General features: G+C 43.7%; 12 protein-coding genes, 1 long non-coding RNA gene and 1 other non-coding gene across 20 annotated transcripts in view; 10 read left to right on the plus strand and 4 right to left on the minus strand.

The window, feature by feature from the left end:
* The window catches only part of LOC121574734 (acid-sensing ion channel 1-like), a 367,348-nt gene extending 357,148 nt beyond the window's left edge, over window positions 1-10,200 (plus strand). For 2 of the 3 annotated variants that reach the window (XM_041887285.2, XM_041887284.2), the window contains 3 exons: window positions 2,652-2,731; window positions 5,492-5,608; window positions 9,954-10,200. In XM_041887285.2, coding sequence (XP_041743219.1) covers window positions 2,652-2,731; window positions 5,492-5,608; window positions 9,954-10,049 — 293 coding nt within the window. In that variant the 3' untranslated portion in view covers window positions 10,050-10,200. The other variant, XM_045222811.1, reaches the window with a different exon arrangement.
* A 23,524-nt stretch (window positions 10,201-33,724) lies between these two features.
* On the plus strand, window positions 33,725-61,249 carry LOC121574733 (SWI/SNF-related matrix-associated actin-dependent regulator of chromatin subfamily D member 1). Its single transcript, XM_045222812.1, has 12 exons — window positions 33,725-33,944; window positions 47,781-47,956; window positions 48,187-48,352; window positions 51,016-51,138; window positions 51,241-51,357; window positions 51,548-51,649; window positions 53,027-53,188; window positions 53,596-53,693; window positions 54,324-54,459; window positions 56,509-56,631; window positions 59,085-59,186; window positions 59,502-61,249. The coding sequence occupies exons 1-12, from the start codon at window positions 33,759-33,761 to the stop codon at window positions 59,553-59,555; spliced, it is 1,545 nt and encodes a 514-aa protein (XP_045078747.1). The 5' UTR covers window positions 33,725-33,758; the 3' UTR covers window positions 59,556-61,249.
* Window positions 53,206-53,280, plus strand: trnat-ugu. Its single transcript has one exon. It is a non-coding gene; the product is annotated as a tRNA-Thr (tRNA).
* A 390-nt stretch (window positions 61,250-61,639) lies between the features above and the next one.
* LOC121574732 (glycerol-3-phosphate dehydrogenase [NAD(+)], cytoplasmic) lies at window positions 61,640-68,364 on the plus strand. Its single transcript, XM_041887282.2, has 8 exons — window positions 61,640-61,879; window positions 63,341-63,518; window positions 63,836-63,976; window positions 64,466-64,604; window positions 64,784-64,896; window positions 65,170-65,406; window positions 65,596-65,702; window positions 67,688-68,364. The coding sequence occupies exons 1-8, from the start codon at window positions 61,839-61,841 to the stop codon at window positions 67,782-67,784; spliced, it is 1,053 nt and encodes a 350-aa protein (XP_041743216.2). The 5' UTR covers window positions 61,640-61,838; the 3' UTR covers window positions 67,785-68,364.
* Window positions 68,365-73,562: 5,198 nt separating this feature from the next.
* LOC121574729 (ceramide synthase 5) lies at window positions 73,563-110,968 on the plus strand. Its single transcript, XM_041887277.2, has 10 exons — window positions 73,563-73,934; window positions 86,500-86,608; window positions 88,926-89,056; window positions 90,915-90,972; window positions 91,081-91,131; window positions 91,428-91,520; window positions 94,541-94,669; window positions 96,798-96,904; window positions 106,842-106,998; window positions 109,759-110,968. Exons 1-10 carry the CDS (start codon window positions 73,762-73,764, stop codon window positions 109,948-109,950), a joined length of 1,200 nt encoding a protein of 399 aa, XP_041743211.2. The 5' UTR covers window positions 73,563-73,761; the 3' UTR covers window positions 109,951-110,968.
* A 542-nt stretch (window positions 110,969-111,510) lies between these two features.
* Window positions 111,511-113,315, plus strand: LOC121574731. The gene is made up of 2 exons (XR_006002253.1): window positions 111,511-112,106; window positions 112,328-113,315. It is a non-coding gene; the product is annotated as an uncharacterized LOC121574731 (long non-coding RNA).
* Window positions 113,316-113,514: 199 nt separating this feature from the next.
* On the minus strand, window positions 113,515-134,682 carry LOC121574728 (keratin, type II cytoskeletal 8-like). 2 transcript variants are annotated; one of them, XM_041887276.2, is made up of 9 exons: window positions 134,184-134,682; window positions 119,937-120,145; window positions 119,632-119,692; window positions 118,913-119,008; window positions 118,142-118,306; window positions 117,648-117,764; window positions 115,483-115,703; window positions 114,633-114,679; window positions 113,515-114,477 (listed from the first exon to the last, which is right to left on the minus strand). In XM_041887276.2, the coding sequence occupies exons 1-9, from the start codon at window positions 134,451-134,453 to the stop codon at window positions 114,362-114,364; spliced, it is 1,302 nt and encodes a 433-aa protein (XP_041743210.2). In that variant the 5' UTR covers window positions 134,454-134,682; the 3' UTR covers window positions 113,515-114,361. The 2 variants fall into 2 exon arrangements, with proteins under 2 accessions (XP_041743210.2, XP_041743209.2); XM_041887275.2 differs by having other exon boundaries at window positions 117,648-117,773.
* Window positions 134,683-135,659: 977 nt separating this feature from the next.
* On the minus strand, window positions 135,660-145,711 carry LOC121574730 (deoxyribonuclease gamma). Of its 3 annotated transcripts, XM_041887280.2 has the most exons (10): window positions 145,541-145,711; window positions 145,062-145,186; window positions 144,814-144,899; window positions 144,303-144,397; window positions 143,824-143,913; window positions 143,476-143,588; window positions 139,005-139,117; window positions 138,085-138,242; window positions 136,167-136,263; window positions 135,660-136,023 (listed from the first exon to the last, which is right to left on the minus strand). In XM_041887280.2, exons 3-10 carry the CDS (start codon window positions 144,892-144,894, stop codon window positions 135,841-135,843), a joined length of 930 nt encoding a protein of 309 aa, XP_041743214.2. In that variant the 5' UTR covers window positions 144,895-144,899; window positions 145,062-145,186; window positions 145,541-145,711; the 3' UTR covers window positions 135,660-135,840. The 3 variants fall into 3 exon arrangements, with proteins under 3 accessions (XP_041743214.2, XP_041743215.2, XP_041743213.2); XM_041887281.2 differs by lacking the exon at window positions 145,541-145,711 and having other exon boundaries at window positions 143,824-143,910; window positions 145,062-145,253; XM_041887279.2 differs by lacking the exon at window positions 145,541-145,711 and having other exon boundaries at window positions 145,062-145,253.
* Window positions 145,712-149,863: 4,152 nt separating this feature from the next.
* LOC121574726 (translation machinery-associated protein 7) lies at window positions 149,864-151,649 on the minus strand. Its single transcript, XM_041887274.2, has 4 exons — window positions 151,547-151,649; window positions 150,781-150,836; window positions 150,525-150,612; window positions 149,864-150,094 (listed from the first exon to the last, which is right to left on the minus strand). Exons 1-4 carry the CDS (start codon window positions 151,560-151,562, stop codon window positions 150,060-150,062), a joined length of 195 nt encoding a protein of 64 aa, XP_041743208.1. The 5' UTR covers window positions 151,563-151,649; the 3' UTR covers window positions 149,864-150,059.
* A 40-nt stretch (window positions 151,650-151,689) lies between these two features.
* On the plus strand, window positions 151,690-154,222 carry LOC121574725 (mitochondrial potassium channel). The gene is made up of 4 exons (XM_041887273.2): window positions 151,690-151,764; window positions 152,311-152,742; window positions 152,944-153,108; window positions 153,209-154,222. Exons 2-4 carry the CDS (start codon window positions 152,371-152,373, stop codon window positions 154,025-154,027), a joined length of 1,356 nt encoding a protein of 451 aa, XP_041743207.1. The 5' UTR covers window positions 151,690-151,764; window positions 152,311-152,370; the 3' UTR covers window positions 154,028-154,222.
* A 536-nt stretch (window positions 154,223-154,758) lies between these two features.
* Window positions 154,759-165,009, plus strand: LOC121574724 (DNA replication licensing factor mcm2-like). Its single transcript, XM_041887272.2, has 16 exons — window positions 154,759-154,833; window positions 155,456-155,646; window positions 155,976-156,139; window positions 157,355-157,482; window positions 157,965-158,103; window positions 158,301-158,520; window positions 159,101-159,308; window positions 159,581-159,715; window positions 160,001-160,192; window positions 161,549-161,642; window positions 161,868-162,118; window positions 162,376-162,615; window positions 162,800-163,042; window positions 163,522-163,704; window positions 163,963-164,118; window positions 164,341-165,009. The coding sequence occupies exons 1-16, from the start codon at window positions 154,828-154,830 to the stop codon at window positions 164,449-164,451; spliced, it is 2,661 nt and encodes an 886-aa protein (XP_041743206.2). The 5' UTR covers window positions 154,759-154,827; the 3' UTR covers window positions 164,452-165,009.
* A 7,824-nt stretch (window positions 165,010-172,833) lies between these two features.
* On the plus strand, window positions 172,834-200,212 carry LOC121574723 (podocalyxin-like protein 2). Of its 2 annotated transcripts, none has more exons than XM_041887271.2 (9): window positions 172,834-173,069; window positions 180,793-180,951; window positions 181,173-181,325; window positions 182,674-183,467; window positions 197,751-197,825; window positions 198,646-198,802; window positions 199,031-199,092; window positions 199,260-199,439; window positions 199,735-200,212. In XM_041887271.2, exons 1-9 carry the CDS (start codon window positions 173,039-173,041, stop codon window positions 199,939-199,941), a joined length of 1,818 nt encoding a protein of 605 aa, XP_041743205.2. In that variant the 5' UTR covers window positions 172,834-173,038; the 3' UTR covers window positions 199,942-200,212. The 2 variants fall into 2 exon arrangements, with proteins under 2 accessions (XP_041743205.2, XP_045079164.1); XM_045223229.1 differs by having other exon boundaries at window positions 182,674-183,389.
* Window positions 200,213-204,694: 4,482 nt separating this feature from the next.
* On the minus strand, window positions 204,695-222,147 carry LOC121574722 (gamma-glutamyl hydrolase-like). The gene is made up of 8 exons (XM_041887270.2): window positions 221,918-222,147; window positions 221,016-221,181; window positions 220,763-220,847; window positions 219,324-219,462; window positions 218,594-218,700; window positions 217,216-217,306; window positions 216,422-216,559; window positions 204,695-205,222 (listed from the first exon to the last, which is right to left on the minus strand). Exons 1-8 carry the CDS (start codon window positions 222,018-222,020, stop codon window positions 205,101-205,103), a joined length of 951 nt encoding a protein of 316 aa, XP_041743204.2. The 5' UTR covers window positions 222,021-222,147; the 3' UTR covers window positions 204,695-205,100.
* Window positions 222,148-228,945: 6,798 nt separating this feature from the next.
* LOC121575772 (U6 snRNA-associated Sm-like protein LSm3) lies at window positions 228,946-246,608 on the plus strand. Its single transcript, XM_041889067.2, is given in 5 exon segments — window positions 228,946-228,966; window positions 235,480-235,566; window positions 235,568-235,591; window positions 235,934-236,029; window positions 246,448-246,608. Coding segments are annotated over 5 exon segments (309 nt in total). The 3' UTR covers window positions 246,529-246,608.
* Window positions 246,609-262,500: the final 15,892 nt, after the last annotated feature.

Raw genomic sequence — 262,500 nt, forward strand, 5'->3', positions numbered from 1 at the left:
CATCAGAACAGCGATTACTCACCTCGCACTGGACAAACATTCTTTCTTTAACGAGTCCGAAGCGAAGGATGGGCTGCTTTCTCGGGAACGGACCCAAATCTCCGTCATTTGTGTGAAGAAAAGACGGAGAAAAAGGGGGGCGGAGGTCGGAGGTCGGGCTGCCTTCTGAGAATTCATAGGCCAGTGAGTAAACTTCCACTACCATCCGTTGTATTGGCCAACGTGCAATCATTGGAAAACAAAATGGATGATCTACGATCAAGAATCCTACCAATCAATCCTACCAACGGGACATTCAAAACTGTAATATCTTATGTTTCACTGAGTCGTGGCTGCACGACGACACGGATAATATACTGTAGAGCTGGCGGGATTTTCCATGCATCAGCAGGACAGAGAAGCTACGTCGGGTAAGACGAGGGGCGGTCTGTGTCTATTTGTCAATAACAGCTGGTGCGCGATGTCTAATATTAAAGAAGTCTTGAGGTATTGTTCGCCTGAGGTAGAGTACCTCATGATAAGCTGTAGACCACACTATTTACCAAGATAGTTCTCATCTATATTATTCGTAGCCGTCTATTTACCACCACAAACCGATGCTGGCACTAAGACCGCACTCAACGAGCTGTATAAGGCCATAAGCAAACAAGAAAATGCTCATCCAGAAGCGGCACACCTAGTGGCCGGGGACTTTAATGCAGGCAAACTTAAATCTGTTTTACCTCATTTCTACCAGCATATCACATGTGCAACCAGAGGGGAAAAAAACTCTATACCACCTTTACTCCACACACAGAGACGCATACAATGGTCTCCCTCACCCTCCATTTGGCAAATCTGACCATAATTCTATCCTCCTGATTCCGGTTTACAAGCAAAAACTAAAGCAGGAAGTACCAGTGACTCGCTCAATACGGAAGTGGTCCGATGACGCGGATGCTATGCTACAGGACTGTTTTGCTAGCACAGACTGGAATATGTTCCGGGATTCATTCCAATGGCATTGAGGAGTTCCAATGGCACCTGGCAGTGTGGTGCCAGGACAACAACCTCTCCCTCAATGTGAGCAAGAAAAAGGAGCTGATCGTGGACTACAGGAAAAGGCAGCCCGAACAGGCCCCCATTAACATCGACGGGGCTGTAGAGGAGCGGGTCGAGAGTTTCAAGTTCCTTGGTGTCCACATCACCAACAAACTATCATGGTCCAAACACACCAAGACAGTCGTGAAGAGGACACGACAACACCTTTTCCCCCTCAGGAGACTGAAAAGATTTGGCATGGGTCCCCAGATCCTCAAAAAGTTATACAGCTGCACCATCGAGAGCATCCTGACCGGTTGCATCACCGTCTGGTATGGCAACTGCTCGGCATCTGACCATAAGGCACTACAGAGGTTAGTGCGTACGGCCCAGTACATCACTGGGGCCAAACTTCCTGCCATCCAGGACCTATATACTAGGCGGTGTCAAAGACAACATTCACCCAAGTCATAGACTGTTCTCTCTGCTACCGCACGGCAAGCAGTACCGGAGCGCCAAGTCTAGGACCAAAAAGCTCCTGAACAGCTTCTACCCCCAAGCCATAAGACTGCTGAACAATTAATACAATGGCCACCCGGACTATTTACATCTATGCATAGTCACTTTACCCCTACCTACATGTACAAATTACCTGGACTAACCTGTACCCCCACACATTGACTCGGTACCGGTACCCCCTGTATATAGCCTCGTTATTGTTATTTTATTGTGTTACTTTTATAATTTTTTACTTTAGTTTATTTGGTAAATATTTTCTTAACTCTATTTCTTGAACTGCATTGTTGGTTAAGGGCTTGTAAGTCAGCATTTCACTTGTTGTGACAAAGAAAGTTTGATTTGATTGGAACTGAGCTACTGAGGTGTGTCGTTATACCCGAATACAAACTTTTTCAATTATGTTTTTATCCTGAATAAAAAAAGTTACTCAATATTACTTAATTTATTGTGGATTCAATGTTTCAGGTTCCAGGAACCCAATGCTTTCTTCAGGGTAGCCCTTGCCTGAAAAATGTCAAACATGTTTCATCATCTGTACCATGTTTCATCATCTGTACCATGTTTCATCATCTGTACCATGTTTCATCATCTGTACCATGTTTCATCGTGTGTGTTTTCAGGTGATATTGGTGGTCAGATGGGTCTCTTCATGTGTTTTCAGGTGATATTGGTGGTCAGATGGGTCTCTTCATGTGTTTTCAGGTGATATTGGTGTTCAGATGGGTCTCTTCATGTGTTTTCAGGTGATATTGGTGGTCAGATGGGTCTCTTCATGTGTTTTCAGGTGATATTGGTGTTCAGATGGGTCTCTTCATGTGTTTTCAGGTGATATTGGTGGTCAGATGGGTCTCTTCATGTGTTTTCAGGTGATATTGGTGGTCAGATGGGTCTCTTCATGTGTTTTCAGGTGATATTGGTGTTCAGATGGGTCTCTTCATGTGTTTTCAGGTGATATTGGTGGTCAGATGGGTCTCTTCATGTGTTTTCAGGTGATATTGGTGGTCAGATGGGTCTCTTCATGTGTTTTCAGGTGATATTGGTGGTCAGATGGGTCTCTTCATGTGTTTTCAGGTGATATTGGTGTTCAGATGGGTCTCTTCATGTGTTTTCAGGTGATATTGGTGGTCAGATGGGTCTCTTCATAGGTGCCAGTATCCTCACCATCCTAGAACTCTTTGACTACCTTTATGAGGTAAGCCTTCAGTCTTTAAATGTTGAATGTTTTCTATGTTTCCTGTCAGATCTTTCTTCATTCTCGAATCCGGTGTCTCCTGAAACAGATCCCTGAAGACATACTCACGTCTTTGCTTAAGTCTTGGGTTTTTGCTTGCATCTAGGCTTCCTAGAGAAAGTTCGCCCCCAGATTATTGTAGTATCACTGTATGTAAATGTCCTTCACATGATTCCCTCAGGGCAATACAGTACCAGTCGAAAGTTTGGACACACCTACTCATTCAAGGGTTTTTCTTTATTTTTACTATTTTCTACATTGTAGAATAATAGTGAAGACATTAAAACTATGAAATAGCACATATGGAATCATGTAGTAACCAAAAATGTGTTAAAAAAATCAAAATATATTTTATATTTGAGATTCTTCAAAGTAGCCACCCTTTGCCTTGATGACAGCTTGGCATTCTCTCAACCAGCTTCATGAATAATGCTTTTCCAACAGTCTTGAAGGAGTTCCCACATATGCTGAGCACTTGCTGGCTGCTTTTCCTTCACTCTGTGGTCCAACTCATCCCAAACAATCTCAATTGGGTTGAGGTCGGGTGATTGTGGAGGCCAGGTCATCTGATGCAGCACTCCATCACTCTCCTTCTTGGTCAAATAGCCCTTACACAGCCTGGAGGTGTGTTTTGGGTCATTGTCCTGTTGAAAAACAAATGATAGTCCCACTAAGCGCAAACCAGATGGGATGGTGTATCGCTGCAGAATGCTGTGGTAGCCATGCTGGTTAAGTGTGCCTTGAATTCTAAATAAATCACTGACAGTGTCAACAGTAAAGCACCCACACACCATCACACACATGCGGAGATCATCCGTTCACCTACTCTGCGTCTCACAAAGACACAGCGATTGGAACCAAAAATCTAATCAGACCAAAAGACAGATTTCCACCGGTCTAATGTGCATTGCTCGTGTTTCTTGGCCCAAGCAAGTGTTTTCTTCTTATTGGTGTCCTTAAGTAATGGTTTCTTTGCAGCAATTTGACCATGAAGGCCTGATTCACGCAGTCCCCTCTGAACAGTTGATGTTGAGATGTGTCTGTTACTTGAACTCTGTGAAGCATTTATTTAGGCTGCAATCTGGGGTGCAGTTAACTCTAATGAACTTATTCTCTGCAGCAGAGGTAACTCTGGGTCTTCCTTTCCTGTGGCGGTCCTCATGAGAGCCAGTTTCATCACAGCGCTTGATTGTTTTTGCGACTGCGCTTGAAGAAACTTTCAAAGTTCTTGAAATGTTCCGTATTGACTGACCTTCATGTCTTTAAGTAATGATGGACTGTCGTTTCTCTTTGCTTATTTGAGCTGTTCTTGCCATAATATGGACTTGGTCTTTTACCAAATAGGGCTATCTTCTGTATACCACCCCTACCTTTTCACAACACAGCTGATTGGCTCAAATGCATTAAGAAGGAAAGAAATTCCACAAATTAACTTTTAACAAGGCACACCTGTTAATTGAAATGCATTGCAGGTGACTACCTCATGAAGCTGGTTGAGAGAATGCCAAGAGTGTGCAAAGCTGTCATCAAGGCAAAGGGTGGCTACTTTGAAGAATCTCAAATATAAAATATATTTTGATATGTTTAAAACCTTTTTGGTTACTACATGATTCCTTATGTGTTATTTCATAGTTTTGATGTCCTCAATTTTATTCTACAATGCAGAAAATAGTTTTAAAAATAAAGAAAACCCCTTGAATGAGTAGGTGTGTCCAAACTTTTGACTGGTACTGTATGTCTAGTGAGTGATGGACAGCCACAGACCTTAGAACTAGCCAGCCACAAGGAAACAATCCATTTCCACTAGCATTGCTGCATTCTCCAAAAAAATGCTAACCAAGTTATTCTGGATGTTGCTTAATAACCATCTAACTGGTTTAAAAACAGTCCGGAGAGTGGAAAATAAGTTACACTTAAAAGTGAACTTCCTGTATCCTTTAAAACCATCCATGTGTGAAAGCAGCTCATCTTTAGGGCATCGTTGCACCAATGTTGAATACATTAACATTTTATCCATATTAGATTCAGTTAGGATGCTTCTCTTCCTGTCGATTTTCTATCAGAGTAACAACCTCCATGGGTAGAATAGCTGCCTGTTCTGCAAGGATTTGTTTTCAGGATGCGCTCTTTCTGTTTACAGTTTGTTCATGTACTCATGATTCATTATATAAAACGTTTCATTTTAAAAACATATTTTTTTTAATTCTTGATGGGAATAACCTGGGATCTGTAGCTCATCTCATTATTTTACACAATCCTGGTAATCATTTATAAATGTGTACCATCAATCTTCTTTGAATTATAAAACTTTCTCATTAAAATAGTCATTACGAGAATTTGGGACTAAAAGTTTCTATCTGCATTTTTGTCAAAATTGAGTTATTGACAAAGACTTGTTCTGTTCAATGTTCTCTACCTATATAGTACTCTAAATACCCACAATTCACGTTGTTAAGGTCAAAATAATACTAAATAAAAATTGCTGACAACATTCAAACCAATGAGGGTTCGGAACTTTAAAGACAATTATCTCAGAATCGTCTTTTGCAAATAGAACCTTATAGTCCCAAGCTCACGATTAGTCTAAATTTGGAATCTAGTATAGAATTTTTAAAATAAAAACCATTTGCCAACAGTGAATAGTCAGTTGGCTGCATTCCAAAAGTCTGGTCCTCTGAGGCACTGCTTCAAAGACCAGCTACTGTGTTTGCTTGTTTGCAGGTGATCAAGTACAAGCTGTGTCGATGCTCAAATAATAAACACAAACGCAACAACAACAATAACCGGGGAGCAGTTCTCAGTCTGGACGAAGTCAAACGGCATGTCAGTATGCCTATGGTAGGTACACCTATAGCTCTTCTCTTGGCAGTAGTACTGTAGACTACTTTATCATTGACCTCAACCCAGAGTCTCTCAGAGCGTTCACAGTCAGCCCACTGACACCCCTATCAGACCACAGCAAAATCATAGTCTACTTGAACAGAGCAATACTCAATCATGAGGCATCAAAGCCAAAGGACCTGAATAATATTAAGATATGCTATAGATGGAAGGAAAGTAGTGTGGAAACCTACCAAAAAACAATTAGGCAACAACAAATTCAATCCCTTTTAGACAACTTCCTGGACAAAACATTTCACTTTAATAGTGAAGGTGTAAACTTGGCAGTAGAAAACCTAAACAGTATATTTGACCTCAGCTTCCCTATCAAATCTAAAAATGTCAAACAGAAAACCAAAGAAAATTAACAACAATGACAAAATGGTTTGATGAAGAATGCAAAAACCTAAGAAAGAAATTGAGAAACCTATCCAACCAAAAACATAGAGACACAGAAAACCTGAGCCTACGCCTTCACTATGGTGAATCACTAAAACAATACAGAAATACACTCCGTAAAAAGAAGGAACAGCGCGTCAGAAGTCAGCTCAATGTAATTGAAGAATCCATAGACTCTAACCGGGGCGGGGCGGCAGGTAGCTTAGTGGTTAAGAGCGTTGTGCCAGTAACCGAAAGGTCTCTGGTTCTAATCCCCGAGCCGACTAGGTGAAAAATCTGTCGATGTGCCTTTGAGCAAGGCACTTAACCCTAATTGCTCCTGTAAGTCGCTCTGGATAAGAGCGTCTGCTAAATGACTAAAAATGTAACCACTCCTGGGAAAATTGGAAAACACTAAACAAACAACAACAGAGTTATCTATCCAAAATGAAGATGTATGGGAAAACCACTAAATTCCAATAGGCTATGCATAAACTTTTTAACATCTTCCTTAGCTCTGATATCTTCCCCAATATTTGGAACAAAGGACTGATCACCCCAATCCACAAAAGTGGAGACAAATCTGACCCAAATAACTCCGTGGGATATGCGTCAACAGCAACCTTGGGAAAATCCTCTGCATTATCATTAACAGCAGACTCTGACATTTCCTCAGTGAAAACAATGTACTGAGCAAATGTCAAATTGGCCACGTATTCACCCTGCACACCCTAATTGACAAACAAACAAACCAAAACAAAGGCAAAGTCTTCTCATGCTTTGTTGATTTCAAAAAAGCTTTTGACTCAATTCGGCATGAGGGTCTGCTATACAAATTTATGGAAAGTGGTGTTGGGGGAAAAACATTATAAAATCCATGTACACAAACAACAAGTGTGCGGTACAAATTGGCAAAAAACACACATTTCTTTCCAAAGGGCCATGGGGTGAGACAGGGATGCAGATTAAGCCCCACCCTCTTCAACATATATATCAACAAATTGGCGATGGCACTAGAACAGTCTGCAGCACCCGGCCTTACCCTACTAGAATCTGAAGTAAAATGTCTACTGTTTGCTGATGATCTGGTGCTTCTGTCCCCAACCATAGAGGGCCTACAGCAGTACCTATATCTTATGCACAGATTCTGTCAGACCTGGGCCCTGACAGTAAATCTCAGTAAGAGAAAAATAATGGTGTTCCAAAAAAGATCCAGTTGCCAGGACCACAAATACAAATTCCATCAAGACACCGTTACCCTAGAGCATTCAAAAAACGATACATACCTCGGCCTAAACATCAGCGCCACTGGTAACTTCCACAAAGCTGTGAATGATCTGAGAGACAAGGCAAGAAGGGCCTTCTATGCCATCAAAAGGAACATAAAATTTGACATACCAATTAGGATCTGGCTATGAATCAGTTATAGAACCCATTGCCCTTTATAGTTGTGAGGTCTGGGGTCCACTCACCAACCAATCATTCACAAAATGGGACAAACACCAAATTGAGACTCTGCATGCAGAATTCTGCAAAAATATCCTCCGTTTTCCAACGAAAAACACAAATTAATGCATGCAGAGCAGAATTAGGCTGATACCCGCTAATTGTCAAAATCTAGAAAAGAGCTGTTAAATTCTACAACCAGCTAAAAGGAAGCGATTCCCAAACCTTCCATAACAAAGCCACCACCTACAGAGAGATGAACCTGGAGAAGAGTCCCCTAAGCAAGCTGGTCCTTGGGCTCTGTTCACAAACACAAACAGATCCCACAGAGCCCCAGGACAGCAACACAATTAGACCCAACCAATTCATGAGAAAACAAAAAGATAATTACTTGACACATTGGAAAGAATTAACAAAAAAACTGAGCAAACGGAATGCTATTTGGCCGTAAACAGAGAGTACACAGTGGCAGAATACCTGACCACTGTGACTGACCCAAAATTAAGGAAAGCTTTGACTATGTACAGACTCAGTGAGCATAGCCTTGCTATTGAGAAAGGCCGCCGTAGGCAGACCTGGCTCTCAAGAGAAGACAGGCTATGTGCACACTGCCCACAAAATGAGGTGGAAACTGAGCTGCACTTCCTAACCTCCTGCCAAATGTATGACCATATTAGAGAGACATATTTCCCTCAGATTACACAGACCCACAAAGAATTTGAAAACAAATCTAATTTGGATAAACTCCCATATCTATTGGGTGAAATACCACAGTGTGCCACCACAGCAGCAAGATTTGTGTCCTGTTGCCACAAGAAAAGGGCAACCAGTGAAGAACAAACAGCTTTGTAAATACAACCTATATTTATGTTTATTTATTTATTTTCCTTTTTCTACTTGAACTATTTGCACATTATATGACATTTGAAATGTCTTTATTATTTTTGAACTTTTGTGAGTGTAATGTTTACTGTTCATTTTTTTTATGTTTATTTTACTATCTATTTCTATTTCACTTGCTTTGGCAATGTTTCCCATGCCAATAAAGCCCTTACATTGAAGAGAGAGAGAGAGAGAGAGAGAGAGAGAGAGAGAGAGAGAGAGAGAGAGAGAGAGAGAGAGAGAGAGAGAGAGAGAGAGAGAGAGAGAGAGAGAGAGAGAGAGAGAGAGAGAGAGAGAGAGAGAGAGAGAGAGAGAGAGAGAGAGAGAGAGAGAGAGAGAGAGAGTTAATCTTCTCTTTCATCCTCCGTTACCCTGCAGTCCAGCCATCTTTTCATCTTTCTTTCCCTCCACCAACCATGTCTTCACTGCACGATTACTTTCCTCTCCCTCCTCTCTCTCCACCCAACCATGTCTTCACTGCACGATTACTTTCCTCTCCTCTTTCTTCCATTCTTCCTGCCCCCAAAACATTGACCAAGTAGTGCACTATAAAATGAATAGGGGGATTTTGTAGATTATTTTATCTTTGGTTTCATTCCCACTACATTATGGTCCCTCCTCTCTCTCTCTCTCCTATCTCTTCTCCTCTCTACCTCCTCTCTCTCCTACCCTCCCCTTCTTCCTCTCTCTCCCTCCTCTCTCTCCTCTCTCTCCCTCCTTCCTCTCTCCCTCTCTCTGTCCCTCCTCTCCCTCCTATTTCTCCCTCCCTCTCTCTCCCTCCCTCTCTCTCTGTCCTCCTCTCTCTCCCTCCCCTCTCCCTCCTCTCTCTCCATCCTCTCTCTGCCTCCTCTCTCTCCTCCTCTCTCTCCCTCCTCTCTCCCTCCTATCTCTCCTCCTCTCTCTCCTACTCTCTCTCCCTCTTCTCTCTCCCCTCTCTCTCCCTCCTCTCTCTCCTCCTCTCTCTCCTCCTCTCTACCCCCCCTCTCTCCCTCTCTTTCCCTCCTCTCTCTCCCTCCTCTCTCCCTCCTATCTCTCCCCCTCTCTCTCCCTTTCTCTCCCCCATCTCTCCCCTCTCTCCCTCCTCTCTCCCCTCTCTCCCTCCTCTCTCCTCCTGTCTCTCCCTCTCTCTATCCCTCCTCTCTCCTCCTGTCTCTCCCCTCTCTCTCCCTCCTCCTCTCTCTCCCTCCTCTCTCTCCCCTCTCTCTCTCCTCTCTCTCGCTCTCCTCCTCTCTCTCTCCTCCTCCTCTCTCTCCCTCCTCTCTCCCCTCTCTCTCTCTCTCTCTCCCTCCTCTCTCTCCCTTTCTCTCTCCTCCTCTCTCTCCTCCTCTCTCCCTCCTCTCTCTCCCTCTCTCTCCTCCTCTCTCTCTCCTCCTCTCTCCTCCTCTCTCTCTCCTCCTCTCTCCCCCGCGCTCTCTCTCTCTCTCCTCCTCTCTCCCTCTCTCTCTCCTCCTCTCTCTCCCCTCTCTCTCTCCTCCTCTCTCCCTCCCTCTCTCCTCCTCTCTCTCCCTCCTCATCTCTCCTCCTCTCTCTCTCCTCTCTCCCTCCTCTCTCTCCCTTATTCCTGTCTCTCATCCTTTCTTCACTTCTCTTCCCTCAGGCGCCCTGTGAGAACCTGCATACACCGGGTACGTATCCTGCCAACATGCTACCTCACCATCCAGCGCAGGGCAACGTTGAAGACTTCACGTGCTGAGCCAATCAGGAGAATGCAGGAAGTACCTGAGCCAATCAGGACAGGAGTAAGGAGGAAGAACCTGGCAGTACGCAGCCAAAGTCAACCATCCAACAAGAATATCTGACATGAACACTATATATAAGGATTTAAATAAAAAACGGATTCTCAATATGGAAACTTTTCTTACTATCTGAGAGGGAAAATATCAAGAATCACAACAAGTAGAGAAGATGAAGATTATTCCAAACATAAATATCTGTAAAAGTTCCAGATATTTTTTGGGAATTTGGAATCCTAGAAGTAAATCCTGAATGTTCTATCTCTGTTTGGAATAGTGCCAGGAAACAAAGACTCTACTCTTCAAGAACACATTGCAAATATGGTCCTCTCACTCTAAAACAGACAGATATGGGAAATGTAACTAACTACTGTACAGACACAACACTGTACAGACAACATCAAGAGAGCCCCATGCCTTTACTGTATACAGTATCAGCAACACTCAGCTGTCACTGATCGCTGGCCTATTAGGATAGTAGTATGGTTGGGATCAATTCCATTTCAATTTAGCCAATTCACTTCCTGAATTGACCGAATTGAAATGCCATTGACCCCAACCCTGGTCAGTAGAGAAAATGTATAGTGCTGAACTTCACTATAGATGTAGAACCGTAACTGCTGCTCCTCAGTTCCAGTGGGAGTCTCTCTGTCGCTGTATTTCATTTGAGAATGTAGCTATCTCCACAATGGGTTAAATCAACAACAATCAAGATGAGTAGTGAAAACATTTAGGGAGATGATGGTAGAGAGTTCTACCGTTTAGTAAAAAAAAAAAAAAACGTATGGTGAACTTTTCAGGTCTCATCTTGTAAATGCATGCTTGTATATTGCCCTCTGCATGTATTACGTTTTATATTTTGTTATTATTGCCAAGTTTATGATACGTGTAAAGGAAGATGATGCTCCCCTCCTATTCATTTTGTGTGCGCGCGTGTGTGCGCGTGTGCGTGTGTGTGCGTGCGTGTGTGTGCGTGTGTGTGCGTGTGCGTGTGTGTGTGTAATGAAATGTGTTGGTTTGTGTGACCACCCTGGTTGGATCCCCCCACAGCTAGCTGTAGCTCATCCCATCAATAAGCTTTTTTTTTTTCATTCATCCATGTTGAACGCTATCCCATAATTCCAAATCATCCCCATGGCAACTATTGCCGTACGTACTTGTACGGAGACAATTCCACCTGTCACCTGATCACCTGGCTTAATAGACGGTAACAAAGAGCTTCCACATTGGCACACCTATCCAATGGTCTGTTCAACACAATGCCTAGGGAGTAGCATGGGCCAGGGGTAGATATGTAATAATCATAATCATAACAACAACAATAACAACAACAACAACAACAACAACAACAATAATAATAAATATTATTATATTAATATTAATAATACATAAAATAATAATAAAATAAAATCTCATTTTTAAAAATAATGAGTTGTGAGATGTGTTATCATACACACGTGCTATTCCAGCCTATTCGTTTACCCATATTCTTGACTGACATAGGGGTGTGTGGGGAGTTTGGGAAATCTGTTGATCTTCAGTCCTGTAATTCTGTGAGGGTTTTGAAATGTTCTGTAACTGTGTTCTGGTTGTCATATCAAAGCACAATTACACCGATATGTAGAGGTGGTAATGTAAAATAAAAAAAAGTAGATGAAATTCTTATGGATATTCTCATATTATCAATCTCATTATTATTACTGTATAGCCTTTTTAGGTTTTGTTTGCTTTACTACAGGTTGCAACATTGCAGTAACTTTCCCAAAATGTCCGGGTGTTTCAGAAATCCCCGTTGGAAGATTCCTGGAATCAGGAGCGATCTTCCTGCTGGGAACCCTCCGACTGGGATTTTTGGAAGACCTGGGACTTTCAAGCCCTACTATAGAAACAGTTTACAGGCTGTTCTATTTATCTAGTAAAGCATATTATAATAAAATGTAAATAACATTTTTAACATTTGTTATTTTATGTACGTCTCATTTCTCATGTTTTCCGGCATGTTATGGAAATTATGCTTTCAATATAAGCAGAGGAAGGTCATAGTGTGTGTGTGTGCGTGAATCCGTGCATGTGTGAACATACAAAACCTTGCCAAAGCACATTTGATTGAATCCGACCCATACTTGAATTGATTTCCACTTTTAAGTTGCCCCGTAACTGATTAAATATGCAACAATTCGTGTAGCTAAAGCATTTGACTTCATTAACTATGGAACAATTCGTGTAGCTAAAGCATTTGACTTCATTAACTATGTTCATCACATTCTCCACCCTATCTGCAATTACCCAGCCCTCCAATTCCAGTCAATCTGCATTACATTTTACATTTTAGTCATTTAGCAGACGCTCTTATCCAGAGCGACTTACAGGAGCAATTAGGGTTAAGTGTCTTGCTCAAGGGCACATCAACAGATTTTTCACCTAGTCGGCTCAGGGATTAGAACCAGCGACCTTTCGGTTACTGGCACAACGCTCTTAACCACTAAGCTACCTGAGTCATCTATACTGAACAAAAATATAAACACAACAGGCAACAATTTCAAAGATTTTACTGAGTTACAGTTCATATAAAGAAATCAGTCAAATTCATTAGGCCCTAATCTATGGATTTCACATGACTGGGCAGGGGTGCTGTCATGGGTGGGCCTAGGAGGGCATAGGCCCACCCACTGGGGAGCAAGGCCCAACCAATCAGAATTTGTTTTCCCCCACAAAAAGGCTTTATTACAGACAGAAATACTCCTCCGTTTCATCAGCTGTCCGGGTGGCTGGTCTCAGACGATCCCGCAGGTGAAGAAGCTGGATGTGGAGGTCCTGGGCTGGCGTGGTTACACGTGGTCTACGGTTGTGAGGCCGGTTGGACGTACTGCCAAATTCTCTAAAAGGACATTGAAGGCGGCTTATGGTAGAGAAATTAACATTCCATTTTCTGGCAACAGCTCTGGTGGACATTCCTGCTGTCAGCATGCCAATTGCACACTCCCTAAAAACTTGAGACATCTGTGGCATTGTGTTGTGTGACATAACTGCACATTTTAGAGTGGCCTTTTATGGTCCCCAGCACAAGGTGCACCTTTGTAATGATCATGCTGTTTAATCAGCTTCTTGATAAGCCACACCTGTCAGGTGGGTGGATTATCTTGGGAAAGGAGAAATACTCACTAACAGGGATGTAAACAAATTTGTGCACAAAATGTGAGAGAAATACGCTTTTTGTGCGTATGGACAATTTCCTGGGATCTTTTACTTCAGCTCATGAAATATGGGACCAACACTTTACATGTTGAGATTATATTTTTGTTCAGTATATTACCCAGCCCTTCAATTCCATTCAATCTGCATTTGACAGAAAGGGAGTCATCTATTACCCAGCCCTCCAGTTCCATTTGACAGAAAGGGAGTAATCTATTACCCAGCCCTCCAGTTCCATTCAATCTGCATTTGACAGAGAGGGAGTCATTACCCAGCCCTCCAGTTCCATTGGACAGAGAGGGAGTGGGTCATCTATTACCCAGCCCTCCAGTTCCGTTAGACAGAGAGGGAGTGGGTCATCTATTACCCAGCCCTCCAGTTCCGTTAGACAGACAGGGAGTGGGTCATCTTTTAATAAGACTGAGTTGACTATCTTTTTAAACCCTGCTTCATTTGAGAGGAAGGGTGGATATTTCAGTAGTTACCCACCACTTCAGTAGTTGCCCACAATTGCAATGGTGGCACAAAACAACATTGGTATTTTGAGGGGCGTAACGTTCCCCAGCAAGAAAGGCAAAAATACACTCAAACAGAAAGGGTAACTAGCAAAGAGTCACTGACAACAACCAAAATGAAACAGGTGGGGTTTTAGTAGGGGTTCTGAAAGACACTCATAGGGGGGGGTCCACTGAAAGTTGACTAGCAACAACAACTGGAACCTAAAAGACACCCACAATGAGCGCCCACTAAATTTGCCCAAGCAGAGGCAAACAATAGAAAAACCCACACCAAACCTAAAGCTAGGAAGCAAACCCAAAGTTTTAACAAAATGAAAACCGGAAGATCAGACAAAGGAACGTCTTTCTAGAAATCAAATAGGGCGCACCAACTAAAGGTGTTGACCCTCCACATCTCTCAAGACAATTGGAGTACTGGGCCAGTCACTCTTAAATAGCACGTGGGCCAGCACAGGTAAAACACCTTCCCACTAACGAGATGGCAACCAGCACAGGTGTAACACATACTGACTAACGAGGTGACACCAATCGGTGCGCCCTACGAGCTAACGAGATATATGTGCTAAAGTCCAACCTCAAAACAGAAATGGGAAAACAGAAACCTGTAATGGGTATTTCAGTGTAGTTGATACACCACAACATTGGTATTTGAGGGGGGTATTTCAGTGTTGTTACACACCACAACATTGGTATTTGAGGTGGGTATTTCAGTTTAGTTGCACACCACAACATTGGTATTTGAGGGGGGTATTTCAGTGTAGTTGCACACCACAACATTGGTATTTGAGGGGGGTATTTCAGTTTAGTTGCACACCACAACATTGGTATTTGAGGGGGGTATTTCAGTGTAGTTGCACACCACAACATTGGTATTTGAGGGGGGTATTTCAGTTTAGTTGCACACCACAACATTGGTATTTGAGGGGTGTATTTCAGTGTAGTTGCACACCACAACATTAGTATTTGAGGGGGGTATTTCAGTTTAGTTGCACACCAACCACAACATTAGTATTTGAGGGGGGTATTTCAGTTTAGTTGCACACCACAACATTAGTATTTGAGGGGGGTATTTCAATTTAGTTGCACACCACAACATTAGTATTTGAGGGGGGTATTTCAGTTTAGTTGCACACCACAACATTAGTATTTGAGGGGGGTATTTCAGTTTAGTTGCACACCACAACATTAGTATTTGAGGGGGGTATTTCAGTTTAGTTGCACACCACAACATTAGTATTTGAGGGGGGTATTTCAGTATAGTTGACACACCACAACATTAGTATTTGAGGGGGGTATTTCAGTTTAGTTGCACACCACAACATTAGTATTTGAGGGGGGTATTTCAGTATAGTTGACACACCACGACATTAGTATTTGAGGGGGGTATTTCAGTATAGTTGACACACCACAACATTAGTATTTGAGGGGGGTATTTCAGTATAGTTGACACACCACAACATTAGTATTTGAGGGGGGTATTTCAGTATAGTTGACACACCACAACATTAGTATTTGAGGGGGGTATTTCAGTATAGTTGACACACCACAACATTGGTATTTTGGGGCTGGAGAACTGAACTGTTGTTTCATACTTTTCATCAGATAGGAGTTGTTGGAGATTTAACTAACTTTTCAGAAGGTATATTTGTTATTAGTCTGTTGTGACAGACTGTAAGCTGGCCAGTGGGCAAGATTTGGCTCTGGGTCCCAAAGTTACTTTGTTATCATACCAATGTTATTATTAGATTTTAGTCATTTAACAGACACTCTTATCCAGAGCGACTTACAGTTAGTGAGTGCATACATTTTTATTTAAAAAAAAAAAAATCATACTGGCCCCCCGTGGGAATCGAACCCACAACCCTGGCGTTGCAAACGCCATGCTCTACCAACTGAGCTACATCCCTGCCGGCCATTCCCTCCTCTACCCTGGACGACGCTGGGCCAATTGTGCGCCACCCCACGGGTCTCCCGGTCGCGGCCGGCTACGACAGAGCCTGGATTCGAACCAGGATCTCTGGTTAGACCACTGCGCCACTCGGGCGTATCAAGGCCTTACACGTGCTTGGGTGGTCCTGCTGATACACACAAGAGTCAGCCTGGGTCTCAAGGTACAGAGGCTTACAGGACACCAACACAAGGTCTTTCTCAGATATAATGAAACTTTCAAGGCTCAATAGATGCAATAAACTTGGTTTGAAATTAAAACCATTAAGGGCGACCCTCAGCTATATTCTGCTATAGTCTGCTATAGTCTGCTGTAGTCTGCTATATTCTGCTATAGTCTGCTGTAGTCTGCTATATTCTGCTGTAGTCTGCTGTAGTCTGCTATAGTCTGCTGTAGTCTTCTATAGTCTGCTGTAGTCTGCTGTAGTCTGATGTATTCTGCTACAGTCTGCCCACCACTTTAACTAACAGAGGTAGTTCAGGTGTGACTGATTATTATCTTAGCAATCACTCTGGATGTATGGGCCCTCTCCTGATTGCAGGAACCACCAAGGTATGACAATACTGAATATGATATATATATATATATATATATACAACAGCCCATCATTCATTTAGTGTTACAGGTTCCTGTAACACACACACACATACATGCACGCACGCACGCACACGCACACACACACACACAAACACACAAACATACACATATACAGGGCTTCCTTCAACCAAGCTAGGGATCCAATATAATTACATAGGGAAATGTCCAGATATTTTTAACCTCACAACCTTCATTAGTTTGCCCTCTATTATATTAGCCAAGAAAATAAATAAGAGTAATGGAGGATAAATTATGATGTTATGAGTTTCCTGCTGGCAGGTGTGTCTTTGTCTAAACGCTTGTCTGCTTCTCAGAAGATTTTGCCCAGGGTCCATAGGGGATCTGGTCTAAAGTAGTGCACTACGAAGTGGTCAAAGTAGTGCACTACGAAGGGAATAGGGTGCCATTTGGGACTCAGGCGAGGAGAAGCTGCCAACAACCAGAACTCAGTGGGTGCCCTGTGTTGCATTCTGATGAGGCGCTGCCTGTTCTTCATCCCTTCGGCTGCGTTTCATTCCAATAAGATGTTCCCCCTTCCTTCTGCCCTCTTTCACTTCCTTTACTGGATCTGAGACAACTGGGTAGGTGTAACTAAGAAATAGCGCAACCTAGTTTCCTACCATGATAGCTCCACCTAGTTTCCTACCATGATAGCTCCACCTAGTTTCCTACCATGATAGCTCCACCTAGTTTTCTACCATAATAGCTCCACCTAGTTTCCTACCATGATAGCTCCACCTAGTTTCCTACCATGATAGCTCCACCTAGTTTTCTACCATAATAGCTCCACCTAGTTTCCTACCATGATAGCTCCACCTAGTTTCCTACCATGATAGCTCCACCTAGTTTCCTACCATAATAGCTCCACCTAGTTTTCTACCATAATAGTTCCACCTAGTTTCCTACCATGATAGCTCCACCTAGTTTTCTACCATGATAGCTCCACCTAGTTTCCTACCATGATAGTTCCACCTAGATTTCTACCATAATAGCTCCACCTAGTTTCCTACCATAATAGCTCCACCTAGTTTTCTACCATAATAGCTCCACCTAGTTTCCTACCATGATAGCTCCACCTAGTTTCCTACCATGATAGCTCCACCTAGTTTCCTACCATAATAGCTCCACCTAGTTTTCTACCATAATAGCTCCACCTAGTTTCCTACCATAATAGCTCCACCTAGTTTCCTACCATGATAGCTCCACCTAGTTTTCTACCATGATAGCTCCACCTAGTTTCCTACCATGATAGCTCCACCTAGTTTTCTACCATAATAGCTCCACCTAGTTTTCTACCATAATAGCTCCACCTAGTTTCCTACCATGATAGCTCCACCTAGTTTCCTACCATGATAGCTCCTCCTAGTTTCCTACCACAATAGCGCCACCTAGTTTCCTACCATAATAGCTCCACCTAGTTTCCTACCATATTGATCTCACTTGCCCAGTCCTATCAGATCTATAAAGGACGGGAAGTAAATGAAGGCACAGGAGAGGGAACATCTTCTTGGAATGAAACACACCCATGTTGCTACCCTAGCGTTACCTTGAATAAAGACTGTCCTACAACTGAGTCATCATCATAATAAGTCATGGTATTGTGGATGCATTACTATAATACATATATCCATTGAACTGTAACGCCACACTTTTCAATGATTGTTGTTTTTTGTTAGTGTATCGACACGCTTTCCAGAACATATTGTTCTATTTATCAAGTTATTCAGGGTAGTTTTCTATGTAGGCTACATGTTTTATGCAGTTGCCTACTCAATTTAGTGTTAATATACAGTGCATTCGGAAAGTAATTGACCCTTTACTTTTTCCACATTTCTTTACGTTACAGCCTTATTCTTAAATCGATTCAATTGTTTTTTTCCCTCATCAATCGACACACAATACACCATAATGACAAAGCAAAAACAGGTTTTTAGAAATAATACATTTACATAAGTATTCAGACCCTTTACTCAGTACTTTGTTGAAGCAGATTTGGCAGTGATTACAGTCTTGAGTCTTCTTGGGTATGACGCTACAAGCTTGGCACAACTGTATTTGAGGAGTTTCTCCCATTCTTGTCTGCAGATCCTCTCAAGCTCTGTCAGGTTGGATGGGGAGCATCGCTGGTCAGCTATTTTCAGGTCTCTCCAGAGATGATCGATCGGGTTCAAGTCCGGGCTCTGGCTGGGACACTGAAGGACATTCAGAGACTTGTCCCGAAGCCACTCCTGCCTTGTCTTGGCTGTGTGCTGGTGGGTAGATGTCCTGTTGAAAGGTGAACCTTCACCCCAGTCTGAGGTCCTGAGCACTCTGGAGCAGATTTTCATCAAGGATCTCTCTGTACTTTGCTCCATTCCTCTTTCCCTCGATCCTGACTAGTCTCCCAGTCCCTGCTGCTGAAAAACATCCCCACAGCATGATGCTGCTACCACCATGCTTCACCGTAGGGATGGTGCCAGGTTTCCTCCAGATGTGTCGCTTGGCATTCAGGCCAAAGAGTTCAATCTTGGTTTCATCAGACCAGGGAATCTTGTTTCTCATGGTCTGAGAGTCCTCTGGGTGCCTTTTGGCAAACTCCAAGCGGGCTGTCAAGTACCTTTTACTGAGGAGTGGCTTCCGTCTGGCCACTCTACCATAAAGGCCTGATTAGTGGAGTGCTGCAGAGATGGTTGTCCTTCTGGAAGGTTCTTCCATCTCCACAGAGGAACTCTGGAGCTCTATCAGAGTGACCATCGGGTTCTTGGTCACCTCCCTGACCAAGTCCCTTCTCCCCCGATTGCTCAGTTTGGCTGGGCGGCCAGCTCTAGGAAGAGTCTTGGTGGTTCCAAACCTCTTCCATTTAAGAATGATGGAGACCTCTGTGTTCTTGGGGACCTTCAATGCTGCAGAAACCTTTTGGTACCCTTCCCCAGATCTGTGCCTCAACACAGTCCTGTCTCAGAGCTCTACGGACAATACCTTCGACCTCATGGCTTGGTTTTTGCTCTGACATGCACTGTCAACTGTGGGACCTTATATAGACAGGTGTGTGCCTTTCCAAATCATGTCCAATCAATTGAATTTACCACAGGTGTACTCCAATCAAGTTGTAAAAAACATCTATAATGTATATAACAATATGCCATTTAGCAGACGCTTTTATCCAAAGCGACTTACAGTCATGCGTGCATACATTTTTGTGTATGGATGGTCCCGGGAATCGAACCCACTACCCTGACGTTACAAGCGCCGTGCTCTACCAGCTGAGCTACAGAGGACCACATCTCATGGATGATCAATGGAAACAGGATGCACCTGAGTTCAATTTCGAGTCTCATAGCAAAGGGTATTTCTGTTTTTAATTTGTAATAAATTAGCAAACATTTCTAAACCTGTTTTCGCTTTGTCATTATTGGGTATTGTGTGTAGATTGATGAGGATTATAAAAATAAATTAAAAAATGTAGAATAAGGCTGTAATGTAACAAAATTTGGAAAAAGTCAAGCGGTCTGAATACTTTCCGAATGCACTGTACATGTACTGTGTAGTATTATAGAATAGAATAGAATAGATAACTACAGAGGTAATGTCTGATCTTTTCTCCCAAACCTATCTAGGAATGGGAAAATACTATTCACTGCTGAGGTACATTCACATAACAGACTATTCAACATCCCTTTTCTGCTTCACAAGTGGAATGGATGTGTTGTAGGACAAAAACAGCATCCCAGGTTCCCCTCATAACATTTGCTTCCTGCTAGCATGTCAGATGACTGAGTCAAGAGTTTTCTTCCTGCTAGCATGTCAGATGACTGAGTCAGAGTTTTCTTCCTGCTAGCATGTCAGATGACTGAGTCAGTTTTCTTCCTGCTAGCATGTCAGATGACTGAGTCAGAGTTTTCTTCCTGCTAGCATGTCAGATAACTGAGTCAAGAGTTTTCTTCCTGCTAGCATGTCAGATGACTGAGTCAGTTTTCTTCATGCTAGCATGTCAGATGACTGAGTCAGAGTTTTCTTCCTGCTAGCATGTCAGATGACTGAGTCAGAGTTTTCTTCCTGCTAGCATGTCAGATGACTGAGTCAGAGTTTTCTTCCTGCTAGCATGTCAGATGACTGAGTCAGAGTTTTCTTCCTGCTAGCATGTCAGATGACTGAGTCAGAGTGTTCTTCCTGCTAGCATGTCAGATGACTGAGTCAAGAGTTTTCTTCCTGCTAGCATGTCAGATGACTGAGTCAGAGTTTTCTTCCTGCTAGCATGTCAGATGACTGAGTCAAGAGTTTTTTTCCTGCTAGCATGTCAGATGACTGAGTCAAGAGTTTTCTTCCTGCTAGCATGTCAGATGACTGAGTCAAGAGTGTTCTTCCTGCTAGCATGTCAGATGACTGAGTCAGTTTTCTTCCTGCTAGCATGTCAGATGACTGAGTCAAGAGTGTTCTTCCTGCTAGCATGTCAGATGACTGAGTCAGAGTTTTCTTCCTGCTAGCATGTCAGATGACTGAGTCAAGAGTGTTCTTCCTGCTAGCATGTCAGATGACTGAGTCAGTTTTCTTCCTGCTAGCATGTCAGATGACTGAGTCAGAGTTTTCTTCCTGCTAGCATGTCAGATGACTGAGTCAGTTTTCTTCCTGCTAGCATGTCAGATGACTGAGTCAAGAGTTTTCTTCCTGCTAGCATGTCAGATGACTGAGTCAAGAGTGTTCTTCCTGCTAGCATGTCAGATGACTGAGTCAGTTTTCTTCCTGCTAGCATGTCAGATGACTGAGTCAGAGTTGTCTTCCTGCTAGCATGTCAGATGACTGAGTCAGAGTGTTCTTCCTGCTAGCATGTCAGATGACTGAGTCAAGAGTTTTCTTCCTGCTAGCATGTCAGATGACTGAGTCAGAGTTTTCTTCCTGCTAGCATGTCAGATGACTGAGTCAAGAGTGTTCTTCCTGCTAGCATGTCAGATGACTGAGTCAGTTTTCTTCCTGCTAGCATGTCAGATGACTGAGTCAGTTTTCTTCCTGCTAGCATGTCAGATGACTGAGTCAGAGTTTTCTTCCTGCTAGCATGTCAGATGACTGAGTCAGAGTTTTCTTCCTGCTAGCATGTCAGATGACTGAGTCAGAGTTTTCTTCCTGCTAGCATGTCAGATGACTGAGTCAGAGTTTTCTTCCTGCTAGCATGCCAGATGACTGAGTCAAGAGTTTTCTTCCTGCTAGCATGTCAGATGACTGAGTCAGAGTTTTCTTCCTGCTAGCATGTCAGATGACTGAGTCAAGAGTGTTCTTCCTGCTAGCATGTCAGATGACTGAGTCAGTTTTCTTCCTGCTAGCATGTCAGATGACTGAGTCAGTTTTCTTCCTGCTAGCATGTCAGATGACTGAGTCAGAGTTTTCTTCCTGCTAGCATGTCAGATGACTGAGTTAGTTTTCTTCCTGCTAGCATGTCAGATGACTGAGTCAGAGTTTTCTTCCTGCTAGCATGTCAGATGACTGAGTCAAGAGTTTTCTTCCTGCTAGCATGTCAGATGACTGAGTCAAGAGTTTTCTTCCTGCTAGCATGTCAGATGACTGAGTCAGAGTTTTCTTCCTGCTAGCATGTCAGATGACTGAGTCAGAGTTTTCTTCCTGCTAGCATGTCAGATGACTGAGTCAAGAGTTTTCTTCCTGCTAGCATGTCAGATGACTGAGTCAAGAGTTTTCTTCCTGCTAGCATGTCAGATGACTGAGTCAAGACTTTTCTTCCTGCTAGCATGTCAGATGACTGAGTCAGAGTTTTCTTCCTGCTAGCATGTCAGATGACTGAGTCAAGAGTTTTCTTCCTGCTAGCATGTCAGATGACTGAGTCAGAGTTTTCTTCCTGCTAGCATGTCAGATGACTGAGTCAGAGTTTTCTTCCTGCTAGCATGTCAGATGACTGAGTCAAGAGTTTTCTTCCTGCTAGCATGTCAGATGACTGAGTCAAGACTTTTCTTCCTGCTAGCATGTCAGATGACTGAGTCAGAGTTTTCTTCCTGCTAGCATGTCAGATGACTGAGTCAAGAGTTTTCTTCCTGCTAGCATGTCAGATGACTGAGTCAGAGTTTTCTTCCTGCTAGCATGTCAGATGACTGAGTCAGAGTTTTCTTCCTGCTAGCATGTCAGATGACTGAGTCAAGAGTTTTCTTCCTGCTAGCATGTCAGATGACTGAGTCAATAGTTTTCTTCCTGCTAGCATGTCAGATGACTGAGTCAGAGTTTTCTTCCTGCTAGCATGTCAGATGACTGAGTCAGAGTTTTCTTCCTGCTAGCATGTCAGATGACTGAGTCAAGAGTTTTCTTCCTGCTAGCATGTCAGATGACTGAGTCAAGAGTTTTCTTCCTGCTAGCATGTCAGATGACTGAGTCAAGACTTTTCTTCCTGCTAGCATGTCAGATGACTGAGTCAAGAGTTTTCTTCCTGCTAGCATGTCAGATGACTGAGTCAGAGTTTTCTTCCTGCTAGCATGTCAGATGACTGAGTCAGAGTTTTCTTCCTGCTAGCATGTCAGATGACTGAGTCAGAGTTTTCTTCCTGCTAGCATGTCAGATGACTGAGTCAGAGTTTTCTTCCTGCTAGCATGTCAGATGACTGAGTCAAGAGTGTTCTTCCTGCTAGCATGTCAGATGACTGAGTCAAGAGTGTTCTTCCTGCTAGCATGTCAGATGACTGAGTCAGAGTTTTCTTCCTGCTAGCATGTCAGATGACTGAGTCAAGAGTTTTCCAGGCAGCAGCGTTCTAGCCCAAGTATTAATTTATCCTGTCAGATCTCGCAGTGCAATTAGCAGGCCCAGCCGTTTGTCTTAGATAAGGCGTCAGTAGTGCTCTAGAGCTCCTCAAGGCTTTTTGCATCCTGCTCATTAAGAGCTGTAGATAAGAGGATTAGTAATTACAATTGGGACATGGTGTGCGTCCCGAATGCCACCATATTCAGTATATAGTGCGCACTTTTGACCAGGGCTCTGCACTATATAGGGAAGAGAGTGTAATTCGGGACACAACCATGTCTTCCCTTCTCGGAGCGCACAGGGAGAGACTGTGCTTTTTTATTATTTCAGATTCGGGGGTTCTTCTTTTCGCTTCGTTCGTAAAAAATAAAAAAAAAGTAGTATCACCTGTTACTTTTAATGCAGGTAGTTGAAGCTGTCAAGAAAGCTTTAGTACACACACGCACTAACCCACACAAGTGCACACGCACACGCACACACAATAAGGAGGCGTCATCAATAGTGGTTTTACACAGTGAAGTTTGTCCCTTACATGTCAAGTACAGTTAAGTACAGAAGTAATGCAGTAGTACATATGACGAGCCAGCAAATTAGGCTGTTGAGGCCTAAGTTATAAGATTCTACTGACTGTGCAGTATCCTATAAGATGTTCCTTAAAAAACTCAGTAACTACAATATCTCCCACCAAGTGATTTGCTCCTTAAAAAACTCAGTAACTACAGTATCTCCCACTAAATGATTTGTTCCTGTATGATGTGTTTGAAAAGCTGAGAAATGTTTTATGTTTTATGTTTTCATGTTACCACATAAAAAGGGACTGTGACTTCAATTAAACCACTCTGTCAAACACAACCAATACAGACACACAGCATTAGACACACTCTGTCTCTCTGTCTCTCTGTCTCTCTCTCTTTCTCTCTCTCTCTCACACATACACACCAATCACAACCCCAACTTTGCGACACGCATTTGTCGCAGTGTAAATCGGCCCAGGAGAAGAGAAAATGGTATTGATTTTTTAAGACTGCAAGCCCGCTAATGGGCCAGGAGTTTAATGACATCATTAATGACATCATCAAAGTGAGTCTGTGTGTGTTGTGTTGATTAATGCCCGGCCATTACACTATAGTGAGTTATAGACTTAGGTCCACTCTGGACACTGGCCTGCCATTAATAGACACACTTACGCACGCACTTACCCTACCCTGCTCTGCTCCGCCTCCAGGAAGAAAGCTAGCAGACAGCTTAATCAGCCAAGCAGAACAAAGAGTTTCACTGGGCAGGAGGATGACAACATTGTTCTGTCTGCCTACCTGCCTGCTGAAGTCTAACTGGCTCTGTCTCTCTCTCTGCGTACGTACAGTGAATCTTTGATACTTCCCGCATGGTTAGCCAACCAATAAATCCTGTTGTTTTAGTGAAAGGTCAAATAGAGAAAAAATTAACAGTGTTTAACCATGAGTTTATTTCAGCCACTGCAAGCTGTTTCAGCATTGAGTCATGTTCCAGACGGGCCACTGCAAGAGAGAGATCTTGTGATGAGGTGTGAATGACGGAGTCAGGCGCAGGAGCTAAAACACCGAAATCCAGAGTTTATTCAGTGTACATGAATAAAGTGCAGCAAGCGTCAAAACGAAACTAGCACAAGGGAAAAATCCACCTTGGCTACATACAAGGAAAGAGTAGCTCAACCGAGCTACTCACTCTCACAATGAACAATCACTCACAAAGGACAAGGGGGCACTTATACACAGACTAATGAGGGAATGAGTACCAGGTGTGTGTGACTGACAAGACAAGACAAATGGAGTGATGATAAATGGAGTGGTAGTGGCTAGTAAGCCGGTGACGACGAACGCCGAAACCTGCCCGAGCAAGGAGGAGGGGCACGAGGCTGAATTCGTGACAGATCTGACCTAACTGTTTGTTAATAAACAACACTCATCCTCTCTATCTTTCTCTCTCTTGCTGTGCCATTTTATTGGATCAATACAAGTACAGTACACAATGTTTTCCCAACCAAGATTATGTTTCAGCCCGTCTGCCAGATGTTCAGTGTTGAGTCATGTCCAGGCCGGTGACCAAACGAGCTGACCAAGCATGCTGAACTGACTGTTTGTTAACAAACAATTATCTCCTCCCCAATCCTCTCTTAACCTCACTTTCTCCCTCCCCCTCTTTCTATCTCTCTTTCTTTCTCTCCATTCTCTCTCTCTCTCTCTCTCTCTCTCCCTCTATCTCTCTCTCCCTTTCTCTCTCTCCCTCTATCTCTCTCTGTCACGTCTCCTCCCGTTGCTCCCCTCCGGCGCTCTGATTCGCCGGTCTACTGAGCCAACCGTCTGAGCGCACCACCTCAGCAACACCGGAATGGAAACCCAACACACCCTAATCACCTCCAGCGCACCTGCACCTCATCATCTCATCACCACCCCTATATAGCCCTGGACTGTTCAGTGTTGTGTGTGATTTTTTGTGTCTTGTTGTGTACTCGGTTTTTGTTGTTCTCTTGCTCAGTGTTAAGTAAACCTTTACATTGTTGATTCCTGCTTCTGCGTCCTGCCTCTTCGAATCCTCAGTACTCGTCACACTCTCTCTCAAATTCAAAAATTAATTCAAATGTAATATGCTTTAATGTCATGAATGACAAGGTTAATGTTGCCAAAACAAAATGATACACACAATTATGAAAACAACAGTGACAATAATAAATATAGTAGCTATAAAACTAAAAAATATATACACTGAGTGTAAAAAACATTAAGGACACCTGCTCTTTCCATTAAATAGACCGACCAGGTGAATCCAGGTGAAAGCTATGATCCCTTATTGATGTCACTTGTTAAATCCGCTTCAATCAGTGTAGATGAAGGGGAGGAGACAGGTTAAAGAAGGACTTTTAAGCCTTGAGACAATTGAGATATGGATTGTGTATGTGTGCCATTCAGAGGGTGAATGGGCAAGACAAAATATTTAAGTGCCTTTGAACGGGGTATGGTAGTAGGTGCCATGCGCACCGGTTTGTGTCAAGAACTGCAACGCTGCTGGGTTTTCCACGCTCAACAGTTTCCCGTGTGTATCAAGAATGGTCCACCACCCAAAGGACATCCAGCCAACTTGACACAACGATTAGTTACCGGAGTGTAACTCCAGTTCTATGAGTGGAGCGGAGCCCCATAGGGGAGCTCTGCTCCTAATGGTTTACCCTCTGCCCTAAGGCAGCAGCAGCCTGAGACAAAATTATGCACACACCTACAGCCAATAGGAGTACAGGTGTCCCTATAAGAGGGGGTGCCTCCCCTCAATCAGCCTCCCGAGATATTTTTCTTCAGCGAGACTAGAGAGGGTCGGCAGGGCCTTAAGTCCTATGGGGCTCCGCTCCACTCATAGAACTGGAGTTACACTCCGGTAACTAATCGTTCTATATCGTGGAGCTCCGCCCCATAGGGGAGCTCTGCTCCTAATGGTTTAAGGCGGAGCGTAGCGCTCCAAAATGTACTCCCTGCCGAGCCTAACACTTCCCATCGAAACGAAAAAGTCAAGCCTAGCAATGGCTGCAACCGAGTCCCGCAGTACTGCAACTAAAAACCCCTACGGGCGTCACAATATACCGCGTCATCGGTTAAAAGACCCGCCCCACCTAGTCCAATGGCAATGCCAATAACTAGTGGGCAGATCACCAGAATAGAAGCCATACTAATCTGTACTAGCAGATAGATGTGCCTCAATATCCTGTGAAAACACTACCGACCACTAATGGAATGACATCAAGTGTCACTCTACATTATGAACGCGGTAGACCGCCTCACTCACTCAATGGAATCCCAGAGATTAGTGGGCAGGAACAAAAACATGAGTCATACTAACTGAACAAGCAGATAGATGACCTCATACTCTGTTAATCAACGCATGCCTCTACTGTACTGACCCTGTCAGTCAGGATTCATGCCACAAAATATGTTTTCTTATCCAAAGCGGACCTGATGGAAACCCAGTCCATAGTCCTGCTTTTCCCTCTCTTCCTAGCTCCAGATCTCCCTTCAGCTATGCTGAGTACAGACCGAGCCAAAGAGTTAGAAAACACATCTGTCAAAAACACGTCTTCCTAACCAAAGCGGACCTGATGGAAACCTGTGTCCACAGTCCTGCTTCTCCTCTCTTTCTTGCTCAAGATCTCCCTTCAGCCACGCTGAGTACAGATCGAGCCAGAGAATTAGAAGACATATCTAAGAGATAGAAACAGATAAATGGAGACGGCGTCGACCAGGATGCTGCTCTACAGATATCCTCTACTCCTGTTCCTCTAAAAAGGGCAGTAGAAGCCGCTACTCCACGAGTGGAGTGAACTCTGATACCCTGAGGCAATTGCCGCCCTGCTACCTCATAAGCTGTCTCAATGCCTTCACAAAGCCAGTGAGACAGCCTCTGTTTTGAAAGTGGTCTACCTAGTGCAGCCGCACCGTGACACACAAACAACTGAGGCGATGACCTAATCGCTGCTGTGCGCTCGACGTAACACGCCAAAGCGCGTACCGGGCACAGGCGATGGAGCTTCTCCTCACTCCTCTCTCTATGAGGAGGAGGAGAAAAAGCCCACAGCTCCACGGTCTGTGACCTATATGAACTCTTAATAACCTTCGGCACAAATGCCGGGTTAGGACGTAACACTGCTCTGCTCATGTCACCATTGATGGCCAGGCAGTCAGGTCTCGTCGAAAGAGCACACAAATCACTGACCCGCTTAGCTGTAGTCAAAGCGAGCAACAGTGCTGTCTTGATAGACAGCATCTTGAGGGGTATTTGATTCAATGGCTCGAACGGCGACTTACATAGCGCTTCGAGTACCAAAGCCAAATCCCACTGAGGAAGCGTGACTCTAGGTGTTGGCCTAAGTCGCCGCGTTCCTAATAGGAAGCGTTTCACTAGAGGGTGACTAAAGACATTGTCTCTGCCAAAACCCTCATGACAAGCTGAAATCGCTGCTGCAAACACTCTAATAGTGGCAGGCGATTTTTGCTCATCAAACATGAGCTGCAGAAAAGAGAGAATACTCTCCACCTGACAGCTCATGGGGTCCACACCTTGTGTGACACACCATCGTGAAAACACGTTCCATCTACTGGCATACATCTTAGAAGTGGAACTGGCACGTGAACCCTGTATGGTCCTGATCACTGCATCAGATAACCCACGGCGCTCTAGCCTGTCCCTCTCAGCAGCCAGGCCTTCAGTGGTTGGCCGATTATGGGCAATTTCCCTATCGTGCCAGCCGCCTGAGACAACGCGTCCCGTCGATGTGGAATTGGCCAAGGTGGCGCAATCAACATCTGACTCATCTCCGCAAACCACAGAGCCCCCGGGCGATCGGGCGCTATCAGTATCACTGACAGCCCCCCTGACCTCACCCTGGCTAGCAGTGGGAGAATGCAGGACAGCGGAGGGAATGCATTCAGGAGAACTCTCGGCCACGGTTGGTGCGCAAAGGCGTCCCTTCCCAGTGGCGGTTCGTCCTGTTCCCTCAGAGAGAACCACAGAGGACATTGCGCGTTCACGCGTGACGCGAATAGGTCCACCTCGGCTCTCCCGAATTGTTCCCAAATCTGGAGAACAATGTCTGAATGCAGACACCACTCGTCGTCTCGAGGACCCCCTCTTGACATGATGTCTGCTCCTACGTTCAAGTAGCCCGGAATGTGTGCTGCTCTCAATGAGCGAAGGTGCTCGTGAGCCCACAGCCACAATTCCTCTGCCGCCCGATGGAGAGCAGGAGACCTGACTCCACCCTGGCGATTTATGTGGGCTACTGTGGTCCGGTTGTCTGACCAGACCAGCACATCGCGACCCCGAAGGGTAGACGCGAAGTGGGTCAGAACCAGTCGAACCGTTTCCAACTCCAGGAGGTTGATGTGATGACCTGATTAAGGCCACACACCTCCTATCGCTTGTGTCTGACATGTCCCTCCCCATCCCGTCAGGGACGCATCCGTGAATACTGGGATGTGAGAGGACACCTTTCCTATCGGGACTCCGTGCGTGAGAACGCGCGAGTTTCTCCAATAGTTTAGGTCTGCACTGAACGAGAGGGGAACCACCACCAACCGATGACGTTGACGCAATGGGTCTAGTCTTAGTTGGGCGAACCATCGCTGCGTCCTGCGCATGTGCATGAGTCCCAGCGGAACCACAGAGTGGGCTGACGACATGAGACCCAAAAGTGACATGATCGACAGCGCCGTCACCGTGTGATTCGGACGACACTTCCTTAGGGCTAGCAACAAGGCTACCCTTCGGGGGTCCGAAATGCGAGCCCTCATCCTCACAGTGTCTAGCTGTATCCCCAGGTAGACAATCTGATGAGTGGGCCAGGGCGCGCTCTTTTTCCAATTCACAGCGAACCCCAGACTTGTGAGATGCATCACTGTCTGTGTTGTGTGAGTGATTGCCAGCTCTGCTGACGGGGCGAGAACCAGTAGGTCGTCCAGGTAGGCTAGTAGCCGTTTTCCCTGATGACGCAACGGTTCCAATGCCGCCTCCACACACTTGGAAAATGTGCGAGGTGCCAGGGCGTACCCAAATGGCATCCTCGTGTATTCAGTACGCCACCCCCTTGAAAGGCGAACCGCAGAAACTTCCTGTGACGCGGCTGAACCGGCACATGAAAGTCACGCGTCCTTTAGGTCTATGCTCGTACAAAAGTCCCCTCTCTGGACACATTCCAGCAGACGTTTTGTCGTTAGCATTCGAAAGGGCCGTTTGGTTATGTTCTCGTTGAGAATGCGTAAATCCAAAATCGGCCTCACTCCCCCCGTCTTTTTGGGCACTAGGAAATAAGGCGAATATAGCCCTTTGTTCCTTTGCTCCCGGGGAACTACTGTCACCGCCTCCTTCGCCAAAAGTTCCGTAATCTCTGTCATCAGAGCGGCCACTTTGTCTGGCGTTTTCATCACCGTCTCCACCACTCCCCTGAACGGGGGTGGGGTCCGGTGGAATTGGAGAGCATAACCCTTCTGCAACGTCTGTTCTAGCCAGCGTGAGAGGGTGCAGCTTCTTCGCCACTGCCAGCAATGCAGAGAAAGTGGCTGGGCGCGAAGCTGTGGTGCATCCAGTAGGAAGGACCTGTATTCCTCTATGGCCCTTACCGCCACTGTTCCCCAACATTAAAGTGGTGGAACAGCCCAAGGTGGGCCTCCCGTGAAAGGGAGAGGAAATGCGTTCTGAGAAAGAAAGAGGAGTAGGGACATCGGTTAAACCCGTAACCGTCGTATTCCTGCCCTCCTTGAACGCATCGCGGGTCTGAATTGCGCTGACCGAGGCCACAGCCTGCGGCAGGGCACCATCTCAGCAAGCGATTGCGTCATCTTAGGTGACTGCAATTCGCTATCAGAGCCCTTCACTACAGTACTCCTAGAAGTCTGTAGTATGAGGTCTCTATGAGGTAAAACAAGGCGGCGCCTTGATACCTTCTTAACTTTCACCTTCTGTGTGTGTTCAACTCTGCACCCCTGGTGGGTTGAGTCACGCTCAGTGTGGTGAGTATTAGCGCGTTCAAAGGGAAGTGGGGGCGCCGATACACTGGGCACCTTCGTGACCGTGGTAATCGGGCCCTCCGTGAACGCAGCATGGGTCTGAATCGCACTAACCGATACCTTAGTCTGCGATAGTGCGCCATCCCCAACTAGCGGCTGCGTCATCATGTCTCCTGACTGAGACTGCAGCCTGCTATGAGAGGCACTCACTACAGTACTCCTTGGGGTCTGTAATGTGAGGTCTCTTTGAGATAAGCCAAGACGGTGTCTTGGTATCTTTCCTCCCTTCACCTCCTGTGTGCATTCAGCTCTGCACCTCTGGTGGGCTGAACTACACTCAGTGTGGTGAGCCTGGGCGCGTTCAGAAATAGGTGGGGGCGCCGATACACTGGGCACCTTCGTGACCGTGGTAATCGGGCCCTTCTTGAACGCAGCATGGGTCTGGGTCGTACTAACAGAGACCTTAGTCTGTGATAGTGCGCCATCCCCAATGTGGTTATTATCAGCGCGTTCTGAGAGAAAACGGGGGCGCCGATACGTTGGTTACGCCCGTAACCGTAGTAATCAGGCCCTCCGTGAACGCAGCACGGGTCTGAACTGCACTGACTGAGGCGTTAGCCTGAGACAGAGCGCCGTCCCGAATAGCGGTCGCGTCATCATGCCATTACCTGGCTGAGACTGCAGCCTGCTATGTGAGACACTCACTACAGCACTCCTAGGAGTCTGTAAAGTGAGGTCTTTATAAGGTACACTTAATACCTTTTATATACCTGCCTTATGTGTGCATTCAGCAACGCACCATGGTGGGCTGAGCTGCACTCATAGTGGTAAGAGAGAGAGCGAGAGTGAGGAAGGTCGAACGCTCTCGGATGTATTATGGAAAAGGGGCTCTTTTTGACAGTGTCAAGTAGAGCCAACTCTTTATTACACACATCAACAAGAAACATTCTCCTCCATACACTCAACGGTAGAGTGGGGGGGGACAGTGGGCTCGGTCACAGCAGGCGCTGTGCCGTCTTCCGTTCTCTCCCCTCGCCTGTCATAACGGCGTCTCTTCTGGCCGCCCTTCGGGTGATGCCAGGATGACGCTTTAATGACCTCTCTCGCCGGCACCTCTGGTGCTGCGGGGGGGACGAGGCCCGCTCCCTTGCTGCTGGAGGCCGCCGTCTGACGCCAAGCTGTAGCGAGAGTAACGGCCACCCTTCCTCATATCCACTTCCGGGTTGGAGGGAATGGGGGGCAGCTTAATCTCCCGCTGTTTAGCAGCCCACTCAATGAGACCTGAGAATTCAGGCACAGAGAGGCTGTGGCGTCATCATCCAGGGATGTAATGACCTCACAATTTCCCGAAGGAAAAGGGGTGTTAAACATCTGGGTCAGTGTAATGAATTGTTCCAATAGAATATTCATTTCTTCCCCAATAGCCCTGTCATCTCCTGAGTCAGCGCCTTCAGATGATGCCTCAGAAGCTGAGACTAACACTGATAGCACATCCTCAAGAGGAATATCCTCCCTAAAAATGCCCAACGCTGCTTCCACTCCTTCAAAAAAGCTGGCGCATAGTGGGGGATTAATGAAGCTGTCCCTGGCGTGCTGTGTCCCTCAACCCACGAAACATATGTCGGGGGGGTCGACAGCCGCCAAGGGAAACAGCGACATTGAGCTCTGAAAAGAGCTTTTGTTAAATACTTACCCTATGGATAAGCTTGGTGTGCTCATTGTAGGACGACGTCGATGATCTGGAAAATCGACGGCGTTTTCTTCGTCCTGAGTCTTCTCTTCGTCTCTTCTTGGCTTCTTCAGTCTAGTCCAGTCGCTGAAGAAAAAGGGAGGCTGATTGAGGGGAGGCACCCCCTCTTATAGGGACACCTGTACTCCTATTGGCTGTAGGTGTGTGCATAATTTTGTCTCAGGCTGCTGCTGCCTTAGGGCAGAGGGTAAACCATTAGGAGCAGAGCTCCCCTATGGGGCAGAGCTCCACGATATAGAACTATGTGAAGCATTGGAGTCAACATGGGCCAGCATCCCTGTGGAATGCTTTCGACACCTTGTAGAGTCCATGCCCTGACGAATTGAGGTTGTTCTGAGGGCAAAAGTGGGGGGTGCAACTCATTATTAGGATGGTGTTCCTAATGTTTGGTATACTCAGTGTATATATATATATATATTTAAATATCTAAAACAAAATGTTTATAATGGTCAACATTTAATATTTATTAAAACAATTAAAATGATTGGTGGTATTTATATTGTCTATATACTATAATTATAGTACACAGAGAAAATAGTACATTTTATGTTTCTTCCCTTAACTTGTGGCAAGCTGTGACATACTGTGCAGCCAACTCTACCACAAAAGTATACGTTTCTCTTTGTTTGATTGTTCAAAAATGTGTAGACGTTATCATTGTGACTTTGGGGAAAGACTCTCTAAGTAATATATATTTGGGGCAGAAGATTAGAACATATAAATCTCTCTCTCTTTTTTACCCCCCCTCTCTTTCTCTCTCTCTCCCTTCTCTCTCTCTCTCTCTCTCTCTCTCCGACTTCATCACAATTCATTTGAGTGAATCAACATGACAACATTGTCTTAGGCCGGGGCTTTGCTAAGGAAGATCCTTTTGATTTAATGTCTTCCTTCATTGATTTTCTAATAAAACCGATGGCAGGCAGCAATGCAGGCTGAGCAGCTTGTTGTTCTATTCAAAAAACAAGTCAGTAATTCAGAATTACCTTATGAGATGTCTGTCAAATGTGTGTATGTTTACAGTTTAAACACAGGCTTTGTTCACGCTGTTAATACAGTAGATATACTAGTAATACAATAATAGTAACCTTTTAACCTGTTTAACCTGTTTGAAGGTGAATAAATATCCCAGTCAGTCCAGGTCAACACCTGGCATGCCTGGTGCCCACTATAACCTGTGCCAATTGTAAAGGTCCATTGGCAGAGAAATCGTAGTATGCCCCCATACAGAAAGGTTTTACATGCATTTGGTTGTTTTCATTTTGAGAGACTGCGTTTATAGCATGATGTAGAATGTAAAAAGCATACCACTATAAGTGCTGGTTGTATTCAAATTAAACAGCAGAGGTCGTTGTTGTAAAAAGAATTGCTGCGCTACTCCTATCATCTCGCGATAGTTCCATTCCACTATCCGGCGGCGGAGATAGCCAGAAGAGATGGCGGCCAGAGGTAGTTTTCAATCAGCTCCAACCGGAGGTGGTGGCGGGGGAATGGGACCCGGACCCCCGGTGCAGGGTGGAGGACCAGGCATGGGACCTGGAACTCCTGGAGGAAGGATGGGACCCTCATCGGGCGCACAGAACCACCTCTATCGCTCTCCGATGCCTGGGCCTGGATACCCGGTGAGCCACAACTCAACGGCTAACGTTAGCTAGCTGCAAGCTAGAACAAAGCCTTTGTCAAAGCGGTAACTAGCCTATGCTAACAGTACTGTGTGGGCCCGTACTCGTAAAGGCCCTGATTTACTGATTGTCGTAGTTTATTGATTGTTTTGTAGCTATTCCCAGTGTTATGGTTATGCATAACTAGCTAGCTAACTACACTGTAGATGACCACCTAGCTAACTAGGATGAGGAGCTGTTCTGTCCGCAAGTGGCACAGTAGTTAGCTATCCCATTTGCTAGTTGTTTGGCGCTTGTTTGCTAGCTACGTTACGTTAGTTTGAAAGAAAAGTGGATGGTATGTGGGTCTTTCTCTACCTGCTGTTTCGACCTCTGCTCTGTGCTCGGCTATGAAAAGCCAACTGACATTTACTCCTGAGGTGACCTGTGGTCCTCTGTAGCTCAGCTGGTAGTGTACGGCGCTTGTAACGCCAGGGTAGTGGGTTCGATCCCCGGGACCACCCATACAAAACAACAACAACAAAAATTATGCACGCATGACTGTAAGTCGCTTTGGATAAAAGCGTCTGCTAAATGGTATATTATTATTATTATTACCTGTTGCACACGCTAATAACCACTGTGATTTAATATTTGACCTGCCAGGTAGCCTAGCGGTTAAGAGACCAGTAACCGAAAGATCGCTGATTCGAATCTCCGACCTGACTACATTTTACATTTTAGTCATTTAGCAGACGCTCTTATCCAGAGCGACTTACAGTTAGTGAGTGCATACATTTTCATACTGGCCCCCCGTGGGAAACGAACCCACAACCCTGGCGTTGCAAGCGCCATGCTCTACCAACTGAGCTACAGGGGGAAAATCTGTCGATATGCCCTTGAGCAAGGCACTCAAGGCACTTAATCCTAATTGCTCCTGTAAATCACTCTGGATAAGAGCTTAAGCTAAATGTAATGAACGTTTGAACATCTTGAAGAACGATCTGGTCTTAACGGTGCGTGGGTAAAATCACTGGGCAAGCCAAGCCAGTAAAAAAGCCATATTACAGCCTATGTTGTGATAATTGCGTTGTTTTCTCTATAACCCATTCGTTCACCGTGATATACAATAAGACCGTGACAAGGAAAATACAACAGTCACACAGTGGCGGAATAAATTCAACTACACATACGTTTGTTTAATCACAGAACCGGAGAGCAACATCTGTCTGAGGAAGTCTACAAAGCAAATATTGCATGTAACAGTTATATGACCTGCTGCATTGTCAAACAAGTTAATGTTTTAACACAGTTTACTAAACTTCTACTGATTTAGAACCACTGAGTTGCCGCAAGTCAGCCCAAAGACAACGAGAGCACTGCCTCCGCTATTCCAGCACCATTTCAACTTAAACATAATCAAATCAACAAGGCTATATATGCTTACTTTAATACACTGAAAACAAACTTAAAGATATATTTACATTTTAGTCATTTAGCAGACGCTCTTATCCAGAGCGAGTTACAGTTACCCTTGCTTAGTTAGAGAGTGCATACATTATTTTTTATCTTTTTTTCATACCCCCTGTGGGAAGCGAACCCACAACCCTGGCGTTGCAAACGCCATGCTCCACCAACTGAGCTACATCCCTGCTGGCCATTCCCTCCCCTACCCTGGACGACGCTGGGCCAGCTACGACAGAGCCTGGATTCGAACCAGGGTCTCTAGTGGCACAGCTACCACTGTAATGCAGTGCCTTAGACCACTGCGCCACACCAAAGACAATTTAGTCCAATCAATGTTACTAAATACATAAGGCAGTCCATGGTACTGATTTCGGTCTGTGTGCACGTGCGCACCCAAGCAAAACATTTTGAATGCCAATCAAATAAAATTGTATTTGTCACATGCGCCGAATACAACATTTCACCTTACAGTGAAATGCTTAATTACAAGCCCTTAACCAACAATGCAGTTTTAAGGAATTTAAGTGTTAAGTAAACAATAGATGAGTTAAAAATAATTTAAGAGCAGCAGTAAAATAACTGTAGCGAGGCTATATAAAGGGGGTACTGGTACAGAGTCAATATACAGGCTATATACAGGGGGTACCGGTACAGAGTCAATGTGCGGGGGGACAGGTTGGTCGAGGTAATTGAGGTAATATGTACACTACCGATCAAAAGTTTTAGAACACCTACTCATTCAAGGGTTTTTCTTTATTTTTTACTATTTTCTACATTGTAGAATAACAGTGAAGACATCACAACTATGAAATAACACATGGAATCGTGTAGTAACCAAAAAATAGTCAGGATAGCCATTAGATTAGCTGTTCAGGAGTCTTATGGCTTGGGGTAGAAGCTGTTATGAAGCCTTTTGGACCTAGTCTTGGCGCTCCGGTACCGCTTGCCGTGCAGTAGCAGAGAGAGCAGTCTATGACTAGGGTGGCTGGAGTATTTGGCAATTTTTAGGGCTTACTCTGACACCACCTGGTATAGAGGTCCTGGATGGCAGGGAGCTTGGCCCCAGTGATGTACTACCCTCAGTTTTTTATTTATTTTTATTTCACCTTTATTTAACCAGGTAAACCAGTTGAGAACAAGTTCTCATTTACAACTGCGACCTGGCCAAGATAAAGCAAAGCAGTGCGATAAAAACAACAATACAGAGTTACATATGGGGCAAAACAAACAAAGTCAAAAAATACAACAGAAATACATTTAATATACAGTGTGTGCAAATTTTGCAAGTTATGGAGGCAAGGCAATAAAATAGGCTATAGTGCAAAAAAAATTACAATTAGTATTAACACTGGACTGATAGATGTGCAAGAGATGATGTGCAAATAGAGATACTGGGGTACAAATGAGCAAAATAAATAACAATATAGGAATGAGGTAGTTGGGCGGGCTAATTTCAGATGGGCTGTGTACAGGTGCAGTGATCGGTAAGGTGCTCTGACAACTGATGCTTAAAGTTAGTGAGGGAGATAAGTGTCTCCAGCTTCAGAGATTTTTGCAATTTGTTCCAGTCATTTGCAGCAGAGAACTGGAAGGAATTGCGGCCAAAGGAGGTGTTGGCTTTGGGGATGACCAGTGAGATATACCCGCTGGAGCGCAGACTACGGGTGGGTGTTGCTATGGTGACCAATGAGCTAAGATAAGGCGGGGATTTGCCTAGCAGTGATTTATAGATGGCCTGGAGCCAGTGGGTTTGGCGACGAATATGTAGTGAGGACCAGCCAACAAGAGCGTACAGGTCACAGTGGTGGGTAGTATATGGGGCTTTGGAGACAAAACGGATGGCACTGTGATAGACTACATCCAATTTGCTGAGTAGAGTGTTGGAGGCAATTTTGTAAATGACATCGCCGAAGTCAAGGATCGGTAGGATAGTCAGTTTTACGAGGGCATGTTTGGCAGCATGAGTGAAGGAGGCTTTGTTGCGAAATAGGAAACCGATTCTAGATTTAACTTTGGATTGGAGATTCTTAATGTGAGTCTGGAAGGAGAGTTTACAGTCTAACCAGACACCTAGATATTTGTAGTTGTCCACATACTCTAGGTCAGACCCTTCGAGAGTAGTGATTCTAGTCGGGTGGGCGGGTGCAAGCAGCGTTCGGTTGAAGAGCATGCATTTAGTTTTACTAGTGTTTAAGAGCAGTTGGAGGCTACTGAAGGAGTGTTGTATGGAATTGAAGCTCGTTTGGAGGTTTGTTAACACAGTGTCCAATGAAGGGCCAGATGTATACAAAATGGTGTCGTCTGCGTAGAGGTGGATCTGAGAGTCACCAGCAGCAAGAGCGACGTCATTGATATACACAGAGAAAAGAGTCTGCCCAAGAATTGAACCCTGTGGCACCCCCATAGAGACTGTCATAGGTCCAGACAACAAGCCCTCCGATTTGACACATTGAACTCTATCTGAGAAGTAGTTGGTGAACCAGGCGAGGCAGTCATTTGAGAAACCAAGGCTATTTAGTCTGCCAATAAGAATGCGGTGGTTGACAGAGTCGAAAGCCTTGGCCAGGTCAATGAAAACGGCTGCACAGTACTGTCTATTATCGATCGCGGTTATAATATCGTTTAGGACCTTGAGCGTGGCTGAAGTGCACCCATGACCAGCTTGGAAACCGGATTGCATAGCGGAGAAGGTACGGTGGGATTCGAAATGGTCGGTGATCTGTTTGTTGACTTGGCTTTCAAAAACTTTTGAAAGGCAGGGCAGGATGGATATGGGTCTGTAACAGTTTGGATCTAGAGTGTCACCCCCCTTTGAAAAGGGGGGATGACCGCGGCAGCTTTCCAATCTCTGGGGATATCAGACGTTACGAAAGAGAGGTTGAACAGGCTAGTAATAGGGGTTGCGACAATTTCAGCGGCTAGTTTTAGAAAGAAAGGGTCCAGATTGTCTAGCCCAGATGATTTGTAGGGGTCCAGATTTTGCAGTTCTTTTAGAACATCAGCTGTCTGGATTTGTGTGAAGGAGAAGCGGGGGGGGCATGGGCAAGTTGCAGCGGAGGGTGCAGAGCTGGTGGCCGGGGTAGAGGTAGCCAGGTGCTGTAAGCCGAGCAGTTGCCATACCAGGCAGTGATGCAACCAGTCAGGATGCTCTCGACGGTGCAGCTGTACAACTTTTTGAGGATCTGAGGACCCAAGCCAAATCTTTTCAGTCTCCTGAGTGGGAATAGGCTTTGTCGTGCCCTCTTCACAACTGTCTTGGTGTGTTTGGACCATGATAGTTTGTTGATGTGGACACCAAGGAACTTGAAGCTCTCAACCTGCTCCACTACAGCCCTGTGGATGAGAATGGGGGCGTGCTCGGTCCTGGTTCCACTCTAGGTTTCTTCATAGGTTCCTTCCTTTCTAGGGAGTTTTTCCTAGCCACCGTACTTCTACATCTGCATTGCTTGCTGTTTGGGGTTTTAGGCTGGGTTTCTGTATAAGCACTTTGTGACATCTGCTGATGTGAAAAGGGCTTTATAAATCAATCAATCAATCAAATGTTATTTATAAAGCACTTTTTACATTTCTCCCTAGAAAGGCAGAAACCTAACAAGAAACCTAGAGAGGAACCAGTCTCGGAGGGGTGGGCAGTCCCCTTCTGGCTGTACCGGATGGAGATTATAACAGTACATGGCCATTAAGGCCAGATTTTCTCCAAGATGTTCAAACGTTCATAGATGACCAGCAGGGTCAAATAATAATCACAGTGGTTGTAGAGGTTGCAACAGGTCAGTACATCAGGAGTAAATGTCACTTGGCTTTTCATAGCCGGGCATTTAGAGGTTGAAATAGCAGGTCCGGTAGAGAGAGAGAGTTGAAAACAGGTCTGGGACAAGGTAGCAGGTCAGGGTTCCATAGCCGCAGGCAGAAGAGTGGAAACTGGAGCAGCAGCACGACCAGGTGGACTGGGGACAGCAAGGAGGAGTCAGGCCAGGTAGTCCTGAGGTATGGTCCTAGGGCTCAGGTCCTCCGGGATATAAATACATTTGATTGGTTAGCTAATTTAGTTGTCTAAATCTAACTTGGATAGCTAGGTAGCCTAGTTTTAAATAATTCATTGACACATTTAAGAAAACTGTTTGAATCAGCCAAATCTAGCTAATATGATTCACCAAAGTTTTTACTGCTGTGAAGCACTGGTTGTATCCTGCTCGTATCCCCTGTGGACCGGTTCGTACATAAAAACATTCTCCATTCAGGCTGCAAAAGGATTGATTTACATTTTAGTCATTTAGCAGACGCTCTTATCCAGAGCGACTTACAGTTAGTGAGTGCATACATTTTTCATACTGGCCCCCCGTGGGAATTGAACCCACAACCCTGGCGTTACAAGCGCCATTCTCTACCAACTGAGCTACAGAAGGCCTAAGGATTTCCTCCTTAACTCGGTTTAATGGTGAGAAGATTGAAATTATACGGAATTTCTTTATGAAACGCTATTCTCCACCATGCTAGTGGCTTAATGCTAGTCCCAGATGTTGCGTATCGCATTCAGCCAATCAGGTTGCAGCAGTCTTACCCTTGGTCTGAACACTGTACGCAATGTCAGGAAGTAGCATTAGCCACAATAGCATGGTGGAAAATGGTGCTTCATAAAGAAAGTATGCATATTTTCCTAACTTTTTCCCACCTACTTGCCATTCAATCGGGTTAAGGAGGAAAGCGGCACAGGTCCTAATCCAGGCACTTGTCATCTCCCGTCTGGATTACTGCAACTCGCTGTTGGCTGGGCTCCCTGCCTGTGCCATTAAACCCCTACAACTCATCCAGAATGCCGCAGCCCGTCTGGTGTTCAACCTTCCCAAGTTCTCTCACGTCACCCCGCTCCTCCGCACACTCCACTGGCTTCCAGTTGAAGCTCGCATCTGCTACAAGACCATGGTGCTTGCCTACGGAGCTGTGAGGGGAACGGCACCTCCGTACCTTCAGGCTCTGATCAGTCCCTACACCCAAACGAGGGCATTGCGTTCATCCACCTCTGGCCTGCTGGCCCCCCTACCTCTGCGGAAGCACAGTTCCCGCTCAGCCCAGTCAAAACTGTTCGCTGCTCTGGCACCCCAATGGTGGAACAAGCTCCCTCACGACGCCAGGACAGCGGAGTCACTCACCACCTTCCGGAGACACTTGAAACCCTACCTCTTTAAGGAATACCTGGGATAGGATAAAGTAATCCTTCTACCCCCACTTACCCCACCCCCCAAAATTTTTTTTAAAACATTGTAAAGTGGTTATCCCACTGGCTATAAGGTGAATGCACCAATGTGTAAGTGGCTCTGGATAAGAGCGTCTGCTAAATGACTTAAATGTAAAATGAAGTCGACCCATTTGCAGCGTGAGCGGAGGATGTTTTATCTACGAACAGGTCCATGGGGGGAAACGAATGTATAGCGGGCTGCATAGATTCCCTTTGGACGGTAAGATGAAACAACTAAATATCACCATCTGCTGGCCTTTGGGCTATCCAGATAAGTGATAACCATGTTTCCATTACTGGGCGTTACAGGTTTGTTTATACAAAACGCTGCCAGGTTTCAACTAACCTGCTCTTGGTGACACTGTCTTCATTCTCGATTCGGGAGAAAGGGTATCTTATAAATGTCTGTCCAGTTGCAGGTGGTGCTACAAAAACCAGAGGACACAGAAAGATATTAAATCCATGTTTTGTATCAAGTGAGAAATGCTACTTGCATGTATGTAGATCAGGGTGTCTTCAACCTTTTCTTTTCCAGGGACCCCACCCCCCGAGGCAAACTGCCGACCCAGGGACCCCATCATATGTTAACCGAAAATGTTTTTCTCACGTCTTATCATTAGCTGAATGAAAAGAAGCAATTAACATTTTTGAATACATTTGCTTGACGATGTTTAATTATCTTGACCTCCCCACATTTATAATTGGAAGAGGAAACTCGAACAGCCTATTAGCTAGAAAAACTCAACACATTTTTGCTCAAAGCAACAGTTTAGCTGGTTAAACAAAGGTGAGCCATGTGTTGGCAAAAATGTACAGTGGGGAAAAAAAGTATTTAGTCAGCCACCAATTGTGCAAGTTCTCCCACTTAAAAAGATGAGAGGCCTGTAATTTTCATCATAGGTACACGTCAACTATGACAGACAAATTGAGAATATTTTTCCAGAAAATCACATTGTAGGATTTTTTATGAATTTATTTGCAAATTATGGTGGAAAATAAGTATTTGGTCACCTACAAACCAGCAAGATTTCTGGCTCTCACAGACCTGTAACTTCTTCTTTAAGAGGCTCCTCTGTCCTCCACTCGTTACCTGTATTAATGGCACCTGTTTGAACTTGTTATCAGTATAAAAGACACCTGTCCACAACCTCAAACAGTCACACTCCAAACTCCACTATGGCCAAGACCAAAGAGCTGTCAAAGGACACCAGAAACAAAATTGTAGACCTGCACCAGGCTGGGAAGACTGAATCTGCAATAGGGAAGCAGCTTGGTTTGAAGAAATCAACTGTGGGAGCAATTATTAGGAAATGGAAGACATACAAGACCACTGAAATCTCCCTCGATCTGGGGCTCCACGCAAGATCTCACCCCGTGGGGTCAAAATGATCACAAGAACGGTGAGCAAAAATCCCAGAACCACACGGGGGGACCTAGTGAATGACCTGCAGAGAGCTGGGACCAAAGTAACAAAGCCTACCATCAGTAACACATTACGCCGCCAGGGACTCAAATCCTGCAGTGCCAGACGTGTCCCCCTGCTTAAGCCAGTACATGTCCAGGCCCGTCTGAAGTTTGCTAGAGTGCATTTGGATGATCCAGAAGAGGATTGGGAGAATGTCATATGGTCAGATGAAACCAAAATATAACTTTTTGGTAAAAACTCAACTCGTCTTGTTTGGAGGACAAAGAATGCTGAGTTGCATCCAAAGAACACCATACCTACTGTGAAGCATGGGGGTGGAAACATCATGCTTTGGGCCTGTTTTTCTGCAAAGGGACCAGGACGACTGATCCGTGTAAAGGAAAGAATGAATGGGGCCATGTATCGTGAGATTTTGAGTGAAAACCTCCTTCCATCAGCAAGGGCATTGAAGATGAAACGTGGCTGGGTCTTTCAGCATGACAATGATCCCAAACACACCGCCCGGGCAACGAAGGAGTGGCTTCGTAAGAAGCATTTCAAGGTCCTGGAGTGGCCTAGCCAGTCTCCAGATCTCAACCCCATAGATAATCTTTGGAGGGAGTTGAAAGTCCGTGTTGCCCAGCGACAGCCTCAAAACATCACTGCTCTAGAGGAGATCTGCATAGAGGAATGGGCCAAAATACCAGCAACAGTGTGTGAAAACCTTGTGAAGACTTACAGAAAACGTTTGACCTGTGTCATTGCCAACAAAGGGTATATAACAAAGTATTGAGAAACTTTTGTTATTGACCAAATACTTATTTTCCACCATAATTTGCAAATAAATTCATTAAAAATCCTACAATGTGATTTTCTGGATTTCTTTTTGTCATTTTGTCTGTCATAATTGATGTGTACCTATGATGAAAATTACAGGCCTCATCTTTTTAAGTGGGAGAACTTGCACAATTGGTGGCTGACTAAATACTTTTTTCCCCCACTGTATGTCCAAGTCAATTGCCGTGGCCCCTACCTGCGGGTCCTTTTTCAAAGCCTATCAGATACTCCAGTTAGTGTAATGAGCGCCAATGAGTGCAATTTGCTCAATATTAGGAGTTGGGGAAATAGTTACATCATTAAAAAGATACTCCTCTTTTTACTGTTTATTTAAAATTGGTTTATTCTGTTATTGCTAGCGATATTCATAGAACATTTAAAATAAACATTTTACAAAAATCGTGGACCCCGGGTTGAATACCCCTGGTGTAGATCTTTGTTTTGGTCGCGCTGTGATCATCTACCTCCTATATGTGGCCATGTCGCATAGAAACAATGAGTTACTGCAAAGATGCTTGGAAATGATCTGCGGCAGCTAAGATGGCGAGGAACCTCCTCGACCTGTACAAAAAAAAACGTTTTTAATATATTTCTGAGTTTTTCTCTGGTTTTTTTTTGTAGAACCACCTGCAACTGGACACGGACCTTTTTTATAAGAAACCCTTTTTCCCCGAATCGAGAATGAAGACCATATCGCCAAGAGCAGGTTAGGTTCAGAACTTTTTGTGAAACTTCACAGCACAGTTGAAAAATATATGGCAAATAGAAATCAAAACTGGATGGTGTTCAGAGATAGATGGGAGGGGTTGAGTGGAGCTGAAGGATGGCACTAAAAACAAACAGAAGATAACTTGTAAACTATACTGTGTATAAACTGGGAGTAGAAGCCTACGTGTTGTTGTCCATTAGTCTGCTCCAGTTAGGGGAGGGGTGGTAGGGTTAGGGGGAAATTTATATTTCAAAAAATAAATATATACAAACATTTTTATGGGGGGATTTGAAATGATGCAGACAATTAGAACTTCTGCAATATTAAAGCTGATTTACCCCCTAAAACCAAGAAGAAGAAGAAGAGCAGGTTAGTTGAAACAAGGCAGCGTTTTCTATAAGCTAACCCAGTAATGGAAACATAGTTATCACACATCCTGGCGTACAATCTGTCGCTATAGTACTCGTACCCATTTGGTACCTGGCCTTTCCACACTGGGTACTTTGGGAGACTGATAAGAACGTAGGGCTAACGATCAGTAGCTGATGGCATCAAACGGTTCTCATCATTAGCTGTGATAACCATTGATATCAGGCAGCTGAATGGCCGTAGCAGGATGATTTTTCGCACCAACCTTTTTTTTTCTTAATTCTTGACTTGGTAGTTTAGAAGACTCCGGCGACTTCCAAGGCTAGTTGCAGAGGGAACGTTTGATTTAGAAAATGCTCTTTTATTACATTCAATACATGTTCGCTCCATGAGGTAATCCAACAATGTACACGCCGCCATCTTTATCCAGTTTTCTCATTGGATTGAGACGTGTTGGTGTGCTACGCTCAGTGAGACTGGAAATCATTGATCGCTTTGAAAGACGCCTGTCTCAATCAATGGGAGAAGATGGGAAACAGACAACATGGCGAACACATACATCACTGGATTACTTCATGGAGCAAAACGGTGACTTCCAAGTCGAGAATTAAGAAAGTATCGCCAAAAAAAGGTTGGTCGACAAATCTCCTGCTACGGCTATAAAGCTGCCTGATATCAATGGTTATCACAGCTAATGATGAGAACAGTTTGATGCCATCAGTTACTGTTGCAGATGAGGTGGGGGGGGGCTTCAGTAACATTAACTAGCTAACATTTATTTTTATTTTTTTTGAGAACAGAAACCACTGATTGGGGGCGGTCAGTGTCAATTTGACACAGTGTTACACATACATACATACACACACACACACGTTGTTATTATTACAATTCCACTGAAAAACATTTCTCGGTGAAAGGATGTTCTGGATCTAGTCTTCTGTCATGTCCTTGACTGCCTGGAATACAAAAAGCCTGCCTCACCGACAGCAGCATCTTTCATAGTCACTCAGCCACACATTCTGTTAGCCTTAGAACCACTCCCCAGTTGTTCTGTAGAAGACCAAGGTTGCACCGAGATGTGGTGAATAGACTGCAAAACGATTCATAGATAATTTTAATGGATTTTTGTTGAATTCTTCCGTCGCCTCACACACAGTAATGGCCACGTTTACAAATGTTGTGTGGGCAATTTTATTAGTGAAAAGATACATCCACCTTGTTTAGTCTTGTTATGTTTTAACTTCAATGTCCTTCTACCTTGAACACCGGGCAAGAGGTTTTCAAACAAAATGGCATTGGCAATAAAGAAAAGTCATTTTCAGTGGTTAGCTCTCGTCCAGCTATCCTTTTTATTAATTCACAAACCTCTGCTTTAAGAACTTGTTCTATCTACATGACTCACTGAAATCACTATGGTGACAAATGTGAGAATACGTTGTTCTCCGCTGTGGATGAAAGCTAAGGAAGAAATCGAGGGAGCCAGATGGTGGCTTTTCAGCAGAGGCTGAAGGCAGGGTGCAGGGTCAGAAGATTCCAGACAGACTGAAACGGGGAGCGACTACCTGGACTTGTCAAATAAGAAATGCAGAGTGCATCAGCGTTGATGACAGCAGAACACAGCACAGCCCTCCCCCCAGGCTGCAGAGAGGGAGAGGAGAGAAGAGGAGAGGGAAAGAGAAGGAGGAGAGGGAGAGAGGAGGAGAGGGAGAGAGGGGTGTGCCTCTGACTTTAGCTGGTCTGTTCTATCGGAGGGGGCTCGTGATCTGTTTATTCTCTACCTTCTGCTACTGTAGCTACATCCTCTGTAAGCGCTCATGCATTCAGAAACACGAAGTCGTCTGTTTGAGTTCCTAGCACATGGATTGGTGAGTGACGTGGAGGTTGTTTTATTGCAAGTAGTGCCTGTTTCCGTAACCGTTGTTTGGGATGATTTTTAAGGGTGAGTTTGGTAGATTTACAGGTTATAAATTAATCTATACCCCAATATATGAAATGTGCATTGTATAGGGTACTAGATGCATTTGATTTCTTTCTTTTTTTTTAAACTTTGATGCGAACTGCACATATTTTAAGATGATGGTGAGTGATATTTTTTTGTGAATGCAAAATAAGGTGGCCTTTATTCAATACAAGGTTGTTTTAATTTGATGTTTATATTGTCCTTGAACGATCGTTCAATTGACTTTCGATCTACATCAAATATCAGAGCATCCCTGCCTGTATTTCAACACATGGATTTGTATCCGTTTGTTGCTGCTCACCAATGTTTCCTGTATGCGTTTTCTATTTATAAGAGTCTTATAGTTATTCATAAATAATGGTGATGAATGTAATCTAGTTTTCACGCCTTTGAAACATCCTCTATCCAGAGAATCGGTAAGAGTCCTGACCTTGGTGATAGATCAGGGATGGGGTGGGGGACCACAAAACATCTGAACTCACGAGGGGCCACAGTTGCTCATGGCCCCTCGCGAGCAAAACATTTCGTGCAATTTGACACATTTTGCCATGGGGTTTAGAGGAAATGTTGCTGTTTAATGCAAGTTTGCTGCAATTCTATACATTTTGCCATTGGTAGAGAGAAATGTTTACAGTTTTTAATATGATATCTGAGTGAGAGTGACTAACAAAATCAATGGGGGCCCCCCGGCCGGTAATTCGACCATGATTACTAAGTTTAGATAGCTGGCCGCCAGACTAACTTATCAATCTAAAAACGTTTAGCTGACACGGCTAATTGAGTGACTATCAGTGACTGCCATAACGATAGAAAAACTGCTAATGCACAACCAAATGTCAAAGTTGTTTTAACTCGCAACAGTAAGTTGAGACACCGACTGAGTTCCTAAAAAAAATTATGGATCCGAGGGCCTTCAAAAGGAGGGGGCGCCAGTTGTCCATCCCTGCGATAGATGATGCTTGGCTGGAACATAAATGGTTTGTCAGGGGCTTGGGGCATTGTTGGTACGATTCCTTCCACTACCGTCCTCACCTAGCCACATCCTTGACTGTGGTACAGAACAGAACACATCCGTTCTAGAACACATTCGCTACGCTACATCAGACTAAACAGAGCAAGGTTGTATTCTCCTAAGGCAGCTACAACATCTCCTCTTCTCTCCCACAATAAAAAAACCTTATCTTCTCCCTTTCTCTTTGCTTCTTGTTCCACATTTCATCTCTTTTATCCTCCCCGTTCCCCTCTTTTCTCCTACCATCAAACACCATCCATCTTTTCCTCTCTTCCAGACTCTAACCCCTCCCCGTCTCTCCTCTCTTCCAGACTCTAACCCCTCCCCGTCTCTCCTCTCCTCCAGACTCTAACCCCTCCCCCGTCTCTCCTCTCTTCCAGACTCTAACCCCCTCCCCCGTCTCTCCTCTCTTCCAGCCTCTAACCCCTCCCCGTCTCTCCTCTCCTCCAGACTCTAACCCCTCCCCGTCTCTCCTCTCTTCCAGACTCTAACCCCTCCCCGTCTCTCCTCTCTTCCAGACTCTAACCCCTCCCCCCTCTCTCCTCTCTTCCAGACTCTAACCCCTCCCCGTCTCTCCTCTCTTCCAGACTCTAACCCCTCCCCGTCTCTCCTCTCTTCCAGACTCTAACCCCTCCCCGTCTCTCCTCTCTTCCAGACTCTAACCCCTCCCCGTCTCTCCTCTCTTCCAGACTCTAACCCCTCCCCGTCTGTTCTCTCTTCCAGACTCTAACCCCTCCCCGTCTCTCCTCTCCTCCAGACTCTAACCCCTCCCCGTCTCTCCTCTCTTCCAGACTCTAACCCCTCCCCGTCTCTCCTCTCTTCCAGACTCTAACCCCTCCCCGTCTGTTCTCTCCCCCTCCAGAGACCAGGTGGGATGCCCCCATCCAGCCGTATGACCCCCCAGGGCCCGCCCATGGGGCCTCCAGGCTACGGCTCCAGCCCTGTGTCCCGACCAGGGATGCCCAGTGTCATGGACCCCTCCCGTAAAAGGCCTGCCCCCCAGCAGATCCAGCAGGTCCAACAGCAGCGCAACCAACAGTAAAATCTTGTTATTTTAGGCTTGGCTAGATTTACTTCAACAGCAGGCTTTCATATTGTTACCAGGGTATAAGGAGGGACGTTATAAATGATTATTAGTTTACTGTGATTATTTGTCTTCATTCAGAGTTGACCATGTCTTTGTAGGGAAAAATACATGTGTGTGTACATAGTGCATACAGGACTTTTCGTTCCTTATCAACTCACACTATTGTTTTGTTGTATTGCAGTACCAAGAAGAAGAAGATGGCGGATAAGATTCTACCTCAGAGGATCCGGGAGCTGGTGCCAGAGTCTCAGGCCTACATGGACCTGCTGGCGTTTGAGAGGAAGCTGGACCAGACCATCATGAGGAAACGCCTTGACATCCAGGAGGCACTCAAGAGACCCATCAAGGTAAAAAGATGGGGTTAGGTCCTCACTAGGGCCAAGGCCTGTATTCATAAAGCATTTCACAGTAACAGTGCTCATCTAGGATCACTGTTGCCTTTTAGATCCTAATGAATAACATAATATGAACAGGAAGGATTTTATAGGCTACATCTCAAGCCCAGGACTTTTTCCTGATTAACAAGGTGGCCTGACTAGTAGCCCAGGAAAGGCCTGACTAGTAGCCCAGGAAAGGCCTGACTAGTAGCCCAGGAAAGGCCTGACTAGTAGCCCAGGAAAGGCCTGACTAGTAGCCCAGGAAAGGCCTGACTAGTAGCCCAGGAAAGGCCTGAGTTTAAATCAAATCTTACATGCTTCATAAACAACAGGTGTAGACTAACAGTGAAATGCTGACTTATGGCCCTTCCAACAATGCAGACGGAAATAAAATGGAGAAACAATAGAAAAGTAAAAGATGTAATACATGATAAATACACAATGTGTAGCGATAACTTGGCGATAAACATAGTACATAGTATACACAGGGTACCGAGTCAATGTGCAGGGGTACGAGGTAATTGAGGTAGATATGTACAGCACCAGTCAAAAGTTTGGACACACCTACTCATTCAAGGGTTTTTCTTTATTTTTACTATTTTCTACATTGTAGAATAATAGTGAAGACATCAAAACTATGAAATAACACATATGGAAACATGTAGTAACCAGAAAAGTGTTAAACAAATCAAAATATATTTTAAATTTGAGATTCTTCAAATTGCCACGCTTTGCCTTGATGACAAACTTTGCACACTCTTGGCATTCTCTCAACCAGCTTCATGAGGAATGCTTTTCCAACAGTCTTGAAGGAGTTCCCACATATGCTGAGCACTTGTTGGCTGCTTTTCCTTCACTCTGCGGTCCGACTCATCCCAAACCATCTCAATTTGGTTGAGGTCGGGGGATTGTGGAGGCCAGGTCATCTGATGCAGCACTCCATCACTCTTCTTCTTGGTCGAATAGCCCTTACACAGCCTGGAGGTGTGTTGGGTCATTGTCCTGTTGAAAAACAAGTGATAGTCCCACTAAGCGCAAACCAGATGGGATGGCGTATCGCTGCAGAATGCTGTGGTAGCCATGCTGGTTAAGTGTGCCTTGAGTTCTAAATAAATCACAGACAGTGTCACCAGCAAAGCACCATCACACCACCTCCTCCATGCTTCACGGTGGGAACTACATATGCGGAGATCATCCGTTCACCTACTCTGCGTCTCACAAAGACATGGCGGTTGGAACCAAAAATATCAAATTTGGACTCCAGACCAAAGGACAGATTTCCACCGGTCTAATGTCCAATGTTTGTGTTTTCTTGGCCCAAGCAAGTCTCTTCTTATTGGTGTCCTTTAGCAGTGGTTTCTTTGCAGCAATTCGACCATGAAGGCCTGATTCACACAGTCTCATTTGAACAGTTGATGTTGAGATGTCTATTACTTGACCCCTGTGAAGCATTTTATTTGGGCTGGAATGTCTGATGCTGGTAACTCTAATGAACTTATCCTCTGCAGCAGAGGTAACTCTGGGTCTTCCTTTCCTGTGGCCGTCCTCATGAGAGCCAGTTTCATCATAGCACTTGATGGTTTTTGCGACTGCACTTGAAGAATTTTTCCGGATTGACTGACCTTCATGTCTTAAAGTACTGATGGACTGTCGTTTCTCTTTGCTTATTTGAGCTGTTCTTGCCATAATATGGACTTGGTCTTTTACCAAATAGGGCTATCCTCTGTATACCACCCCTACCTTGTCACAACACAACTGATTGACTCAAACGCATTAAGAAGGAAAGAAATTCCACAAATTTACGTTTAACAAGGCACACCTGTTAATTGAAATGGTGACCACCTCATGAAGCTGGTTGAGAGAATGCCAAGAATGTGCAAATCTGTCAAGGCAAAGGGTGGATACTTTGAAAAGCCTCTAGTTGCACACATGACATGCTGGTAGAATTTAGGTAAGACTGATTTCAGTTTTCCTGCATTAAAATCACTGGCCACTAGGAGCGCCGCCTCTGGGTGAGCATTTAATTTTTTGCTTATGGCCCTGTACAGCCCGTTGAGTGCGGTCTTAGTGCCAGCATCGGTTTGTGGTGGTAAATAGACGGCTACGAAAAATATAGTTGAAAACTCGCTTGGCAAATGGTGTATAGCTTATCATGAGGTATTCGAACTCGGTCAACCTCGAGAATCCCTAATATTAGAGGTTGTGCATCTCAAAAGACAGCTCCTCCCTTGAGCTTACCCACCGCTGCCGGTCTGTCCTAACGACGCATCGGAAAACCAGGTAGATCTACATTATCCTTGGTCAGCCACGACTCTGTGAAACGTAGGATATTATAGTTCTTCAGGTCCCATTTGATAGGATAGTCTCGAAAGGAGCTCATCCAGTTTGTTTCTCCAGTGATTGTACATTCACCAAACGAACGGAGGGTAGAGGCGATTTTATGTACTCGCCGACGTCGTTTTTGTCAGGGTGCACGCACGTCGGTCTCTCTTAAGTCTTCTTTTTCGTGTCTCTGGGGATTAGGGCCTGGTCCGGGTTGAGTTTTCCCTGATGATCACTTTGCATGTTTGCCTCTGAAGATAACACACATTTTGATAGTGAAATTCAACATTAATAAACTTTTTGTGTTTCAGCAAAAGCGAAAGCTTCGTATCTTCATATCCAACACTTTCAACCCCGCCAAGCCCGACGCAGAAGATGGGGAGGGTACTGTTGCATCATGGGAGCTGCGTGTCGAAGGGCGCCTGCTTGAAGATGTAAGACTAATTATTAGTTGTATGGTTGTGTGTTGAAGGTTAGTGTCTGTGTATTTTTAATAATTTGGTGAAATGTATCTGATAATTGTTTTCTTTTCTCAGACTGCTGTGTCCAAGTATGAAGCCACCAAGCAGAAGAGAAAGTTCTCTTCCTTCTTCAAGTCTCTGGTCATCGAGTTGGACAAGGACCTATATGGGCCTGACAATCACCTGGTCGAGGTAAAAAGATGCGGTTTTAATGTTCAGTTATAAAAATGTATGATTTTAGATTTATTTTCATTAAATAGCGCTCAATATTAGCTAATTGCCTCCGCCACTCTTCTTAACCACTTTCTCTGTTGTCGTCTTTGTAATGATATTCTGTTCTAAAGAAACAAAAAGGACAAATAAAGTTATTTATATTGTGTAGTGGCACAGGACTGCGACCACTCAGGAGACGGATGGGTTCCAGGTGAAGAGACCAGGTGATGTGGGGGTACGCTGCACTGTCCTGCTGATGCTGGACTACCAGGTAAAAACATACACTATCACACCGAGGACGTTTACATGCAGAGTAATAGCTCAATATTAAACTGATTATAGCAGTAGGCAGATGATGCAATAGTCATGTACACGACTTACTCTGCTTATCTTAATCGGCGTAAGGTCAAAATCGAAGTTAAACACCTGGTTTTCTGAGCAATCTTTCAAATTATTAGGACATGTAAACACCTTAATCGGAGTTTCAGCGGTGTGTTTGATCTGTGCATATGCTAGCACCAGCCGAGAGCCTCACCCCTTTAGCCTGGGTGAATTGAGTTCGGAACAAATTAAAGTATGCATCTTAGAAGTCGTATTCACATACAAACTTTGTCTGAACTCCGAATCAAATATGCTACCCAAAAATAACATGGTCGCTGTGGTAGAACGTCTATTTTGATTGACTATTTTCTGAATTTATCAGAGTGCTGTCAGGTAGCCTGATTTCAGATGTGTCCATGGAAACAGGATTATTAGGGAAATCGTTCTTCTTGCAAAGCATGTAAACGTTTTAATCTAAATATTATATTAGTCTGACTATTCACACTAATCACATTATTGTGTCCATGTCACCGTACTCACTGTCCTGCTCATGCTGGACTACCAGGTAAAAACACATCCTATTGTTACTGTCCTGCTCATGCTGGACTACCAGGTAAAAACACATCCTATTGTCACTGTCCTGCTCATGCTGGACTACCAGGTAAAAACACATCCTATTGTCACTGTCCTGCTCATGCTGGACTACCAGGTAAAAACACATCCTATTGTTACTGTCCTGCTCATGCTGGACTACCAGGTAAAAACACATCCTATTGTCACTGTCCTGCTCATGCTGGACTACCAGGTAAAAACACAGTTTATTGTCACTGTCCTGCTCATGCTGGACTACCAGGTAAAAACACATCCTATTGTCACTGTCCTGCTCATGCTGGACTACCGGGTAAAAACACATCCTATTGTCACTGTCCTGCTCATGCTGGACTACCAGGTAAAAACATAGAAAGTCACAACCTGTCTGGGCCCTAAAAAGGGACCTCTCACATACTTCCTCTAGGTGTCACCAAAGTTTTAAAGACCATATCGAAGTGCTTGCTTCTCAGAATGTGAACAAAGGCGAACAGATTTTAATACGATTTAATGTTGCTAAAAACGCTGTCAGTTCCACTTTGAATAGTGTCATGTTGATGTTTTTGTTCATTTTTTTATTTATTGAATTCAATATGAACCAGGTGGTTTTGGCAGCAGGGCATTTTTCTACACCTCTCCCAAATACATTCTTGTCATTTGAGTCTCTTTTCAGAGACTTTGGAATTTGATAGTGTAATGTCACTGCTAATTTCACTTCTCCACACCCTCCCCTTACCAGCCCCCTCAGTTCAAGCTAGACCCTCGTCTGGCCCGTATGTTGGGGATTCACACTCAGACCAGGCCAGTCATCATCCAGGCCCTCTGGCAGTACGTTAAGACCCACAAGCTACAGGACCCACACGAGAGAGAGTTCATCAACTGTGACAAGTACCTGCAGCAGGTCAGTGAGCAGCAAGTGTTCCTGTGTAGCTCAGTTGGTAGAGCATGGCGCTTGTAACGCCAGGGTTGTGGGTTCGATTCCCACGGGGGACCAGTAAGAAACAAGATACAAGGCTTTCTTAGGGAGAGTAGAACCAGTATCTTTTCCCCACGTTTGTATCTAATGTTGAGGCGTTGATATATGACCTGATGGACGTATTGTAAAGTGATTTGCCATTTCATAATCTTTATGGTTAAGGCTAAGTGGGCCAGTAATAGTGTCCTTAACCTAAACACACTGTGGACCTCCAACAAATAGCAATCCTTATTAACTGTCCATAGCTCAAACATACAAAGCACAGTACTGAGTCCTTGCATGTCCAGTTCTTGAGTAAATGAATAAAGTTCTGTTTATCTATTTTGTTCTAGATCTTTGAGACCCAGCGTATGAAGTTCTCTGAGATCCCCCAGCGTCTTCATGCTCTCTTGATGCCTCCAGAACCCATCATCATCAACCATGTCATCAGGTAGGACTAACCATAACCTCCAGCAACAACACCTCGCTTACGTCCTCGTCACTAGGGTCAACGCCTCGCTATGTCCTCGTCACTAGGGTCAACGCCTCGCTTACGTCCTCGTCACTAGGGTCAACGCCTCGCTTACGTCCTCGTCACTAGGGTCAACACCTCGCTTACGTCCTCGTCACTAGGGTCAACGCCTCGCTATGTCCTCGTCACTAGGGTCAACGCGCTTACGTCCTCGTCACTAGGGTCACGTCGCTGTCCTCGTCAATAGGGTCAACGCCTCGCTTACGTCCTCGTCACTAGCGCGCGGATCGCTTACGTCCTCGTCACTAGGGTCAACACCTCGCTTATGTCCTCGTCAATAGGGTCAACGCCTCGCTTACGTCCTCGTCACTAGGGTCCAGAGTGTTTGTGTGGTCAGGAAAAACTCCTGGCCCTTTTTATAACTCAATGCTCAGATAAAATCTCAATGTCTCAGGAACCACGTTAATGTGATATAGAACTCTTCTGGGATGTGCAGCGTGACTGCAAGAAAATACAATCTGGAACGAACCCATAAAATGGACTCTGCATGACCTAACTTCTGTCTCTACAGATAGATCATGCAGCCTTCTATCTTCTCTGTGTCTACAGCGTGGATCCCAACGACCAGAAGAAGACGGCCTGCTATGACATCGACGTGGAGGTGGACGACACTCTAAAGACCCAGATGAACTCCTTCCTCCTGTCCACCGCCAGCCAGCAGGAGATAGCTGGCCTGGACAACAAGGTATGCATGGAGCTCATAGTTGAAGTGTACAGTGGTTAATTTGATCTTCAAGGGTCTGAATCTAGCCTACAACTTATGGTGAGCTATTCTGAGGCTGTGTGCCTGAGGCAATAAACAGCTTGTTCTTCCACACTCTCTTTCTCTCCTATTGTACAGACGGTGGAAGAGCGAAAAATAGAGGCTCCATTTAAATGTTTTTTTTTTTTTTATGCTTTGATTGATTCTGCAGCAGGAACTAGGAGCAGACAGGAACAGGCTGTATAGAGAAACTCACTGAACATGAAATCAAACAGACAGCTCTCCCCCAGCAGCCTACTTCAAGTTCAGACTGTTAATACAGACAAAAAAAAAACACAGGATGGACTCTGACACACACACACACACACACACACACACACACACACACACACACACCCTGTCAGTAGCATTGGCTGCAGGTCTCATTGCTGTGATTGCGGAGAGAGCAGAGCTGAGGTGACTAGTGCAGGGTCAGAGAGACCCTGGCTAGCTACTGTGACAAAGGCCAAAGAAACACAACAAATGACCTTACGACTGTCACGGTAGGGTTAGGCTACTGAGGAAGGAGCTATAGCTAACATTATATTCTACTACAGAAGTATCAATTTGCATTGTTTAGGGCCCTATTGATTATTATTTTTTGCCTGATTCTGTTTCGTTTTTCCCAAATTCCGTTTAGTTTTTCCCGGTTTCAGTTTTTCCCCAGGTTTTTTCAGGGTTTCGCTCTCAAATGAACACATTTTTATTTGGCCTTAATGCTATTATGCCATGCAATTTTTTTTTTTGTATTTTATTAGGAATCCCCATTAGCTGTTGCAAAAGCAGCAGCTGCTCTTCCTGGGGTCCACACAGAACATGAAACATGACATTACATTTACATTTTAGTCATTTAGCAGACGCTCTTATCCAGAGCGACTTACAGTTAATAATACAGAACATTACTAGGCCAGAACAGCTCAAGGACAGAACTACCATCAATTTGAACAAACGCAATGAATAACCGATTCACTGCATGGCACAACATAGTCCGCCAAAAAAATCAAAAGGAAGTTTGTTCTGAAGTGTCTGTCCTATAGCTGAGAGGTATGAGAGAGACCAGGATACTGTTGTTTTAAAAAAAAAAACATGTATTTAACCCCTTATTCTTGGCACTAAACAGTCTCCAAATATACTTCCATTCATTTTTTTCAACTTGTACTGGGGGACCTTCAGACGAGTCTTGTGAGGCCTGTGGGCGTCCTAGAGAAAAACAACCGACATGTACGTGTTTGTGAGTATGTAGCCCAAACTGTTCGGACGCTACAGACAGAAGTTGGCAGTACCGACTTCAGACGAGTCCCAAGACGCTTGTGGGGGTCATAGAGCAAAACGGAGAACACCATGGTGTTCGTGGGAGTCTCATCTTTCCATAGATGGGTCCTAATAGTTTGTAGACCGTTCGGACACTGTAGACGGTTTTGTGAGAAGACCAATTTTCGGGATGCTTCTGTTCGGCTGGCGCCTAGCCGAACTCGGCTAACCGAACGAGCGTGCTCGCATACTCCCTTAAAATACCTTGCTTCAGAAAAAGCGGTAATAGTACTGTTTGTCCATTTTGAGACACGTAGCCAGTAATAGTCCTCAAAATAGTCAGAATTAATCTAAGATAACTCATGAAATCTGTCATTAATTTTGACGTTTTTTCCCCGAAGAGATCTTGGTGCCGGATTTTTCAAGGACACTTTTGCATGAAAACAAGTCCTCTCGTTGAATGACAACCGACTTTATTGAAGAATCCCTACTGTTGACCAATCACCAACGAAGGGGCGTAGACGTCGGCTCCGAACTTTGGCTTGCATCCAGAAAAAAATGTGTGTGCCCGAACAGCCGAAAAAACCCTCAGCGAAGTCCAAAACTAACAAAAACGTCACAAAATGTCCGAATATATGCTCAAACTATTTCGGCCGGGAAGCATGCGGATGCCTTAAGACAATACAGTGTATTTAGATGTTGAGCTAGGCTTGACAATCCATCTCTCTTCTTCCCCTGTAGATCCATGAGACCATAGAGACGATCAACCAGCTGAAGACCCAGAGAGAGTTCATGTTGAGCTTCGCCAGAGACCCCCAGGGCTTCATCAACGACTGGCTGCAGTCACAGTGCCGGGACCTCAAGGTAAACACACAGGGAAACCACTGCTCTATGGGGCATAGTTCAGTATGGAGAGAATGTTCTGGCTGCAGCCACAGTGCAGGGACCTCAAGGTAAACTATGAACCAAACTCTGTTGAACTGGTGCTTCAGGTAAAGAAATGAGAGGCCCCCATGTGTGGGAAGCCACAATATTATGTGTGCAGGCCTCTTTTTTTTCTTTACTGCAAGGTAAACAAAACAGCTCCCTAGTGCTGCCCAGTTACTGATTACCCTTTACAGAATACCTCCCAAAGCATCTGGGTCATGTTCATTAAGAAGAAAATGAACTGAAATGGGGAGGTACTACTTCAACTTCAACACAGAATGTTGTTTTCTTTTGCGAAGCATTTTGCTGTGTGTCTTACTGAACATGGCCCTCTCCTTGTGTAGTCATGGACTTAGTTAGCCATTAACCTTAGTTAGCTGCCATGGACGTATGTTAGCCATTAGCACTAGTTAGCTGCCATGGACGTATGTTAGCCATTAGCACTAGTTAGCTGCCATGGACGTATGTTAGCCATTAGCACTAGTTAGCTGCCATGGACGTATGTTAGCCATTAGCACTAGTTAGCTGCCATGGACGTATGTTAGCCATTAGCACTAGTTAGCTGCCATGGACGTATGTTAGCCATTAGCACTAGTTAGCTGCCATGGACGTATGTTAGCCATTAGCACTAGCACTGCCTCGGTGTAACGCTCATTCCTTCGACGATAAACGCGAATCCGACCATCACCCCTGGTGAGTCAAAACTGCGACTCGTCAGTGAAGAGCACTTTTTGCCAGTCCTGTCTGGTCCAGCGACGGTGGGTTTGTGCCCATAGGCGACATTGTTGCCGGTGATGTCTGGTGAGGACCTGCCTTACAACAGGCCTACAAGCCCTCAGTCCAGCCTCTCTCAGCCTATTGTGGACAGTCTGAGCACTGATGGAGGGATTGTGCGTTCCTGGTGTAACTCGGGCAGTTGTTGTTGCCATCCTGTACCTGTCCCGCAGGTGTGATGTTCGGATGTACCAATCCTGTGCAGGTGTTGTTACACGTGGTCTGCCACTGCGAGGATGATCAGCTGTCCGTCCTGTCTCCCTGTAGTGCTGTCTTAGGCGTCTCACAGTACAGACATTGCAATTTATTGCCCTGGCCACATCTGCAGTCCTCATGCCTCCTTGCAGCATGCCTAAGGCACGTTCACGCAGATGAGCAGGGACCCTGGGCATCTTTCTTTTTGTGTTTTTCAGAGTCAGTAGAAAGGCCTCTTTAGTGTCCTAAGTTTTCATAACTGTGACCTTAATTGCCGACTGTCTGTAAGCTGTTAGTGTCTTAACGACCGTTCCACAGGTGCATGTTCATTAATTGTTTATGGTTCATTGAACAAGCATGGGAAACAGTGTTTAAACCCTTTACAATGAAGATCTGTGAAGTTATTTGGATTTTTACGAATTATCTTTGAAAGACAGGGTCCTGAAAAAGGGACATTTCTTTTTTTGCTGAGTTTGTTATCCATTAGCACTAGCTAGCTATTCCACGTGTAGTGTTTGTTCAGCTGATTCTTGGAGGAGGACCAAACGCCACACTGACTGGACTGTCAATGACAACTAAACCAAGGGGTGAATCTAGCTGAATCCAGTCCAAAGTTCATGGCTGTTTCTTGCAGCCTTCCGCATGGTTGCCTGGCGCCCAGTAACCTTGGAGTTGTCCTTATGCAAGAACATGCCAGAGTGAATGAATATGTGTTTTATGAAGCCTGTCGCATGCTTCCCAGTCAAAACAGTTTGGTCATATATTATGACGAAATTGTGATGTTTTTGTTCGTTTTGGTGTTCGGCTGTTTGTTTGTTTCGCGGCTGTTCCATCACACAAAGTTATTTCTTGAGGCAAGTCGAAGTTCGGTAGCTGAAATCTACGCCCATTCGTCTGTGATTGATCAACAGTAATACTCCTAGTAGGAGTGGGAACTATGGACGGGATTCTTCAATGAATTGTTTGTTGGCATTCAACGAGAGACAGATTTATCTTAGATTAATTAAGACTATTTTGCTACAGCGTCTCAAGAGGGACAAACCGTAATATTGGCTCTTTTTTTTTTAAGCAAAGTTATTTTAAGGGAGTATGCGAGGCACAGACCTTCGCTTCACCTAGCAGAGTTTTGTTAGGAGCAAACCAAACCAAGTATGCTGACGCCTTTAAACAGAGATGGTCCCAGAGCGGTCTCTTTGACCACAATATTGGGATAGGGTTGATAAGCCTGTTTTTATGTTGCCTTCTTGCCACAGGTCCACCCTGGTAAAGAGATTTCTGATCTCAATGGAATTTTACTTGTATGAAAAAAGATTAAATGCATGATGCTTATAACGTGTAACAACAACAGCATTAAAAGCCTACAGGTATAATGTGAAGTGTTTTTTAAGTTTCTAATGTGTATGCATGATTATCTTTTACAGACTATGACTGATGTGGTTGCGAACCCAGAAGAGGAGAGGAGAGCAGAGTTCTATTTTCAACCCTGGGCCCAGGAGGCAGTGTGTCGGTACTTCTACTCCAAGGTAACCTCCTCTCTCCTGCCATTCATTCCCCGTGAAGGGTCATCGTTGCTGAGTCATACCACCAAGTGTTTTTCTGCCCTGCAAAAAAAAAATACTTATATCATTTATGTGACGTGATTTTCAGTTATGCTTTATTTTACGGTGCTGCTCCCACTGGGTATTACCTGGTATTCCATTCACATATAACACATGCTCTAATCTGTTCTAAAGTGCTCTATGAAATTGGATGACCATTTCTGAAATAAATATTGTTCTTTATCTGCATTTTAATCTTTAGTCTCTTCTTAATTTTTGTGTTTTTTAAATGTATTTCAGGTCCAACAGAGGCGACAGGAGCTGGAACAAGCCCTGGGAATCAGAAATACCTAGACAAGATTACGTCGAAGAAAAGCAGGCCAACAAAGGAAAATAAGAAGTGGCTGTTCTGTCTGGGAGGAGGAAGAGAAGTGTGGGACATTCATATTTATAAATACGCCCCCGATTTTTTTTGCGAAACGCTTAGATAAACATCTTAGAAATAGACTGCTTTACTGCTGATGGTAACTGTAGGATATATTTTTTTAACGTCAACTAGCAGCTGTTATGGTTATGTATCAATGTTTGATTGCTACTTCCTCTCTTTATATTTTCACTTATTTTCTCTCAACGGTCTATCTCTATGCTTTAACTCAAAGCATTCCTTTTCTCTCTCACAAATCACAGATCTTTAATCTATATTCAGGCTTAAGTGAGGTTGAAATGACCCCCAACTAAGTATTGATGCTACTCCACAATAACTAATATTGGGTATTTTAAGGGCTTTGAGGGCTTCAATTAAAGTCGTAACATTTGGCCATGGTGAAAGAGCATTGGGTTCATTTATAAATGCTTGGACTGTCTACCCCGCTGAGTCCAAACTAACTCATAACTGATCAGGCGATAGCCTACACACACACTACCATTCTGGCTTTGGTCTGGAATTGATATTCTGTGTTTGTTTTGTTATTGATAGGGTTGTGTGAGTATTCAGTGGCCTCCTATTGCCCTGCTGGCTGTCCGTTTCTTACCAAGATTATTTTAAATGGGTCTAGAATATTGTGTACCTCCCAAAATTCTACTTTAAGAATCTTGTGTGCTTCAAAATTATCCTCTGAACACTTCAAAGCATGGTGATGGCAGGCAAGGCTGTACAATGTTGTGTAGGTTCAGTATATTGGTTTAGTTAATCATTTTAAGTGGCCGTTTAATTTGAAACTATTTTTGTGGAGCTTTTGTTTTTTGTATTAAAAAATGTTTTTCTCGAAAGTATGAATTATATAAAGTCTTGTTAGTTATAAGTAAAGAATATTAAGGAAGTAGTGTTAGTAGTAATTACCTCAAGTCTATCTAGTTTAGTAAATAATGAGCGGAACAATCTGATTGTGAAGGAAAAATGTCTCTGTTTTAAAAGGACATACCATCATTTTGACTCATTGTCTAATATTCGGTTTGCCCAAGACGTTCCCCTTCAAGTGAACACAATGGTTTAATCCAGAACATTCTCTATAACCTAGCAGCAAGCTGCAGTTGCTTGTTGGTCCTGTGTGGAAGAAGGAGAACAATGTTCAGGGTTCTACTGTCAGGTTAAGATGAATTCCTCTCTGGGTTTTCCTCTTTTTATTTGTTAGTGTGCAGAAGCTATCAACACCTGAGGAAGAGAAGCGTAGAGCTGGGTTCACTTCTAGATGTGACATATTCCTGAATTTCACCTTTTTTTGCAAGTATGATAGAAAGCTTTACGCCTGTAGGTGTTGCTGTTTAGATATGACATGTAAAGGATGTAAGAAGTTTTATGGTTGGGCTCAATTCAGTATCAGTTCAGTAGTAAAGTGAATTGAAATAAAGTGGGGATTTTTTCAATATTGAGTGTAATTTCAATCAATGTTCTGATTATCCTGAGTTGACCCCAAACCTGTAAAGGATGATACTGAAGACTGATTTAAATATTCAGACATTAATTGTATTTTTATTTCATTGGACCAAACCTATTTTTTTTCCTGTATGTTTTAACCCTATGCTATAATAAAGGACATCTTCAATGATAACTTTTCGGTTGTGAATGGATTATTTTAAAGTTTATAACCATTCGATGGCCAAACTGGCAGTCTTTCCGTGAAAGATGTTACCTGTCTAGTGCTCACCTCAGCATCACAGTTTAATTCTGGGGTTCTTATAAGAAACACGCACACTTGTGTCATTGGTGTGAGAAGTGAGGTGATGCAGGAGAGGGTCTAGTTTTAACAACCAGGGGAACGATCTGGTCATTGACCTGAAGCTGAGCATATCGTGTTCATAGGGCCAGGAGTTTAGACATATCTATTGCTTCACTTAACCTTTGCTCTTGACATTATCCTAATCATACTAGGTCATAGCCTCACCTCTCCAAACGGCGAGGTCTGCTAAAGCATAAGATTTGAGACTCCTTCCTAATGCAAAATGTTGTTTGTAAAGTGATTTAGAGAAGGTCCTCTTCGAGCTGGTCTGACCCGGACTGCGCTAACCAATAACTACGAGGGGGCGAGACCCGGACTGCTAGCCCACGTGCCAGGTATAAATACGGTTTGTCTCGGTTCAGGCGCGTCTCGCACCAAGCACTTCAGGAGGAGCAGAAGACCTCGTGACGCACTGTACATCATGGCACCCAAGAAAGTATGCATCATTGGCTCTGGCAACTGGTAGGCACTTTTTTAAATGTTCATTTATTCTAAAGATATTTAGCTCTTTCTGAGCTGATGATGCAGAATGATCTTACTGTGCTGTACACGAGAGGGCAGTTTTTGCATGTCAGTGGTTTTCAAATGCCTCGCTTAAGGGACTGTAATTTAAATCGGCAATAACACTATCTTTGAGTCGGTTGTGTGTCAGTTTGTAGGCTATAGAAGTGAAGCTGTGCGAATGTATTGAGTTTATTTAGCTCGATGTGAAAAAGATGACAGTTTGAAGATAGGCCTGCAGCAAACTGCTGTAGCGCTCTTCGTGTTGGATTTTCCCTGCTTTCCTTGTTGCCTTATCAGACTAATAATAATAAGACTTGTATTGTCTCAATTGGGCCTATGGTGATAATAATGCAACATAACTGGGGCAAATATCAGAATTTAATTTATGATCTCAATATAGTTTATTTAATCTAATATAATTGCTGGATTATTGAAGTTCCAGCCACAGTGACTGCACTGGATGTTTGGCTCATGTTTATTTTATTTTTTTACATTTTTTAGTCATTTAGCAGACTTACAGGAGCAATTAGGGTTAAGTGCCTTGCTTAAGGGCACATCGACAGATTTTTCACCTAGTCGGCTCGGGGATTAGAACCAGCGACCTTTCGGTTACTGGCACAACGCTCTTACCCACTAAGCTACCTGCCGCCCCACATGTAGAACGCAGTTCTACTCCTTATAGTTTCACACCCACACGTGCTGATATTAACCATATTATGTGGTAAATGTAATGAAGCTGAAGCCTGGTGGTGGTATGTCCAGCAGCCATGCTGCAATGACAACAAACGCTTTGAACTGCTGCACGGCAGGGCCTTGGATTTACTTCCTCGGGAATGCTCTTATGTTCTCTGAGGTTGTGCTGTGTTGCATTGTGTTGTTATGTTGGCTACTAGTACAATGGGGGAAAGTTGCTGAATCAATATTGAGTTGTCTGATCTTTAAAATATCACTCTTGCCTCATTGATTGGTGTAAAATAATGTTTGATTAAGCACTACTGTGCCATTACACTCATTAGGTGTGGTGTATATTCATTATAAACAGTGTATGTTAATTATTGACTCAATAATAATTTATGAGTCCACTTTTTAAGTATGCATTATGGCATTCTTTTTTCTGATCTCTCTCCAGCATCTGTTACTTGATATTTGGTGCTAGAAAGCTTAACTGATTGGCAGCAGTGAGAGACAAGCTTCACTAAACCAAATACAATTGCAAGACATTCAACATTCTAACATCTCACTGCTAGCCTGTTTATCTCTCAGAGTGGGAATACCTCACTGGGTTTTGCACCCTGCTTTAATACTAGTGTGAAGTCTATCGTCCTCCTTCAATTTAAGTAATCTCCTAAGATCCTAAAATGTGGAGAACAGGAATGAAACAATAGGATTGTTTGAAATTGACACGTTTAACTTCTACAGGGGCTCTGCCATTGCCAAGATTGTGGGAGCCAACACAGGAAAGCTTGACGTGTTCAACACGACAGTGAACATGTGGGTATTTGAGGAGACAGTGAATGGACGTAAACTCACAGAGATCATCAATACAGACCATGAGAACGTCAAGTACCTACCCGGACACAAGCTGCCCCCCAACATCGTAAAACTCATTCATTTCAAGCGTTCAAAATGCTCTGAAGAAATTGTGTATTCATAATTTTAGAAGTAACCCAGAACCAAATCTCTTGTGCAGCTAACATTTATTTTTTTTACAGTTTGTCACGATAGAAATCACAACAATGCATGTATCACCTTTTCGGTTCAATAAAAAACGGATAGATTATTACCTGATTATTAACAACCTTTAGATTTAAGTCTGCCACACATCATAAGTCGCTCTGGATAAGAGCGTCTGCTAAATGACTAAAATGTAAAATGTAAATGTAATCATCCGATGAATCTGTCTTCCCCATGTAGGTGGCTGTTCCAGAGGTGAAGGATGCTGTGAAGGGAGCAGACATCCTGATCTTCGTTATTCCACACCAGTTCATCAACAGAATCTGTGACACCATCAGAGAACACATCAAGAAGGATGCTGTGGGCATGTCTCTTATCAAGGTGAGTGGCTTTGCTTTCAGGGCCTGTTGAATAATAAGGCCAGATGTTCAAATTACCACCTCAATAGAGCAGCAGCAGCAGCAAACTATTGACTTTTTGAAAGGGCAAACTTCTGATTGAATTTACAGCATCGAATACTGCTGCTTCTAATTGTTGCTTGTTGCTGTAGATAGGTTGATGAGGCTGACCTATGTTCCAGGTGATCTGTTGTAGGATGTTGATGAGGGAGATAATGTTAATAGATGTATTACATTGACATTTTAGTCATTTAGCAGACGCTGTTATCCAGAGCGACTTACAGGAGCAATTAGGGTTAAGTGCCTTGCTCAAGGGCACATCGACAGATTTTTCACCTAGTCGGCTCGGGGATTAGAACCAGCGACCTTTCGGTTACTGGCACAACGCTCTTAACCACTCAGCTACCTGCCGCCCAGGCAGGCGTGGCTCGCACCAAGCACCAAGATGTATCCGTGGGGATCTATGTTTCAGGGTGTGGATGAGGGTCCCGAGGGGTTGAAGCTGATCTCTGATGTCATCAGAGAGAAGCTGGGTATCACCATGGCAGTGCTGATGGGAGCTAACATAGCCAACGAAGTCGCAGAGGAGAAATTCTGCGAAACAACAATCGGTATGGGGTGTTTTGTGTGTTTTGGTTGTTTTGGAAAATAGAACACAGTATATCTCTTCCATTAAAATAGCTAATGTCAATGCTTTTGTGCTACATAAGTAAAGATCAATGCATTTCATGATATGGTATTGAAGATATTTCATGTGTAATAATTATCCATGTTTGTATTCGTCACACAGGGTGCAAGAACAAGGAGTGGGGCCCCATCCTGAAACAACTGATGCAGACCATTAACTTCAGAGTTACTGTGGTGGAAGAGGCTGATGTGGTAGAAATCTGTGGCGCTCTCAAGGTGGGCCTTTAGTTACGCAGGAAGGAGAGGAAAAAGTACACAATGTTCTAACTAGGAATCATAAAAGTGAAGGAGGAAACATACACTGAGGATGTAAGGCAAAATGCTGCCGATCGTGTGTGTAATAATATGTTCTCAATGTAATATAACAGACGTGTTTTGGTCATGCGACCATCCATTAGTGTCAGAGAATCTTTCAAAGACAAAATGCTTTTAGATTGATATTTTCAGATGAGATCATATGGTTTAACAGCTCTTCCTCTCCCACCCCAGAACATAGTGGCGGTGGGAGCAGGGTTCTGTGACGGCCTGGGTTTCGGGGATAACACCAAGGCAGCGGTGATCAGACTGGGACTGATGGAGATGATCGCCTTCGCCCGGATATTCTGCACCGCTGGACCCGTCTCCCCCGTCACATTCCTGGAGAGCTGTGGCGTCGCCGACCTCATCACAACTTGCTACGGGGGACGCAACCGCAAGATCGCAGAGGCCTTCGCCAAAACCGGAAAGGTGCGGTGAGGAGTGTGGGGAAAAGTGTGTCATACAAGGGTTATTGTTGTCGTTGATATTCTAAATGTCAAGATTTGTCTGTCTCTCTTTCTCTCTCTCACTTCGCTCTCATGTGTCCCCTCTCTATATATCTCTTTCTTTCTTATCTCTCTCTCACTCAATCTCTCTGTGTTGTGTCTCCCTGTGTAGACAATTGAGGAGTTGGAGAAGGAGATGTTGAATGGTCAGAAACTCCAGGGTCCAGCTACTGCAGCTGAAGTCAACCACATTCTGAAGAAGAAGGGCCTGGTGGACAAGTGAGTTACAGTTTATGAGTTTGACGTCAGAATCTTCTGAGAGCGAGTTATGTTCTTAATTGAACATCCAAATGACATGTATAAGCCACTCTTATAGCCTTTTCACACTACTGAGCCAAACCAAGCCGAACCAAGCCATTGTTGCTGGAACTGAGCCGGAATGGACAATGTGAAAAGAGTATATACACTACCAGTCAAAAGTTTGGACACACCTACTCATTCAAGGGTTTTTCTTAATTTTTTACTATTTTCTACATTGTAGAATAATAGTGAAGACATCAAAACGATGAAATAACACATGTGGAATCATGTAGTAACCAAAAAAAGTGTTTAAAAAATCTAAATATATTTTATATTTGAGATTCTTCAAAGTAGCCACCCTTTGCCTTGATGACAGCTTTACACACTCTTAACATTCTCTCAACCAGCTTCATAAGGTAGTCACCTGGAATGCATTTGAATTAACTGGTGTGCCTTGTTAAAAGTTAATTTGTGGAATTGTTTTCCTTCTTAACCTCTACTGGATGGGTGTCCCGAAATCGGGACAGTTGTTGCTCAATACGGATAATGTGACTACAATGACGTTTTAAACAAAAGCACATTTTCACGGACATATACATGTCTTATATGGGGAGAAAGCTTAAATTATTGTTAATCAAACTGCAGTGTCTAATTTACAGTAGGTATTACAGCGAAAAAATACCATGCTATTGTTTGAAGAACAGCTCAAATAAGCAAAGAGAAACGACAGTCCATCATTACTTTAAGACATGAAGGTCAGTCAATACGGAGAATTTCAAGAACATTTGAACGTTTCTTCAAGTGCAGTCGCAAAAACCATCAAGCGCTATGATGAAACTGGCTCTCATGAGGACCGCCATAGGAAAGGAAGACCCAGAGTTACCTCTGCTGCAGAGGATAAGTTCATTAGAGTTAAATGCACCTCAGATTGCAGCCCAAATAAATGCTTCACAGAGTTCAAGTAACAGACACATCTCAACATCAACTTTTCAGAGGAGACTGCGTGAATCAGGCGTTCATTGTCGAATTGCTGCAAAGAAACCACTACTAAAGGACACCAATAAGAAGAAGAGACTTGCTTGGGCAAGAAACACGAGCAATGGACATTAGACCAGTGGAAGTCTGTCCTTTGGTCTGATAAGTCCAAATTTGAGATTTTTGGTTCCAACCGCCATGTCTTTGTGAGACGCAGAGTAGGTGAATGGATGATCTCCACATGTGTGGTTCCCACCGTGAAGCATGGAGGAGGTGTGATGGTGTGGGGGTGCTTTGCTTGTGACACTGTCTGTGATTTATTTAGAATTCAAGGCACACTTAACCAGCATGGCTACCACAGCATTCTGCAGCAATACACCATCCCATCTGGTTTGCGCCAATTTGTTTTTCAACAGGACAATGACCCAAAACACACCTCCAGGCTGTGTAAGGGCTATTTGACCAAGGGGAGTGATGGAATGCTGCATCAGATGACCTGGCCTCCACAATCACCTGACCTCAACCCAATTGAGATGGTTTGGGATGAGTTGGACCGCAGAGTGAAAGAAAAGCAGCCAACAAGTGCTCAGCATATGTGGGAACTCCTTCAAGACTGTTGGAAAAGCATTCCTTGTGAAGCTGGTTGAGAGAATGCCACGAGTGTGCAGAGCTGTCATCAAGGCAAAGGGTAGCTACTTTGAAGAATCTAAAATATATAAAATATATTTTGATTTGTTTAACATTTTTTTGGTTACTACATGATTCCACATGTGTTATTTCATCGTTTTGATGATGTCTTCACTATTATTCTACAATGTAGAAAATATTTAAAATAAAGACAAACCCTTGAATGAGTAGGTGTGTCCAAACTTTTGACTGGTACTGTATACTGTAAGCCAGCACAGTACGGTTTGGGGTTGGCCCTTTGGTGTGATTCAGGCATTTTTGTTTTAACACTAAAACTGTTATCCCCTCTTTCCTCCCTCCAGGTTCCCCTTATTCAATGCTGTCAACCAGATCTGTTTCCACGGACACCCCGTCAAAGAGTTCATCAGCTGTTTGCAGAACCACCCTGAACACATGTAACTGACTGAGGGATGCTCGGATGCTTTTAAATGTTGGAACCAGCCGAAGGAAGCAAGGCTGACGAGGAGCAGGTTGGACGATGATTCCACCTCATCTAGGTGTCTAAATACTAAGAAACGGAGCGGACAACAAAACACCATCTCAGTCTAACCTACCTCTGGTCCTGGGCTACTGTAATATGCCACTACAATATCATCAAAATACCTCCTGTTCCAACTGATTCTTAAGTTATTATTGATGATGTTGCCCACTAGGTAATGTTTCAGTAAAGTTCTGTGTTGAAATGTTCCTGAAATACATTTTGTTCAGAAGAATGTCCCTTGGCCTTAAACAGTTAAATTGTCTTCTGGGAGGGGAAGGGTATGTCTTTAGTTGTCTTAAAAATCTCCCGTTTTCCACATGAGAATGGCAGCAGATATTTTGTGTAAGTTGCATTTTCCATAGTCGGCAATCCCACACAAAAACACGTGAAAGGAGTGCCTTAACATGCCTTTTGACCCAGTCACTGGTAAATATTTGTCTTGCAAACAGATTTTGTTACCTTGTTATGTTGAATAAAAAAAACGTGATTAAACAACCATTATTCGCCGCTTATCCCTGGTTAAAGCCTTATGTCCTCTTTACTGAAGTAGCCTATTGCTTATATGAATGGATGACATTCATTTAGGAATAAATTGTTCAAATAATTCACCCTTAATGTCGGCTGAATATACAGCACAGTACTACAGTGTTTGAAATTGGCCGTGCTAGGGCTACAGTCAGTAGTTTGGCCGTGCTAGGGCCTACAGTCAGTAGTTTGGCCGTGCTAGGGGCCTACAGCCAGTAGTTTGGCCGTGCTAGGGCCTACAGTCAGTAGTTTGGCCGTGCTAGGGCCTACAGCCAGTAGTTTGGCCGTGCTAGGGCCTACAGCCAGTAGTTTGGCCGTGCTAGGGCCTACAGCCAGTAGTTTGGCCGTGCTAGGGCTACAGTCAGTAGTTTGGCCGTGCTAGGGCCTACAGTCAGTAGTTTGGCCGTGCTAGGGCCTACAGCCAGTAGTTTGGCCGTGCTAGGGCCTACAGTCAGTAGTTTGGCCGTGCTAGGGCCTACAGCCAGTAGTTTGGCCGTGCTAGGGCCTACAGCCAGTAGTTTGGCCGTGCTAGGGCCTACAGCCAGTAGTTTGGCCGTGCTAGGGCTACAGTCAGTAGTTTGGCCGTGCTAGGGCCTACAGCCAGTAGTTTGGCCGTGCTAGGGCCTACAGTCAGTAGTTTGGCCGTGCTAGGGCCTACAGTCAGTAGTTTGGCCGTGCTAGGCCTACAGTCAGTAGTTTGCAGATGACCTTTCCACAAATGCATGCTGTGCTCTCAACATCCCTCAATGAAACCTGACCTGAATCTGACTAGCCTGCTAGCCTGCTACCCTAAACTCTTCACCTTTACCATTTTCTAGATTGACAACTGCAACCTTTCTCTCTGCTGAGAAGTGGATCTCACATGGTGCTCTGAATTGATGGGAGAGAAGACTTGGGCCTGTGCAATATTCCAATAGATTAAATTATGATAATATCTTGTTTTGGAGCATCGGAATCAGTACACACATGATTTGAAACTTACCAGAAATTACTTCAATATTTGATGAAGCAGTTTACTCAGGAAAACCTCCGGGACATTATATAAATCCTAGTGTATTCCGATTTTAATGTATTCAGAATAGTCTGTTATGGTTAGAAATTAAACTATGCGAAGATGCTATATATTCTCAAATTTGTGAAGATGCCATTATGCCAAAATCCTGATGTGAATTTGAAAGTAGGACATGCGAGGACAAGGACAAGGTTTGTGAGCAAATGACTAGCTTGTTTAGTAGTATAATAGATAGACTAACAGAAGTAGCTTTTTTCTGACAACAGTTAGAAAACAGTTCAACAACAGTTGAAAACAACAGTTCAGCAGTTGCCCAGTTCAGAAGGGTTAAGAGGTAAGATATCAATTTGCCAATGTTACGTAGTAAGTAGGCTATCATTTGATTCCCTAGTTGACATGGTTTGCATATTTACTGAGTCAGTGTCCTAATAATAGCTATTCTCCATCAGGCAAAGGTGGAAGTTGAACTATATTTAGTATAGGGCTCAGTGTAGATTGCCGTGGACCAGGGAGCGACTGCTCTGATGTCCATCACAACATTAACTGCCCTATCAGATATGTAGGACTGGGATTCCCCTATGGGAACATACACTACATGACCAAAAGTATGTGGACACGTGCTCGTCGAACATCTCATTCCAAAATCATGGGCATTAACATGGAGTTGGTCCCCCCTTTGCTGCTATAACAGCCTCCACTCTTCTGGGAAGGCTTTCCACTAGATGTTGGAACATTGCTGGGGGAACTTGCTTCCATTCGGCCACAAGAGCATTAGTGAGGTCTGGCACTGATATTGGGCGATCAGGCTCGCAGTCGGCGTTCCAATTAATAATATGCCATTTAGCAGACTCTTTTATCCAAAGCGACTTACAGTCATACGTGCATACATTTTTAGGTATGGGTGGTCCCGGGGATTGAACCCACTACACTGGCGTTACAAGCGCCATGCTCTACCAATTGAGCTACAGAGGACCACAATTCATCCCAAAGGTGTTCGATGGGGTTGAGGTTAGGCCTCTGTGCAGGTCAGTCAAGTTCTTCCACACCGATCTCGACAAACCATTTCTGTATGGACCTCGCTTTGCGCACGGGGGCATTGTCATGCTGAAACAGGAAAGGGCCTTCCCCAAACTGTTGCCACAAAGTTGATAGCACAGAATCGTCTAGAATGTAATTGTATGCTGTAGTGTTAAGATTTCCCTTCACTGGAACTAAGGGAACTTGCCCGAACCATGAAAAACAGGCCCCAGATCATTATTCCTCCTCCACCAAACTTTACAGTTGGCACTATGCATTGGGGCAGGTAGCATTCTCCTGGCGTCAGCCAAACCTAGATTAGTCCGTCGGACTGCCAGATGGTGAAGCGTGATTCATCACTCCAGAGAACGTGTTTCCACTGCTCCAGAGTCCAATGGCGGCGAGCTTTACACCACTCCAGCTGATGCTTGGCATTGTGCATGGTGATTTTAGGCTTGTGTGCGGCTCCTCGGCCAAGAAACACATTTCATGACGCTCCCGACTAACAGTTCTTGTGCTGACATTGCTTCCAGAGGCAGTTTGGAACTCGGTAGTGAGTGTTGCAACCGAAGACAGATGATTTTTAGGCGCTACGCGCTTCAGCACTCGGCGGTCCCGTTCTGTGAGCTTGTGTGGCCTACCACTTTGCGGCTGAGCCGTTGTTGCTCCTAGACGTTTCCACTTCACAATAACAGCACTTACGGTTGACCGGGGCAGCTCTAGCAGGGCAGAAATTTGACGAACTGACTTGTTGGAAAGGTGGCCATCCTATGACGGACGGTGCCACGTTGAAAGTCACTGAGCTCTTCAGTAAGGCCATTCTACTGCCAACGTTTGTCTATGGAGATTGCATGGCTGTGTGCTCAATTTTATACACCTGTCAGCAACGGGTGTGGCTGAAATAGCCGAATCCACTAATTTGAAGGGGTGTCCACATACTGTTGTATATATAGTGTATATACAGCCAAATGCATATCCTCATAGAGCATTTTGTTTATGTTCATTTCCCCCCTCCAGTCTATTTGGAGGAGTATCTAATCTATCTTTACTAGTTTCAAGTTTTATTGTCACATGCACAAGTACAGTGACATTCTTAACTTGCAAGCCCTTCCCAACTGTGCAGTGTTCACTATCAAAATAGTATAACTTAAAAAACTAAGAAAGAAAGGGTATAAAAAGCATGAGAATGTAAGCTATATGGGTCAGTGCCTGTAACACATTTACAATGTGCAGGGATACTGGAGTAATTTGAGGTAGATATGTAGAAAGTGACTGGTAGCAAGATAAATCATAATAATAGTCAACAGTATGGCAGGAGCATAAGTGGTGAGTGTGTGTGTGTGTGTGTGTGTGTGTTTTTGGAAGAGTGTCAGTGTAGCTGTGTCTGTTTGTTTGGGTAGAGACCTGTGAGTGTGCCTATAGTCAGTGCATATAGTCAGTGGTGGGGGTGGACAGCTATTGTCCATCTGTTTAAAAGCTTGAGGGCAGAAGCTGTCTCGGAGCCTGTTGGTCCGAGACCTCATAGTCTGGTACCACCTGCCGGACGGAAGCAGAGAGAACAGTGTATGGCAGGGGTGGCTGAAGTCGTTGACATTTTTCGGGCCTTCCTCAGACACCACTTGGTGTGTATGTTCTGAATGGCTGGGAGCTCTGTAGGGCCTTGTGGACGAGGGCGGTGCAGTTGCCCTACCAGGCGGTGATGCAGCCAGTCAAGATACTCTGAATGGTGCATCTGTGGAAGTTATTGAGGATCTGAGGGACCATGCCAAATCTCTTCAGCCTATCCATATATTATATTTACTGGTTGTTTTCAACATGCAGTAGCATAACCCAATGGGAGTGGGTGTTATTAGACATAAGACATTTTATTACACAGTTATTGTGCTATTATTATCATACTGTATTTAGATGACATTTCAGAATGTCTCCTTTGCAATGACCGCTTGGTGGTGCCATCTTGTAAAGTGAACTCTGGCGGTGGGTTCAAGATGACGATATAAAACTTGCTCTAGTGTAATTTTCATTATACAATTGTTCTACATACATACATTATATATTCACTGATATTCATCACAAAATGTCTCATCACTGATCATTATTGCTAGTATCTTATTGCGATAAGAAAGACACTAGTCTATCTGGTTGGAAAAGTAACGGTAAAGATTCCATCAATAATTCCACAGTTTATAAACCCAGAGGCGCAACATTGCTAGACTTCCGGGAACGCTTGCGAAACAGACCAAGCAGACCAGGCCAGGGTTTGGAATTTGCGAAGTTAATTTTCTCGAAATCTAAAGGCACAGCCTAGATTCTAGCCAATGTCTTAAGTACATTTTACATTTTTAGTCATTTAGCAGACGCTCTTATCCAGAGCGACTTACAGTTAGTGAGTGCATACATTTTCATACTGTAGTTGAACTGTAGTTGAACATGTTATTACTCCAACCTCGTGAAAGTGACAAACTGACACGTTTTAATTTTCGTCAAAAACAACTTTAATATTGAAGGAGTGCCTTTGATTTTACGAGACGATGACGTTTCTGCGCATGCGCTTAGCTAGCCAACGTCGCCATGACATCGCGTTATCAGGGAGAAGCAGTTTCTACCTATTTACATACCACACGTAGAACAATGACACAGATACTTCACCAGATGTATACATGTGAAGCATCCACTTGGCGTTTCCACTCACTACCAAATTTGGTAGTGAGAGGAAGCCCAGTGGCCGGCAATGGGGGAAGACGGAACGAGATGGATTTTGGCCGACATTCTGCACATTTTCTCGTCGATTAAACATTTGATCTCAATACAGGTTTTTCTTCCCAAAACCATTATATGTTACGAACAGAGTGGACTATGTTTTGTAGACTTTACCCTTTGTCAAAGTTGAAAAAGTCGCGTTGTTTAGAAGGAGTGCAAAGGCGAATTGAGTTGTTGCACACGCGCACTTCACAGAGTAGGCGTTCCCTAACGGAAATATGCAAATATTGCTCAAACGCGCCAATAGGATCTCGCTAGCTCGTGCTATGGCTCTGCCCACCTTCTCGTTTGTTCTGCCCACTATGACGCGTTTGTTCCCATTGAAAACGACAAGCTGTGTTCTTTATAGTTTAATAATAATCTTTGTTCATACTGTACTGTCTTTGATGATACCTCCGTGAATAGCGGGAGGTGAGGCCCGTTTCACTTCCTCAATCCAACAACAGTTCCATCACTGGCACAAAACGTTTCTGGACTCATCCAACACTCGATCCTCAAAGGAGGGGGTGGTGGAAACGTTTCCCTCGTTTTTTTTCTCCTTAGGATACATTTCTTAAATCGAAGCCACACTTTTGGTGATCATGGCTGCTCTTTCAGTATGGTTTTGGAACGAAAGGTTCTGGCTCCCGCATAATGTGACTTGGGCGGATCTTGCAGACCCAGCGCCTGGGGTGGAGTATCCAAAAGCCAGGCACTTGCTCTCTGCCTTACCGCTGGCTTTGGGGATCTTTGCTGTCAGAATACTATTTGAGAGGTACGCACTATCTGCTTTTCGAAGTCATGTTATCATTACTTTCATCATCTCTTTCTTGAAGATAACACTCGCCCAGCCGTACCAGAGTATTTGCACGCACGAGTCTTCGATTGAAAAAGAAAATGACCTGCAGTCATAATTTATTGGGGTTTGGCCCATAGAATTAGGAAATACTTTAATAGTATCTCTGGTTTGCCCACCCATGTCAGCCTAATGCTAGTTAAGCGAACCTCTGGCTGCTTGCCACTTCTTGGGCAGGGGTCGGTGAATAAAAAGAGATGTGATAGTATCTCAATGTAATCAAGTTAGGAAATGATTGTTATTTTCAAATACAACCAATTTTTTTGGGATACTTGTGGTCAATTTGAGTGTACAAATTATTATAATTATGTTCCGGCCCCTATACCATCTGCTCGGACAAAAATTGGCCGCGTCAAAATCTAGTTGCCTACCCCTGTCCTAGTGAGAGCACTGGGGCAATCCAACTCATACAAAGCATCTAACAATAGATAACGAAAATAAGCTCATTATCCTTTGATATAATATCTTTGGCCGACAGTAACAGTACAACAACTTGATGACAAAGTTTGCAGACAGTTCTCAGGGCTGGCCTATGGCCTGTATTGTCAGGTCAGTTATTACAAAGTTATTCACTTTAGAAAGCACACCAACAATCTCCAGTCTAGGTTGCCTTTAATTCAAACCATGCTGAGCAATCATGTGTATAGATATGGTGGAGAGTAAAACAGTTATAAACTGGTTATAACAGACCCTTGTCACTGACACAGCAGGGCTGCAGGATCACAAATCAATCAGGATCACCAGTACTAATGACACCTGTCCTGTCACTCCACCCATCCATACCTAAAGAGCTTATCATCATTACCAAACAGCTTCAGGCCTGGTTGGGGACCGACATACAGTGTATAGCCTTGCCCTGGTCTCTCCAACCCTGTTCCTGGAGAGCTACCGTCCAGTAGGTTTTCGCTCCAACCCTAATCTAGCACACCTGATTCTAATGATTAGCTAGCTGATAAACTGAATCAGGTTAATTACAGATGGGATTGGAGTGAAAACCTACAGGAGAGTAGCTCTGCCCTAGCCCATGTATCATGGGTTGGGACTTGTCACATCCACATGGGAACTAGGCCTATTTGTTATTTACATTGTAGTCATTTAGCAGACACTCTTATCCAGAGGGACTTACAGTTAGTGCATACATCATTATTTTTTTCATACTGGCACCCCGTGGGAATCAAACCCACAACCCTGGCGTCGCAAACGCCATGCTCTACCAACTGAGCTACATTCCTGCCCCTACCCTGGGCCAATTGTGCGCCGCCCCATGGGTCTCCCGGTCGCGGCCGGCTACGACAGAGCCTGGATTCGAACCAGGATCTCTAGTGGCAAAGCCACCGATGCAGTGCCTTAGACCACTGCGCCACTCGGGAGGTGTGAGAGTGGAGGAGATCGGTCCATTTTCCGTTGAATTAGCTGCCGGTATAAACTTGCTATGACAAGTTTTAGAATCTCAAGGTTTTTTTCTTCGGAGAGAGTTTTCCCTTGTAACTGTTGTCCCTTGGTGGTCAGGGTTAGTCACAGTTAGTCAGGGATAGTTTGGCTGAAATCCAGGGTGAAGTATTGCGATGGGATGGAGTGATATTGTACGTTTTTCATAGTGGCTCTGAACATTGTGGGCATTTCACCAAACTGTCGGCCATCTTGTACTTGCAGAGCCCATACTCAGAAATCATCTCAGATCTAGGATCTGGGATCAGTTTTGTCTTTAGATCACAATGAATAAGATTACATGGGCAGGGTTACCTGATCCTAGATCAGCACTACTCCCCAGTGTCACGGTTTCGGCCGAGGCTGCTCCTCCTCCTTGTTCGGGCAGGTTTCGGCGGTCGTCGTCCCCCGGAGTACTCGCTATCACCGTTTGATGTTTTCGATGTCTGTTTGGTTTCGTCTGATTGTGTACACCTGTTTCCTGTTTGGTTGATTATGTCTCCTATACGTTTCTCGTTTGGTTAGTCTTGTGTTGTGTGTTATTGTCCGCCTGTCGGTAGGAGCTGCGAGTTTCTGCTCTGTTTGTTTGTTTGGTGTTTTTTTTATGCACAGTTTGCGTAATCGCTCGGCTCTGTTTGTTTCGAGGCCCGTGTTTTGTATTTTGTCACTTTATGACTAGTAAAGTCTGTTGGACTACATTTACATTTACATTTTAGTCATTTAGCAGACGCTCTTATCCAGAGCGACTTACAGTTAGTGAATACATATTTTTTTATACTGGCCCCCCGTGGGAATTGAACCCACAACCCTGGTGTTGCAAACGCCATGCTCTATCAACTGAGCTACATCCCTAGCCTCTATGTCCTGCGCCTGACTCCTACACCACATCCACATCAGTTCCTGACACCCAGATCTTCACCAATGCAAAGGAGATGGGAAGCCCAAAAGCAAGGGTTTGTTTCTGGAAGTAAGAAACCTTTATCCTTCCTCACCTCTCAGGAGAATAAGGGTTTGCTTCTGGAAGTAAGAAACCTTTGTCCTTCCTCACCCTTTAAGGAGAATAAGGGTTTGCTTCTGGATGTTTTGACGTAGCCAATCATCACATTCACTTGGCACATCAACGCTGCCTAGGATAGAATAGACAATAGAAGTTGATTGTGTTTTTGTAGGGCTATAAGCCAGTTAATTTATAAGCCAATTCATGAACTTGAACTGTGTTGCGAGTGCCAACAATGACACATGTAGTAGGATTATATCTGTTGCATCATATATTTTTATTGTAGTTTAACCTTGGCGGTAGTAGGTACTCCGTCTAAACTAACCATTTCTCTGTGAGGAGAGGAAGCAAAAAAACCAGTTAGAAAATATTTTGTCCTAAAACATGTCTAGGCCTAACCCTTTTCTCCTGGACTTATTAGGCTTGGCTAATTGCCCCATTTATGTAAAAAGTGCATCCTTCAGTTCATTCAACATCTCTTTATAATCTTCCTCACGTACACACACCTGTAGGCTACATCCTTTTTGTGGTTTATTGAACGTTTTTCAGCTGCCATACAGACAGGGAGAGAGACAGCTAACTGGCCTGGCTAGCTGAGGGGGTCCCCAGCACTGTTGCTGCTCTCAGATAGTGTGACAGTCACAGGATTCAGTCAAAGTGTGACAGTCACAGGATTCAGTCATAGTGTGACAGTCACAGGATTCAGTCATAGTGTGACAGTCACAGGATTCAGTCATAGTGTGACAGTCACAGGATTCAGTCATAGTGTGACAGTCACAGGATTCAGTCATAGTGTGACAGTCACAGGATTCAGTCATAGTGTGACAGTCACAGGATTCAGTCATAGTGTGACAGTCACAGGATTCAGTCATAGTGTGACAGTCACAGGATTCACAAGCTGTTGTAGTTGCAGCGCTGCCTCTTTCTCTTGGCAGCAGACCTGGCTTCCAACAGGATACTATTTGAAATAATTGCAAAATACTTTATTTGGGCTTGATTGAGCTTGCCTGGCTTAATGGACCAATAGAATAGTCCCAAACTGGAAACCCCACCCACCTGGCAGTCCAGGCATGCTAGACAAACCAATGTTTAGAATAGTACTTGAACCCAGGTCTGCTTGGCAGCAGGGCCCAGCCCAGGGTTTGTTTAACTGGTCTCCTTTGAAAGGAATGTTTTGAAGTCTGTTATGTTTCTTCCTGTTGCTTCTGCCTCTGGTCCTATCATCCTACCCTGCTCAGAAGACCAGTTGTAGTAGGAACCATCAGAAGACCAGTTGTAGTAGGAACCATCAGAAGACCAGTTGTAGTAGGAACCATCAGAAGACCAGTTGTAGTAGGAACCATCAGAAGACCAGTTGTAGTAGGAACCATCAGAAGACCAGTTGTAGTAGGAACCATCAGAAGACCAGTTGTAGTAGGAACCATCAGAAGACCAGTTGTAGTAGGAACCATCAGAAGACCAGTTGTAGTAGGAACCATCAGAAGACCAGTTGTAGTAGGAACCATCAGAAGACCAGTTGTAGTAGGAACCATCAGAAGACCAGTTGTAGTAGGAACCATCAGAAGACCAGTTGTAGTAGGAACCATCAGAAGACCAGTTGTAGTAGGAACCATCAGAAGACCAGTTGTAGTAGGAACCATCAGAAGACCAGTTGTAGTAGGAACCATCAGAAGACCAGTTGTAGTAGGAACCATCAGAAGACCAGTTGTAGTAGGAACCATCAGAAGACCAGTTGTAGTAGGAACCATCAGAAGACCAGTTGTAGTAGGAACCATCAGAAGACCAGTTGTAGTAGGAACCATCAGAAGACCAGTTGTAGTAGGAACCATCAGAAGACCAGTTGTAGTAGGAACCATCAGAAGACCAGTTGTAGTAGGAACCATCAGAAGACCAGTTGTAGTAGGAACCATCAGAAGACCAGTTGTAGTAGGAACCATCAGAAGACCAGTTGTAGTAGTAACCATCAGAAGACCAGTTGTAGTAGGAACCATCAGAAGACCAGTTGTAGTAGGAACCATCAGAAGACCAGTTGTAGTAGGAACCATCAGAAGACCAGTTGTAGTAGGAACCATCAGAAGACCAGTTGTAGTAGGAACTTTCCAACTGAGATTACAGGTGGTGGAAAAAGGAATACATTGTAATACTTGAGTAAAAGTAAAGATACCTTAATAGAAAATGACTCAAGTAAAAAGTAAAAGCTATACATGAAATTCTTTATATTAAGCAAACCAGACAGATGGGCAGCAAATGGGCACACTCCAACATCATTTACAAACAGCAGTATTTGTGTTTAGTGAGTTCGCCAGATCAGATGCAGTAGGCATGACAATGTGTTATATTGATAGGTGCGTGAATTGGACCATATTGCTGTCCTGTCTGAGCATTCTAAATGTAACGAGTACTTTTTAGTGTCAGGGAAAATGGATGGGAGTAAAGAGTACATGTTTTCTTTAGGAATGTAGTGGAGTAAAAGTAGTCAAAAAAATATAAATAGTAAAATAAAGTACAGATACCCCAAAAACACTTAAGTACTTTAAATTATTTGTACTTAAGTACTTGGCCTCTCAAGGAGATACAACCTGGATAAATAAAGTTTCAATAGAATCACAGGACCGCAAACAGAAAATAATTTGTCATGTCACTCACTGGCAGCTCCAAAATGTTTGCTGTCTGACTCTTCACTCAACGATGGAAGCTATAGGCCTTAGTTAATTGAACTAGATAACAGATCTAAGGAAGGCGGCAACTCCCTCTCTGGTGATGGCTCCATCAGTCAGATTATATATTAACATACTGAACATATCTATCACCATCTAGATATCATCTTTAATGCTCCCTGAGGCTTCAATGCACATTACATTTTACATTTTAGTCATTTAGCAGACGCTCTTATCCAGAGCGACTTACAGTTAGTGAATGCATACATTTTCATACTGGCCTCCCTTGGGAAACGAACCCACAACCCTGGCGTTGCAAGCGCCACGCTCTACCAACTGAGCTACATAAACTAGACTACATTAAACTGTTGTGTCCAAATCATTGTTGACGCTGAATTCATAGAGGGGATTTATACAGGGCAGATGGCGTAAACTACGCACTAGACTGTAAAGCAAACTGAGATCTGAACTTATAGCCTGGCCTATGGTGTAAACACTGATAATTAAACTAGTTTACCCTATGGTGTAAACACTGATAATTAAACTAGTTTACCCTATGGTGTAAACACTGATAATTAAACTAGTTTACCCTATGGTGTAAACACTGATAATTAAACTAGTTTACCCTATGGTGTAAATAACTGACATGTGATAAAACAGGACAGCCCCGGTGTCTGTTCATGTTGGTTCCTCGTTACAGAATGTTCAGATAGAAATGTATAGTGTAGAACAGATGTGATCAGGGGATGTCTGTCAGGTTAGTATAGGGAATCGTCTCAGCTCTTTTCATTACATTTCTATCTGTTGCAATCTGAGGGTTTCATCTCACTGAATAGGGCCCTAGTGACCCCTAAATGCTAGATACAGTATCATACCTTCCGTCATGGACTAATATTTAACACAAGGTGAAACTGAGGTGTGTGCGTGTGTTTTCCCCTCTGACCACTGTTTCAACACCAATGCAGCTATTTTTCATAGCTTGTGAACTGGAATGACAGGAGGGTGAGGGAGAGTAGGAGGGAGAGGGAGAGGGGGAAGAGGATAAAGGTTTTTTCCACAAACCGGTTGGAGTAGTTTCAGAAACAAGATCTGATCTGAATCAACCACACTACTCTGGCTGGCTGAATGACTGCCACTCCAGGCGAGTAGTGTCAGATTCCGCTGCAGAGTATCCCTTCCTTTAGCCTGATCCCAGATCTGTATGCGGTGTAGCCAACTTCCTGGTCATTGTAAATTTACAGATCTGGGACCAGGCTACCACCCTCCACTGCCACAATACCAGACTGCCACAATACCAGACAGCGTGCTCTACTCTAGGCTTCTGGCTTACCAACAGTTAACCTCTGTTGTGGGCTTCTGGCTTACCCACAGTTAACCTCTGTTGTGGGCTTCTGGCTTACCCACAGTTAGGCTAACCTTTAATGTAGACTTCTGGCTTACCCACAGTTAGGCTAACCTTTAATGTAGACTTCTGGCTTACCCACAGTTAGGCTAACCTTTAATGTAGACTTCTGGCTTACCCACAGTTAGGCTAACCTTTAATGTAGACTTCTGGCTTACCCACAGTTAGGCTAACCTTTAATGTAGACTTCTGGCTTACCCACAGTTTGGCTAACCTTTAATGTAGACTTCTGGCTTACCCACAGTTAGGCTAACCTTTAATGTAGACTTCTGGCTTACCCACAGTTTGGCTAACCTTTAATGAAGACTTCTGGCTTACCCACAGTTAGGCTAACCTTTAATGTAGACTTCTGGCTTACCCACAGTTTGGCTAACCTTTAATGTAGACTTCTGGCTTACCCACAGTTAGGCTAACCTTTCATGTAGACTTCTGGCTTACCCACAGTTAGGCTAACCTTTAATGTAGACTTCTGGCTTACCCACAGTTTGGCTAACCTTTAATGTAGACTTCTGGCTTACCCACAGTTAACCTCTGTTGTGGGCTTCTGGCTTACCCACAGTTAACCTCTGTTGTGGGCTTCTGGCTTACCCACAGTTTGGCTAACCTTTAATGTAGACTTCTGGCCTCTGTTGTGGGCTTCTGGCTTACCCACAGTTAACCTCTGTTGTGGGCTTCTGGCTTACCCACAGTTAGGCTAACCTTTAATGTAGACTTCTGGCTTACCCACAGTTAACCTCTGTTGTGGGCTTCTGGCTTACCCACAGTTAACCTCTGTTGTGGGCTTCTGGCTTACCCACAGTTAGGCTAACCTTTAATGTAGACTTCTGGCTTACCCACAGTTAGGCTAACCTTTAATGTAGAGTTCTGGCTTACCCACAGTTTGGCTAACCTTTAATGTAGACTTCTGGCTTACCCACAGTTAGGCTAACCTTTAATGTAGACTTCTGGCTTACCCACAGTTAGGCTAACCTTTAATGTAGACTTCTGGCTTACCCACAGTTTGGCTAACCTTTAATGTAGACTTCTGGCTTACCCACAGTTAACCTCTGTTGTGGGCTTCTGGCTTACCCACAGTTAACCTCTGTTGTGGGCTTCTGGCTTACCCACAGTTTGGCTAACCTTTAATGTAGACTTCTGGCCTCTGTTGTGGGCTTCTGGCTTACCCACAGTTAACCTCTGTTGTGGGCTTCTGGCTTACCCACAGTTAGGCTAACCTTTAATGTAGACTTCTGGCTTACCCACAGTTAACCTCTGTTGTGGGCTTCTGGCTTACCCACAGTTAACCTCTGTTGTGGGCTTCTGGCTTACCCACAGTTAGGCTAACCTTTAATGTAGACTTCTGGCTTACCCACAGTTTGGCTAACCTTTAATGTGGACTTCTGGCTTACCCACAGTTAGGCTAACCTTTAATGTAGACTTCTGGCTTACCCACAGTTAGGCTAACCTTTAATGTAGACTTCTGGCTTACCCACAGTTTGGCTAACCTTTAATGTAGACTTCTGGCTTACCCACAGTTAACCTCTGTTGTGGGCTTCTGGCTTACCCACAGTTAACCTCTGTTGTGGGCTTCTGGCTTACCCACAGTTAGGCTAACCTTTAATGTAGACTTCTGGCTTACCCACAGTTAACCTCTGTTGTGGGCTTCTGGCTTACCCACAGTTAACCTCTGTTGTGGGCTTCTGGCTTACCCACAGTTAACCTCTGTTGTGGGCTTCTGGCTTACCCACAGTTAACCTCTGTTTTGGGCTTCTGGCTTACCCACAGTTAGGCTAACCTTTAATGTAGACTTCTGGCTTACCCACAGTTAACCTCTGTTGTGGGCTTCTGGCTTACCCACACTTAACCTATGTTGTGGGCTTCTGGCTTACCCACAGTTAACCTCTGTTGTGGGCTTCTGGCTTACCCACAGTTAGGCTAACCTTTAATGTAGACTTCTGGCTTACCCACAGTTAACCTCTGTTGTGGGCTTCTGGCTTACCCACAGTTAACCTCTGTTGTGGGCTTCTGGCTTACCCACAGTTTGGCTAACCTTTAATGTAGACTTCTGGCTTACCCACAGTTAACCTCTGTTGTGGGCTTCTGGCTTACCCACAGTTAGGCTAACCTTTAATGTAGACTTCTGGCTTACCCACAGTTAGGCTAACCTTTAATGTAGACTTCTGGCTTACCCACAGTTTGGCTAACCTTTAATGTAGACTTCTGGCTTACCCACAGTTAGGCTAACCTTTAATGTAGACTTTTGGCTTACCCACAGTTAGGCTAACCTTTAATGTAGACTTCTGGCTTACCCACAGTTTGGCTAACCTTTAATGTAGACTTCTGGCTTACCCACAGTTAACCTCTGTTGTGGGCTTCTGGCTTACCCACAGTTAACCTCTGTTGTGGGCTTCTGGCTTACCCACAGTTAGGCTAACCTTTAATGTAGACTTCTGGCTTACCCACAGTTAACATCTGTTGTGGGCTTCTGGCTTACCCACAGTTAACCTCTGTTGTGGGCTTCTGGCTTACCCACAGTTAACCTCTGTTGTGGGCTTCTGGCTTACCCACAGTTAACCTCTGTTGTGGGCTTCTGGCTTACCCACAGTTAGGCTAACCTTTAATGTAGACTTCTGGCTTACCCACAGTTAACCTCTGTTGTGGGCTTCTGGCTTACCCACAGTTAACCTCTGTTGTGGGCTTCTGGCTTACCCACAGTTTGGCTAACCTTTAATGTAGACTTCTGGCTTACCCACAGTTAACCTCTGTTGTGGGCTTCTGGCTTACCCACAGTTTGGCTAACCTTTAATGTAGACTTCTGGCTTACCCACAGTTAACCTCTGTTGTTGGCTTCTGGCTTACCCACAGTTAGGCTAACCTTTAATGTAGACTTCTGGCTTACCCACAGTTAGGCTAACCTTTAATGTAGACTTCTGGCTTACCCACAGTTAGGCTAACCTTTAATGTAGACTTCTGGCTTACCCACAGTTTGGCTAACCTTTAATGAAGACTTCTGGCTTACCCACAGTTAGGCTAACCTTTAATGAAGACTTCTGGCTTACCCACAGTTTGGCTAACCTTTAATGTAGACTTCTGGCTTACCCACAGTTTGGCTAACCAATGTTGGAGTGGCCGGGTGAAAGGGGTTGAATCTGTTAGACTAGTGTCGTAGAATCACAATGTTAATCACATTACTTTTATATTAGAATGTATTAGATATACAGTGGGGGAAAAAAAGTATTTAGTCAGCCACCAATTGTGCAAGTTCTCCCACTTAAAAAGATGAGAGAGGCCTGTAATTTTCATCATAGGTACACGTCAACTATGACAGACAAATTGAGATTTTTTTTCTCCAGAAAATCACATTGTAGGATTTTTAATGAATTTATTTGCAAATTATGGTGGAAAATAAGTATTTGGTCACCTACAAACAAGCAAGATTTCTGGCTCTCACAGACCTGCAACTTCTTCTTTAAGAGGCTCCTCTGTCCTCCACTCGTTACCTGTATAAATGGCACCTGTTTGAACTTGTTATCAGTATAAAAGACACCTGTCCACAACCTCAAACAGTCACACTCCAAACTCCACTATGGCCAAGACCAAAGAGCTGTCAAAGGACACCAGAAACAAAATTGTAGACCTGCACCAGGCTGGGAAGACTGAATCTGCAATAGGTAAGCAGCTTGGTTTGAAGAAATCAACTGTGGGAGCAATTATTAGGAAATGGAAGACATACAAGACCACTGATAATCTCCCTCGATCTGGGGCTCCACGCAAGATCTCACCCGTGGGGTCAAAATGATCACAAGAACGGTGAGCAAAAATCCCAGAACCACACGGGGGGACCTAGTGAATGACCTGCAGAGAGCTGGGACCAAAGTAACAAAGCCTACCATCAGTAACACACTACGCCGCCAGGGACTCAAATCCTGCAGTGCCAGACGTGTCCCCCTGCTTAAGCCAGTACATGTCCAGGCCTGTCTGAAGTTTGCTAGAGTGCATTTGGATGATCCAGAAGAGGATTGGGAGAATGTCCTATGGTCAGATGAAACCAAAATATAACTTTTTGGTAAAAACTCAACTCGTTGTGTTTGGAGGACAAAGAATGCTGAGTTGCATCCAAAGAACACCATACCTACTGTGAAGCATGGGGGTCGAAACATCATGCTTTGGGGCTGTTTTTCTGCAAAGGGACCAGGACGACTGATCCGTGAAAAGGAAAGAATGAATGGGGCCATGTATCGTGAGATTTTGAGTGAAAACCTCCTTCCATCAGCAAGGGCATTGAAGATTAAACGTGGCTGGGCCTTTCAGCATGACAATGATCCCAAACACACCGCCCGGGCAATGAAGGAGTGGCTTCGTAAGAAGCATTTCAAGGTCCTGGAGTGGCCTATCCAGTCTCCAGATCTGTTGCCCAGCGACAGCCCCAAAACATCACTGCTCTAGAGGAAATCTGCATGGAGGAATGGGCCAAAATACCAGCAACATTGTGTGAAAACCTTGTGAAGACTTACAGAAAACGTTTGACCTGTGTCATCGCCAACAAAGGGTATATAACAAAGTATTGAGAAACTTTTGTTATTGACCAAATACTTATTTTCCACCATAATTTGCAAATAAATTCATAAAAAATCCTACAATGTGATTTTCTGGATTTTTTCCCCTCATTTTGTCTGTCATAGTTGACGTGTACCTATGATTAAAATTACAGGCCTCTCTCATCTTTTTAAGTGGGAGAACTTGCACAATTGGTGGCTGACTAAATACTTTTTCCCCCCCACTGTATTAGTACATTCACACTGTCTGTTCTCCTGAGAGGTAACATAATAGGGTTTTTACAACTCTCCTGTGTCTGTGTGGAACTGAGATGAGCCTCTGAGATTTAAACGCTGACAGTTGATTTGCGATGACCTGGTGATAAGACAACATTCCATTCCATGATTAGTGTCTGTGTGCCTGTCTGTCGGTGCCAGGGAGACCCAATCTCCAGTTTATTTATCCTATATGGAAGATGAACACTGGACTTAATCGTTTGAGGGAATGACCTAGTGTTCTAGGTTACATTAGTATTTCTGTATAAACAAGCAGTAAGTTAACTAGAGACAGAACCTCAGTTCTGCTCTTCTGAGTTCGCAGTGATCACCTCCAGGGGTGGTTACCGACCAACTCCATTACTGCAGTAATTAATAAAGTTCAATTGTTTTGAGGGAATCGAAAAGTCTCTCCTTTGATTAGAATAATTACCACGACACTAGTGTGTGGTCTGTCTGTTTTGGAATATTACTGTTATGATTTTCAACTGTAAACAGTCCAGGCTATAATGAGAAAAGACAAGCAACACTAGCAAAACACATCTCACCTTTACTGAGTGTGCAGGTTGCTCTATTTATTATTATTAAAGTAAGCAGGTTGCTCTTTTTATTATTATTAAAGTAAGCAAGTTGCTCTATTTTGTAAGCTATTCTTTCTATTATCTGAAGGACACTGAAGGAACACTAACACATGGAGTGCTTATGAAAATACATCTGTACTCTACTGTATGCAGCACTCACTGATGCTGTGCCAAACTAGTTATGTATGGCGTCATATTTCATCTCTACTCTTTTTCCTGGCCTCTTGTCCTGACTCACAAATGTTTTGACAGTCCTGCTTTTTTAACATTAGTTTCTGTATATTTAATCTCTTCCCTCTGACTTTTGGCTGGTGTTTGGACAAATGTTGAAATTACAACAACAAAAAATTACAATGATATCCAACAAGTCATGTAAGCCATTGTGTGAATATATGAACACCAATGAGAATGGAAGCAGTATGCACTCAATTGTGAAGAATACAAATTATAAGCTTTGAACTTTGTGTTCTGATAATGCTTCTTTTCACTGATATTCATCCAGGTTTATGAGTCCGTCTGTAAGTGAGATGGTGTGCATTGTCAATATAATAATGCCAGTAAGATAGAGATAAGCTGTGTGTTCTGATAGGGTTTAACTGATAGGGCTTCTACTGCTATTATTCCTTCAGGTTCATAGCCAGTCCATGTGCCTTCTTCTTGCATATCCACGCTGCCTCAGTCCACTGGCGAGCCACACCCAACACTGTCCTGGAGAAGGTGTTTACATCCATCACAAAGGTACACTAGCTCGCTGGCGCGCGCACACACACACAGAGGTTGATTCAATGTTGTTTCAACATAATTTGACAACGTATTGTGACTTGGAATCTACATGGAAAATACATTGGATTTTAAAAAAGTTATCAACGTAAAACTTTTGTTTTGAGGGTTGAAATTTCAACCACAGGATTATGTCATTGTGGGAACCAAATTTCAACATTGACAGACCTTGTATAAAATATGTTGATACATTTGTAACTTTAAAACAACGTCAGATACACTATGAAGCACCTCCTACTGGAGAGTTGATGTATCTACAGCTCCCCTTTGGTCTGCCATCCAGGGTTTTAACCAAGCCCTGCTTAGCTTTGATATGTGTTTTATTTTATTTTACCAGGCAAGTCAGTTAAGAACAAATTCTTATTTACAATGACGGCCTACACCAGCCAAACCTGGGGCAATTGTGCGCCGCCCTATGGGACTCCCAATCACAGCCGGTTGTGATACAGCCTGGAATCGAACCAGGGGGTCTGTAGTGACGCCTCAAGCACTGAGATGCAGTGCCTTAGACCGCTACCGCCACTCGGGAGCCCAGTGTGTCACTGACTACCAATGTGCTATCGTGAGAATGATTGTTGAGAAATCTCCACTTAATAGATTCACTGTCGCTATCGAAGTTACTTCAAAGGGCAGGTTCAACAGAGCAAATTAAATGTGACCATACTTTATCAATCATCAATGATGCTATTTAGGCCTAAATAGAATTTGCATAGTCATCAACAGCAATAGTTTTAATTCAAACCAGAATTCAACTAACAATAGACAATACAATAGTCCTAGGGTTTCAAGCGCTGGTTGATTTCAAATGTAATGATATTTAGTGATATTTAATTGTGTGTGGTTATCAATGCAACCCAATATCAACATTTGAAGGATATTTATCTTCTGCTTGGATAGTTACATCTGAGCCACTGAGCAAACTTCCAGTTTGTCTACAAATTAATAATTAATATGTTGGATTCACGTCTCCATCTCAACCAAAAATCTAAGTCAAAGAATAGGACTAAATCAAATCAAACTTTATTTAAAGTGCATTTAAAGTTTGATTTGATTTAGTCCTATTCTATACACCCGAATAAGGTTTTAGAGAAGGTGTTTACAGTGTTTACATCCATCACAAAGGTATGCTCGCTGCCACACACATACACATCACAAAAGGTATGCCACACACACACACACACGCACACACACACACACACACACACACACACACACACATTAACCTGGAAATTATTTATCTCAATGGCAGTACACTAGCTCCCAGAAAGAAAACATTTCTGTCTGTCAGCTTTCCTCTGTCTCCTTATGTCTCTCCAGTCTAACACAATACCAAACAATACAATGCCTTAGTTCTTCATTTGTTCCTTCCTTCTTCCTCCTCCCCTCATACTTTCATTTCTCTCTCGGAATTATCTAATCAACATTGTTGTAAAACTTGGGAATTTGGGGGAAAATTATTTCGTCTTGAAGGACAATAAACGTCAAATCAATCAATCTCTCCCCCAGAAAACATTTGGGCTTACTGTCAGCTTTCTCCTAATGGCCCACTCCCAGTATTTTACCCAATACTCAACCACCTCATATTTTACATCCGTTCCTACCTCCTACCCCCACTCATACTGTGTATCATGCCATCTGAGGGGATGTCTTGTGATGTGTCGTACTGTATCTATGAGGACTCCCTGTATGTTGCAAAGCAAATTTCCCTATTGGAATTTCCCTCATTCATTTATTAATTCATTCATAGTTTCTTCCTCCTTCCTTATACTCTTTCATTTCTGACTTCCATTTCTCACTCCCTCCCCCTCTCTCTCTCTCTCTCTCTCTCTCTAATATATCTCTCTCTAATACCTCTCTTTCTCTCTCTCTAATATATCTCTCTCTAATACCTCTTTCTCTCTCTCTAATATATCTCTCTCTAATACCTCTCTTTCTCTCTCTCTAATATATCTCTCTCTAATACCTCCCTCTCTTTTTCTCTCTCTCTCTCGCTAATACGTCCCTCACCCTCTCTCTCTCTCTCTCTCTGTCTCTCTCTCTCTCTCTCTCTCTCTAATACCTCCCTCTCTCTCTCTCTCTCTCTCTCTCTCTCTCTCTCTCTCTCTCTCTCTCTAATACGTCCCTCACCCCCTCTCTCTCTCTCTCTCTCTCTCTCTCTCTCTCTCTCTCTCTCTCTCTCTCTCTCTCTCTCGCTAATACATCCCTCACCCTCTCTCCCTCTCTCTCGCTCTCTCTCTCTCTCTCTCTAATACCTCCCCCTCTCTCTGTCCCGTAGGGCCCGGACTCGCGACACCTGGTTGGGTTATCTAAGCAGTTGGACTGGGATGTAAGGAAGGTCCAGCGATGGTTCAGACACAGACGCAACCAGGACAAACCCAGCACACTCACCAAGTTCTGTGAGAGCATGTAGGTTATGTTATCAAACCCAGTACAGAACATGTAGGTTATGTTATCAAACCCAGTACAGAACATGTAGGTTATGTTATCAAACCCAGTACAGAACATGCAGGTTATTAAACCCAGTACAGAACATGTAGGTTATGTTATCAAACCCAGTATATAACATTTAGGTTATGTTATCAAACCCAGTATATAACATTTAGGTTATGTTATCAAACCCAGTACAGAACATGTAGGTTATTAAACCCAGTACAGAACATGTCAAAAGTTTGGACACACCTACTCATTCCAGCGTCTTTCTTTATTTTTACTATTTTCTACATTGTAGAATAATAGTGAAGACATCAAAACTATGAAATAACACATATGGAATCATGTAGTAACCAAAAAAGTGTTAAACAAATCAAAATATATTTTATATTTGAGATTCTTCAAAGTAGCCACCAGCAAACCAGATGGGATGGCGTATCGCTGCAGAATGCTGTAGTAGCCATGCTGGTTAAGTGTGCCTTGAATTCTAAATAAATCACAGACGGTGTCACCAGCAAAGCACCCCCACAGCATCACACCTCCTCCATGCTTCACGGTGGGAACCACACATGTGGAGATCATCCATTCACCTACTCTGCGTCTCACAAAGACATGGCGGTTGCAACCAAAAATCTCAAATTTGGACTCATCAGACCAAACGACAGAGTTCCACCGGTCTAATGTCCATTGCTCGTGTTTCTTGCCCAAGCAAGTCTCTTCTTCTTATTGGTGTCCTTTAGTAGTGGTTTCTTTGCAGCAATTCGACCATGAACGCCTGATTCACGCAGTCTCCTCTGAAAAGTTGATGTTGAGATGTGTCTGTTACTTGAACTCTGTGAAGCATTTATTTGGGCTGCAATCTGAGGTGCAGTTAATTCTAATGAACTTATCCTCTGCAGCAGAGGGAACTCTGGGTCTTCCATTCCTGTGGCGGTCCTCATGAGAGCCAGTTTCATCATAGCGCTTGATGGTTTTTGCGACTGCACTTGAAGAAACTTTCAACGTTCTTGAAATGTTCCGTATTGACTGACCTTTATGTCTTAAAGTAATGATGGACTGTCTTTTCTCTTTGCTTATTTGAGCTGTTCTTGCCATAATATGGACTTGGTCTTTTACCAAATAGGGCTATCTTCTGTAAACCCCCCTACCTTGTCACAGCACAACTGATTGGCTCAAACGCATTAAGGAAAGAAATTCCACAAATTAACTTTTAAGAAAGCACACCTGTTAATTGAAATGCATTCCAGGTGGCTACCTCATGAAGCTGGTTGAGAGAATGCCAAGAGTGTGCAAAGCTGTCATCAAGGCAAATGGTGGCTACTTTGAAGAATCTCAAATCTCAAATATATTTTGATTTGTTTAACACTGTTTTGGTTACTACATGATTCCATATGTGTTATTTAATAGTTTTGATGTCTTCACTATTATTCTACAATGTAGAAAATAGTAAAAATAAAGAAAGACGCTGGAATGAGTAGGTGTGTCCAAACCTTTGACTGGTACTGTAGGTTATCAAACCCAGTACAGAACATGTAGGGTCATATCATAGACTATAACATCTAGTCTAGATCTATGGTCCTTATCTACTAATTAGTTTTCCCTTTGATCTCTGTGGGATTGTGCACACATTGGTTTATGGTGTGTGTGGTGTGATATGCTCTGATTTGTAAATGAATTGGACTAGCTTGGTTATATCACCGTCTACATGGTTGATCAGGGTCAATGTAATGCATACAAGGTGAGAGACTTGACACACATTATTTTTCCGGACAATTTTTCATTTTCGATTGTACGGTTTCCTCTGTCCGACCACGTCTCTGTCATGTGTTTTCAGGTGGAGGCTTACATTTTACCTGTGCATATTTACCTACGGGATCTGCTTTCTATGGCAGGTGAGATATTCTGGTGATCGTGCGTGTATTTACATGTTTTTTCCTTTTTTTGGCGTAACATTGGGTGCGCTGAATTCGGACTGATTGTGTTGGTCTTTGTTTTTTCAGTGCCCGTGGATGTGGGATACACACCACTGCTGGTACAACTACCCTTACCAGGTGACATTATACAGGCTGGCTCTTCATTTGGGTGGATGTATTTTGGAATTACATAGAGTACTGTTGTTGACATTTTCTGACGAGGAGCACTGCTAAGTAAACTTGTGAAGGCGCAAGAAAAATTATAGTATGTTACACACATTCAATAATGTCTGTATCCTTATTAAAGATAAAACCTTTTTTTTTTTTTTTTTCTGTCCCCGCTGCTGACCCATCTGCAGGTCCTGACTCCAGACCTGTACCATCCGTATTAACATAAACCCTGTCTGTCTTGGTCCCTGTTGGTGTCTTAACAGGTCCTGACTCCAGGCCTGTACCACTACTACGTGACTGAGCTGGGCTTCTACTGGTCCCTCATGTTCTCTCAGTTTACTGACATCAAACGCAAGGTGAGACGCAAGACAGGCAACAGATGCTGTCTGTTCGATGGGAACACGCACACATATTGCGACTCCTTGTTACAAAACTAACTACTAGGTATGCTAAGATATGTTTATTTCTGTTGTGATGTACAGAGTAAAGTATAGGAATGTCCTTGACTCCACTGGATTAGAGCAGTTTAGCATGAATCATTATGAAAGGTCACATGGGTTCTGCTCAGAAATGCTGTTTGTTTCCATCAGTAAATGCCTAATTCCAGCACAGGGGACAGGATTTATAGTCATGTGTTAGCAGGATAGAATATTCCGGTCCTTAATAGAATTATTGAGATTCCTTCATGGATTCCATGGAGTCAAGGAGATCCGTCTGGGGTTGGATAAGGCTAAAGAAAGCCATGTTGGAGTTTGTAAGACTGAGATTAATATTTTTTTTTTTTTCAAAGCACTTTGCTCACTTGTGAATAGTGGTGAAAATAAACGTAGGCCCTGTTTTTGGTATGCTCCAGTACAGACGAATCAGAAAGGAGTTCTAGAACCTTTCAGTCTCTTTCTGTTTCTCTGCTTTATTGAATTATCTCAGTCTTTGATGTGCTAAGGAAGGAAGCAGTCATTTTCAATTTAACCAGGAAGTGCCAGATAGATTTCACGCATATCATCCTGCCTTGGGCAAGAAATTGCATCCATTTTATGGACCAAACATAAATTGCCCCTATGGACCATACAATATGTAGACTGGTAGGTCATGGAAGTGCGTCATTATCATTAGGGCTACATATTTGCCTGGAGCGGATATTTTAGTCACAGACGACTTCAACCGTTTGTCTGGTGATTTTAGCTGTCAGTTGGTCTGGTTATTGTAGCTGTCAGTTGGTCTGGTCATTGTAGCTGTCAGTTGGTCTGGTTATTGTAGCTGTCAGTTGGTCTGGTTATTGTAGCTGTCAGTTGGTCTGGTTATTGTAGCTGTCAGTTGGTCTGGTTATTGTAGCTGTCAGTTGGTCTGGTTATTGTAGCTGTCAGTTGGTCTGGTTATTGTAGCTGTCAGTTGGTCTGGTCATTGTAGCTGTCAGTTGGTCTGGTTATTGTAGCTGTCAGTTGGTCTGGTTATTGTAGCTGTCAGTTGGTCTGGTTATTGTAGCTGTCACTGGACATGTCCTCAGTGTGACAGATTTTTTGTGTGGTTCTTCAAAGTATTAATCTTTGACCTTGGCTTACAGTGCTCCCCCTGTTGGAGTCCATGTGTCTTACTTCTATTGTAGAAGAGTAGATCATGAGTTTTACTGCTAGAAAGCTGGAAATAGAGGTTCATAGGAGATAAATGAGGAAGTCATAAAGGTTATTGAGCAGAGTTATTTTATGAAGCTGCTGTGAATGAAATCTGCCCTTTTAACGCAACAAATAAATGCATATACGCTACCGTTCAAAAGTTTGGGGTCACTTAGAAATGTCCTTGTTTTCCATGAAAACATACATGAAATGAGTTTGAATAGGAAATATAGCAAATTGAATAGGAAATGTAGTCATTGACAAGGTTAGAAATAATGATTTTTAATTTAAATAATAATTGTGTCCTTCAAAGCTTTCGTCAAAGAATCCTCCATTTGTAGCAATTACAGCCTTGCAGACCTTTGGCATTCTAGTTGTCAATATGTTGAGGTAGTCTGAAGAGATTTCACCCCATGCTTCCTGAAGCACCTCCCACAAGTTGGATTGGCTTGATGGGCACTTCTTACGTACGTTCAAGCTGCTCCCACAACAGCTCAATAGGGTTGAGATCCGGTGACTGTACTGGCCACTCCATTATAGACAGAATACCAGCTGACTGCTTCTTCCCCAAATAGTTATTGCATAGTTTGGAGCTGTGCTTTGGGTCATTGTCCTGTTGTAGGAGGAAATTGGCTCCAATCAAGCCCCGTCCACAGGGTATGGCATGGCGTTGCAAAATTGAGCGATAGCCTTCCTTCTTCAAGATCCCTTTTACCCTGTACAAATCCCCCAGACCATCACATTGCCTCCACCATGCTTGACAGATGGCATCAAGCACTCCTCCAGCATCTTTTAATTTGGTCTGCGTCTCACAAATGTTCTTCTTTGTGATCCGAACACCTCAAACTTCGATTTGTCTGTCCATAACACTTTTTTCCAATCTTCCTCTGTCCAGTGTCTGTGTTCTTTTGCCCATCTTAATCTTTTATTTTTATTGGCCAGTCTGAGATATGGCTTTTTCTTTGCAACTCTGCCTAGAAGGTCAGCATCCCGGAGTCGCCTCTTCACTGTTGACGTTGAGACTGGTGTTTTCCGGGTACTATTTAATGAAGCTGCCAGTTGAGGACCTGTGAGGCGTCTGTTTCTCAAACTAAACACTCTAATGTATTTGTCCTCTTGCTCAGTTGTGCACCGGGGCCTCCCACTCCTCTTTCTATTCTGGTTAGAGCCAGTTTGCGCTGTTCTGTGAAGGGAGTAGTTCACAGCGTTGTATGAGATCTTAAGTTTCTTGGCAATTTCTCGCATGGAATAGCCTTCATTTCTCAGAACAAGAATAGACTGACGAGTTTCAGAAGAAAGTGATTTGTTTCTGGCCATTTTGAGCCTGTAATCGAACCCACAATTGCTGATGCTCCAGATACTCAACTAGTCTCAAGAAGGCCAGTTTTATTGCTTCTTTAATCAGCACAACAGTTTTTCGCTGTGCTAACATAATTGCAAAAGGGTTTTCTAATGATCAATTAGCCTTTTAAAATGATAAACTTGGATTAGCAAACACAACGTGCCATTGGAACACAGGACTGATGGTTGCTGATAATGGGCCTCTGTATGCCTATGTAGATATTCCATTAAAAACCAGCCGTTTCCAGTTAACAATGTCTACACTGTATTTCTGATCATTTTAATGGACAAAAAATTTGAACGGTAGTTTATGTATACAATATCTAACAGTATTCCAGAATTTCCCTGTAACTGTTCTGTAATGACCCAGCTGCTGTGATATGAAAACAAACCAGACCACCTCCTGGTTCATTGTTGAATTGCAGGACTTCCCTATCATGTTCATCCATCACCTAGCAACAGTGAGCCTGATCAGTTTCTCCTACGCTAACAACATGCTGCGTGTCGGGAGCCTGGTGATGTGTGTCCACGATGCCTCAGACTTCCTACTGGAGGTGAGTGTGGAAGGACGGGGACCCACACACACACACACACACACACATACACACACACACACATACACACACACACACACACACACACACACACACACGCACACATACACACGCACACACACACAGGCTCTGTTCCAGAGTCCACACTTACAAACTGGCATATTACTCAGAATGAGTTATGAATGCATTCTCAGTGATATGCTAGTGTAGAATTGGAATGTACAGTACCAGTCAAAAGTTTGGACACACCTACTCATTCAAGGGTTTTTCTTTATTTTTAAAAATGTTTACATTGTAGAATAATAGTGAAGACATCAAAACTATGAAATAACACATATGGAATCATGTAGTAACCAAAAAAGTGTTAAATAAATCAAAATATATTTGAGATTTGAGATTCTTCAAATAGCCACCCTTTGCCTTGATGACAGCTTTGCACACTCTTGGCATTCTCTCAACCAGCTTCACCTGGAATGCTTTTCCAACAGTCTTGAGTCTTTTCCAACAGAGCTTCATGAGGTAGTCACCTGGAATGCATTTCAATTAACAGGTGTGCCTTCTTAAAAGTTAATTTGTGGAATTTCTTTCCTCCTTAATGTGTTTGAGCCAATCAGTTGTGTTGTGACAAGGTAGGGGTGGTATACAGAAGATAGCCCTATTTGGTAAAAGACCAAGTCCATATTATGGCAAGAACAGCTCAAATAAGCAAAGAGAAACGACAGTCCATCATTACTTTAAGACATGAAGGTCAGTCAATATGGAACATTTGTGCAGTCGCAAAAACCTTCAAGCGCTATGTGGTCCTCTGTAGCTCAATTGGTAGAGCATGGCGCTTGTAACGCCAGGGTAGTGGGTTCGATCCCCGGGACAACCCATATGTAAAAATGTATGCACACATGACTGTAAGTCGCTTTGGATAAAAGCGTCTGCTAAATGGCATATTATATTATTATATATATTATATATTATATGATGAAACTGGCTCTCATGAGGACCGCCACAGGAATGGAAGACCCAGAGTTACCTCTGCTGCAGAGGATAAGTTCATTAGAGTTACCAGCCTCAGAAATTGCAGCCCAAATAAATGCTTCACAGAGTCCAAGTAACACACATCTCAACATCAACTGTTCAGAGGGGACTGTGTGAATCAGGCCTTCATGGTTCAATTGCTGAAAAGAAACCACTATTAAAGGACACCAATAAGAAGAAGAGACCTGCTTGGGCCAAGAAACACGAGCAATGGACATTAGACCAGTGGAAATTTGGTCTGGAGTCCAAATTTGAGATTTTTGGTTCAAACCGCTGTGTCTTTGTGAGACGGTGTGGGTGAACGGATGATCTCCGCATGTGTTGTTCCCACCGTAAAGCATGGAGGAGGAGGTGTTATGGTGTGGGGGTGCATTGCTGGTGACACTGTCTGTGATTTATTTAGAATTCAAGGCACATTTAACCAGCATGGCTACCACAGCATTCTGCAGCGATACGCCATCCCATCTGGTTTGGGCTTAGTGGGACTATCAATTGTTTTTCAACAGGACAATGACCCAACACACCTCCAGGCTGTGTAAGGGCTATTTTACCAAGAAGGAGAGTGATGGAGTGCTGCATCAGATGACCTGGCCTCCACAATCCCCTGACCTCAACCCAATTGAGATGGTTTGGGATGAGTCGGACGGCAGAGTGAAGGAAAAGCAGCCAACAAGTGCTCAGCATATGTGGGAACACCTTCAAGACTGTTGGAAAAGCATTCCAGGTGAAGCTGGTTGAGAGAATGCCAAGAGTGTGCAAAGCTGTCGTCAAGGCAAAGGGTGGCTATTTGAAGAATCTCAAATATAAAATATATTTTGATTTGTTTAACACTTGTTTGGTTACTACATGATTCCATATGTGTTATTTCATAGTTTTGATGTCTTCACTATTATTCTACAATGTAGAAAATAGTAAAAAAATAAAGAAAAACCGTTGAATGAGTAGGTGTGTCCAAACTTTTGAGTGGTAGTGTACATCAAAGTACAGTACATGTCTTTTTTTCTCATGTAGAAGGAACTTCTGGAACATTCAGTAGTACAATAAGACTCAGAAACTAGTAGGTACATTATATCAACGTTTTCCTACACTTCTTTTTCAGGCAGCCAAGCTGGCCAACTACACCAAGTACCAGCGCCTGTGTGACTTCCTGTTTGTTCTGTTTGCAGTAGTCTTCTTCATCACACGGCTCGTCATCTACCCTCTATGGTTAGTGACTCTATGGTTGTCATCTACCCTCTATGGTTAGTGACTCTATGGTTGTCATCTACCCTCTATGGTTAGTGACACTATGGTTGTTATCTACCCTCTATGGTGCGTGCAGCACTGGTGTGTATTCACTTGGAACTAAACTAAGTAAATGGACCGAAACAGGGAGGCACCTACCTGAATTTGTCCAATAAGTAACTTTTGGTTTTGTTGGGAAACTTTTTCAGTTGAAAAACGTTTTTCTACAATTTGCACTAACGAAACATCCCAGTTATCTGTCTACCCTCTACCTTTATGGTTAGTGTCTGTCTGTCTGTCTGTCTGTCTGCCAGGTCTCCCTTAGGAAACAGGTATTGTTCTGACCTCAATGGGACTTCCTGGATAAGTAAAGGTTAAATAACATTCAGCAGAGACATCTACAGTAACCTCTATGGTTAGTTATTGACACTACTCTAAGGCTTGGTCCCAAATGGCCCCTATTCCCGAGCCCAGAGGGTCCTGGTCCAAAATAGCGCACTACATAGAGAATGGTGTACCATTTGGGACGTAGTACATCTGTGATATTAATGTGGACGGAAGCAGCTCTCCAGGAAGACCATCGATAGAGGGCCAGGCCTATGATGGGCAGTGGAGGTAACCTGAGCTGCTATATTCAGCGTCTTGGAGTGCGTCCCAAATGGCACCCTATTTCCTACATAGGGCTCTGGTCAAAAGTAGTGCACTATGGGCCCTAGTCAAAAGTAGTGCACTATAGCCTATATAGGCATGGGGTCCCAAATTGCATTTAGGATTGGGCCAATTTTTCCTTGAGCGGGTGGTCGGGGAGCCGTAACATAGATTATAAATAATTTGTACACTGGAAATTGACCGCAAGAATCCCAAACAAATACAGTATTAGACAAATCATTTCAAACCTTGATTACGTTGAGATACGATCACATATGCCTCTCTATTATGCGGGGGAATACTTGGGAACAGATTTTCTAAATTAAAATCACTTTGAGCTGATTTCCTGTCCAACTCAAGGTACCCCCCCCAAAAAAAAATGCACCCTCCTCCCCAACGTAAAAATATATTTTCACATGACCCTCCCCTTGTACTCTAAAATAAATTGCACACCCTCCCCCCTCATGGAATTAACTCAAAATAATGTTTACGTCCACAAATAACAATAGCTGTGTTTATAAATGTGGATATCGACTTTGCCACTTCAGCATGCTTTTGTGGCACGGTCGATGCCACGCAGGGCTACGGGGCAGGGTTGAGGGTTCGCTGACCACCACGGACTAGCTCACGCTCCCTGCCTACGATCAGAGCCGGCTGCAGACAATGATCAGCTAGGGGAGAAATAAGATGTTCAACGTTTTGATGCCATATTTATAATTATATAAAGTATATGCAACACATTTTCCACCAACAGGTTTCTGTGCCACACAATCAATAAAACAAAGCATACGGACTTCGCCACTTCAATATCATTGTCAAAGCACCAATGAATAGACTGTCAAACAAACAGAAAATACATCCCCCCGCTACCTTGTAGTCCTACCCAGTATCGAAGGCTTGGCTTGACAATCTCAGAATGTCATTAAACTTCGTTTGGATTGATTGATTTGATTTGTCAGTTAAAACAAATACATATACACACAGTTTATTAGGTACACCACCCCGTCATGAGAATGGTTCACTCCGACAGACATTGACGTAACCGTGGCTTGCTGTATAAAGCAGGCAGACAGGCATAGAGGCATTCAGTTACTGTTGGATTGAATGTTAGAATTGGCACAGATCCAGTACCTCCTGGGCTTTTCACGCACGACAGTGTCTAGGGTTGACCGAGAATGGTGCAACAAACAAAAGACATCCAGTCAGCGGCAGTCCTGTGGGCGAAAACAGTTTGTTGACGAGAGAGGTCGAAGGAGAATCGTGCAAGCTAACAGGCGGCCCACAAACAGACAAATAACGGTACAGTACAACAGTGGTGTGCAGAACGGCATCTCGAAAAGCACAACTCGTCGATCCTTGTCACAGATGGGGCTATTGCAGCAGACGACCTCACCGGGTTCCACTCCTATCAGCTCAAAACAAGAAGAAGCGGCTCCAGTGGGCACGCCATCACCAACACCGGACAACTGAGGAGTGGAAAAACATCACCTGGTCTGATGAATCCCGGTTCCTGTTGTGTCATGCTGATGACAGAGTCAGGATTTGACGTACGCAGCATGAGTCCATGGCCCCATCCTGCCTGGTGTCAACAGTACAGGCTGGTAGCTGGTGGTGTAATGGTATGGGGAATGTTTTCCAGGCACACGTTAGGTCCCTCTTGATACCAATTGAGCAACGTTTGAATGCCACACCTTGCAGAATCCATTCCCCGAAGAATTCAGGCTGTTCTGGAGGAAAAGGGGGGTCCGACCCGGTACTAGATGGGTGTACCTAATATACTGTTCACTGAGTGTATACACACAGTACAAACATTTAAAAAAGTGACCGGGATTGCACAATAGTCGGGGACTTATTTTCATTATGGTCCCCAATTTTTTACAGAAGTACAGAGACACATTACAGAGATACAGACACATTACAGAGATACAGACACATTACAGAGATACAGACACATTACAGAGATACAGACACATTACAGAGATACAGACACATTACAGAGATACAGACACATTACAGAGATACAGACACATTACAGAGATACAGACACATTACAGAGATGCAGACAAAAAGAGGTTCTACTGTTCAAACATTAGCCAGCTATTGACATTATTTTTTTAAAAGTGGTTATGGTTGTTAATGGCTTTGAGTTGCTGTGGTAGTTTGTTCCACTCAACAGAGCCGGTATATAAAACTGTGTTCTTTCCAGATAGACTCTTATATTTAAAAACAGTGAATATTAGAGTCTCTGGCTGGTGGACATCTCTAACAAATGAAATGTGTCTGTGATAATTCTGTGGACCCAGACCAAGTTGAATTAATACTACTCTTTTCCCCACAGATAGCCAGCCTAGCCGCTTAAAATGCTCGACTTCCAGATGAGTATGAGGGGGGGGAGTTGAAGTACAATTCTTACAAGCTTGTTTTGGCTGGTCTGTAACTTATTCTTTAGATGTTTGGGGCTGCTGGTGAACCATGATGTGAAGGCATAATGAAAGTCTTTAGGGTGTCTATAGCCATAGTTTCCATCCAATTGGCGACAGATTTTCACGGGAATATTCTAAACTCCGCAATAGGCGCATTTTCCCATCAGAATTGTGTTTCCATCAAATTGGCTTGTTGCGGATAATAGTAACTTGAGGTTAAATTAAATTTGAATAAAATGTCAATGGATCTCCATCACATTTTGAACTCTATTGATGGTTTTGTCACTAAAAATGTTGCGCAGGTTTAGCAAATGTGCCCCACTCTGGTCTTGGCACGTGCATTCTAGCCAACATCTTGCAGATTCAGTGTGGGTATAGCCTACATGATGAGATTATTATGGACAAAAGTGCAGATTATTTTTATTTGTCAAACGGCATCCAAGCATCGGTCATCATGTCACCAGAATAAGACCCTGGATATTTATTGGAAAGGAGCATCAAGCTCATCACCGTGCACTTTCACCACCCTGTGAAGTTCACCATAACTTATTTCATCTGTAGCCTAATAAACTGCATGGTTTCCTGAGTCGTAGTGGGAGGACCACACAACATGTCATCGCGTGACTCCAAGTGTACTTCGATATAATGGTTGTTATATCAATATTTGCTCATAAAAGCGTTTCACCGGCATTTCTCGCATATTTCATTTTACCGACACAAAAAAATCCCACCTTGTCCTAGCGTATTTTGTTTTGTCGACATTTGGAAAGTTTAGCGACACATTTGCTGTTGCCATCAGGCCTGTCGTGACCAATGATGTATATATTCACTAGATGATAGATAGGGGGTGCTGTTTTAATGCTACTCCATCTTGGCAATCCCCCACCATTGTAAAACGAATATTTTGGAAGCTATAGAAATGCATTTATTAATGTCTACATTCATTTTTGCCACATTTGATTCTATTACAGACACCTTAATGGATCATTTAAAGTTATATTATGTGAGCTAAACCTATATATATATATATATGTACATTACCAGTCAAAGGCTTGGACACACCTACTCATTCAAGGGTCTTTCTTTATTTTATTTTTTTTCTACATTGTAGAATAATAGTGAAGACATAAAAACTATGAAATAACACATACGAATCATGTAGTAACCAAAAAAAAGTGTTAAACAAATCAAAATATATTTTATATTTGAGATTCTTCAAATAGCCACCATTTGCCTTGATGACAGCTTTGCACACTCTTGGCATTCTCTCAACCAGCTTCACCTGGAATGCTTTTCCAACAGTCTTGAAGGAGTTCCCAAATATGCTGAGCACTTGTTGGCTGCTTTTCCTTCACCATCTCAATTGGGTTGAAGTCAGGGGATTGTGGAGGCCAGGTCATCTGATGCAGCACTCCATCACTCTCCCACAGCCTGGGGGTGTATTGGGTCATTGTCCTGTTGAAAAACAAATGATAGTCCCACTAACCACAAACCAGATGGGATGGCGTATCGCTGCACAATGCTGTGGTAGCCATGCTGGTTAAGTGTGCCTTGAATTCTAAAGAAATCACAGACAGTGTCACCAGCAAAGCACCCCCACAGCATAACACCTCCTCCGCCATGCTTTACGGTGGGAAATACACATGCGGAGATCATCCGTTCACCCACACCGTGTCTCACAAAGACACAGCGGTTTCAACCAAAAATTACCAATTTGGACTCCAGACCAAAGGACACATTTCCACTGGTCTAATGTCCATTGCTCGTGTTTCGTGGCCCAAGCAGGTCTCTTCTTATTGGTGTCATTTAGTAGTGGTTTCTTTGCAGCAATTCGACCATGAAGGCCTGATTCACACAGTCTCCTCTGAACAGTTGATGTTGAGATGTGTCTGTTACTTGGAACTCTGTGAAGCATTTATTTGGGCTGCAATTTCTAAGGCTGGTAACTCTAATGAACTTATCCTCTGCAGCAGAGGTAACTCTGGGTCTTCCTTTCCTGTGGTGGTCCTCATGAGATCCAGTTTCATCATAGCGCTTGATGGTCTTTGCTACTGCACTTGAAGAAACTTTAAAAGTTCTTGAATATTTCCGGATTGACTGACCTTAAAGTAATGATGGACTGTCGTTTCTCTTTGCTTATTTGAGCTGTTCTTGCCATAATATGGACTTGGTCTTTTACCAAATAGGGCTATCTTCTGTATACCACCCCTACCTTGTCACAACATAACTGATTGGCTCAAACGCATTAAGGAAATAAATTCCACAAATTAACTTTTAAGAAGGCACACCTGTTAATTGAAATGCATTCCAGGTGACTACCTCATGAAGCTGGTTGAGAGAATGCCAAGAGTGTGCAAAGCTGTCATCAAGGCAAAGGGTGGCAACTTTGAAGAATCTCAAATATAAAATATATTTTGATTTGTTTAACACTGTTTTGGTTACTACATGATTCCATTAAGAAGGAAAGAAATTCCGCAAATTAACTTTTAACAAGGCACACCTGTTATTTTATTTTTTAGGGGGTAGATCAGCTTTAATATTGCAGATAGATTGTAACTTCCATCAACGTTATTGTCTGCATCACTTCCAATCCCCCAGATGTATTTTTTCCGCAAATACAGTGGGGAGAACAAGTATTTGATACACTGCTGATTTTGCAGGTTTTCCTACTTACAAAGCATGTAGAGGTCTGTAATTTTTATCATAGGTACACTTCAACTGTGAGAGACGGAATCTAAAACAAAAATCCAGAAAATCACATTGTATGATTTTTAAGTAATTCATTTGCATTTTATTGCATGACATAAGTATTTGATCACCTACCAACCAGTAAGAATTCCGGCTCTCACAGACCTGTTAGTTTTTCTTTAAGAAGCCCTCCTGTTCTCCACTCAGTACCTGTATTAACTGCACCTGTTTGAACTCGTTACCTGTATAAAATTCACCTGTCCACACACTCAATCAAACAGACTCCAACCACACACTCAACCAAGCAGCTTGGTGAGAAGGCAACAACTGTTGGTGCAATTATTAGAAAATGGAAGAAGTTCAAGATGACGGTCAATGAGTAGGTGTGTCCAAACTTTTGACTGGTGCTGTATATAAACTGAAAGTAAAAAAAAAAAAAAAATTGATTAATGTTACTGTCCCCACTACAACAAAAAATACTTAAATACATGTAATTTTGTTCTTGAAACATTTAATTGAAATACTGTAGAATTCCACTCATTCCTATGGTGGACTGCTCCTACTGGGGAGTACCAATATGGCCGACCTGTGGCTTGAAAGCCTCTCAATGGCCAATACATAGCATCAGCAATCCAGGGTTTATATACATCATTGGTCGTGACATTTTTTTATCCGACATGTACTTTTACTCTCATAGAAAGGTTGGATGGAAGCCTGGTTAATGTCCAGCCATTTAGAGGACGCTGGAATTACATTTTGGACGAACGTGTGCATGCATACAGGAGACTTGGAGTAGCCTAATCAGATTAAAACATTGTCTGCTTGTGTTTATGCCACATGTAATACATTTTAAAAGTGAAGTGACAAATATTTAAGCTATATTGAGAAGCATTAGGTTGCACGAGGAATAGCCGCTCGGATTGGAGAGGAGGCTAATCTTTCCTGAATAACTGGGCCTGCCGGGAGCCACATTATTATAGGAGGACTTGGGAGAATGATGATCCACAACAGGCCGCGCATCTCGGTATCAGAAGTAAAAATACAGCCTGCTACTGTGTCTTTCTAGACCTTATAAACTGTAGAGAGTAGACCCACAACTGATCCTTATAAACTGTAGAGAGTAGACCCACAACTGATCCTTATAAACTGTAGAGAGTAGACCCACAACTGATCCTTATAAACTGTAGAGAGTAGACCCACAACTGATCCTTATAAACTGTAGAGAGTAGACCCACAACTGATCCTTATAAACTGTAGAGAGTAGACCCACAACTGATCCTTATAAACTGTAGAGAGTAGACCCACAACTGATCCTTATAAACTGTAGAGAGTAGACCCACAACTGATCCTCATAAACTGTAGAGAGTAGACCCACAACGGATCCTTATAAACTGTAGTCTCGACCCACAACTGATTCTTATAAACTGTAGAGAGTAGACCCACAACTGATCCTTATAAACTGTAGAGAGTAGACCCACAACTGATCCTTATAAACTGTAGAGAGTAGACCCACAACTGATCCTTATAAACTGTAGAGAGTAGACCCACAACTGATCCTTATAAACTGTAGAGAGTAGACCCACAACTGATCCTCATAAACTGTAGAGAGTAGACCCACAACGGATCCTTATAAACTGTAGTCTCGACCCACAACTGATTCTTATAAACTGTAGAGAGTAGACCCACAACTGATCCTCATAAACTGTAGAGAGTAGACCCACAACGGATCCTTATAAACTGTAGAGAGTAGACCCACAACTGATCCTCATAAACTGTAGAGAGTAGACCCACAACGGATCCTTATAAACTGTAGAGAGTAGACCCACAACTGATTCTTATAAACTGTAGAGAGTAGACCCACAACTGATCCTCATAAACTGTAGAGAGTAGACCCACAACGGATCCTTATAAACTGAAGAGAGTAGACCCACAACTGATCCTTATAAACTGTAGAGAGTAGACCCACAACTGATCCTTATAAACTGTAGAGAGTAGACCCACAACTGATCCTTATAAACTGTAGTCTCGACCCACAACTAATCCTTATAAACTGTAGAGAGTAGACCCACAACTGATCCTTATAAACTGTAGAGAGTAGACCCACAACTGATCCTTATAAACTGTAGAGAGTAGACCCACAACTGATCCTTATAAACTGTAGAGAGTAGACCCACAACTGATCCTTATAAACTGTAGAGAGTAGACCCACAACTGATCCTTATAAACTGTAGAGAGTAGACCCACAACTGATCCTTATAAACTGTAGTCTCGACCCACAACGGATCCTTATAAACTGTAGAGAGTAGACCCACAACTGATCCTTATAAACTGTAGAGAGTAGACCCACAACTGATCCTTATAAACTGTAGAGAGTAGACCCACAACTGATCCTTATAAACTGTAGTCTCGACCCACAACTAATCCTTATAAACTGTAGAGAGTAGACCCACAACTGATCCTTATAAACTGTAGAGAGTAGACCCACAACTGATCCTTATAAACTGTAGAGAGTAGACCCACAACTGATCCTTATAAACTGTAGAGAGTAGACCCACAACTGATCCTTATAAACTGTAGAGAGTAGACCCACAACTGATCCTTATAAACTGTAGAGAGTAGACCCACAACGGATCCTTATAAACTGTAGAGAGTAGACCCACAACTGATCCTTATAAACTGTAGTCTCGACCCACAACTAATCCTTATAAACTGTAGAGAGTAGACCCACAACTGATCCTTATAAACTGTAGAGAGTCGACCCACAACTAATCCTTATAAACTGTAGAGAGTAGACCCACAACTGATCCTTATAAACTGTAGAGAGTAGACCCACAACTGATCCTTATAAACTGTAGAGAGTAGACCCACAACTGATCCTTATAAACTGTAGAGAGTAGACCCACAACTGATCCTTATAAACTGTAGAGAGTAGACCCACAACTGATCCTTATAAACTGTAGAGAGTAGACCCACAACTGATCCTTATAAACTGTAGTCTCGACCCACAACGGATCCTTATAAACTGTAGAGAGTAGACCCACAACTGATCCTTATAAACTGTAGAGAGTAGACCCACAACTGATCCTTATAAACTGTAGAGAGTAGACCCACAACTGATCCTTATAAACTGTAGTCTCGACCCACAACTAATCCTTATAAACTGTAGAGAGTAGACCCACAACTGATCCTTATAAACTGTAGAGAGTAGACCCACAACTGATCCTTATAAACTGTAGAGAGTAGACCCACAACTGATCCTTATAAACTGTAGAGAGTAGACCCACAACTGATACAAATCACAGGACTTTGGCACCGTTATTCAAATGACATTTTCATTGCAGCCTACAATAGAATTTTGTACTCACTAATGAAAATTATTAATTGCATTGTGGTGTTGTAAGCTAGTCTAGGTAGGATAATTGTATTGTCCCTAAACAGGCTGCGTGTCTCATGTCTTCACTGTTCTTTCATGCACAATGATGCACCTGCCCTCTCTGCTGCCTATCAGCTGTTCCTATGTCCTATTTGTTCTTGTGGATTCACATTGAAGATTGATGCAGCTTTGAATGTTTTGATGTGCCCAATAAAAAAGCACTACCCTCCCCCTGTGCGCAATAAAAAATAAAAAACACAACCCTCCCCAAAGAAAAAAGAACACTCTCTTATTCCCCCCGAATAAATGTCTAACTGTCCCTAAGGGCTGTAATGGATACCTAGCTAGGGGGTATGGACTAGGGAGGTGCCTGTTGCCTGACAACAGCCTATCTGTCTTGTCTGAGTCTGTCTGTCTCACTACTGCACTGCTGGTATGTCTGTCTACTGCACTGCAGGCCTCACAGGTCTAGTTTATTAGAGAAATGACAAACAAATATGGATTTAGTTATGTAGTCTTCTTGGATTAATGGCAACTACTAAATGTTTTAGTGAGCTGGTTGGTATGAGAGTACACTCAGCAGGAGAAGGCAGTTCTCAGAAAAGTCCAACTTGTTTTCCCCATATGGATAAATTACTGTGTGGTTGCACATGCATTTGCGCTTTCCATGCGTGTCTGTGTCTGTGTGTATCAGGTGTATTGTGTGTGTGTGTGCGTGTGTGTGTGTACTGACATACTTTCCATGCACATCTTAATTCATGGTGTGATCCTTCCTGTGCTGTTCCAGGATCCTGAACACAACATTGTTTGAGAGCTGGGAGATCATTGGTCCATACCCCTCCTGGTGGCTCTTCAACTCCCTGCTGCTGGTGCTGCAGGTGCTGCACGTCATCTGGTCCTACCTCATAGCCGGGATCGCCTATAAGGCCTTAGTCCGAGGAAAGGTGGGTGGGATGTGAATGTAGAGGCCTCGACTTTTTTCACATTTTGTTACGTTACAGCCTTATTCTAAAATAGATTAAATTGGGGGGGTTTCCCCTCATCAATCTACACACAATACCCCATAATGACAAAGCAAAAAAATTAAATATCACATTTTACATAAGTATTCAGACCCTTTACTCAGTACTTTGTTGAAGCAGCTTTGGCAGCGATTGCAGCCTTGAGTCTTCTTGGGTATGACGCTACAAGCTTGGCACACCTGTATTTGGGGAGTTTCTCCCATTCTTCTCTGCAGATCCTCTCAAGCTCTGTCAGGTTGGATGGGGAGCGTCACTGCACAGCTATTTTAAGGTCTCTCCAGAGATGTTCGATCGGGTTCAAGTCCAGGCTCTGGCTGGGCCACTCAAGGACATTGAGAGAATTGTCCCGAAACCACTCCTGCGTTGTCTTGGCTGTGTGATTAGGGTCATTGTCCTGTTGGAAGGGGAACCTTCTCCCCAGTCTAAGGTCCTGAGCGCTCTGGAGCTGGTTTTCATCAAGGATCTCTCTGTATTTTGCTCTGTTCATCTTTCCCTCGATCCTGACTAGTCTCCCAGTCCCTGCTGCTGAAAAACATCCCCACAGCATGATGCTGCCACCACCATGCTTCACCGTAGGGATGGTGCCAGGTTTCCTCTAGACATGACGCTTGGCATTCAGGCCAAAGAGTTCAATCTTGGTTTCATCAGACCAGAGAATCTTGTTTCTCATGGTCTGAGAGTCCTTTAGGTGCCTTTTGGCAAACTCCAAGTGGGCTGTCGTGTGTTTTACTGAGGAGTGGCTTCCGTCTGGCCACTCTACCATAAAGGCCTTATTGGTGGAGTGGTGCAGAAATGGTTATCCTTCTGGAAGGTTCTCCCATCTCCACAGAGGAACTCTGGAACTCTGTCAGAGTGACCATTGGGTTCTTGGTCACCTCCCTGACCAAGGCCCTTCTCCCCCGAATGCTCAGTTTGGCCGGCCAGCTCTAGAAAGAGTATTGGTGGTTCCAAACTTCTTCCATTTAAGAATGATGGAGGCCACTGTGTTCTTGGGGACCTTTCCCTAGATTGCTTTGTCATTATGGGGTATTGTGTGTAGATTGATGAGGAAAAACATTTATTTAATCCATTTTAGAATAAGGCTGTAACGTAACAAAATGTGGAAAAATGGAAGGGGTCTGAATACTTTCCGAATGTACTGTATAGGCCTATTACAAGTGAGATGTAGACAGGTGAGTGTGAGGTGTAACTACCCAAGGTAACTACTAGGTACCTCATAGCCGGGATAACCTACAAGCCCATGGTCAGAGGAAAGGTGAGTCTGATTTAGTACTGCTGTGCTCAGACTCAGGGCCCTAGTTAACATGGTCAGAGGAAAGATGGGTGTGATTGAGGACAGGGCCTATATGCTAGGACAGCGTCTCAGAGTAGAAGTACTGATCTAGGATCAGGTCCTTCCTGCCTTGATCATCTTATTAATTATGATCTAAAAGACACAACTGATGATATTACTCTGACTGTTGTGAATACAGGCCCAGGCTTTTACTTATTACTCTGAGACTGTTGTGAATACAGGCCCAGGCTTTTGAGAAATCCATTATGTCAGACCTCAGTCTGTAGTTATTAAATCCTAACGCTACGATTGTGGAAGCTATAGAATAACTATGGAATAAGGTAACATTTCATCAGTGTTTGTTCATTGCTTTCTTCCTTTTCTTGTATTGATTCTCTCTCCTTCCCTCTGCAGAGGGGGTTTGTTTCCTCTCTCTTGGGTGGAGGGTCCCGTCTTTCCATCTGTCTCCTCAGTCCTCATTCTCCCTTTCGCTTGTCCTTGCTTTACTGTCTAACTAAGATTAAGATCCCTCTATTGGTCAATTGCACACAAGGTCCAACCAAAATTTGACTTCCGCTTTTAACCCAACCCCTCTGAAAGACACACATACATATACAGGTTTTTTGGAGAGGTGCGGGGGGGCTGCCACACTGGGCACGGGGGAGCTGTTGTTGTGGGGGGGGGTTAAGTGCCTTGCTCAAGTGCACAACCGCAGGCAATGGCATCCGGTTGCCAGCTCACTTCCCGCCAGATTGACAACTCCCTTCTCTGCTCTGCTTTCTGCAGTATGTCTCTCTTCTCATTCCTTTCACTTTTATGCCAATGTCATTTATTCTTGTTAATGTGGTTGTGGTTCATGAATATGATCTAGATGGCTGTCAGTGTTTCCATGCTCCTTTAAACTCCATCTTGTGGCGCTTGCGAGCATGTGCAGTTTGAGTCCGAATTCATTAAGGAAGTCTGATAAAAAAATTTAACCAGAAATGGGTAATGGGTTACGTATGAAGATATTCTAATGTTATTCATGTTTTTGTAAACAACCTATGAAAATTAAGTGCCTTAATCTTTCAGACCATGTAACATGTTTCCAGGCTGTCTAGCTAAATGTCTATGGAGTTCAATTGTGACACGTCTATCAGAGTGGACCGCCAACTACACAGTCACCATCAGCCGATATTTGTAAAAATGTCCATTCCTTAATGTACCTGTTTGTCCAGTGTAACTGTGTTCTATTCTTTGGGTGCTGATATCCGTAGTTTTTTATAAAAACGTCATTCTATGTGAAACGTGCACTACTACTTCGACACTTTTGGAAATATCCATTATTTAATGCTTATGCTACTGTGTACCTGTGCTCGTCCTGATTGTCAACTTTGAATTGTAACATTGTATTTCTCTCTGTCTGACAGGTGTCTAGGGATGACCGCAGTGACGTTGAGAGCAGCTCAGAGGAGGAGGCTGACACCAACGGGACCAACGACAGGGGGGTTAAAATGGCGTTCTCTCCTAAGGTAGAGAACGGCACCAATGGAACCAACGGCTACGCCGTCACCACTATAACCTGGCCACAACAGATACGCAGCAGCAGCAGTAGCTGGTGATACAGAAAGAGGAGTCTGCTGTCTGATTCACAGTATAGGGCTGACCTGGGTCCAATATGTCTGGCCTGGTTACGCTGCGCATCCACTAGTTGTCGGAACTGAAAGGACAATGTAAAAAATATCAGAGACAGTACTGTTCAGGTCGGCCCTATAGTAAGAATCAGGCATATCTGTGAGCCCTTTCCACTACTAGTTCATCCTATCCTACACTACATCTTGAAGTGCTTTTCCTGCCTCATCCAGTTCCCTGGACGTTTTAAGTCAGTTTCTTAATTCATCTCTGACTCTTAATTATACAGTTTTTTTCCCCAGCACTGTCAACAATGATCACATTACTTTTCAGAACTGACAATGATTGGTGACTATGACATCAGACGATGGATGAATAGACAGACCCATAGAATCAAAAACGGATTACATTTTTAACTGATAAAAACACTTTTCATTCCCGTGTGTCCATAGAATGGGTGTAACTGTTTTTTCATTCTTATTCCACTTTTTAATGTGATGCTGAAGTTTGTTGGGGAGGATGTTCTCTCCCTGTTTTATGTCAGTTGAACTAAAGTTATTACTGTATATATTTTTTAACAAATAAATGTTTATTTGTGAAAGATATGTTTTTATTCATATTACACGGCTGTAAAATGACAATACCCCACCACCCAAACCGTGCTCCAGTGTATCCTGAGAGAAATGAAATATGAGTTACGATAGGGGAGGGATTTTACATTTCATCTTATTTAATTTGACAATTTTGGCATTTAATAACTTAACAAGTAATCCTGTAGCGTTTAGAAAGACCTTCTCTGCCGCAGCCCTCTCTGTGGTGGCATCGTTTGTGTACTAAAGGGTCAAGTCAGGACCATGGGGAGAGAGACTGAAGACAGATGACGTTCTCGTTCTTTAGCTACTCTTTTGGGCACACAAAACCGTTGATCACATGATCAGTACCCAAAGATTATCATTCAAGTATTTTGGGAGGAACAGAAATGTCCATGATTTTTTGGGACAAACTATCCAGGCCTCTATGGCTTGAGGGCCTCCACGTCCTGCTTTTCTGCCGCTACCTGCAGCTCTTTCTGCTTGTTCATGTAGCGGTATCCCCGCATGGTGCACATGTATCCTCCGTAGAGTGTCAACAGCATCATCGAGGCAGAAAACCCCCGGTATCCGAAGTCGGCGAGGCGCTTTGCAGCGGTCAACATGGTGAGGTTGTTCCTGGCGGAACCAAAAACATGTGGGTCTCGGAGCAGGTTCTCCAGCAACGTTACAACGACGATTAGCTACATGAATCTTGTTTACTGATGTGCTTAACAAGGTGGTTATCACAGCTAATAATATGCTAACATGTCCCTTACTGATGACATTATCATCGGGGGTTGATCCTAAAGACACTGATGGAACTTAGCCAGCTAAAGTTAGCTAGTTAGGTTAGCTAACGTTTGGCTAGTTAAAGGTTAGCAAGCAAGCGTTTCGTTTTATCAACTAATAAATAAAAAAATGCTGTGGTTTTCCCGTTTCAGATGATTGTTATGTAGCTAAATTGCATTGTTGCGTACCTTTTTTTGTAATGGAGAATGACAGTCAGATTGTTGATACCCCTCTCAACGTTAACACTCACCTAGCCAAATACCTAACTGCACCTTTCGTAACTGATACCAAGGTTTTGCGAGGGACAGAAAGTCCATTCGGTTCTTGAGTAATCAGTAGAGGGAGGACTATCAACGTTTTATCGATGTTTCCTAGTCGGACATATTTTGATGCCGCACTCGTCAGCACAGCGACGGTTTCTTTCCGCTAGTTACCACTATTACACAAATGTAATATCGTGGCTATATATCGTAAAAATTTATGAAAAATTAATACCAAAAAGCAAATTTTAGTTAAGGTTAATGTTAGCAGTATGGTTAAGGTTAGTTTTAAAATCTAATTTTAAGAATAGAAATTGGAGAAATATACCGGGTTTATGACTTTGTAGCTGTGGTAACTATTAACGACTCCATAGCGATGGCAGCATGTGGAGCAGAGAGTGACGTTCTGGATGAAAAAGATGATCCCGGTGCAGCATTTTACGGAAATGTTATACATTATTACACATTCAACCCACCAGAGAACCGTCTAAGCCTAATTTCGACCACACTTATTCAGGATTTGGGGTATGGCAAAGACTGCATTGAAACCATATTGATGCTGGACATCGGCTGCAATTAAGACACAGAAACGGACTAAATCATGTTAGCCAGCCTTTACACATTGATTCACCACCCACACAAGCTAGCACCACAATCACTGAGTTTCATCATCCGTCATTGAATACTTTGAGTCAGATGTCTGTCACCAATGAAGTCTTTTGTCTTATCTATGTGTAATATCACAGGACCTGACAGTGGCATTGTACAGACACCTCCAGCAGAGGGCCCAGTCTGAAGAGGTTACAGCAGCATCCGGCACTGATCTCCAGCTCTTGGGCTTTGACCTGGACGAAGCCATTATCCTCCGGGCTCAACAGACAAACCCTTTCCCTCAGAACATCTCCTTCATTCCCCTAGACATCACCCAGGAGGACACTAGTGCCAGCCAGCTAAAGGACTACTAGAGACGACATAGCTGCTCCCGTTTCCACCTCTCCCTGTGCCTGGCTGTCACCATGTGGGTCCATCTGAACCATGGAGACTCCTCTCCCTGTGCCTGGCTGTCACCATGTGGGTCCATCTGAACCATGGAGACTCCTCTCCCTGTGCCTGGCTGTCACCATATGGGTCCATCTGAACCATGGAGACTCCTCTCCCTGTGCCTGGCTGTCACCATATGGGTCCATCTGAACCATGGAGACTCCTCTCCCTCTGCCTAGCTGTCACCATGTGGGTCCATCTGAACCATGGAGACTCCTCTCCCTGTGCCTGGCTGTCACCATATGGGTCCATCTGAACCATGGAGACTCCTCTCCCTGTGCCTGGCTGTCACCATATGGGTCCATCTGAACCATGGAGACTCCTCTCCCTGTGCCTGGCTGTCACCATATGGGTCCATCTGAACCATGGAGACTCCTCTCCCTGTGCCTGGCTGTCACCATGTGGGTCCAGGGGCTTCAAGCACAGTTAAATAAGGACCAGTATGTTGATTGAACACTAGGTGACAATAATACTGTGTTGTTACCAATGGGTTGTTATTGCTGTCTAATGACACCTGCATAGTGCATATTTTAGACAGCTATACATTTAGGTTGACCTAACTCGATACTATTCATAGACGTTGTGTTTTGGGGCAATTCCATCGTAACGGAGTGTATGCCAAACAAAAAACATTGATTTCAAAGATTAACAAACCATAGAACTCTATGCACAGTGACTACTTTGAACAATTTACACAGTAAATAAAATACAAAATACATTTACTGGAAAAACTGTGCAGATGCAAACTTTGTATCTGTCACATGCCATAATTGGGGAGGACGGGCTCGTGGTAACGGCTGGAGTGGAATAAATAGAATGGTATCAAATACATCATACATATGGTTTCCATGGTTTCCATGTGTTTGATACCATCCCATTGACTCCATTCCAGCCATTATTATGGGCTGTCCTCCCCTCAGCAGCCTCCTGTGATTTCTTCTGCACAGTTGCTGTAAATGTGTATTTTCAGTGATTGTGAAAAGTAGGCCTTGTGCATAGAGTTGTATGGTTTGTTAAACTTTGAAATCAACGTTTTTTTGTTTGGTATACATTTTAAAGTGAAAAATCTGAGTCTCTCAGCGTAGTTCCTTTACCATAGAATTGCCCTTTGGAAAACAATAATGAACCTTCAACTGACAGATAATATAATACATGAATCTTGTATGTTTTCATAATCAGAAAAAAAAATCACATGATTTTACTTCTCCAAAGCCATGTTACATTTCATAATGTTATGAATCCTAAACTTTCACAGAACTCTCTACAAAGTTCAGTAGAAAATCAACTGTATTAGTCCTGTCTGCCACATGCACCGGTGACACAGAAAGTAGGTGGCCAAACCCAGTTTGCGGTGTCCTGTTTCCTGACCCCATAAGAACCATTATCTCGCTGCATGAGGATGATGCTGTTATTAGCCTACTGTCTCACTACAATCCGTTTTGACCGCTATCCCAGCTGTTGCACGGCAGGGTGTATGCTCGAAATAAGACCAAACGGTTTCTCTAAATACATATTTTTATATACTGATACATATTTTTTATTTTCTTTACAGTAAGAACAACCAAATGTTTATATTCCTCTAGCTACAAACACACATCTATCGTGTCGTGATCTTATGGTATTCTCTCATGCTCATTACTGAATGTAGATAGACAAAGAAGCCATAAATGTGATATAGATCTGATATAAACTCTTATATAATGGTTCTTCACCCTCAGCCAGAAGGATCCGACGGGTCTTTAGTGAGAGCTGAATCTGGAGCTCTCTCTCTGTTCCGTTGTTTTAATCAGCAGTTTGGGTGTTGGGGAGCTGGAGCTGGAGCTGCTGTGGCGTCCATTAGCGGAACTCTTAGAACCTGGACAGAACACAACAGTGGCAATCTAATGGTTAGAGCCTAATATCTGCTTTTGTGTCTCAAAATACAGCATTTGGTGTAATTCTAGTCAGCGGATAGCATTAAATTGAGTACATTTACTGCTGTATTTTTTCAGTAGTACATATACCACTTACTGTAGTTGGAGACTGACTGGATGTTGAGAATAGATTGATGTCCAATCCTGAGAGACAAGTGTGCTGCTTCAGTTTGTGAAAAGATGGCAGATAATACTTTTCACACATTGTCCGGTCCTTGTTTAGAACCTCAACCTATAGACACCATACTGTATAATGTGTACCTATAATAATACCTGTCCTCCTCTCCCTCCATACCTGTCCTCCTCTCCCTCCATACCTGTCCTCTCCCTCCATACCTGTCCTCCTCTCCCTCCATACCTGTCCTCCTCCTCTCCCTCCATAGCTGTCCTCTCCCTCCATACCTGTCCTCCTCTCCCTCCATACCTGTCCTCCTCCCCCTCCTTACTTGTCCTCCTCTCCCTCCATACCTGTCCTCCTCTTCCTCCATACCTGTCCTCCTCCCCTCCATATCTGTCCTCCTCTCCCTCCTTACTTGTCCTCCTCCTCCTCCTCCTCCTCCTCCTCCCCCCTCCATAACTGTCCTCCTCTCCCTCCATACCTGTCCTCCTCTTCCTCCATACCTGTCCTCCTCCCCCTCCATATCTGTCCTCCTCTCCCTCCTTACTTGTCCTCCTCCTCCTCCTCCTCCTCCCCCTCCATAACTGTCCTCCTCTCCCTCCATACCTGTCCTCATCTCCCTCCATACCTGTCCTCCTCTCCCTCCATACCTGTCCTCCTCCCCCTCCATACCTGTCCTCCTCCCCCTCCTTACTTGTCCTCCTCCTCATCCTCCATACCTGTCCTCCTCTCTCTCCTTACCTGTTCTCCTCTCCCTCCATACCTGTCCTCCTCTCCCTTCATACCTGTCCTCCTCTCCCTCCATACCTGTCCTCCTCTCCCTCCTTACCTGTCCTCCTCTCCCTCCAGTAGTTTTCTGTAGGTGGCTATCTCTATGTCCAGGGCCAGCTTGACGTTCATCAGGTCCTGGTACTCTCTGAGCTGCCTGGCCATGTCCTGCTTGGCCCTCTGCAGAGCATCCTCCAGATCTCTGATCCTGGACTTAGCCTCCTTCACAGCCAGCTCCCCACGGTCCTCAGCCTCGGCTATCTGGTTCTCCAGGTTGGCTCGCTACAGGATATATACAGTGGGGAAAAAAAGTATTTAGTCAGCCACCAATTGTGCAAGTTCTCCCACTTAAAAAGATGAGAGAGGCCTGTAATTTTCATCATAGGTACACGTCAACTATGACAGACAAAATGAGGAAAAAAAATCCAGAAAATCACATTGTAGGATTTTTTATGAATTTATTTGCAAATTATGGTGGAAAATAAGTATTTGGTCAATAACAAAAGTTTCTCAATACTTTGTTATATACCCTTTGTTGGCAATGACACAGGTCAAACGTTTTCTGTAAGTCTTCACAAGGTTTTCACACACTGTTGCTGGTATTTTGGCCCATTCCTCCATGCAGATCTCCTCTAGAGCAGTGATGTTTTGGGGCTGTCGCTGGGCAACACAGACTTTCAACTCCCCTCCAAAGATTTTCTATGGGGTTGAGATCTGGAGACTCCAGGACCTTGAAATGCTTCTTACGAAGCCACTCCTTCGTTGCCCGGGCAGTGTGTTTGGGATCATTGTCATGCTGAAAGACCCAGCCACGTTTCATCTTCAATGCCCTTGCTGATGGAAGGTTTTCACTCAAAATCTCACGATACATGGCCCCATTCATTCTTTCCTTTACACGGATCAGTCGTCCTGGTCCTTTTGCAGAAAAACAGCCCCAAAGTATGATGTTTTCACTCCCATGCTTCACAGTAGGTATGGTGTTCTTTGGATGCAACTCAGCATTCTTTGTCCTCCAAACACGACAAGTTGAGTTTTTACCAAAAAGTTATATTTTGGTTTCATCTGACCATATGACATTATCCCAATCCTCTTCTGGATGCACTCTAGCAAACTTCAGACGGGCCTGGACATGTACTGGCTTAAGCAGGGGGACACGTCTAGCACTGCAGGATTTGAGTCCCTGGCGGCGTAGTGTGTTACTGATGGTAGGCTTTGTTACTTTGGTCCCAGCTCTCTGCAGGTCATTCACTAGGTCCCCCGTGGGGTTCTGGGATTTTTGCTCACCGTTCTTGTGATCATTTTGACACCACGGGGTGAGATCTTGCGTGGAGCCCCAGATCGAGGGAGATTATCAGTGGTCTTGTATGTCTTCCATTTCCTAATAATTGCTCCCACAGTTGATTTCTTCAAACCAAGCTGCTTACCTATTGCAGATTCAATCTTCCCAGCCTGGTGCAGGTCTACAATTTTGTTTCTGGTGTCCTTTGACAGCTCTTTGGTCTTGGCCATAGTGGAGTTTGGAGTGTGACTGTTTGAGGTTGTGGACAGGTGTATTTTATACTGATAACAAGTTCAAACAGGTGCCATTAATACAGGTAACGAGTGGAGGACAGAGGAGCCTCTTAAAGAAGAAGTTACAGGTCTGTGAGAGCCAGAAATCTTGCTTGTTTGTAGGTGACCAAATACTTATTTTCCACCATAATTTGCAAATAAATTCATTAAAAATCCTACAATGTGATTTTCTGGAAAAAAATTTCTCAATATGTCTGTCATAGTTGACGTGTACCTATGATGAAAATTACAGGACTCTTTCATCTTTTTAAGTGGGAGAACTTGCACAATTGGTGGCTGACTAAATACTTTTTTTCCCCACTGTAGGTATAGTTAGAGTTAGAGACTTAGCCACTTCCACAGCCAGCTCGCCCTGGCCTCTAGCCTCGGCTATCTGGTTCTCCAGGTTGGTACACCACGGGACATCAACACCAGGGTTAAGGCTGCATTAACTCCATGGCAGTACTTGCTTGTTTAAGCCTCATCACACCAAGTGGCATACACAGTCTTAGTGGCACACTCCATGGCATGGCTGCTGAATCTTTTATCCCATAAAGTAGATCCAATCCCATCCGACAGGGTATGTGCTGCATCCAGAGTTTTTGTTTGATATTACTGTGCCTCAAAGCGGTCAAAGCATAAGTGAACTGAGTTGAATAAGTAAACTTAACTAACCTGTTGTTTGACAGCTTCTATCTCACTCTGCAGACGTCCGATCAAGCGGTTGATTTCTGCTATCTCTCCCTTGGTGTTCCTCAGCTCGTCTCCGTACTGGGTGGCCTGGATGGCCATCTGGTTAAACTGAGGGAAAATAAGACCAGTTCTCTTGGAGCTTTGGGCACAAGTCTGTTTAGCTACCATTCCACTCCTTGTACTCTGTGTCATATGCCAAAGATATATGTTTAGCATGACAAGGAGTGGAAAGGAGTGGAGTGATAAACTGCTAAACAGACTGGTACCCGGGCTAGTTCTCTAGCACTATCTTCCAACTATCTGCCGAACCACACTGCTTTGACTGGGATATTTTTCTTTCACATTGTCCTTTTACTGTACTGTGGTTTCAGCAAACTATTGCTCAGTAGTGTGTAAAGGGTATTGATTTCAATGTAGTAAAACAAAAATCCCTCTCCTTAACCACTTCAATCCTAGAATAGTCAACTGTTGTTCACCTTGGACTTGTACCACATCTCAGCCTCCTCTCGGCTCTTGGCAGCGATGTCTTCGTACTGAGCCTTGACGTCAGCCACTATCTGGTCCATGTTGAGGTCGCGACTGTTGTCCATCTCCACCACCACAGAGGTGTCCCTGATGCTGGCCTGCAGCTCACGCAGCTCCTGGATGTAAACAGTGCAGTGTGTTCCTACGTTTTTTTAGTATGTGTATGTGATCCTTGCCGGATTTGAGCCTACAACCTTTCACCAACTGCCTGCGCCATACAGGACCACTTGTGTATCGTATTGTATTGTATTGTTAATATAGTAGATACAGTAATGACCTTACCTCCTCATAGATGGTCCCGAGGAAGTTGATCTCATCATTCAGATGATGACCTTACCTCCTCATAGATGGTCCCGAGGAAGTTGATCTCATCATTCAGATGATGACCTTACCTCCTCATAGATGGTCCCGAGGAAGTTGATCTCATCAGTCAGATGATGACCTTACCTCCTCATAGATGGTCCCGAGGAAGTTGATCTCATCAGTCAGATGATGACCTTACCTCCTCATAGATGGTCCCGAGGAAGTTGATCTCATCAGTCAGATGATGACCTTACCTCCTCATAGATGGTCCCGAGGAAGTTGATCTCATCATTCAGATGATGACCTTACCTCCTCATAGATGGTCCCGAGGAAGTTGATCTCATCAGTCAGATGATGACCTTACCTCCTCATAGATGGTCCCGAGGAAGTTGATCTCATCAGTCAGATGATGACCTTACCTCCTCATAGAGGGTCCTGAGGAAATTGATCTCATCAGTCAGAGCTCCCACCCTGTCTTCCAGGTCTGCTTTCACCAGGTATGCTGAGTCCACATCCTGAAAGGACAACAAACTGTAGTTACCCATAGCCTAGCGGTTAAGAGCATTGGGTCAGTAACCAAAAGGTCACTGGTTCGAATCCCCGAGCCGACTAGGTGAAAAATCTTGCCGATGTGCCCTTGAGCAAGGTACTTAACCCTAATTGCTCTGGATAAGAGCGTCTGCTAAATGACGAAAATGTAGCTACCACTGTTTGTCGAAACATACCAGGTGCAATTTAGATTAATCATTTCATTGCAAAGCTACTAGTTTAGGTTGAAATTGGTTTTGACGTGGTTGGTTGAGATGTTCTCTGTCTCCCCTAAACACCCCAGGCCCGGTTCTTGTTCAGTGGTGATATGATATTTTATGGGCTTAACGTTTTTTTTTCATCTCGTAGAAAGTGGGCCAGGTTTGGTCATACTGTTGTCTCTGTCTCTCTGTGTCCTTTCATCTGCAGTGTTTGTCTAGCTTACCCTCGCTCCCATGGTGCTGCACTGGATCGCTGAACGCAACATCAAGTTGATGTCTTAGTGTGGTATTGTGTCCATAAATGAGTCCAATATGTGTGTTGAACTTCAGAGACTGCACCAAGAAAACACAAAATCAAAGGTGTCACTGGGGAAATGGGATGTTCTCACCTTTTTTAGGATTACAAATTCGTTCTCCAGATTGTTTCTCTTGTTGATCTCATCTTCGTATCTAGGTCAGAAGAACAGGTGACGAGATACTGGATTAGGTCACAGTAGCAAGGTTCTGGCATCCATCATTTAGGGTTAAATAAATAGGTTGAAGAAGGCTCCTTGGCTCTGTCTCAGTTGCTTACAAATCTGTTGAAGGCTATTGAGACTTTTTGTGTTTGAAGTCCCCCACCAGCCCCTGCATGTTCCTCAGCTCTCCAGACAGACAGACAGACAGACAGACAGACAGACAGACAGACTCCTACTTCTGTTTGAAGTCCTCCACCAGACCCTGCATGTTCCTCAGCTCTCCGTCCAGCTTGGTCTTATCGTTGTTGACCACGTCCATCTGGCGCCGCAAGTTGGCCATGTAGGCCTCGAACAGCGGCTCGATGTTGGAGCGGCCCGTCTGATCACCGTGCAGCAGGTCAAACTTAGTCTCTAACATCTTATTCTGCTGCTCCAGGAAACGCACCTAAAAGGGAGGAGAGCGAGAAGCGTGCAGCTGATGAAATAGTCGCAACAGTCCAAGCATGGGGAGGAAGATGTTGAGTGTAGTCTGCTAATACATGGGCGGCAGGTAGCTTAGTGGTTAAGAGCGTTGTACCAGTAACCGAAAGGTCGCTGGTTCTAATCCCCAAGCCGACTAGGTGAAAAATCTGTCGATGTGCCCTTGAGCAAGGCACTTAACCCTAATTGCTCATGTAAGTCGCTCTGGATAAGAGCGTCTGCTAAATGACCAATTTATTTACATGTACATTGTAGCAACTTTAATAGAGACCCTGGTACAACACTTTGTCTCTGTTTTAACCTCTTGGTCTAATGGTTTAAGTCTGGGCTGACAGTCGCAGGGACCTGGGCCCAAGTCCTGGTTGGACTAACCACCTCAAATTAATGCAATATTTTGTCTTGACATGTCATTGTGGCCCTTTACCTTCCAAACGTGTTTTCTGCAGTAATGTATGGGCTTGGAGCGAACTGTTTTTTTAAATTTTAAAATTTTAATTATTTTTTTAAATTATTTTTTTAGGGGGTAGATCAGCTTTAATATTTCAGATAGATTGTAACTTCCATCAATGTAATTGTCTGCATCACTTCCAATCCCCCATATGTTTTTTTCTCACAATATATATATATATATATATATATATCAAATCAAATTTTATTGGCCACATGCGCCGAATACAACAGGTGCAGACATTACAGTGAAATGCTTACTTACAGCCCTTAACCAACAGTGCATTTATTTTTAATAAAAAAGTAGAATAAAACAACAAAAAAGTGTTGAGAAAAAAAGAGCAGAAGTCAAATAAAATAACAGTAGGGAGGCTATATATACAGGGGGGTACCGGTGCAGAGTCAATGTGCGGGGGCACCGGCTAGTTGAGGTAGTTGAAGTAATATGTACATGTGGGTAGAGTTAAAGTGACTATGCATAAATAATTAACAGAGTAGCAGCAGCGTAAAAAGATGGGGTGGGGGGGCAGTGCAAATAGTCCGGGTAGCCATGATTAGCTGTTCAGGAGTCTTATGGCTTGTGGATAGAAGCTGTTGAGAAGTCTTTTGGACCTAGACTTGGCACTCCGGTACCGCTTGCCGTGCGGTAGCAGAGAGAACAGTCTATGACTAGGGTGGCTGGAGTCTTTGACAATTTTGAGGGCCTTCCTCTGACACCGCCTGGTATAGAGGTCCTGGATGGCAGGAAGCTTGGCCCCAGTGATGTACTGGGCCGTACGCACTACCCTCTGTAGTGCCTTGCGGTCGGAGGCCAAGCAGTTGCCATTCCAGGCGGTAATGCAACCAGTCAGGATGCTCTCGATGGTGCAGCTGTATAATTTTTTGAGGATCTGAGGACCCATGCCAAATCTTTTCAGTCTCCTGAGGGGGAATAGGCTTTGTCGTGCCCTCTTCACGACTGTCTTGGTGTGTTTGGACCATGATAGTTCGTTGGTGATGTGGACACCAAGGAACTTGAAGCTCTCAACCTGTTCCACTACAGCCCAGTCGATGAGAATGGGGGCGTGCTCAGTCCTCTTTTTTTCCCCTGTAGTTCACAATCATCTCCTTTGTGTTGATCACGTTGAGGGAGAGGTTGTTATCCTGGCACACGGCCAGGTCTCTGACCTCCTCCCTATAGGCTGTCTCATCGTTGTCGGTGATCAGGCCTACCACTGTTGTGTCGTCGGCAAACTTAATGATGGTGTTGGAGTCGTGCCTGGCCATGCAGTCATGGGTGAACAGGGAGTACAGGAGGGGACTGAGCACGCACCCCTGAGGGGCCCCCGTGTTGAGTATCAGTGTGGCAGATGTGTTGTTACCTACCCTTTCCACCTGGGGGCGGCCTGTCAGGAAGTCCAGGATCCAGTTGCAGAGGGAGGTGTTTAGTCCCAGGATCCTTAGCTTAGTGATGAGCTTTGAGGGCACTATGGTGTTGAATGCTGAGCTGTAGTCAATGAATAGCATTCTCACGTAGGTGTTCCTCTTGTCCAGGTGGGAAAGGGCAGTGTGGAGTGCAATAGAGATTGCATCATCTGTGGATCTGTTGGGGCGGTATGCAAATTGGAGTGGGTCTAGGGTTTCTGGGATAATGCTGTTGATGTGAGCCATGACCAGCCTTTCAAAGCACTTCATGGCTACAGACGTCAGTGCTACGGGTCGGTAGTCATTTAGGCAGGTTATCTTAGAGTCCTTGGGCACAGGGACTATGGTGGTCTGCTTGAAACATGTTGGTATTACAGACTCAGTCAGGGACATGTTGAAAATGTCAGTGAAGACACTTACCAGTTGGTCAGCACATACATATATACATATACATAAACACACATATATATATATATATATACATATATATATATATATATATACAATATATATATATATATATATATATATATACACACATACACATATACACACACATACATATATATACATACATACATATATACATACATCCATACACACACACATATCCTTTTTTAAATGATATTTCCCTTCATTACTTTCCAACCCCACCACCCCTTCCCCAATTGGAGTAAACTAGTGAACAACAACGCTTAGGCCTCTACTTCCAGCCCATACATACTATATACATTTTATGGACACAGTCAAATTCTACAATAATTATATTTTGTTTGTTTTTACTCCTGAACTTCCTCCGATCATTTTCATGATGTCCATCTGGTTTGCTTCTATGTGCCATATTTTTCTAACTGTGCTCTTTCACAAAAGCTCTCAACCTATAACCTATATACTTATTATGGACACAGTATTCTTTACATGAGTTATGTTGTTGTTATTAGTTGTTGTTATTAGTCCCATCCTTCAGCTCCATTCAACACCTCCCATCTATCTCTTAACGCCATCCATATTAGATTTCTATTTTCCATATATTTCTCAACTGTATTGTGATGTGTCACAAAAGTTCTGAACCTTTCTCTTTCTACAGATCATAAATTGAAAATAAACATTTTGCTAAAAGTATTATTATATTATTGATCGATTGACTATGACTTTTCAGATCACCCAGTAGTGCTATCTGCAGGGTTAGCTCCAGGAAAATATTGCAATCCTTCAGCCATTCCTGGACCTGAGTCCAAAAGCAAGCTACAAATGGACAGTACCAAAACAAATGATGTAATGATTGTCTCTTCGCAGCAAAATCTGCAGAGCTGGGAAGATTGTATCCCCCATATAAATAACATTCTATTGGTAGCAAGATTTTGATATAATAATTTAAATTGAAAAATTCTCTGTTTTGAATCCGGCGTCGTTTTGTGTATCAGTTCATAAACACTATGCCATGGAATTGGTACGTCAAAAATCTCTTCCCAACTATTTTGCAATCTATATGGGACGGCTGTCAATCCTTTGGTCCTTAAATTAAACTGGTATACTTTTTTATTTATCACAATTTTTTTAACCAATTATATTCTTTAATGCGAGGCCGACAGACAAGTTCCTTACTTTTTCCCCCTTCCACTTTCCTTTTCCATTTTTGCGGTAATGCTGCAATTATTTGGTTGTAATTTTGGGTAGAGCAGACATTTCCATATGTTTTTGTTAACTGCATGTGCGACATAACTCCACCAGTTCTAACGATAACATCATTTACGAAGATTATACCTTTTTTAAACAATTTGTAAAATAAATAAGTTTTTTTTAATCAATTAGTATATTTGAGTTTAACCACAATATTTGTTGCATTATTTGTTCTGTCGTTTCTGGAGGATTAAATTGAAATTGCAACCAACTTTCTATGGCTTGTTTTAGAAATAGTGATATTTGGGAGATTATTTCCTTTTCAAATAACTTAAAGTGAGAGGTTGTAATCTGAATAAAGGGGAAAAGGCCATTCTTGAACATTGGGTGAGACAATCTTACTAATAATCCAGAGTGAGTGCATTCCTTTTTTTTTCTAATGTTCTATTGTATCCATGACATTCACGATTTCCTTAAGAGCATGAGGGTGATTGTTTGTAGTGTGATTTCCTTTACGGTCCATTGCGCTATTTAAAACGGTATTATAATCTCCCACCATAATAATAGAGTCTTGAATTGCTTGCAAGGTCGATAATTTATTATATATATTTTCAAAGAAGTGTGGATCATCATTATTTGGTCCGTAAAGGTTAATGAGCCATATCTGTTTATGGTCCATTAACATATTTAACATAATCCATCTACCTTGCGTATCTGTTTGGACAATTTGCACATTCGGATCGAAATTACTGTTAATTAATATCATCACCCCTTTTGAGTTTCTCTGCCCATGGGAGAAGTATATTTCGCCCCCCCCATTCCTTTTTCCAAACAACTTCATCTAGAATTGTTGAATGAGTTTCCTGTAAACAATAGATATTATATTCCTTCTCTTTGAGCCATGTAAATATTGTTCTTCTTTTGTTATTATCTGCTAAGCCATTACAAGTATAACTGGCTATACTTATTTCACCACATACCATAATGGGATACAAGTTTCAAATCTATTTATCATTACATATGTTTGTAAATTTACCAATAAAAAATACCATAGCGATTGACTGTCCATTTAGCTGTACCATGATATTTGCATTGCTACTAAGTAACCCTCCAATTGTTCTCCACTAATTCCCCCGCTAAAACCCCTCCCCATCCCAAGTTGGGCCGTCATCCCCCGAGAGGCCAGGACCCATCCATCAAAAACAGCACATAGTGCCACCCACAAAACAGAAGCAGGTCAACCGCCAAAAGCATTTCCAATGCTCTCACCTCAATATATATACAGTATCTCACAAAAGTGAGTACACCCTTCACATTTTTGTAAATATTTGAGGGAAAATGGCTAATTGGGCCCAATTTGGACATTTTCACTTAGGGGTGTACTCACTTTTGTTGCCAGCGGTTTAGACATTAATGGCTGTGTGTTGTGTTATTTTGAGGGGACAGCACATGTACACTGTTATACAAGCTGTACACTCACTACATTACATTGTAGCAAAGTGTAATTTCTTCAGTGTTGTCACATGAAAGGATATACTCAAATATTCACATAAATGTGAGGGGTGTACTCACTTTTGTGAGATACTGTATATATAGCTATTTAACTATATATATCCATTCAAATATCTTGCATATCATATTTTCCATCATTATCGATTAATATGCGTAATAATGTCGGCAGTTCATGCGTAGGACTGTTACCTATAACCCAGATTGCCATTGTATTACATAACATTTTTGACAAGCAATTTTTATTTTAGCAAACAATTATTGTGGTTCATCCTATATTCTCACTAACATCATTACCCCCTTGCAACAGATGTGGGATAATGTGGGAGTGAACTGTTTAATTAATAGACCTTTGAAGCAATCAGAAGCAATCTCCCAGACAATCTCCCAGAGTTGTTTGATATCAGCTGTGCTGAGTAGACAGATTGTAGAGAACAGTGCTTGTATGTTAAGTTCATTATTCTGGTTTTAACAACTGACTGAGATCTTTCTAGGATCTCAGTATTCTCTTCCTATTGACTGTCTGCGATCAACACAAAAGCTCCCTCCCTAAACACTTTAGGGAATTTTCCAGTCTTGGATGATCACACCACGTCTGACCTGTTTTTATCAGGTTACCACCGAGCTGAGAGAAATAGGACATGGTGCTTTAAATGTATTTTACTTGTTATTTGACGTCTTTAAATGTATTTTACTTGTTATATGACTTCTTTCAAATGGGCTTTGCATCCCAAGTGAATCACACCATTAGGGCATGATTTGTGTCGAGATATCTCAGGTTTCGGCTACCTCCTACGAGGAATAGGAGCTTGTTATTGCAGGAAACCCAGAGCTGTAGAGCTGGTGATCTGTAGCGTAGAAACAGGCACAAAGCCTCTATTGTAACTCTGTTACCCACTCCGTGAGAAAGGGGAAATATCATGTAAGCTGAGCGGTGAATCAGGTGACCACGGCTGTGAAAGAGCAGGTGACTTTTTGTTTTCATGGGTTAGCTCAAGTCAAACTGATATCCAAAGTCAAAGTCCAGAGAACGCGTTTCCACCGCTCCATGGTCCAATGGCTGCGAGCTTTACATCTTTCATGAAGCTCCCGACGAACAGTTACAGTGGGGAAAAAAAGTATTTAGTCAGCCACCAATTGTGCAAGTTCTCCCACTTAAAAAGATGAGAGAGGCCTGTAATTTTCATCATAGGTACACGTCAACTATGACAGACAAATTGAGAAAAAAAATCCAGAAAATCACATTGTAGGATTTGTAATGATTTTATTTGCAAATTATGGTGGAAAATAAGTATTTGGTCACCTACAAACAAGCAAGATTTCTGGCTCTCACAGACCTGGAAAATAAGTATTTGGTCAATAACAAAAGTTTCTCAATACTTTGTTATATACCCTTTGTTGGCAATGACACAGGTCAAATGTTTTCTGTAAGTCTTCACAAGGTTTTCACACACTGTTGCTGGTATTTTGGCCCATTCCTCCATGCAGATCTCCTCTAAAGCAGTGATGTTTTGGGGCTGTCGCTGGGCAACACAGACTTTCAACTCCCTCCAAAGATTTTCTATGGGGTTGAGATCTGGAGACTGGCTAGGCCACTCCAGGACCTTGAAATGCTTCTTACGAAGCCACTCCTTCATTGCCCGGGCGGTGTGTTTGGCATCATTGTCATGCTGAAAGACCCAGCCACGTTTCATCTTCAATGCCCTTGCTGATGGAAGGAGGTTTTCACTCAAAATCTCACGATACATGGCCCCATTCATTCTTTCCTTTACACGGATCAGTCGTCCTGGTGCCTTTGCAGAAAAACAGCCCCAAAGCATGATGTTTCCACCCCCATGCTTCACAGTAGGTATGGTGTTCTTTGGATGCAACTCAGCATTCTTTGTCCTCCAAACACGACGAGTTGAGTTTTTACCAAAAATTTCTATTTTGGTTTCATCTGACCATATGACATTCTCCCAATCCTCTTCTGGATCATCCAAATGCACTCTAGCAAACTTCAGACGGGCCTGGACATGTACTTGCTTAAGCAGGGGGACACGTCTGGCACTGCAGGATTTGAGTCCCTGGCGGCGTAGTGTGTTACTGATGGTAGGCTTTGTTACTTTGGTCCCAGCTCTCTGCAGGTCATTCACTAGGTCCCCCCGTGTGGTTCTAGGATTTTTGCTCACCGTTCTTGTGATCATTTTGACCCCACGGGGTGAGATCTTGCGTGGAGCCCCAGATCGAGGGAGATTATCAGTGGTCTTGTGTCAACGATGTAGTGATGGTGTGGTGGGGAATCAGGCGCAGAAGCAGAGGTACAGTCCAACAAGACTTTACTATGCAAAATAATCCACAAACGGCAGGAGGCCAAACAGACGCGCACAGGCGTCAACACACGATCGCACGAAAACACAGTGCGCAAAACTCTCCTAAACAGAGGAGGACACTACTAACACTGGCGTACTGGAAAAATAACACAGCTACGCAACCATCTGACAAGCGACAATTACACACAACACTATACACACAAACAGGGAACTAAATAGGGTGCATAATGAGACCTAACACAAAACAGGTGTGGCTAACAGACAAAACTAATCAAACAGGAAACACAGAACATAGAACGGTGGCAGCTAGAATTCCGGAGACGACGAACGCCCGAAGCCTGCCCGAACAAGGGAGAGAGGCAGCCTCGGCCGAAACCGTGACAGTACCCCCCCCTTGACGCGCGGCTCCAGACGCGCGCCGACTCCGGCCTTGGGGACGACCCGGAGGCCGCGGCGCAGGGCGCGTCGGATACCCCCGATGGAATTCCGTCAGGAGCGACGGGTCCAAAATGTCTCTCCTCGGCACCCAGCACCGCTCCTCCGGACCGTACCCCTCCCACTCCACTAGATACTGAAGACCCCCCCTCCGACGTCTAGAATCCAAGATGGATCTCACGGTGTACGCCGGTGCCCCCTCGATGTCCAACGGGGGCGGAGGAGTCTCCAAGATCTCATGTTCTTGGAGTGGGCCCGCTACCACCGGCCTGAGAAGGGACACATGGAACGAGGGGTTAATACACTTATACTCCACTGGTAACTGTAATCTATAACATACCTCGTTCAACCTTCTCAGGACTTTAAATGGCCCTACAAACCGCCGACCCAGTTTCCGACAGGGCAGGCGGAGGGGCAGGTTTCTGGCAGAGAGCCAGACTCGATCTCCAGGTGCGTACACAGGCCCCTCACTGCGGTGTAGGTCGGCGCTCGTCTTCTGTCGACGTATGGCACGCTGCAGATGGACGTGTGCAGCGTTCCACGTCTCCTCCGAGCGCCGCACCCACTCATCCACAGCGGGGGCCTCGATCTGGCTCTCATGCCATGGTGCCAGAACCGGCTGGTACCCTAAAACACACTGAAAATGGGTTAGTTGGGTGGAGGAGTGGCGGAGAGAGTTCTGTGCCATCTCGGCCCAGGGCACATATCTCGCCCACTCCTCCGGCCGGTCCCGGCAGTATGTTCTGAGAAACCTGCCCACATCCTGGTTTACGCGTTCCACCTGCCCATTACTCTCCGGGTGGTAACCCGAGGTGAGGCTCACCGAGACCCCCAACCGCTCCATAAAAGCTCTCCAGACTCTGGAGGTGAATTGGGGACCCCGGTCAGCCACAATGTCCTCGGGCACCCCGTAGTGCCGGAACACATGAGTGAATAGTGCTTCGGCGGTCTGTAGGGCAGTAGGAAGACCCGGCATGGGGAGCAAACGACAGGCCTTAGAGAACCGGTCCACAACGACCAGGAGTGTAGTATTCCCTTGAGAGAGGGGAAGGTCAGTTATAAAATCCACCGAGAGGTGGGACCATGGTCGTTGTGGAACGGGCAGGGGCAGTAACTTACCCCTAGGCAGATGTCTAGGCGCCTTACACTGGGCGCACACCGAGCAGGAGGAAACATAAACCCTCACATCCCTGGCCAACGTGGGCCACCAATATTTGGCACTAAGACAGTGCACTGTCCGGCCGATACCCGGATGTCCAGAGGAGGGTGACGTGTGAGCCCAATAGATCAATCGATCCCGACACTCGAGCGGAACATACCTCCGACCCTCCGGGCATTGTGGTGGACTAGGGTCGGTGCGTAATGCCCGCTCGAGCTCAGAATCGAGCTCCCACACCACCGGTGCCACTAGACACGACTCCGGCAGTATGGGAGTGGGCTCCACGGACCTCTCCTCCCCGTCATACCGCCGAGACAGCGCATCTGCCTTACCGTTTTGTGACCCAGGGATGTAGGTGATCTTAAAAGAGAAACGGGTCAAAAACATACTCCATCTAGCCTGTCGAGGGTTCAGCCTCCTCGCTGCCCGGATGTACTCCAGGTTACGGTGGTCCGTCAAAATGAGGAAAGGGTGTTGAGCCCCTCAAGCCAGTGCCTCCACACCTTAAGGGCCTGTACCACAGCTAACAGCTCCCTGTCCCCTACGTCATAATTTCGCTCCGCCGGGCTGAGCTTCTTGGAATAGAAGGCACAGGGGCGGAGTTTAGGTGGCGCGCCTGACCGTTGTGAAAGCACGGCGCCAATACCGGCCTCAGACGCGTCCACCTCTACCTGAAATGGTAAAGAGGGATCCGGATGCGCCAGCACCGGAGCCGAGGTGAACAGGTCCTTCAGCTTCTCAAACGCCCTGTCCGCCTCGACTGACCACTGCAGACGCACCGGGCCCCCCTTTAAGAGAGACGTGATGGGAGCTGCCACTTGCCCAAAACCCCCGGATAAACCTCCGGTAGTAATTCGCAAACCCCCAAAACTGCTGCACCTCTTTCACAGTGGTTGGTGTTTGCCAATTACGCACGGCTGACACTCGGTCTACCTCCATCTTCACCCCTGACGCAGACAACTGATACCCCAAAAAGGAAATCGACTCCTGGAAAAACAGACACTTCTCTGCCTTCACATACAGGTCGTGCTCCACCAGCCTCCGCAACACCCTGCGCACCAGGGCCACATGCTCGACACGGGTAGGTGAGTACACGAGAATGTCATCTATGTACACCACGACTCCCTGTCCCTGCATGTCCCTGAAGATCTCATCCACGAATGATTGGAAAACTGACGGAGCATTCATCAACCCGTATGGCATGACTAGATACTCGTAATGGCCCGAGGTGGTACTAAAGGCTGTTTTCCATTCATCATCCTTCCTGATGCGCACCAAGTTGTACGCGCTCCTGAGATCTAATTTCGTGAAGAAACGCGCCCCATGCAACGACTCAGTCATGGTCGCAATCAGCGGGAGTGGATAACTATACTTCACCGTAATCTGATTGAGACCACGGTAATCGATGCACGGACGCAAACCACCATCCTTCTTCTTCACGAAAAAGAAACTCGAGGACGCGGGGAAGTGGACGGCCGTATGTATCCTTGTCTCAGTGATTCGTCTATGTAAACCTCCATAGCTTTCTTCTCCTCCTGAGACAGAGGATACACATGACTCCGTGGGAGCGCAGCTCCTGCCTGAAGGTCTATCGCACAATCCCCCTGCCTATGGGGTGGCAACCGCGTCGCCCTCGCCTTACTAAACGCAATAGCCAAATCCCCATACTCAGGTGGAATGTGCAATGCGGGCACCTGGTTTGGACTCTCCACCGAGGTAGCCCCTATGGAAACGCCCAAACATCTACCCACACACTGAGCAGACCACTCCATCAGAGCCCTCTCCTGCCACGAAATAACGGGGTTATGGGTACTTAACCAGGGCATGCCCAGCACCACCGGATACGCAGGAGAGTCAATCAGAAACAGTTGAATTATCTCCTGATGACTCCCCTGCGCACACATCCTAAGTGGCGCCGTGACCTCCCTGATTAAGCCCGTACCCAACGGACGACTATCTAGGGCGTGAACGGGAAAAGGAACATCAACAGGGAGAAGGGGAAACCCTAACTCTAAACAAAACTTCTTATCAATAAAATTCCCAGCCGCGCCTGAATCTACCAGCGCCTTATACTGGGAATGAGGTGCCACCTGCGGAAAACGCACAGGCATACAAAAATGGGCAACAGTGAGCTCTGGGTGAGTGGGGCGCCTACTCACCTGGAGGGAATCCCCAGTGCGGGACCTGTCGTCATCTCCCCGAGGAGGCCATCCCCAGCACCTAGCCGCGGTGTGTCCTCCCCGACCACAGTTGGTGCAGTGGATGGACCCCCTCACCTGCCGACTCCTCCTATCTCTAGCGCCAGCGCCCCCGAGCTCCATAGGACACGGCTCGGATGCGCTGGAGGGTGAAATGGACGGACCCCCCTCAGGACGTCCGCGGGTGGCCAATAGGTTATCTAACCTGATTGACATGTCGACCAGCTGGTCGAACGAGAGACTGGTGTCCCTACAGGCCAGCTCCCTACGGACGTCCTCTCTTAGGCTACATCGATATATATCGACGAGGGCCCGCTCATTCCACCCTGCATCAGCCGCTAGAGTACGGAATTCAAGCGCGAATTCCTGAGCACTCCTCCTCCCCTGCCGGAGGAAGACCAGACGCTCCCCAGCCGCTTTCCCCTCCGGGGGATGGTCGAACACCGCCCTAAAGCGGCGGGGAGAACTTCGTCGTAGGTGATACTCACGGCGTCGATCTTCCTCCACTCCGCGTTGGCCCATTCCAACGCCTTCCCGGACAGGCAGGATATCAGGGCAGACACGCTCTCATGCCCCGAGGGTGCCGGGTGTACGGTGGCCAGGTACAACTCCACCTGGAGGAGGAATCCCTGACACCCAGCCGCGGTTCCGTCGTAGGCCCTCGGGAGAGCGAGTCGGATCCCTCGGTGTTCTGGCGCTGGAATGGGCAGGCTGGCCGATGGTGCTGGCTGGGCTGGCGGTGAGGAAGGTGTTGGAGGTGCGCCCCAGCCTCGGAGCGTGGTGATTACCTCCTGCAGGGCGGTTCCCATCTGGAGGATCTGTTCCTGTTGCTCCCGAACCTGGACCTCCAGTCTCGTCGGCGCTGCTTCGGCTCCCGCTGATTCCATGTTTAAGGTGTGTAATTCTGTCAACGATGTAGTGATGGTGTGGTGGGGAATCAGGCGCAGAAGCAGAGGTACAGTCCAACAAGACTTTACTATGCAAAATAATCCACAAACGGCAGGAGGCCAAACAGACGCGCACAGGCGTCAACACACGATCGCACGAAAACACAGTGCGCAAAACTCTCCTAAACAGAGGAGGACACTACTAACACTGGCGTACTGGAAAAATAACACAGCTACGCAACCATCTGACAAGCGACAATTATACACAACACTATACACACAAACAGGGAACTAAATAGGGTGCATAATGAGACCTAACACAAAACAGGTGTGGCTAACAGACAAAACTAATCAAACAGGAAACACAGAACATAGAACGGTGGCAGCTAGAATTCCGGAGACGACGAACGCCGAAGCCTGCCCGAACAAGGGAGAGAGGCAGCCTCGGCCGAAACCGTGACACTTGTATGTCTTCCATTTCCTAATAATTGCTCCCACAGTTGATTTCTTCAAACCAAGCTGCTTACCTATTGCAGATTCAGTCTTCCCAGCCTGGTGCAGGTCTACAATTTTGTTTCTGATGTCCTTTGACAGCTCTTTGGTCTTGGCCATAGTGGAGTTTGGAGTGTGACTGTTTGAGGTTGTGGACAGGTGTCTTTTATACTGATAACAAGTTCAAACAGGTGCCATTAATACAGGTAACGAGTGGAGGACAGAGGAGCCTCTTAAACAAGAAGTTACAGGTCTGTGAGAGCCAGAAATCTTGCTTGTTTGTAGGTGACCAAATACTTATTTTCCACCATAATTTGCAAATAAATTCATTAAAAATCCTACAATGTGATTTTCTGGATTTTTTTCCCTCAATTTGTCTGTCATAGTTGACGTGTACCTATGATGAAAATTACAGGCCTCTCTCATCTTTTTAAGTGGGAGAACTTGCACAATTGGTGGCTGACTAAATACTATTTTTCCCCACTGTATTGTGCTGATGTTGCTTCCAGAGGCAGTTTGGAACTAGGTAGTGAGTGTTGCAACCGAGGACAGACGATTTTTACACCCTACGCACTTCAGCACTCGGCGGTCCCGTTCTGTGAGCTTGTGTGGCCTACCACTTCACAGCTGAGTCGTTGTTGCTCCTAGACGTTTCCATTTCACAATAACAGCACTTACAGTTGACCGGGGATGCTCTAGCAGGGTAGAAATTTGACGAACCGACTAGTTGGAAAGGTGGCATCCTATGACGGTGCCAAGTTGAAAGTCACTGAGCTTTTCAGTACGGACCATTATACTGCCAATGTTTGTCTATGGAGATTGCATTGCTGTGTGCTCAATTTTATACACCTGTCAGCAACGGGTGTGGCTGAAATAGCCAAATCCATTCATTTGAAGGGGTGTCCACATACCTTTGTATATATTTATATATATATATATATATATATATATATATATATATATTAAACCACGAGTGTCATGGATTCAATGAAAATGAAGGCACATATGTAAACTAGACACTTTAAACATTATATTTAGAAATAAATGTTTTACATTTCAACAATGTATTTGTTTTTTAAGCTGTTGAATACGGACTTCTGGTGCCAAATTCGTCTGTAAAAGTGCACCTTGTAGATGTATGCTTGTGGTCTTGTGATCATTTTGAGAAATCACATGAAACTTCTATGAATCATAATAGACGCCTTAATAATGCATAATAATAAAAATGTCTCACTATTGTGATCAATGGGATTAAATGGGTTAATGTTCCAATGCAATGAAAACAGACACAGGTGGCTATCACTGTTTGTTCTCCCTTTAACCAATCAACGGCTAAACCAAACTAGCTTTCGCTCTTTTTTTGTAGCTGATTCAAAACACAGACAGAGAGACAACAATCAGTGCCATCTATGATGATGACTAAAACCAAAGTAGCTTGTGTAGCTGGCTTCTAATTGAATGAATGTATTGGTCAATCTAAGCAGGAAGCTAGTATAAACATTGGGACGTATCCTAATCATTCTCAGTGGTGACTACATACCTTATCGATGAATGACGCGAATCGGTTGTTGAGGCCCTTGATCTGCTCCTTCTCGTGGATGCGGGTCACCTGCAGGTTGGGGTCGATCTCCAGGTTGAGCGGGGCCAGCAGGCTCCTGTTGACAGAGACTGAGTGGAGAGGACTGCTGTGGTAGCCATTTGAGCCCCCCGCGTACAGAGAGCCGCTACCCAGGGACATGCCACTGAAGCCCCCACTGTGTCTCCGCACAGAGCCACTGGAGCTGCTGACACGCTTGGACCTCAGGCTCATGGTGAAAGGGGAGACGGACAGGAGACGGAGAAGTGGAGTGAGAGTCACAGACGGATAGATGGAGAGGAGTGAGAGTCAGAGATGGATAGATGGGGAGGAGTGAGAGTCAGAGATGGATAGATGGGGAGGAGTGAGAGTCAGAGACGGATAGATGGAGATGAGTGAGAGTCAGAGATGGGAGAGGAGTGAGAATCAAAGTGATGCTGCAGAAGAAGACAGGACAGCAGCGGGGCTGTCTGACCTCAGTGAGTTGTCTCAGGTGTTCTGCCCTCCTTATAAACTCCTCTTCCTCAAGGTGGGGGTGGTCCTCTGGTTCTGTTATTCTCACTCTGCAGAACCAGTTAGACACCCCATTCAGCTCTCCTCTTCCTACCCCCCCCACCCCTCTCTCTCCCCCCTCTCCCCCCACCCACCCTCTCTCTCTCCCCCCACCCTCTCCCCCTCCTTCTCTCTCTCTCTCTCCCCACCCTCTCCCCCTCCTCTCCCTCCTCCCCCACCCTCCCCCCTCCCTCTCTCTCTCTCTCCCCCCACCCTCTCCCCCCTCTCCCTCCTCCCTCCCCCTCCCTCTCTCTCTCTCTCTCCCCCACCCTCTCTCTCCCTCCTCCCCTCCCTCTCTCTCTCTCTCTCTCTCTCTCTCCCCCTCCCTCTCTCTCTCTCTCTCCCCCCACCCTCTCCCCCTCCCCTCTCCCTACCCTCTCCCCCTCCCTCTCTCTCTCTCTCGCTATCAGATGCCTCCCTCTCCTCCAGCTGCGCAGCACAGTAATATTTATTTGTTTTGATTAGCTATGATTCATTCATGATTTCTTAAGTTCACTAGTTCTGGCTACAATCATTTCTGTTTTGTCATATAATATATCTCACTATTTCAAGATATTAGAGCAGTAACCAGTCTGCCACCACACCCAGATTGTCTTTCTGAGCTGAGTGTGTAAACAGGTCCATCCTTTGTGGACCGGCCCACAGTTCTGTGGTGACTCCTGGGAGAAACGGTTTCATCTCTCTCCAGCCTGCTGTAGTGCAGTACAGTATATGCAGCACTGTCAACCACCAGAAGTGGGGTTAGAATACACTGTCAGAGGACAAACAGTTTCAAGCCCTGTAGCTGCAGTGGTTTCACACCATGTGTTGTCAGCCAGTTGGTATATTTTGTGAATTATTTCTATGTTGAAAATATATTTTGTAACGAAGATAAACAGACAACGTGGATTGGTTTACTTAGGAAAGGTTTATTGTAAAATATAGTGCAACTGAATGTTTCCTGCATAAAATATTGCATGCATGTCTTTATTAAATAAAGCACTTGAAACATTTGAAAGCATTTGAACCAGAAACAGAGTTACAGATTTTGAATATAATGATTTATATAAATCATGTTTTGGCATGTCTTCTAGGCTTGGTCTGACTTCCCTATGAACTTTCTCACAAGTCTTTTCTTCTTCCGTGGTATTGGGTTGATACTGGGAGACTCTACTTCCTCTTCCTCTATGTCTTTTTCCTCTTTCTTCTGTGGTACAGTTCCAGCGGTCATCAGCTCCACCTCTACAGGGTAGTGGTCACTGATACTCAGAGCCTGCATCATTTGAGGGAGTAAAAGATTAATGAAGTAAGGGATTACCTAAAAACACTAAAAAGCCAACTCAATGGAGAATCTCAATTGAAAATGCTTTTAGTCCAAGACTCCAACAAATGGCTGAAAGATGAAATATGACATACCATAGCTTCAGATAAGTGAAAGGCTTTGTGGTAGTTGAAGGGCTTGGCTGAGTTGGGGACCATCGCCTCCAACATGTCAGCTCCGTACATCACAATCCTGATAGGATGCAAAGGAAACCAAAATATGACATGATATGTGTCTTCAGAGAACTGCTTGCAATTATGAACATATATACATTACCAGTCAAAGGTTTGGACACCCCTACTCACTCAAGGGTTTTTATTTATTTGTAGTATTTTCTACATTGTAGAATAATAGTGAAGACATCAACATTTATGAAATAACACATATGGAATCATGTCGTAACCAAAAAAGTGTTAAATCAAAATATATTTTACATTTTAGATTCTTTAAAGTAGCCACCCTTTGCCTTGATCACAGCTTTGCACACTCTTGGCATTCTCTCAACCAGCTTCACCTGGAATGCTTTTCCAACAGTCTTGAAGGAGTTCCCACATATGCTGAGCACTTGTTGGCTGCTTTTCCTTCAATCCGCGGTCCAACTCATCCCAAACCATCTCAATTGGGTTGAGGTCGGGTGATTGTGGAGGCCAGGTCATCTGATGCAGCACTCAATCACTCTCCTTCTTGGTCAAATAGCCCTTACACAGCCTGGAGGTGTGTTGGGTCATTGTCCTGTTGAAAAACAAATTATAGTTCCACTAAGCGCAAACCAGATGGGATGGCGTATCGCTGCAGAATGGTTAAGTGTGCCTTGAATTCTTAATAAGTCACCAGCAAAGCACCCCCACACCATAACACCTCCTCCTCCATGCTTCACGGTGGGAACCACACATGCGGCGATCATCCGTTCACCTACTCTATGTCTCACAAAGACACAGCGGTTGTAACCAAAAATCTCAAATTTGGACTCATCAGACCAAAGGACAGATTTCCACCGGTCTAATGTTCATTGCTCGTGTTTCTTGGCCCAAGCAAGTCTCTTCTTCTGATTGGTGTCCTTTAGTAGTGGTTTCTTTGCAGCAATTCGACCATGAAAGCCTGATTCACACAGTCTCCTCTGAACAGTTGATGTTGAGATGTGTCTGTTACTTGAACTCTGTGAAGCATTTATTTGGGCTGCAATTTCTGAGGCTAGTAACTCTAATGAACAACTTCACTGCAGCAGAGGTAACACTGGGTCTTCCTTTCCTGTGGTGATCCTCATGAGAGCCAGTTTCATCATAGCGCTTGAAGGTTTTTGCGACTGCACTTGAACAAACTTTCAAAGTTCTTGAAATTTTCCGGATTGACTGACCTTCACGTTTTAAAGTAATGATGGACTGTCGTTTCTCTTTGCTTATTTGAGCATAATATGGACTTGGTCTTTTACCAAATAGGGCTATCTGCTGTATACCCACCCTACATTGTCACAACACAACTGATTGGCTCAAACGCATTAAGAAGGAAAGAAATTCCACAAATTAACTTTTAAGAAGGCACACCTGTTAATTGAAATGCATTCCAGGTGACTACCTCATGAAGCTGGTTGAGAGAATGCCAAGATTGTGCAAAGCTGTCATCAAGGCAAAGGGTGGCTACTTGGAAGAATCTCAAATATAACATATATTTTGATTTGTTTAACACTTTTTTGGTTACTACATGATTCCATATGTGTTATTTCATAGTTTTGATGTCTTCACTATTATTATACAATGTAGAAAATAGTAAAAATAAAGAAAAACCCTTGATTGAGTAGGTGTGTCCAAACTTTTGACTGGTACTGTATGTAAAAACCTTTGCATAGCAGTTAACCATTTCCATTAGTTCTATAGGGTTCTTTTGGATAACCTTTTTGAGAAAGGATTATGAGAAATTGAGAAAGGACTATATTGTACTGTATTTGATTTATCTGATCCAACTCATAACCTTTTTGTCGTAAATCATGAGTCTATAGCCTGTTTGGAGTAGGCCTACCTGTCGTATGTGTGGTCGTTGCCTGTGTTGGCCGTGGTGTCCACATCATCTCCAATCACCCAGTGGAATTTCTTGTCACTACGGATACGGATATTTGTCATGCCTCTCTTGGTGACATAACTTCCATCCGCGTTGAAATCGCCCAGGATCATGATGTTCTGCCAGAGACACAAACAGTGATACCACACTAAAGTACTTCTATATTCTCTTTATTTTTAAGCTAAATGCTATCAACAATTATATAATGTTGTGATAAAAAAAAAAGTGGATAACACTTTATTTTAAGGTGCGTGTTAGCCATTAATGTGTAGTTTATAAGTGTGTATATATATGTAGTTAATGAGTCCTTTATTATGTCATACGTTAGGCCTTAATTAACAGTTTTCTTATTCAAACAGTATAAGTCATGTGTTACTTAATAACCTCATCGTTAGCCATAATAAAGTATGTAATAAAGAGCGAGTTACACAAGAAACAGACTCTTAGTAAGAGGTCTCAATGTGGAACTAATGGCATAGTACCTCAATATGTGTTCCCTATTCTAAAGTGTTATCTTCGGTTACATCTTAGAATAGGGAACACATATTATGTACTATGTTGTTATTAGTCCTACACTGAGACCTCTTACTAAGAATATTGTTCCTGTGTAACTCGCTCTTTATTAAATACTAATATGTCTTTATTATGGCTTAAAAGGAGGTTATTAAGGATTTTCCAGTAGCACATGACAATGTTTGAATAAGAAAACATTTAATTAAGGTCTAATATATGGATAATAAGACACAATAAAGACCTTATTAGTTACTTATATACACACTTATAAACTACAAATGTGTGGCTACTATTTGTACCTTAAAATAAAGTGTCAGTGAACTTTAACTTTCAAAATAAGAAGTGTGTGCACTAGTTAGTAAACCTACATCAGTCTTCCATTTTCTCTTCACTACTTTGACGACGTCGTACAGCTCGTCCAGTTCCTTCACAGAGTCTTCAGGCTTGGTGTGCACCGGGATCAACACGAGGTCTTTCAGCACTGTAGGATATAAAGCAATCATGTCATATCCTGTATGTAATGGCCTGGAACCCAACTCCAGGTCTACTGTGAACAGTCTGGAGTAGGTACCATAGTAGGGGTTAGGAGTTGATCCTGACCACATAACCTGATCAGAAAAAAACGATGCATGCTATAACTAGGCCTCAGAGTTTCCCTTTATCAGGTCACATAGTCAGTAGGAACTCGGGGCCCTAATAATAGGAACTAAAGAGGATAGATGAAAATTAATGATGACGTACGTGAAGACATGACTATAATACTACCTGTATTGAGACAGGTGAAACAGGACTCTCTAGTGAAGGCATGACTATAATACTACCTGTACTGAGACAGGTGAAACAGGACTCTCTAGTGAAGGCATGACTATAATACTACCTGTATTGAGACAGGTGAAACAGGACTCTCTAGTGAAGGCATGACTATAATACTACCTGTATTGAGACAGGTGAAACAGGACTCTCTAGTGAAGGCATGACTATAATACTACCTGTATTGAGACAGGTGAAACAGGACTCTCTAGTGAAGGCATGACTATAATACTACCTGTATTGAGACAGGTGAAACAGGACTCTCTAGTGAAGGCATGACTATAATACTACCTGTATTGAGACAGGTGAAACAGGACTCTCTAGTGAAGGCATGACTATAATATTACCTGTATTGAGACAGGTGAAACAGGACTCTCTAGTGAAGGCATGACTATAATACTACCTGTATTGAGACAGGTGAAACAGGACACTCTAGTGAAGGCATGACTATAATACTACCTGTATTGAGACAGGTGAAACAGGACTCTCTAGTGAAGACATGACTATAATACTACCTGTATTGAGACAGGTGAAACAGGACTCTCTAGTGAAGGCATGACTATAATACTACCTGTATTGAGACAGGTGAAACAGGACTCTCTAGTGAAGGTATGACTATAATACTACCTGTATTGAGACAGGTGAAACAGGACTCTCTAGTGAAGGCATGACTATAATACTAGTATTGAGACAGGTGAAACAGGACTCTCTAGTGAAGGCATGACTATAATACTACCTGTATTGAGACAGGTGAAACAGGACTCTCTAGTGAGGGCATGACTATAATACTACCTGTACTGAGACAGGTGAAACAGGACTCTCTAGTGAAGGCATGACTATAATACTACCTGTATTGAGACAGGTGAAACAGGACTCTCTAGTGACGGCATGACTATAATACTACCTGTATTGAGACAGGTGAAACAGGACTCTCTAGTGAAGGCATGACTATAATACTACCTGTATTGAGACAGGTGAAACAGGACTCTCTAGTGAAGGCATGACTATAATACTACCTGTATTGAGACAGGTGAAACAGGACTCTCTAGTGAAGGCATGACTATAATACTACCTGTATTGAGACAGGTGAAACAGGACTCTCTAGTGAAGGCATGACTATAATACTACCTGTATTGAGACAGGTGAAACAGGACTCTCTAGTGAAGGCATGACTATAATACTACCTGTATTGAGACAGGTGAAACAGGACTCTCTAGTGAAGGCATGACTATAATTCTACCTGTATTGAGACAGGTGAAACAGGACTCTCTAGTGACGGCATGACTATAATACTACCTGTATTGAGACAGGTGAAACAGGACCTCTCTAGTGAAGGCATGACTATAATACTACCTGTATTGAGACAGGTGAAACAGGACTCTCTAGTGAAGGCATGACTATAATACTACCTGTATTGAGACAGGTGAAACAGGACTCTCTAGTGAAGGCATGACTATAATACTACCTGTATTGAGACAGGTGAAACAGGACTCTCTAGTGAAGGCATGACTATAATACTACCTGTATTGAGACAGGTGAAACAGGACTCTCTAGTGAAGGCATGACTATAATTCTACCTGTATTGAGACAGGTGAAACAGGACTCTCTAGTGACGGCATGACTATAATACTACCTGTATTGAGACAGGTGAAACAGGACTCTCTAGTGAAGGCATGACTATAATACTACCTGTATTGAGACAGGTGAAACAGGACTCTCTAGTGAAGGCATGACTATAATACTACCTGTATTGAGACAGGTGAAACAGGACTCTCTAGTGAAGGCATGACTATAATACTAGTATTGAGACAGGTGAAACAGGACTCTCTAGTGAAGGCATGACTATAATACTACCTGTATTGAGACAGGTGAAACAGGACTCTCTAGTGAAGACATGACTATAATACTACCTGTGTTGAGACAGGTGAAACAGGACTCTCTAGTGAAGGCATGACTATAATACTAGTATTGAGACAGGTGAAACAGGACTCTCTAGTGAAGGCATGACTATAATACTACCTGTACTGAGACAGGTGAAACAGGACTCTCTAGTGAAGGCATGACTATAATACTACCTGTATTGAGACAGGTGAAACAGGACTCTCTAGTGAAGGCATGACTATAATACTACCTGTATTGAGACAGGTGAAACAGGACTCTCTAGTGAAGGCATGACTATAATACTACCTGTATTGAGACAGGTGAAACAGGACTCTCTAGTGAAGGCATGACTATAATACTACCTGTATTGAGACAGGTGAAACAGGACTCTCTAGTGAAGGCATGACTATAATACTACCTGTATTGAGACAGGTGAAACAGGACTCTCTAGTGAGGGCATGACTATAATACTACCTGTACTGAGACAGGTGAAACAGGACTCTCTAGTGAAGGCATGACTATAATACTACCTGTATTGAGACAGGTGAAACAGGACTCTCTAGTGACGGCATGACTATAATACTACCTGTATTGAGACAGGTGAAACAGGACTCTCTAGTGAAGGCATGACTATAATACTACCTGTATTGAGACAGGTGAAACAGGACTCTCTAGTGAAGGCATGACTATAATACTACCTGTATTGAGACAGGTGAAACAGGACTCTCTAGTGAAGGCATGACTATAATACTACCTGTATTGAGACAGGTGAAACAGGACTCTCTAGTGAAGGCATGACTATAATACTACCTGTATTGAGACAGGTGAAACAGGACTCTCTAGTGAAGGCATGACTATAATACTACCTGTATTGAGACAGGTGAAACAGGACTCTCTAGTGAAGGCATGACTATAATTCTACCTGTATTGAGACAGGTGAAACAGGACTCTCTAGTGACGGCATGACTATAATACTACCTGTATTGAGACAGGTGAAACAGGACTCTCTAGTGAAGGCATGACTATAATACTACCTGTATTGAGACAGGTGAAACAGGACTCTCTAGTGAAGGCATGACTATAATACTACCTGTATTGAGACAGGTGAAACAGGACTCTCTAGTGAAGGCATGACTATAATACTACCTGTATTGAGACAGGTGAAACAGGACTCTCTAGTGAAGGCATGACTATAATACTACCTGTATTGAGACAGGTGAAACAGGACTCTCTAGTGAAGGCATGACTATAATTCTACCTGTATTGAGACAGGTGAAACAGGACTCTCTAGTGACGGCATGACTATAATACTACCTGTATTGAGACAGGTGAAACAGGACTCTCTAGTGAAGGCATGACTATAATACTACCTGTATTGAGACAGGTGAAACAGGACTCTCTAGTGAAGGCATGACTATAATACTACCTGTATTGAGACAGGTGAAACAGGACTCTCTAGTGAAGGCATGACTATAATACTAGTATTGAGACAGGTGAAACAGGACTCTCTAGTGAAGGCATGACTATAATACTACCTGTATTGAGACAGGTGAAACAGGACTCTCTAGTGAAGACATGACTATAATACTACCTGTGTTGAGACAGGTGAAACAGGACTCTCTAGTGAAGGCATGACTATAATACTAGTATTGAGACAGGTGAAACAGGACTCTCTAGTGAAGGCATGACTATAATACTACCTGTACTGAGACAGGTGAAACAGGACTCTCTAGTGAAGGCATGACTATAATACTACCTGTATTGAGACAGGTGAAACAGGACTCTCTAGTGAAGGCATGACTATAATACTACCTGTATTGAGACAGGTGAAACAGGACTCTCTAGTGAAGGCATGACTATAATACTACCTGTATTGAGACAGGTGAAACAGGACTCTCTAGTGAAGGCATGACTATAATACTACCTGTATTGAGACAGGTGAAACAGGACTCTCTAGTGAAGGCATGACTATAATACTACCTGTATTGAGACAGGTGAAACAGGACACTCTAGTGAAGGCATGACTATAATACTACCTGTATTGAGACAGGTGAAACAGGACACTCTAGTGAAGGCATGACTATAATACTACCTGTATTGAGAGAGGTGAAACAGGACTCTCTAGTGAAGGCATGACTATAATACTACCTGTATTGAGACAGGTGAAACGGAGGATGTAGGGCTCTCTAGCGAAGGCGTCCTCGTCTCCCACCTGGGTGTCCTCATACTGATAGCTGTCAGTCAGCTTCACATGGTCCTCTCTGTCACCAACATACATGAGGCATCCATCATCTTACAGCTGATCACGTTTATCTACAGGGCCCGTATTCATAACGTTTCCCTGAGTAGGATCAGGTCCCCGCTGTTTATGTACACTTGTTCATTAATTATCTAAAAAGGCTCAACTTATTCTAGATCAGTTAATTTCAGGTCTTAGATAAGCCTCCATGTAAGTGAAATCTGATTTTGTTGTCTAACAACACATTGTGTCGGTACCTGTAGAGGAAGACAAACTGTTCCTTGTAGGTGTCTCGCCCCAGTCTGGTACTTTTAACCATGGTGTAAGGATGCTTCCTGTTGGCCCTGCCAAAAGGATATAACACATGATGCCTTTTTCTTCAGTGGCATTTATTTTATTTTACCTTTATTTAACTAGGCAAGTCAGTTAAGAAGAACAAATTCTTATTTACAACGACGGCCTACACCGGCCAAACCCGGACGACGTTGGGCCAATTGTGCGCCGCCCAATGGGACTCCCAATTACGGCCAGTTGTGATACAGCCTGGAATCGAACCAGGGGGTCTGTGGTGACGCCTCAAGCACTGAGATGCAGTGCCTTAGACCGCTACCGCCACTCGGGAGCCCAGTAAGGTGTTAATCAGTGTATTATATAGATGTGGATATATGACATGTATACAGGAGAATTGCTCGGGATTCAGGTATTGTTGTATCTTTTAGAACAAATGGTAGCAAACCTTGTGTCATTCAGCTCCCTAAGGAACGTTGTCATGGCCTGGCCAGTCCTATCAACCACTTCTAGGATCAATAAGACACTGTAGCGGGACACAATCTGGACATATGGAATAAAATGGGATGGAATGAATTAAATAGAATGGAATGGAATGAATTAAATAGAATGGAATGGAATGAATTAAATAGAATGGAATGGAATGAATTAAATAAAATGGAATGAATTAAATAGAATGGAATGGAATGAATTAAATAGAATGGAATGGAATGGATTAAATAGAATGGAATGGAATGAATTAAATAGAATGGAATGGAATGAATTAAATAGAATGGAATGGAATGAATTAAATAGAATGGAATGGAAGGAATTAAATAGAATGGAATGGAATGAATTAAATAAAATGGAATGAATTAAATAGAATGGAATGGAATGAATTAAATAGAATGGAATGACAGACTCAATGTTGAAAAATAAGTTGAATAGAGAATATTTCCTGAATACTGCAGGATAATCACCTTGATGAGATATTTCAGGACATTCTTATCAGCCACTTTGCTTGTGCCCAATCTTCTGACGTTGAAGGATGCCACCTTCATGATTGCTTCAGGTAATAGAGCAGTTATTATACATCTTAGTAGTAGGCAGAGAGTCTAGTCTATATACTGTCTGTATATGTTTGTCAAGATGATTAGTAAAAAATAGATATTTCACAAAAAATTACTTGAACAAATATTGTATGTATTATATGTTTCCATTCTCTTACCATACAAAAAGAGTTTAGACTTCCTGATGTTTTATGGTAGAAATTATCTGGTAGAAATAATTTGCTATTATAGTCCCCACAAAGTGTTCATCGGAGTCCGGTTCAGTCCTGGTCCTTTAATTCAGCTGTAAATTGTCAATAGATATCAGTACAGACTAAAAGGCTTTAAAGACAGAAAGCAGAACACTAGCCTTGCAGACTGTCTGACCTCAAGAAGAGCGGAAGCCTCAAAACATCTGACATATGCATACAGTTGCTTCCTGTGCAGTCTCACAGCAGTTTTTCACACGAACAACATCAACATTAAATATTATACTCATATTTCTCAGTTAACATCTTACAAAATAATAATATTGTAAACAATTTTATATGACATTAACTCAAAGAAGATTATTGAATAAGGTTGATTGATAATAGTTATCCTAAGTATTTAGTCTATTTGATTCGTATTTAACTTATTCTTTATTCAATTTCCTTACCGTGTTATGATGATGTACCCAGGAGCCGAAGGATGCTCTGATGCCTTTAGTAAACAGCAGGAGCCGAAGGATGCTCTGATGCCTTTAGTAAACAGCAGGAGCCGAAGGATGCTCTGATGCCTTTAGTAAACAGCAGAAATCCGCTTCAGAGAGAACGTAGTATGGCCTGAACTGCACTAGATAACCCTCTCTCTACCTGTAAACCTAGGCGGTGGCTAAAGCTTTATAACATATCACTTCCTGTATCAGAAGAACAGTTTGTGGTATGGAAATGTTATCTATGCGTTTGCATACTTTCTTTCCATTTCCAACAACATCACAGTGAAATTTGTGTCACTGTGACACACTGATAGTGTGCTGAGTGTTTCACTCAGGCAGGCCACTTTCTTCCTAACCGCTTGGTTGTGAAATGTGTAAATACAGTACTTAGTTACTTAGAGACCAGGTTGTATATAGTGCCTTAGAGACCAGGTTGTATATAGTGCCTTAGAGACCAGGTTGTATATAGTACCCCAAAAACGTATTTGAGATGGTGACCACGTTATTATTGGATCTAGAGTGACCTTTAGTGTTGGGAACCTATCATCTGGTCCCAGTGTATCCAGGGGCCCTATTTCTGTTCTTTATTAGGGGCAGCTCCACTCCTTCCATATTTTGTTAAATGTTTATTAGTCAGGATAGAGAGACAGAGGAAAGATAGGAGGAGAGCGTTTTCTGAAATAGCAGTGGGACGGATTTAAACCCATGCTGCAGCGGGCCAGTGGTACTGTAGGCCATATGTGCTACAGAGGCAGAGGCTTACACCACTAGATCACTTACACCACTAGATCAACTAGATCACTTACACCACTAGATCAACTAAATTTACACCACTAGATCAACTAGATCACTTACACCACTAGATCAACTAGATTTACACCACTAGATCAACTAGATCACTTACACCACTAGATCAACTAGATTTACACCACTAGATCAACTAGATCACTTACACCACTAGATCAACCTAAACCACAAGGCCCCCATTTATTTTGGCCCCTCTGATCATCAGGGCAAGTTCCAAAATGTCAAGACCTCTGTAGCTCAATTGGTAGAGCATGGCGCTTGTAATGCCAGGGTAGTGGGTTCAATCCCCGGGACCACCCATACGTAGAAATGTATGCACACGTAAGTCGCTTTGGATAAAAGCGTCTGCTAAATGGCATATTATTATTATTATTATGACCAGGATGGCCTTCCATGCAAATAAATTCATAACAATAAATGTAAACAGGCCCTAAAAAATATGATTATTTTGTCATGTTGGTGTGGTGTTTTGTTCTAATGTTAGTGTAGGAAGAAGCTCTAGGCCTGTCCTGACTTTCACAGTTTATACACTATAGTACACACCAGAGACATCTAGAGATGTCAAGTCTGACAGGAGGCCCTGGGGCTACAGAATCCAGTATAACCACAGTACTTATCTGGAATAGGAATGTCTCATCTGTCATGGGTAGTCTATGAGTAGCTCAGAAGTTACTATAAATCTGAGTAGTGGAATTTCGTGATTTTAGGGGCAAGACCATTTGGCCCAATCTGCCAGGGCACCAATGCCATCTGCTAGGGCACCATTGCCATTTACCAAAATAGCTAATTAAATTGATTTGATAACCGAAAAACACTAATAAATAATTAGCCTACATGCCAAATTGTAGGTGATAGCCTACGAGTACTGACTACAGTCTGTCATACTCGAGGCACTGTTACATGTTAGTCATTTAGCAGACGCTCTTATCCAGAGCGACTTACAGTTAGTGAGGGCATACATTTTTCATACTGGCCCCCCGTGGGAAACGAACCCACAACCCTGGCGTTGCAAGCGCCATGCTCTACCAACTGAGCTACAGGGGACCTGTAGATAAGAGAGAAAGGCCAGTGCCTGTTGTGCAACATCACCCACCTTGCAAAGGAGGCTGTCAACATTCTGAAACTATTTAACCATAAACGTAATTGTTTAAAACCTGGACGTTTAAAAAAAAAAATGTATGAGGCATATCTTACCTTGTTCTGACCATAGGAATGTTAAGGGTATTATTTTATAAACACTTCCTCATATGCCATTGAAACCAGTATTTCTCTCATGTTCTCAACTTCCTTTCATTGTCCAGCAGCCAAATACACAATCCTAGTCATTAACAACCCATGCGCAGCGCTTTGGAGAACGGTGCTTTCCCGCTAATTGCATTTTGGAACATTCGCATTTATAGCCTCGCTTGTTTGATCAACTACTAGTTCATGATAGTTTTACATGGATGTGAAAACATGAACGTTGATTATTTTTCCAGCAGGAGTCATGGTTTCATCTTTCAATGTCCAGAAATTTGGGACGCGCAAGATTTCAGGCCCACAGAGCCTTGCTATCCTTGTTAAGGTATAGTATGATAGTCGGATGTGGCAGGGCTTGAAAACTATTACAGACTACAAAGGGAAGCACAGCCACGAACTGCCCAGTGACACAAGCCTACCAGCCGAGCTAAATCACTTCTATGCTCGCTTCGAGGCAAGCAACACTGAAGCATGCATGAGAGCATCAACTGTTCCGGATGACTATGTGATCACTCTCTCCGTAGCCGATGTGAGTAAGACTTTTAAGCAGGTCAACATTCACATGGCCGCAGGGCCAGACGGATTACCAGGACGTGTACTCCGAGCATGCGCTGACCAACAGGCAAGTGTCTTCATTGACATTTTCAACATGTCCCTGACTGAGTCTGTAATACCAACATGTTTCAAGCAGACCACCATAGTCCCTGTGCCCAAAGCCTAAATGACTACTGACCCGTAGCACTCACGTCTGTAGCCATGAAGTGCTTTGAAAGGCTGGTCATGGCTCACATCAACACCATTATCCCAGAAACCCTAGACCCACTCCAATTTGCATACCGCCCCAACAGATCCACAGATGATGCAATCTCTATTGCACTCCACACTGCCCTTTCCCACCTGGACAAGAGGAACACCTACGTGAGAATGCTATTCATTGACTACAGCTCAGCGTCCAACACAATAGTGCCCTCAAAGCTCATCACTAAGCTAAGGATCCTGGGACTAAACACCTCCCTCTGAAACTGGATCCTGGACTTCCTGACGGGCTGCCCCAGGTGGTAAGGGTAGGTAACAACACGTCTGCCACGCTGATCCTCAACACGGGGGCCCCTCAGGGGTGCGTGCTCAGTCCCCTCCTGTACTCCCTGCTCACCCATGACTGCATGGCCAGGCACGACTCCAACATCATCATTGTAAATGTTTTGGTGTTGATATAAGGTAGTTAAAATGTCTTAAGGTATTACAAAACACATTTACTTGTGTGTAATATGGAATGACTGCTGACTTGTTCTGATCCACATCTAGGATTGTGATCTATGGGGATGACATGCTTTACGCCAGCGTGCCAAATTATTCTACTACTAGAATACATATGGCCTTTCTAAAAGACGTAAGTATGCACGTTAGACAATACAAGCCAAGTTCAATCCTGGTAGATGGTTTGATTAAATTAACACATTAGTAGCCTACATTGACAACCTGTCTACATTAGAAATACATAATAATAATAAATACATGTAAAAGGGTGAACCCTCTGGCTTACATCTCCACATCTACCATTCTTTATTAGGCCCTGAAGGTGAGTGACCATTACCCTGTGGAGGTACAGCTGAAAAGACTGACACCAACTAAACAGAGTAAGCAGCATCATTGCGCTTTATTCTGAATCTCCCAAACTTTCCTCTTAAAAGAAAATCGTCAAAACAAGGAACAAAACAGCAACAGCTTTAACACACATCACTCCACACACATTCAAACATATTGTGTAGAAATCTGCACAATAAAATGAATTGTAGATATAAGAAAACTATTTTTATGGGACTGGGAAACAGAACCCTCTACGTGGACAAGAGGGGACCGTATGAAGAGGATTTATGGAACTGAAGAGAGAACCTCAACGAGAGAAGCTGAATTTACAGATACAAGTGCTGAAGATGCAGGTGGCCATGCTTGGAAGAAGTGAAACTGATTAAATCTTACCACAGCCAATTTGTACTGCATGTCATGTTTGTATGTGTAGCTACTGATCTAATGCTGATGTAATAATAATAAGCCATTTAGCAGACGCTTTTATCCAAAGCGACTTACAGTCATGCGTGCATACATTTTTGTGTATGGGTGGTCCCGGGGATCGAACCCACTACCCTGGCGTTACAAGCGCTGTGCTCTACCAGCTGAACTACAGAGGACCACGACGTGTTTCTTGACAGAATCTCAAAGATTATGGAGGAGTGTAAATACAGCAGTAGTTACAAGACTTTATTAGTTCAGAACTTCTTTACATAACACATTGGAAATTATTTAAAAGGGTCATTTCATGTATTTTACTCATTCTACAATAGACCCAAACAGAAAAAAAACAAAGGAGGTGGTGGGGGGTTGGATTTTCCAGGGGGCTGCGATTCAGCAAATGAGTGCATGATCTAATGCCAAATCACTTCTTTCCAGACTTCTTGATTCCTCCACCAGCTGAAAGAAAAATGGAGGGGATTGAGAAAACCCATCTAAAATATGTTTAACTTTTCTAGAAAAACTCAAGTAGAGGCAAAAATGTATAGACTCAAAAACCATCTGTGGCAAGCAGAGTATATTGAATGTCAGGCAAGAATACCCACAAAGCTAACACTGCCACCTAGTGTTAAGACAATCAGTAGGCCTATTCTCCTCAGTGCTTGTGATGCTTTTTCTTTGGCCATTATATCCTCTACAGTATAAAAACAGTTAAACATTGGCAAGGGAAAATAATAATCTATTATCTGGAGTCAGTGTATGTGTAGATTTGGGAGAAGTTGAAAGTCCACCCTTTGATTTATTTTGAGTATTGTTCAGTTTCATCAGAAAAAGCTAGGAATCCTGATTAAATTCTTATTGTCAACAAGAACAAATAAATGATTATTACTTAAAGGTCCCTTTCCTGCTGCTTTCGTCTTCAATGCCTCCAAGGCTTTCTGGTCTTCTTTCTGCTTCTGTTTGAAGGCCATTTCATCCTGGATTTGACATAAAGCAAATGTGCTCAGGATTACAATGGAAATGCAGTAGTCTACATTTTAATTCCAACCATTTTGAATTTGCAATGATACTGAGTGTTCCCTCATTAGAAGAGTTTACATGATATAGGCTACATACAATATTGTGCCAACAACACATTGACTTACATCATCCATTTCCTTAGTGGCTTTCTTGGCAGCTTTTAAGGGCTTCTTTTTACCACCTGTAAGACAAGAACATATCCCATTGAATTAATATGAATCAATGTATCATGAATGAATTCGAAGCTGAGTCACTCACCACCTTCCGGAGACACTTGAAACCCCACCTCTTTAAGGAATACCTGGGTTAGGATTAGGTCATCCTTCTACCCCCCCCTTACCCCACCCCCCAAAACAAAACAAATTGTAAAGTGGTTGTCCCACTGGCTATCATAAGGTGAATGCACCAATTTGTAAGTCGCTCTGGATAAGAGCGTCTGCTAAATGACGAAAATGTAAATGTATTTCCACATGAGCATCACACAAAGCCCAGAAGGTAGCAAGCTAGGTAACTAGCTAAACTGATTACGACATGCGGGAGAAATTTACACACTACACAGCTCGCTAACTATCTAGAATAACTTTGATGCATGTATTAACAAGCAGCAGTTAGTAAGAGCAATATTTGAACATATGGTACATACGAATGCCATCTCTGTAAATAGAGTCTACTTTCTAGTCTAAGTAGCATGGCCATCTTTTTGCTTTGGCATGGCTTGCCAGGCGCCAGCTATTCCGGCTACAGTAACTAGCTACATTACAATGCATTGCACGAGTTGCTAGTTAGCGAGTCTGAACAATCGTAGCTATATTTATCTAGTAGCGGCAATATTAAGTTTCACCTGAAAATAAATATCGAGCTTTATGTCAAAAACGTAAATGTGAATCTCACCTTCTCTTCCAGACATATTTGCAATTTTTTCAAGACAATCTCAAGAAAAACAACTGAGCTAGCGTGTTAGCAGTTGCGTTGTAATCCGCGCTGTTAGGACCTTACTTCCGCTCTAAACCGGATGCAGGATGTTTATGATGTGCCTGATCATAAAAATACCATTCACGTTCTGTGGCCAGCTGATCATTTGCCGAACAATCAATACTTGCAGACAGCCGGTACGTGATTATACTTATTAGGTACAAAAACAAATCAGAGAGATCAATAACTAGGAGTATAACATTATGTTAATTTAGGCTTGGGTTGCCTAAAGCAAGTTTGCAAACTGTCAGCTGCTAGCTAATTAGGTAGCTATGCTAGCTAGCCCGTTATCTATGGTAATTCATTGGGGTCGCAGCCACTGCATTATGGAAGACATCCAAAATGGCCATAGATTTTCAATTAATTGCATTAACACCAGCATTGTAGAGGTCAACTGAGCAGTGCTACAGAAATTTAAATATTCTCCTCCAGATAGCCCAACATATCTCAATCAGGGATGATACAAGGATACAGGAAATCGCTGGGGGATACAAAGTACAGTAACTAAGGTAGTGGTGTTTTGGAAGATCTAGCGAACTAAACTGTACCAGCGTTATTCAATCATTTTTGATAGCTCCGTCAAATATTATAAAACATTGATGAACATTCATTGATACATCAAGCCTCAACAGCCCACCCATATACTGCACTTTGATACAGGCTTTGACTGTACTGTTTTACAGGTGGCAGCTCCAATGTCTTCTGCTGTAGCGTCATAGTGAATATAACCGACTGGCTTCTCAATGAGGTACAGAGGGAAACAGCTCATACCATGGTGCCATGGGACATCATGTCTATACCGTTTCCATGTCCCTTGGACGGTCAGAGGGACTGTGTATTTCAGCAGGACTTACAGCACACAACAACAGAAACCACCAACCAACCATGACCAAGCAGACAAACCTGCTGTGCCTATTCAGGAGCATGCCATAGCTACAATACAGAATCTGACTGACTTGGGGAAGCAGTGGGGACAAAAGTCTGTGAGCACCGCCTCACAGTGGAGGCAGAAGTCTATGAGCACTGCCTCAAACACAGTTAACTACTGGTGGAAGAGGTACGAGGAGTTTGTCGGCCTGAATGAAGTCAGAGATGCCCAGTCTAAAGTCACAGAGGTAAGAGAATATGCAAGCCAGGCTTATGGAACTGGAGGTTTTGATGTATTTATCTTACTACCACTTCACTGAGTTTTCCCTGACTACATGACCTGGCTAGGAGAAAACCCTAGTTTGTCCTGGGCCCCAGAGTTTGTCCTAGCCAGGTCAGATTATTCATCTCTTTCCTGATCTTGTAAATGTTGTAATGTGTTTCTTTAGGCAGAAAAGGCCTTCATGGTGACCAGAGGGATGGTGCGTGAAGCACATGGCAGCCTGGAGACCTTACAGGTCAGGCTGAAGGAGGTGAGAGACCGACTGGATCGGGTCTCACGAGAGGAGGCCCACTACCTGGAGCTGGCCACGCTGGAGCACAAGCTGCTGCAGGTAACAACTGTCAACACAGGAATAAAATGGAACACACAAATCTGTAGTGTTGCACTCTGTATTTAAAGAAACAAACATTCTCACAATTTCCTGACCATAGGAGGAACGTCGCCTGCGAATAGCCTACGAGAACGCAGAGGGGGCGGAAAGGGAGAAGTTTGCCTTATTCTCAGCGGGTGTACGTGAGAGCCACGAGAAAGAACGGACGCGGACAGAGCGCACCAAGAACTGGTCCGTAATAGGCTCTGTACTCGGTGCCTTCATAGGGGTCATGGGGTCAACCTATGTCAACAGGGTACGCCTACAGGAGCTGAAGACCTTGCTACTGGAGGCCCAGAAAGGACCAGTCAGCCTACAGGAGGCTATCAAAGTCCAGGCCAGTATGCATAAGATCCAACAAGAGGAGCTGAGAGGCCTTATAGACACCCTGAGGGTGACACTTCAACATAGAGCAGCTCAGGCTGAGAAGGAGAAGGATGTGAAGAAGCCAGTGGCAGCTCCTGTTCCGGTTCCAGAACCCATCGTGGTTCCACCTCCACCCCAACCCTCTCCAAGTGCCTCTGAGGCAGTTCTAAAAGAGATATTGCTCTATATCCAGAAGGCACAGTCTCTTATAGAAGGATTACAGCCCCAGCTGGGGCAGCTGGAACAGGGTGTAGGGAAGGTGGAATCGGAACTCCTGGAAGTGAAGAATTTGATTGAGACGTATCACAGAGAAGAGAAGCCGCCTGTAGTGATAAGTCAACAAGATTCACAGATGTTTGTTTGTGAAACAGAGAGTGTTATGCAAGGACTTGACCAGACGGAGAAAAGACTTGAGGCTCAGATAAACCAGACTACCATGTACAACACTGTTCTGGCTTACATAGCGCTTGCTGTCACTGTTCCTGCACTGTATGTTCTCTTTAGAGGTGTTTGACTAATGTTATGTACTGTAAAATAGTGATATTAATCTGACAGGGTCCATCTTTGATTTACAATGAAATAATTACAAATTAATATTGTGATTGCTGTTCATGTCTTTCATACAGGGAAAATGAACCATGCACTGATGTGAAATCAATGACTGTAAATATTGAGTCTGAAATGTAAAAAATGAGAGTACTATAAATAAATGAAAATGTAATACATTATAAAATATTTTGTTGTGTTTTTAATGTAGATTGTTCTATAAACTAATGTAAATGTTTAACCGTACCTCTTTAAGGAATACCTGAAATAGTATAAAAGTAATCCTTCTAACCCCCCCCAAAAAAAATTGTCCCACTAGCTATCATAAGTTGAATGCACCAATTTGTAAGTCGCTCTGAATAAGAGCGTCTGCTAAATTACTTAAATGTAAATGTAAAAGATTTCTCACTCCAAGAAACATTTACATAAAACGTGTATTTCACACAAAGATATGGTCAAGTGTGAGAGCATTGCCCAATTTATTTCTAAGTTGGTCCAATGATGGCAGTTATACGAGCGCCAACCCGGCCACCCGGCTTGCTGGGCGAACCAAATAGAGTGCACCTAAATATATTTCAAAGGACTTGACCAAACACAGAGCCGTCAATTAGCTCCGACCAATCATAATACTGAGTTTGGGTTTCAACGTTACATATTCATGAGATTTCGCGCGCTTTCCATACCACGTGAATATTTGGCGCGAAAAGTCAGTGTGGCCAGAAAAAAAACACTTGCGCGGAAGCAGCGGAGACAAGTAAGCACGAAACAATGGCGGTGAGTGATTATTATAAAAAATAGTTATATATTAACATTGCATGCTGTTTTTTAGTTGACAGATGATTGTTTATCTCCTGTGATGGGTTAGCTAGCCTTGCTAGTGTTCTCCTTTTGCTAACAACGTTGACTTGCCCACAAATCTTAGCTAACAACGTTGTCTTGCCCACGAATCTTAGCTAGCTACCTTGTCTTGTCCACCAATCTTAGCTAGCTAAGCTTCTTATACGTTTTATTTGCCATGTCAAAGTTATACAAATAATTTAATGTAGTATTTCATTGTTCGCTAGTTAGTTAGCCAGTTTGATTGCCAGGTTGTCAGCCATCAGTCGGCGAACTAGCACTCCATTGTCACCATTATAGTTAGCTAGCTAACTAGAGATACCCTGGTAACTAACTTGAAGAGTAACAATGTTTCATTTATATAGCTCATGTTCTGCTAACTAGTTAACTCTTTGTTTACCACGTTACAGTACTTTCTGCCTGTTAAACATAGTTAGGGAATCCGCATTGGAACATCTTGTTACAATAACATTGTTATGCTATAAGTCGTCACATAAATAACTAGCTAAGTTTAGCTAATCGACTTTAACGAGGATCTGTGTATTCTCCTCTTCGTCAGGATTCATCTGAGTCATATCACATGGCGACCAGCCCCAGCCGTGGTTCCAGGCGGGGAGACCTGACCTCCAGCCCCGGGAGAGACCTGCCCCCCTTCGAGGACGAGTCCGAGGGGCTCCTGGGTGATGGTCCTCTGCCGGGGGAGGAGGAGGAGGGAGATGGGGAGGAACTGATCGGAGATGCGATGGAGAGGTGAGTAAGGGGAGGTGTTCAGTCAAGGTGGACAGAGTTTATTTCATTCTAGCTAACTTGATGTAACTGGTAAACTAGCTGGGTTACTCTGGTTACAGTGTTAGTGACTGTTCTTATTCCTTGTGGTGCTGTGTAACATGATTGCAATAAAACATGTATTCAATACCTGTTAGGGATTCACTCAAATTAATTCAAAGTGGAATTGATCCTGGTCGTTTACCTCATCCTGAGTTATGACATAGTTCTTTACATGGTATTCTGGTTGCTTTATGGGTGCAGTTATTCTCAAAGCATTTTCATGTTCACCACACACTAACCCCCCCATACAGGGACTACCGAGCCATCCCTGAGCTGGACAGGTATGAGGAGGAGGGTCTGGATCTTGATGAGGAGCTGTCAGAGCTGTCTCCTGGAGCCAGGGCTGCAGCTGAGGACGCCATGAGGAGAAGAGACAGGGAGCAGGGAGGCAGGCTGAGGAGAGGTCTGCTGTATGGTGAGGATGTTATATTATATACATGAGACTCAGGGACAGGGAGGTAGGCTGAGGAAATTAGGATATTATATATATATATATACACACACATTATGATAGATATACAGTACCAGTCAACATTTTGGACACTTACTCAAGGGTTTTTCTTTATTTTTACTTTATTTATTTTTTATATTGTAGAATAATAGTGAAGACATCAAAACTATGAAATAACACATATGGAATCATGTAGTAACCATGCAGAACTCATCACTCTCCTTCTTGGTCCAATAGCCCTTACACAGCCTGGAGGTGTGTTGGGTCATTGTCCTGTTGAAAAACAAATGACAGTCCCGCTAAGCCCAAATCAGATGGGATGGCGTATCGCTGCAGAATGCTGTGGTAGCCATGCTGGTTAAGTGTGCCTTGAATTCTAAATAAATCACAGACAGTGTCACCAGCAAAGCACCATAACACCTCCTCTCCTACTCTGCGTCTCACAAAGACACGCTGGTTGGAACCAAAAATCTCAAATTTGGACTCCAGACCAAAGGACACATTTCCACCGGTCTAATGTCCATTGCTCGTGTTTCTTGGCCCAAACAGGTTTCTTCTTCTTATTGGTGTCCTTTAGTAGTGGTTTCTTTGCAGCAATTCGACCATGAAGGCCTGACTCACACAGTCCCCTCTGAACAGTTGATGTGTCTGTTACTTGAGTCTGTGAAGCATTTATTTGATTTGTTTAACACATTTTTTGGTTACTACATGATTCCATATGTGTTATTTCATAGTTTTGACGTCTTCACTATTATTCTACAATGTAGAAAATAGTACAAAAATAAAGAAAAACCCTTGAACGAATAGGTGTGTCCAAACTTTTGACTGGTAGTGTATAGATCTCTCTTGAAGGGGCAGACTCAGGAGAGGACTGTTCTATGGTATGTACGCCATACCTTCTGGTCATGGTAAAGGCCCAGAGAGCCAAGTATACTGTAGGCCTTTAAAACCCCTAGGTTTGGCCCGTAGCCTTTCTGTTTTGAAAATACTGCATTAGGCGTATATATTTTCGGACTGTATCGTATCATAATCTGCGTCGTTGTGGAATATATGAAGTAACTCCAAACCTTGCTGCAGCAACGACATCCACTAATCGTCCTCCTTTCTGGAGGATTATCCTAAGCTTGCCACATCAATGAACTATACTAATTTTCTACTCAATGGTCTTCCTCCTAACAGACAGTGAGGATGAGGATGAGCGCCCTGCCCGGAGGCGTCGCCTGGCTGAGCGGGCTGCAGAGGGGACCGGGGTGGAAGGAGAGGACGAAGAGATGATCGAGAGCATCGAGAACCTGGAAGACATGAAGGTAAGGAAATATGGTGGTTTTAATTACCTTTTCATTTTATTATCTGTGTATTTTTTCAGATTATTATTATTATTATTATTATTAATTTATTTCCCTGTGAAGTCCATTAATATTGCTACCTTTTTTAATGAAATGTGGTATACAAATATATGGCCTCCGAGTGGCGCAGTGGTCTAAGGCCACTAGAGATCCTGATTCGAATCCAGGCTCTGTCGTAGCCAGCCGTGACCGGGAGACCCATGGGGCGGCGCACAATTGGCCCAGCGTCTTCCAGGGTAGGGGAGGGAATGGCCGGCAGGGATGTAGCTCAGTTGGTAGAGCATGGCGTTTGCAACGCCAGGGTTGTGGGTTCGATTCCCACGGGGGGCCAGTATGAAAAAATAAAAAAAATAATGTATGCATTCACTAACTGTAAGTCGCTCTGGATAAGAGCGTCTGCTAAATGACTAAAAAGTAAATAAAGATTGGTTGGTTGGTTGCAGGGTCACTCAGTCAGGGAATGGGTGGTCATGGCCGCTCCGCGTCTGGAGATCTACCACCGCTTCAAGAACTTCCTGCGCACCCACGTGGATGAGAACGGACACAACGTGTTCAAGGAGAAGATCAGCGACATGTGTAAAGGTATTCAATAAAAATACTATACTCATCTATCTGGGACTTCTCACAGACAACAAGGACAGGCTGGTGAGCTATGAGGACAAAGCAGCCAGGGAGCACTTCCTGCCTGAGGCCCCTACTGAGATGTGGGGGGAAAAAATACAATACATTTTTTATTATGTATTTAAATAACCAATGATAATGTGTTTTAAACCTTCCAGAGAACAAGGAGAGTCTGGTGGTGAACTACGAGGACCTAGCAGCCAGGGAGCATGTCCTGGCCTACTTCCTGCCTGAGGCCCCTACTGAGATGTTGAAGATATTTGACGAGGCAGCCAAGGAGGTGGTCCTGGCCATGTACCCCAAATACGACCGCATCGCCCACGAGATCCACGTCAGGATCTGCAACCTGCCCCTGGTCGAAGAGCTGAGATCCCTCAGGTAAATACGGATAGGAAATGATCATGTGTCTTCCATGATTTTTTAAAAAGTAGACTCAGCGATACAAAGTAGGCATTAGATTGGGCCGACTTCTGCAACAACAAAGACGGAGGCTAATCTCCTCTACAGCTATTATTTGACCCTGCTGGTCATCTATGAACGTTTGAACATCTTGAAGAGCGATCTGGCCTTAACTCCAAACTCTTATAATCTCCACCCGGCACAACCAGAAGAGGACTGGCCACCCCTCAGAGCCTGCTTCCTCTCTAGGTTTCTTCCTAGGTTCCTGCCTTTCTAGGGAGTTTTTCCTAGCCACCGTGCTTCTACATCTGCATTGCTTGCTCTTTGGGGTTTTTAGGCTGGGTTTCTGTATAAGCACTTTGTGACATCTGCTGATGTAAAAAGGGCTTTATAAATGTGAATTGAGGTAGAACATTAGAGCGACGCGAACTCCCATGCACACAGGCAGATACTCTGTGGGGGGTGCAGCCTCTTGCATCATTCCCTCTGTAGGACTAATAGGATTTATTTGCCTCTTTCCAATACGTGATCCTTAGTTTCTTCCTGTTCTCCTCTCCAGACAACTCCACCTGAACCAGTTGATCCGTACCAGTGGAGTGGTGACCTGCTGTACAGGTGTTCTACCCCAGCTGGGCATGGTCAAGTACAACTGTAACAAGTGTAACTTCATCATGGGGCCCTTCTTCCAGTCCCAGAACCAGGAAGTGAAGCCAGGGTCTTGCCCAGAGTGCCAGTCCTTCGGCCCCTTTGACATCAATATGGAGTTGGTGAGTCAGTCGACCAATAGATATGCTCTAAGGTAGTGGACCAATAGCAATACAGAATCTAGGTGAGTGGACCAATAGAAATTGAGAATCTAATGAGAACGAGGAAGTGAAGCCGGAATCCTGCCGAGTGCCAGTCGACCAATCAGGCTCTTGACACGTACGACCCTGGTGACTTGATTTTCATCCTGGCACCCTTCCCACTATTTCTCTGATTTTTTAAAAAATAAATACAGAAAGAAAAAGTGAAATAATAATAATTTTTCCTTCCGCAGACTGTGTACCAGAACTACCAGCGAATCACCATCCAGGAGAGCCCTGGGAAGATCGCCGCTGGCCGCCTCCCACGCTCCAAAGATGCCATCCTGTTGGCTGACCTGGTGGACCAATGCAAACCTGGAGACGAAATAGTGAGTCAGACTCCTAACAGAACTAACCTTTTGTAGTTCTCAACAGCGTAGGGTACAGTGCCATTATCTGCTAGTGTGATGTACAGGGACTTGAACTCCATTTTCAAGTGTGGTTTCAGAGGTAGATGTCAAACAACATTGTACCCCATTTTTGAACATTCATACGTTTTGTTCATACTAGTAAAAATACCAAGGCACTCTTCATATTTGGGGCAAAAGTTAAAAAGCCTTTAACTTGTCATCTTTTATATTATTCTCCCAAGTCTAACTCCTCTTTTCCTCCAGGAACTGACGGGCATCTACAACAACAACTATGACGGCTCTCTGAACATGGCCAACGGCTTCCCAGTGTTTGCTACGGTCATCATGGCCAATCATATCGCTCGTAGAGACAACAAAGTGGCCGTGGCCGAGCTCACTGACGAGGACATCAAGGCCATCGTGGCGCTGTCCAAGGACGAGCGCATCGGAGAGAGGGTGAGTTAGGAAGACCCTGCTGAGACTACACTATATACAGTGCATTAGGAAAGTATTCAGACCCCTTGACTTTTTCCACATTTTGTTACGTTACAGCCTTATTCTAAAATTGATTAAATTGTTTTTTTCCCCTCATCAATCTACACACAATACCCCATAATGACAAAGCAAAAACAAGTTTTTAGAAGTGTTTGCCAATTGAATAAAAAAAAATATATATATCACATTTACTTAAGTATTCAGACCCTTTACTCAGTACTTTGTTGAAGCACCTTTGGCAGCGATTACAGCCTCAAGTCTTCTTGGGTATGACGCTACAAGCTTGGCACACCTGTATTTGGGGAGTTTCTCCCGTTCTTCTCTGCAGATCCTCTCAAGCTCTGTCAGGTTGGATGGGGAGCGTCGCTGCACAGCTATTTTCAGGTCTCTCCAGAGATGGAAAAAGTCAAGGGGTCTGAATACTTTCCGAAGGCACTGTATATACAAAAGTATGTGGACACCCCTTCAAATGAGTAGTTTTGGCTATTTCAGCCACATATAATCGAGCATACATGCAATCTCCATAGACAAACATTGGCAGTAGAATGGCCTTACTAAAGAGCTCAGTGACTTTCATCGTGGCACCGTCAAAGGATGCCACCTTTCCAACAAGTCAGTTCGTCAAATTTCTGCCCTGCTAGAGCTGTTATTGTGCTGACGTTGCTTCCAGAGGCAGTTTGGATCTCGGTAGTGAGTGTTGCCACCGAGGACAGACGATTTTTAGGCGCTACACGCTTCACCACTCGCCGGTCCCGTTCTGAGCCGGTTCGTGGCTGAGCCGTTGTTGCTCCTAGACGTTTCCACTTCACAATAACAGCACTTACAGTTGACCGGGGATGCTCTAGCAGGGCAGAAATATGAGGAACTGACTTGTTGGAAAGGTGGCATCCTATGACGGTGCCACGTTGAAAGTCACTGAGCTCTTCAGTAAGGGCCATTCTACTGCCAATGTTTGTCTATGGAGATTGCATGGCGGTGTGCTCGATTTTATACACCTGTCAGCAACGGGTGTGGCTGAAATAGCAGAATCCACTAATTTGAAGGGGTGTCCACATACTTTAGTATATATGCTGCATCTGAGTACGCAATTTTCGGTGACCTCTTTTGGCTCGTGGGCGCTACTTTCAGAACTACTGGCTAGAAGGTAAACAAAATAATATTTGTCTTGCAGCTCAGTATGTAAAGCAAATGTTGGTTGTCAATACCCGTAGCTAGATGGGCTTTTAGGAACTCCCTTTTCTAGTCGTTGTTTTCGTTCCTCGTATCATTAATATTCCCATTAATCATCCCCTGGTCTGTCTCCTGTCTCCTCTGCAGATCTTTGCCAGTATCGGCCCCTCCATCTACGGCCATGAGGACATCAAGAGAGGCCTGGCTCTGGCTCTGTTTGGTGGAGAGCCCAAGAACCCAGGTTGGTGGACAATAGAGAAGATAATTCCTGCGTCCCCAATTCTGTACTCTTTCTCCTGAAGTGTGCACCACTCCTATGCTTTTTAAATCCCTGTGGTGTAGTGCACAAGTGCACACTTCAGGGGAAAGTGATGGAGGATTTGGGAGCAGAACTAGTTTACTGACTACACAACCTGACTAAAGGAATTATAACGTAACAGTATTTACCTTGCTCTCTGTCCTCCAGGTGGGAAGCACAAGGTACGTGGGGACCTCAACGTGCTCTTGTGCGGTGACCCCGGTACGGCCAAGTCCCAGTTCCTGAAGTACGTGGAGAAGGTGGCCAGCAGAGCGGTGTTCACCACAGGCCAGGGAGCTTCCGCTGTGGGCCTGACCGCCTACGTACAGAGACACCCGGTCACCAGGGAGTGGACCCTGGAGGCTGGAGCTCTGGTGTTAGCGGACAGAGGGGTCTGTCTCATCGACGAGTTTGATAAGGTGAGGGTGATTCTTTTATTTTTAATACCCATTAGCTGATGCCTTAGTGACCGTTTTTGGGAGCGTGTGATATTCACATCTCTCATGAGTATGGCCGGGAGTCTTTTTCTGGTCAGGATGGGAGTCTTTTCTGATCTATAACATCTAATTGGGGCCATGAGATTTCCCTGAACATGTGACCTGACCAGGTAAAAACTCTTTGCCCCACTCAAGATGTGGGAAACAGTATGTTGCTTAAAAATATCTCTCCTCTCCAGATGAACGACGCAGACAGGACCAGTATCCACGAAGCCATGGAACAGCAGAGCATCTCCATCTCCAAGGCTGGCATCGTCACCTCGCTCCAGGCACGCTGCACTGTCATCGCTGCTGCCAACCCTATTGGTGGTCGCTACGACCCGTCTCTGACCTTCTCTGAGAACGTGGATCTGACCGAGCCCATCGTGTCTCGTTTTGACGTCCTGTGTGTCGTCAGAGATACTGTGGACCCAGTGCAGGTAACGCTGCATATCAACTAGCTTCTGAAAGCTAACTTCGTTCATAGATTTTCATATTTGTAATATTGGTACTAACAGGATTGTAATATAACTACTGTTGTTTAATTGATACTCTACAAAACCCTGACAACTCGACATCTGTCATCAGACCTTAACCTCTCTCTCTCTCTCTGCACTACGATAGGATGAGATGCTGGCTCGTTTCGTGGTGGGCAGCCACATCAAGCACCACCCCAGCAACAAGGAGGGTGGCGTGGCTGGCTTGGAGGAGGTGGTTCTGCCCAACACCACAGACGTGCCTCCTATCCCCCAGGAGCTGCTGAGGAAATACATCATGTACTCCAAGGAAAGGGTCCGGCCCAAACTCAACCAGATGGACCAGGATAAGGTGGCTCGCATCTACAGCGACCTGCGCAAGGAGTCCATGGTGAGTCTGACTAGACTGGTGTTGCCACACTTCCAAAAGTCTTGTTAACTTGGCTATTCAGAACAAAACGTGAGAGAGCTGGATATCAAGGTTTCTGTGTGAACCAGGGGTTTGAATCCTGCGTATCACAATACTGCGTTAGCCAGGTGAGCTTAAACCTGTCCCTAGGCTCAGGGAGCTAATGCGACTCTCGTGGCAGACCTGAACAGCCATAATGCAAAATGGAATGTTGTTGACTTCAAGAATTTTTAAATGAATTTAAGAATGGATCTTAACCCTGGAATCAATAGTAATTAATAGCGTTGTCTTCTCCTAGTCTCCTGTAAGGAGGCAGCCAGCATCCTAGCTCAGTATATTGGGAGTGCTGTAGGATCAATAATGAGTCATAGCTGAACGTCTTCTCCCTGTAGGTGGCTGATCCATGTTAGAGTAATGTCTTGTGTGTATTATTAAATCCATATATTATTATTATTGCGTAGGCGACAGGCAGCATCCCCATCACGGTGCGTCACATCGAGTCTATGATCCGCATGGCGGAGGCCCACGCCAGGATGCACCTCCGAGACTACGTGGTGGAGGATGACGTCAACATGGCCATCAGAGTCATGCTGGAGAGCTTCATCGACACGCAGAAGTTCAGCGTCATGAGGAGCATGAGGAAGGTGAGCGCAGCAACGGAGTCCTCCAATAAAGTTAACTTTTCAATGGATATGAATGGGTGTCCGGGAAACCAGTCTGAGGAGTTTGGTGTAAGAGGAGAGGCTTGCTAGACGGCTCCCTCTAGTGACATCCTGAAACCAACCCAGTCTTCCTCCCCCCCCCCGTTACCTGGCGTTCAGACAGGACAACTGGCTGCTGTTTATTCTGAAACCAACTTCCTTCCCTCTTTTCTCTCCCCCCCCTCATCCTCTTCCCTCTAGACGTTTGCCCGTTACCTGGCGTTCAGAAAAGACAACAATGAGTTGCTGCTGTTCGTCCTGAAGCAGCTGGTGTCAGAGCAGGTGGCGTATCAGAGGAACCGATACGGAGCCCAGCAGGACACCATCGAGATCCCAGAGAAAGACCTGGTGGACAAGGTAATAAGCTTCTCGTCATGGTGTAAAATGTCTTCCTTTCCTGGGGTAACGTACTACACCAAGCCGCTAACCACGGTGCCATCACAATAGTCCTGAGATGTTTTTTTAGTCTCTAACCGTTGGCTTGATCTCAATAATGTAAATTTGTTTCATCTGTTTTTGTTTCTATTCAATACTGATATAGTTTATGAGTTGTTCGTGTCGCCCTCTCTCCTTCCCCAGGCCAGACAGATCAGCATCCACAACCTGTCAGCGTTCTATGACAGCGAGGCGTTCCGATCCAACAGGTTCTCTCACGACATGAAGAAGAAGTTGATCCTGCAGCAGTTCTAAAACGTGTTGTTGCCGGGGAAAAAAGACTAGCCTCTGGCTTGTGTTCTAAATGCACCCCTATCCCCTATGTAGTGCACTACTTTTGATCAGGGCTCATAGAGTGCCATTTTTGACATAGCCTGTCTGGATGTGTAAATAATTGTAAATGTTTGTCACCCTGTTGGAGAAAAGGAAGAATCCTAATATGGACTAAATTGGCCAATTTTGTTATCAATGTTAGTCTCTCGGTTAATGTACAAGTTATGTGTACATAGCCTATACCTTCATTCTAAACATTTCTACTTTTGCATCTTGGAACACAACTTGTGGTGTTATAAAAATCAAGTGTTTTTGTAATGGACTTTTTGATGTTTAGCTGTAAACTGTGTTAATGTTTTGTAAGTAAAAAAAAAAAAAACTAGTTGTGGATAGTCTAACCTGAAATCACATTATCTTCTTGACACTGTAATATGGTGTTTTCATCTGGGCCAATGAGTTTCTGATGACCGTCATGCTTTCCTGTTCTGGTCTGTGACTAGAATTCTGGGATAATGTTTTGAGAATAAATGACATTTTGTAGAAGCTTGTCCATCACCCTGAATGTACTGAAGACATGGTCAGAAAGTGTGCTTAGAAGGACCCAAATTGACGTTTGCGGACGGTGTCACCTGCCGCCCCGTCAAGCGACATCTGTAGGCCTAGTGGCCAGCTGTGAACAGCTGGTGCGTCATCTGTTATGTTAAGGAAGTCTAGAGTTTTTGCTCGCCTGAGTTCAAATACCTCGTGATAAACTGCAAATTACACCTATCTTACGCACACCTTTCCTACGCACTTAGTAGTTGGTATTCAGGCTTACCTTTATGAAGGTGCGTAACGGGCTTTGCAGGCGTAGTTCCCTTGCGCGCACTGAATACATTTTATAACTGTAATTCAACCCCTGAAAACTCCCACTTGCTTACCAACATATTTTTTTTTTTCTCTTGGGAGTTTTCATTCAATAAGGTTCATTACGTTTATCTTCAGCCTTCCCTTCAAATACGGTGCACCTTTTTTAATGAGAATTCTGTTGAAGGACTAGAATACGTAAGAACTGGTTTGGGAAATAGAGATCAATGAAAGAAAACCATCTAAATATATACATATTCTCTGTTTCAACACCAATTTGGTAGATAAAAAAAAAAATATATACTCATCTTGTACATTTATTTAGGCACATTTCTGGGTTAGGAAAGGATGTATGAATAACTGGTTTGGACAGCCTTGACGCAAGAAATATAGTGAATCAAAAAAGTGGTTTGATTCGTTATGAAAATTGCCACATTCAGTTCTATAACCCCATGGTAATGTTGGAAGATTAGTGTACGTAGAATTTGAATAGTGTGCAATAGTAGGCTATACCTTCTTCTGTTGCCTGCACTAACCATGGAACTGTGTGATGACACGGCCAATTATTGCGGCAAGCGTTGGGTTCAAACTGTTATGGCTTGGTCTGCGCTCCTCTCCATAACGATTTAATTAGCCTACATGTCTTTAAAGAAAAATATATCAACTGTTACTCAGTTTTTGTGATTTATACTTTTACTTTTGATACTTAAGTATATTTTAGCAATTCCATTTACTTTTGATAATGAAGTACATTTAAAACCAAATACTTTTAGACTTACTCAAGTATTTTACTGGGTGACTTTCACTTTTACTTGAGTCATTTTCTTTTAAGGTATCTATACTTTTACTCAAGTATGACAGTTAGGTATTTTTTCCCACCGCTGCTGTTACTAATGATCCTCTTCAACAACCAAATGGCCGTGAAAGCATTTAGAGGAAGCAAATTAAGGTACAGTGGCTTGCGAAAGTATTCATCCCATTTGGCATTTTTCCAATTTTTTTGCCTTACAACCTGGAATTAAAATGGATTTTTTGGGGGTTTGTATCATTTGATTTACACAACATGCCTACCACTTTGAAGATGCAAAATATATTTGATTGTGAAACAAACAATAAATAAGACGACAACATAAAACTTGAGCGTGCATAACTATTCACCCCCCAAATCAATACTTTGTAGAGCCACCTTTTGCAGCAATTACAGCTGCAAGTCTCTTGGGGTATGTCTCTATAAGCTTGGCACATCTAGCCACTGGGATTTTTGCCCATTCTTCAATGCAAAACTGCTCCAGCTCCTTCAAGTTGGATGGTGGTGTACAGCAATCTTTAAGTCATACCACAGATTCTCAATTGGATTGAGGGCTGGGCTTTGACTAGGCCATTCCAAGACATTTAAATGTTTCCCCTTAAACCACTCGAGTGTTGCTTTAGCAGTATGCTTAGTGTCATTTTCCTGCTGGAAGGTGAACCTCCGCCCCAGTCTGAAATCTCTGGAAGACTGAAACAGGTTTCCCTCAAGAATTTCCCTGTATTTAGCGCCATCCATCATTCCTTCAATTCTGACCAGTTTCCCAGTCCCTGCCAATGAAAAACATCTGCACAGCATGATGCTGCCACCACCATGCTTCACTGTGGGGATGGTGTTCTCGGGGTGATGAGGTGTTGGGTTTGCGCCAGACAGCATTTTCCTTGATGGCCAAAAAGCTCAATTTTAGTCTCATCTGACCAGAGTACCTTCTTCCATATGTTTGGGGAGTCTCCCACATGCCTTTTGGCGAACACCAAACGTGTTTGCTTATTTTTTTCATTAAGCAATGGCTTTTTTCTGGCCAGTCTTCCGTAAAGCCCAGCTCTGTGGAGTGTATGGCTTAAAGTGGTCCTATGGACAGATACTCCAATCTCCGCTGTGGAGCTTTGCAGCTCCTTCAGGGTTATCTTTGGTCTCTTTGTTGCCTCTCTGATTAATGCCATCCTTGCCTGATCCGTGAGTTTTGGTGGGTGGCCCTCTCTTGGCAGGTTTGTTGTGGTGCCATATTCTTTTCATTTTTTAATAATGGATATAATGGTGCTCTGTGGGATTTTCAAAGTTTCAGATATTTTTTTATAACCCAACCCTGATCTGTACTTCTCCACAACTTTGTCCCTGACCTGTTTGGAGAGCTCCTTGGTCTTCATGGTGCCGCTTGCTTGGTGGTGCCCCTTGCTTAGTGGTGTTGCAGACTCTGGGGCCTTTCAGAACAGGTGTATATTTACATTTTACATTTTAGTCATTTAGCAGGCGCTCTTATCCAGAGCGACTTGCAGTTAGATATACTGAGATCATGTGACACTTAGATTGCACACAGGTGGACTTTATTTAACTAATTATGTGACTTCTGAAGGTAATTGGTTGCACCAGATCTTATTTAGGGGCTTCATAGCGAAGGGGGTGAATACATATGCACGCACCACTTTTCCGTTATTATTTTTTTAGAATTTTTTGAAACAAGTTATTATTTTCATTTCACTTCACCAATTTGGACTATTTTGTGTATATCCATTACATGAAATCCAAATAAAAATCCATTTAAATTACAGGTTGTAATGCAACAAAATAGAAAAACACCAAGGGGGCTGAATACTTTTGCAAGGCACTGTAGTTGTATCCCATGTAGAGATAGGGTTGTAAGTCACTGTAAATGAAACAATGGAATTAAATGGAATGATAATGTAGGCTATGCCAACTGAAAGACCTGGGGCCCAGAACTTTTTTTTGCCCTACTACAGACCGCTATATCAGTCCTCTAATACAGGACTAGTAAAGGCCCAGTGCACTACTTTATTACTTTATTCTGTACCCCTATATCCCACGGCTATGGGTGTATCTGTAGACACAGCTCCGCCACGCCTTCATTTCTTAGATCTCCACCCCGAACGAATAGCAGGTGGTTAGCTTAAATTCAAGATCAGAATACGCACGGAGAGAAAAGTGCATGAAAAGAGAACGTTCCATTTACGCATGCTTATCTCGGGTCGGAAACTGAAATCCGTTTGACCTCATTTTTACCAGCATGTCACCTCTGCAACTAGAGGCGACAAAACTCTAGATCACTTTTACTCCACACACAGAAACGCATCCAAGGCCCTCCCTCACCCTCCCTTTGGCAAATCAGACCATAACTCTATCCTCCTGCTTCCTGCTTACAAGTTAAAACTCAAACAGGAAGTACCAGTGATACGCTCAATAAGGAAGTGGTCCGATGAAGCGGATGCTAAGCTACAGAACTGTTTCACTAGCACAGATAGGCATGTGTTCCGGGATTAATCCGATAACATTGAGTTTACCACATCAGTCACACTCCACATTGCCCTCAGCAACCTGGACAAAAGGAATACCTATGTAAAAATGCTGTTCATTAAATACAGCTCAGCATTCAACACCATAGTCTCCTCCAAGCTCATCACCAAGACCCTGGGACTGAACACCTCCCTCTGCAGCTGTATCCTAGACTTCCTGACGGGCCGCCCCCAGGCGGTGAGGGTAGGCAACAACACATCCGCCAACACATTAGTCCCCTCCAGTCCTCCCTGTTCACCACGCCTACATGGCCTTGCACGACTCCAACGCCATCATCAAGTTTGCTGACGACATGATGGTAGTAGGACTGATAACCGATGACGACGATGCAGCCTATAGGGAGGAGGTCAGAAACCTGGCAGTGTGGTGCCATGACAACAAGCTCTCCCTTAATGTCAGCAAGACAAATGAGCTGATCGTGGACTACAGGAAACGGAGGGGAGCGCATGTCCCCATCCACATCGACGGGGCAGTAGTGGAGCAGGTCGAGAGCTTCAAGTTCCTCAGTGTCCACATCACTAAGGAATTATCATGATCCACACACACCAACACAGTCGTGAAGAAGGGCACTACAGCACCTCTTTCCCCTCAGGAGGCTGAAAAGATTTGGCATGGGCCCTCAGATCCTCAAAAAGTTCTACAGCTGCACCAATGAAAGCATCTTGACTGGCTGCATCACCGCTTGGTACAGCAACTGCAAGGCACCGCAAAATGCTACAGAGGGTAGTGCCTACAGCCCTGGACATCACTCTGCCATCCAAGACCTAGTGATGTCAGAGGAAGGCCCAAAAAACGATCAAAGACTCCAGCCACACAAGCCATACTGTTGTCTCTGCTACCGCACGGCAAGCGGTACCAGTGCACCAAGTGTGGAACCAACAGGACCCTGAACAACTTCTACCCCCAAGCCATAAGACTGCTAAATAGTTAACTAAACAAGCTAAACAAGACTGTCAAATAGCTAATCCAATGGCTACCCACTGCTGCTACTGTATATTATCTATCCTGTTACGTTTACCCCTACCTATATGAACAGTACATTCGGAAAGTATTCAGACCCCTTGACTTTTTCCACATTTTGTAACGTTACAGCCTGGATTAAATTGTTTCCTCCCCCCCCCCCCTCAATCTACACACAATACCCCATAATGACAAAGCAAAAACAGGCTTGGCACACCTGTATTTGGGGAGTTTCTCCTATTCTTCTCTGCAGATCCTCTCAAGCTCTGTCAGGTTAAATGGGGAGCGTCGCTGCACAGTTATTTTCAGGTCTCTCCAGAGATGTTCCATCGGGTTCAAGTCTGGGCTCTGGCTGGGCTATTCAAGGACTTGTCCCAAAGCCACTCCTGCGTTGTCTTGGCCGTGTGCTTAGGTTCATTGTTTACATTTACGTCATTTAGCAGACGCTCTTATCCAGAGCGACTTACAGTTAGTGAGTGCATACATTATTAATTTTTTATTTTTCAATCTGGCCCCCCGTGGGAATCGAACCCACAACCCTGGCGTTGCAAACACCATGCTCTACCAACTGAGCTACATCCCTGCCGGCCATTCCCTCCCCTACCCTGGACGACTTGTGCGCCGCCCCATGGGTCTCCCGGTCGCGGCCGGCTACAACAGAGCCTGGATTCGAACCAGGATCTCTAGTGGCACAGCTAGCACTGCGATGCAGTGCCTTAGACCACTGCGCCACTCGGGAGGTCCTGTTGGAAGGTGAACCTTCGCCCCAGTCTGAGGTCCTGAGCGCTCTGGAGCAGGTTTTCATCAAGGATCTCTCTGTACTTTGCTCCGTTCATCATTCCCTCGATCCTGTAGTCTCCCAGTCCCTGCCGCTGAAAAACATCACCACAGCATGATGCTGCCACCACCATTCTTTACCGTAGAGATGGTGCCAGGTTTCCTCAAGATGTGACGTTTGGCATTCCGGCCATAGAGTTCAATCTTGGTTTCATCAGACCAGAGAATCTTGTTTCTCATGGTCTGAGAATCCTTCAAGTGCCTTTTGGCAAACTCCAAGCGGGCTGTCATGTGGTTTTTACTGAGGAGTGAATTCCATCTGGCCACTCTACCATAAAGGCCTGATTGGTGGAGTGCTGCAGAGATGGTTGTCCTGGAAGGTTCTCCCATCTTCACAGAGGAACTCCGGAGTGACCATTGGGTTCTTGGTCACCTCCTTGACCAAGGACCTTCTCCTCCGATTGCTCAGTTTGTCCAGGCGACCAGCTCTAGGAAGAGTCTTGGTGGTTCCAAACTTCTTCCATTTAAGAATGATGGAGGCCACTGTGTTCTTGGGGACCTTCAATGCTGCAGAAATGTTTTGGTACCCTTCCCCAGATCTGTGCCTCGACACAATCCTGTCTCGGAGTTCTACGGACAATTCCTTCGACCTCATGGCTTGGTTTTTGCTCTGACATGCACTGTCAACTGTGGGACCTTATATAGACAGGTGAGTGCCTTTCCAAATCATGTCCAATCAATTGAATTTACCACAGGTGGACTCCAATCAAGTTATAGAAACATCTCAAGGATGATCAATGGAAACAGGATGCTCCTGAGCTCAATTTCGAGTCTCATAGCAAAGGGTCTGAATACTTATGTAAATAAGGTATTTCTGTTTTTTATTTTTAAATTTGCAACATTTTCTAAAAACCAGTTTTTCGCTTTGTCATTATGGGGTATTGTGTGTAGATTGATGAGGAAAATGTTTTATTTAATCCATTTTAGAATAAGGCTGTAACGTAACAAAATGTGGAAAAAGTCAAGGGGTCTGAATACTTTCTGAATGCACTGTACATGGCTACCTCAATTACTCATTGTTATTCGTTATTCACTGTGTAATTATTCCTCGTGTCACTATTTCAATATTTATTTTTTTGCATTGTTGGAAAAGGACCCGTCAGTAAGCATTTCACTCGTAGTCTACACCTGTTGTCTACGAAGCTTGTGACAAATACAATTTGATTTGATTGATTTGATTTTGTCTCTACATCTCTTCTATCAGCGAATCAAAGGCCTAGCCTGCTGTGTGTCTCAGTCTGGTCTCGCAGACTAGACTTAACATGGTAAACTATGAAAATGTATGCACTCACTAACTGTAAATCGCTCTGGATAAGAGCGTCTGCTAAATGACTAAAATGTAAATGTAAATGTAAAGCCAAGACACTCAAATTAGTATGATATGTTACCTTTACTTAAGACAAAAATGAAAGGAGGGTGCGTGTTTGAATCTCGTCACGGACAACTTTAGCGTTTTAGCTAGTTAGCAACTTTGCACCTACTTACTACTTTTTAGCTACTTTGCACATCTTAGCATGTTTGCTAACCCTAACCTTAACCCTTTTAGCTAACCCTTCCCTTAACCTTAAACCTTTTAACTAACCCTTCCCCTATTCCTAACCTTACCCTTTTAGCTAACCCTTACCCTAAACCTAAACCTAACCCTTTAACCTAACTCCTAACCTTAACCCCTAACCCCTAGAGCTCGCTAACGATAGCATTAGCCACCTAGCTAACGTTAGCTACAACAAATTGGAATTCGTAACATATATACGATTAGCAGATTTGTAACATATTTTACGAATTGTAATTCGTAACATATTGTACCAATTGCAATTCGTAACATATCATACAATGATGGACATCCAGAAGTTAATACATACCACACGAACCCGTAACATCTCATTCTAAATGGAGCGTCTCGATTTACTAACAGAGTAATACGAAATGCTCTGAGACCAGGTTGCATCTCTACAGCTCTTCTGTCAGCAAGTCCAAATTGTGGGTGTGTAGCAGTGCAATTGGTATAATTTATAAAGGCCGGTTCTTCTAGTTTAAACTAATCACTGCACCCTTGCTATCATTTACACTAAAAAATATATGACTGTCAACATTTAATTCAGACCAGAGGGTTGACCTCTGAAGTGTCACTGTTAACATTGTGTGACATACTCTGACGGGTGCTTATGCACAGACAGGCGTTGTCATATGCCGCGTTCAAGACAACTCGGAAATGTACGACTTGGACACTCGTTGAAGAAAGATGAGGCCCGAGTTTCCCACTTGGAAAATATCAGAATAGACCAATAGGAAGCGCTACACAAAAAACGTGCATACATTTGAACTCGGAGGTACCAAGTTTCCGAGTTGTCTTGAAAGCACCATAGTCGCAGCATCTTGTCACAGCGAGCCTGTCTCCACGCACACAGCGCTCAGAGAGATGCAGATAATCGTGAACCGGAGCTTCCAAGTTCAGACGCTTATCACGCGTAGCGCTCCTCCTAACCAGCCAGACAATATGCGATGACTTGCGTTCTCTCTGCCCGCTACAGCTGAAAAACAACGATTAATAACAATTCTGAATAGTCTGGAATTGTTTTCGCTGCAGTCATGGCAGGCCTGCTTCCCCCGCTTTTATTCGGTAAGTCTTGTTTTTATTATGGCAGGTCTGCTCCGCTACTGTAGTCTAGTTACGGTTATTGGTGTCGCATGATAGCCCAATCAATGTAAGCTACGCGCTTAATCTCTTTCAATTGAATGTTGCTTGGTTGTTGAAACATTGATACAAAATTGTATCATTTGTATTTATTTCAATTATGCTTAATCGTGTATTCTATCATGATCCTTTCTACCATGAATTCTCAACAAAAGCTCAATATGACTCACTGTGTGTGTGTGTCTGCAGTGATGATAAATCATAGGCCGTGTTTTCTAACGCAATATCCAAATTTTTACATTTTAGTCATTTAGCAGACGCTCTTATCCAGAGCGTCTTACAGTTAGTGAGTTTGTCCAATGTGAAGATGTCCAATGTGATGCAGTGATTGTGAAGGATGTCCAAATGCGGTGCAATGATTGTGAATGAAGGAGTGCACATGTGAAGGGTTAGGGGTCATCATACTATCTGCCTTTAAAGCTCCCTACCTGCCTATGCAGTGCTGCAAAGTCCGCTAGCCTCTGTCTGCAGTCCATTCTCCTATTCTCTAGCAGCATTCTGGAGAGTATTCAAGGCTGGTTGAATAGTCATTAATCATGGTATTGACCCCCATCAGATGTACATCGCCCTTCTGATTGGGTAGGAGAAGGAGATAGAAGACGTCAGTGAAAGTCCTGAGATAACTCTTCAGAACAATCAGCTAAAGTGCTGGTGTGTGTAGAATATCATTGTGCACATACACCATTAGCTAAATATGAATATGTCTTGGGTTAAAAATGAAGAATTACACAATCAATGTCAAGTCCAATGTAATACAATGATTGTGAAGGATGTCCAATGTAATACAATGATTGTGAAGGATGTCCAATGTAATACAATGATTGTGAAGGATGTCCAATGTAATACAATGATTGTGAAGGATGTCCAATGTAATACAATGATTGTGAAGAATGTTCAATGTAATACAATGATTGTGAAGGATTTTAAGGATGTCAAATGCGGTGCAGTGATTGTGAAGGATGTGAAGAATGTCCAATGTGTTGCAGTGACTGTGAAGGATGTGAAGAATTGTCCAATGTGTTGCAGTGATTGTGAAGGATGCGAAAGATGTCCAATGTGATGCAGTGATTGTGAAGGATGTGAAGGATGTCCAATGTGATGCTGTGATTGTGAAGGATGTGAAGGATGTCCAATGTGATGCAATGATTGTGAAGGATGTCCAATGTGATGCAGTGATTGTGAAGGATGTGAAGAATGTTCAATGTAATACAATGATTGTGAATGATTTTAAGGATGTCAAATGCGGTGCAGTGATTGTGAAGGATGTGAAGAATGTCCAATGTGTTGCAGTGACTGTGAAGGATGTGAAGAATGTCCAATGTGTTGCAGTGATTGTGAAGGATGTGAAGGATGTCCAATGTGATGCAGTGATTGTGAAGGATGTCCAATGTGATGCAGTGATTATGAAGGATGTCCAATGTGATGCAGTGATTATGAAGGATGTCCAATGCAGTGCAGTGCAGTGATTGTGAAGGATGTCCAATGCAGTGCAGTGATTGTGAAGGATGTGAAGGATGTCCAATGTGATGCAGTGATTGTGAAGGATGTCCAATGTGATGCAGTGATTATGAAGGATGTCCAATGTGATGCAGTGATTATGAAGGATGTCCAATGCAGTGCAGTGCAGTGATTGTGAAGGATGTCCAATGCAGTGCAGTGATTGTGAAGAATGTCCAATGCGTTGCAGTGATTGTGAAGGATGTCCAATGTGATGCAGTGATTGTGAAGGATGTCCAATGTGATGCAGTGATTGTGAAGGATGTGAAGGATGTCCAATGTGATGCAGTGATTGTGAAGGATGTCCAATGTGATGCAGTGATTATGAAGGATGTCCAATGCAGTGCAGTGCAGTGATTGTGAAGGATGTCCAATGCAGTGCAGTGATTGTGAAGAATGTCCAATGCGTTGCAGTGATTGTGAAGGATGTCCAATGTGATGCAGTGATTGTGAGTGAGTGCACCTACAGCAGCATCCTGGAAACTATTGAGAGCAGGGAATAGTCATTAATCATGCTATTGACCCCCATGATGGGGAAGAAGACGACAAAGTAGCACACACACACACACACACACACACACACACACACACACACACACACACACACACACACACACACACACACACACACACACACACACACACACACACACACACACACACACACACACGAAGGATGTGGTTCCTTAGGTCCAAACCAGCTGGTTAACAACATTGCCCCTTCCAGAGCTCAGCAGGAGAGCAGAGAACCAGATGATTTCCATGCAAAGGGCTGCTATAGAACACAAGGAGTAACAATGGATACAGAAGAAGTTGGCCTGCAACAGAGAGATGTCAGGGAAGGAAATAATTGGTATATACTGTGGAATCAATATTTATGAACATATATATTTTTTTGTCATTTAGCAGACACTCTTATCCAGAGCGACTTACAGTTAGTGATAGCATTATATATTTTTTTCATACTGGCCCCCTGTGGGAATCGAACCCACAACCCTGGCGTTGCAAGCGCCATGCTCTACCAACTGAGCTACACGGGGCCATGATCATCTATAGATCCTGTTCCAAGTAAAGGAAACAATTATATAGTATCTGTTTGGTATGACGTATTAGTGTTGTTGTTGTTGTTGTTGTTGTGCGAGTATGAATTATTACAGTCAGTAGTACTTAGCCTTTCTATCAGTCATGGGTCAATGAAGCGACATTCCAAGTAACGTTTTGTGAGTGGTCATAGTCTCAGTCCTGGGTGATCTCCAAGTCTTGTCCATGAAGCTAGAAGCAGAATACGCTTTGAAGCTAGATGTAGAAGCCATTACTGCGTCAGCCCCTTGGTGAAGAAGGGCTGCTTTTCCAAATGGCACTCTATTCCCTATGGTCCCTGCTCGGTAGTGCACTGTATAGGGAACTGGGGTGTCATTGGGACGTATCCAAGGTTAGACGCAGACAGCCATGTGGAAACTCAGAGAGAGTACAGAACCAGATCAGTACTATAATAGCTGACCAGTAGCCCAGAGTAAATTATGTGGTTCAGTGAAACACGTTCCCATGATGCCTTACCTTGCCTGAGACCTACCTGAAGACTTGTGTTAGCTACCTGAGCTCCAGCCTTTAGCTCAACGCGCTAACACAGCCTCATGGTGTGACTGTGAGGGACACACAGGTTCAAACCCAGTTAGTCTACAGTAACTGGCTATCTTTGTGCTGAGTCACAGAGCCTTGCAGTTACTGTAGATAAGGATAAGTAAGGCTGGCTCCTCTTTGGCCACGGCAGGACAGTGAGGTCACGGCTACATTGCATTACCAAGACAGAGGTTTAGGCTATTCCTTTTTCCCAAAACACACTTTCCAGGCTGTGGCTTTTCTTTATGCAGAGTCACACAGAGGCTTTGGAGTTAGATAAGGACAAGCCTTTACAGCTGGTTGAGCTCCTGTCACACTAAACCAAACACATCCCTGTCCTCTTCCTGGCGTGGCTCTGTCTGTCTGTGCTGGCTCTCCAAACACATCCCTGTCCTCTTCCTGGCGTGGCTCTGTCTGTCTGTGCTCTTCAAACACATCCCTGTCCTCTTCCTGGCGTGGCTCTGTCTGTCTGTGCTGGCTCTTCAAACACATCCCTGTCCTCTTCCTGGCGTGGCTCTGTCTGTCTGTGCTGGCTCTCCAAACACATCCCTGTCCTCTCCCTGGCGTGGCTCTGTCTGTCTGTGCTGGCTCTCCAAACACATCCCTGTCCTCTTCCTGGCGTGGCTCTGTCTGTCTGTGCTGGCTCTCCAAACACATCCCTGTCCTCTTCCTGGCGTGGCTCTGTCTGTCTGTGCTGGCTCTCCAAACACATCCCTGTCCTCTTCCTGGCGTGACTCTGTCTGTCTGTGCTGGCTCTTCAATCACATCCCTGTCCTCTTCCTGGCGTGGCTCTGTCTGTCTGTGCTGTTTCTCCAAACACATCCCTGTCCTCTTCCTGGCGTGGCTCTGTCTGTCTGTGCTGGCTCTTCAAACACATCCCTGTCCTCTTCCTGGCGTGGCTCTGTCTGTCTGTGCTGGCTCTCCAAACACATCCCTGTCCTCTTCCTGGCGTGGCTCTGTCTGTCTGTGCTGGCTCTCCAAACACATCCCTGTCCTCTTCCTGGCGTGGCTCTGTCTGTCTGTGCTGGCTCTTCAATCACATCCCTGTCCTCTTCCTGGCGTGGCTCTGTCTGTCTGTGCTCTTCAAACACATCCCTGTCCTCTTCCCTGGCGTGGCTCTGTCTGTCTGTGCTGGCTCTTCAATCACATCCCTGTCCTCTTCCTGGCGTGGCTCTGTCTGTCTGTGCTCTTCAAACACATCCCTGTCCTCTTCCTGGCGTGGCTCTGTCTGTCTGTGCTGGCTCTCCAAACACATCCCTGTCCTCTTCCTGGCGTGGCTCTGTCTGTCTGTGCTCTCCAAACACATCCCTGTCCTCTTCCTGGCGTGGCTCTGTCTGTCTGTCTGTGCTCTTCAAACACATCCCTGTCCTCTTCCTGGCGTGGCTCTGTCTGTCTGTCTGTGCTCTTCAAACACATCCCTGTCCTCTTCCTGGCGTGGCTCTGTCTGTCTGTGCTGGCTCTTCAAACACATCCCTGTCCTCTTCCTGGCGTGGCTCTGTCTGTCTGTGCTGGCTCTCCAAACACATCCCTGTTCTCTTCCTGGCGTGGCTCTGTCTGTCTGTGCTGGCTCTTCAAACACATCCCTGTCCTCTTCCTGGCGTGGCGCTGTCTGTCTGTGCTGGCTCTCCAAACACATCCCTGTCCTCTTCCTGGCGTGGCTCTGTCTGTCTGTGCTGGCTCTTCAAACACATCCCTGTCCTCTTCCTGGCGTGGCTCTGTTTTTCTGTGCTGGCTCTTCAATCAGATCCCTGTCCTCTTCCTGGCGTGGCTCTGTCTGTCTGTGCTGGCTCTCCAAACACATCCCTGTCCTCTTCCTGGCGTGGCTCTGTCTGTCTGTGCTGGCTCTTCAATCAGATCCCTGTCCTCTTCCTGGCGTGGCTCTGTCTGTCTGTGCTGGCTCTCCAAACACATCCCTGTCCTGAAACACATCCCTGTCCTCTTCCTGGCGTGGCTCTGTCTGTCTGTGCTGGCTCTTCAATCACATCCCTGTCCTCTTCCTGGCGTGGCTCTGTCTGTCTGTGCTGGCTCTTCAATCACATCCCTGTCCTCTTCCTGGCGTGGCTCTGTCTGTCTGTGCTGGCTCTTCAATCAGATCCCTGTCCTCTTCCTGGCGTGGCTCTGTCTGTCTGTGCTGGCTCTCCAAACACATCCCTGTCCTCTTCCTGGCGTGGCTCTGTCTGTCTGTGCTGGCTCTTCAAACACATCCCTGTTCTCTTCCTGGCGTGGCTCTGTCTGTCTGTCTGTGCTCTTCAAACACATCCCTGTCCTCTTCCTGGCGTGGCTCTGTCTGTCTGTGCTGGCTCTCCAAACACATCCCTGTCCTCTTCCTGGCATGGCTCTGTCTGTCTGTGCTGGCTCTCCAAACACATCCCTGTCCTCTTCCTGGCGTGGCTCTGTCTGTCTGTGCTGGCTCTCCAAACACATCCCTGTCCTCTTCCTGGCGTGGCTCTGTCTGTCTGTGCTGGCTCTTCAATCACATCCCTGTCCTCTTCCTGGCGTGGCTCTGTCTGTCTGTGCTGGCTCTTCAATCACATCCCTGTCCTCTTCCTGGCGTGGCTCTGTCTGTCTGTGCTGGCTCTTCAATCACATCCCTGTCCTCTTCCTGGCGTGGCTCTGTCTGTCTGTGCTGGCTCTTCAATCACATCCCTGTCCTCTTCCTGGCGTGGCTCTGTCTGTCTGTGCTGGCTCTTCAATCAGATCCCTGTCCTCTTCCTGGCGTGGCTCTGTCTGTCTGTGCTGGCTCTCCAAACACATCCCTGTCCTCTTCCTGGCGTGGCTCTGTCTGTCTGTGCTGGCTCTTCAAACACATCCCTGTTCTCTTCCTGGCGTGGCTCTGTCTGTCTGTCTGTGCTCTTCAAACACATCCCTGTCCTCTTCCTGGCGTGGCTCTGTCTGTCTGTGCTGGCTCTCCAAACACATCCCTGTCCTCTTCCTGGCATGGCTCTGTCTGTCTGTGCTGGCTCTCCAAACACATCCCTGTCCTCTTCCTGGCGTGGCTCTGTCTGTCTGTGCTGGCTCTCCAAACACATCCCTGTCCTCTTCCTGGCGTGGCTCTGTCTGTCTGTGCTGGCTCTTCAATCACATCCCTGTCCTCTTCCTGGCGTGGCTCTGTCTGTCTGTGCTGGCTCTTCAATCACATCCCTGTCCTCTTCCTGGCGTGGCTCTGTCTGTCTGTGCTGGCTCTTCAAACACATCCCTGCCCTCTTCCTGGCATGGCTCTGTCTGTCTCTGCTGGCTCTTCAATCACATCCCTGTCCTCTTCCTGGCGTGGCTCTGTCTGTCTGTGCTCTTCAAACACATCCCTGTCCTCTTCCTGGCGTGGCTCTGTCTGTCTGTCTGTGCTCTCCAAACACATCCCTGTCCTCTTCCTGGCGTGGCTCTGTCTGTCTGTGCTGGCTCTTCAAACACATCCCTGTCCTCTTCCTGGCGTGGCTCTGTCTGTCTGTGCTGGCTCTTCAAACACATCCCTGTCCTCTTCCTGGCGTGGCTCTGTCTGTCTGTCTGTGCTCTTCAAACACATCCCTGTGTGTGACCGGTTCCAGGCATACGCAAAATAAGAGGTTGCTTGGGGCCTTATCCTTATCTACAGTAACTGCAAGGCTCTGTGACTCAGCATATAGAAAGCCATGGCTAGGATGTGTGTTTTGGGAATAAGGAATACATCTCAGTCTTCTTGCCATGTGGCTGGTGAGGTGGCAGAGACACAGGGGAGCTTATATGTGACCTCATAGTTCAACGAACTCAGACAGTGTGGGGGTGTGATAGCCCAGCCTGCAGTGGTGACAGAGACACAGGGGAGCTTAGCCCAGTGTGACCTCGTAGTTCAACATATTCAAACAGTGTGGAATTAAGCTGGTTGGACTCTAGACTGTATTAAGCCATTTGTGGTTAAGACTGGGGAGAAGACAGGAGCACATTTCTTAACAGGTTAAAGACTGACAGGTGTCACTCAAGTGCTTAGTGACTTCATGTCCATCTGTCACAGCCATATACATTATCTGATTTGAGTTATTTAGCAGACACTCTTATTCCAGAGTGACTTACAGTAGTGCATGCATACATTTTCACATACTGGTCCCCCGTGGGAATCAAACCCACAACCCTGGAGTTGCAAGTGCCATGCTCTACCAACTGAACTACACGGGAACACACACAGGCCCGATTAAGACAGCGCAATTTAACACTATGGAAAAACACAGAGACAAAGGCTATACATTTACAGTATTAACTTCTATTTGTAAGGAAATCTTATTTTAGTAATGCTTTATTTCACAGCTTGATTTAAGCTGGTACTTACCTGGTATTATCTAAGAAATGGATGGAAATCTTCTCTCTCTCTTTCCTTCTCTTTCTCTTTCCTTCTCTCTCTCTTTCCTTCTCTCGTTCCTTCTCTCTCTTTCCTTCTCTCTTTCCTTCTCTCTCTCTTTCCTTCTCTCTTTCCCTCTCTCTCTCTCTCTTTCCTTCCTTCTCTCTCTCTTTCCTTCTCTCTCTCTTTCCTTCTCTCTCTCTTTCCTTCTCTCTTTCTTTCCAGGCTCCACACTGTTGTTCCTGCTGTCATGTGACGCCCTGCTGAGTGATGGGCCACCCACCCTGCTGTCCACCTCCCAGCCCTCCCAGCCCTCCCAGCCCTCTCCTCTGTCCCTCACCAACCTGGACCAGGATGTGGAGGAGCAGCCTGAGATGATGACAGGTACGTTAGAGAAGCGGACCAGAAACCAGAGGGTCGCTGGTTCAAATCCTATGCCCGACAGGGAAATCTGGTGGGGCATAGGCTAGCATCAGTATCCTAGAGCAAGGCATTTTATCCCCAAACTGCTCCAGGGAGTGTGACTTGGGGGTTTGGGGCGAAAAGACAAATGTCTGTGGACTGTAGGGAAAATGTACAATGGAGTAAAGTATTATTCTCTGTAGTTCCAGGCCCCACAGTACCAGGCCTAACGTCCCAGGGACAGGAGATGTCCTCAGGGTTCTTCAGTGAGGACAACAAGCCTCTCCAGTCCTCTGTTCATCTCTGGGATGATATCAGAGACCAAGTCAACATCACTGGTCTGGACTCCCTCAGAGGTACGTAGACTATGTATACGAAAGTGGTATGTCCTTTCTGTCAGACATCAGAGTTCCCCTGCTATATCTTATCCACTCTTTCGTGCCAAGGACAGGAGAAGGACAGGGAAGACCTTTGATAGCGTGACATGGCAGCAGGTAATGTGTCCCAAACAGCAGGACTGGACGCTCACCACCACACGCACTATAGAAGTTAATACGATATTGCTGAAATGGGTATATTTAGCCCCAGAACTGTTTATTGTGGTGGGCTGGGCACAGGCAGAGCACTGCAGAATTATTCTAAATTATGTCTGCGCTGAGAGAAAGTCGATTATGATTCCTTGCATTACGCAGAAGAAGAATCATTCACTGCCCAAACAGGCACGCGCACGCCACAGCGGCAGACCCTGGGTTCAAATGATATTTGAAATAATTTAAAATACTTTATCTGTGCTTGACTGAGCTCACCTATCTTAATAGACAAATGAAATAGTCCCAAAACAGCAAACTCCGCCCATCTGGCACTCCAGGCATGCTATAGCAAAGTATTTTAATGATTTCAATTAATTTTTGAACCCATGTCTGCACGGTGGTAGCAAATGGGATTCCATGCTGCAGATACCGGGTGGAGTCGGCTTTCAGGCAGAAAGCACCACCAGCAGTTTAGTCTCTGTAGCCCCTGTTGTTATTTAGCCTAGCTTAGCCTGGTGGTTCAGTCTATGTGCTGTATGTAGGAGTTGGCAAGACAGCACAAACAGATCTGGGACCAGGCTATGGTAGTCAAGTCTGTTTGTGCTGTAGCTAGCTCCTCTCTGTCTGCGTTTGTTCAACGTCGTGACAAACATCAACGGCTCTTGACAGAGACAGAGGCGTTACAGCACCTACAGTACAACACAGCAGCAGGCTAAATGTGATGCCAGTTGCCTTTTTAGCATTAGCTCAGTCCTCCTCTCTTTCTTAGCAATAAGACTCTCTTCAACCCACTGAACCCAGAGATCACTGAACGGATGACACCAAAGAATCCATGTGGGACATGCTGTCACTCTCATCTTTTTAGTCCAGGACTATAGGTTTAATCTGTGTCCGGGAAACCGGTTCTATGTGTACGTCATGTTTCATTGTGACTGACTGTAGTAATGGGGGGGCAGCCTACTGTAAATCAAGCAACACTAGGGATTGACAGTCTGTCTGTGTTGTGGATAATTCATCTGTCCCAGTCACACTGACACACGTCACAACACAGACTTCAGGAGCATTCCTGAGTTAATTATAATAATTGATAGGTTATTACAGTGTGTACTAGTAAATACCTGGTCATCTCTGTACTGTAAAATCAAGTATTACCATTTTCTCTTGTTCGTCTCAGGTTACAGTCAGACCCTCTCCCAGTCCTCCACCTCTGCTATGGAGGAACCCAGACAGGGGAACCACACCTCTCCCTTCATGGATGCGGTGGAGAACGTGGAGCGGTTGGAGCGAGAGTCCAGCGGGGAGATGGAGAGAGAGTCCAGCGGCCTCCCCCTGGAGCCTGGCTACGACCAGAGCCAGACCCTGCCTGCCACCACCACCACCACCCCTGCTGCTGACCCTCTGGCTCCTGTAGACTCAACCACCTTAGACCCACAATATGTCCCAGTGCACGGGGGTTCAGAATCAACTCCTGAAGACACATTGGAGGTAGAGGTAGCAGAGGAGGAGGAGGAGGAGGAGGAGAGGGAGAGTCCCAGCCCTGAGGCTGACGCCTCCACCTCCAGACCAACCCTCCCAGAGGTGGGTGTCTTCCCCAGCCTTGGGCCTCTCCAGCCGGACAACACCCATACAGAAAACCAGGAGGAGGGGGTGGAGGGAGAGGAAGAGGAGGCGGTGGTCCTTGGAGGACCTAAGAGTGACTCAGGAAGAGGGGGGAGAGGAGGAGAGATCTCTCCCCTGACCACAGTCCCCTTGGCATCTCTGGCGCCCAAGGTCGACTTCACGGAGGACTCCTGGGACCGTCTGGAGGACGAGGAGGTGTTTGCTGGGAAGGAGATCCAGGAGGAAGAGAGGCAGGAGCAGGAGAGGAGGCAGGAGGAGGAGGAGCAAGAGGTCAGGCACGGAGGAACAGAGCTGTTAACAGAGGCAGATCTCCTCCACGGTGCACACTTCTCACAGGAGATACAGCAGGTTCAGTAGTATGTCTAATCTCTAATGTAGTGGAGGTGGTTCAGTAGTATGTCTAATCTCTAATGTAGTGGAGGTGGTTCAGTAGTATGTCTAATCTCTAATGTAGTGGAGGTGGTTCAGTAGTATGTCTAAACTCTAATGTAGTGGAGGTGGTTCAGTAGTATGCTAATCTCTAATGTAGTGGAGGTGGTTCAGTAGTATGTCTAATCTCTACTGTAGTGGAGGTGGTTCAGTAGTATGTCTAATCTCTAATGTAGTGGAGATGGTTCAGTAGTATGTCTAGTGGAGAAGGTTCATTACTATGTCTAATCTCTAATGTAGTGGAGGTGGTTCAGTAGAATGCTAATCTCTAATGTAGTGGAGTTGGTTCAGTAGTATTTCTAATCTCTAATGTAGGGGAAGTGGTTCAGTAGTATGTCTAATCTCTAATGAGGTGGAAGTGGTTCAGTAGTATGTCTAGTGGAGATGGTTCATTAGTATGTCTAATCTCTAATATAGTGGAGGTGGTTCAGTAGTAGGTCTAATCTCTACTGTAGTGGAGGTGGTTCAGTAGTATGCTAATCTCTAATGTAGTGGAGGTGGTTCAGTAGTATGTCTAATCTCTAATGTCGTGGAGGTGGTTCAGTAGTATGCTAATCTCTAATGAAGTGGAGGTGGTTCAGTAGTATGTCTAATCTCTAATGTAGTGGAGGTGGTTCAGTAGTATGTCTAATCTCTAATGTAGTGGAGGTGGTTCAGTAGTATACTAATCTCTAATGAAGTGGAGGTGGTTCAGTAGTATGTCTAATCTCTAATGTAGTGGAGGTGGTTCAGTAGTATGTTAATCTCTAATGTAGTGGAGGTGGTTCAGTAGTATGTCTAATCTCTAATATAGTGGAGGTGGTTCAGTAGTATGCTATTCTCTAATGTTGTGGAGGTGGTTCAGTAGTATGTATAATCTCTAATGTAGGGGAAGGGGTTCAGTAGTATGTCTAATCTCTAATGTAGTGGAGGTGGTTCAGTAGTATGTCTAATCTCTAATGTAGTGGAGGTGGTTCAGTAGTATGCTAATCTCTAATGTAGTGGAGGTGGTTCAGTAATATGTCTAATCTCTAATGTAGTGAAGGTGGTTCAGTAGTATGTCTAATCTCTAATGTAGTGGAGGTGGTTCAGTAGTATGTCTAATCTCTAATGTAGTGGAGGTGGTTCAGTAGTATGTCTAATCTCTAATGTAGTAGAGGTGGTTCAGTAATATGCTAATCTCTACTGTAGTGGAAGAGGTTCTTTAGTATGTCTAATCTCTAATGTAGTGGAGGTGGTTCAGTAGTATGTCTAATCTCTACTGTAGTGGAGGTGGTTCAGTAGTATGCTAATCTGTAATGTAGTGTAAGTGGTTCATTAGTATGTCTAATATCTAATGCAGTGGAGGTGGTTCAGTAGTATGTCTAATCTCTACTGTAGTGGAGGAGGTTCAGTAGTATGCTAATCTCTAATGTAGTGGAGGTGGTTCAGTAGTATGCTAATCTCTAATGTAGTGGAGGTGGTTCAGTAGTATGTATAATCTCTACTGTAGTGGAGGTGGTTCAGTAGTATGCTAATCACTAATGTAGTGGAGGAGGTTCAGTAGTATGCTAATCTCTAATGTAGTGGAGATGGTTCAGTAGTATGTCTAATCTCTACTGTAGTGGAGGTGGTTCAGTAGTATGCTAATCTCTAATGTAGTGGAGGTGGTTCAGTAGTATGCTAATCTCTACTGTAGTGGAGATGGTTCAGTAGTATGTCTTATCTCTACTGTAGTGGAGGTGGTTCAGTAGTATGCTAATCTCTAATGTAGTGGAGATGGTTCAGTAGTATGTCTAATCTCTACTGTAGTGGAGGTGGTTCAGTAGTATGCTAATCTCTAATGTAGTGGAGGTGGTTCAGTAGTATCTCTAGTGGAGATGGTTCATTAGTATGTCTAATCTCTAATGTAGTGGCGGTGGTTCAGTAGTATGCTAATGTCTAATGTAGTGGAGGTGGTTCAGTAGTATGTCTAATGTAGTGGAGGTGGTTCAGTAGTATGCTAATCTCTAATGTAGTGGAGGTGGTTCAGTAGTATGTCTAATGTCTAATGTAGTGGAGGTGGTTCAGTAGTATGCTAATCTCTAATGTAGTGCAGGTGGTTCAGTAGTATGTCTAATCTCTAATGTAGTGGAGGTGGTTCAGTAGTATGCTAATCTCTAATGTAGTGGAGGTGGTTCAGTAATATGTCTAATCTCTAATGTAGGGGAAGTGGTTCAATAGTATGTCTAACCTCTAATGTAGTGGAGGTGGTTCAGTAGTATGTCTCTAATGTAGTGGAGGTGGTTCAGTAGTATGCTAATCTCTAATGTAGTGGAGGTGGTTCAGTAGTATGCTAATCTCTAATGTCGTGGAGGTGGTTCAGTAGTATGTCTAATCTCTAATGTAGTAGAGGTGGTTCAGTAGTATGTCTAATATCTACTGTAGTGGAGGTGGTTCAGTAGTATGCTAATCTCTAATGTAGTGGAGGAGGTTCAGTAGTATGTCTAATCTCTAATGTAGTGGAGGTGGTTCAGTAGTATGTCTAATCTCTAATGTAGTGGAGGTGATTCAGTAGTATGCTAATCTCTACTGTAGTGGAGATGGTTCAGTAGAATGATCATCTCTAATGTAGTGGAGATGGTTCAGTAGTATGTCTAATCTCTACTGTAGTGGAGGTGGTTCAGTAGTATGTCTAATCTCTAATGTCGTGGAGGTGGTTCAGTAGTATGCTAATCTCTAATGAAGTGGAGGTGGTTCAGTAGTATGTCTAATCTCTAATGTAGTGGAGGTGGTTCAGTAGTATGTCTAATCTCTAATGTAGTGGAGGTGGTTCAGTAGTATACTAATCTCTAATGAAGTGGAGGTGGTTCAGTAGTATGTCTAATCTCTAATGTAGTGGAGGTGGTTCAGTAGTATGTTAATCTCTAATGTAGTGGAGGTGGTTCAGTAGTATGTCTAATCTCTAATATAGTGGAGGTGGTTCAGTAGTATGCTATTCTCTAATGTTGTGGAGGTGGTTCAGTAGTATGTATAATCTCTAATGTAGGGGAAGGGGTTCAGTAGTATGTCTAATCTCTAATGTAGTGGAGGTGGTTCAGTAGTATGTCTAATCTCTAATGTAGTGGAGGTGGTTCAGTAGTATGCTAATCTCTAATGTAGTGGAGGTGGTTCAGTAATATGTCTAATCTCTAATGTAGTGAAGGTGGTTCAGTAGTATGTCTAATCTCTAATGTAGTGGAGGTGGTTCAGTAGTATGTCTAATCTCTAATGTAGTGGAGGTGGTTCAGTAGTATGTCTAATCTCTAATGTAGTAGAGGTGGTTCAGTAATATGCTAATCTCTACTGTAGTGGAAGAGGTTCTTTAGTATGTCTAATCTCTAATGTAGTGGAGGTGGTTCAGTAGTATGTCTAATCTCTACTGTAGTGGAGGTGGTTCAGTAGTATGCTAATCTGTAATGTAGTGTAAGTGGTTCATTAGTATGTCTAATATCTAATGCAGTGGAGGTGGTTCAGTAGTATGTCTAATCTCTACTGTAGTGGAGGAGGTTCAGTAGTATGCTAATCTCTAATGTAGTGGAGGTGGTTCAGTAGTATGCTAATCTCTAATGTAGTGGAGATGGTTCAGTAGTATGTCTAATCTCTACTGTAGTGGAGGTGGTTCAGTAGTATGCTAATCTCTAATGTAGTGGAGGTGGTTCAGTAGTATGCTAATCTTTACTGTAGTGGAGATGGTTCAGTAGTATGTCTTATCTCTACTGTAGTGGAGGTGGTTCAGTAGTATGCTAATCTCTAATGTAGTGGAGATGGTTCAGTAGTATGTCTAATCTCTACTGTAGTGGAGGTGGTTCAGTAGTATGCTAATCTCTAATGTAGTGGAGGTGGTTCAGTAGTATCTCTAGTGGAGATGGTTCATTAGTATGTCTAATCTCTAATGTAGTGGCGGTGGTTCAGTAGTATGCTAATGTCTAATGTAGTGGAGGTGGTTCAGTAGTATGTCTAATGTAGTGGAGGTGGTTCAGTAGTATGCTAATCTCTAATGTAGTGGAGGTGGTTCAGTAGTATGTCTAATGTCTAATGTAGTGGAGGTGGTTCAGTAGTATGCTAATCTCTAATGTAGTGCAGGTGGTTCAGTAGTATGTCTAATCTCTAATGTAGTGGAGGTGGTTCAGTAGTATGCTAATCTCTAATGTAGTGGAGGTGGTTCAGTAATATGTCTAATCTCTAATGTAGGGGAAGTGGTTCAATAGTATGTCTAACCTCTAATGTAGTGGAGGTGGTTCAGTAGTATGTCTCTAATGTAGTGGAGGTGGTTCAGTAGTATGCTAATCTCTAATGTAGTGGAGGTGGTTCAGTAGTATGCTAATCTCTAATGTCGTGGAGGTGGTTCAGTAGTATGTCTAATCTCTAATGTAGTAGAGGTGGTTCAGTAGTATGTCTAATATCTACTGTAGTGGAGGTGGTTCAGTAGTATGCTAATCTCTAATGTAGTGGAGGAGGTTCAGTAGTATGTCTAATCTCTAATGTAGTGGAGGTGGTTCAGTAGTATGTCTAATCTCTAATGTAGTGGAGGTGATTCAGTAGTATGCTAATCTCTACTGTAGTGGAGATGGTTCAGTAGAATGATCATCTCTAATGTAGTGGAGATGGTTCAGTAGTATGTCTAATCTCTACTGTAGTGGAGGTGGTTCAGTAGTATGCTAATCACTAATGTAGTGGAGGAGGTTCAGTAGTATGTCAAATCTCTAATGTAGTGGAGGTGGTTCAGTAGTATGTCTAATCTCTACTGTAGTGGAGGTGGTTCAGTAGTATGTCTAATCTCTACTGTAGTGGAGGTGGTTCAGTAGTATGTCTAATCTCTAATGTATTGGAGGTGGTTCAGTAGTATGTCTAATCTCTAATGTAGTAGAGGTGGTTCGGTAATATGCTAATCTCTACTGTAGTGGAGATGGTTCAGTAGTATGTCTAATCTCTACTGTAGTGGAGGTGGTTCAGTAGTATGCTAATCTCTAATGTAGTGGAGATGGTTCAGTAGTATGTCTAATCTCTACTGTACAGGAGGTGGTTCAGTAGTATGCTAATCTCTAATGTAGTGGAGGTGGTTCAGTAGTATGTCTAGTGGAGATGGTTCATTAGTATGTCTAATCTCTAATGTAGTGGAGGTGGTTCAGTAGTATGCTAATCTCTAATGTAGTGGAGGTGGTTCAGTAGTATGTCTAATCTCTAATGTAGTGGAGGTGGTTCAGTAGTATGTCTAGTGGAGATGGTTCATTAGTATGTCTAATCTCTAATGTAGTGGAGGTGGTTCAGTAGTATGTATAATCTCTAATGTAGTGGAGGTGGTTCAGTCGTATGTCTAATATCTACTGTAGTGGAGGTGGTTCAGTAGTATGCTAATCTCTAATGTAGTGGGGGTGGTTCAGTAGTATGTCTAGTGGAGATGGTTCATTAGTATGTCTAATCTCTAATGTAGTGGAGGTGGTTCAGTCGTATGTCTAATATCTACTGTAGTGGAGGTGGTTCAGTAGTATGCTAATCTCTAATGTAGTGGAGGTGTTCAGTAGTATGTCTAATCTCTAATGTAGTGGAGATGGTTCAGTAGTATATCTAATCTTCAATGTAGTGGAGGTGGTTCAGTAGTATGCTAATCTCTTATGTAGTGGAGGTGGTTCAGTAGTATGCTAATCTCTAATGTAGTGAAGGTGGTTCAGTAGTATGTCTAATCTCTAATATAGTGGAGGTGGTTCAGTAGTATGCTAATCTTTAATGTAGTGGAGGTGGTTCAGTAGTATGTCTAATCTCTAATGTATGGGAAGTGGTTCAATAGTATGTCTAACCTCTAATGTAGTGGAGGTGGTTCAGTAGTATGTCTAATCTCTAATGTAGTGGAGGTGGTTCAGTAGTATGTCTAATCTCTAATGTAGTAGAGGTGGTTCAGTATTATGTCTAATCTCTAATGTAGTGGAGGTGGTTCAGTAGTGTGTCTAATCTCTACTGTAGTAGAGGTGGTTCAGTAGTATGCTAATCTATAATGTAGTGGAGGTGGTTCAGTAGTATGTATAATCTCTAATGTAGTGGAGGTGGTTCAGTAGTATGCTAATCTCTAATGTAGTGGAGGTGGTTCAGTAGTATGTCTAATCTCTAATGTAGTGGAGGTGGTTCAGTAGTATGCTAATCTCTACTGTAGTGGAGGTGGTTCAGTAGTATGTCTAATCTCTAATGTAGTAGAGGTTGTTCAGTAATATGCTAATTTCTACTGTAGTGGAGATGGTTTAGTAGTATGTCTAATCTCTACTGTAGTGGAGGTGGTTCAGTAGTATGTATAATCTCTACTGTAGTGGAGGTGGTTCAGTAGTATGCTAATCTCTAATGTAGTGGAGGAGGTTCAGTAGTATGTCTAATCTCTAATGTAGTAGAGGTTGTTCAGTAATATGCTAATTTCTACTGTAGTGGAGATGGTTCAGTAGTATGTCTAATCGCTAATGTAGTGGAGGTGGTTCAGTAGTATGTATAATCTCTACTGTAGTGGAGGTGGTTCAGTAGTATGCTAATCTCTAATGTAGTGGAGGAGGTTCAGTAGTATGCTAATCTCTAATGTAGTGGAGGTGGTTCAGTAGTATGTCTAATCTCTAATGTAGTGGAGGTGGTTCAGTAGTATGCTAATCTCTAATGTAGTGGAGATGGTTCAGTAGTATGTCTAATCTCTACTGTAGTGGAGGTGGTTCATTAGTATGCTAATCTCTAATGTAGTGAAGGAGGTTCAGTAGTATGTCTAATCTCTAATGTAGTGGAGTTGGTTCAGTAGTATGTCTAATCTCTACTCTAGTGGAGGTGGTTCAGTAGTATGCTAATCTGTAATGTAGTGGAGGTGGTTCAGTAGTATGCTAATCTGTAATGTAGTGGAGGTGGTTCAGTAGTATGTCTAATCTCTAATGTAGTGGAGATGGTTCAGTAGTATGTCTAATCTCTAATGTAGTGGAGGTGGTTCAGTAGTATGTCTAATCTCTAATGTAGTGGAGGTGGTTCAGTAGTATGTCTAATCTCTACTGTAGTGGAGGTGGTTCAGTAGTATGTCTAATCTCTAATGTAGTGGAGGTGGTTCAGTAGTATGCTAATCTCTAATGTAGTGGAGGTGGTTCAGTAGTATGCTAATCTCTAATGTAGTGGAGGTGGTTCAGTAGTATGCTAATCTCTAATGTAGTGCAGGTGGTTCAGTAGTATGTCTAATCTCTAATGTAGGGGAAGTGGTTCAGTAGTATGTCTAGTCTCTAATGTAGTGGAGGTGGTTCAGTTGTATGTCTAGTGGAGATGGTTCATTAGTATGTCTAATCTCTAATGTAGTGGAGGTGGTTCAGGAGTATGTCTAATCTCTAATGTAGTGGAGGTGGTTCAGTAGTATGTCTAATCTCTATTGTAGTGGAGGTGGTTCAGTAGTATGCTAATCTCTAATGTAGTGGAGGTGGTTCAGTAGTATGTCTAATCTCTAATGTAGTGGAGGTGGTTCAGTAGTATGTCTAATCTCTAATGTATTGGAGGTGGTTCAGTAGTATGTCTAATCTCTAATGTAGTGGAGATGGTTCAGTAGTATATCTAATCTTCAATGTAGTGGAGGTGGTTCAGTAGTATGCTAATCTCTTATGTAGTGGAGGTGGTTCAGTAGTATGCTAATCTCTAATGTAGTGAAGGTGGTTCAGTAGTATGTCTAATCTCTAATATAGTGGAGGTGGTTCAGTAGTATGCTAATCTTTAATGTAGTGGAGGTGGTTCAGTAGTATGTCTAATCTCTAATGTATGGGAAGTGGTTCAATAGTATGTCTAACCTCTAATGTAGTGGAGGTGGTTCAGTAGTATGTCTAATCTCTAATGTAGTGGAGGTGGTTCAGTAGTATGTCTAATCTCTAATGTAGTAGAGGTGGTTCAGTATTATGTCTAATCTCTAATGTAGTGGAGGTGGTTCAGTAGTGTGTCTAATCTCTACTGTAGTAGAGGTGGTTCAGTAGTATGCTAATCTATAATGTAGTGGAGGTGGTTCAGTAGTATGTATAATCTCTAATGTAGTGGAGGTGGTTCAGTAGTATGCTAATCTCTAATGTAGTGGAGGTGGTTCAGTAGTATGTCTAATCTCTAATGTAGTGGAGGTGGTTCAGTAGTATGCTAATCTCTACTGTAGTGGAGGTGGTTCAGTAGTATGTCTAATCTCTAATGTAGTAGAGGTTGTTCAGTAATATGCTAATTTCTACTGTAGTGGAGATGGTTTAGTAGTATGTCTAATCTCTACTGTAGTGGAGGTGGTTCAGTAGTATGTATAATCTCTACTGTAGTGGAGGTGGTTCAGTAGTATGCTAATCTCTAATGTAGTGGAGGAGGTTCAGTAGTATGTCTAATCTCTAATGTAGTAGAGGTTGTTCAGTAATATGCTAATTTCTACTGTAGTGGAGATGGTTCAGTAGTATGTCTAATCGCTAATGTAGTGGAGGTGGTTCAGTAGTATGTATAATCTCTACTGTAGTGGAGGTGGTTCAGTAGTATGCTAATCTCTAATGTAGTGGAGGAGGTTCAGTAGTATGCTAATCTCTAATGTAGTGGAGGTGGTTCAGTAGTATGTCTAATCTCTAATGTAGTGGAGGTGGTTCAGTAGTATGCTAATCTCTAATGTAGTGGAGATGGTTCAGTAGTATGTCTAATCTCTACTGTAGTGGAGGTGGTTCATTAGTATGCTAATCTCTAATGTAGTGAAGGAGCTTCAGTAGTATGTCTAATCTCTAATGTAGTGGAGTTGGTTCAGTAGTATGTCTAATCTCTACTCTAGTGGAGGTGGTTCAGTAGTATGCTAATCTGTAATGTAGTGGAGGTGGTTCAGTAGTATGCTAATCTGTAATGTAGTGGAGGTGGTTCAGTAGTATGTCTAATCTCTAATGTAGTGGAGATGGTTCAGTAGTATGTCTAATCTCTAATGTAGTGGAGGTGGTTCAGTAGTATGTCTAATCTCTAATGTAGTGGAGGTGGTTCAGTAGTATGTCTAATCTCTACTGTAGTGGAGGTGGTTCAGTAGTATGTCTAATCTCTAATGTAGTGGAGGTGGTTCAGTAGTATGCTAATCTCTAATGTAGTGGAGGTGGTTCAGTAGTATGTCTAATCTCTAATGTAGTGGAGGTGGTTCAGTAGTATGCTAATCTCTAATGTAGTGGAGGTGGTTCAGTAGTATGTCTAATCTCTAATGTAGGGGAAGTGGTTCAGTAGTATGTCTAGTCTCTAATGTAGTGGAGGTGGTTCAGTAGTATGTCTAGTGGAGATGGTTCATTAGTATGTCTAATCTCTAATGTAGTGGAGGTGGTTCAGTAGTATGTCTAATCTCTAATGTAGTGGAGGTGGTTCAGTAGTATGTCTAATCTCTACTGTAGTGGAGGTGGTTCAGTAGTATGCTAATCTCTAATGTAGTGGAGGTGGTTCAGTAGTATGTCTAATCTCTAATGTAGTGGAGGTGGTTCAGTAGTATGTCTAATCTCTAATGTATTGGAGGTGGTTCAGTAGTATGTCTAATCTCTAATGTAGTGGAGGTGGTTCAGTAGTATGCTAATCTCTAATGTAGTGGAGGTGGTTCAGTAGTATACTAATCTCTAATATAGTGGAGGTGGTTCAGTAGTATGTCTAATCTCTAATGTAGTGGAGGTGGTTCAGTAGTATGTCTAATCTCTAATGTAGTGGAGGTAGTTCAGTAGTATGTCTAATCTCTAATGTAGTGGAGATGGTTCAGTAGTATATCTAATCTCCAATGTAGTGGAGGTGGTTCAGTAGTATGTCTAATCTCTAATGTAGTGGAGGTGGTTCAGTAGTATGCTAATCTCTAATGTAGTGGAGGTGGTTCAGTAGTATGTCTAATCTCTATTGTAGTGGAGGTGGTTCAGTAGTATGTCTAATCTCTAATGTAGTGGAGGTGGTTCAGTAGTATGTATAATCTCTAATGTAGGGGAAGTGGTTCAGTAATATGTCTAGTCTATAATGTAGTGGAGGTGGTTCAGTAGTATGTCTAATCTCTACTGTAGTGGAGGTGGTTCAGTAGTATGTCTAATCTCTAATGTAGTGGAGGTGGTTCAGTAGTATGTCTAATCTCTAATGTAGTGGAGGTGGTTTAGTAATATGCTAATCTCTAATGTAGTGAAGGTGGTTTAGTATTATGTCTAATCTCTACTGTAGTGGAGGTGGTTCAGTAGTATGTCTAATCTCTAATGTAGTGGAGGTGGTTCAGTAGTATGTCTAATCTCTAATGTAGTGGAGGTGGTTCAGTAGTATGTCTAGTGGAGGTGGTTCAGTAAACTATGATCATATGAGGAGTAGCCTTGCCTGAAGACTTGTTAGCTCCCTGAGGCCCAGACTTTAGTTCAGGAGACTCTGGTTTGAACCCAATCGGTCACACTATGGAACTGTGTATCACACCATATATTTTCAAATCAAATCATATCAAATTTTATTTGCCACATGCGCCGAATACAACAGGTGTAGACATTACAGTGAAATGCTTACTTACAAGCCCTTAACCAACAATGCAGTTTTTTAAAGAAAAAAGTCAAAGAAAAAAAGTGTTAAGTAAAAAAATAAAAGCAAAGCAGTAAAATAAAATAACAGTAGGGAGGCTATATACAGGGGGGTGCCGGTACAGAGTCAATGTGCGGGGGCACCGGCTAGTCAAGTTAGTGGAGGTAATATGTACATGTGGGTAGAGTTAAAGTGACTATGCATAAATAATAAACAGAATAGCAGCAGCGTAAAAGAGGGGGATTGAGTGGGTTGGGGGGGCAGTGCAAATAGTCCGGGTAGCCATGATTAGCTGTTCAGGAATCTTATGGCTTGGGGGTAGAAGCTGTTGAGAAGCCTTTTGGACCTAGACTTCGTGCTCTGGTACCGCTTGCCATGCGGTAGCAGAGAGAACAGTTTATGACTAGGGTGGCTGGAGTCTTTGACAATTTATAGGGCCTTCCTCTGACACCACCTGGTATAGAGGTCCTGGATGGCAGGAAGTTTGACCCCAGTGATGTACTGGGCCGAACGCACTACACTCTGTAGTGCCTTGCGGTCGGAGGCCGAGCAGTTGCCATTCCAGGCGGTGATGCAACCTGTCAGAATGCTCTCGATGGTGCAGCTGTATAACTTTTTGAGGATCTGAGGTCCCATGCCAAATCTTTTCAGTTTCCTGAGGGGGAATAGGCTTTGTCGTGCCCTCTTCACGACTGTCTTGGTGTGTTTGGACCATGATAGTTTGTTGGTGATGTGGACACCAAGGAACTTGAAGCTCTCAACCTGCTCCACTACAGCCCCGTCGATGAGAATGGGGGTGTGCTCATTCCTCTTTTTTTCCCTGTAGTCCACAATCATCTCCTTTGTCTTGATCACGTTGAGGGAGAGGTTGTTATCCTGGCACCACATGGCCAGGTCTCTGACCTCCTCCCTATAGGCTGTCTCATCGTTGTCGGTGATCAGGCCTACCACTGTTGTGTCGTCGGCAAACTTAATGATGGTGTTGGAGTTGTGCCTGGCCATGCAGTCATGGGTGAACAGGGAGTACAGGAGGGGGCTGAGCATGCACCCCTGAGGGGCCCCCGTGTTGAGGATCAGCGTGGCAGATGTGATGTTACCTACCCTTACCACCTGGGGACGGCCCGTCAGGAAGTCCAGGATCCAGTTGCAGAGGGAGGTGTTTAGTCCCAGGATCCTTAGCTTAGTGATGAGCTTTGAGGGCACTATGGTGTTGAAAGCTGAGCTGTAGTCAATGAATAGCATTCTCACGTAGGTGTTCCTCTTGTCCAGGTGGGAAAGGGAAGTGTGGAGTGCAATAGAGATTGCATCATCTGTGGATATGTTGGGGCAGTATGCAAATTGGAGTGGGTCTAGGGTTTCTGGGATAATGGTGTTCATGTGAGCCATGACCAGCCTTTCAAAGGACTTCATGGCTACAGACGTGAGTGCTACAGGTCGGTTGTCATTTAGGCAGGTTATCTTAGTGTCCTTGGGCACAGGGACTATGGTGGTCTGCTTGAAACATGTTGGTATTACAGACTCAGTCAGGGACATGTTGAAAATGTCAGTGAAGACACTTGCCAGTTGGTCAGCGCATGCTCGGAGTACTCGTCCTGGTAATCCGTCTGGCGCTGCAGCCTTGTGAATGTTGACCTGCTTAAAAGTCTTACTCACATCGTCTACAGAGAGCGTGATCGCATAGTCATCCGGAACAGCTGATGCTCTCATGCATGCTTCAGTGTTGCTTCCCTTGAAGTGAGCATAGAAGTAATTTAGCTCGTCTGGTAGGCTTGTGTCACTGGGCAGCTCGCGGCTGTGCTTCCCTTTGTAGTCTGTAATAGTTTTCAAGCCCTGCCACATCCGACGAGCGTCAGAGTCCTGTATTGACTCTTTGCCTGTTTTAATGGTTCGTCGGAGGGCATAGCGGGATTTCTTATAAGCGTCCAGGTTAGAGTCCCGCTCCTTGAAAGCGGCAGCTCTACCCTTTAGCTCAGTGTGGATGTTGCCTGTAATCCATGGCTTCTGGTTGGGGTATGTAGGTAAGGTCACTGTGGGGACGACGTCATCGATGCACTTATTGATGAAGCCAGTGACTGATGTGGTAAACTCCTCAATGCCATCGGAAGAATCCCGGAACATATTCCAGTCTGTGCTAGCAAAACAGTCCTGTAGCTTAGCATCTGCGTCATCAGACCACTTTTTTATTTACCGAGTCACTGGTGCTTCCTGCTTTAGTTATTGCTTATAAGCAGGAATCAGGAGGATATAGTTATGGTCAGATTTGCCAAATGGAGGGAGAGGGAGAGCATTTTTGAATGCGTCTCTGTCTGTGGAGTAAAAGTGTTCTAGTTTTTTTTCCTCTGGTTGCACATTTAACATGCTGGTAGAAATTACAGTGAGGGAAAAAAGTATTTGATCCCCTGCTGATTTTGTACGTTTGCCCACTGACAAAGAAATGATCAGTCTATAATTTTAATGGTAGGTTTATTTGAACAGTGAGAGACAGAATAACAACAAAAGAATCCAGAAAAACGCATGTCAAAAATGTTATAAATTGATTTGCATTTTAATGAGGGAAATAAGTATTTGACCCCCTCTCAATCAGAAAGATTTCTGGCTCACAGGTGTCTTTTATACAGGTAATGAGCTGAGATTAGGAGCACACTCTTAAAGGGAGTGCTCCTAATCTCAGTTTGTTACCTGTGTAAAAGACACCTGTCCACAGAAGCAATCAATCAATCAGATTCCAAACTCTCCACCATGGCCAAGACCAAAGAGCTCTCCAAGGATGTCAGGGACAAGATTGTAGACCTACACAAGGCTGGAATGGGCTACAAGACCATCGCCAAGCAGCTTGGTGAGAAGGTGACAACAGTTGGTGCGATTATTCGCAAATGGAAGAAACACAAAAGAACTGTCAATCTCCCTCGGCCTGGGGCTCCATGCAAGATCTCACCTCGTGGAGTTGCAATGATCATGAGAACGGTGAGGAATCAGCCCAGAACTACACGGGAGGATCTTGTCAATGATCTCAAGGCAGCTGGGACCATAGTCACCAAGAAAACAATTGGTAACACACTACGCCATGAAGGACTGAAATCCTGCAGCCCCCGCAAGGTCCCCCTGCTCAAGAAAGTACATATACAGGGCTGTCTGAAGTTTGCCAATGAACATCTGAATGATTTTAAAGGAGAACTGGGTGAAAGTGTTGTGGTCAGATGAGACCTAAATCAAGCTCTTTGGCATCAAACCTCTGTGATTGCCAACAAGGGTTTTGCCACCAAGTACAAAGTAATGTTTTGCAGAGGGGTCAAATACTTATTTCCCTCATTAAAATGCAAAACAATTTATAACATTTTTTACATGCATTTTTCTGGATCTTTTTGTTGTTATTCTGTCTCTCACTGTTCAAATAAATCTACCATTTAAAATTATAGACTGATCATGTCTTTGTCAGTGGGCAAACGTACAAAATCAGCAGGAGATCAAATACTTTCTTCCCTCACTGTAGGTAGAACATGATTTAAGTTTCCCTGCATTAAAGTCCCCGGGCCGCTAAGAGCGCTGCCTCTGGATGAGCATTTACCAGTTTCCTTACGGCCTTATAAAGCTCATTGAGTGCGGTCTTAGTGCCAGCATCGGTTTGTGGTGGTAGATAAGAGAGCTACGAAAAATATATTAATGAAAGGTTGTGATTGGTTTGACAGCCTCTTATTAACTCCCTATAACCTCCTCTCTTAATGTAACCACCAGGTGATCTGTGTGGACTGGAGCGATCTGGCTGGGAAGGGTTACGTCATCCTCGACATGTCAGACAACGTTGACTGTGTGAGTACCACAACGTGACTAACTACATCAACAAATATATTTTTTAGGACCATAATATTGCAGCAATGTATTGCTGATGTTTCTCAGAATCATTAGTTAGGGAATAGTTCTGATTTCATAAATCTATAATTGAATCAATATGGCACGATGGGATGCCATTAGATGGTAGCCTGGTTAAACCAGCCTGAACACTAGTGAAACTATAGTGAGTGTAGCGTTCAGTCTGTTTTAACCAGGCAACAGATCCAGACAACTCCATTGTTCTCCTTCACTGTGAGACAACCCAGAACCCAGGAGCCCTTTCTGTCCTCTGATAGTCGGTCCTTAATCGCAACATCCTCCTCACCCCACTCCTTGGTTGTCATGCCAACCGCTGCAGAGTCATCACAGTTACCCAGCAGGGAGGAAGACAGAAACCATCCGATCCACAGAACAACACGTTTTGGAAACAGCAGCTCCTACAAAGGAGCGTGATTCGTTCAACAACATACTCGGCAGGCAGATAGAACACTGATTTATTCAAAGTTGCATGCAATGACAACAACAGACAGCATGAGTCATCACCACCCAACCTTCTCTTTTTTCCACAGAATACCATTTTTATGTTAAACAGTTGCATATTTGTCTGTCTGTTTGTTTGTATACTCTATCCTCAGGCCCCAGATCTGTTTTTTGTTTCAGCTAGCTCCTCTGTGTCATACAACTAACTACATAGGAGTTGGCTAAAGCACAAACCAAAACGATCTGACAACAACCAGGCTACCCTGGTGCCCGTTATTTTTTCACTGTGACCTCTGACCTCTCCTGTTGTTATGTTCAGGATGAGTTCCGTGTGGAGAGTGGAGACCGGCTCTTGGAGCTGCTAGAGACAGCCTTCTCTAGGAAGATGAACAGTCCTCAGGGCTCCTGGCTCATCTCTCTCTCTAAACCCACCAGACAGGACCACCAGCTGCTCATCACGCTGGCCAGCGAACACGGTACCAGATACATCAGAGAGCTGGGGCCCACTTTCTCACTTCAGTCAAGCTCTCAAACCTGGGTTTCATAGAGATACTGTCAAATGTGGAATGTGTGATCCTGAGCCGAACTTGGTCAAATGACATGAAGATGTACATGTAGATGTCCCCCAACACTGTATTCTCAAGGGGTTGCTCACTTGTGTGCTATTTAGTAAAATTTTTGTGTGATTTCTGACTGTCTTTTAGGAGTTATTGCCACCAAGGACATGCTGTCAATGTTAGGAGAAATCAGGAGAGGTCTACACGAGGTAAGATACTTCTGTTCCTGACTCTATGTAAGGTTGTAATTGGTCGGCCTGGTCTCAGTCCGTCATATAAACTGACTAAAAGCACATATAGCACATCTGGGACCAGGCCAGTAATTCATCTGTCTGAATGAAACTGAACTGTTCCGTGTGTCTGGTTCTGGTTCCAGATCGGTATCCAGAACTACAGCAGCGCTAGCACCTGTCACTCCAGACCCAGTCAGACGCGTAGTGACTACGGGAAGCTGTTCGTGGTCCTGGTGATCATAGGTTCTGTCTGTGTGGTCATCATCGCCTCTGGTCTCATCTATATCTGCTGGCAGAGACGCCTGCGTAAGCTGAAGACTAGGGTAAGTGTAGATTTACTATTAGTGCTGCAAAGCACTTTGTGACAATGTTGTCGTGAAAAGGTCTAAACGAATAACATTGGATTGATTGATCCATTGATTGTATTATTTGATAAATGGTATTGATTGATTGATTAATCGATTGATTGATCAATAGCTTTATGACTGTAAGGATGAATTATTCTACATTTCTGATGGTGTTTATAGTGGTTGGTACTCTTTCCACGCTCAATTATTTCAAACTTTGTGGTTTGATTATGTAAAAACTGTTCCTCTTTCCTCTCCTGTCCCTCCCAAGACTCGAGGCGAGGAATTCAATTTTGTGGAGAACGGCTGCCATGACAACCCTACCCTGGACATGACGAGTGATGGGGGGCAGCCGGAGATGCAGGAGAAGAAACATCACCACACCAACGGACTGACGGCTGGGTCTGGGGGGGAGGGAGGGAGCAGTGGCTGGCAGGTCAACAAACCTAGAGGGAAGGAAGAGGACACACACCTTTAGTAGAGAGAAGAGGAGGAGTGGAGGGGAAAAGGTAGCCTGGATCCAGATCTGTTTGTGCTGTCTTGCCAACTTCTATGGTCACTGTCACATTTGGCGTGGCAAGACAGCACAAACAGATCTGGGAGTCGGACTAGGCTAGAAAGATAACTCACGATGAAGAAGCAAAACATCAGTGTTGTGAAACTTGTGAATGCACAGGCAAAAATATAAACGCAACATGTAAAGTGTTGGTCCCATGTTTCATGTGCTGAAATATAAGATGCCAGAAATGTTCCATATGCACAAGAAGCTTATTTCTCTCAAATGTTGTGCACAAATTTGTTTATATCCCTGTTAGTGAGCATTTCTCCTTTGCCAAGATAATCCATCCACCTGACAGGTGTGGCATATCAAAAAGCTGATTAAACAGCATGATCATTACACCAGTGCACCTTGTGCTGGGGACAATAAAAGGCCACTCTAAAATGTTTTGTCACACAACACAATGCCACATATGTCTCAAGTTTTGAGGGAGCGTGCAATTGGCATGCTGACTGCAGGAATGTCCACCAGAGCTGTTGCCAGAGAATTCTATATTAATTTCTCTACCATAAGCCGCCTCCAACGTCGTTTTGGAGAATTTGGCAGAACGTCCAACCGGCCTCACAACCGCAGACCATGTGCAACCACGCCAGCCCAGGACCTCCACAACCGGCTTCTTCACCTGCGGGATCATCTGAGACCAGCCACCCAGACAGCTGATGAAACTGAGGAGTATTTCTGTCTGTAATAAAGTCCTTTTGTGGGGAAAAACTCATTCTTATTGGATGGGCCTTGCTCCCCAGTGGGTGGGCCTGGAAGAATAAATTAAATTGACTGATTTCCCTATATGAACTGTAACTCAGTAAAATCGTTGAAATTGTTGCATGTGGCGTTTATATTTTTGTTCAGTATAGTAAGCAGAAGTCACTTAAACAACTTCTTTAAGCTACTTAGATGTTTTATCAGTTGACTATGATTATATGAAATGAAATGATCTGCTTTCCTTTTTTGTCAACTAAAGCATGATTCACACTTATAACTTAACACTGTACATCTACAGGGCCTTTTCAGAATATTTAAACATTTATATTGAAGCGAATAGAGGCGGTATCCCTCTGTTACGAGTATGAATGTTCGTAGTTGGACTATTGAAGTTAGGATATTGTATTTATCTTAACACGTTGAATGCAGAGTTAAACGCTTTGTGCTAGCTATTTTTTTATTATGTAAAGTTGGAATGGCTGCTCTGTATCTGGTCAGTTCACATTGATCTTAGTTCAAAGTCACACAATCATTTGGAAGCATCCATTATTCCCAGCCTCCTTACAATCAAATAACTAGCTTTGTTGCCTGATCAGATTGCTTTAGCAAACTCATCTCTGGCTGCTGTGGCATGATAACAAACAAGGGCTAAAGCACAATCACATCTGGTAACCAGGCTGCAAAACAACAGAAGCTGGCAATATTTATGATGCTTCCCTTTGATAAAAAAAAAACACCTACAAAATATATATATATATATATATATATATATATATATATATATATATATATATATATATATATATATATATATATACAGTCAAGTTTGGACACACCTACTCATTAAAGGCTTTTTCTTTATTTTGACTATTTTCTACATTGTAGAATAATAGTGAAGACATCAAAACTATGAAAGAACACATATGGAATCACGTAGTAACCAAAAAAGTATTAAACAAATAAAAAAATATTTTATGTATTATATTCTTCAAAGTAGCCACCCTTTGGCTTGATGACAGCGTTGCACACTCTTGGCATTCTCTCAACCAGCTTCAACAGTCTTGAAGGAGTTCCCACATATGCTGAGCACTTGTTGGCTGCTTTTCCTTCACTCTGCGGTCCAACTCATCCCAAACCATATCAATTGGATTGAGGTCGGGTGATTGTGGAGGCCAGGTCATCTGATGCAGCACTCCATCACTCTCCTTTGTCAAATTGCCCTTACACAGCCTGGAGGTGTGTTTTTGGTCATTGTCCTGTTGAAAAACAAATGATAGTCCCACTAAGCACAAACCAGATGGGATGGCGTATCGCTGCAGAATGCTGTGGTAGCCATGTTGGTTAAGTGTGCCTTGAATTCTAAAGAAATCACAGACAGTGTCACCAGCAAAGCACCCCCACAGCATCACACCTCCTCCTCCATGCTTTACGGTGGGAACCACACATGCGGAGCTCATCCGTTCACCTACTCTGCGTCTCACAAAGACACGGCGGTTCGAACCAAAAATCTCCAATTTGGACTCATCAGACCAAAGGACAGCTTTCCACCGGTCTAATGTCCATTGCTCGTGTTTCTTGGCCCAAGCAAGTCTCTTCTTCTTATTGATGTCCTTTAGGTAGTGGTTTCTTTGCAGCAATTTGACCATGAAGTCCTGATTCACACAGTCTCCTCTGAACAGTTGATGTTGAGATGTGTCTGTTACTTGAACTCTTTGAAGCATTTATTTGGGCTGCAATCTGAGGTTGGTAACTCTAATGAACTTCTCCTCTGCAGCAGAGGTAACTCTGGGTCTTCCTTTCCTGTGGCGGTCCTCATGAGAGCCAGTTTCATCATAGCGCTTGATGGTTTTTGCGACAGCACTTGAAGAAACTTTCAAAGTTCTTGAAATGTTCCGTACCATCATTGTTCTGTCTCAAAGTAATGATGGACTGTCTTTTCTCTTTGCTTAAAATATATTTTGATTTGTTTAACACTTTTTTGGTTACTACATGATTCCATATGTGTTATTTCATAGATTTAATGTCTTCACTATTATTCTACAATGTAGAAAATAGTAAAAACAAAGAAAACCCCTTGAATGAGTAGGTGTGTCCAAACTTTTGACTGGTAGTGTATATTTATCACACTGAATTAATTTATCATAGGGCTATTTACTGTAGAAGGCCTGTAAATATGAATGTAATATGAAGTCATGCTGCTAGTATTTCTGCTGAGGCGCTGTAGCTAATGACATACTGTAAATTAAACGTCAACAATATATCTTCTCTGCCTGACAGTATTGCCACTGCTTCAAAATGGTGGGATATGTTTTTAGTCCACAGTCAACTAGAGCTCAGATCTTTTTGAACAATATCACCAAGCTGGCACACTTCTTTCATAGCCTACACTGTGCTTGGCCTAGAAGTATTTGAAACGCTTAAATACGTAATACAAGCTAAAACTGTGTTGTGTGCGGTGGGGGAAATCATCCAAAGAATAGTAAAATATTATATGGTAAGGATAGGCTACTAAACACAGGTGGCTTGTCGCACCTTAATTTGGGAGGAAGGGCTCATAGTAATGGCTGGAACAGAAAAAAAATGGAAAGGTATTGAACACATCAAACACCTGGTTTCCATGGGTTTGACACCATTCCATTGACTCCATTCCAGCCATTATTATGAGCCGTCCTCCCCTCAGTAGCCTCCTGTGGTGTTAAGTTAGTGCTGTCCCCTCCTGTTTGTTTTATTTTGCACTAGACAAGTAGATAGCCACTATGTGCTCTTTAAAATCTGTTTGACCTCTCTAGGGTTGTGTTAATTAGGCACCAAATGGAAGAAAACTGACAATCAGGGAAGGACTGCCTGGACTTGTCCAATAACAAACGTTCGTAAAACATTTTAAAGCGTTTTCCCATTGTGTTCCCTAATGAACACGACCCAGGAAAGTCCAGAGAGCAGGTCCTGATGTTCAGGATTCGTGGGTCTGAACTCTTTCTCTGTCATTATGGTCTTCTGTAGCTCAATTGGTAGAGCATTGGCGCTTGTAACGCCAGGGTAGTGGGTTCGATCCCCGGGACCACCCATAAGTAAAAATCTATACACGCATGACTGTAAGTCGCTTTGGATAAAAGCGTCTGCTAAATGGCATATTATTCATGGAAAAAATCTAAATTGAAAGTGTTATATAGTCCTGGACTAGTCTTATTGGAAACCAGCCGTAGGTCTGTGCCTGGGCACTTCAATGTATTGTTCCTGCACTGTTGTCTCTATGACATGAGCTGCTCAGTGTTAAAATGTCAATGTTATTGATTAAATATAAAACTGTTCATTTAAATTGAAGTGTCACCAAGTTTCTTGTATGTTATTTGTATAATTATCCCCAGGCTCCATTGCTACCAGAGTGCGAGCCGGCTGGAGACCAGTTTAGAAGTATACTGCATCTTTGTTATTTAGATTTATAAATTAACATTATTTTGTGTGAAATGTTTTTTTTTACATTCATGTTAGTTTTCATTTTTCACTGTTTTGTTATGTATCATGTAATGTATAGAAAATAAACGTTTGGGAAACGCTGCTTTGGAAGGACTCATATATATACAGTTAGTGGGTAGGACTGCTTTCAATGTGATATTGAAAAATGATACAATAGCGCCATCTAGTGTATACTATACCAATAACCCTTCCCCATTCTGGAGGTACTGTATATGTGGTTGAATCTGAATATTCTAGACATATTGATGATGGCCAGCTGACTGGCCCAATAGGTCATAAGAAAACAACGTCAACAAGGTTTTGTTTGCTGACTTTATTAGTTTGACACACAAACACTAATGTGTGGCAGGTAGCTTAGTGGGTAAGAGCGTTGTGCCAGTAACCGAAAGGTCGCTGGTTCTAATCCCCGAGCCGACTAGGTGAAAAATCTGTCGATGTGCCCTTAAGCAAGGCACTTAACCCTAATTGCTCCTGTAAGTCGCTCTGGATAAGAGCGTCTGCTAAATGACTAAAATGTGACGGCACTAAAATGTGCCATCAATGCATTACAAACAGTAGATTAATTCAGAATACTTTTTGCATTCGTGTGCAGGCAGTTTCGTTCTGTTTTCAGACGTTGTCGTAATGGCAGTAAGAATGCACATATTTTCCCATTAATAAAACAATATCTTTACATCCAACATATTTCAACAAACATTTTTTTTTAAACAACACACATTTCTCAAGACTCCAAACCATGTAAAAAAAAGGTAACATTCTTAGAATCATCCAAAAGCAACAACTTGCATCAACTGCAATAACCACTGATCCACAGTTTTTACAGCTACAAATCAGAGCTCAAATACAAATGCAGTTTATTTTACAGTTTTAAAAAGGTATATAGACTATAATCAATTATTAATCTAATCAAAGTAATAATTTTGCACAAATATACCATCTAGACCTGTGAAGACAGGAGAATAGTTGTAGATGAGAGCCCTCTCCTCCTCACTGGCTGAAGAGAACTTGTGATGATTCTTCATGGCTGTGAACAGGAGGATGAAGAGAACAGAAGATGTTAGCTAACGGTGTTTAATGCTACTCCCAGGTCTACTACTACACTACAGGCCTACTACTACACTGAACATAAATATTAAAAAAAACTTTTAACAAGGCACACTTCTGCAGCAGAGGTGCACTCTGGGTCTTCCATTCCTGAGAGCCAGTTTCATCATAGCGCTTGATGGTTTTTGCAACTGCACTTGAAAAGAAACTTTCAAAGTTCTTGAAATGTTCCGTATTGACTGACCTTTATGTCTTAAAGTAATGATGGACTGTCGTTTCTCTTTGCTTATTTGAGCTGTTCTTGCCATAATATGGACTTGGTCCTTTACCAAATAGGGCTATCTTCTGTATACCATCCATACCTTGTCACAACACAACTGATTGGCTCAAACGGCTCCAAACTTTTACAGATGCACAATTGAGAGCATCCTGTCGGGCTGTATCACCGCCTGGTACGGCAACTGCACTGCCCGCAACCGCAGGGCTCTCCAGAGGGTGGTGCGGTCTGCCGAACGCATTACCGGGGGCAAACTACCCGCCCTCCAAGACACATACAGCACCCGATGTCACAGGAAGGCCAAAAAGATCATCAAGGACATCAACCACCCAAGCCACTGCCTGTTCACCCCGCTATCATCCAGAAGGCGAGGTCAGTAGAGGTGCATCAAAGCTGAGACAGAGAGACTGAAAAACAGCTTCAATCTCAAGGCCATCAGACTGTTAAATAGCCATCACTAGCACATTAGAGGCTGCTGCTGCCTATTGAAATCACTGGCCACTTTAAGAAATGGAACACTAGTCACTTTAATAATGTTTATATATCTTGCACTACTCATCTCATATGTATATACTGCATTCTATTCTATAATATTCTACTGTATCTTAGTCCATGCCGCTCTGTCATTGCTTGTCCATATATGTATATATTATTAAATCCCATTCCTTCCTAGTTTTGTGTGTTTTAGGTATATGTTGTGAAATTGTTAGATATTTCTTGTTAGATATTACTGCACTGTCGGAGCTAGAAGCACAAGCATTTCGCTACACCTGCTATAACATCTGCTAAACACGTGTATGTTACAAATAAAATTTGATGGAAAGACATTCCACAAATTAACTTTTAACAAGGCACACCTGTTAATTGAAATGCATTCCAGGTGACTACCTCATGAAGCTGGTTGAGAAAATACCAAGAGTGTGAAAAGCTGTCATCAAGGCAAAGGGTGGCTATTTTGAAGAACCTCAAATATATTTTGATTTGTTTAACACTTTTTTGGTTACTACATGATTCCATATGTGTTATTTCACAGTTTTGATGTCTTCCCTATTATTCTACAATGTAGAAAATAGTAAAAAAGAAAAAGAAAAACCCTGGAATGAGTAGGTGTCCAAACTTTTGACTGGTATATATATATATATATATATATATTGTGATGTCACGAGAGGCTGTGTCCTGGAGGGACGTTACATCCCCCTGAGATGGCTGCAAACCCAGACAGCTATGGCTCCATCTGCTGGTATGGTCGGGAACTCCAACCCTCTATGGCCAATCTTCCCACGCAGCTGAAACCAATCAGGAGCTGATGAGCTGAAGGTTGGTTGAAGGGAAGAGACACGGTCTCCAAGCTGGGCTCTCTGGAGGACAAGAGTGCTGCACGTGCACTTCCATGAGGAATATAAGGATTTGGAGATACTTACCTTTGGGAAATACTCACCTTTGGGATATATGCACCTGTGGAAATACGTGTGGGACATTTGGAAGGACGTTTGGCTGGGTTGGCCACTAGCTGCAACGTGGAATACAGTAAGACTGGGGAAAAGTTATTTGAGCGAGTGAGAGTTATGATTTTGGATGTGGAAGAGACATCCCTGAACTGTTAACCCTTAAAGAGCCACAAGAGAACAGAATTGTGTTATACTTTCGTTAGTTTCCCAAGACCTTTAATAAAATCCTTGTTTTGATTGAACCTGGTCTCCTTGCACTACTTGAGCAATCCCGCTGAAAGCTGTGTAGCCTCTCGTGACGTCACAGATGGTGGAGAATACGGGCACGCTCAAGCGTTAATAGTGCATGTCAGAGGAGGATACCGAAGGTTTGATCACCCAGTTTTCCAAGTTGGCCGTAGGCTCCCCGCCGACTGAAATGGAGGACATATTGAAAGCCCTTGTTGCTGGCCAGCAAGCCCAGATGCAAGCAAACATGGCTCTCTTGGAGGAGCAAAAGAAAGCCAACCTTCTGAAGGCAGAGGAGTTGCAGTTGCAGAGACAGAGGGTGGTCCAAAATACCCGCCCAATAAAGGCAAGTGACTTTATATCTAAGATGGGAGCTACCGATGACATTGAGGCATACCTGCATGCATTTGAGGCCACGGCCACTAGGGAAGCCTGGCCCAAGCAACAGTGGGTTGGTCTGTTAGCCCCCTTTCTAACCGGGGAAGCGCTGAATGCTGTCCGGGACCTGGGCCCTGACCAGGTTACTGACTATGATGCCCTGAAGTCTGAGATCCTCAGCAGATATGGACTCACAAGGTTTGGTATGGCCCAGCGCTTTCACAGCTGGACCTTCCAACCAGACCAACCTCCTCGGGCGCAGATGCATGAACTTGTCCGAATCGCAAGGAAATGGCTGGATCCGCAGAGGAATACAGCAGCGGCGGTGGTGGAGGCCGTTGTGGTGGATCGTTACCTACGCGCCCTGCCTTATGAGGCAAAACGGTTCATCAGTCAACAGGCCTTGACCACGGCTGATCTGACCGTGGAAGCTGTGGAAAAGTACCAGGCCACAGCGGAGATGCTGAATGCTTCCCGAAAAGACCCCAGGAGTGCGGCCCCACCACAAATGGGAAGAACCCGTCCAAAGGACCCCAAGGTCTCGAACCCAGCCACGTCAGGACTTATCCCGGCTCCAGGGGGAGCCAGAAACCAGGCGGGTCCAAGAAGAGTACACCAGGAGGGGGGAAACTCGACAGTGTTACCGGTGTGGGGGAGATGGGACATATCTCCTGGCAGTGTGGGAAACCAGCCGATGAACCTATGCCCACTGCGGAGTCCTCCAGCTCAGCACCCACACACCGTTTGCCTCGCTCTTGGGAGTCGTAGATGGCGGCCCAGATCGACCCCCACCTGCCCGGTAACTGTGAATCACCATGATGTGGAGGCCTTACTGGATTCTGGTAGCCGGGCCACCCTGGTGCGTAAGGATTTGGTGGGCCCAACGTGTCTGACCCCCGGGGAAAGTCCTCCCAGTTTCCTGTGTCCATGGGGACACCAGAGAATACCCCATTACTGAACTTACAATGACCAGCACACGGGGAACCATACACACGACGGCGGGGGTGGTTGATTCCCTCCCGTCCCTGTCCTAATTGGACGAGACTGCCCAGCCTTTTACCCACTCTGGAGAGAGTCTCAGGAGAGGATAACCCGAGTACCTCGGAAACGGAGAGGCAAGACTCATCCTGGGAAGGCTCCGGTGCAATCCTCCGAATTACTCACTCCCGCCCGGGCTCTGATAGGGATGGCAAGTGCCAGACCGACACAGAGACGGAGCTACAGAATCTGGACAAAGAACTGTCTGGTCTGAAGGGGACCGCTGAGAGGTATCGTTTGTTAAAGCAACAGTTAGACATGAAGACAGAAGAGTTAGATATCCTCCAGGCTAAACTCCAACAGAGCTCCTTTCCTAAGCAACAGGAGGAGCTGGAGAGGCTGCGCAGGACCATCGAGGAGTGTGAGGAGACCCTGCGCAGTAGTAAGGAGGTCCAGAAGAAGGCAGAGGAGAAGTACAAGGTGTTGGAGAACAAGATGAAGAATGCGGAGGCAGAGAGAGAGAAGGAACTGAAAGCTGCTCAACAGAAGCTAAACTCTGCTAAAACCAAGGCTGATGCGTTCAGTAAGAAACTCAAGGAGAGACAACAGGAGGCTGAGTCCCTGGTCCTAGAGGTGGAGGAGTTGAAGAGAGAGCAGGCTGGCAAGCACCACGGCAAGGCGGACGCCCTCTCCCGGCGTGATGCCTTCTTCGCTGCCTTTACCCCGACGAGGACGTCGGTCCCGAGGAGGGGGATGTGTGATGTCACGAGAGGCTGTGTCCTGGAGGGACGTTACATCCCCCTGAGATGGCTGCAAACCCAGACAGCTATGGCTCCATCTGCTGGTATGGTCGGGAACTCCAACCCTCTATGGCCAATCTTCCCACGCAGCTGAAACCAATCAGGAGCTGATGAGCTGAAGGTTGGTTGAAGGGAAGAGACACGGTCTCCAAGCTGGGCTCTCTGGAGGACAAGAGTGCTGCACGTGCACTTCCATGAGGAATATAAGGATTTGGAGATACTTACCTTTGGGAAATACTCACCTTTGGGATATATGCACCTGTGGAAATACGTGTGGGACATTTGGAAGGACGTTTGGCTGGGTTGGCCACTAGCTGCAACGTGGAATACAGTAAGACTGGGGAAAAGTTATTTGAGCGAGTGAGAGTTATGATTTTGGATGTGGAAGAGACATCCCTGAACTGTTAACCCTTAAAGAGCCACAAGAGAACAGAATTGTGTTATACTTTCGTTAGTTTCCCAAGACCTTTAATAAAAATCCTTGTTTTGATTGAACCTGGTCTCCTTGCACTACTTGAGCCATCCCGCTGAAAGCTGTGTAGCCTCTCGTGACGTCACAATATATATATATATATATATATATACAAAACACACACACACACACACACACACACACACACACACACACACTGAACAAAAATATAAATGCAACATGCAACAATTTCAAAGATTTCACTGAGTTACAGTTCATAAGGAAAATCAGCCAATTGAAATAAATTCCCTAATGTATGGATTTCACATGACTGGGAATACAGATTGTTGGTCACAGATACTTTAAAATGGTTGGTCAGACACTGTACCTTAAAAAAATAAATAAGTAGGGGACGTGGATCAGAAAACCAGTCAGTATCAGGTGTGACCAACATTTGCCTCATGCAGCGCGACATCACCTTCGCATAGAGTTGATCAGGCTGTTGATTGTGGCCTGTGGAATGTTGTCCCACTTCTCTTCAATGGCTGTGCGAAGTTGCTGGATATTGGCGGGAAATGGAACACGCTGTCGCATACGTCGATCCAGAGCATCCCAAACATGCTTAATGGGTGACATGTCTCGTGAGTATGCAGGCTATGGAAGAACTAGGACATTTTCAGCTTCCAGGAATTGTGTACAGATCCTTATGACATTGGGCCGTGCATTATCATGCTGAAACATGGGGTGATGGCGGCGGATGAATGGTATCTGTGCATTCAAATTGCCATCGATAAAATGCAAATTGCGTTAGTTATCCGTAGCTTATGCCTGCCCATACCATAACCCCACCGCCATCATGGGGCACCCTGTTCACAACGTTGACATCAGCAAACCGCTCACCCACACGACACCATACACGCCGTCTGCCTGGTAGAGTTGAAACTGGAATTCATCCGTGAAGAGCACACTTCTCCAGCGTGCCAGTGGCCATCGAAGGTGAACATTTAACCACTGAAGTCGGTTACGATGCCAAACTCAAGACCTTGGACGATGAGCATGCAAATGAGCTTCCCTGAGACGGTTTCTGACAGTTGGTGCAGAAATTATTTGGTTGTGTAAATACCGGAGGCGTGGTTACACACGGTCTGCGGTTGTGAGGCCGGTCTAAAACAAGAATGGTAGAAAAATTAACATCCAATTCTCTGGCAACAGCTCTGGTGGACATTCCTACAGTCAGCATGCCAATTACACACTCCCTCAAAACTGGAGACATCTGAGGCATTGTGTTGTGTAACAAAACTGCACATTTTAGAGTGGCCTTTCATTGTCCCCAACACAAGACGTACCTGTGTAAATATCATGCTGTTTAATCAGCTTCTTGATAAGCCACACCTGTCAGGTGGATGGATTATCTTGGCAAAGGAGAAATGCTCACTAACAGGGATGTAAACAACAAATTTGTGCACAACATTTGAGAGAAATAAGCTTTTTTGTGCATATGGACAATTTCTGGGATCTTTTATTTCAGCTCATGAGACATGGGACCAACACTTTACATGTTGCGTTTCTATGTTGCGTTTCAGTGTGTTGTAGCCAACCATACTCTTCACAGTAATAGAAGGGAGGTGGTTAAACTAACCAGGCTAGCGTCATGTACAGTACATTCGGAAAGTATTCAGAGTACCAATGCCACCATGTTTCAATATGCTTTGTGTTGTAGTCAGGACAGTAAAATATATACATGTATGTAGTTAAGCAAACTTTACTATGCATGTTGTTAACCAGCACATCAAGTACATGAAGACTTTAAGTAACAATTGGTTTCCGTTTATTCAGACCGCTTGACCTTTTCCACATTTTGTTACGTTACATCCTTTTTCTAAAATGAATTAAATAAATACAAAATTCTCAATCTACACACAATACCCCATAATGAGAAAGTGAAAACAGGTGAGGAAATTTTTGCGAATTTATACAAAATAAAAAACAGAAATACCTTATTTATATAAGTATTCAGACCTTTTGCTATGAGACTCAAAATTGAGCTCAGGTGCATCTGATTTCCATTGATCATCCTTGAGATGTGTCTACAACTTGATTGGAGTCCACCTGTGGTAAATTCAATTGATTGGACATGATTTGGAAAGGCAAACACCTGTCTATATAAGGTCCCACAGTTGACCGTGCATGTCAGAGCAAAAACCAAGCCATGAGGTCGAAGGAATTGTCCGTAGAGCTTTGAGACAGGATTGTGTCGAGGCACAGATCTAGGGAAGGGTACCAAAAAAAATTCTGCAGCATTGAAGGTCCCAAAGAATACAGTGAGGGAAAAAAGTATTTGATCCCCTGCTGATTTTGTACGTTTGCCCACTGACAAAGAAATGATCAGTCTATAATTTTAATGGTAGGTTTATTTGAACAGTGAGAGACAACAACAAAAATCCAGAAAAACGCATGTCAAAAATTTTATAAATTGATTTGCCTTTTAATGAGGGAAATAAGTATTTGACCCCCTCTCAATCAGAAAGGTTTCTGGCTCCCAGGTGTCTTTTATACAGGTAACGAGCTGAGATTAAGAGCACACTCTTAAAGGGAGTGCTCCTAATCTCAGTTTGCTACCTGTATAAAAGACACCTGTCCACAGAAGCAATCAATCAATCAGATTCCAAACTCTCCACCATGGCCAAGACCAAAGAGCTCTCCAAGGATGTCAGGGACAAGATTGTAGACCTACACAAGGCTGGAATGGGCTACAAGACCATTGCCAAGCAGCTTGGTGAGAAGGTGACAACAGTTGGTGCGATTATTCGCAAATGGAAGAAACACAAAAGTAGTGTCAATCTCCCTCGGCCTGGGGCTCCATGCAAGATCTCACCTCGTGGAGTTGCAATGATCATGAGAACGGTGAGGAATCAGCCCAGAACTACACGGGAGGATCTTGTCAATGATCTCAAGGCAGCTGGGACCATAGTCACCAAGAAAACAATTGGTAACACACTACGCCGTAAAGGACTGAAATCCTGCAGCGCCCGCAAGGTCCCCCTGCTCAAGAAAGCACATACACATGCCCGTCTGAAGTTTGCCAATGAACATCTGAATGATTCAGAGGAGAACTGGGTGAAAGTGTTGTGGTCAGATGAGACCAAAATCGAGCTCTTTGGCATCAACTCAACTCGCCGTGTTTGGAGGAGGAGGAATGCTGCCTATGTCCCCAAGAACACCATCCCCACCGTCAAACATGGAGGTGGAAAGATTATGCTTTGGGGGTGTTTTTCTGCTAAGGGGACAGGACAACTTCACCGCATCAAAGGGACGATGGACGGGGCCATGTACCGTCAAATCTTGGGTGAGAACCTCCTTCCCTCAGCCAGGGCATTGAAAATGGGTCGTGGATGGGTATTCCAGCATGACAATGGCCCAAAACACACGGCCAAGGCAACAAAGGAGTGGCGCAAGAAGAAGCCCATTAAGGTCCTGGAGTGGCCTAGCCAGTCTCCAGACCTTAATCCCATAAAAAAATCTGTGGAGGGAGCTGAAGGTTCGAGTTGCCAAACGTCAGCCTCGAAACCTTAATGATTTGGAGAAGATCTGCAAAGAGGAGTGGGACAAAATCCCTCCTGAGATGTGTGCAAACCTGGTGGCCAACTACAAGAAACGTCTGACCTCTGATTGCCAACAAGGGTTTTGCCACCAAGTACTAAGTCATGTATTGCTGAGGGGTCAAATACTTATTTCCCTCATTAAAATGCTAATCAATTTATAACATTTTTGACATGCGTTTTTCTGGATTTTTTTGTTGTTATTCTGTCTCTCACTGTTCAAATAACCCTACCATTAAAATGATAGACTGATCATTTCTTTGTCAGTGGGCAAACGTACAAAATCAGCAGGGGATCAAATACTTTTTTCCCCTCACTGTACATTGGCCTCCATCATTCTTAAATGGAAGAAGCTTGGAATCACCAAGACTCTTCCTAGAGCTGGCCGCCCGGCCAAACTGAGCAATTGGAGAAGGGCCTTGGTCACACTCAGCTGATATCAGCTGACAACCATCTCTGCAGCACTCCACCAATCAGGCCTTTATGGTAGAGTGGCCAGATGGAAGCCACTCCTCAGTAAAAGGCACATGACAGCCCGCTTGGAGTTTGCCAAAAGGCACCTAAAGACTCTCAGACCATGAGAAACCAGATTCTCACGGTCTGATGAAACCAAGATTGAACTCTTTGGCCAGAATGCCAAGTGTCACGTCTGGAGGAAACCTGGCACCATTCCTACGGTGAAGCATGGTGGTGGCAGCATCATGCTGTGGGGATGTTCTTCAGTGGTAGGGACTGGGAGACTAGTCAGGATCGACGGAAAGATGAATGGAGCAAAGTACAGAGAGATCCTTGATGAAAACCTGCTCCAGAGCGCTCAGGACCTCAGACTGGGGCGAAGGTTCACCTTCCAACAGGACAATGACCCTAAGCACACAGCCAAGACAACGCAGGAGTGGCTTCGGGACAAGTGTCTGACTGTCCTCGAGGGGCCCAACCAGAGCCCGGACTTGAACCCGATCGAACATCTCTAAAAATAGATGTGCAGCGAAGCTCCCCATCCAACCTGACAGAGCTTGAGAGGATCTGCAGAGAATAATGGGAGAAACTCTACAAATACAGGTGTGCCAAGCTTGTAGTGTCATACCCAAGAAGACTTGAGGCTGTAATCGCTACTTCAACAAATAACTGAGTAAAGGGTCTGAATACTTATATATATATATATATATATATATATACACTGCTCAAAAAAATAAAGGGAACACTTAAACAACACAATGTAACTCCAAGTCAATCACACTTCTGTGAAATCAAACTGTCCACTTAGGAAGCAACACTGATTGACAATAAATTTCACATGCTGTTGTGCAAATGGAATAGACAACAGGTGGAAATTATAGGCAATTAGCAAGACACCCCCAATAAAGGACTGGTTTGCAGGTGATGACCACAGACCACTTCTCAGTTCCTATGCTTCCTGGCTGATGTTTTGGTCACTTTTGAATGCTGGCGGTGCTTTCACTCTAGTGGTAGCATGAGACGGAGTCTACAACCCACACAAGTGGCTCAGGTAGTGCAGCTCATCCAGGATGGCACATCAATGCGAGCTGTGGCAAGAAGGTTTGCTGTGTCTGTCAGCGTAGTGTCAAGAGCATGGAGGCGCTACCAGGAGACAGGCCAGTACATCAGGAGACGTGGAGGAGGCCGTAGGAGGGCAACAACCCAGCAGCAGGACTGCTACCTCCGCCTTTGTGCAAGGAGGAGCAGGAGGAGCACTGCCAGAGCCCTGCAAAATGACCTCCAGCAGGCCACAAATGTGCATGTGTCTGCTCAAACGGTCAGAAACAGACTCCATGAGGGTGCTTACAGCCCAACACCGTGCAGGACGTTTGGCATTTGCCAGAGAACACCAAGATTGGCAAATTCGCCACTGGCGCCCTGTGCTCTTCACAGATGAAAGCAGGTTCACACTGAGCACGTGACAGACGTGACAGAGTCTGGAGACGCCGTGGAGAACGTTCTGCTGCCTGCAATATCCTCCAGCATGACCGGTTTGGCGGTGGGTCAGTCATGGTGTGGGGTGGCATTTCTTTGGGGGGCCGTACAGCCCTCCATGTGCTCGCCAGAGGTAGCCTGACTGCCATTAGGTACCGAGATGAGATCCTCAGACCCCTTGTGAGACCATATGCTGGTGCGGTTGGCCCTGGGTTCCTCCTAATGCAAGACAATGCTAGACCTCATGTGGCTGGAGTGTGTCAGCAGTTCCTGCAAGAGGAAGGCATTAATGCTATGGACTGGCCCGCCCGTTCCCCAGACCTGAATCCAATTGAGCACATCTGGGACATCATGTCTCGCTCCATCTACCAACGCCACGTTGCACCACAGACTGTCTAGGAGTTGGCGGATGCTTTAGTCCAGGTCTGGGAGGAGATCCCTAAGAAGACCATCCGCCACCTCATCAGGAGCATGCCCAGGTGTTGTAGGGAGGTCATACAGGCACATGGAGGCCACACACACTACTGAGAATCATTTTGACTTGTTTTAAGGACATTACATCAAAGTTGGATCAGCCTGTAGTGTGGTTTTCCACTTTAATTTTGAGGGTGACTCCAAATCCAGACCTCCATGGGTTGATACATTTGATTTCCATTGATAATTTTTGTGTGATTATGTTGTCAGTACATTCAACTATGTAAAGAAAAAAAGTATTTAATAAGATTATTTCATTCATTCAGATCTAGGATGTGTTGTTTAAGTGTTCCCTTTATTTTTTTGAGCAGTGTATATATATATATATTGGGGTATTGTGTGTAGATTGATGAGGGAAAAAAAACAATTTAGTCAATTTTTTTAATAAGGCTGTAACGTAACAAAATGTGAAAAAAGTCAAGGGGTCTGAATACTTTCCGAACGCACTGTATAAATGAAGGGCTAGTGTAATGTAGGGTTAACATACCATTTTGTTTAACTGACACAATGTATGACTGTAGGGTGACGGGTCATCTACAGGTCAACGGTCCAATACAGCTACAGTCCAATAACTCTACAGTCACTCACCAGGCCAGCGTTGTTCTTCACTGATTTGTGCCTGCTTAAAGAAAAGTGGACTAAAATAAACTCACCCTCGGAGACAAAGAAGTGTGCCGTGTAGAAGGATGCTCTGACGGAGGCAGCAGAGTGGACCATGCCTGGCTTGTCTACCCACTCAAACTGACTCTTCTCAGGGTGCCACTGGACAGCATAGAACGGATAGCGGTTCGCTACAAGAAAACAGACATGAGAACATACACATTATATATATATATATATATATATATATATATATATATATATATACACACTAGAACAACTCTAGGGCCCCGGTTACTGTATAAGTCATTAGACCGCAGAGAACAGATAGGGATTCACTACAAGAGAGGAAACGAGAGAAAATAAAAACTCCAGTTACAGTGTGGCTGACTAGGACCTGGGAGTCTAGGACCTGGGAGTCTTGGACCTGGGAGTCTAGGACCTGGGAGTCTAGGACCTGGGAGTCTAGGACCTGGGAGTCTTGGACCTGGGAGTCTAGGACCTGGGAGTCTTGTGCACATGACCTCGACTGATTCTCAATACACTGAAGTGAAAGCATTTTAAAAACATCACCCATGAGTTGAATACATGTGAATCAATATACACTGCTTGTGAAGGATTGCGCACGGGCACACACACACACACACACACACACACACACACAGGGATCCCATGGTTACATCATGTTTACCTACAGTAAACAGTGTGTTCAAATACAGTACCAAGACTGGGATAACCAAGACCAGCTGAACAGATATCAGCTGGGTGTGACTAGGCCTACCACTTGACAGACACATGAACCTTGTGACTAAAGTGTCTCTAGCCATGTTCAGAAGCTGTGCAGTACCTTCCATGGTAGAAATGAACTCTCTCCTGCCGTCTGTGTTGGTGGTCAGAACCTTGTAGAAACTTTTCAGTTTGGCATTCCGGCTGTAGTTCTGGTGACATGAATCAACACATTTACATTTAGTTCTTTTGGAATGTTCCGGAATTCAAAAAAGGTTACATTGTTGCTGAGAAATACGTTTTTTTTTTTTGCTCTAGTCTAGGGAACAGGATAACTGAAGTGTCTAAAAAGGGAATAGAACAAGACATATTCTGGTAACTCTGACGCAGACATTCAAACAAGTCTTCAGATAGCCTCGGAACGAGACTGCTTGAGGAGGTATTACACATCCAGCCCAGTGGTTTGACAAATTGAATAATTCACATATAGATTGCTTGTAGTAAAGAGAAGGAAGGAAGCGCTGTTAGGGTACACAATAGTAGGGCTTCTGTAGATCGCTGCTCTTTGGAAAAACGGGTTCATTGGTCATCAAAAAACAAGGAGGCCAAAGGCACTCTTCATGGAATTAAAATGCCTTTATTTGTATGGCATGTTGAATGGAACAAAGATTTTAGAACTGATGCGTTTTGGCAGCATGTGTACGCCATGACGAATACCATGCTGCCGAAACGCGTCGGTTTTTAAATCCATAAAAATAAAAAGGCATTTTAATTATATCGAATATTACTCGTTCAAACACTTTCTGGTCACTTCTGTACTCTTTCCTTCCCTAAAACAAGTCTATCCTTCCCTAAAACAAGTCTATCTGTCCTAAAACAAGTATATCCTTCCCTAAAACAAGTCTATCCTTCCCTAAAACAAGTCTATCCTTCCCTAAAACAAGTATATCCTTCCTAAAACAAGTCTATCCTTCCCTAAAACAAGTCTATCCTTCCCTAAAACAAGTCTATCCTTCCCTAAAACAAGTATATCCGTCCTAAAACAAGTCTATCCGTCCTAAAACAAGTCTATCCGTCCTAAAACAAGTCTATGGGGCGGCGGGGATGTAGCTCAGTTGGTAGAGCATGGCGTTTGCAACGCCAGGGTTGTGGGTTCGATTCCCACGGGGGGCCAGTATTAAAAATAATTAAAATAATGTATGCACTCACTAACTGTAAGTCGCTCTGGATAAGAGCGTCTGCTAAATGACTAAAATGTAAATGTGAAATGTATCCTTCCTAACACAAGTCTATCCGTTCTCAAACAAGTCTATCCGTCCTAACACAAGTCTATCCGTCCTAAAACAAGTCTATCCGTCCTAAAACAAGTCTATCCGTCCTCAAACAAGTCTATCCGTCCTCAAACAAGTCTATCCGTCCTAAAACAAGTCTATCCGTCCTCAAACAAGTCAGACAGTACCATAGACGTGTGTGTGTTTGTTGACATCATCAGTCAGCACCTGTAACGATAGACTCCAGCTGTGGAAATTGGAGGTGATGTTGTCTTCGGACAGAGACTGTAGCAGGCCACTGGGGAAGGCCTTGAACAGACGGCTGTTCTGTGAAGCTGTGGTAAACAAAGACAACGGAAATATTAAAGCTACAGTCCTTAGTTGCCGCATACATTTTTTGGACTTGTAAATTAATGATATATACCCATTGATTCTTGAAAAATATAACTTACAAATGCCTTTCGTACCCAATCAGAACCTAAAATATAAGACTTTTTTTGTTCTAACGTTTATAAACAATGTAAATGAACACTGTAAAGCCTCAACACATGGTAAATCTATAATTTATCATGGATGGTCAGTCCTTGCATCCATTGCTCAGTCTATGAATTTGAGAGTGGTTACATTTCTCCAGGCCCATCCCTCTGCTTTTTACCAAAACAGTGGTGGGGTGTCCGCTTTGTTTTTATGTCAACTGCAGATTCTAGCTTTAAAAGGTCAAAAATGGATTCTCCAGATCAATGTTCAGTTTCTTGTGTTCAAGAGGACTTTTTTTCTATTATTTAGGCAAGCAATGGAAAACAATGTTTTTCTTTCTATTTGCTGCCCAATGAACACGACCCTGTACTCCTATGAGGGAAAACTTGGTCTGTGCAGTTTACAGGCCCAATATTAATATTCACAGACAAACGTAGGCATTTACTCATAAAGTCTGCAGAAACACGGTGTTGTCTCTGACCTGGGGTGAATGTGAGAGGCAGGGCCACAGCCTTGGTGTCTGTTAGAGTCAGAAGGTTATTGTTGCTGGTCAGTACTGTCATCTGCTGGAAGCCCTGGCACGTGCCCCAAATAGGGAAGTAATCAGACGCGTCGTTGGCCTGCATGGGGAGAGGAAGACATCAACAAAACATGAACCAACCGGGGCGCTGCCCAACCGGAGCGCTGCCCAACCTTGGGCGCTGCCCAACCAACCGGGGCGCTGCCCAACCAACCGGGGAGCTGCCCAACCAACCGGGGAGCTGCCCAACCAACCGGGGAGCTGCCCAACCGGAGCGCTGCCCAACCAACCGGGGCGCTGCCCAACCAACCGGGGCGCTGCCCAACCAACCGGGGCGCTGCCCAACCAACCGGGGAGCTGCCCAACCGGGGAGCTGCCCAACCGGAGCGCTGCCCAACCGGAGCGCTGCCCAACCAACCGGGGCGCTGCCCAACCAACCGGGGCGCTGCCCAACCAACCGGGGCGCTGCCCAACCAACCGGGGAGCTGCCCAACCAACCGGGGAGCTGCCCAACCAACCGGGGCGCTGCCCAACCAACCGGGGCGCTGCCCAACCAACCGGGGCGCTGCCCAACCAACCGGGGCGCTGCCCAACCAACCGGGGCGCTGCCCAACCAACCGGGGCGATGCCCAACCAACCGGGGCGCTGCCCAACCAACCGGGGCGCTGCCCAACCAACCGGAGCGCTGCCCAACCGGAGCGCTGCCCAACCGGAGCGCTGCCCAACCAACCGGGACGATGCCCAACCAACCGGGGCGATGCCCAACCGGAGCGCTGCCCAACCGGAGCGCTGCCCAACAGGTGTTGCTCAACAGGTGGAAGCAATATAGTGGACGCTCCACCACTACACTGCTTATAGAAAGGTTCGGGACAAGGGGAAGGGAGCAGTCTTAAACTGTGGGTACCATACAGTATATTGGACATTTAACAATAGATTAATTATTTGAAACCGTTCTATAGTTATTGAAAACAATTCAATACATAACCAATACATAACCTCCCGAGTGGCGCAGTGGTCTAAGGCACTGCATCACAGTGCTAGCTGTGCCACTAGAGATCCTGGTTCGAGATCCTGTCGTAGCCGGCCGCGACCGGGAGACCCATGGGGTGGCGCACAATTGGCCCAGCGTCGTCCAGGGTAGGGGAGGGAATGGCCGGCAGGGATGTAGCTCAGTTGGTAGAGCATGGCGTTTGCAACGCCAGGGTTGTGAGTTCGATTCCCACGGGGGGCCAGTATGAAAAATAAAAAATTATGTATGCACTCACTAACTGTAAGTCGCTCTGGATAAGAGCGTCTGCTAAATGACTAAAATGTCAAATGTAAATCCATCGTCAATGAGGGATAAAAACCTAATTGCATTTAGGTGGGTATGGAATTTATACATTGATTATATTATGTACCTTGATAGCCAGATCATAGAAGATCTTTGATAGTCGACTGAACTGGGACGTCTGCAGGTCTACATCCCCTCCTGGTAGCAGCAACCTAAAACAAGAATCAATCAATAAATCAATCAATCAGCCAGCAAATCAAATCAAGCAATCAAAATCAAATCAGAATTATTCATAATAGCCTATAGTCCCTCGCATTTTAATTATTTGATGAAGGCAGCTCTTCACGCTAACACAATAAGTGATCAATAATTTCACTCACCCATTTATTGAGTTAAATATCTTCTCATATTCTTCATCTGTTCGGTTTATTGTTATGGGAACAACTCTTGCTCCAGCGCTCTCCAGGTACTTTACATAGGAAGCAGCGATGTAGGAGGATCCCTGAGCATGAGGGTCTCCCACTATGTTCTCTTGAGCCAGGACCCCTGAAATAACAATACACTTTACATTACACTTTCCATTACAATACAACAAAAACAACAAGACTAGCGTCATGTCTAGGGTGTGTACTTGCACATCAAGCTGCCTCACGCTACGGTTTTGGCTTGGACATGACTTACAACAACACATTACATTACATTAAAAGTCCCTTTTCCTTTGAAAAACAACAAAACGGCAACAACCCCATCCACTTGGTTTGCTTTAAAGCTGAGGGATGGGGTTAAAGGTTACTGTGAAGACAGGTGTGGTTAATAGGTACAGCCGTCATCATCTCACAGATTCGTTGTTCTTCTTAACTCTCCTCTCTCTCAGTCTACGGGCGATTTTAAGAGACTGTTTTGCCGCTTAGCCTATATTCCTGAGGCATTTCTAAACAACCTCATTTTTAAAAAGGCGAAATATTGAGTAGCCTGGCTATAACGCTGCAATGGCTACATGAGGATTTATGTTGATCAATGAAAAACATGAAATATAAAATATACTTTTTTTTATAACTCTATACAATCAAGATGACATTCTGAAGTGAGAGTTTCTCTTTTTTTCACTTCCTAGAGAATGGGCCATTTCATGCCGGAATTGGTGAGCTCCAATAATGGTCCCAGAACATTCTAGAATAACACAGAAGAATACATTAACAGCAGCAGCAGCAGCATATAAAGAACTTTCCAGATACACTCACACATACAAATTCACCCTATAGACTGGTTCGGAAGGGCTTACCAATGATGGGTCTGTAATTTAGATGGTCACTACAAGCCACAGGCAGAGGCACACCGCAAAGGCAAGCGGCCAGCACCGCAAGAACCGCAACCGGAGAACTCATTCACCTCGGGTAGCCTACCACACCAACACAAAATAAAAATGCTAAAATTCGCTTGTTCTCCTGCTTAAATGATCAGCAGCGCGGTACGTGATGATGGTATCGGTGAGGAGGATGTAGCCTACTGACAGTTGACCAATATTTTTTTTTTTACAGGAGGCTGATGTATCACACCGGAGAAAGCACCGAGCGAGCGAAACAGCGCCCCCTCTGTCTGTGTATGTATAGCCCACCTATCTGATGCTGTCTGGTCAAAAATAGTATGACATTGTTGCCGCCCATAGCATTGCATGCAAGGGAAGCCACAGAGCTTTTGGCCTCCCTTGATTAAAACAATATACAATAATAGCCAATCAGCATTGAGCTAAACTGAGCGAGCTCAACTGTGAATGGTCCTGGCACACCCAAAAAAAAAAGTGTCAAGGGAAGCCAGTTTGGATTTGGCTTCACACCAAATCAACCCAAACGTCATTGACAGAAGAAAACTTGAATTGTTGCATCTCGTTGTGTTGTCCTCTGATGACTAGCCAGCTAGCTAAAATTGGCCCATTCCTAAATTAGCCATGGACGGAGATAGGGATTTGGACTTGTGGTTTTACTTAATTTTTCCGTACTGGCCTATGATTATAATGGTGAATCGGATCCAACCATAAATTCATACATTGTGCCTATGGCCTGAGAGGATGGAACAATGCAATTATCACAACACATAGGTTGTAATATGTTTTTTCCCCCCCCCTGCCTTGGCTTCCCCAGTGATTTTACCCACGCACCACTATTGCCATAAATAACATCACAGAAGGGGGAAATTGCACGTTCAATAAACTTGCGACCTCCCAAATCTGATACAATCTGGAACGCACCCATTGTGGTTTTGCATGGCGCTTTTGCGTTGACTGTGTCTGTTAATCGGGGTCGACCTGAGTTAGGAACTATAACAAATTATTAAAATCGCCATTCATTAATTCAACATCATTGACATTTGTACGTGTCACTCTTATGGCGGGAAAATCACAAAAACTCTGTTATGCACATACGCTGTATAAGCCTTAAACCTGTAAATTCCCCACTGTCTGTTTCTGTCATGTAAGAAGAAGCGAGTGTTTTTTCACACTTGTCTTTGTTTAACTTAGTCACGCGGCCAAAGACAAAAAGGGCCGTCTGAGAGTGACCACAGTTTTTTTGTTGTCCATCCCGTTCTTTTGGTATCTTTCAAGGGCACAGCTGTGTGGAGATATGAAGAGAACAGAGGCTGGCTTGAGCAGCAGCAGCTCAGATAGTAACACAACTGTTTTGTAGTACGGCTGAGGAACAATAGAACCTGTGTTGTGTTTAATTGCGTTGTTTGCTCTATAACCTGTTAGTTCATATGCCTTGCCACCGTGATATATACAGTGCATTCGGAAAGTATTCACACCCCTTGACTTTTTCCACATTTTGTTACGTTACAGCCTTATTCTAAAAATGTATTCAATTGTGTGGCAGAATAAATTCAATCACACCTTTGTTTCATCACAAAACCGGAGAGCAACATCTGTCCGGTGGAGTCCACAAAGCATTTTGCATGTAAGAAATAGTTACATGACCTACAGCATGGTCAATCAAGTTAATGTTTCAGACATTTTCGGACTACTAAACAAGTATTGATTTAGAACACCGGAGAGTTACCGCAAGTCGCAAAGAAAACAGAAGCTGCCTCCACTATTCCAGCACCATTTCAACATCATCAAATCACCTATGCGCAGACCAGCTGGCTGGTGTGTTTACAGACATATTCAATCTCTCCCTTTCCCAGTCTACTGTTCCCACATGCTTCACGATGGCCACCATTGTTCCTGTACCCAAGAAAGCAAAGGTAACTGAACTAAATGACTATCGCCCCGTAGCACTCACCTCTGTCATCATGAAGTGCTTTGAGAGACTAGTCAAGGATCATATCACCTCTACCTTACCTGTCACCCTAGACCCACTTCAATTTGCTTACCTCCCCAATAGATCCACAGACGATGCAATCGCCATCATAGCTCAGCATTCAACACCATAGTACCCTCCAAGCTCATCATTAAGCTTGAGGCCCTGGGTCTGAACCCCGCCCTGTGCAACTGGGTCCTGGACTTCCTGACAGGCTGCCCCCAGGTGTTGAAGGTAGGAAACAACATCTCCACTTCGCTGATCCTCAACACTGGGGCCCCACAAGGGTGCGTGCTCAGCCCCCTCCTTTACTCCCTGTTCACCCATGACTGTGTGGCCAAGCATGACTCCAACTCAATCAAGTTTGCAGACGACACAACAGTAGTAGGCTTGATTACCAACAATGACGAGACCGCCTACAGGGAGGAGGTGAGGGCTTTGGGAGTGTGGTGCCAGGAAAATAACCTCTCACTCAACATTAACAAAATAAAAGGAGATGATCGTGGACTTCAGGAAACAGCAGAGGGTGCACCCCCTATCCACATCGACGGGACCGCAGTGGAGAAGGTGGAAAGCTTCAAGTTCCTTGGCGTACACATCACCGACAAACTGAAATGGTCCACCCACGCAGACAGTGTGGTGAAGAAGGCGCAACAGAGCCTCTTCAACCTCAGGAGGCTGAAGAAATTCAGCTTGGCACCTAAAACCCTCACAAACGTTTACAGATGCACAATTGAGAGCATCCTGTCATTCTGTATCACCGCCTGGTACGGCAACTGCACACCCCGCAAGGGTGGTGCGGTCTGCCGAACGCATTACCGGGGGCAAACTACTCACCCTCCAAGACACTTACAGCACCCGATGTCACAGGAAGGCCAAAAAGATCATCAAGGACATCAACCACCCGAGCCACTGCCTGTTCACCCTGCTATCATCCAGAAGGCGAGGTCAGTACAGGTGCATCAAAGCTGGGACCGAGAGAATGAAAAACAGCTTCTATCTCAAGGCCATCAGACTGTTAAATAGCCATCACTAGCACATTAGAGGCTGCTTCTGCCTATTGAAATCACTGGCCACTTTAAGAAATGGAACACTAGTCACTTTAATAATGTTTACATATCTTGCACTACTCATCTCATATGTATATACTGTATTCTATTCTATAATATTCTACTGTATCTTAGTCCATGCCGCTCTGTCATTCCTTGTCCATATATGTAAACTCAGCAAAAAAAGATACGTCCTCTCACTGTCAACTGCGTTTATTTTCAGCAAACTTAACATAAATATTTGTATGAACATAACAAGATTCAATGGAATAATGTGTCCCTGAACAAAGGGGGGGTCAAAATCAAAAGTAACAGTCAGTATCTGGTGTGGCCACCAGCTGCATTAAGTACTGCAGTGCATCTCCTCCTCATGGACTGCACCAGATTTGCCAGTTCTTGCTGTGAGATGTTACCCCACTCTTCCACCAAGGCACCTCCAAGTTCCCGGACATTTCTGGGGGGGAATGGCCCTAGCCCTCACCCTCCGATCCAACAGGTCCCAGACGTGCTCAATGGGATTGAGATCCGGGCTCTTCGCTGGCCATGGCAGAACACTGACATTCCTGTCTTGCAGGAAATCACACACAGAACGAGCAGTATGGCTGGTGGCATGTCATGCTGGAGGGTCATGTCAGGATGAGCCTGCAGGAAGGGTACCACGAGGGAGGAGGATGTCTTCCCTGTAACGCACAGTGTTGAGATTGCCTGCAATGACAACAAGCTCAGTCCGATGATGCTGTGATATACCGCCCCAGACCATGACGGACCCTCCACCTCGATCCCGCTCCAGAGTACAGGCCTCGGTGTAATGCTCATTCCTTCGACGATAAACGCAAATCCGACCATCACCCCTGGTGAGACAAAACCGCGACTTGTCAGTGAAGAGCACTTTTTGCCAGTCCTGTCTGGTCCAGTGACGGTGGGTTTGTGGCCATGTTCGGATGTATCGATCCTGTGCAGGTGTTGTTGCACGTGGTCTGCCACTGCAAGGACGATCAGCTGTCCGTCCTGTCTCCCTGTAGCGCTGTCTTAGGCATCTCACAGTACGGACATTGCAATTTATTGCCCTGGCCAAATCTGCAGTCCTCATGCCTCCTTGCAGCATGCCTAAGGCACGTTCACACAGATGAGCAGGGACCCTGGGCATCTTTCTTTTTGTGTTTTTCAGAGTCAGTAGAAAGGCCTCTTTAGTGTCCTAAGTTTTCATAACTGTGACCTTAATTGCCTACCGTCTGTAAGCTGTTAGTGTCTTAATGATCGTTCCACAGGTGCATGTTCATTAATTGTTTATGGTTCATTGAACAAGCATGGGAAACTGTGTTTAAACCCTTTACAATGAAGATCTGTGAAGTTATTTGGATTTTTACCAATTATCTTTGAAAGACAGGTCCTGATTCTTAAATTCCATTCAAATCACATTTTATTGGCCACATGCGCCGAATACAACAGGTGCAGACATTACAGTGAAATGCTTACTTACAGCCCTTAACCAACAGTGCATTTATTTTTTATAAAAAAGTAGAATAAAACAAAAAAAAAGTGTTGAGAAAAAAAGAGCAGAAGTAAAATAAAATAACAGTAGGGAGGCTATATATACAGGGGGGTACCGGTGCAGAGTCAATGTGCGGGGGCACCGGCTAGTTGAGGTAGTTGAAGTAATATGTACATGTGGGTAGAGTTAAAGTGACTATACATAAATAATTAACAGAGTAGCAGCAGCGTAAACAGATGGGGTTGGGGGTGGGGGGGCCGTGCAAATAGTCCGGGTAGCCATGATTAGCTGTTCAGGAGTCTTATGGCTTGAGGGTAGAAGCTGTTGAGAAGTCTTTTGGACCTAGACTTGGCACTCCGGTACCACTTGCCGTGCGGTAGCAGAGAGAACAGTCTATGAGTAGGGTGGCTGGAGTCTTTGACAATTTTGAGGGCCTTCCTCTGACACCGCCTGGTATAGAGGTCCTGAATGGCAGGAAGCTTGGCCCCAGTGATGTACTGGGCCGTACGCACTACCCTCTGTAGTGCCTTGCGGTCGGAGGCCAAACAGTTACCATACTAGGCGGTGATGCAACCAGTCAGGATGCTCTCGATGGTGCAGCTGTAGAATTTTTCGAGGATCTGAGGACCCATGCCAAATCTTTTCAGTCTCCTGAGGGGGAATAGGCTTTGTCGTGCCCTCTTCACGACTGTCTTGGTGTGTTTGGACCATGATAGTTTGTTGGTGATGTGGACACCAAGGAACTTGAAGCTCTCAACCTGTTCCACTACAGCCCCGTCGATGAGAATGGGGGCGTGCTCAGTCCTCTTTTTTTTCCTGTAGTCCACTATCATCTCCTTTGTCTTGGTCACGTTGAGGGAGAGGTTGTTATCCTGGCACACGGCCAGGTCTCTGACCTCCTCCCTATAGGCTGTCTCATCGTTGTCGGTGATCAGGCCTACCACTGTTGTGTCGTCGGCAAACTTAATGATGGTGTTGGAGTCGTGCCTGGCCATGCAGTCATGGGTGAACAGGGAGTACAGGAGGGGACTGAGCACGCACCCCTGAGGGGCTCCTTACTAGTTTTGTGTGTATTGGGTATATGTTGTGAAATTGTTAGATATTACTTGTTAGATATTACTGCACTGTCGGAGCTAGAAGCACAAGCATTTCGCTACATCCGCTATAACATCTGCTAAACACGTGTATGTGACAAATAAAATCTGATTTGATTTGATATGCTTAGTCTAATACAGTGACAACTAAAAGATTCCAAAAACTATTTAGTCTAATTAATTTAAGCAAAATATCATGTGGCTTTCCATGGTACTGATTTCTGTGTGTGTGTGTTTAAGTAGAAAAAAACATGTTGACTCACCCTACTTGTAGAGAAACGCCAATTCCACCCTCCTCTTGTTCATGTTGCCGAAACAGTCTATGACTGTCAAAAACTAAACGCTTTTAGTTTTTGTTGTCCTAGGCTAACTGGCTAAAATGCTTGCTTGCAAGCCTAACTTCCTTTCATGTGCAACAATTAGCCAGCTAGTTAACATTAGCCTACTACATCTAGCTACATGTTGAACTTCCATCCTCTCAGGCCAGAGGCACAATGTATGAATTTATGGTTGGATCAGATTCGCCATTATAATCATTGGCCAGTAAATCCAAATCCCTATCTCTGTCCATGGCTAATTTTGGAAAGGGCCAATGGTGTTGTTATCCTCACCGGAGGATAGTCTGGGTAGACATTTGATTAGATGTTCAGGAGTCTTATGGGTTGGGGGTAGAAGCTGTTTAGAAGCCTTTTGGACCTAGACTTGGTGCTCCGGTACCACTTGCCGTGCGGTAGCAGTGAGAACAGTCTATGACTAGGGTGGCTGGAGTCTTTTGGCAATTTTTAGGGCCATTCAAGACAGTCAAAATACTTTTCGGCATCAACAGCCATTATTGATAAATCAACATCTTGTTTTTTAGTATATTGTATTATACTGAAACATGTATCTTGTATTTGTAAGTGTCCATTTTTCATAAACCCTATTTGAATAATATGAATCAAGTCTGGTAAAACTTTTGCCATTCTGTTGCTTAGGAGTTTTGTTATTATTGTTATTATTTTATTGTCGCAATTTATTAAATGTATTGGTCTGTAATCTGCACGGGACTCCAGATGTTCCTGGTTTTAATATAACTCAGATAACCGTTTGATACATGGAACTAGGAAGCACTGAATTTAGTGACGTGTGTTGTTGTCGTCATTTGAGTAAATAGGGGAACCACTTTGTCCCAGAAGTTACAAAAAAAATCTATGGGAAAGACGTCCATACCTGGTGCTTTTCTCTGCGGGAAGGTTTTAACAGAATATAATATGATATTATTTTTATATCACAAAATAGAACGTGATCGACCACACACTCCCGCACAGTAGGTGGCGGCATGAACAATCAATGTGCGCAGGCAATCAAACCAAAGAAGAAAAATCATGGGAAGTTTTTAAAAAATGGCGGATGAAGTTGAACAGGTTGGCGTTTAGCTAAACGTTTTGATGAAGGTTTCATGGGCAATCTTTCTGTGCAAAACATTTATTTGGATACGAGTGGCGAAATAGACTTGTACACCGGTTTGTGTCAGTAGATAACTGCAACCAGCTAGCAAAAACATGTGGGGACTTTCATTGTGGAGCTGGAGGTAACAGTGGCTAGCCAGATAGCATGATTAGTTAGCCATCGGTACCAAAAAAATCGTAGCAAGCTAGTTAACTAGCTAACATTAACTAGTGTTAGAAATTGCGTAATTCAAATCTGGTATTGGAATAAGAGAAAACATAATCAAGAGATATTCAATCCAAGCTAAATTTATTATATGCTAAATGTATGTATGATAAGTATGAAGGTTCGTATACGGGCTCACTGTAAAACCACGCAGGACAGACAGAGAACTAAAACACCGCTCACAGGTTCCCCCCCAAATACTCTGACAGATAGTTCCCACCTCTTCTGTTGGCCAATCAGAGTAAAGGACTGAGTGTGGTTTAGCCAATCCGTTGGCGCAGGGGTTGGTCCCAACTCCTCTTCTCCATTTATTGCACACTGTTGCCAGGCATAAGTTGCTATCATAATAACCTGTGGAGTCAGCACCCAGAAGACACCATTCCACTGTACTCCATGTACCCACGTTCAAGGACGGTTTCACAGACAACAAAGAGAGAGTGTTCGTATCTGTGAGAAATACAAGTCTTATCTCATCCTAGCCCCTAACGTTCCCCACATGAATCACAGGCTGTTATGTGAAACAATCCATATCAGTACAGTGCTCCTCATTAATGCATTCCTTCCAAGCTATTCATCACATACAGATCCAATTATGAGAAAAATAGAACCCAACAATCCCCCTTTTGACGCCCTCTAGGGTGTCACTCATTAAAATACAATACAAACAAAAAGAATCACACTTTTATTAATAGACAATTTGATAATAAAAGGCCTTCAGTCCTTCCATCTACACCCAACTTGCAAACGGTTGGCTACAAGTCACCCAGGCACTTCAAACCTTCACATAAGGAAAGACAAACATTCCCAATGGTTAACTTGATTAATAAAGCATAAAACACAGGATTAATAGAACACAAAACATAAGATTATTAAAACATAAAACACCAACAGGGAAGTAAATTTTGGCCCCCTTTAGACACCCTCTAGAGTGTCACTCCTCCAAGTCTGGTAGGTCATATCCTTCATTCCTTAGGTCGGAGTCCGGGATTGGGCCGTATCTCACCATCTGTTTGGAAACCACCTTCTCCATCTCCTTTTCTCACCAACCCTCAGACACAGGAAATAAGACAACATCCACAAAGAACAAGTATACCCATAGAAGCTATAACTTCACCCAGAATAGTTACAACAATAGTTTTCCATTTACCAAATATGTTATCAAACCAACCGTTTATGGAGCTATCAATACCAGAGTTCTCAACCAGTTCGTTCGCCACCGTGGTGAGTCCCTGAAGCGCTTTGGTCACGGACCCGTCCGGTGCTGTGTTGTTGGAGATGAAAGTACAGCACATATATCCAAACAGAACACAAACCCCGTCCCGCTCAGCCAAAAGCATATCTAAAGCTATTCTATTCTGCCATGTCATTAAGCTAGTTGCCGCTGTCTGCTCAGCTAATCCCTTTATTGCATCACGAGTGTGGTTTATAAATCTTTTGCTGGTTATATTAAATATAATTTATCCAATCTACATTTTTATTAATTGTTGACCACCAGAAAATACTTGATTCAAACCCAGCTGCGATCTGATTGTGGATCCCATCAATATATATCCTTTCATCAAAGGATCCCGGGAGGAGGTCCTACTTTCTATGTGACAACTCACCAGTCTCTGACACGTTTGATTGTTTGCGTATGTAGGTGAGTTCACAATCAGTTATCACCACACAACCATCAGATGTCAGCACGTGCCTGGTTTTGGTTCCTAAAATCCTCTGGCTGCAACAAAGAGGAGAGATTAGTCATGGTCTCTTTTAGTTGTGACATTCTCTGTGTGGGAGCAGGAGCTAAGAGGCCCTACCCTGTATCCTATCTTATTAGTCCTAGAAAAACAATTAGAATCCCCTGTGATTTCAAACTGAGGCAACCCAGGTTGGGATGACTTTGTTATCGGGGGAAACAGATAGTGCAAGTTACCATAAGACTCTTTCACCACATTCCCAGGTGGCTTGCATGGAGGATAAACCTGACAGAGAGTCAAAGCCTGTCAAGGGGAACGGAGTAGTTGTTAACCTTGGTTTGGCTGTCCTACAGGCATAACAGTCCTCTTTAGACCGTATACTGAACCCATTCCAACCACAGGTTAAAATCTATTTACTCCGTCTCCATCTGTACTACTTCCTTCAGGTCTATAGTTTGCACTGTCTCACTACCTCCCTCAGATAGGTTTACTCTATAGGGTGCCCCAGTTGAAGAAGATATCTCACTTGTCAGGTCTGTAATCTGTTTTAGCATAATTCAGACGTTCAGACAGTACCTACCCTCATATGGGTCGCACTGCCATTTCTGATAATTCCCTACTTTCACAATACTACACCTGTCCCTAAACTGTGTATGGAGATTGGTGATGTCCTTCCCTAAAGTCCCTGGTATTTCCCCTTTCCCTACGTCTAGCTGTCTCCTATGCCTTTTCAACTTGTGTTAGGTTAACTACCACTTCTGGCTGAAACAGGAGGGTCCGTGTGTGTTAGGAATATGGCCCCCACAATCAGACAGCTACCTACCGTCGGGAGACCTGTGAATCCCCACCCTCGCCCTGAGAACATGTCAGACGCCAGAGGCCAACCCATTGCTTCACCTTCTATCGAACTCACACAGGGATGATCAGACAGGGTAAGGGAATCTTCGTTAAGGAGCCAACCCCCGAGCCCTAGTGGTGATCGGTTCTTTCTCCTAACTCTGTGTTTGTTCGTCAGGTGTAGCTGGGTTTACCTTTTTGCAGTGAGTGACATGCACCCAGATGGATCTCTCAGCTATTCTGCTGGCAAAGGCAGTACTTGGTAGGGCCCTTCCCGCCAGGCCTGCTTCAGTCTCCTGGTTAGATAGAGTGGGTCACCTTCTCCTTTAGTTCACCTGTGGGGCACAAAACCTCTGACATACAGGTGTGGTTAATAAACTATCATACATGTTGTTGTTTTTTTTAAAGTATTTTGTCCTCTCCTTCGTATATATTTAATATTTAATATTTAATCCAACCATCCCCCTTTTTGACACATGATTTGGCCATGTGTCAATATTACCACCTATCTAAACAATCACTTTAGTTAATATTGGTAATTCATTATCCAATTGCCATTCCTCCACTCTCTCTTCTTTTATTTTATGGTTCAAATCAAATATACTATTACCAAACTATAATCTTCTTCACAATTTGCACAGTATTACAAATTACCCTCAACTTAGTAAAATAAACTATCTTAAAGTCCTCCTCTCATGCCTTTAGAATTTACTAGTGTGGATGATTAAAATAACACCAGAATGTTAAAACAGAATTCAGAGGCAATTGAAATCATTTAACGAACTGTTTAATCCCATAGTATACTAAACATTACCATTATTCTAAATATTTCATAAATGTTAGTTATCCCAAGTGTTCATTAAGTCCTCATGACATTCATTCTCATAAGAAATCATATATACCCCAAACTCAGCCAAAAGCTAAAAAACTCCATAAAATTCACTGTGTGCTCCTCTAAGACCTATCACCCTTGACCTGCTGAAACCCCCCCAAAATTGAAACAACAAGGCTTTATAAGCATCATACTAGGTGTGTTGTTTTTTGTTTTGAAAAACCCAATTTGAAAAACAACCACAAATAGCCAGGCCTTAATTTGGTAGCTCACTTTTATGACCTAAATACTGCCTAACTCCACTACTGCTCCCCTAGCCCTAGGCAACATTCCAACGAGATGAGCTAATCTCTTTCTCCTGGTTATCCCCAGTCTTAACCCATTAATAATTGTTTGTATCAATCTAATTCCTCATTTCCCGCTAAACCATTTCAGTTCGCTATTCAATTTATTTAACTGTTCTCTCTGATTATGCCCTAATTAATAAAACAACTACTTGCTATCGTTGATTAGCATACATTTAATGATGTTCCTACCATCTGAACTGTACTGTCTCTCACCCTCCCCTTGCTCCTTCGGGGAGAGCGCATGGTAACCTTATAACATATTTTCATAGACTTTTCTAGAATACTTCTATTTAAGCTATCCAATTCAACCTTTCACATTTCTCAATCCACATAGTAATCTAGGTATATAGCCCCACTGCGAAAGCTTTGTCTACTGTCCCTACCTGTGTTCGAACCAGGGACATCGCCAGTCACTCCACACCATCTACGATTCTCTCAAAGTAAATACTTTCACGTTGCACATCCAGCCACGTCATCACCCCCGTCTAGCCAGCCCTTCCGTCTCAAACACCCTAGTAGCCAAAATAAAACACACTCTAACAGCGTTCTGCATTTTCCTCTATCATCGGGTTTAAGAACTAACGTAACAACATTAACTATTCTCTATTGCTGTAGTAACGTCTTGTTTGGTTCAGTTTATTTATTACGGAGTGTCCATAATATTATAATAATACATAATCGAATTCCCCTCATGCATACAGATTTCACCTTATGCCATTGAAATGCCAAATAAACCATAATAGTTCAATGGAGCCCCCTATTGGCTCTCCCCTACCTATACATTACTTCTATAACCACTTTAGTTATGCGAGGGAAGAGAGAGTGTTCGTATCTGTGAGAAATACAAGTCTTATCTCATCCTAGCCCCTAACGTTCCCCACATGAATCACAGGCTGTTATGTGAAACAATCCATATCAGTACAGTGCTCCTCATTAATGCATTCCTTCCAAGCTATTCATCACATACAGATCCAATTATGAGAAAAATAGAACCCAACACTAGGTAAGGTATCTAGCTTCAAATATTAAATTTGTGATCGCTAGTTTACGTGAGCGTAAAGCTAACTAGCTAATTGCTAGCTAGGTACACTATATATACAGAAGTATGTGGACAGCCCTTCAAATTAGTGGATTCGGCTATTTCAGCCACATCCATTGCTGACAGGTTTTTAAAATCAAGCACATAGCCATGTTATCTCCATAGACAAGCATTGGCAGTATAATGTCCTTACAGAAGAGCTCAATGACTTTCAATGTGGCACGGTCATAGGATGCCACCTTTCCAACAAGTCATTTATTCACATTTCTGCCCAGTTAGAGCTGCCCCGGTGAACTGTAAGTGTTGTTATTGTGAAGTGGAAACGTCTAGGAGCAACAACGGCTCAGCCACGAAGTGGTAGGCCACACAAGCTCACAGAACGGGACCGCAGAGTGTTGAAGTGTGTAGCACGTAAAACTTGTCTGTCCTCGGTTGCAACAGTAACTACAGTGTTCCACACTGCCTCTGGAAGCAACGTCAGCACAATAACTGTTCGTCGGGAGCTTCATGGTTTTCATGGCCGAACAGCTGCACACAAGCCTAAGATCACCATGCGCGATGCCAAGCGTCGGCTGGAGTGGTGTAAAGCTCGCCGCCATTGGACTCTGGAGCAGTGGAAACGCGTTCTCTGGAGTGATGAATCACGCTTCACCATCTGGCAGTCCGACGGACGAATCTGGGTTTGGCGGATGCCAGGAGAACGCTACCTGCCCCAATGCATAGTGCCAACTGTAACGTTTAGTGGAGGAATAATGGTCTGGGCCTGTTTTTCATGGTTCGGGCAAGGCCCTTTAGTTCCAGTGAAGGGAAATCTTAACGCTACAGCATACAATTACATTTTAGACGATTCTGTGCTTCCAACTTTGTGGCAACAGTTTAGGGAAGGCCCCTTTGCACAAGGCGAGGTCCATACAGAAATGGTTTGTCGAGATCTGTGTGGAAGAACTTGACTGGCCTGCACAGAGCCCTGACCTCAACCCCATCGAACACCTTTGGGATGAATTGGAATGCCGACTGCGAGCCAGGCCTAATCACCCAACATCAGTGCCCGACCTCACTAATGCTCTTGTGGCTGAATAGAAGCGAGTCCCCGCAGCAATGTCCCAACATCTAGTGGAAAGCCTTCCCAGAAGAGTGGAGGCTGTGATAGCAACAAAGGGGGGACCAACTCCATATTAATACCAATGATTTTGGAATGAGATGTTCGACGAGCAGGTGTCCACATACTTTTGGTCATGTAGTGTATGCGTGACACTCAAGTGAATGTGAACAAGCAACTCCTACAGTTCCTCCTGTGGCATAAAGGACCAGGACTATTGAGAGAAGACTTACATTGGTTTACATGTAGCTACTTGCATAGGGTTGGTCATGGATAGTGCTAAATGGGTTTGAATAGATGTAGTCTAGCGTGCTAACGCCCTGGACCAGAGCTAGTTGTTGAGCATTCATGCAAAATACATCGATTACCATTTTTTAAAGTGCGCATAAAACCCAAATCTAAATCAACAACTTCTTGCTCTCTGTTGCAGCAAACGACTACCAACACAGTGGAGGAGCCCCTGGATCTGATCAGGCTCAGTCTGGACGAGAGGATCTATGTGAAGATGAGGAACGACAAGAGAACTCCGGGGCAGATTGCACGTGACTAGCCGTAAGACAGTGGCAATCATCCTTTGACTTGGTTGCCTAGCTACAGAAGTGTTCATTAAATGTTATGTTTATTGTGATCAATGTATACAGAGCAGATATATCCTGGCTTGCTAAAATGGAGGCCTAACTTGGCACTTGCCACTGTAGAATCAGACTTGACCTTGAAATAATACAAAGCTATTTACAGTAGTGCGTGCATACATTTTCGTATTTGTGGCCCCAGGATCTTGGCATTGCAAGCATCATGCCTTACCAACTGGAGCCACATAGTACCTAATGATCCTTATTTGTGGCATGAACTGCTAAGTCCAATGTGGTTTGTCTTTGTTCCAGGCCTACGATCAGCACTTGAACATGATCTTGGGAGATGTTGAGGAGACGGTGACAACAGTAGAGATCGACGAGGAGACGTATGAAGAAATTTACAAGGTAGGGAAAAAGGGTATCCACCTTTTCCACTGCAGGGAATTCGGCCTGTTTCCATGACTGAGGCTAAGACCAAAAACAAGCCCAGTGGTCAAGCACCAGAGTAAATCCCCATAGTGGAAATGCACCATAGGGCCAGCCCTAGATGGCCTTCAGGGTTTCAGGGTTTCCCCTGTATTCATTTAGCAGCGGTCACACCAAACATGCAACAGGAAAACTATGTCTGCCGAGGTGCACTTTGAACTGCCCACGTTTCCTTTTTCCTCCACGGACAGCAAAATCAGACAACCCTATAGCAGAATAGTTTACCTTACCTAGTCGGGCTTGTCGTTGTGTGTTCTATGCGAGAAATAAAAATATATCTCGAGGCCCATTCCAAGTTGGGAGTGCCACAGGGAGAGAAACATGCATTCTGCATAAGCAGTCAATGCACAACATTTAATGCAGTCACAGGAAAAAAACGGTTTCCCAGATTTCCATTGCTACTACATATATTTCTCAACTTCTAATAATGAGCGATCTGTGCCTTTAAAAAAAAATAAAAAATGAGCGCTCCGAAATTATTTGTGTGCGTAGGGGATTAGGCCTACATTATATTAACTGTGTTTGAAGTTTTTTTGGGGGGGGGACATTAAAGTCATCAATATGGTGGTGATATATTTTTTGGGATGGTGTCAGCATCATCTAATCCATTTATTTTGGATTAGAATGTCCTGTTGAAAAGTCACCAGGACTCACCTCAGTCCTTCTACAAAACATAGCTCCTGGGCTCTGTTGGTTTGTAAGGCTGCTAGGCAGGATGTGTTAGGAGTTGTGCCTTGGAGATAGGATTAGATGTGGTGTTCTGGAAGGGAGATTCAAAAGGGAAACATTAGGAACACATAACATTAATTAATAAATAACATAAAAGGTGCAGACAAGTAGCTCCAGGTGATTATGGGGAATATGTGCTTAACCCTCTAGAGCAGTGGTATCAAACTCATTCCGTGGAGGGCCTAGTGTCTGCTGGATTTTGGTTTTTCCTTTCAAGTAAGTCCTAGACAACCAGGTGAGGGGAGTTCCTTACTAATTAGTGACCTTAATTCATCAATCAAGTACAAGGGAGGAGCGTAAACTCGCAGACATTCGGCCGTCCGGGGAATGAGTTTGACATCTGTGCTGTAGAATCTAAGCCCCCTGAGGAAGGGGGTACTAAGCTGATATATGGAATTGTTTTAAGATGGTAATACCAAGGATCCATTAGCTATTTGATTTTTTATTTTAAGACCCCTTAAAAAATATTACATTATTTGATGAAACATTGAATTGCCTTTGTCGTATCGGGTGAATGGTGGCAATTATTGCTGATAAACAAAGGAGTCCGCTCATACTGAACTTTGATCATAAGGTTTATTCAGATCACAAGCTTTCAGCATAAGTGACAGGTGACATGACACCCGGAGAGCGACGCCTCAGATTGCGTGGCCGCTCTGCCCTTTCATCGTTTAACCCCTACTTATAAACAATGCAAAAAGATGGGCTCCCTCTTCTGGCCAATCACCAGTCTCCCCTGTCCACAACACACTTCCTGTCTGTTGTATGTGGCGTTACACTAAAACATTCCCTCTTGATACTAAAATCAACATTCTTTCAGTTCCACTTAAAAACATTTAACAAAAGCATAATCCCAATACACGACATATCCCCCCTTCGAGACGAACTAAAAGTCTCGAAAACAAACAGAATAGGATTATGACAAGTAACAATTTATCTTATTGAGTATCTTTAACATTAAACCAAAAAACATTCTTCTCTAGAGTGTATATACCTTTCTATGAAATATGCATAACTGTTTATGAAGTGTGAATACATTACTATGAAATATGAACAAATCTATATGGAGTGTAAGAGCGAAAAACTGTCCGGCAGCCATCTTTTCAGATATCCATCCATCAATCAAGACAGTAAAATTCTCTCACGGTCCCTCTGCCCCAGGCAACCACCTCGGTACTCCTGATAAACTCATAAACAATGTAAATGCATTTGAAACTATGATGCAATTAAACACACATGTAAGCCCCTGCAAACAAAATCCTATCCAAAAAATATCCACTCTAAGGCTGGTCAACCCATTGGACCCTACAGCGGAACTCTCCCTGCCTAGACTCCCTGTCCCTAAACATCACCGAAATAAACAAAAACATCTAAGATCCTCACATGTATTCAATAACATCAAATATCCTTCTACAAAAATTAATCCCTAAGAATATGACACAATTATGTATTACACATCAAATATGTCTATATTTCATTGCAGACACTGGAATGTAGTCCACTACACTTCATCTCCCCGTAGTCTCCTCTTCCAATGGATTGTTGATGATGGAATCGGCCACACCCTCCTTGTTTCATCTCCTCCAGTCATATTGTCCATTCATATTGTCCTTGTTTGAGTATTTCAATCTCCACATGTTCCCCCAAATGCTTCTGAAAGAAAAGGAAAGACCAAACAGTATATTTTGCAAAACAACACTTTCAAATTAAACATCAATATCAACTAAGAATATAAAAATGATATATAAATGATGTATGAATCACATTAAATGATAGAATAATGAACTAGGATAATTATTCATTCATACACTTCCCCCCTTTGATTCATAAAATCATACCAAAATCACCCCAATATTGAAAAAAAAAAAATTAAAAAATGATCAAATAATCAAAAAGGATATTTATCTATTCAGTTCTACTTGTCCATCTTCATCCAGATCAGGAACAGTCAACACCGGCATCTGAGTGTTGTCTCCAGGCATCACTCTCCAACCTATCTCAATATCATAGCTTTCTCAAAGGTCAGTAACAAATTACAAACCTCACACACAGTGCTATCAAAGCTGCCATTAAAATGTAACCCATCACTGCCCCTACTGGCCTACCTGATCTTGCAACCAAGACTTCGCTGATCGATCATCCAGCTCCTTCAGATCTCCCAAATGCATCCCTTATATTCTTCAATGCATATATAACCCTAGTGATAATATCTGAACTATCTGGACTCAAAGTATACCTAATATTATCAATATGATCTTCCCAAATGTTACACCATACCATGGAAAAAGTCCCCCCTTCTCCCTTAGATTTATACTTCAATGATAGGCTTGAAGACTATGACATGTAGCCATGTCTCTTTTCATCCAATTTCAAATATAGCTTCAGATTTCTGTGTCCGGTGCTACCCCTCTTATAATGGTAGAAACCTCATATGGAAGCTTCAACGTTGACATGTAACAACATCCTATCCATCCATAGGGTAAGAATATATATGCTTTATCACCACAAACCCTCCAAATATCTCTAAAATTCCCCATAGTCACATTGTCAGGCAAAAGCTAATCTTTTAACCATCAAAGTCCTGCTCTTCTTACTACCTGGTACATAAAAAGTAACATATTTCTCATTACTACCCTTAAGGTCATGCATACCCAAAGTTATCATATAACATCACAATCTGATATTCCCATAAACATACCCCTTACCTCATATGTTTTATTAGAACAAAAACAACTTTTAGCCCTCAATGGTTACACCTCAAATGCTTCAGGGTTTGCTGTTACTTGATTTTACTTTCCATCTAACAAATGCACCCAAGTTAATTCACTTAACCCAATACCACCTAACCCTAGGCTTAAACAAATGTTTTGACAATGACATTATTTTATCTGTTACTGATTGTTGCTGATACCACAGTCATGACAAAGCATAAGATTGACACATACTTGATAGAGGTCGAACGACCGTCTCTAAAATGTTTGGTGCTGGAATTCTCAACAGACATGGACCCTCAAGATTCCTCCCTGATCTTACAGAATGAGTTGCTGGAACCTGCCCATCTATCTCTAATTTTCACAACAGAAGAATCAAACCACTCCCTTTAGTTTCTCTCTCCCCTAACGAGCAGTACTGATCAGATACCTCTCCTTGTCTGTCATTAAAATCAAAGACCTCATCCTGTAACTCCATGATGAATCTATATTCTCTCTACTACTATCTGTTCTCCTATTTTAACCCTATTCGTACTATCATTGACAGCACTCTCCATCCGTAACATAAACCCTGAGTCCTTCTTGCGACCCCCTTTAATTTCAGAAAAGTTGTTGTCGGTGTCATACTTCCTACATTTGCTATTGCCATCGTATCATTAATCCCTTCCAAAGTTACCATTAAAGTAGTTGACTTAGTTGATGTATTAACCTTAATTATTTCTAGTGGCAAAGCTACCGATATCCTATGTGTATTATTCACTGTTGGAGTGACTACTGTAATCTACTCCTCCTGAACTCCTTCGGTGACTGCGGAAGCTTCAACAGATTTCAAATCTTCCATTATAGGCGTCACTCTACGAATTACATAGTCTTTTAACCAATAATTCTTAACCGGAACAAATTTTAATGCTTGCACTAGATAAGTACACATATATTCTCCATAATTATCTCTCCATGTGGGAGGAACGTCCCCATCCTAACCCTAATAAGTATTTTTTCCCCTAAAATTGGTGCTGGAGCTATTGGTTCCCTTATAATCAAATGCGATATATTTATGGCTTTAATAACTATCAATGTTGAAAGAGTTAAATTGCTTCTCACTGTTGTTTTAATAGACTGAAGTGTTAATGTCCTTAGTTACTTCATCCATTTTCCAAAGATGTGAAGTCTTTGCTTGTACTTCCATCTATCACCACTAGTGTCACTTTTTCCCAACTCTCAGTCCTATCTCTAATCCCTGACTTTCAAACTTTTGATCATAAAAAAATACACCTACAATTACCTTGATCTTCCTACTCTAAAGTGTCCTTCACCATTGTTCTCTCTCTCTTACTACTAACTTTGAAACTTAGCTTACTGTCTTAGAGTTCCTTCAACCTAGTTCTCCTAACTTTTTAATCTAATCTTTTCTCCTAACCTTTAAAAACCTTTTCCACTGATTTATTCACAAAATCCCTTTACCACCCAATTTTAGGATATGTGATTGGGGAAGTCCCCACATGCTTCTGACTTCTTCTTTACACACAGACTTGGCAAACGACTAAACACCTTTTAGCCTAGCCTGAAATCTCTTAGTGTAAGAATGTAACCCAGAATAACAGTCACCCCTTTTAACTTTATTTTCCAGACAGATTGTCTAATAGGCAGTCTAATAGATTATCATCCTTCCTATGATATTATCTTTTTAAGCAAATATGATTCCCAAAAACCCTACTTTTTAAAATCCTCTATCAGACAGCCGTCTAGTGTACATCTTATCGTACAGTTCAATTTACACAATGCATCTCTTCCCAATAATGCAATAGGTATATGCTCTAATATTAGTATCTTAAGAGTAATTAACTGTTTTACTACCTCAAATCCCTATCCTAATTAGTTAATTTTACATAGTGAGATGTTTAACCTCTTTAGGCTCAACACAGATAAGTGTTTCCACTATTCACTATCACTTCTCATAGCCCTGTTTTTACTTCAATTGTTAGATATTTTCTCTTCTTCTCTAATCGGTGCTATCAGCTGACACCCCCCTTCGTATCTTCTAGGCACTAACAGGTGATCTTGACTGGCCCCTGTATCTTCCTTAAAAATGTTCTCTGTTGTTTCCTCCTGACTTGTTGCACTCACAGGTAAAGTGACCAACCTGTCCATAATTATAACAGTCTTCTGAAAGTTGCTGGAAGTGTAGCTGAAATCTTCCTCCTCCTTCTAAGCCTTCTCGTCCTCTTCTTCTCCAATTATGTGTCTGTCCAGAAACTGGCTGTGGATATGGAACACCTGGTACCCCCCTTGGCTGGTACAATTGCATTTGATATTGTTCAGTTGAAGCTGTAACAGTGATTGTTGATTTGGTTCACTCTGATTCTTCATAACCAAAGCTTCTCTTCTCCTTCTTCTCCAATTCTTGGGATCCTTTTCTCAGCAGGTTTTCTCCTTGTCTCTTCAGCGTCTCGAGCTGTTCCTCCAGTTGTGTTACTTCTTCTAAACTAGTCGCTTTATCCAGGCATGATAAGCATCGGTCTATATCTTCTTCTATTTCTTCTGTGCCAGTCCTTGTAGGATAAACTCCTTTTGAATACACAGCACCTTCAGTCTCCTCTTTCTCGCTGTCTTCATCTGAACTCGAATCTCTTGTATCCTTCTTCCTTCAACTTCCATCAGAGATCAAATCTCTAGTATCCTTCTTTCCTCTCTTGCCAACTTCCTTCTGATCACAGAGTCATATCCACCCATGACCTCTTCTCAATCACTCTCATCTTCATCATCCTCACTCTTCTCTTCCAGACATCTCATTTTCTTCCTTCTGGAGTTCTGGATTCATCTTTATTGTCGTTTCTGCTTGTCCTCTATCTATTATTCGTTCATCTCCATCTCTGATGCAATAATCACCCTCCTGGATGATCACTGGAAGCTGAGGATAAACATATTTAATATGCCATTTAGCAGACGCTTTTATCCAAAGCGACTTACAGTCATGCGTGCATACATTTTTGTGTATGGGTGGTCCCGGGGATCGAACCCACTACCTTGGCGTTACAAGCGCCGTGCTCTACCAGTTGAGCTACAGAGGACCACAACATCCCTAAGCTCTACTTCCTTCTCGTAAGGTGGGTGTCTTTTCGCTGAATCCGTATGTGAGAAAGGTGTACTAACTTCTGCCATTAGTTTTTCCTGTCACCTTCTCTATACCTCTGTTTATCTTATCGCTGGAATCTTTTATCAGTTTTTGTTTGAGAATGAAGGGCAACTTTTGTTTCATTTGCCGGATAACCTAGCAATACTTTAGTTAAAGGATTACCATTTTGTACTATATCAACTGGTGTAATGACTTTTTATAGCCTTGATGTCGTTTCTCCCCATTGTAACAACCCTTTTATATTCCTTTATCGTGAATTATCTTATTTTAGACTATATAGCCTATGGCTTCCCCCCTTCAATTATTAATATAACCTAAACAATTAAAAATCATGAATAATTAAAACCAATTTTTATTCCTATATCCTATGTCACCAATTTATCAATTAGTGGTGGCTATCTTACCACAACCCATCAAATGCAAATGTAAGTTAGTCAACTTCAAAGCAATTCCAAAAACAAAGCCTCTAACCCTTCAACACTACAATTCCCATAAACCCTTATCTTACTTTTACAGAATAATGTCAGTCCTTGATTCCCAACACATCTGTAATTAACCCAAGTGATGCACATAGCCTCCAAAATGCAATTTTTAATGAATCAGTTTGCCAAGCCTATGTGAAATTGTCATAACATCAAATATTTTGTAAGGGATGATTTTGTGAACTAGCCTGATATCTGATCCTCTGCCTGCGTCACACCTTGTCACGTGACGCACGTCAGCCCCCCTCTCTCTCTCTCTCTCTCTCCTGTCGTATCGTCCTATTGCTCCCCTCATATGACAGAAGAACAGAGACACAGGAAAAGATTTTAGTAGTTAATGCAATACTGAGTTACTTCAACCATATTCAATATTCCTTCGTTCACCCATTATTCACTCTAAGACTAAACTCAGAACTAAATAGATCGCTCAAAAACATTTTTATTTTATTTTAATCCGTCATTTAATTTAATTCATTATACTCCGTCAACATATATTTAATGTATAAATTCACTACATCTCAACAAATAGTTTCATATTCAAACACCAGCCGCTTTAAACTATAAGATTCGCGTTAAAATCTCTCCTCTTTATTCCCTCGTCTGTGTCTATTCCTGCAGCACGCAGCCCCCCAGAAATATGACACGTTACCCACAATCCCGTTTTTGTAGTTTTAGCAAATAACCGCATGTCGTAGTTTTTTAGTACCGGAACCCAACGTCTCATAATCTCGTGCCATAAACTACAACTCCCACGTTTTGTAGTGTAGTGTCATAAAATTAAACGCATGCGCAAATGCATTCAACGATATGATTCCCAGACAATAGAACGATAGCATTACGCTACAGCTTCACTATTTTATACCTTATACTCACACAATTACACATAACAGAGCTCACATTTGCGTAGAACTTCAAATTCCACACACACAGACATATTTTAAGAGGCTTATCCTATCGCAATAGGACCTCTAAGGATACGTTTAGCATGTAGCACGCAACACAATTAGCATTAGCCGCTATGTACCATGTAGCATTAACTACACTCCCATTTAGCATTAACCTTAGCCTTAGCCTTTAGCTAACTGCGGCCTACCACGCCCTAAGTAACCTTGCATTGTGCCCAAATCATTGTCCATATATCACCTGCTAACTTTATGCTGCCGTAAGTTCTGGATAATCATATGAGCGGTTACCCCAAACGAATAATCCGTCGACTATAAGATGAGCATAACATACATATAACCCGTCCAGCTTATGGTTCCCAGAACCAACCTGACCACACCCTAGCGCGTTGCCAGGATTTTATGGCCCACTCATAAGGAGTCGCCTCGTTTCGAGGTCTTTAACAGATTCACAATGCCATAATTTGCATACGTATTCCTGACTTCATTCTGCCAATATCTGCCTTAATCTCTACCTTCAATCGCTGTACAATTTTAGAATAATTATTACCAGACTCCTAGTCAACAGCAATAACGCCACCCAAGGCACGGTCGTAATGGTACATTCCTCCAGTGTACAATCACATAGCATCCAACCTAACAAGCTTCAAAGCGGTAAGAAAAACTCACCCTTGTCTGGCCATGGCTTCAAAGCGAGTTAGCCTGGCGGCTGAATGAAACAAAGGAGAGGTGCAGACCAGCCCCACGTTGTGCGCCATTTGTCGTATCGGGTGAATGGTGGCAATTATTGCTGATAAACAAAGGAGTCCGCTCATACTGAACTTTGATCATAAGGTTTATTCAGATCACAAGCTTTCAGCATAAGTGACAGGTGACATGACACCCGGAGAGCGACGCCTCAGATTGCGTGGCCGCTCTGCCCTTTCATCGTTTAACCCCTACTTATAAACAATGCAAAAAGATGGGCTCCCTCTTCTGGCCAATCACCAGTCTCCCCTGTCCACAACACACTTCCTGTCTGTTGTATGTGGCGTTACACTAAAACATTCCCTCTTGATACTAAAATCAACATTCTTTCAGTTCCACTTAAAAACATTTAACAAAAGCATAATCCCAATACACGACACCTTGCTGCTATTAGCCCATAGAAACGTATTGAATAACCGATTCACTACATGGAACAGATAGTCCCCCCCCAAAAAAAAAAAATCTAAAGGAAGTTTGTTGTTAAGTGTCTGTCCAAATCTGAGATCTAAGCAAGATCGGGAAACAATTGACACCTATTTAACCCCTTATTTTAGGCACTAAACTACATGTATACATTTCCTTTATTTTTTTATGTTTTACTTGTGCTGGGGTACCTTCAGACGAGTCTTGTGAGGCTTGTTCGTCCTAGAGAAAAACAACCGACATGTATGTGTCTGTGACTCACCTTTCCACAGAGGGGTCATATTAGTGTGTAGCCCAAACTGTTTGGACGCTACAGACAGAAGTTAGCAGATCTGCATTACCTACTTCAGACGAGTCCCGTGACGCTTGTGGGGGGGGGGGTCTCCCGGTTGCGGCCGGCTACAGCAGAGTCTGGATTCGAACCAGGATCTCTAGTGGCACAGCTAGCACTGCGATGCAGTGCCTTAGACCACTGCGCCACTCGGGAGGCATTAGCGTGGAAATAAAGGATGCAACACAAGTTCAAGCAGCATAATATACATGGTTTTGACACTTCTATAATATACAATATATGAAAAGGCACTTTCAGTCATGCACAATGGCAGGATATGGCCGCCCTGCGGCATCATCAAGCAAACTATTCAAACAGGTTTGGAGGGAAGGGGTGTGGCCTAGGGTAATTGGAAGCAATTGGAGTCCTGTAAGGGTGCCATGACGACAAGGCTACAATCTAAATATTTCTTATATTTTTACACATTCATTGACCCTAGAACAAGGTTCTTCAATACCGGTCCTGGAGGGCCGAAACAACTCTGTTTTTCATCCTCTCCTTCTAATCAGGGGCTAATTCAGACCTGGGACACCAGGTGAGTGCAATTAACTACCAGGTAGAAATAAAAAACAGAAGTGTTTCGGCCCTCCAGGACCGGAATTGAAGAACCCTGACCTAGAACAAGGAATTGTTGTTCTTTTTTGTCAAGGCTCTCTAAACCAAGTTGAAGTTACTGTCAAATCTTCTGTTTTCTGGAGATTCTGCATTGTGTTAATACATGTTTTGTCTTGATAGTTGTAATGTACTGGTGATCCTCTTAACCAATATTTCTGGACCCCTTGAAGAGGTGCTCAGACAGCTCTGGGAATGTAACACAAATGCTGAAAGAAGGGGTCAGGACGGCAACTTAATTCCTATATGTGTTTTTCTGTTTTCCAGTCAACAAAGAGGAACATCCCCATGCTGTTTGTCAGAGGTGACGGTGTGGTCCTGTTAGCTCCTCCACTCAGGGTGGGCTAGCAGCTCATGGTATGTCCTGCTCTTATGTTCATGGATCCTGAAGGAGAGAAAATGACTTGTTTTTGTTGACAAATTGCCGATGCAGAGACTTATTTAGTTGTTAAATGTTGCTCATTTTGAGTGACCAATGGTTGAAAGTTTTATTTGGCCTGGTATTTTAGTTGGATCGCTGGGGGAATTGTTTTAAGGCGTTGACATTCCCCAATACAGTAAAGGAAATCAACCACAGGAGGGTTGGTGCCCCCTTAATTAGGGAGAATGGGCTCGTGGTAATGACTGGAGCGGAATTGGTGGAATGGCATTAAACACATGGTCTCCAGGTGTTTGATGCCATTCCATTAACTCCATTCCAGCCATTATTATGAGCCGTCCTCCCTCAAGCCTCCTGTGAAATCAACCCAGGTGATGGTTTCATTGAGCATTTAAATTGTTTCAAGTAACACAACCAGGATAATTTCACAAGCACCTCTGTACTACCTTCTTCCACCTGTATTGTACAATAACTCGACCTGCGTTTCTGTCTCAGTTGTTTGTCTTTTATATTTTTGTAATGAACATGTGAACTATGCTAAAACAAGAATCATGTCCTCAGCTGTAACTAACAATGCCTCAGTACTCATTTTATTGTTTGATGCTCACTTGAATAAAAAAAGCTAAATCTTGTTAATAAAAGTGAGACTTGGGTATTACATGAAGTTTGGCATGAGTCATGCATTTCTTCTAATGAGCAAACCCGTTTAAAAAATAAATTACACCAACACCCAAATCTAACTGCAATTATATGTATTTTTACCAACAAACAACCAATATGACTGACCTTGTAAAACCATTCAAAAAGCGTTTTGTCTGACTGAATTGATGAAAGAATGTTCATGATGGCAACTAAAGAGTAGTGAATAAAATGAAAAGCCATTCCTTTTAAATCCACAAGGGGAGTGAATGAGTGCACACTTTGGGAAGACGAGGGCCTTTTCTCTATTACATTTGCTCAACTCCTGCGTCCTTTCTCGCCTCCTTTTGGAAAAAGGGCAAAGGGAATTGAGGAGAGGGAACGTAGACGAAAATGTGTTTATATGAAAATACTCTCGTCCACTCGCACGTCATCAGGAAAATGACGTTTACAGTAGTGGATCCTAAAATAAGTGTGAAGTGATCAAAACAAATGAACATATTTGTTCAATATTTTTTTTTAGAGATCAAATGTTAAGTAGCATATACCTCCGATAGCCACCTTTCATCGAGGATAGTCATGGGTATCCTATCAAGGAGGGGAGGACACTTCCGTTCGCCTACTAACGAATTGACATATCCTCGACCACTTATCGGTTTCGTTTTTACCAAATGAGAAGGCCAAGGAGAGAATCTGAACCCTTTCTGTCCTGTGGTCCTCTGTAGCTCAATTGGTAGAGCACGGCGCTTGTAACGCCAGGGTAGTGTGTTCGATCCCCGGGACCACCCACACGTAAAAATGTATGCACGCATGACTGTAAGTCGCTTTGGATAAAAGCGTCTGCTAAATGGCATATTATTATTATTACTGTAGCATTACCGCCAGTAGATGGCAGTGTTAACACGTCCTCTACACTTCTACCGTCTTACACTACCCACACAACCTCTGGAATTTTCCATTGCTGGGGTGGAGGAGATGCCAAGACTGTAAGGATGCACAGACTGTGTTTTTGACGTAAAATCCACTTGATTCCATTTTCTTATGTTCAGAACATTTATCATTTTATTTATTTTAGGTTCATCATGGCTTATTTTTTTTTGCAAGATGTAGGACTACTACTTGCCTGATCAATCAATTTGATTTGACACTTAATTCCAATGATTTGAAGTGTGTCTGTATGGATACAACGCCAACAAACTGCAGTGATGGTGTCAAGACCAGGGGTCTTCCAGAGTAGGAAGCCCCCCCCCCGTTCATGTATACAGTGGGGAAAAAAAGTATTTAGTCAGCCACCAATTGTGCAAGTTCTCCCACTTAAAAAGATGAGAGAGGCCTGTAATTTTCATCATAGGTACACGTCAACTATGACAGACAAAATTAGAAAAAAAATTCCAGAAAATCACATTGTAGGATTTTTAATGAATTTATTGGCATATGATGGTGGAAAATAAGTATTTGGTCAATAACAAAAGTTTCTCAATACTTTGTTATATACCCTTTGTTGGCAATGACACAGGTCAAACGTTTTCTGTAAGTCTTCACAAGGTTTTCACACACTGTTGCTGGTATTTTGGCCCATTCCTCCATGCAGATCTCCTCTAGAGCAGTGATGTTTTGGGGCTGTCGCTGGGCAACACAGACTTTCAACTCCCTCCAAAGATTTTCTATGGGGTTGAGATCTGGAGACTGGCTAGGCCACTCCAGGACCTTGAAATGCTTCTTACGAAGCCACTCCTTCGTTGCCCGGGCGGTGTGTTTGGGATCATTGTCATGCTGAAAGACCCAGCCACGTTTCATCTTCAATGCCCTTGCTGATGGAAGGAGGGTTTCACTCAAAATCTCACGATACATGGCCCCATTCATTCTTTCCTTTACACGGATCAGTCGTCCTGGTCCCTTTGCAGAAAAACAGCCCCAAAGCATGATGTTTCCAACCCCATGCTTCACAGTAGGTATGGTGTTCTTTGGCTGCAACTCAGCATTCTTTGTCCTCCAAACATGACGAGTTGAGTTTTTACCCAAAAAGTTATATTTTGGTTTCATCTGACCATATGACATTCTCCCCAATCCTCTTCTGGATCATCCAAATGCACTTCAGACGGCCTGGACATGTACTGGCTTAAGCAGGGGGACACGTCTCGCACTGCAGGATTTGAGTCCCTGGCGGCGTAGTGTGTTACTGATGGTTGGCTTTGTTACTTTGGTCCCAGCTCTCAGCAGGTCATTCACTAGGTCCCCCCGTGTGGTTCTGGGATTTTTGCTCACCGTTCTTGTGATCATTTTGACCCCACGGGGGTGAGATCTTGCATGGAGCCCCAGATCGAGGGAGATTATCAGTGGTCTTGTATGTCTTCCATTTCCTAATAATTGCTCCCACAGTTGATTTCTTCAAACCAAGCTGCTTACCTGTTGCAGATTCAGTCTTCCCAGCCTGGTGCAGGTCTACAATTTTGTTTTTGGTGTCCTTTGACAGCTCTTTGGTCTTGGCCATTGTGAAGTTTGGAGTGTGACTGTTTGAGGTTGTGGACAGGTGTCTTTTATACTGATAACAAGTTCAAACAGGTGCCATTAATACAGGTAACAGTGGAGGACAGAGGAGCCTCTTAAAGAAGAAGTTACAGGTCTGTGAGAGCCAGAAATCTTGCTTGTTTGTAGGTGACCAAATACTTATTTTCCACCATAATTTGCAAATAAATTCATTAAAAATCCTACAATGGGATTTTCTGGATTTTTTTTTCTCAATTTGTCTGTCATAGTTGACGTGTACCTATGATGAAAATTACAGGCCTCTCTCATCTTTTTAAGTGGGAGAACTTGCACAATTGGTGGCTGACTAAATACTTTTTTGCCCCACTGTATATATTAATTGTGATCTAAAAGGCTAAACTTATCCTAGATCAGCACTCCTACTCTGAGACCCAGACTCAGTATCCAACCGTCTATAAGGATTCCCAGAATTCCCACAGCAGGCCGGGCCACCACTGATTAGTAGCGTAGAGGAGCGATGTGTCAGTAAATAGACGCTGCAAGATATTTGTGTTCCCTCCCTGACAGGCAGTTTGTTCCTGAGAGAATAGAAAAGTGACTTATTCTCCAGCCAGGGGGACCAAGGCTTCGTCCCAAATGGCACCCTATTCCCTATTAAAGCGCACTACTTTTTGACCAGAGCCCTGTGAGTGCCATTTGGGATGCGTACCCCAAGTCGTCTTCTTCCCACAGACTAATAATAACCCTTTGACAGCAGTTTATCACCAAATATAGCTGAGATTGGGGCCAGGGTTGATACAGGCATGTGAACCTCGCTGGGTGAAACCCTAAGAAAGCATGTCTTTTCATCCCACTGGCAGTTTGGAAAGAGCGTTGTGTCTCAGTGCCACCAGCCACCACACTACACTCACTCCACTGTCTTCTTGTGTAAAGACAACATTAGCTTTGCGTTTGTCCCAAATGGCACCCCATTCTCTATATAGTACACTACTTTTGACCAGGGCTTATATAGTGCACTACTTTTTGACCAGAGTCCTATGGGTCCTGGACAAAAGTAGTGCACTATATAGAAAATAAGGTGCCATTTGGGATGCATTAGTCTGCTATAATGACCTCAGAATTCACTGGTACTATGTCTTTGTTATTATGCATAAACTCTGTCTGTCTGTCTGTCTGTCTGTCTGTCTGTCTGTCGGTCTGTCTGTCTGTCACTCTGTCTGTCTGTCACTCTGTCTGTCTGTCACTCTGTCTGTGTCTGTCTGTCTGTCACTCTGTCTGTGTCTGTCTGTCTGTCTGTCTGTGTCTCTCACTCTGTCTGTCACTCTGTCTGTCTGTCACTCTGTCTGTCACTCTCTCTGTCACTCTGTCTGTCACTCTGTCTGTCTGTCTGTCTGTCTGTCTGTCTCTCTCTCTCTCTCTCTCTCTCTCTCTCTCTCTCTCTCTCTCTCTCTCTCTCTCTCTCTCTCTCTCTCTCTCTCTCTCTCTCTCTCTCTCTCTCTCTCTCTCTCTCTCTCTCTCTCTCTGTCTGTCTGTCACTGTGTCTGTCACTGTGTCTGTCTGTCTGTCTGTCTGTCTGTCTGTCTGTCTCTCGCTCTGTCTCTCTCTCTCTGTCTGTCTCTCTCTCTGTCTGTCTCTCTCTCTCAATTAAATTCAATTTCAATGTAAGTGCTTTATTGGCATGGGAAACGTATGTTAACATTGCCAAAGCAAGTGATGTAGATAGTAAACAAAAGTGAAATAAACAATAAATATTAACAGTAAACATTACACTCAGAAGTTCCAAAAGAAGAAAGACATTTAAAATGTCATATTATGTCTATTTACAGTGTTGTAACGATGTGCAAATAGTTAAAGTACAAAAGGGAAAATAAATAAACATAAATATAGGTTGTATTTACAATGGTGTTTGTTCTTCACTGGTTGGCCTTTTCTTGTGGCAACAGGTCACAAATCGTGCTGCTGTGATGGTACATTGTGGTATTTCACCTAGTAGATAAGGGAGTTCATCAAAATTGGGTTTGTTTTTTAATTCTTTGTGGATCTCTGTAATCTGAAGGAAATATGTGTCTCTAATTTGGCAGGAGGTTAGGAAGTGCAGCTTAGTTTCCACCTCATTTTGTGGGCAGTGTGCACGTAGCCTGTCTTCTCTTGAGAGCCAGGTCTGCCTACTATGCTCACTGAGTCTGTACATAGTCAAAGCTTTCCTTAAGTTTGGGTCAGTCACAGTGGTCAGGTATTCTGCCACTGTGTACTCTCTGTTTAGGGCCAAATATCATTATAGTTTGCTCTGTTTTTTTTGTTAATTCTTTCCACTGTGTCAAGTAATTATCTTTTAGTTTTCTCATGATTTGGTTGGATCTAATTGTGTTGTTGTCCTGTGGCTCTGTGGGCTCTGTTTGTGTTTGTGAACAGAGCCCCAGCACCAGCTTACATAGGGGACTCTTCTCCAAGTTCATCTCTCTGTAGGTGATGGCTTTGTTATGGAAGGTTTGGGAATCGCTTCCTTTTAAGTGGTTATAGAATTTAACGGCTCTTTTCTGGATTTTGATTATTAGCGGGTATCGGCCTAATTCTGCCATGCATGCATTATTTGGTGTTTTACGTTGTACACTGAGGATATTTTTGCAGAATTTTGCATGCGGAGTCTCAATTTGGTGTTTGTCCCATTTTGTGAATTCCTGGTTGGTGAGCGGACCCCAGACCTCACAACCATAAAGGGCAATAAGGTTCTATAACCGATTCAAGTATTTTTAGCCAGATCCTAATTGGTATGTCATATTTTATGTTCCTTTTGATGGCATAGAAGGCCCTTCTTGCCTTGTCTCTCAGATCGTTCACAGTTTTGTGGAAGTTACCTGTGGTGCTGATGTTTAGGCCGAGGTATGTATTGTTTTTTGTGTGCTCTAGGGCAACGGTGTCTAGATGGAATTTGTATTTGTGGTCCTGGCAACTGGACCTTTTTTGGAACACCATTATTTTTGTCTTACTGAGATTTACTGTCAGGGCCCAGGTCTGACAGAATCTGTGCAGAAGATCTAGGTGCTGCTGTAGGCCTCCTTGGTTGGGGACAGAAGCACCAGATCATCTGCAAACATTAGACATTTTACTTCAGATTCTAGTAGGGTGAGGCCGGGTGCTGCAGACTGTTCTAGTGCCCTCGCCAATTCATTGATATATATGTTGAAGAGGGTGGGGCTTAAACTGCATCCCTGTCTCACCCCACGGCCCTGTGGAAAGAAATGTGTGTGTTTTTTGGCAATTTTAACCGCACACTTGTTGTTTGTGTACATGGATTTTATAATGTCGTATGTTTTTCCCCCAACCCCACTTTCCATCAATTTGTAGAGCAGACCCTCATGCCAAATTGAGTCAAAAGCTTTTTTGAAATCAACAAAGCATAAGAAGACGTTGCCTCTGTTTTGGTTTGTTTGTTTGTCAATTAGGGTGTGCAGGGTGAATACGTGGTCTGTCGTATGGTAATTTGGTAAAAAGCCAATTTGACATTTGCTCAGTACATTGTTTTCACTGAGGAAATGAACTAGTCTGCTGTTAATGATAATGCAGAGGATTTTCCCAAGGTTGCTGTTGACACATATCCCACGGTAGTTATTGGGGTCAAATTTGTCTCCACTTTTGTTGATTGGGGTGATCAGTCCTTGGTTCCAAATATTGGGGAAGATGCCAGAGCTAAGGATGATGTTAAAGAGTTTAAGTATAGCCAATTGGAATTTGTGGTCTGTATATTTTATCATTTAATTGAGGATACCATCAACACCACAGGCCTTTTTGGGTTGGAGGGTTTGTATTTTGTCCTGTAGTTCATTCAATGTAATTGGAGAATCCAGTGGGTTCTGGTAGTCTTTAATAGTTGATTCTATGATTTGCATTTGAAAATGTATATTTTTTTTGCAGTTTTTTCTTTGTTATAGAGCCAAAAATATTGGAGAAGTGGTTTATCCATACATCTCCGTTTTGGATAGATAACTCTTTGTGTTGTTGTTTGTTTAGTGTTTTCCAATTTTTCCCAGAAGTGGTTAGAGTCTATGGATTCTTCAATTACATTGATCTGATTTCTGACATGCTGTTCCTTCTTTTTCCGTAGTGTATTTCTGTATTGTTTTAGTGATTCACCATAGTGAAGGCATAGGCTCAGGTTTTCTGGGTCTCTATGATTTTGGTTGGATAGATTTCTCTATTTCTTTCTTAGGTTTTTGCATTCTTCATCAAACCATTTGTCATTGTTGTTACTTTTCTTTGGTTTTTTGTTAGAGATTTTTAGATTTGATAGGGAAGCTGAGAGGTCAAATATACTGTTTAAGTTTTCTACTGCCAAGTTTACACATTCACTATTACAGTGGAATGTTTTGTCCAGGATGATGTCTAAAAGGGATTGAATTTGATGTTGCCTAATTGCTTTTTGGTAGGTTTCGACACTACTTTCCTTCCATCTATAGCATTTCTTAATATTATTCAGTTCCTTTGGCTTTGATGCCTCATGATTGAGTATTGCTCTGTTCAAGTAGACTGTGATTGTGCTGTGGGCTGACTGTGAACGCTCTGAGAGACTCTGGGTTGAGGTGATAAAGTGATAAAGTAGTCTACAGTATTACTGCCAAGAGATGAGTTATGGGTCTCTCTCTCTCTCTCTCTCTCTCTCTCTCTCTCTCTCTCTCTCTCTCTCTCTCTCTCTCTCTCTCTCTCCCTCTCTGTGTCTGTCTCTCTCTCTGTGTCTGTCTCTCTCTTTCTCTCTCTCTCTCTTTCTCTCTCTCTCTGTGTCTGTCTCTCTCTGTGTCTCTCTCTCTCTTTCTCTCTCTCTCTCTGTGTCTGTCTCTCTCTTTTTGTGTCTGTCTGTCTCTCTCTCTCTCTCTCTCTCTCTCTCTCTCTCTCTCTCTCGTCTCTCTCTCTCTCTCTCTCTCTCTCCTCCTCTCTCTATCTCCTCTCTCTCTCTCTCTCTCTCTCTCTCTGTGTCTGTGTCTGTCTGTATTGTAGTTGATAGCGACATCCCTATTTTTTTCAAACAGTGGACAGTGGAACAGTGTTGCCTTTTCACAATCCTCCCCCTCTCTGGGTGTGTCACTTCATATTGCAAATATGTTGTTAAGCCTGGCAGATTAAATAACCACAGAGAGTGAGATGGCAGCTGCCGGAGAAAGGGCCATGTGCGCAGTGATGCCAATTCACCCTACAAAACGTAAAATGTTCAACAACCACAGTAATGGCCTTAGGTGTCTGGGAATTTACTAGACGTAGTTAAAATGTCTGATTTATAGATGTGTTACGTCCTTGTCTGCATTCCAAATGGCACCCTGTACTCTATGTCGCACTGCCTTTGACCAGGTCCCAGGGACTGACTCATATCCGTATACCAGATCTGGAACAGTAGTGCACTACAGCGCATTCAGAAAGTATTCAGACCCCTTCCCTTTTTCCACATTGGATTAAATGGATTAAATCATTTTTCCCTCATCAATCTACACACAATACCCAATAATGACAAAGCGAAAACAGGGTTTTATAAATAAATAAATAAAACATTTTTTACATAAGTATTCAGACCCTTTGCTATGAAACTCGAAATTGAGCTTTCTACAACTTGATTGGAGTCCACCTATGGTAAATTAAATTGATTAGACATGATTTGGAAAGGCACACACCTGTCTATATAAGGTCCCACAGTTGACAGTGCATGTCAGAGCAAAAACCAAGCCATGAGGATGAAGGAATTGTCCGTAGAGCTCCGAGACAGGATTGTGTCGAGGCACAGATCTAGGGAAGGGTACCAAAAAATGTCTGCAGCATTGAAGGTCTCCAAGAGTACAGTGGCCTCCATCATTCTTAAATGGAAGAAGTTTGGAACCACCAAGACTCTTCCTAGAGCTGGCCACCCGGCCAAACTGAGCAATCGGGAAAGAAGGGCCTTGGTCAGGGAGGTGACCAAGAACCCGATGATCACTCTGACAGAGGTTCGGTGTTCCTCTGTGGAGATGGGAGAACCTTTCAGAAGGACAACCATCTCTGCAGCACTCCACCAATCAGGCCTTTTTGGTAGAGTGGTCAGACTGAAGCCACTCCTCAGTAAAAGACACATGACAGCCCACTTGGAGTTTGCCAAAAGGCACCTAAGGGACTCAGACCATGAGAAACAAGATTGAAGTCTTTGGCCTGAATGCCAAGCGTCACGTCTGAAAGAAACCTGGCACCATCCTGACGGTGAAGCATGGTGGTGGCAGCATCATGCTGTGGGGATGTTTTTAAGTGTCAGGGACTGGGAGACTAGTCAGGATTGAGGCAAAGATGAACAGAGAAAAGTACAGAGAGATCCTTGATGAAAACCTGCTCCAGAGCGCTCAGGACCTCAGACTTTACAAGCATTTCGCTACACCCGCAATAACATATGTTAAATATGTATGTGACCAATAAAATTTGATTTGATTTGGTGTGAAGGTTCACCTTCCAGTAGGACAATGACCCTAAGCACACAGCCAAGACAACGCAGGAGAGGCTTTGGGACAAGTCTCTGAATGTCGTTGAGTCGCCCAGCCAGAGCCCGGACTTGAACCCGATCGAACATCTCTGGAGAGACCTGAAAATAGCTGTGCAGCGAATCTCCCCATCCAACCTGACAGAACTTGAGAGGATCTGCAGAGAAGCAGATCCCCAAATAGAGGTGTGCCAAGCTTGTAGCGTCATACCCAAGAAGACTGGATGCTGTAATCGCTGCCAAATGTGCTTCAACAAAGTACTGAGTAAATGGTCTGAATACTTATGTAAATGCTATATTTTCTAAAATATAAAAACCTATTTTCGTTTTGTCATTATGGGGTATTGTGTGTAGATTGATGAGGGGAAAAAAAACAATGTAATACATTTTAGAATAAGGCTGTAACGTAACAAAATGTGGACAAAGTCAAGGGGTCTGAATACTTTCCGAAGGCACTGTATATAGGAAATAGGGTGCATTTGGAATGCAGCCCCGGGCTTTGTTGTTTTTATGTTTTCAGTCTGATATTTTGAAAGGTTAACCCCTTGCTGCCACCGTGGTACTGTACAATAGGGTCCAATACTCCCGAGTGGCGCAGCGGTCTAAGGCACTGCATCTCAGTGCTTGAGGCGTCACTACAGACCCCCTGGTTCGATCCCATAGGGCGACGCACAATTGGCCCAGTGTCGTCCGGGTTTGGCCGGGGTAGGCCGTCATTGTAAATAAGAATTTGTTTTTAACTGACTTGCCTAGTTAAATAAAGGTAAAATAAATAAAAAATACGGTACAATACGGTACAGTAGCTACAATAAGGTACAAACTCAGTTTTTCACAATTCCTGACATTTAATCCTAGTTTAAATTCCCAGTTTTAGGTCAGTTAGGGTCACCACTTTATTTTAAGAATGTGAAATGTCAGAATAATAGTAGAGAGAATGATTTATTTAAGCTTTTATGTCTTTCATCACATTCCCAGTGGGTCAGAAGTTTACATACACTCAATTAGTATTTGGTAGCATTGCCTTTAAATCGTTTAACTTGGGTCAAATGTTTCGGGTAGCCTTCCACAAGCTTCCCAAAATAAGTTGGATGAATTTTGGCCCATTCCTCCTGACAGAGCTGGTGTAACTGAACCAGGTTTGTAGGCCTCCTTGCTTGCACACGCTTTTTCAGTTCTTCCCACATATTTTCTATAGGATTGAGGTCAGGGCATTGTGATGGCCACTCCAATACCTTGACTTTGTTGTCCTTAAGCCATTTTGCCACAACTTTGGAAGTATGCTTGGGGTCATTGTCCATTTGGAAGACCCATTTGCGACCAAGCTTTAACTTCCTGACTGATGTCTTGAGATGTTACTTCAATATATGCACATAATTTTCCTTCCTCATAATGCCATCTATTTTGTGAAGTGCACCAGTCCCTCCTGCAGCAAAGCACCCCCACAGCATGATGCTGCCACTCCCGTGCTTCACGCTTGGGATGGTGTTCTTCGGCTTGCAAGCAACCCCCTTTTCCGGTACACCTCCAATTGACTCAAATGATGTCAATTAGCCTATCAGAAGCTTCTAAAGCCATGACATCATTTTCCTGAATTTTCCAAGCTGTTTAAAGGCACAATCAACTTAGTGTACGTAAACTTCTGACCCACTGGAATTGTGATACAGTGAATTATAAGTGAAATAATCTGTCTGTAAACAATTGTTGGAAAAATTACTTGTGTCATGCACAAAGTAGATGTCCTAACCGACTTGCCAAAACTATAGTTTGTTAACAAGACATTTGTGAAGTGGTTGAAAAATGAGTTTTAATGACTCCAACCTAAGTGGAGCTTCAACAGCTTCTACCCCCAAGCCATAAGACTCCTGAACAGCTAATCATGGCTACCCGGACTATTTGCACTGCCCCCCCACCCCATCCTTTTTATGCTGCTGCTACTCTGTTAAGTATTTATGCATAGTCACTTTAACTCTACCCACATGTACATATTACCTCAACTACCTCAACTAGCCGGTGCCCCCGCACATTGACTCTGCAACGGTACCCCCCTGTATATATAGCCTCCCTACTGTCACTTTATTTTACTTCTGCTCTTTTTTTTCTCAACACTTTTTTTGTTGTTGTTTTATTTTTAATTTTTTTGTTTAAAATAAATGCACTGTTGGTTAAGGGCTGTAAGTAAGCATTTCACTGTAATGTCTGCACCTGTTGTATTCGGCGCATGTGACCAATACAATTTGATTTGATTTGATTTGATTTGATTTGAAGTGTATGTAAATTTCCGACTTCAACTGAAGGTACAATACGGTACAGTACAGTTGATGTCGGAAGTTTACATACACCTTAGCCAAATACATTTAAACTCAGTTTTTCACAATTCCTAACATTTAATCCTAGTTTAAATTCCCTGTCTTAAGTCAGATAGGATCAGTAGGTACAATACGGTACAATATGGTACAATACGGTACAGTTAGAGATAGTGGAAAACTATAGGCTACTAAATCTATAGATCCTCTTTGGTCCAGTAGCTTACGGTAGCCGTCTGTCTGTCTGTCTGTCTGTCTGTCTGTCTGTCTGTCTGTCTGTCTGTCTGTCTGTCTGTCTGTCCGTCCGTCCGTCCGTCCGTCCGTCCGGCCGTCCGTCCGTCCGTCCGTCCGTCCGCCCGCCCGCCCGCCCGCCCGCCCGCCCGCCCGCCCGCCCGCCCGCCCGCCCGCCCGCCCGCCCGCCCTGTGAGTCTCCTGTCCGCGGTGGCCTGTGAGTCTCCTGTCCGCAGTGGCCTGTGAGTCTCCTGTCCTCGGTGGCCTGTGAGTCTCCTGTCCTCGGTGGCCTGTGAGTCTCCTGTCCGCGGTGGCCTGTGAGTCTCCTGTCCTCGGTGGCCTGTGAGTCTCCTGTCCTCGGTGGCCTGTGAGTCTCCTGTCCTCGGTGGCCTGTGAGTCTCCTGTCCTCGGTGGCCTGTGAGTCTCCTGTATGCGGTGGCCTGTGAGTCTCCTGTCTGCGATGGCCTGTGAGTCTCCTGTCCACCGTGGCCTGTGAGTCTCCTGTCATGCTCCAATCCCTCTAAGCAGGAAATAGCTTGAGAGAGTTTCTCTGACAGAAATAGATGGAAGGATTGCGTGTGTGCGTGTGTGTTGTGTGTGTTGTGTGTGTTGTGTGTGTTGTGTGTGTTGTGTGTGTTGTGTGTGTTGTGTGTGTGAACACATACTAGCAGCTTTAGTAAACTGTTTATTCATGTCTACAGACCCTTGTCTACATGACTGCCAGTACAACATGTGTGGTCAACACCAACTATACACACAGCTTCCGTAATCAGTTACTAGCAGCTGTGGTTCTGGAAGTTATGCAGACCGGGCTGGGCCGGACCTGACCAGGCCAGACCACCAACTACAGTAGTCTGTGGTGTTGTCTAGGCTACAAGCTAGAATCTGGTCTTAACAAAGGATCATTTATGGCAATGCTCTTTACGTGTTCCTGGTGCACAGGGGTTTCTTCTACTTTATTGTGTCATTATATGACTTGACCATGGCAGGTTAGAATCAGCATTTATTGATGAAACCAAACAGTGCCAATCTTCACCTGATCTGTCTGTCTTTCTCCACCCCCCCCCCCCCCCACCCTCTCTCTCTCTCTGTGTGTGTGTGTGTGTCATATAGTAAACTGTTTACTATCCGAGTGGCGCAGTGGTCTAAGGCACTGCATCGCAATGCTAGCTGTGCCACTAGAGATCCTGGTTCGAATCCAGGCTCTGTCGTAGCCGGCCGCGACCGGGAGACCCATGGGGCGGCGCGCAATTGGCCCAGCGTCGTCCAGGGTAGGGGAGGGAATGGCCGGCAGGGATTTAGCTCAGTTGATAGAGCATGGCGTTTGCAACGCCAGGGTTGTGGGTTCGATTCCCACAGGGGGTATAAAAAAAAAGATTTAAAAAAAGTAGAATAATAATGTGACTAAACTGTAAGTCGCTCTGGATAAGAGCGTCTGCTAAATGATGTAAATGTAAAAATATAGGAACTTTCAGCAGAAAATATTTTAGTTGAAATGTTTAGTTCTATTTCTCCTTTTTTTTCAGAGCTCAGAGTTAGTTTCACGTCTGTTTTCTCCAACCGGATTTGACCTGATGAGCAACAGCAATAACAAATTAGACAAAAAAACAACTGTCAGCAATGATGTGGTGAGGCCATGTAATCCTCTGCAGATGTACAGTCATGTCTGCTGCGGTTTGGGTTTCTGCTGGCAGGCTGCTCATCTACCACATTACAATGTGTTAGGCGTTTAATAAAGTCCGTTATGTAAAATGGAAATCTGGAATGAGTTAAACCAGAGACTGCCAGTACCCTTAGGAGCCCAGCCAAAGGAATTGTATAAACAGTTTAGGTACTTGTAAAAGGTTGGAATCAAATCCTTTGGGTCTGTATTTAAAGGGCTGCTGTGTTGTCCTGAAACTGACCATGTGCTTATGTGATTGGATTTATACTGCGTCTCTCATGGTGATTTATTTTTTTAAGTAAACTGCGTCTCAAGGTGATTTACTTTTTAATCAAACTGCGTCTCAAGGTGATTTACTTTTTAATTAAACTGCTTCTCTCTCAAGGTGAGTTTTGATTTTAACTGCTTAAAAAAAGAAAGAAAATGAACCAATCAGAACAATATAGTGAAGGAATGGAAGAAGGAAAACAAGAGGCAGTCTGGTTGTGTTTGTGGTCTATGTCGTGTGGCTGAATAATATGCAAGTATGGCCTGACCAGCTTCCTGCACAACAACAATTTTGTCTATTCCAAAAAGTCTAGGCCTAATGGTGGATATTTAAGATAATACCCAGAAGGAATTTACTACGAACTATTATCCCGAAAGATTATCACTGACATAAACTGCCAACACAAAATCTCAATGCTGTCTATGCCAGCATACTTTATGTTAATTGTGTCCCCAGATATATTGCACATAGTTTTGTAGTTATCCACTACCACACTTTCCTGGCAAGCTGGTATAAACCATTCTCTTACCTCACCACAATGTCAATGAGCACTGGCAGATTTATTGTCAATACATCCATTTATATGAGATTGCATCCCACATATAACTTCGTAAACCTGCTTCTAATCATTTTTCACATACTGTATCTGGTACATTTGGGATTTTAATGTTGTGTTGGTCAAATGTAGCATACTGTCGGTGGTCAAAAACCAATGTAGCGTGCTGTTGGTTGTCACTGCTGGTCATAACCAGTACCCCTAAACAGGCCAGTCCAGTACCGTTGGGTTCGGTTTGGCTCAGCTCATCTGTGTGATAAGGTTTCAGGCATTTCTCCTTATTGAGCTGGAGGGGAACAGTGACTCGTGAGCAGCCTTCTGAAAAAATTTGCCTTCTATAAGTGCACTTCCAGACCCCATGGTGCCCTCTGAAAAGGTTATGACCGTCTGTGTGTGTAGTCCACGTTACATTTACATTTCAGTCATTTAGCAGACGCTCTTATCCAGAGAGACTTACAGTTAGCGAGTGCATAAATTTTTCATACCGCTCCATGTGTATCCTGTGTACTCTATGTGTATCCTGTGCATATGACAAATAAACTTGACCTTTGCACTCTGTTTAGATTAACAACATTAGAAGCCGTTCAGGCTTTTTTGTGCTGTGTGGGGAACGTTCAGGTATTTATGCTTTACGTTATTATATTAGTGTATACCAGATAGCCACCAGACCTTGGTTCAAATACTATTTGAAATCTAGTGATAGGGCTTACCCAATAAATTACTTTTAAAAAATCACAAATTCATGGTAAAAAGGTTGGAGCACTCAAAGAAAAGCAGGGATATGTGCTTAGTTCAGGCTTTATTCCATGAGCGGATGCACGTTTTGACGTCACATGACGTCTACCTCAGAGTGTTTTGAGCATTCGAATACTTTTAGTGTTTGCTTTGATTTCAGATAGTCTTTAAACCCAGGTAGTTCTGCTGGACACCTGGGACTTCTTCCCTGGTCTGGTCCGGCCCGGTCTGGCCTGGTCAGGTCCGGCCCGGCCCGGTCTGGTCCTTTCCTGCATAACTTCCAGAACCACAGCTGCTCGTTTAGAAGATCATAGTAGCTGATTACGGAAGCTGTGTGTGTGTGTTACGGTGCTGGTTAAAGAAGCTTTGGCTTTGGCAAACAGTACAGGACTACACTACACGGTTAACATTGGATATACACTACCAGTCAAAAGTTTGGACACACCTAGTTTTTCTTTATTTTGTACTATTTTCTACATTATAGAGTAATAGTGAAGACATCAAAACTAGTATGAAAAATATATGCACTCACTAATTGTAAGTCGCTCTGGATAAGAGCGTCTGCTAAATGACTAAAA

This window comes from Coregonus clupeaformis, chromosome 10 (assembly GCF_020615455.1).
Source record: "Coregonus clupeaformis isolate EN_2021a chromosome 10, ASM2061545v1, whole genome shotgun sequence".
NCBI lineage: Eukaryota > Metazoa > Chordata > Actinopteri > Salmoniformes > Salmonidae > Coregonus > Coregonus clupeaformis.

Coding starts and splice junctions, on each gene's coding strand:
- LOC121574730 (XM_041887280.2), bottom strand. CDS start 144,894: ATGAAGGTGGCATCCTTCAACGTCAGAAGATTGGGCACAAGCAAAGTG. Junction 139,118..143,475: donor TTTCACCTGTCTCAATACAG/GTAGTATTATAG, acceptor TATATCCTACAG/TGCTGAAAGACCTCGTGTTG. Junction 136,264..138,084: donor AACGACCACACATACGACAG/GTAGGCCTACTC, acceptor GCATCCTATCAG/GATTGTGATGTACGGAGCTG.
- LOC121574722 (XM_041887270.2), bottom strand. CDS start 222,020: ATGAGTTCTCCGGTTGCGGTTCTTGCGGTGCTGGCCGCTTGCCTTTGC. Junction 221,182..221,917: donor AAATTACAGACCCATCATTG/GTAAGCCCTTCC, acceptor TTGTTATTTCAG/GGGTCCTGGCTCAAGAGAAC. Junction 216,560..217,215: donor GTTCATTTCTACCATGGAAG/GTACTGCACAGC, acceptor GTTTTCTTGTAG/CGAACCGCTATCCGTTCTAT.
- LOC121574723 (XM_041887271.2), top strand. CDS start 173,039: ATGGCAGGCCTGCTTCCCCCGCTTTTATTCG. Junction 181,326..182,673: donor TGGTCTGGACTCCCTCAGAG/GTACGTAGACTA, acceptor TGTTCGTCTCAG/GTTACAGTCAGACCCTCTCC. Junction 183,468..197,750: donor TCTCACAGGAGATACAGCAG/GTTCAGTAGTAT, acceptor TGTAACCACCAG/GTGATCTGTGTGGACTGGAG.
- LOC121574728 (XM_041887275.2), bottom strand. CDS start 134,453: ATGAGCCTGAGGTCCAAGCGTGTCAGCAGCTCCAGTGGCTCTGTGCGG. Junction 119,693..119,936: donor GTGGAGGACTTCAAACAGAA/GTAGGAGTCTGT, acceptor CTTCTGACCTAG/ATACGAAGATGAGATCAACA. Junction 114,680..115,482: donor CTGGAGGGAGAGGAGGACAG/GTAAGGAGGGAG, acceptor CTTGTCTCTCAG/GATTGGACATCAATCTATTC.
- LOC121574729 (XM_041887277.2), top strand. CDS start 73,762: ATGGCTGCTCTTTCAGTATGGTTTTGGAACGAAAGGTTCTGGCTCCCG. Junction 91,132..91,427: donor GGTACAACTACCCTTACCAG/GTGACATTATAC, acceptor GTGTCTTAACAG/GTCCTGACTCCAGGCCTGTA. Junction 96,905..106,841: donor CTCGTCATCTACCCTCTATG/GTTAGTGACTCT, acceptor GTGCTGTTCCAG/GATCCTGAACACAACATTGT.
- LOC121574732 (XM_041887282.2), top strand. CDS start 61,839: ATGGCACCCAAGAAAGTATGCATCATTGGCTCTGGCAACTG. Junction 61,880..63,340: donor ATCATTGGCTCTGGCAACTG/GTAGGCACTTTT, acceptor TAACTTCTACAG/GGGCTCTGCCATTGCCAAGA. Junction 65,407..65,595: donor CCTTCGCCAAAACCGGAAAG/GTGCGGTGAGGA, acceptor CTCCCTGTGTAG/ACAATTGAGGAGTTGGAGAA.
- LOC121574733 (XM_045222812.1), top strand. CDS start 33,759: ATGGCGGCCAGAGGTAGTTTTCAATCAGCTCCAACCGGAGGTGGTGGC. Junction 51,358..51,547: donor CTGACAATCACCTGGTCGAG/GTAAAAAGATGC, acceptor TATATTGTGTAG/TGGCACAGGACTGCGACCAC. Junction 51,650..53,026: donor TGCTGATGCTGGACTACCAG/GTAAAAACATAC, acceptor TCCCCTTACCAG/CCCCCTCAGTTCAAGCTAGA.
- LOC121574724 (XM_041887272.2), top strand. Junction 156,140..157,354: donor GAGGAGAGGTCTGCTGTATG/GTGAGGATGTTA, acceptor TCCTCCTAACAG/ACAGTGAGGATGAGGATGAG. Junction 162,119..162,375: donor TCATCGACGAGTTTGATAAG/GTGAGGGTGATT, acceptor TCTCCTCTCCAG/ATGAACGACGCAGACAGGAC.
- LOC121574726 (XM_041887274.2), bottom strand. Junction 150,613..150,780: donor CCACTAAGGAAATGGATGAT/GTAAGTCAATGT, acceptor TGTCAAATCCAG/GATGAAATGGCCTTCAAACA. Junction 150,095..150,524: donor AGCAGGAAAGGGACCTTTAA/GTAATAATCATT, acceptor TTTTTCTTTCAG/CTGGTGGAGGAATCAAGAAG.
- LOC121574725 (XM_041887273.2), top strand. CDS start 152,371: ATGAGGTACAGAGGGAAACAGCTCATACCATGGTGCCATGGGACATCA. Junction 152,743..152,943: donor CCCAGTCTAAAGTCACAGAG/GTAAGAGAATAT, acceptor GTGTTTCTTTAG/GCAGAAAAGGCCTTCATGGT. Junction 153,109..153,208: donor TGGAGCACAAGCTGCTGCAG/GTAACAACTGTC, acceptor TCCTGACCATAG/GAGGAACGTCGCCTGCGAAT.